The 288,358-nt window shown below is 43.7% G+C and overlaps 2 protein-coding genes and 1 pseudogene across 4 annotated transcripts; 1 reads left to right on the plus strand and 2 right to left on the minus strand.

The window, feature by feature from the left end:
- Positions 1-40,055: 40,055 nt before the first annotated feature.
- On the plus strand, positions 40,056-45,312 carry LOC147427299 (auxin transporter-like protein 4). 3 transcript variants are annotated; one of them, XM_086497859.1, is made up of 8 exons: positions 40,062-40,624; positions 41,859-42,044; positions 42,246-42,358; positions 42,496-42,679; positions 43,056-43,153; positions 43,261-43,468; positions 43,639-43,896; positions 44,408-45,312. In XM_086497859.1, the coding sequence occupies exons 1-8, from the start codon at positions 40,433-40,435 to the stop codon at positions 44,597-44,599; spliced, it is 1,431 nt and encodes a 476-aa protein (XP_086353985.1). In that variant the 5' UTR covers positions 40,062-40,432; the 3' UTR covers positions 44,600-45,312. The 3 variants fall into 3 exon arrangements, with proteins under 3 accessions (XP_086353987.1, XP_086353985.1, XP_086353986.1); XM_086497860.1 differs by lacking the exon at positions 40,062-40,624 and adding an exon at positions 41,369-41,775; XM_086497861.1 differs by lacking the exon at positions 43,639-43,896 and having other exon boundaries at positions 40,056-40,624.
- Positions 45,313-64,026: 18,714 nt separating this feature from the next.
- Positions 64,027-153,684, minus strand: CTF18 (P-loop containing nucleoside triphosphate hydrolases superfamily protein). The gene is made up of 25 exons (XM_086497953.1): positions 153,498-153,684; positions 153,321-153,419; positions 152,900-153,214; positions 116,490-116,554; positions 116,274-116,411; positions 115,907-116,188; positions 115,728-115,814; positions 115,495-115,596; positions 115,325-115,396; positions 115,050-115,160; positions 114,862-114,923; positions 114,675-114,719; positions 114,520-114,593; positions 114,291-114,358; positions 114,151-114,219; positions 113,705-113,820; positions 113,475-113,556; positions 113,247-113,325; positions 113,056-113,143; positions 112,812-112,965; positions 96,490-96,660; positions 96,297-96,356; positions 64,813-65,078; positions 64,640-64,745; positions 64,027-64,518 (listed from the first exon to the last, which is right to left on the minus strand). Exons 1-25 carry the CDS (start codon positions 153,622-153,624, stop codon positions 64,468-64,470), a joined length of 2,889 nt encoding a protein of 962 aa, XP_086354079.1. The 5' UTR covers positions 153,625-153,684; the 3' UTR covers positions 64,027-64,467.
- Positions 153,685-157,813: 4,129 nt separating this feature from the next.
- LOC147427301 (uncharacterized) lies at positions 157,814-158,354 on the minus strand (annotated as a pseudogene).
- Between the last annotated feature and the right edge of the window lie 130,004 nt (positions 158,355-288,358).

A 288,358-nucleotide genomic window follows, 5' to 3' on the forward strand; every position in this document is an offset into this window, starting at 1 on the left:
TATAGTTTTTGTTTTTTTTTTTCTTCTGGCGGATGGCCGGCGGTCTGTTTCTCTGCGCAAGGCGGATGGGGGGGGTAGAATAGAGGTACGAGAGAGAGAGAGAGAGAGAAGAGAGAGAGAGAGAGAGAAGAGAGAGAGAGAGAGAGAGAGAGAGAGAGAGAGAGAGAGAAGAGAGTGGTGTGTGTGTGTGTGTGTGTGTGTGTGTGTGTGTTCATGTAGGTAGGGTGTGTGTGTTTGGGTGTGTATTTGTGTTTTGCGGACTGCGTTGCCCGTGAGGGCGTGTGTGTGTGTGTGTGTGTGCGTGGACTGCGGATGGCTAAGCACAGTGAATGGGTGAAATGGGTGGGGTGTGTGTGTGATACTGCTGCGGACTGCTACGCACAGTGCGAGGGGAGAGAGGGGAGAGGGGGGGGTGATTGTGGGTGTGTGGGTATGGTGGTTCAGGCGCTGCCGTGAGAGGGAGAGGGGGAGAGTGGATTCCTTGCTTGCGTGGCCTGAGCGCGCCCGGATGAGAGAGAGAGAGAGAGAGAGAGAGAGAGAAGAGAGAGAGAGAGAAGAGAGAGAAGAGAGAGAAGAAGAAGAGAGAGAGAGAGAAGAGAGACGAGAGAGAGAGAGAAGAGAGAGAGAGTCCGCGCGGAGCTTTGAAGGGAGAAGTGTGAGGAGAGGGTGAGGAGGGAGGGGGAGTTGTGGGGGGAATGGGAGATGTGTGGGTGAGAGGGAGAGGGGGGGGTTGTCTTGCATGGGAGCTTGAGGATGAGGGGGGGGGGGGGGGGGATAAGTCAATGGTGGGGGAGTTGAAGGAATATATCCGCGGGACAAGGGGGGGGGGGAAATGAGGCCGAGGGAGGGGTCAGGGAATTTTTTCAGAGCCGCGAGGGTAAATTGGAGAGAAGAGAGAGAGAGAGAGAGATATTAGGGAAGGGGTATGTAGGGAAAATGGGAGAGGAGAGAGAGAGAGGGTGAGAGAGAGAGAGAGAGAGAGAGAGAGAGAGAGAGAGGAGAGAGAGAGAGAGAGAGAGTATTATCCTCTGCCTGGCCGGGGAGGGTAAATGGGAGAGAGAGATATTAGGGAAGGGGTATGTAAGGGAAAATGGGAGAGAGAGAGAGAGAGAGAGAGAGAGAGAGAGAGAGAGTTTTATCGATGCCGCGTAGGGCGGGGGGGAATAAGCAACGGTGGGGGGGTTACTAAAGTGGTGGGGGGGGGGGGGGGGGGGGGGGGGGGGTGAAATGAAGAGTTTTTTTTCTTTTTTTTCTTTGATTTCCGAAAGTCGGCTATCATTAGCCCTCTCCCTTTTGGCTAGACGCATTCATGCTTCTAGCCCTTCTTCTGCTTCTTCAGCTGTAGAGTTAGAGGGTTCTCCCTCTTCTGGAATGTCTAGCACGAATTCTAGGTCAAACCTAAGAAAAACGATATGGCAAAAATGAAACTTTGCCATCCTCTTGGGCTATAATGCGGGTGGTGGCCGTTGCTTCTGCCCATCGCGTCATGTAGTCTACACCCACTATGATGTACAGTTTACCTGATTGGGCCCTAGGTAAGGGACCGATTGCATCTATTCCCATTTCTCAAAAGGACCCCATGAAATGATAGGGATTTGTGGCTCGTAGGTTAACGTGCGATCACTGGCTACTTGACAAGCCTTACATGTTTTACACCAATGGTGTACATCTCTGTTCAAACTAGGCCAAAAGTATCCTGCCTGTAGAATCTTCCTACTGGTGATATCTAGAGCAAAATGACCATCGCAGACGCCGTCATGGCAACTTGAAATTACCTCTGTGATTTCACTGGAGGTTGGCACCCGCCTGAGAATTTGATCTTTGCCCTTACAATACAAGTGGTCGTCTATAAAGCGGTACCTAGTAGCCTTCCTTACCATCCATTGTTTTTGGCCTTTGGTGTGTCCTACTGGACATTCTCCTATAGCTAGAAAGCTGATGATATCAGGCATAGCATCACTACCTTGGAGGAGGGGTAGTTTTAATTTGATTGCTCCTACGGGAACATCTTGTATTCTTTCTTTAGCTAGTGCATCTGCCTCTTGATTTTCTGCTCTAGGGACATGGAAGAGCTTCACTGCTTCAAACTTCTTCAAAAGGTCCTTAACTTGGCGAAGTTGACCAAGTAAAACCTGATTTTTGCATTCCCAGGTGCCATTTATCTGCCTTATCAAAAGCAAAGCGTCGCCAAACACATTCAAGCGCTGAATTCTTTGTGAAATACATTGTTCCAACCCAAGGATTAGGGCTGCATATTCTGCTTCATTGTTGGAGTGGGAGTGTAATAACTGCCCCATGGAGAATACTCTTTCTTGCTGTTCATTGAAAATGACCATGCCTGCTGCAGACTGATCCATTGTTCTCTTGTATGCGCCGTCAAAGAAAAGAGAGAGAGCTCTCTCTAGCTTAGGACTTTCTTTATCTGGTGTTCCTTCCTTTGCTTCCGTGTTGACCTTCAACTTCTTCTCATAATGGCGATGAGTGAGAATTCCCGCTAAACTAGCCCTGGTGGAGTTTTCTACTTGCATGGTGTAGTCAAACTCTTGTAGTCTAATTAACCACTTTGAGATCCTAGATGAGACATCCATGTGTCGCATTACATATGGGAAAAACTCTTCCATTGTCAAGATTACAAATGGTCTAGGCAAGAGATAGGAGCGGAACTTTGTGGTAGCAAACATTAGTGCCAGAACCATGTGTTCTACTTCGGTGAATCCTTTTTCTGATGGGGTCATGACTCGACTAGAGAAGTAAATAGGGTGCATGAAAGAAGTTTTGGGATCCTTTTGCATTAGCACTACTCCTAGTGTATCATTTCCCACACTAGGGTTCACATAAAATGGCTTGTCCCACCTAGGAGGTGAAATAGTGGGAAGCTTAGCTAGGACTTGCTTCACTTCAGTAAATTGTTGCTCATTCTCTTCACTCCATGAGAAAACATCCCTTTGGGTGAGTTGTTGTAGGGGAAGGACCACTTGAGATAGCAGGTGAATGAACCTGCTTAAGTATCTTACCTTCTGAAGGAAAGAAACCAGCTGCTTGGCGGTGGTGGGTGATGATAAAGATACCAGAGCCTGAATCTTGCTAGGGTCAGTCTCGATCCCTTTTGCTGAAATTACATGACCAAGGAGAGTGACTTTGCTCTCACCAATGTGACACTTGTCCACGTTGAGTTGGCCACCCAAGGTTTGCAGCCTGGTTAAGCCATCATAGACTTTGCTTAAATGAAGGGCTCGTGAGCTATAGATGCAAAAATCATCTATGAAAACCCGTATTGATGCTCCAAAGTAAGGCTGGAAAACAAAAGTCACATAGCGTTGAAATGTGGTTGGGGCATTAGTGAGGCCAAACGGCATCACTCTGTAGGCAAAACATCCCCAAGGGGTGATGAAGGTTGTCTTCTTCTGATCCTCCTCCGCAATGCTAATCTGGAAGTATCCTGAGTAGCCATCGCATACTGTGTAGCGTTCGTGACCTGCCACTTCATTGAGTATTTCATCTCGGAATGGGAGGAGAAAGTGGTCTCTCTTCGTGGCTGCATTGAGAGGTTTGTAATCCACACAAACTCTCCACTTACCTTTTTTTTTGGGTGTGACTACTACTGGGAAGACCCATTCTGAGTCTTCGATAGGGTAGATGAAACCTGCTTGTAGCAAACTTCTTACTTCTTTAAGCAATGCCTCTTGTTGGATTACTCCAAGTCTTCTGAGCTTTTGTACTACGGGTTTACTACCTTCCTTGAGCTTTATGTGGTGTTGCACTACTGTAATTCCTGTGATCTTATCATAGCCATCAATGAACAAAGTAGTGAAGTTACCTAACATGGAGACGTACTCCTTCCTTTCTTCATTGGTTAACTCATTTGAGAGCATTTTTTGTAGCTTACCTGCATCCTCCAATGACTGCATACCTGGTGATCCCTCTTGGTTTGCCGAGGTTGCTTCAGATTGTGGTAATCTGTCTCAATTTTTAAGAATGACTCCCATTACTTCGATGCTACTGTCACTCCCGTCGGTGGTGGTTGTGTCTTCTCCTGAGGTAGACAAGTAGTTGCTGGTGGACTCGTCTTCTGAAGCCTCCAAGATCATATTGCGCTGCTTTCCAGTCCTCATGTCGTAAAATATGGACTTCCCTTTGGCATCCTTCATCTTGATCATCCCGGTGCTCCAGTCTTGTTTAGCTTCCATAGCCATAAGCCAAGCCCTTCCAAGAATGATGGGGCAGCCCTCCCCTTTGTGTGGCATGACAAAGATGTCTACCTCCACTTCTGTATTGAATGCTTTTACTTTGACCGCATTTACAATGCCTACGCATTTTACTCTTACATTGTTTGCCATCTTGGCTCGGCAGGGTGCCGGCCTACTTACCTCTAGACCTAGATGGTGCATCATCTTTTCACTCATGACGCATATTTGTGCGCCACCATCTATGTAGACGTTTTAAATCCACTACCCTTTGATGTGAGCATCCATGGTTGGCAGGATGTCGTCGAGATCCCTCCCAGAGATAGCCCCAGCTATCCGTGGTCTTGATTTCTTGGTACTTACCATTTTCGTCCATTGCCTCCTCATTCTGGGTGCAAGGTGGAGTAATTGGGGCCAAGTTATCTTCGGGCCCTGCATTAACACATCCTGAACTAAGTCATAGGGTTGTGCATCCTCACCTAGTGAGAAGTCCACGATGTCTATCTTCCGCCTCGGTTTAGCTGCTTGCTTGCTAGACTCGGCCTTCCCTTTCATCTTCTCTTCTTTTTGAGATTCCTCCTCGTGCCTCGCACGCTTCACTCCCATAGCATCCACTTCTTCTACCTTCGCTTTTCCTTTGTGCTTCTCTCGAGCTGACTCTTCTACCTTTGCCTTCCCTTTAGCCTCTAAGCTAATAACACTCACCGCTTGGTTCACAGCAGGTGGTGGGGGTAGTGGCGGAATGAGAGGTTGGGGTGGTGGTTGCTGTTGTACAGGTGGTCGCAGGATTTGGACCGGTGGAATTGGTCCCGGTTGCCTAGGTGGTGATGGTCTTGCTCTTGGTGGAGAGATCTGATTATGTCTCCCCCCTCTATTGAAATTTTTCCTCCTCGGGTGTGGGCAGTAGTACATTCCATGGCCGTCTTCCCCGCAGTTGTAACTGTGGTACTCTGGGTTCTGCCTTCGTTGTCCACTTCCTTGTTCTAGGTTTCTGTCAGATGCATGCCCTTGCTGCACCAGATGCACAGATAAACTCTCTAGTTGGGTGGCGATGCGACTCAGCAGGTCTTGCTGTTCTCCTGATGCCTCCTATGGTTGGACTCTATGATTGGTTGTTGTTGCAGCCACTGGGGTTGGTCGGGCCGAGCTTGTTTCCTGCGACTCGTTTACTCTTGCTTGTATGCGTAGCTTCTTGTCTTTAAGGCGGGCTACTTCGACTGCCAACTCATATGTTGCAGGAAACCTTCCCTTCACCTTCTCTCTAAGCGGCGACCATAGACCAGCAATGAAACGGTCCTTATTTAGGAAATTAGGCGCTCCTTCGCCTTCCTCCAGTGTGGCAACCCATCTCTCCCATAAGTCCACAAACTTTGACTCATAGGTGGCATACTCTAGCAGGCCTCCCTGCTTTAATTCTGTTAGTAGCTGCCATAGCTTCTCCGAGGTTGTGCCTCCAGCAAACCTCTTTACAAAAGCAGCCCTTAACACATCCCATGCATTCTTGGTAGCCTGGGGCAATGCATTATACCAGGACTTGGCCTCTACTTTCATCAGTAGAGGAAAAATTCTAAGTCGTGAAGCGTCGTCATCTTTGTTGGAGACGACACAAGCAATGTTGAAATCATCCAAAAAGTCGGTGGTGAGATCCTCTCCCTTCTTTCCAGTGAACGTGGGGAAAGAAACACTTTCCATGGTGGTGACTCGGAAAATTACAAACCTTTTTCTTTTCTCTTTTTTTTCCTTTTTTTTTCTTTTTTTTTTTACATCAACAGCAGCGGCTCATAGCGGCTTTTTACAGGGGATGGATAGGTTAAAATAGGATAAAAATAGAGACATTAAAGAAATGATGGTAATCTAATATGGGGAGAATGATAGGGTTCAAGGAATTGAGGATTTCTCCTAGTACCGCCGCACCGAATAGGTAAACGATCTTCTATTGGTAGAAGACTTTCCTATCTACATAGATATTCACATGCATATGCTGCAGGAATCTGAACGGGAATGCTGTCTGCCCATTTTCCATCATGCACAGAGGGTGGAATACTTACTTATACTCTTACCGTGCCATTGTTGATGAGTCGGCACATCCACAAGAGGTCGTCACCTTTCATGGGCTCTACCTTTCCTTCGTTGCTCAGCACGTACGGGGTGATGGCGACGCGTCTGACCACTCCCAGCCTTTTGGCTAACAGTAATTGTAGGTAATTTCCGTAATTGGCGTGTTGCATGAATTCTACTCCATTTAGCTACGGCTTGTCTCGAGCCCACTGGGTCTCTCCCGTGGTAGAGAGCTTCTTCAGGATAGGTTGTACAAGGAGAGGAGGAAGGTCCTCCACTCGCTTCCCAAAACAGCGAGAGCAGTAGCCGAACCACTCTTCCCTAGGACATGGGAATCTTCTCACCACTTCTTCTTTTGGATTGTCGAAGTGGATTGGTAGCACTCGCATGCGTCGTGCAAATCAGTAGGTGACCTTCCGCTGCTTAGCTTCAGATGACTTCTTCTTTAACAAAGTGGATACAACCCGGCTCTCTGAGCTTGAAGCACTTGCTTGGCCAGATGCCTCTCCCTTCGGGGTCATGTGTTTCCAGGCTAGCCTATCTTCTCCTTGCCCTTGGCTCGAGCAACCCCTTTAGGCCACTTTGGAGTGATGTCTTTGTCTGCGGTTTCTTTAGGGAAAAGAGGCCTCACCATTTGCTTCCCTTCCTTGACGTGAATGACTTCTTTGTGATGAATGTCGATGTAGATGACTTCATCCCTTCCACTGCCTTCGTTGCTGGCACTCATCGACCGTGTGCCTTGGTTGACAACAGTGATGGCACTTCACCAATCTCCCACCTGATGCATTCGATTTATAGTTAGAACGAGCAACACGAGATAGAGAATTTACCTCTTGAACGCTGATCACACTGCAGCTTGGCAGTAGCACCTCAATGAAGGCGGCTAGTGCCTCCTTCGTCTCCTCTTCTTCCGTCCTCCAGTTAGAAAATTCCTTCAGCCACTCGTCCATGATTGATAGTGGGCATCACTTTCAGCATTGTAAACTGAAGGGTCTTAGAAAAGCCCTCCTCCGTGGGGGCACCAAATGACGGACGCAAAGCAGACCCCGAACCCCGACGGCCTCTAAAACGTCGGGGGCCGAATGGCGCGCCTCGATCCTGTCACGATAAAGTGAACAGGGGGCACCACCTAGCTTTGAGCAGCTAGGACGCAAAACCCACGATGATATGAACACCGCAAGCCTACACACCGAGAGAGAGAGAGAGAGAGAGAGAGAGATAGCGAGAGAGAGAGAGAGAGAGAGAGAGAGAGAGAGAATACTTGCAAATGATGAAAACCCTCGGGGGTGTGAGGGCGAATTATTTCTACAATATTTACAAGGCAGCATGCCGTGGTGGTAGAGAGGTAGGGGAGGAGGTAGTGCAACCTACTTGGTGCGTTCTCTAAGGCGGCTCAATGATTGTGAAGACTCACCACCAAGAGCGTGCATACGTGACCATTGGAGTCGAGAGATGGATGTGGTTCCCTTCGCATGGTGCAATTCCCAAGGCAAACCCAACACACAAGCCCCCTCCCCGTGATGGTGATAGTGTCAATCCTTCCTACTGCACTCTACCAAATGCTTGATTCCTCATGAATTGTCCCCCCCACCCGATAGTGACCTCTCAGTGCCAATTTATAGGTGTTGGCTGCTTGGATTATGGTAATCTCAGTGTGGTTAGGGTAATCTTAATCGGGGAGACAAAGCAAGTGGTGGGCCCGGTGTGGTTGACCCTTGCTTTGTTTTGGGGAGGTTATTAAAAGAGGGGAATCTCTAGGTGGGCCTTTGTGACCATCACCTAGAGAGAGGATATTTACAAAAAATGGAAATTTACAATGGCTCGAGTGAAAACTACAGATAATGATGAAAATAACCTATAAATTACTGGGATGGCGTCGTGGTTGCGTGTTGCCGACGAATGGCGTGTTGTCGGTGCGTCGGTGTCGAGCGTACTTTTTTTCGGAGTCGGCCGGGGCATGCCTTCGACGCATTTTCTCTTTTTGTTGTTGACGGCGCGTGCTTTGGATCCTTCTTCTTTTGTTTGTTGATGTCATAGCCGTTTTCTTCGTATTTGCAGTGTGGTGCGTATATGCGTGTGTGTGTGTGTGTGTGTGTATATATATTCGTGCATGAGGGCGGGTGTGTGTGTTTTGTATAGGCATGTGTGTGCGAAAATGTGTGTGGGAAGGGGGGCTATATATATATAACGTATATATAGTTTTTGTTTTTTTTTTCTTCTGGCGGATGTCCGGCGGCCTGTTTCTCAGCGCAAGGCGGATGGGGGGGGGTATAATAGAGGTAGAGTGTGTGTGTGTGTGTGTGTGTGTGTGTGTGTGTGTGTGTGTGTGTATGTGTGTGTGTTGTGTGTGTGTGTGTGTGTGTGTGTGTGTAGGTAGGGTGTGTGTGTTTGTGTGTGTGTGTGTGTGTATTTATGTATTGCGGACTGCGGTGCCGTGAGGGCGTGTGTGTGTGTGTGTGTGTGTGTGTGTGTGTGTGTGTGTGTGTGTGTGTTGTGTGTGTGTGTGTGTGTGTGTGTGTGCATGGGATGCGGACGACTGCGGTGCCCGTGAGGGCGTGTGTGTGTGCGTGGACTGCGGACGCTGCGCAAGTGAATGGGTGAAATGGGTGGGTGTGTGTGTGATACTGCTGCGGACTGCTGCGCACAGCGCGAGGGGAGAGAGGGGAGAGGGGGGGGTGATATTGTGGGTGTGTGGGTACGGTGTGTGAGGCACTGCCTGTGTGAGAGGGAGAGGGAGAGTGGATTCCTTGCTTGCGTGGCCTGAGCGCCCGGATGAGAGAGAGGAGAGAGAGAGGAGAGGAGAGAGAGAGAGCTTTGAGAGGGAGAGTGTGAGGGGAGAGGGTGAGGAGGGGGGTTGTTGGGTATGGAGATGTGTGGGTGAGAGGGAGGGAGGGGGGGGGGGGGGGGGGGGGGGGGGGGGGGGGGATAAGTCAATGGGGGGGAGTGAAGGAATATATCCGCGGGCCAAAGGGGGGGGGGGGGGATGAGGCCCAGGGGAGGGGAATGAGGGCGAGGGGGAGGGTGAGGCGAGCGGGTGGGGGAGAGGGAGGAGGGGTCAGGGAGGAATATTAGCGGGCCAGAGGGAGGAGGGAAAAAGTTGGGGGGGGGGGGGGGGGGGGGGGGGGGGTTCCATGCGGCTCACACAGAGGGAGCACGAGGGAGGGGTTGGGGAATGTTTTCAGAGCCTCTGCCTGGCCGGGGAGGGTAAATTGGGAGAGAGAGATATTAGGGAAGGGGTATGTAGGGAAAATGAGAGAGAGGAGAGAGAGAGAGGAGAGAGAGAGAGAAGAGAGAGAGAGAGAGAGAGAGTTTTATACGATGCCCGTAGGGCGGGGGGCGGGAAATAAGCTACGGTGGGGGAGTACTGAGAGTGGGGGGGGGGGGGGGGGGGGGGGGGGTGAAAATGAGTTTTTTTTCTTTGATTTCGAAAGTCGGCTATCAGTATCAACAAAGCTAGATCACGCAAAAGGTGGTTTGATAAAGAATTTTAAGATGCTCGAAAGTCCTTGATAAAGCTTGATGCAAATATGGACAAAGACAACTATCAAAGTCATTTACATACATACAAGGCATTGATTCAAAAGAAGAAAAGAAGATGGGAAGTAAAACAACAACTTTTTCAAGTCGAAGAAAAGGCACATGCATGTGGAAGATTATGGAGAAACTTGAGGGGCAAGCGGGTTGAGGATTTTGGTAACTTGAGTCTTGTGGATATGTACACACATTGCAGCCAATTATATGAGCAAGCAAATGCTGAAAAAAATTGTCATTCTATGGTTCACTCCTATGTATGCCCTCTTTTTTTACTATTGAGGATGTATGCGGTGGGCTTGAAAAGTTGGCCACTCGCAAAGTGGGAGATTTTCAAGATATCAAGCGGGAGATGATCAGATGTACGGAAGATTTTACCCATGAGTGGATGTGTGATATGTTCAAATTGCACTTCAACATGGTATGCCTTATAATTGGAGTACTAATTGGGTTAGGAGTCCCAGGGATTTCAAAATGACATGATCACACTATAATTTCAGATTAATAACAATAGAAATGCAAAATAACAAATATTATGTTAATTGACATTCATCTTTTTTGACCTGCAAGGAGACTTGGAGACCGGCTAAAGGCCCGTCGGGCTAAGCAGTTAACCCGCCGGGCCCGCCGTGGCTATATAAAGACGACGCCGGTGCTTGTCTTTTTCACAAAAGAGGTACATTGAAAAGTCTTCTTCACCAAACTTTCTGGCAGCTTTCCACATTCTCAAAGCAGTGTAGCGGTAATTTTTTAATCCCTTCCTTATTTTATTGATGTTTTTTTGAGTTTTTTGTGTTAAAACTCAAAGGTATAAAAGTTCTTTTATCAAATCATCGTACGTGGATGCACTGGCATATGGTTGCAATTGCGGCTAGGTGTGTCATTGCAAAAGCATATGATGATTATGTTTTATATTGCTCCCAGTCATTCATGCTTTGACACATGGTTGCAATTGCGACTAGGTGTGTTGCTGCTAGATTGACGGTAGCATCTGTTTGAAAGAAGTCACCGTGCGTGGATGCACTGGCACATGGTTGCAATTGCGGCTAGGTGTGTCATTGCAAAAGCGTAGGGTGACTATGTTTTATGTTGCTCCCAGTCATTCATGCTTCGGCACATGGTTGCAAATGCGACTAGGTGTGTTGCTGCTAGAATGACAGGAGCATCTGTTAGAAAGAACTCACCGTGCATGGATGCACTGGCACATGGTCGCAATTGCGGCTAGGTGTGTCATTGCAAAAACGCAAGATGACTATGTTTTATGTTGCTTCCCGTCATTCATGCTTCGGCACATGGTTGCAATTGCGACTAGGTGTGTTGCTGCTAGAATGACGGTAGCATCTAATGCATGAATGTGTGCTCAAATAATTTCATAATGTTTCATATGCTTGAATCTTGAAAGAAGACATCGTGCGTGGATGCACTGGCACATGGTTGCAATTGCGACTAGGTGTGTCATTGCAAAAGCGTAGGATGACTATGTTTTATGTTGCTCCTAGTCATTCATGCTTTGGCACATGGTTGCAATTGCGACTAGGTGTGTTGCTGCTAGATTGACGGTAGCTTCTGTTTGAAAGAAGTCACCGTGCGTGGATGCACTGGCACATGGTTGCAATTGCGGCTAGGTGTGTCATTGCAAAAGCGTATGGTGACTATGTTTTATGTTGCTCCCAGTCATTCATTCTTCGGCACATGGTTGCAATTGCAACTAGGTGTGTTGCTCCTAGAATGACAGGAGCATCTGTTTGAAAGAACTCACCGTGCGTGGATGCACTGGCACATGGTTGCAATTGCGGCTAGGTGTGTCATTGCAAAAGCGTAGGGTGACTATGTTTTATGTTGCTCCCAGTCATTCATGCTTCGGCACATGGTTGCAATTGCGACTAGGTGTGTTGCTGCTAGAATTACAGGAGCATCTGTTTGTAAGTTGTTGTACGGTGAGGCATACTGCACTTTTTCTATACTGCACTTTTTTTTTCACGTAGAAAAGATCCAAATGGAGTGGCACATAGTTATATTTCACAATGTGTTGTTTGCAATAATACCATTGCAGGCAAAATGGATCCTTCTGCTACTTCAGTGATAGAGTTCAAAAAGAAAATTAGACAATTGTTGATTACAATCGTCAGTGCACTAGATCCCGACGATATAGCGCAGATTGTTGCAGATGAGTCTAGATTGCAATCATTATACAGTGAGATTTCCCGCAAAATTTTGTTGTTATATCCAAACAAAACAACCGAATCAATAATCTCATTACTGAGCAGTTGAGTGGGCAATTTGCCCAAGGTGGCCTCTGATTTGAAAGAGGAATGCCCTCAAGAAGTAGACAAGGGTAAGCTAGAGCATTGGAACGCGAGATGGAGAGCTGAAAAGGAGAGGTCAAGGCGAGCATCCCACATAGACACACAGTTTGGCCTAAGCAAGAAAATACGAATGGCTATTACGAGAGTTATGGGGAGCAGCCAAGTTGGAAAACCGTTTATTGAGGAGGCTGCCATTGAGGGAACATCGGGTGCTATTGCTTCTGCCAGTCACCTAGAGAGCAGTATATACAATTATGAATGTAGTATGACTTTGGGCATTCCAAATAAGTCCATTAAGAAGATCAAGAAACTTGGGTCAGGGGCTTATGGCACAGGGTGGCAAGTTCAAATCAAAGGGATCAGTTTCCTTCCTGCAACGAATACTTATTGTGCCAAGGAGTTCAAAGGACAGGCCAAGCATCAGTGGAAAAGCTTTGCATCAGAAAGTGGAGTAGATCTCAACCATAGAGGGATTGTGAGGAGTATTGCCCACTCTGTAACGTTGCCATGGTTTCTGATATTCCCCTACTTCAATGGGGGGACTTTAGGTGATCTTATGGAGACAGTGCCCCTTCCACATGGCTCTTTCACGACGCTTGTAGCGCATCAAGAGGGGAAAGGAAAGATCCCTAAAGACTTTAAATGGGAGCAGCCCTCTGAAGACAAGAAAAAATGTATCAAGAGCCTGTGCAATCATGCTCCCTCATTGATCCATGCCTTGGTGAAGGCATTGCGATTCGCACATGACGAGGGAGTGATCCACAATGATCTCCATCCATGGAACATCATGTTGGACTTTACCAAGGATCTCACTCCCGGTATTGGAATAATTGATTGGGGATTGGCTCTGCGTGTTGGCTTAGAGACACAAAAGACCAACAATACCGATGAAAACTGGCAAAAGCTTCATCTTTGGCGAGCTCCGGAGTTACTAGATGGCAAGAATTTATGCCCATGGGCCAAGGCCACAGATGTGTACGCCATAGGATGGGTGATATGGCAATTTTGTAAGTTTTGTGGAGAGTTCTCTGACTACTACAGCACAGATTGGTTCAAACATAAGGTTATCGATACGGGGGTGTGATGGTCGAAAGTAGAGAGTTTTGATTTTTTGCTCGTGGAAATTAGCTTACCAATTAAAGCTTTTAAGCGCATAGCTGCTTCTTCTGCACCTAAGCCCTTGCACTTTCCTCCTTGAATTCTGGTATTGCCACCTAGCAAATGATCCCTTATTCTTGGTGCTCCTCTAGATTTCTCTTCGCCACAAAAGTTACATTTCCAATCTTGATACTTATTTAAATTTGTGGCAAAATTCCACTCGGGTCCTGGACTTTTTCCACCTGCCTTTCGCTTGCCCTACGAAGTGGTGCCCTGCGAAGCAGGACCTGGCATCGAGGTAGGAGGTCTCCTCAAGGAAGCCAGGCTTGGGACACCAACACCACCGCAGACATTCCTGGTGGAAGACATACTTATTGGATGCCTGCAATACCAATAAACATAGCTCAGTATGCTATCTCTTCTTTCAAGTATTATTCAAACCAAACATTAGTGTTATAATCAATATCACACACAAGCGTAGTAGTGAAGCCTGAAGGGAATAACCTCAATCTACTCAAACATGAGCAAGAAAATACAACGGTGAATCAAATATGTGATCAGTCCATCCCAAAAGTAGAGATATCGACCCAAAGATTCACCTTCCTACCCCTTTCATGAATCAGTCCAGTCCAAAAAAGAACTAATGACCATGATTGGAGCTCTAATCGAAATAGCAAGCAAATACAGCGGTGAATCAAACATGTGATCAGTCCATCCCAAAAGTAGAGATATCGACCCAAAGATTCACCTTCCTACCTCCTTTCATGAATCAGTCCAGTCCAAAAAAGAACTAATGACCCATGATTGGAGCTCTAATCGGAATAGCAAGCAAATACAACGGTGAATCAAACATGTGATCAGTCCATCCAAAAGTATAGATATCGACCCAAGATTCACCTTTCTATCTCTTTTCAAGAATCAGTTCAGTCCAAAAAAGAACTAATGACCCATGATAGAAGTTCTAATCAATATAGCAATCAATTTAGCAAATATAACGGTGAACCAAACATGAGATTAGTCCATCCCAAATGTAGAGATACCGACCCAAAGATTCACCTTTCTACCTCCTTTCAAGAATCAATTCAGTCCAAAAAAGAACTAATGATCCATGATCAGAGTTTCATTAAGTTTTAATATTTTTTAAAGACTATTCATTCTTTTACCTTTAGTTTTTCTTCTAAATTTTAAAGGATGACCAAATTTAGAGGAAGCGGTGATGTGATGTGATGTCTACTACAGGGATATATAGAGCCGCCAAATATGGAGGGGGTACATGACGGGGCTGGCGAGATTCTTGCTTTGCCCGCCGGGCCCGTCGGGATTCATAATATGCCCACCGGGCCTGCCGGGGTTTGTGGTTGCCCCGCCGGTTCTACGTTTTCTACCGGTTTTCGTAAGTAATGACATTAGATATGTTATTAACATGAAAAAAATAGTGATAATAACAACAATAATTAACATTTAACAAAATGCATCATCGCGTAATTAAAATCCCTGGTTAAGACTTTGCATAAAGGAGGGGATGTAAAGAATGTAAACAACTATCGCACTATAATGATTGGGTCTCTTACGGTAGAGCTGTTTAGGTGCATAATGGAGATGAAATTTAGTGATTGGGTTGAAGATAATGACAATCGTGCGAAAGGACAAGCGGGCTTTTGTCAATTCCATAGCACCATTAATCATCTTGTCACTCTTCATGTTCTCATGGAGGAAAGTTGGTTGAAAGACAAGGGATTGTATTGTTGTTTTGTGGACTTTAAGAAAGTCTTTGATATGATTTCATGTAACAATTTGTGGAGAAGGATGGAAGAACTCCAAGTGCCACAAGTGAGTTTATGCTTGTGGTTTCTAGAATCTATGAGAAGGTGATTTGTCAATTGCGCATGGGAAGAGAACTTTTAGAATTTTTTGTAAGCATTATTGGGGTTAAACAAGGATGTTCATTGTCACCAACTCTTTTTGATCTATGCATCGATCAATTGGAACAAATGGTACTTGACTTTACGTAAGAAGAAGGCATTGAGAGGTCATTGTTTGCAATGCGGTAATCATGCTTTTGTTGTATGCAGATGATGTAGTGCTTCTGGCACACACTTTAGAAAATGCACAAAAGCTTATGGTTGTTCTTGAGAACTTTTGCTTGCATAGTGGACAGAATGTGATTGAATGAATCCAAAACAAAGGTTATGCTTGTGAAAACCAACCATAAGGAGAAGCAATGCATTATGTACAACAACGAGACATTTGTAGTTGTTTAGAACTTTAAGTACCTTAGCCTTGAGGTTCTGTCCAATCACAAGTGGCATGAATGTTCTATGCATCGTTTGGAAATGGGAAAGAGAACATATTATGCATTTGAGAACATGCCTAATGCGGAAAACATCAAGTGTTGGGTTCTCAAGAAGTACCTTCTTTATGCATTGCTGACACCGGTTCTTCTTTATGGAGTTGAAGTGTGGGGCGGGAGCATTATGGGCATGGAAAGGATTGTGGAGTACATGATAAATATGTGTCAAAACCCCTCACATCGACTTCCTACAATTGCATGGGAAGCAAGCAAAAAAGTTTAAAAGACGCATAAAAGCAAGATCTTGAGCATCGGATGGATGCAAGGCATAAAGAAGTGGTTCGGGAGATGGGATGCATTACACTTGCTACATGATGCTTCAATTGACTCCCAAGTGAATGAAGCCTTTCTACAACACCAATGTATTATGGTTTGGGAGAAATCCAGTGGGTCATGCTTTATACATTACACCACCCATATTTCCCCCAACTACAAAACCATGTTCTTTGCTAAAAGAGGAAACCATACTCACACTTACATTCTTGAGCTTATCCCCTTACGCACTATCAAAGCCATTCGGCTTAGCTCCCATTTCCTTCGATGCGAGACAGGGAGTTGGGGCAATGAAGAAGAGTCAAATCAATTATGCATATTATGCTCACTGCAAGTTCGAGAGTCTGAGTACCACACACTACTAGAGTGCTCAGCTTTTGGCACATCCGAACTTGCTTCCCTCACATTTTCAGCCATGACTTAGACCTACACACTTTCCTCTCCCAGCCAGAGTGTGAGCTCTCCATTGCGACTCTCATCACCACAATTTTGGAGCATCGAGAGTCACTCATCAACCATACACATACTACATCACAAGTAACTTTGGTCCCATAGCTCATATTTGACCTACGAGGACGATAATAGAATCTATCTATCTCTCTATCTCCCCCTCTCTCTTTCTCATTCTCTTTCTATCTCTATTCTCTCTCCCTCTCTCTCTCTTTCTCTATTCTCTCTCTCCCTCTCACTCTATCTCTACCTCCTTCTCTTTTCTTGTCTTTCTCTCTCTCTCTCTCTCTCTCTCTCTCTCTCTCTCTCTCTCTCTCTCTCTCTCTCTCTCTCTCTCTCTCCCCCCCCCCCCCCTCCTTCTCTTTCTATCTTTATCCTCTCCCTCTCTTTGTCCATGCTCTCCCTCTCCCTCTCTTTCTGTTTCTCTCTCTCTCCCTCTATCTCTTTCATTTTTAAACTTTATTTCTTTCTCTACTCTCCCTCTTCCATTTCTCAAGTTTTTTATATACATTAACCTATTTCTTTTTCTAATTCTCTCAGAATCCATTTGCAAAGAAGCTACTCGAGTATCCATTTGAAAACAAAGCAAACAAGTTTACAAAGACACGCCAGAAGATTTATATACTTCACTAAGCAACAACGTGTGTGTGTGTGTGTGTGTGTGTGTGTGTGTGTTTAAGAAAGATTATCTATAACAATAGTTTGATTTCACAAACTATTGAACCATACAATGGGACTAGAGACCAATCAACATGTAAATAATCAAATCTTATGCATACATTAGATAACAAGTAGATATAGTTAAGACTACAATAGACTTCTAAACCAGATACTGACATATAGTGTATTACATGTTTTTATCAATATATACAAGGGTCGTCTATCACTAATCAAATAACCGAAACATTGAACGATCTTCAGTTATTGCTGCAGTTGTCATTGTAATCCCAAGGAAAGAATCTCTTACCTGTCACCATCCAAGAAACACAAGCCTGTCAGAACTGGCATTACTTGGGAAGACAGCTGTTAACGACTCCCTCCCCTTGTTATTGGTGTCAAAAATTACAACAAAAACCAACACCATAACATAGATCGATTATTAAGTTTAAAGAATGAGCCATCTATTTACGATAGTGTTTACATCATTTAATTTCAAAAAAATTGGACAGCATCTCCTTTTAATTTGAATCAATTTTCAAAAGTTCAGTTCAATGCCATCTCATCCGAGACCCTCACGTGAGGATTAAGGCTCTTTTTTATAAAAGACCTTGGAGTATGTTCAAAGTAAAACACTAACACTAATTTCAAAATTTATGCGTCTATTCAACAAAGAGATAAGTGTTGAAAAGAAGTTCCCAGTACTGAATTTACTAAAGTGAATATACTCAACTATAGCCATACAGCTATAGTCCCACACCGACCACCACAAATGTGAAAAAGGCCAGCATCAACTACAAAAGACCATGTAGTAACAAGAAGTATTAACCAGGCAGTACCATCTTGCTCAAGATCTTACATTAACCAAATGACTAATGTAGTTAGCAACCCAAGCAGATACCAGTGCCAATGGATCCTCAAATCAAGTCCCAAAACCATGTTGTGAGGCAGATGTTAAAATTTTTCTATAAACTCAGCATACAAAGCCTGCAATTATTTATTAAAACCAAAGAGAGGAAGAAGCATGTAGCATCACTCCAGATTCTGGTATTAAAGATCTCTAAAAAAGAAAAATTTGGGCAACATCTCCTTTGTACTACGGGCAAATTTTAAAAAATTCCGTTCATTGCTATCTCTGTTGAGACCCTCGCATGAGGTTTTAAGGCTCTAGCCACCACTTGAAAGTGAAGACACTTGTCTACACTCTATGTAAATCCATTATTTAAAGTATTGTATGTATGTCACAGCATGTATGTTAACCAAGTAGTGACATCAATTCCACATACAAAAGGGAGCAGAAGGATTCAAATCCAAAGGACAAACACTTTTTCACCATAGAGTGAGTATATATTTGTATAACAGAAATTCTAAAAAATCCCAGTATTTTGCTTGTATTTTGATCCGATTTTCCACAAATTCATTTTCTGTTATTTCCATACAAACCCTCATCTAAGGTTTCATAAACTGTTATCTTTTACGATATCTTCACCTGAGATTAATGGCATTATAAGCAAAAAACCGGGAGGTTGGTATCAAACAAAGGTATGTTACTGTGAGTTTTTGTCTCTATTCATCTAAATCAGATATAGAAAACTGCAAGAAGAAAATGTATTTCAGAGAAAACCGTAAGTATTTATACTCTCCAAATTTACTGAGTAGGTGCAGATGCACCTATCTGTATAATGATGATTCTCGTTTGTTTGTACATGATGAAGCATGAGGATTTGACTGTTGTGGATGGTATTCGAAGAATACGCTGGATTGTGATATGTGTATCCTGCACAAAATTTGAGAAGTGTGGCAAGCCAGGCGTGATTACCCAACTCTCATAATCCAAGGTGCTAAGAAGGTTAGAGACCCAAATTTCCACGGTGTTCTTCAGATGGTGAAACGCCTTCATAAGAGGACCTCGTTGAGAGAGAGAGAGAGAGAGAGAGAGAGAGAGAGAGAGAGAGAGAGAGAGAGAGAGAGAGAGAGAGAGAGAGAGAGTATGTGTGTGTGTGAGGATCATCATTTGTTCCAGATCAGGGTATGGCGAATCGAGAAAGGAGACAAAACACAAGTATAACAAGCGAGGGTAAAACCTCCTAGGAAGGATGATCCAAGTACTGAGGAAAGCAGACCCCTGTCACGGAGAGCTTACAAGGGAGCACTTGTATAATCTTCTCAAGAGGTCCTCTCTGAGCATGTGTGTGTGTGTGTGTGCGCACGCGCGCGCACGCGCACGTGTGTGTGTTGAGCAAGGTGAAAAGCATATGCAAGTGCATCCAAGAAAAAGGGTTGATGCATAGGGAGAGAATTGTTCAGGCAAATATGACCTGTGCAAGCAATATATATATATATATATATATATATATATATATATATATATATATATATATATATATATATATATAGATATATATATAGAGAGAGAGAGAGAGAGAGAGAGAGAGAGGGACCACAACAGATGAATGAGAATTTGATGGCATTCGATACTCAATAGAATTTGCAACTTATCTTTATGGTTGCATGTGAAGGAAATTAAAAAGGCTAGCTACCAATAGTCTGTGCAAGTTTTCCATTTTTAAAGAGAGTTGTGCTATGCACATGCATGTCCATGCGTTACTACACTATGCAGACCATAGCCATGTGTGTGTGCCCCTTGTGGGATGTATAGAAAGTGTTCACACTCGAATGCAACACCATGATTGATGCCAAAAGGGTAGTAGGAGATCATAGTTCAATTGTAGCAAGAGAAGCATAGTCAAAAGTGGTAGCATGTGTGTGTGTGTGTGCGCGCACGCATGTGTGCACGTGTGCATGTGCGTGTGTGTATGTGTGTATGTGAATCAATTTATTACCTCCATGGGTGCCTAAGCCTGCAATGTGTGGTACTTACATGTGAACACAGAGACATATCTAGCAAGTAAGAGGATTCTATAGAGGGTTACCACTCTAAAGAGGGTTACATAGGATTCTATAGAGGGGTTAACATTCCATAAACTAAAGTACTGTATAGAAGGGTTCAGTCCAATGTGTGCAAGAAGGTTAGCTTCAACCGAACACTCATGTAAATTAGCATAAGCTATATTGATTGCTCAAGGATTTGGTAATCAATACTTTATCCATTTATAGTTGATACACCACCAAACATATATATGTGTATTTGACCAAGTTTGGTGCCCAAGAGCCCCAACCCTTCCGTTTGGAGTGGGTGGTTCAAGTATAACACGTATAATGCGTCTAAGTCCAGGTCCATGGAACAAGAACAAAACTGGGTATGGATTGCCAATCCTTGTCAAGGGTACTCATAATGAAAATACATGATAGGGATTCCGAACCAGAATTTGGAATGAGATAGAAAGCTCTCATTTATCAAGGGTAAAAACAAATTGTCATGTTTAAATGTGTGTGTGTGTGTGTGTGTGTGTGTGTGTGTGTGTGTGTGTGTGTGTGTGTGTGTGTGTGTGTGTGTGTGTGTGTGTGTGTGTGTGTGTAGAATACAATAGGGAAAGAGGGAGGGGAGGTTTTGTGATTACCTTAAGTTGATGATGTGGTTGACCTTTAGGTTGAGCATCCTATGACAATCGCAGTAAGCCCCCTTGAAAGACTCCTTCACAAACGACCCAAAAGTGTGTGTGTGTGTGTGTGTGTGTGTGTGTGTGTGTGTGTGTGTGTGTGTGTGTATGTGCGTTTCTATTTTTAGACTAATATTTATATGCAAAATAACATAATAGTTCAAAAGACAGCTGGCTTTAGACAAAGGACAAGGAATAGCACAAAAACAACTCAATCTCTAATTCATTTTTGTACATCATAGCGAGAATGAAGCATCATTCTAGTTATGTGTACATAAGAAAGCGAGAAACAACTGGTACTAAAGTGACAGAGGTCAAGTATATCGGTGATGGATAGAAACAATGCCAAAAAGATCCTAAGTAAAGATAGATTCCTCACCTACATCCATATAAACAAGACAACACATTCGTTAGCCTTGATTACGTTTTACAGGTGTCGATAGACCTTATCAATTGTTATCCATGTCCTACTTACAACCTTTCTAAACTTAACCTACTATCCAAGTAATCTAAGAATGTCCAAAGGAACCACTTTTATGAATTTGATATATGTATTTTTGCATTTTCAAAGTCAATGCTCTATATTGTATGTGTAAGATATGTTTCTTTTATTTCTTTTAAAATTTGTTTTAATCTTGAGATCAATAAAGGTCATCACTTCCTTTTTAATACAAGTGAATTTAATAGGTTATAAGTAAGGTTATTAATACCTCAATTTTTTAAGGATATATTTATTTACCTTAAATTAAATTTTGATCAGAAGGCCATTACCCTTCTGATCCAAGTGTCTTAACCCTATTTTTGTCCCATTTAGTTTTATGGGTTGTAAATCCACCACAAAGGTGAATTTTTGTAAACCATATATGATCTCACCAACCAATCAATTCTGAGTACTACATGTCAATTAAAGTCAATTTAAGGCATCCGAACTGAGAGTTTTTTTTAAAAAAATTATGTTGCTAGCTGAGATTTGAGAAAGGGACCAGAGTTTGCATACACCAAAGTATTTTTTCTTATGAATTCCAGAACTGGCAATATTTAGAGAGAAAACATATATTATAGTGCCATTTATAAAACAAGTGTAGCAAGCTTAATGGTTTGTATAACATAGAGCTAGTAAAGAACCATCATAATTATAAGGTTTTTATAAAAATTGATTTCAAAGTTACTGGTTATTATCTATCTAAAAAGTAGGCGCCTTAGGAGTTAACTTTCATCAAAAAGTAGTGCATATTTAAATTACCGTTGTAGAGATGTTTGAGGTAAGAGAACCTCATACTAGGTAATCATCCCAAAAATCTTCTTTTTTAAGGGTTTATCAACAGAACCTAAGTAGACAAAATCTTAATAGCACTATATTGGCTAAGAATTCCAAGCCAACAGATGGACAGTCATCATCCAGATGGCCATTACTACTTAGAAGTATAACCTAGCATGCCAACACTACCTATAAATAACTAGGTACATAGAAATATATTAAGTAAAAAATCCACAGACTACTGCGATTACATCTGTTGAAACCATCTGTATTTGGATGGCATACAACAAAGAGTTTTCCTAGAGTGGTTTGTTCAGCAAGTAGGTAAATTACTCTCATTAGAACCCCTAGTATAAGCCCAAGTATCAAGCCATTGTCTGCAAAAACTGACATTTTAGAATATATTAAAGCCCTTAGAAGAGAGCTATGAGTCAGCAAATGAGTCCAGCTAATCTCAATATAGGCCAAATCTTTGGCCATCAATAATAAATAGTCTTAGCAATCTTTGTCCATATAAGCTATCATAACCCGTTGGTGAAGTTATGTCAAACCAAAATCACAGTTAATCACACCACAGCCATATTAGCCATCCATCCTAAGTGTGACCCCATGGGAGTGAGAATATAAAACACCAAGCTTGTTATCAAATAAAGGAGAAGCTTCTCTTATAAAAGTGTACATCCGCAGATTAGCTAATAGATCAGCACCAAACCATCATAAAAATGGGACATTTTTTCGAAATTTCAGAGGGAACCTTGGGAAGGAGCCAACATTGCTCAATCAATCCCACCACAAATAAACAAGCCAGAAGTTTCATTTTATCATAGTAAGTGAAAAGCTAAAAAGGAAACTAAGATAACAATATCATGCAAACAGTATACACCTCAAAGGCGTCTAGAAACACTTCATCAAAATGATTAAGATATTGTCACAACCTAGTCTAGGCAGCTACCATTAACAGCAGCAAGTGGTGCGTATTTTTTAACCAGACCAGAGAAAACCATTCGGCCTCAGCCAGTAGGGAGAATGCATCAAAAGAACCAGTAATACACTATATTGAAGGTTAAGTGAGACAAAATTGAGTCAAGGAAGAGGTCAAGAACCACCAATTGTAGCAGAGGTAGATTTCCTAAAAAACCAATTATTTTCAACTTTATGCAGTAGACTTATGGTGGTAAAAAATGTGAATTTTTGACATGCATAACACCTGCTGCACAATATTCTTCATTGCATGTGGAGTTAAACCAGAATCGCCCACATTAGCACTCATTTTCTCTCTAACAATACCATACACAAGGCTAAGTGAGGGAGTAAAACGACCCCTCACCTTGTTTAAGTAGGTAAGATTGTTGAGTGGAGATAGTTTCATCCAGCATCAGTATTCGTCGAGATGAAATCCCCATTTAAGTCTATAGAATCCCCTCGGGAGCTTAGTTTTTGTGAGAGTTAGCGCACAGCACCACTTATGTATCCGCCTTCACAATGTAGCGAGACAAGAATGAAAGAGAGAATTGAAGAGAGATACAGGGGGATCAAGAGTGTATGAAGCAGTAGGTGGGTAGCTTTGAAGTAGACACCTCGGGAGAAGAGGTTTAATGTATTGCGCACTCAATGGCCACGATCACCGTCGAAAACCAAAGGGAAATACCCATTGAGTTCACAAAATAGGAGTGCTAAGGGGGAGTCCAACCAAAAAATCAACATTGCTTTAGTTTAGAGAATCCTTTAGACCTCATATGAGTATTAGACCGAATCCCTAATAATATGTAAGAAGGAAAGCTAACCCATAGTAGCCATGTGTTAAAGTTGGTCCATAAGGTAAATCCCTATGGCATGAGTTAGTTGGTTTACCAAGATTAGACGTTAGTAGGTAGAGGTAGAGAGAGGTGTGGATAGGGAGACCCATCTTTGGTAGCATCTTAGAGTACAAGCGTCTGCTACCCAATATGCAAAGGATATGAAATTCAAAGGAAAGAGAGAGAAATTGGGAAAACAAACTCACTAGAAGGTAGAATTGGTGTAATCCATTATGTCAAGACCTATCATATCTAGAGAGAGCTATATGGGCTAACTTCCCACGAGGTTTGAAGAGTGAGAAGAGGTGGAGAGTGCAATGTTCCAACTAAATATGAGCCAGGTAGCTCCAAAATTTAGTAAGAGAAACTCTCTCAATAACTGGGAGAGACAAATAATCAGTTGTGCTAGGAGGCAATCTTCTTTACTCGGGCTTTCAGTAGGTATGGCTCAGATTAGGTAGAGGGTTCCAAAGTCCCATAAACTATCCAAAGATAGTGTATCGGGTGAGAGCAAGTGTGTGATTAAGGGGCTTATGCTTGAAAGAATCCACTCAAAGTGATACACGTGTGTGTGTGTGTGTGTGTGTGTGGGGGGGGGGGGGGGGGGGGGGGGGGGGGGGAGAGAAGGAGGGGAGAGATGGACAAGCGAGAGAGAGGTAGAGGGTGTGAGAGGTAGAGTAGGGAGGTTTGGGCAAGGTGCAGGTGCAATGGCGGAGAAGAAGAGGACAGAGTATGCCGCAAATACATGGCATACTCTACCCTTCTTTGTTTTTTAGGCGCCAGTGGTTACTGTGGATATTATCGCACCTATTACTGTCTAACGTCATTTCAAACGGATACAAACACATTGAGGTGGGGGGGGGGGGGGTACAAACCACCCCCCTCTACCTTTAGACAGACATAATGTCATACATAGCCTTTTGATTTTTTTCATGATTCTTTTTTTAATTAATTTTTCTTATTGAATATTTTATACTGATATGTACTTAAATAATTAGCATATGTTTATTTGTAGGTCTTTTAGATTTTTTTTATATGCATTTCTTAACCTTTTTGTACCATTTACGATTAAAAATTAAACCATTTAGTATCACTATTGATTGCACTTTATTTAAATAATAATAATACACTCATTGCACTTCATTCTCTTTGAATTTTTAATCATTTCTCTTTTTTATTGAAATATGTGATTGACACAATTTTCTCTAATTAATTGTTTATTCTTTAGGACACATATGACTAAATATAAATCTTTTGAATTAAAAACTCTCTTTTGCGTGTGTGCAAGACGACTAGATGATCGTGGCCCTCCGAACGGCTCTGAACGTTGGTACAACCAAAGTTGGTCGACCATAGAAGATGGCATGGACAGATGTGTGCAGGCTAGCAAAAGCATGGCAAGGGGCTAGAGCAGCTAGAAAGATGATCGGCTGACCAGTAGCAGCGGATATGTATGGCTGATGTGGCTTATACGCCAAGAAAGGCTCCAGGAGGGACTACTTTGGGGAGCAAGTGAAGGAGGTTCAAGGTACAGTCTTTGGGTCCAGGAATGTAGAGCTTGAAGTGCTGAAGGAGCAGGTCTAGAAGGCTCATCAAACAGAGCTACGAAGCCCAAGATATTGGAGTTTGAAGGTGCGGTGAGTTGCAAATTCTTGTCGAACAGGGCACCTGGGAACAAGTGGCCCAATTGGATGTCAAGATATAGACACATAGTGCTCAAATTATGGAGCATACCCATCTTTTCAGATTGCCGATCACAGCTACGTATTGCAGTTTATGGCTAGTTGAAATTTTACCGGGGGCTAGGTTGGTGTCCAACTGACCACATGGGGAGTCGTGCCATCGGGTGTTTTTTGGGCTGTGACAGGGTTTGAGAAGGTGTTGTGCAGTATATGGAGCTAGGAGAAGTTGATTGCTCATCAAACGGAGCCTGGAGCGGAAAGATACAGCAGTTGGAAAGTTGGGTGAATTTTCCCGGAATTGGCTGCAGCTAAATATTCATGTTTTTGCAGCCTCGGTTTGGGGTCTCAAAGAATCTTGGAGTGCAGCAAGAGTTGGGGGTTTACGAGTCGTTATAATGAAGTTGCAGCCACGCTTTGCGGCTTGGCAATCTGACATGCAAGCATTACAGGGGAGCATGAGAAAAAAGGGCTATTAAAAAAAAGGTATTATATATATTTTTGGAGAGCTTTTTGGAGCTTTGGAGGTAGTCTCTCACAATATGCCACGTGGCAAAGGAGAAAGCCCACATGCGAGGTTTAAGGGAGAAATCTCACTATATATGGGCTGGCCTGTGGAGCACAATAGGGTATCCAAATGGAGAGGGAAGCTCTCCTTGAGCGCAGCGATGGTGACCCGTATAGGGCGTTGTGATGTGGTGGTGTGCGCTCGAGTGGCGGCGGTGCAGTGGTTTTGGCCGGCGGCTCTGAGCGAGGGGTGGTGTTGCAAGTTGAAATGGCCGACAGCGGCACTCACAAACACACTGATGACATGGCAGTCCTTAAGGGACTAGTCCCGCAGTCCAAGGCCGCCCAATGTTTTTTGAAGGCAAACCCCCCCCCCCACTAGCGATGTCGCTAGTGCTCGGGTAGGGAGGGGTCCCGCGACAGCAGTGACAGGAGATGTGTGAGAGAGAGCTAGTTCGAGGAAATTCCAAGGCGGCCTAAAGGGAAATTACAAGGGCCAATTCAAGGGGCATATCCCGCTAGTGGAGAGCAAGAGGGAGAGAGAAGGTGAGTTCAAAGGCCTAGAGGGCCTTTTCAAAGGGTAAGTGCAAAGGAGAGCGGGCGGACAAAGAGGTGCACCATGCAATAGTTGCCAAAAAGGAAGTGAGCCAAATGTATGCATGCAAAAAGAATTCTGAATGAAGCTAAAAGAGAACTGCACGAGCAAAGGAGCTCTCATTTTTTCCTTTTTTTGGGTCTTCTAGACAACCCTATAAAAGGATGTAAACGTGATGTTTTTGGCGCTTTTTGCCATTGGGGCTTTTTTGCCAAGGCTTTTGAGTCAAAGGTTTGTGCCGGCAGATTGTTGGTTGTACGTGGTGTTGTATATGCAAGAAGGCCATTCATTGTTTGTTGTCTCTTGGTGTCATTCCCCCTTCCCCCTTCTCTTTTCTACTTGTGTGCGTGTGTTTCCGGGCGTGTGTCGGCGTGTGTGTCCCCTCGAGTTTTGTCGTGCAAAGGGAGCTAGAGAGAGCCGGTGTGCGTGTGGAAGGCTATGAAGTGAGCAGATCAGAGTGATCGGGTCTCTTTGGTGCATTGCAAGGCTTGTGTGTGTATGGTTGTGTGCAGGCAGTGATTTGCTTGCGGGTAGTGTCGAGTTTTGAAGGTGAACTCTAGTGGATTGGGGCATTGTGAAGTATACCTTGGGCTATACTGAGGCATTTTGTTGTGTGTTGGGTGTGTTCCCCTTTCCCCCTCTCCATCTTCAGGTGCCCCCACTGAGGAGTGGTCTGATGCTCCGATTTGAGGTTGGAAGCGGTGTTTTCTAGCCGACAAAGTGGTTGGCTGATGGTTGAAGTGTTCAATGGTCGAATTTGAAGCAGGCAAAGATGGTGGAACCAGGTTTTGGCCCCATATTTACGGACGTTGAAGATCCCAAGGATTGGTTAGTAGATTTTGAGTTATGGTTGTTGTCGATGCATATGTTGACGGATGCGGAAAAGCTGCAAACGATGTCGATGTTGATGCGAGGATGAGCCAAGGCTTGATTTTATGGTTTAAAGATCAGTGATTGAGGATCATGGCAAAGGTTACAAAGTCGATTTTTGGAGCAGTTTCGAGAGGTGATTACTGCGAAAGAAGCTAGTGCAAAGCTAAAGGCAGTACGTCATGATGTGAGTAAGGATTTTTCTATTTTTGTTGAGCAGTTTGAAGCCTGTTGGAAGCAATTAGAGGTTGCTACTGGGGTCAAAAGCAACCATTATTTGAAGCTGTCGAAACTGCTAGAGAGCTTGCATCCGAGGATTAGAGAAAAGGAGGAAGATGGTGCGGATACATATGAAGATATGGTCTATCTGGCCAAGATGAAGAGCAGAAAGTTGAAGCGAAAGCTGGAGCTGGGCGTGTTGAAGCCGCTAGAGTATGTGCCTGTTGCAGAGGTAGCGAGGTGTTCTTTGGTCAGACTAAAGGCGGTTCCAAGTGTTCGAAGTGCAGAACCTGTGGGGGTAAGGCCTATTGTTGGTTATGTTCCTTGGATATTTCTAGTTTGTGATGTGCATGTGCCGAGGGTCGATGAGCTTGTCTGAGGAAAAGGTCCATGTTGAAGTGAAATAGTGTGCAAAAGCCGTAGCAAATGTGGAGGTTCCAGTGCAGCTTAAAGAGGTAAAGCATGTTCTTGTGGAAAGTTTGCATGAAAAGGTAGAAAAATGCAATCAGGTTGCAGATATCGAGGGTCCAGAAGCATATGAAGGAAGTGATCAAATCCATGGAGATGGTCAAGCATTTGTGGAGCAGCAAGCGGATGAAGATGTAGATACGGAGTCGGTATATGATGCCGATGATGAAGAAGATACAAGCATGATTTGCTGGGAGACAAGCGACGAGGATAGAGTGGATGAGTCCACATCCTCTGGCGCGGAGACGGAGTCTGACGAAACTGAGCTGGTAAAGGTAAAGCTGCCTTATTATATGCTTGATGATATGGTAGTATCCCATGTACAAGAAGAGCAGAAAACCGAGCAATTGGAGGTACATGATGAAAACCAAGTGGAGTGGTCTAGGCCTACATATAATGGTATGGAGGTAAAGGTGGTGTGTGGTGCCATGCTAGTGGCCATGATGGTGAAAGTGGTAGTGAGTGAGCAATGGTGGTGCAACACGTGCAGAATCTTGCCAGGAGGGATAAAGCAGCCATGCCTATGGAGGAAGCCGAGTTTGATGCAGTAGGACACGAGTTTCTCTCTTCCTTGGTGGAGCATGATGCAACAGTAGAAGAGATGCTTGAAGAGCAAGTGATTGAAGCTGAAGAGCAGGTGGTGTTGATCAACCTTGAAGGTCCGGTTGAGGAGGAAGGGGTCAATGATGCTGGAATCAAGTATGTGGTCAAAGAGGAGGTTGTGTTGCCAAAGGTGGTGGAGATTTCGATGCAGGAGACATGTCCAATGGTGGATAAAGGAGAATCCCAGGCAGTGGCTTTGCTTCCATTGAAGGTATGTGAGCTATGGTTGAAGAATTTGTGTGTAGAAAGAGTTATGTGGTGGATGGTTCAGCATGTGCAGGGGTCTATGGTTGAGGCCTCCACTTTATTTGGTTGGGAGGGAGGGTCAGACATGTGTTGGATCTTGGTGTCAGGTACATGTTTTTTGGATGGCGTTATGCTTGATGCTGCTTTGGAACAGGGTAGATAGTTTGCTGAGGGATGCATGGAGTGTTGAAGGTAGGCTATGGGCAGCTTACACATATGATGGTTTATGTGCTGGGGTACGGCATTATTGTGAGCAGTTACAGGTGGGTGGAAGACCCCAATGGCAGGTGTTTGATCCAGGCGGAAGCTACGTGATGCAGGGGGTGGAGCAACCCACTTAAAGGTTTGGCAGCAGGATGCAGTAAGACTGTGTAAATATGGTTTTGGTTTTCTCATAGTGTATGCCAGGTTTTGCAGTTAGAAATGGAATAAAGCTCTTTTGTGATTGAGCATAAATGTTCAACTAGGGGGTGGGTAATGATGGTACAACCAAACTTGGTCGACCATAGAAGATGGCATGGACAGGTATGTGCAGGCTAGCAGAAGCATGGCAAAGGGCTAGAGTAGTTAGAAAAGATCATGGGCTCACAAGTAGCAGCGGATATGTATGGCTGATGCGGCTTATAGGCCAAGAAAGGATCCAATAGGGACTACTTTGGGGAGCAAGTGAAGGAGGTTCAAGGTGTAGTCTTTGGGTCTAGGAATGTAGAGCTTGAGGTGCTGAAGGAGCAGGTCCAGACGGCTCATCAAACAGAGCTACGGAACCCAAGATATTGGAGTTTGAGGTGCGGTGAGTTGCAGATCTTGTCAGATAGGGCAGCTAGGAATAGGTGGCCCAAGTGGATGTCAGGATATAGACGCGTAGTGCCCAATTTATGGAGCATGCCCGTCTTTTCAGATTGCAAATCAGAGCTACGGATTGCAGTTTATGGCTAGTTATCAGGGGCTAGGTTGATGCCCAGCTGACCACATGGGGAGTTGTGCCATTGGGTGTTTTTTGGGCTGTGACAGGGTTCAAGAAGGTGCTATGCAGTGTATGGAGCTAGCAGGAGTTGACTGCTTGTCAAACGAAGCCCGGAGAAAGATACAGCAATCGAAAAGTTGGGTGCATTTTCCCGGAATTGGCTACAAATGAATATTCATGTTTTTATGGCCTCGGTTCGGGGTCTCAAAGAATCTTGGAGTGCAGCAAGAGTCGGGGGTTTTCAAGTCGATTTAATGAAGTTACAGCCGAGCTTTGTGGCTTGGCAATCTGACATGCAAGCATTACAAGGGAGCATGAGGAAGAAGGGCTATAAAGAAAAAGGTATTATATATATTTTTGGAGAGCTTTTTGGAGCTTTGGAGGCAGTCTCTAACAATATGCCACGTGGCAAAGGAGAAAGCCCAATTGCGAGGTTTAAGGGTGAAAGCTCACTGTATATGGGCTGGCCCGTGCAGCACATTAGGGTATCCAAATGGAGAGGGAAGCTCCCCTTGAGCGCAGCGATGCGGCCCGTATGGGGTGCTCTGTTGTGGTGGTGCACGCTAGAGTGGTAGCTGCGCGGTGGTTTTGGCCGGCGGCTCTGAGCGGAGGGGTGGTGCTGCAAGTTGAAATGGCCGACAGTGGCGCTCACGGACAGTAATGACGTGGTAGTCCTTAAGGGACTAGTCCCGCAGGCCAAGGCCGCCCAATGTTTTTTGAAGGCAAAACCCCCCCAACTAGCGATGTCGTTAGGGAAGGGTCCCGTAGTAGCAGTGAACAGGAGATGTGTGAGAGAGAGCCAGTCCGAGGAAAATCCAAGGCAACCTAAAGGGAAATTACAAGGGCCAATTCAAGGGGCATATCCAGCTAGTGGAGAGCAAGAGGGTGAGTTCAAAGGCCTAGAGGGCATTCTCAAAGGGGTAAGTGCAAAGGAGAGCGGGCGGCCAAGTCGGGTGGACAAAGAGCTGCACCGTGCAATAGTTGCCAAAAAGGAAGTGAGCCAAATGTATGCAATGCAAAAAGAATTCTAAATGAAGCTGAAAGAGAACTGCACGAGCAAAGGAGCTCTCATTTTTTTCTTTTTTGGGTCTCCTAGACACCCCTATAAAAGAATGTAAACATGATATTTTTGAGCCTTTTTGCCATTGGGGCTTTTTTGCCAAGGCTTTTGAGTCATTTTCTTGTTGCCAAGGGTTGTGCCAGCAGATTGTTGGTTGTACGTGGTGTTGTATATGCAAGAAGGCCATTCATTGCTGTCTCTTGGCGTCATTCCCCCTTCTCTTCTCTGCTTGTGTACGTGTGTTTCCGGTCATGTGTCGGCGTGTGTGTCCCCTTGAGTTTTGTCGTGCAAAGGGAGCTAGAGAGACGTGGTGTGTGTGTGGAAGGCTATTAAGTGAGGAGAGCAGAGTGATCGGGTATGTTTGGTGCATTGCAAGGCATGTGTGCGTATGGTTGTGTGTAGGTGGTGATTTGCTTGCAGGTAGTGTCGAGTTTTGAAGGTGAACTCTAGTGGATTGGGGCATTGTGTATACCCTGGGCTGTAGTGAGGCATTGTGTTGTGTGCTTGGTGTGTTCCCCTTTCCCCCTCTCCAATGTGATCGGTGTCTCAAGGAAAAACTCCCTTGTCCTTGCACCAAGTGCAAAAGGGCAATCCCTCGCTTGAGGCACATTGCTTTGGAGCACGTGGAGAACGAAGGGCTTTGGCATCCTCAAAAAAGCTATGTCGAGGGATATGGGTTCAAAATGTGAGCCGAGTAGGCATCGCGCCTCTGGCTGTGGGAGGTATGAAAGAGAGAGAACGAGAACAACAAACACTGAAAGATCTGGTAATCATTGTATCATCAATAAATTGAGTTAAAACTTTGAGTACAACTTAATCCTTAGCCAAGGCGGGGGCTGTTAACAACACCGTCCCTTGATCATCTGCTAACTAAGAGTTTAAGCTCCCGTTTTACAGGATTAACCGAATGTTAATGACATCGGGACTTAACAGGATGTTTAATCAATCTATAGCTAATGATGGTGATGGAAATTCCCTCCTGTTGCTTTATCTGCTCCGGGACTTAACAGGATGTTTAATCAATCTATAGCTGATGACGGTGATGGAAATTCCCTCATGTCGCTTTATCTGCTTCAACTACCCTTGGATTCTACAAACTTTAATTTAGCTCACTGTCTCAATCTTCACGCTTCAATTATTGTCAAATATTCTACAGCTTCCTGCTCTGTGTGCTTTGCACTGGCTTAATTGTCGTTCTCAAGTTTTAACTTTCTCCTGCTCTTCAATTGCTATCCAAAGCTTTAACCCTTGCTTGGCCGCTACACTTGCTTGGCCTGCCTTGTGCTTTCCTCTTCCGAGCTCATGCCACCTTCATGCAACAGCTCCGAGATCCTCTCCTTCTCGAGCACAAGAGCGAGAGAGAGCCCTCCTCTTATTATGCTTTCCTTCTTTGTAACCTTTGCATGCTCCTCCTCGATTGCTTCATCCACCCTGCTCATGATCCTCCTCGTTTTCTCCATCGACCCTTCTCATGCTCCTCCTCGATTGCTCCTCGTTTCCCTTTGCATGCTCCTCTCTTGATTACGACCGAGAGAGGGGGAGGGAGAGAGAGAGATATGTTGAGCTTCCCAAACAAGAGCGAGAGAGAGAGAGATTCTCCATCAAGCTTCCTACTCTTTCCTAAGAGCTCCTTTCCTTGATCTCCCGCTTCCTCACGTTCTCCTCTCTTTCGTAACCATCTTCTCCTTGCTTATGCTCGAGAGCAAGAGAGAGAGTCCTTGAGCTTCGAGAGCTAGAGAAAGAACCTCCTTCAAGCGAGCTTCCCTTCTTGCTCTCTCGAATACCCTATTCTACCCTTTTTCTTGCTTACCCCATCTCACTTAAAAAATCTTGCAACGATGATGCCATCAGTGATGTGGCATGGAATTGGATGCTATGACATGGCAAGTCCGTCTCGCGAGCTGAAAAGAATCCATCAAAAATGATGCCAAATGGGGTCGCCACGCCATCCTAAGAAATTCTCGTTTCATGCTCGTCCGCTTCTGAGCCCCGTGCTGGCTGCGACGTGTTTTCTCCTCCCTGTGCAACCTGTGCAGCTCGCCTCGCTGTCAGCCCTTACTTTCCATGATTTTTCTATTGGCTTCACACACCCTTTAAAAATAGGGTGGCCCTAAGGGTTATGCTTTGGGCGCCCTTGGGCGGCGACACCCTTAATATCATGGGTGGGTGTCCAAGATTGCTTGGGCCCTTGGGCACCACACTTGGGCATTTCCTGCTATCAGTAGGCAATGCCCAAGTGTTAGGCACAACATATCAACCAAAGAATTGCTGCATGACGTTCCAAAACTTGGTCGAAGTTAAAAATTCCCAGATGGCACACCGACCGAGCCGACTCGACTCATATGAAAATGGCCCTGCATGAAATTTAATATGTCAATATCTTGGCAACCGAAATTCCGATCACTGATATGAAAGGACTGACGCACTTCACAAAGTGAGCACTTCAGGCCCATGCATTCACTTCATTTTTTTCCCCTCAGCTACAGTTGCCCAATTCGGTACGGGTTCGCAATTGACTCAAACTTTAAACTGCCATAACTTTTTCACCGTAGCTCCAATCGACGAGCTGTAAAGACAGGTCGGTAGAGCACTTCAAGAACTACATTTGTAGATCATAATCTCCCATCTGTGATCACTTCAAGAATACTCCTTTTTAGCATCATTAAGACATCTATTGGCCCTTTTAAGCCACATCTGGCATACATTAATTATACACTAGCTTGTTAGCAAGCATTGAACACTGACCATTAATCAGGTAAGCTTCAAATACTCTCGACATGCATTTTCCTGGTATATTTCTTAGCATGGCAGCGGAGCTGCACGACAGTGCTCGGAGAGATGAGAGCGCCACTCACCCCTCGCTTGAGGAGGTGTCCCATTGGTCTGTGTTCGGTGGTGGTGCGTCTGTACGCAAGGCCAAACAACAGAGACAAGAGCTATTGGACAAATTAGGCATGGTGCATGGTGACCCTCCCACTAGCTATACTTCAACAGCTCCTCCTCTGGCGTCTCAATCGCACTTTGAGATAGAGGATGAGAACATGTTCGACATGTGTGACGAGTTACTGCTTCATGAACGTGATGTGTGCAAGGAGGATTGTCAGCCATGCACTCAACGAGCAGTGACAATGGAGGATAGGTTGCTAACGAGTGCCCAAACACCTCTTTACGATGGTCCACAGTACTCAATGCTCCGAGCTTGTTGGAAGTCCTCAACTTGAAAGAAAAATTTGGTTGGAGCAATGCAAGTGTCAATGCCCTCCTTGGGTAATTTCTTTATATGGCTTTTTATATATCTCTCTCACTTCATGGTGCCTCCTCGCAATTGTATTAGTACACTTGTTTGTTGGACAAAAATGTTGCCAAAAGATCACCACATGCCTCCGGATGGTCGATGATCTAGATCTTATGTCACTGGAATTGACATGGAGTATGAGCACATCCACGCATGTGTCAACGATTACATTCTATACCGCAATGAGCATGCACATGCTACCTCATGTCCCGTGTGTGGGGAAGCATGCTACAGGACCAGAGTGAGCAGGGTGCACCTACCCCGCTGTTAGGAAATAGGACGTGGCTAAGTAGATGAATGAGTAGTTTACTTAATGGAGAGAGATAATTTTCAAACACGAGAGATTATAGAGTAGAGAGAGAGAGAGCACACACGATATACGTGGTTCACCCAATGTGGGCTACGTCCACGGGAAAGCAGCCACTCAATGGCTTTAGTACTTCAAAACAAGAAGTAGATTACAAAGAGATTATACCCTTTTGGAGATCCTACCTTGCTTCACTCTCACCACCTCACATCAACTTCACAATGCACCACAATGCTTCACAATCTATTTTTGTGTGTAGAAGAGGCCTCCTTTTATAGGCCAAAAGGGTTGCCCTCTCTCATGAGAGGCAGCCATGTGTAGCCGCCCTTGTGTAGACAAGTCCAAATCGGACCCTCCAATCCGCCCATGTGTGGCCACCCTTGAGAAGACAAGTCCGTCTTTGAAATCGGCCACCGGCCATTGACTACCGTCCATCGGCCAAACGACTGGCCGTTTTTTGACCACTTTACGATTGTCGTCCGGCCATAATATTCCGGTGAAAAGAAATATTCATGTGAAAATTTTGGTTTTCGACGAGTGATTTTTCTTCATGCATTATGGCTTCTCCTCATAACAAGGGCCTTACATAACACAAAAAATCACAAGGGGTAAATCGGGCTCCATACTTAATGCCCACAAGGTATTGAGACATTTTTCATTGATCCCTTGCATTCAACACATGTTTAAAAGCAGCTATATTGTGGAGTTTCTCATGTGGCGTGCCAACCACCACTCAAATGATGGAATGATGTGTGTCCTTGCCAATTCACCTGCATGGAGGCACCTCGAAACAGAGTTTGGGTTGGAGCATCGACACTTTAGGCTTGGGTTAGCAAGTGATGGTGTCAACCCCTTTGGCACTAAATCTACTTCATGGAGCACTTGGCATGTGGTGATCATCAACTATAATATTCCACCATGGGAGACAACCAAGAATGGAAATATACTTCTTTCCTTGCTTGTGCTCGGGAAGTACAAAGTGTCGAATATTGATGTCTAACTCGAGCCCCTCATCGAGGAGTTAAAGAAGTTATGGAGAGGCATCCCTGTTGTAGATGTCTCACTTGCAAAGGGGGAGAGAGAAACCATTGTGAGAGAAATCCTTATGTGGACTATGCATGACTATCCTGGGCTTGGAGAGATTTTTGTATCTCCCTTTTCCTTCTCTCTCTATTTCTCTCCCACATCGGACCACAATGCATGTCCTAGCCATCGAGTAGCCATCATTGGTGACAGAGAGGCTGGATGCCTTTTGCAAGGTAATCTATCCAAACAACCATCATTTCTTATCCCAAGGTCGTAGCAAGCACAAGGCTCCAACAAATGGAAAGATGCCTCTAAAGCTCACGATGGAAAATTGGGTAACCATTCGGGAAGAGCACTACAACAACAATCTGGCTAGTACTCCACCAAAAGGTATGTCAAGGAATTTCATATTTTTAAGGCTTTCATATTGGAAGGACTTGAAAATACAACACTTCTTGGATCCCATGTACATATTCAAGAATGTAGCCCACACCCTGTGGGACCACATTATTGGCAAGAAAGACTCATTGGGGACGAGGGAGGATTTGAGGATCTTGAAACATCTTCCCACCTCTACTACTCCACACTGTGCCCCCAATGAAATATTGTGCTTTCTAAAGCATCATGGATGCTAACCAAAGAAGAATTGGACAAAGTGAAGGGTACTAGTGCGCCTATTCAGACACCAACAGGATGCATGAGGTCGCTAAAGGGAGCTTTCACAAAAGCGAAGAAATGTAAAAGCGTTCAATTGTATGGATCGAAGTCCCATGATTGGCACAAGATGCTTCAGGTAATGTCCCTTTCTCTATTCTCTCTATTGTTTGTTTTTTAGGACACATATGATTTGTGTGTATGACTTTCTCTCACTTTTCCTTCCTCTAATTTAATTTGTAGTCCATTCTGTCAGTGAGTATGTGTATATGCCGGGACAAGAAAGTCAGGGATGCTATCTTTAAACTTGGAGAGCTAGTAAGGTACACCACAAGACTCCACTCAACTGCACTTTTTTATGTACACAATAACCTCGACTAGCACTTAGTGTATTCTAGTGTGTTTTCTTGCAGATTTGTGAGCTCCAAGGAGATCAAAATAGATGCTATCCCTGCTGCTCAAGCACTTGCAGCAGAAACTGTGTATGCCGTTGAGGATGCATTTCCTCAATTGGTCCTTCTTAGTCAAATCCACCTCTTGGTTCACGTGGTTGAGGAGATCGCTATATGTGGAGTAGTGCACGCACGATGGATGTTCTTTTTAAAGAGGTTTTTAAAGACTCTTAAAGATTTTGTGTGACTACGGTCTCAACCAAAGGCATGTATGACTGAAGGGTGGATCGTGCAAGAGGCATTTATTTACATCTCAGAGTATTTGGCACAAGTTGATTCTACAATGCCTACTATGTGGTCAGACGAGGAGGATGCAAGGATGACTTCACAAGTGGGTGGACTTGTGGACAATGGTAAAGACAAGGCGTTTGCAAGAGAGAGAAGCATGGAAACAAACATGGAGGAAGGAGGGAAACCCTAGTGCCTAGACACCTTGCATATTTCTCAGATCTCATTAGTATGGAGTGGATTCATGAGAGAATGACAGAAGCAAAAGTGCGCGGAGAAGACATCACCAACAAAGAATGGGAGTATGCATGAGGCTGCATACCAAAGGTAGAGTACTCATATACCTAAACCATATTGTATAGTTTTTTCTTGATTTTATGTTTGTAATTGATAAAAGATATTTTCCTATTTTGTAGTGCCTTGCCTTTAACTCTATGCGATCAAAGGGTCGTCATTGTCATACGCGCCACATTGATGAGCATAGAGCCACCATGGACGGTGGCATCATGGACAACTTTGACACAGATGGTGATGAAGCCAAATGTTGTGGAACTATTGAAAGAATACTAAAGGTTAATTTTAGAACCTTTCATACCTTCATCTTTGAGTGCAAGCGGTTTGCAAATGTGTCTAAACGACATGAGAATGGCTTCTACATGGTGGACTCTAGTGTGCATCACTCAAGGAGGTATGACAATTTAGTTTTGTCATGCAATTGTGAGAAGGTGTGTGACTACGTTTTTTATTCTTATTTGCTTGTAACATTAATTATACCAATGTTACTCACTTTGAGTTTCTCTTCCATAGGTCATCTATATCTTAGCAATCCACCAAACAAAACTTTGGTTCGTAATTCCCGTAACACCCCGAGGGAGTACCATTTTTGCCACTAATGAAGTGGAGACCAAGAGGTGTTTTTGCCACATGAACCAAGATGATTCATCAACATTTTGTATACTCTAAGTTATAAAATTTTTGTATACTCTAAGTTGTGAATCATCTTCCAAAGATCCTCTTGATTCACGTGGCAAAACACCTCTTGCTTCTTGTAGGGATCTTTGGAAGATGATTCATAAACATTTTGTATACTCTAAGTTATGAATTTTTTTTGTTGTGTCATTCATTCATCTCTCTCTCCCTCCTCTTATTTTCTCTAATTTTATGAAGCATGCTACATTATGTTAATCAAGTGATAGTGATTAATTTAGTTGTAACCAAGTGTAATCACACATAGCTAACTATTGTTCCAGGTTTTCATATCTTTTTTTTAATTTAAAAATTTCATCTAATGTTCTTTAATTTTTTATTAAGGGAGCAGGAAACACCAAAATTTGAGGGGGAGGGAATGTTTAAGCCAAAATTTGATTGTTTAGGCGCTAAACTGCGCTTCAAGAATAGATGCGGTGATACTCGTGGAAATAATATAGGTAACTATCATGGTAATAACGCAAAAATAAACACCGTAATATTTGAAATGAACCCCCCCCCTCCTCTCTCTTCCCTCTATCGTTGATTTTGGATCTTCTCTCTACAAAACGCGATAAAAGGCCGCAATAAACAATTAGAGATTTTTATAGTGGAGAGCATGTAGTATATATGGTCAAGTTATTTGTTTTCGAAAGATATATAAACATAGAAAAGAGAGAGAGAGAGAGAGAGAGAGAGAGAGAGAGAGAGAGAGAGAGAGAGAGAATGAGAATGAAAATACTATGTGTGCAATCCAACCATATGAGACATCTATCTCTAACACAAATCTAAATGTTGCAATGGAAGTGTTGATAGATTGTCTATCGATCAAGCCACTGTTCTAGTGTGAGAATGTGTCTTCAACAAAAAGTAACAGTTAATTAATTTTGAAAATACAACTCTAGCATTGGGAAGCAAGTCAAACACGACAGCTACGACAAGCTCAGAACTGAACACATACGATGCATCTAATAACTCGCACAACGATTGGAGATGAAGAGAAGAAAATTTTCAACTCAACACTCGTCTAAAATACTAAATGAATAACATCTGCACTATCAAGCTACAATATTAAATATAGAGAGAAGACAAACTTCAACTCTATTCTTTTATCTATCAAGCTACAATATTAAATATAGAGAGAAGACAAACTTCAACTCTATTCTTTTATCGTAGTTTGAGATAAAAGATGTATAATGAATGCGAATTGTTCTTGTGTTGCAAAGCACTATGTTGTGCAATGACTCCCTAGCATTATTGCAGTGTGACCATGGGTCTAACACAAGTAGTAAGTACTCAACGCACCTACAAACCAACCTTAAAGGGGGGCAAGGCATGCCTCTGCTCAGCAAGGCTAGCACCAAAACATATGTAACGTTAGATTAAAAAAACCATGGTGTGAGAACAAAGTAGTTACCTAAGTGTTACTGATGTCAGCAAGTAGATTACTACTATGCTATCTCTAGTGTTGCTGCTAGTAGAAGCTCTCTCACACAAGTAACAAGAATGAGAAAACAAATTCGAATTATATGGGGGGGGTATGCGTATAGTTCGAAGCAGTGCATCATCACCCTCAAATAAAAAGAGGGGTGGATAAGCTACTAAGCCAATCCCGCCTCCTCAAGGGAACTTGATTTTGGATGGACTCTCTTGATGGACCCTTAGTTCTTAACGGATATGTATCTCACTCCTTCACTTAAAAGGAACCCTTGTAATGTTTTTCCTTTTGATCTCGTAGGTCATATGTAACCTTCGTGGATGATAATTCAATCTATATATCTATTTATCTCTCTCTTTCCTCCCAAGTTTAAACTCCACCCTACCCCTCATCACTGTGTGGCACAAAATTGAAGCTCAAAAGAGATCTAAAGCCCAAATTTGAGGACAAGGATCAGCTTTGATCTCTATTGTATGATCGTTGTTTTTGTCCCTAAAGAATTTGGAATAAATTTGCAGCGTGGTTTTCGCCCATAAATCACCCTTAGTCACCGTGACGATTGAATGGTGAAAATCAAAACCACGCACCCTCCCTCACTTTGGGCCCTTCGTCCCCTTTAAAGAGGACCCCGGGCCCTTGATCTCTCTCACACCCCCAGACAAATTACAATGTTTACGAAGAGATGGGAATGTGGAAAGAAGAATGGTGGTGGTTGACAAGTTGCATTCCAGCAAATCCAAAATCTAATCATGAGCAAGGTGGTGGTTTTAGATTTTAAGATATCCCAAAGACGCTCACACTGTCGCACTCCCCCCCTTCTCTCTCTCACACACACACAGCGTGAGAGTCACTCACAGTGTCCTCACTCACTCACTCACTCACTCTCTAGTCTCTCTCACTCTCATGTCTATCAATATCACGCTAGCAAGCAAGCAGCTTCCTTTCGTTGCATGATTGGGAAAGCTAACATTAGAGAGAGCAGCTCCTGTAGCCATGTAGGCCCCAGCTCGTCCAACTTCTTTTGAGCCAGAGCCTAGGAAGCTCTTTCTCTCTGTCTCTCTCTCTCCCTCCACTGTGCACTGTGAGAGAGAGTGTGTGTTTAAAGTGATGGCTATCATGCCCGCAGGCAGCCGAAGCTTCCCGCATTATCTTGTTGCTTGATATTCCTGCAGTGAGTGGAATTTGGGTTCTCTCTCTCTCTCTCTCTCTCTCTCTCTCTCTCTCTCTCTCGTTGTCCATTCAAGTCCTCCACAGACGAGTACTAGTTCAATAACCAGGAGTGCTAATTAGCTTTTATACCACAACCCTGCAAGTGGGGGAATATCAGAAGTGCAATGGGAGCTTCCAGCACGGCTGCGGCGGCACAGGAGGATGAAGCCATATCGAAAGTGAATTACACGGAGATGGAAATGGACCGCAGAGAGCAAGACGGGCTGAACGACACCTCTCTCAGGGGCCAAGTGAAGAGGCTCTTTTGGCATGGTGGCTCTGTGTATGATGCTTGGTTCAGCTGTGCTTCTAACCAGGTACTCACATTACACTACCTCTCGCAATAAATGTTATCTTCTGCTCTCTCTCTCTCTCTCTCTCTCTCTCTCTCTCTCTCTCTCTCTCGTGTAGAATCACTCATTGAGCTCCACAGTGAATTACCATTGCCATGTCTGAGCCACCAATGCATGGGACATGGTGTAGAATCACTCATTGAGCTCCACAGTGAATTACCATTGCCATGTCTGAGCCACCAATGAATCACTCTACATCCTCTTGGATGGGTGTATGGTGTCCAAGAGGATGTAGTGTGAACCCGGCTAATGTGGCCAGTCCCCATAGAAGGAAGCCAAGTGATCCATCTTGAACAGCTTAGAAGCCACCATGGCCGGCGCTTCTGATTGCAATGCGTGCTTCCGACTGCTTTTTTAGCACCCAAGTGATACTTTGTCAGTGATTCTTTTCTCTGAATTAGTGGCATGTGTGCATGTGCCTTTGTTGGGTTTAGTAAAGAGCGAAAGCCTCTGCATGTCTTTATTGCCAGCTGAATAAGTGTCCTTCACATGACGATGCAACTCCTTGTCCCTGAAATGTACAGCTTCTATGCATAACAGACAAAGTCTTATGTCGACCACATGGAGTAAGGCCCAAGGGGCAGACTCATTGCATGCGCGCGCGCACGTGTGTGTGTGTGTGTGTGTGTGTGTGTGTGTGTGTGTGTGTGTGTGTGTGTGTGTGTGTGTGTGTGTGTGTGTGGCTGCACAAGCACTAATTAAGAGAGAGAGAAATCAACAGTTCGAAAGGGCACAGTTTCTTTATGAATTATGCAGGACAATTTCATAAACTGGTCACTCAGAATTCCCTACCCATGTCAGTCAGTCAACTAGGAAGACTATTATACCCGTCGTAGGCACGTCTGTGGAGTGTAAGATGGAGTCCATTGGTGGCAAGGAGATGACTTGCTTGTGTAATGTAGAGAGTGACCCATGGTGGCAATCCCCCTCCCTCCACATTCTATCACTGGTTCCAACATTGTTGCGGTCTGTTGGCAAGATCATCAGTAGGCTCAGACTCTCGTTCACTCTTAAGGGCTGGTCTCCACATTTGATCCATGAGTGTATGCTCTGATGTGGTGATTTAGTTGATGTACTAATTGATTATTTTCTGCTTCGAAGATGCAGAAACCTCAGTTCAGTTTACCCTTCTCGCTGTTAAGGTTGTCCAATTCTGGTCTCTAGTTGATTTCTTACCTAGTTACGGTCTAATTTGCAGGTGGCTCAAGTTCTCCTCACTTTGCCTTATTCTTTCTCGCAACTTGGAATGGCATCAGGCATAGTCTTCCAAATTTTCTATGGTCTAGTCGGAAGTTGGACAGCATATCTAATCACCTGGCTTTATCTCGAGTATCGATCCCGCAAGGAAAAGGAGAATGTGAACTTCAAGAACCATGTTATTCAGGTATGTGAAGGGGCTATATGTAGAGCAACTATATATATAGCTCAACAGTATGCATGTGCTTACATTGCTAATAAGGGTTGCTCGATCATGAGCTTATGTAGTCTAGTACCTCAAGGGATGGAAGTTTGCATCGGTGGTGCATTTGCGACTGGTTTTAAGTTCTTTTTCAGGCTCGTGATGTGCTTTATCTCTCTGCCGTAGTGGTTTGAAGTTCTAGATGGACTGCTTGGACCCTACTGGAAAGTGATTGGCCTAGCCTTTAACTGCACTTTCTTACTCTTCGGGTCAGTCATACAGCTTATAGCTTGTGGCAGGTAAATTTTTCAAATACTCAAATCTGTTTTTCAAAGCCTGGTTGTCTGTTTTTGTATGTTTCCTTACAAGGGTGCGAAAAATGGTCTTCCTAGCATGGCACTAGTGTACTAATTTGCTTCAGCCCTTGAAACTGCAGTAATATTTACTACATCAATGATCACTTGGACAAGAGAACCTGGACATATATATTCGGGGCATGCTGCTCTCTGACCATCTTCATTCCATCGTTCCACAACTACCGAGTGTGGTCTTTCTTGGGGTTAGGCATGACAACATACACAGCATGGTATCTCACAATTGCGGCTGTAGCAAATGGGCAGGTATGCATTTCAACTATACACATATGATTCCCTCTGAGTCTTTCCAAGTTAACCATATCCCAAGTTCAGCTTACCATGCCAAATTCTTGCATACTTGTGATGACTCCATGTTATAAAGAGCAGTGTGAACATCCATAAGTTGCACATGGGCATCCATATAAGCATCCTCATAAGTGTGCACGTAGGTCAATCGTAACCACGTAGTAGATACACCTTCCTGGCCCAATATCAATCAGACCTCTTTCATTTTTATGCATTAATCTCTTGTCTATTGCTTTTGCGTTTGTCTTGATTTGTGTTGTTAATTGTGTCATTAAGTAGGTGGATGTTTGCCATCCTTAATTGTCTACTTTAATCCTCAATTTCCATTTTCCAGGTGCCCGACGTGAAGCATACCGGTGCCAACAAACTGGTTCTTTATTTCACTGGTGCCACCAACATCCTTTACACATTTGGTGGCCATGCTGTGACAGTGTAAGCTTGACAATTCGTGTGTGTTTGTGAGTCGTCGCTTGCTCAAATGCGAGAGGAGTTGTGCTCCAAAGAGCCCATAATGTAATCATAAGCTTTTGATGCTCCAGGGAAATCATGCATGCCATGTGGAAGCCAAGCAAGTTCAAGGTCATCTATCTCTATGCTACTATTTATGTGTGGACACTCACATTGCCGTCTGCCATTGCTGTCTACTGGGCTTTTGGAGATCAGCTGCTGGATCATTCAAATGCATTCTCACTACTGCCTAGATCTCCAGCTCGCGATTTGGCCGTCGCCTTGATGTTGATTCACCAAGTAAGTGATTCTTTTGTTTTCAATCAACTAATCTCAAGACGAAGTTTTGGGTATGGATCACATAATGGCAGGTAACGGGGCCAATATGCACTTCGAAAATAAATCCGTTTGATTTGATTTTTTGACTCCTGCATTTTTTAGAGCCTGATGATATTCTTGTAACTTTGCAGTTCATAACTTTCGGTTTCGCTTGTACACCTCTCTATTTTGTGTGGGAGAAAGTACTTGGGGTGCACACAACAGCCAACATTTTAGTGAGAGCCTTGATCAGGATACCGGTAGTGATACCCATTTGGTTCCTAGCTATCATCTTCCCCTTTTTCGGGCCAATCAACTCAGCAGTAGGCTCTCTACTGGTTACATTCACCGTGTATATAATTCCAGCAGCAGCCCACATGCTAACCTACAGGACTGCATTTGCAAGAGAGGTGAAGGGTTCTCTTCTCTGTCACCAAACAACACTCTGAAATGAGTATAGTGAATCTCATGTGTTGTCACGTAGTTCTCGTTTTCAACTTCATCTTTTCTGTTAGGGTTTTACTGCTATGTGTTGAGCTATATATATAGTTGCTCTTGGATGGATCTTTTTTGCATTCATTTAAGCATACTTTGAAAGCATGGAATGGAGACAACCTTACCTCTGTATTATCACAAGAAGTTTTGGACAAATTCTCACAATAATTCCCACATTGTGACTTACCTCAACATCATGAGCTTCTGTGAGGGAGGCACTGCATACCTAGCTAGGTACGATTGGGGGCAGGGGACCGCTGGGTGGGGGGCCAGTGGTCCCCTACCCCCAATCATACCTAGCTAGGTATGCGTTGCCTCTCGAGCACAAGCTCATGATATTATGCATTGTATGAAAAACATGGAAAAAGACCCGGTTTTCCTACATGAGAAAATTTATAAATCTTCTTGTGTATATGGCTCTTGCAGAATGCAGTGGAAAAGGGACCAACGTATCTCCGGAGCTGGACCGCAATTTACGTGTGCAACATTTTTGTGGTGGTGTGGACATTAGTAGTGGGGGTTGGATTGGGAGGCTGGGCCAGCATGACAAACTTCATACGACAAATCAACACCTTTGGCTTGTTCGCCAAATGTTACCAATGCCCAAAGCCCAAGTAGAGGATCACTCGATCGATGCGCATAGTCTTTCTGTATTGGATTTTGGCAAGCTCTTTTATCACATGTATAGTGAGGACAGTGTGTCATCTTGACAACTCATGTGGTGGCCATGTGTCTATAGGTCGTTTATGGGTGATATGACTTCCACTTGCCCATGAGCTCTGTATCTATCAAATGACATATGGAGGAAAAAATCATGCAACATGAGTGAGCAAAATTGTAACGTACAAAGAACACTATCACATCTACCTTACAGAGAGGTGGTCATGGTTGTTCACAATGCATGAGGAGCAGGCCAGCAATGGCCATCTCGTCGTTGTCGTTGTCGTTGTCGTTGGGATGCAGACACGGGGAGCCGTTCAGGAGGCTGAAGAAAAGAAAGAAGCTGCAAAGCTGCTGCTGCTATTACTACTTCTACTCTTTCTCCAAAGTACTTGCTTGTTTAAGCCTTATTTGGCCTACGTAAGGCCTCACTAAAGCTTTTGGAACTCTCGGGAACAGTTGTGGACCATTGCATAAAAGTTTTCGTTTAGTGTCCCATAGCAAACTATGATGGGCACCCACATTAAGTTGACATTGTTTTCCTATTTCTACAAGGAGGGGCATTTAATAGTAGGTCACATGCTAATCCTTTTAAGAAGTGAAGAAGTGCTTGTATTTTATGGCTAAACTTTGAGAATTTCAAATTGAAAGTCCTCTCTTTTTTGGCCCTACTAAGAGTCTACATATCCTTGCATTTTATTGGGACATCATGAGAAGTTACTAAACCACTATGTCTAACTCTGTTGGAAGACTTAGCCTAAACCACACCTTGTCTAAGCATTGTGCGAAGTACCCGAAAGCTAAAGTTGGCTTTTTCAATAGACTGTACATGCTGATTTGATGATATGCGCAAGTTTCCCAATGACAACCAGGTAAGGACGTTGGCTTCCTTGTGCCTTTGACACCTTCAGCATAACAAAACACCACAAAGCAGTAGAGTACCATATGTCTATGCATGTTGAGAACTACTTAGAGTGCTAAAAGTAAGTCAGGAAGTGACAATGGTATACTTGATCTTGTTGCTTGACAGTAGTATGTGTCCATGTTTGTAGAAAATTCCAAAAAAGCGAGTGTCCATGTTTGTAGAAAATTCCAAAAAAGCGAGGATCTTTCGAAGATACCAAAATATACTCTAGGCAAAAGAAAAAAGTTGTTTCTTAAAAAAGCAAGTTGCGTGTATGACATGCCATGGATCGTGGAGAGCTTTGAGGGAAACCACCTTGCTCAGGAGCAGGAGCGATGGACATGATCGGCGTGTCTGCTTCTCTCGAGCGTTAGGCAAGATGCGCATTGAGTGGTAGGTAGAGAGCGAGCGCAGTGCCGAAGGTAATCGAGCAAAGTAGGGCGAGTAGGGGAGTTTTGCATGACCTCGCCATCGCCATCAAGCGACGGTCCAAGAGGCTCTCCCCTTGTTCATGGTTGTGGACGCAAGGGGAGAAGCAGGGCGGCAAAGGTGGGCGGCGAGGGCAACTGCAGAGCAGGGCGGCAAAGGCACAGAGGAACATAGGCAGGCGGGTGGGGAATATTTCAATGTTTTACTCGGTTTTTTTAAAAGAGGAACGAAAATAGGTTGTACCGATTTTGGAACAGAAACAATAGGTAAAATCTGTGCAGATTCTGCCGGGTGAGCGATTTTAAGTAAGAAATTCGTCTATGAGTTTGTATAGCTTGCATTGTCCCGCTTCTTGTTGAGAAAAAACTTTGTGAGCATAACGGGTGAACATATTTGAAGATGGCAACATAATCATAGCAATTAGTTAACTTGGCATGAACAATACTTTTGCAAGAGAGAATTTAGAGAACATGACAACAGTTGAGGATCGGATTTATGTGGAGCCGGTCCCCCCTTCAATAGGCATTTGTATTATTATTTCTCTCATTAAGAGAGACTTGTTACAATACAGTCTTTGTGTTCCTTGTAACCTAGGTGATGCAATGAAGATGGAAAGCTTCATGTATCACAAACATAACATAACATAAACGTGAAGAAAGCTTTAACTATACCAAGCCTCAGTCCCAAGACCTTCGAAGGTGGAGAGAGCTAGCAGGGAATGAGGATAGGGATGAGGACGAAGAAACATTTCATAGGAGAAAGAATTAGTTCCTCACTCATCATACTCTTGTTGCTAGCATACATAATAGCATAGTAATGAAGAAGAAGGAGATGGCAAGCCTAAGCATTGAAGCATGGCTCTTGGTTGGATTTGCACTCCATAGCCAAGAGTGTTGGTGTAGGCTCTCAACCTCTACTTGCTTGGAGAGGGAGCTCTTGCATTTTGCACAGCACACAATGAGAGTGCTTGTGAGTGTGTGTGGGTGAGTATACCCCTCCAGCAAGCCCCCTCCTTGCTAGGTCGACCCCCTCTTCTAGCTCATAATTGAAGCTCATTGGCTCTTGCCAAGCCTAGCCAATCACAAGCTTGGGCCATTTCTAGCATTAGGTGTAGGCTTGGGACAAGTGTCCCCCTTTTCCCTTTGAGAGAGAGAGGACTTGATAAATACAAAAACAATTAGATAATTCAAGAAATTTATCATTGGACCCCTTTGAAGCCTAGCCAATAGGCTTCAAGCAACACATGAAGGTAACATGGGGATGGACCTGACATGTGTCCTTGCTGCCTCTTCAAGCTGGGGCTTCCCTTGTGAGTGTGAGTGTGTGTTCTCTCTCTAATCCCTAGGAAAAGGGCTCGCCCCCCCTCTTGTAGGGATGCTTTTGACTTTAGGTGTTCAAGCACCTTACTCACCAAGCATGACAAAGCACTTGAACTAGGGGGTATTCCCACAAGCATCTCAGGCAAGCATGTCAAAGCACCTTGAGCACCTTAATCAAGTAGAAAGTCAAGCACCTCAAGCATGTAGCAGGTCAAGCACCTCAAGCATGACAAGCACCTCAAGCACGACAAGCACCTCGAGCTTGGGCCGGCTTCCCGCCTCAAGCACAACCCTAGCTTACCTAAGGTCGAAGGACTTTTACACACATTATTGGAGGTCTTTAATGAAGCTATCCCTAAGGTCTTATGCTCCATTGGTTATTCTTGCTCTTTGATAGACCATCTCTCATTTGGGTCCCTTTACCATTGGCCCCGTGTTGAGATAGATCTATAAGCACATATCTATATCTTAACACTTGTTCCCGTTTATTCTCCCACATTAAGTGATCAATTTAATATGAGAAAATCATTTGGGTTCGTTAGATATTAGATTTTATGACATTACCTCTCTCTTGAAATCATAGTCGTCCTCGACTATGAGGTAGAAGAGATAAAGACTTAGTCATTAGTCAATCTTACTTAGCGGGTAGAGGATCCCTTTTTACCCTACGACATCTTTCCAAGATGGATGACTAATCCATTTGGTGCTTGGGAGACATAGCTGCCGCAAGCATGTCTGCTCTTTAGTCCATTTCATTCTCCCAAAGTAGAGTGACAAATTCTACTTGGTGTTTGAGAGACGTCGTCATCACAAACATGATTCTAAGCATGCATACTAGTTAAATTTGTGCACAATTAAAAAGAGGACTTGTCTTATAAGACAAAAACATGAGTCATTTAAAAGAAATTTGTACATTTGCTTACTCTAATGTAGCATTGTAAGTATTGACAAGGTTCATACTATCCTTAAGTTGTACTCCTTGCATCCATCTAGCATCTTCAAAAGAATAATTTTTGAACTTAATAAGATACCGTCGGATAATCTTACCATGTCGTAGTACCTTGTCTTCATGCCGAAGGACAGCTTCGGGTTGTAGCACCTCTTCTTGGTCTTCAACTTCGGGAGGGTCTTCAATAATTGGTTCAGTTGCTGGCTCTCCTTTGTAGGGCTTAAGTAGGCTTACATGAAAGGCATTGTGTATAAGCCAATGGTTGGGCAACTTGAGTTGATAAGCCGTCTCATTGATGGGTTTCAAGATTTGAAAAGGACCATAGTATCTTTTTGTTAGTTTAGCATAATACTTTTGATGGCCCGTAGGATTTTTGCCCGTCGTTTGCCTTAGCCGAGCATAAGGAAACTTGAGTAAGACCCAATCATTTTCTTTGAACATTAAGGCTCTTCTGTGCTTATCAGCAGCAGCTTTTTGCCTTTGTTGAGAGATGGATATAGCCTCCCTAATCTTTTGAAAAGATTCTTGTAGGTCACGGCTATACTCATCGACGGCGAAGATCTTCCCATGTACTTTGAGCAGCAAGGGACTTTTAGGTATTCCCTCAATGATCTCAAAAGGTGCTTTTCCCGTAGAAGTATGTACAGTATTATTGTAAACATACTCTACAAGAGGTAAGTACTTTTCCCATTGTGAGCGTTGATCTACTTCTGTAACATAAGTCTTGAGTAGATCGAGTATCGTAAGATTGGCTATCTCACTTTGGCCATCCGTTTGTGGGTGATAGGCCGAAGAGAAATTCAATCTTGTTCCTAGATTTTCAAAGAGACCTTTCCAGAAATTACTGGTCATTCTAGGATCTCTATCTGACACGATGGATGTGGGTAATCCATGGTGCTTGAAAATCTGAGATATGAAGAGAGTTGCCATTTGATGTGCCTTAATAGTCTTTTTGACATGAATAAAATGTGCTTGCTTGCTAAACCTGTCGACTATTATCCATATTCCTGTATTTCCATGGATAGACTTGGGTAATCCAAAGATGAAATCCATGGATATACTCTCCCATGGTGAATTTGGAATAGGCAATGGCTGGAGTAATTCAGGTTGCTTCTCTCTATCATACTTGGTCTTTTGGCATACTACACATTTTGATATATACTCTTGTATGTCCACTTTCATGGTAGGCCAATAGAAGTACGTCTCTACTCCTCGGAGAGTAGGTTGAATACCTCTATGCCCCGCATATGGAGGAGCATGGGATTCATACATAACTTTCTCACGAAGGGAATGGGTAACACATAGCCTATTGCCGTGGAGAAGATAACCATCCTGCAAGGTGAAGGGTTCCTCTTTCTTCCCCAAAGCAAGGGCTAACATTATGTCTCTAAAGTCAGGGTCAGTAGCATACTCATCTATCATAGAGGATAGATCATTGTGAGTAGCTATAGACACCGCATTAACTTTTGGTCGTCGTGAAAGTGCATCGGCTACTTGATTGTGCTTATCAGCTATGTGAGCAATATGGAAATTAAATTGCGAAAGAAAATTTTCCCACCTCATTTGTTTGTCGGAAAGCTTGGTTTGCGTCATGAAATACTTGAGACTTTGGTGGTCGGTTCGTAGGATAAATGGAGTCCCCAATAGGTAGTGCTTCCATGTGTCTAGGGCATGTAGAACAGCTAAAAGCTCTTTCTCATAAATGCCCAAGACTCGTTCATCAATATTGAGCCTTCGGCTCTCATATGCTATGGCATGCCCCTCTTGAAGCAAAACTGCTCCAAGGCAATCACCACAAGCATCACATTGGACCTCAAATGGCTTTGAGAGATCCGGAAGCACAAGGACTGGTTGGGAAGTAAGCTTCTCTTTGAGATTTTCAAAAGCATTTTGCTCCTTAGCAGTCCATACAAACTTAACGTTCTTCTTAGTTAAGTCGTGTAGTGGTCCTACTACTTGAGAGAATTTTGCTATGAAGCGTCTATAGTATGCACACATACCAACAAAGCTTCTTAGCTCATGTAGATTTCTTGGGTTAGGCCATGCTTTTATTACCTCTAACTTTGATGGATCCATTTGGATACCATTTTTAGAGATAATATGACCTAGGTATTGAATCTCTTAAAGGAAGAATTCGCTTTTCTTTTGGTTGAGATAAAGCTTGTTCTCCCTCAATGCTTGAAAAATCACTTTGAGATGTTGCTTATGTTCCTCCAAAGACTTGGAGTAGATGATGATATCATCAAAGAACACTCCAGTGAATTTACGATATGGTCTAAAAATTTTCTCCATCAAACGATTGAACGTAGCTGGTGCATTAGTCAAGCCAAAAGGCATGACTAGATATTCATAAAGACCAAACGTTGTGCGAAACGCGGTCTTTGAGATATCTTCATCCACTATCCTTATTTGATGATAGCCACTCTTAAGGTCAATCCTACTAAAGTAGGTAGAGCCTTGTAGCTTATCAAACAGATCTTCTACCCGAGGTACGGGAAATCTGTTTTTGATAGTGATATGGTTTCGTGCTCGATAGTCTACACACATACGGTATGTACCATCTTTCTTTTGCACTAAAAGGACTGGGGAACAAAAGGGAGAGGAACTAGGCCTCACCATCCCTTTGTCTACCAGCTCTTGTACTTGCCTCATGATCTCCTCTTGTTGAGCTTGTGAGACTCGATAAGGAGGCTTGTTAGGTGGTGAGCTTCCAGGAAGGAGCTCAATGCGATGGTCATCATCCCCTCGTTTTGGAGGTAAGTCCATAAGGATATCATCGATGAACACATCTTGGAATCCTTTTAGAAAATTAGACAAGTCTAAATCTTCTTGATTCCCATTATTTACATTTGATGAAACATTAGTATCTTTTAGAGACTCTTTGACAAAAATCATGTACGCAGAAACTAAGCTCTTCATTGACTTATCAAAAGCAAGAGGATTTACAAGTGGAATAGTGCGACCACGCTCACTAGCATCTATATACATGTTCTTTCCCCTGTAGGTGAAGTAGATTTTCCTTTTAGGAAACTTCATGTTGGCAGCCATGCGATCAAACCATGGTGCCCCTAGGATAACATCCTCATGTTGGAGAGGAGAGATGAAGAAGTCTTCTTTGTCGACATAGCTTTGGACATGAAGCCTCAACTTCCCAATCAAGGGAGTAACGGAGGCTTGTTGTCCCTTGAAAGCTGCATCAGCCACTACTATATCTCCCATCTCAAAAGCTTGAATGCCCAACTTGGTGGCCAACTCTATTGATATGAAGTTGAGAGTAGAGCCAGGGTCAAACAAGATGAAGGCATCATGCTCTCTTACCTTTCCCCAAGCATAGGAGAGTGATGATGCTTTGCAATGAGCATCCTCTTTTGGAGCTTCGATGGTGGAAGCCCTAGGAGTCTCGGAGTCTCATTGCGAGTATTCTTCTTGGGGCAAGAACGATAGCCATGTCCTTGCTCCCCACACTTGAAACTCTTATGGTCCTTGCGAAAAGCTTCAAGCTCTTTAGGAGAGAGTTTGTTTTTACCTTTGTAAACTCCCTTCTCCTTGGACCGATTGTTGTTGTTGTTGTTGTTGTTGGAAGTGACTTGGGAATTATTTTGAGCATTGGTTTTCCCCTTTGCATCATTTTTGTCTTTGTTTTCCATGGGCTTGACATTACGTCTAGCCCCTTGATGGAAATTGATGCGTGAAGCAACCATGGTGTGATGGATTACTTCGGTAATAGTAGCAGGCCGTTGAGAGTTGATGTATTCGGCCATCTCTTCAGGTAATCCCGCACAGAATTGTTGCCTTTGCTCGGCAAAATCTATCTTTTGAAAGACGGTAGCCTTGACATGTAAATCCCAAAACTTGTCTACATATTTGTGGATAGACTCATGGGAGAGGAGCTTCAAGCTGCGCCATTCGGTAAGCACTTTGTCCTTTGCATCGCTTGCAAGGAATTGCTTCATGATGGAAACTCGTAGAGTTTTCCATGTCTTTGGGGCTTCACCATTTCCACGAAGGCTAGCCCACCATTGACGAGCTGATTTTTGGAAGTGCATAGCTACATGGCGTAGCTTGGAGGACTCTGTGAAGCCCTCATCTCCAAAGGCCGCATCAAATTGCTGGATGAAGGCCAACACTTTGTCGGTAGCACTGAAGGTGCCATCATAGGTGAGAAAAGAGATACTCTTTCCTCCCTCCTTGAACTTCTTTAGCTTTTGTGACCTTCGCCATGCAGGAAATGATTTGCGATGTCCTCCCCTCTTGTATTCTCTAGGAGAATAGCCATAACTTTCTTCAGAAGAGGAGGAAGGTGAAGAAGAAGGAGAAGAGGGTGACCTCTTCCTAGCCCTTTTCTTCCTCTCTTGCCTTTCAGAGTGATGAGGAGAAGGACTATGTGTTGATCTTTTCCTCTTGGGAGGAGTAGGCGATCGTATAGACCGCCGTCTTCGTGGAGCCACATCTTCAAAGGAACTTAGACTTTCATTGCTTTCTTGCTCTTTGGATTCCTCCTCTCGAATGGAAGAGAGTCTTCTTTTGGGGGTCTCTTCAAGAGGCCTCCTAAGCTCTCTCTCCTCTTGGAGAGGAAGTGAAATTCCATAAGCACGAAGTTGTTGAGTAACTTCGGCTTGCAAAGCAGGGTTGCCCATAGCTTGTTGCAACCTAGTGACGAGATAATTCACAAACATGGGAGCATCATCATTAGCACCTTCATGTGCAAAATCAAAGCTATCAATGTTCATTCTACTCTCTTGATTATTGTCAGCCATGTTAACAAAATTTATGTATGTACTTAGTGTATGCTTTGGCAATTCAAAACCTTAGTTGCCACTCCTCTTAGCCTTTGAAAATCGGCTCTTAAGTATCTACACCCACAGCTCAAAGTGGTTAATTATAGAGAGTAGAGGAGTAGGTCTAACATAGCAGAGTTGCCAAGGGCTAGCTCCTTTCGGACTTCTTATGGCTCAATAATGGTAAAGCCGTAGGCAAGTCTAAAAAGACTCCATTATTAAGTCCAAAGCTCCCAAGGTGTGCACCATCCCCCACATAGTGCGCTCAACAAAACCGATAATAGATCCCAGTTCCGCTTACCCTATTATAATTAACAACATCAACCATATATAGGCTACTTAAGGACCTCTCTTCTTAAGCAAGAAAAGAGAAACCAAATGCTCTGATACCAATGTAATGGAATTGGCCTATTTAACTTGAGAGTAGCGGAAATTAATGAGAGTACTTTTGAGAAATAACTTTGTGAGCATAACGGGTGAACATATTTGAAGATGGCAACATAATCATAGCAATTAGTTAACTTGGCATGAACAATACTTTTGCAAGAGAGAGAATTTAGAGAACATGACAACAGTTGAGGACCGGATTTATGTGGAGCCGGTCCCCTCTCCAATAGGCATTTGTATTATTATTTCTCCCATTAAGAGAGACTTGTTACAATACAGTCTTTGTGTTCCTTGTGACCTAGGTGATGCAATGAAGATGGAAAGCTTCATGCATCACAAACATAACATAACATAAACGTGAAGAAAGCTTTAACTATACCAAGCCTCAGTCCCAAGACCTTCGAAGGTGGAGAGAGCTAGCAGGGAATGAGGATAGGGATGAGGACGAAGAAACATTTCATAGGAGAAAGAATTAGTTCCTCACTCATCATACTCTTGTTGCTAGCATACATAATAGCATAGTAATGAAGAAGAAGGAGATGGCAAGCCTAAGCATTGAAGCATGGCTCTTGGTTGGATTTGCACTCCATAGCCAAGAGTGTTGGTGTAGGCTCTCAACCTCTACTTGCTTGGAGAGGGAGCTCTTGCATTTTGCACAGCACACAATGAGAGTGCTTGTGAGTGTGTGTGGGTGAGTATACCCCTCCAGCAAGCCCCCTCCTTGCTAGGTCGACCCCCTCTTCTAGCTCATAATTGAAGCTCATTGGCTCTTGCCAAGCCTAGCCAATCACAAGCTTGGGCCATTTCTAGCATTAGGTGTAGGCTTGGGACAAGTGTCCCCCTTTCCCCTTTGAGAGAGAGAGGACTTGATAAATGCAAAAACAATTAGATAATTCGAGAAATTTATCATTGGACCCCTTTGAAGCCTAGCCAATAGGCTTCAAGCAACACATGAAGGTAACATGGGTAGGGACCTGACATGTGTCATTGCTGCCTCTTCAAGCTCGGGCTTCCCTTGTGAGTGTGAGTGTGTGTTCTCTCTCTAATCCCTAGGAAAAGGGCTCGCCCCCCCTCTTGTAGGGATGCTTTTGACTTTAGGTGTTCAAGCACCTTACTCACCAAGCATGACAAAGCACTTGAACTAGGGGGTATTCCCACAAGCATCTCAGGCAAGCATGTCAAAGCACCTCGAGCACCTTAATCAAGTAGCAAGTCAAGCACCTCAAGCATGTAGCAGATCAAGCACCTCAAGCATGACAAGCACCTCAAGCACGACAAGCACCTCGAGCTTGGGCTGGGTTCCCGCCTCAAGCTCAGCCCTAGCTTACCTAAGGTCAAAGGACTTTTACACACATTATTGGAGGTCTTTAATGAAGCTATCCGTAAGGTCTTATGCTCCATTGGTTAGCCTTGCTCTTTGATAGACCATCTCTCATTTGGGCCCCTTTACCATTGGCCCCGTGTTGAGATAGATCTATAAGCACATATCTATATCTTAACACTTGTTCCCGTTTATTCTCCCACATTAAGTGATCAATTTAATATGAGAAAATCATTTGGGTTGGTTAGATATTAGATTTTATGACAGCTAAACTACATGGGGTTTTTTTTTTCTCTTTCCCTCCCTTCTCTGTGTGATTTTGATGGCCATGGGTGGCAGCTTTGCATGTTTTCGCTCGCTCTCTCTCTCTCTCTCTCTCTCTCTCTCTCTCTCTCTCTCTCTCTCTCTCTCTCTCTCTCTCTCTCTCTCTCTCTGTGTGTGTGTGTGTGTGTGTGTGTGTGTGTGTGTGTGTGTGTGTGTGTGTGTGTGTGTGTAAACACATGCACCAATTCCACTCTTTTTGCGCTCATCTAACGGCGGATAGTGCTCTGTTGCTTGTTGCCTCTCTCCAAATGCAATCCCCTATGCTTTCGATGTACAGACACTGACATGGGTGAAAGCATTCACGATGAGATTGTGGGTCACGGGCTGCTAGAGAAACATGTCTTGCTGGACGGTGGTTTACAGTGGGAGAAGACTCTTGAGGGAGGTGTAGCATGAGGAGGGGAGGGGCTAGGCGGATGAAAGGGAGCAGGGAGGGGAAAGGAGGAGGGCAAGCAAGAGAGGAGGGGATTGAGTGAAGGGGAGATCCGTGGTTGGGAGGAGGGAGGACGACACAAGTGAAAAACAGGAGGGCACATTGGGGGGAATATGCCAATGAAACCGGGGATTTTATTTAAGTACAGCCAGTGGAGCCAATGTATGTTGAAAGAGGAACGAGTATGTGCCAACGATTTTTAAAAAATCATTGATAGCTGGAATCTGGGCAGATGCCAGGCGGAGTCCAGCCAAACTAAGGGAGTCCAGCAAAACGAAGTCGTAGTCACTACATGGAATTTTGTAGCGACTCGCAGCTCCACTACGCCATGGAACTAGAGTGCAGTACATATAAACGGTTGCTCGTAGGTTCGTAGGCTTGTAGGGCGACTTCCAGGAAGGCAAGTCCCATCGCTTGAAGGTGCTCTCTCTCTCTCTCTCTCTCTCTCTCTCTCTCTCTCTCTCTCTCTCTCTCTCTCTCAGGGTGGTCTCAAAAGAGAGGAGTAGCCACGCAATCAAATAATTGTCCTCGATCTCGAGCGCTCGCTCCCTCTAAACTTTGATGTGTGTGTGCTAACACTGCTAGGTTCACAATCTCGTGTGTGTGTGTGTGTGTGTGTGTGTGTGTGTGTGTGTGTGTGTGTGTGTGTGTGTGTGTGTGTGTGTGTGTGTGTGTGTGTGTGTGTGTGTGTGTGTGAGAGAGAGAGAGAGAGAGAGAGAGTTAGAGTTATAATTGAGATGTTCGTTGTCTGCTAAGTCTCTCCATGCAGTACCGATATCAACCACACAAATAATTGTGTGTGTGTGTGTGTGTGTGTCAGTGAGAGAGAGAGAGAGAGAGAGAGAGAGAGAGAAATTGATTTAGAGTAGGTCCATTCATTCAAGTACATGAATGTCAGCATTGTATTTTAGGTTTTTTTTAATGAGTACAAGAGAGAGAGAGAGAGAGAGAGAGAGAGAGAGAGAGAGAGAGAGAGAGATCCTGAGAGATTCCATCTCTACATTGAACTAGAATCTAGGTTATTGTGTGGCTCATGTGGATCACTCTTTGCATGTGCCAAAAATTGAGACACGCTATTTGCATCTACGTGGTTTGATGGAGGCTAAAGTTGAACATGTAAAGAGTTTCTTAAAGCAAGAATTCGAAACTAAGGATTTTGGGAGAGCTGTAATACTTTTCAAGCATTGAGGAACATTCGCTAGTAGTTTGTTTACTTGTATATATTTTTTACATATGGAATGGCGAAATAGTACCATAGAAAAGCTTGAATGTATTTACCGGGGCTCTAATTTAGAAAAGTGGATTTATTTGTTGTATTTGCAAGGTTGCCCAAATGATGGGCACCCATATAAAGTTGACATTGTTTTCCTATTTCTACAAAGAGGGGCAGTAGGTCACATACTAGTCCTTCTAAGAAGTGAAGAAATGCTTATATTTTATGGCTAAACATTGAGAATTTCAAATTGTAAGTGTCCTCTCTTTTTGGCCCCTTAAGTGTCCTCTCTTTTTGGCCCCTACTACCTTAGAAAGAGTCTACATATCCTCACATTTTATTGGGACATCATGTGAAGTTACTAAACCATTATATCTAACTCTATTGGAAGACTTAGCTTAAGTATTTGACACCACACCTTGTCTAAGTATTGCGCGAAGCACCCGAAAGTTAAAGCTGGCTTTTCTGGTAGACTTCACATGGCACATTTGACGATATGTTTCCCAATGACAACCAAGTGTGGATGTTGGCTTCCTTGTGCCTTGGACAATTTCAGCATAACAAAACACCACAAAGCAGTAGAGAACCATATGTCTATGCATGTTGAAAACTCGTTTAGAGTGCTAAAAGCAAGTCAAGAAGTGACAAAGGTATACTTAATCTTGTTGCTTTACAGTAGTATGTTAACAAAATTTTGCAAAAACACTGAAGGAGGGAAATCTTCGTAGGCTACAAGGGTGAGCCCCAATTGAAGGAAATTTCAGAGGCATCCTACAACTAATATTTTGTATTCTTAGAAGAAACATTATATCAATACCAGCAGATAGATAACTTTTACCTTTAAATGGCTAGTAGTCATTGCATCAAAGGGCACACCCTTGTGTGGCAAGCCCTCTTTTTGCATTTAGAGCATCCATTGAATCCTTTCGAGGTAGTTGGGTTATGAGTGAGAGTGAGAGAGAGAGAGAGAGAGAGAGAGAGAGAGAGAGAGAGGGGAGGGGGGGGGGGGGGGGGGGGGGGGGGGAACCTAGGAGATTGCATCTCTACATTGAACTAGATTCTAGGTTACAGTATGCCTCATGTGGATCACTCTTTGTATTCCAAAAATTGAGACACGCACTGTGACTATTTGCATCTACGTGGTTCAGCTAGTTGTTGGAGGCTAAAGTTGAACATGTACAGAGTTTCTTAAAGCAAGAATTCAACACTAAGTATTTTGGGAGAGTTGTAATACTTTTTGGGCATTGAGGAACATTTGCTAGTAGGTTTATTTACTTATATATATTTTGACATCTGGAATGGCAAATTAGTACCATAGAAAAGCTTGAATGAATTTACCGGGGCTCTAATTTAGAAAAGTGAATTTATCTACTGTATTTCGCAACGTTGCCCAAAATGGGCTTCACTCGCCAAATTTAGAAGGTTTAGTTTTTAAGTGTTTTTTTATATGTTTTTGGTGTTTTTACTTTTTAAGTGTATAGAAGGTTTAGACACTATAGTTGTATGAATTGTGAGATAGCAAAGCATGTAGCCAATAATGTAAGCTCTTTAAAACATTGCTAGAATACACACATGTCAAGGAATGGTTTTAGATAGTTGAATTGAGTGCGAGAAAGTGTGTGGCCAATCCCACATTGCTGTGTTAATAGCATGTGTTTTAGCACTGTAGATGGTTTTTATTTTCAATGGTTAGCTTTACATATATTAACCTTGGATGCTCCTTATCAAAATCTTCTTACAAATAGAATAAAAGGGTGGGTGCCCCTTTTACACCTTAAGACATGTTTTTTTGCGATGCATACAAACTTTAGGCTTTGATGGTTTCTAAGGATGCTTTACGTTATAGTAGACATGCATGCATCATGCAATGATATACTGGCCTCTTTACTTGCAGCTCTTTGGCATGTTAAAACATGCCTTAGAGAATAAGAAGAAAAGTGTACAAAATTTTTGGATGCAATTTTTGAGTTTTTAAATGAAGGGAGATTGAAGAATCATGACTTCTTTTTCAACTTTTTAATTTGAAAAGACTTAGTTTAGTTTGTAAGTGGTCCCTTCATTGGCCCTAGAATTCCTTTTCAATTTAATGTATGAATGCTAATGTGAGTCTTCATCTTGTGGTTTAAAATGCCAATGTAGTCTTCATCTTGTTTTACAACCAACTTATGAGATTTCATTTATTTTGTGATGTATTATATCATTTTTGTGCGATGAAGTAGAAGAAGTAGCGTTCAGCTTCCATTTCCATTGCGTGCTCTCTGGTTGTGTGGATGTGTGCTTTGCAAGAGCTCGAGCTCTCTTTCTCTGCTTGGTTACATGGGTTTAGAGAATGGTTGTTGTTGAGGAGCTATGAGTGGCAAGCAAAAGAAGCAGAATAGGCAATTGAGGGTCTTTTCATTCTCTTCTCTCCTAGGTTGATACTATATCTACCTCTAATTGGGAGGCATTGGCAACAATTTGGATCTCAACAATTGATTGCGCAATTGAGTTTCTTTGAAGTTCTTTGGACCACATCTATGTAGCCAACTTATTCACTTCAGGCGTATTTTGGCCTTCATTTTGCAGGTAGAGTGCGTTTGTATGCAAGAACATTACGTTTTGGGTTTCTTCAAACTTGCAATAATGGTGTTGTAGGAAGATCGATTGGTGCTGCAGTTTTCATAGCTACTATGCAGTAGAGTGAGACATCATATTGGGTGTTTGTACTCATATCATAGACACAAGTCGTGGCAAAGTTTGGGTAAAACTTTGACTTTATGCAAATAGGTGATCAATAATGGAATCAACATTGTCAATCAGAGGCTTGACAATGAACAACTTCCGTGCTTCATAATGACCAATTTCTTGATGGGCAAGGATTATTGGCTATATATTGAAGGTAAGCAAGAAGATGCATGAATATGTTTTGAGAAAAAATACTTCTTTTGAATAGGTGAAGGTTGAAAGTAGGATTTGGTGGTACAAAAAAGGACCTCTTTTTTTCCACATTATATATTGGTACTAATGAAAAAGTGCAAACTGGTAAGTTTTTGTAGTTTGTGTCAAAAGTCGGAATTTGTTGTTTTATGTTCTTCTTTCCAAGATGTATCCAATGATATACAATATAATAAGTAATTTCTTTTGGAACTTTGATAAATTGTATTGCAAATATTTGTCAAAGGTACTGTCAAGGGCAACCAATTTTGTACCACCATCCCTTGCTTTCAGCCTGAAAGCCTTAAAAGGAACCATCGAGCACAAAATATTATGTGACGCTTATTTGCATGTATGCAAGATACAACGCCTGGCATATAGGGTAAAGGGGCCAACATAGTGCCGCCTAAGAAGAGTGGCCCATCCCCATCGATTTGATGCACTGTTTTGCGATCACAGGAGCGCGTTTGGAAGAGGAGTGCAAGGCGCATTCACATTAAAAATTTTGTGGCAAGCGAAAATGCGTAGCCGGTGCAGCACAGCAGTGAAGTTTTTATGTGTAAGAAAAACGGCCTTGAGAAGGAGGCCACCTTCATGGGGTATTCAGAACCACCGCAGCCAACAAGGCTTGATCTCCGATCAGACGGCCAGCATCAAATCGCGGCTCAGTCTAACCATTCCAACACTGGACGCTGCTTGTCACATGACTGAAGCAAAAAGCCTTTAAACTAGGGGGGACATGGGTTCCTCTACAGGAACCCGGTTTTTAATTGGCCCCCTTACTCTAGAGGGTGCCAATTTCTACAAGGAGGCTTAGAAAAATTTGGTTTCACTTTTCTACAAAGAGGCTTGGAACGATTTGGTGTCACTAGATGTGACAACAAGGCAAGAAAGTTACAATTGAAGACGTAGTTGATTATTGTGCAGAAAAGAAAGCTAGATGTGAATGACATGTCTTGAAGGTAAAGGGCATATGTGAGGACCATAAGGTGGAAATCCTGCTTGCACAGCTTGGAACTAGCATACAAGCCATGCATACTTAGGAAAACATTCCGAGTTCTACAAATCTTGCATTTGTGCTACTTGTAGAAGAGATTAACATTGGTGAAAAAATCATCTTTATAGGATAGAAAAATATGTGGATATGTCTTTCACAACAACAAAGATAGAGATAGAGGACAAGGTGAAGATCGGGGAGGTGGTTGTGATTATGGAGTAGAATGAAGGCAACCAACTAATGCATGATAATTAAAGGCAAAATGCAAGTGATAAAGGAAAATTTTGAGGTAAGGGGAGCCAAAGAGGTCGTATAATTTTTTGTAGAAATGATGCAAATAAAAGTCGAAGGTGACATTGAGACATGTGGTAGGCAACAAGACCACTTTGAGCGTGATTGTCAACAAAGAAGGAAACAAAACAATTATGCCTCCTAATAAGGGTGAAAATGAGCTGAAAAGGTTATTTATTATGTCGCAATGTTGAGTTTCTTCTTGTTGCTCCATATGACAGCAAGACTCCCAAGTGAAAACATGAATCTGCTAGTAAATCACTTATCAAATAAACTACTAGCCCAATCTGCATTTGTGCAATTGAAGATCTACAACTTTGCAGTAGCCTTATAGAAAATTGCATAATCTAAGATAGGAGTCACATATTTCAATGTATAACTCATCACATACAAGTGCGGGTTCTTGAGAAGATGCATAAATTGACCATCCAATCTAACTCACTCAATCCGCTCGTACGATTGTCAAGTAGATCAAGCTACCCACAATGTTCCTAAACATAGTGGCATTCTCAAGCACATCACCCACATCAACTTACACCTTCAAATAAAAACCTATGGGTATAGCAATAGGCTCATAAAGAACCGCCCCATAGATTGAACACATATCCAACATATATTGCCTTTGCAATAACCATATGCCCTCTCTTGTGTGAGGCCATTCCATATGTAAATATATATAAGTAAACAAACCTACCAACAAAGTTCATGATTTAAGCCCTTGTCGCACAAGGGTGGAGGTTCACCCATGTGTGACAAGTAGTGGACGTCAACCTCTATTTTGAATTTGTGGTCGTGTCACAGTAGAACATATTTAAGATGTGACCGCCATCTCCCATCAGATGGGCTCAAGCCACATGGTAAAGCCTCAAGCTTCCATGCTACTCATCAAAGCTAAAGCCCTATCACCGATACTTCCGCGAACACTTTTGCAATTGACATGACCTTGAAAGTTAGGCGGGCAATGTAGACTGTCCCTCCTAGGCTTCCTCCGACTAAGCTTGGCCTTCTCATGCCCGTCCTAGTGTGACAACGACCTTCAAGAAAACCACCTTTGAAGGACTTTGAAAAGTATATTGAATGGAGCCATTCTTTTGTTACCTTGGAGTGTAAGTAGGAGACCCAGAAGACGAAGTGACACAACCCTGCACCATGAGAATGATGGAGGAGGTTGAAGGGGGGGAATCTCGAGGGCAACAAACAACAATCAAAAACTCAACCCCAGATGCATTGATTTGGAATGTGAATCCAAGCAACCACAATGCCCTATCCACATGCACGCAAGCGTTTGGTTGTCCGAAGGGGGAAAACAAAAACATATAAGTTAAACAAAAATGTTGAAAGTAAACTCGGACGTAACAAGCAAGCTCGGACAAATCTAATAGTCGAGCAACATTTCGAGTCTCACTTTCCTCCCTCAAATCCCACCACTCACTTCCTTCACTATCCTCTGTTACTTAGTCCCTAAGGCAGGAGACGGTGGTTGTAAATTCAAGATTGTATAAAACCAAATGATAAGGTATGTAAGTAGAGTGCATGCAAGCTGTTTCATTTTTTGGTGAATTGTATCGAGACGTTGAACCTTAGAGCATCCAGTGTAATACTTGTGTTGATTAGTTTGACAAGGCAAAGTTAATAAATTGCAAAATAGAGGGAATAGTTAAAGCGCTAGAAAATACATTTTCCCTAACTGGTAAAGAAAAAAGGGCAAACTTGAATTTCTCCCAGCTTTTAGGCCAAAATTTGAAGATTTTGCCGGTAATTACAGTAAAACTTGTGAAAATTTCCCGGTTTTTTTAAAAGCAAGCTCATAATCTAATGGAGATTTTAGAATTTCAACCAGTTAAAATACCGTAGACCCCGTTTTTTTCTAACACTGAACAGTTACACAAAATAAAAATTAAAAAAAATTACAATGAACACCCCGATAATTTTGCAACTCGTTGGCAGAGGCTAAGTATCGAGGTGAGCTTGAGGCTCGGCAACAATTGCATCTTCGACGACAATGTTGGCTAGGCCACGGACAAGGACAACCCAAAACAGATGTCGCACTTGACGAAGTTTAAGCTGCTGACAGAACTGTGGGTAGAGGCTAAGTATCGGGATGAGCTAAGGCTAATTAGTGTCAGACTGCGACATGTTGGCCAAGCCACAAAAGCCCACAGCCAAGGACTACCTCCAAACAGGAGCATGCTTCAGTGCATAGCAAAAGATTTGAATCATCCTTCGAAAGATGCCATGCCAGAAACAAGAGGTCAATCAAAAGCCAGCACATCAAAAGCATTGAGATTCAACCTTCCCTGGTTTTGTATATTTAACGACAGAGGGAGAATCAAAGATGTGTGAAAGGAACTTCCACAACATAGAAGCAATGGTGATGGTAAACATGATAGCAAGAGTGAATGCAGTCAATGCTATATATAGTCAAGACAATGTCAAAAGTCGTAGATCGCAATAGACATGATCGACACAATGATGGAGATCGTGCTACTCATAAAAGCCTTTCCATGAGAAAAATAGACCAAAAGACGGGTCAGGATCTTTTATCGATGAAAAGAAGCTCATTGGATGAATGAGTACTCTAATCCCACTTGTGTGAATCAACCTTCATCATGGGTCCTAAGCAACTACTGCAAAGAATCATCTCACTTGAGAGATGGTAAGCTAACATTATCGCGACAAGGACTTAAATACGAATTTAAACAGACAAACTCACATGTTTGTGGCACAAACTTGAAGCATGAAAATCAAATTATCATAGAAAAAATTAAGTTCGTTATCTTGTTCTTGAATATCATGACTATGCAGTAGAAAATGGACTACGAGGCAAGCCACGGCTTTCGTCTCTTATAAATTTTGGAGAGACAATGTCGACTCTCCATCATACTGTTGTATGGCACTATCTCATTTTTTTAATAATTTAAATTTTTTATGGCATGCAAAGTTTAACTACCGTTCTACTTACTTCATTAAAGGCAAGCCTTTTGAAGTGCGTAATTGTTCAAGCAAAACCACTACAAATAAGGTGTGCTCTATCTTGATGTATACATTGCACTAATGCGTCACACACAAAAAAAAAGTATTTAATTTTAATGTAACAATTACGGAATGATTCTCACATTTAGAAATGTGTTGAAAAAAATTCTTTAATGTTCATCTTGATGTGTTGCTTGCTAAAAAAAGTTCTCCAATAGTGTTGTACTATATCTTGAGGAAATAAATGAGGCCAAACAAGCAAGACTAGTTCTCCTTTTGAAAAGCACCCAACGCTAATCTCTTACGACCACGCCTATTGACGTTAAGAGTTTTACCATAGCTGGCAGGTACCATTGTTGTCATTAGATTAGGGGCCCCTTTCGGCTCTCATGATGTTCACGTTACGCACAACAATTGATTGGTTGTCCATTCTTGGGTCACGTCCATTCTTGGGTCACGCAACCGGGCCAAAACAAAAAAATCCATGGCATGCCACAACGTCATCCAATTCCATGGCAAAAACGACATATCCTCAGGCGGCTCAACTGTTCGGTCCAGTCCACGTAAGCTCAGCATTAGCAGCGTGAACCCAACCTTAGATGAGATCTCTGATCAAAACAGGCTTTCGAATGGCATTGGTAAAACCCTGCCCCCCCCCCCCCCCCCCCCCCAACACAAAGCACACACATGTGAGCCACAACTCCACATATACTCTCTCTCTCTCTCTCTCTCTCTCTCTCTCTCTCTCTCTCTCTCTCTGTCTGTACCTCGTTGAATCTGAAGAAAATAGGGCGAGAGTCTCTTTGTGCCAAGGCATTGCTAGCTCTGCTATCCTTCTCCACTTTCCCATTTCTCACACCCACAATTCGGAACCTGCTCACATAACTCATGTCAATACTGGAGCTCATGCACTTCAGCAGCAAAACCCACTTCTACTTACCGGGCAAATGCGTCAGCAGCCAGTTTGCTTGGTGCCTTTGACAGTTGCTTTGCTGCCACGGTCGCATCCGTGCGCTTCTTTTTGGAGCTTTCTGTGAAAGCATTTACAGGAATTGGTTTTCGCTCTGCATCGTCTACTTTCGTGGTCATTGTGATGTCCTTCTGCAGTCCTGCTGCTGCTAGGCTAAGCCCTTGCAACTCTGAAGCAATAGACATGGCTCTTGCAGCACGTGCGAGGCTCTCTCGCCTGATTATCTCAAGCTCAACCTGCAATATCAAAAACCGTGAGAACAAGCACATGCAACCTACACAAAAGCATAATGCTTTAAAGTTTTTAGACTGAATAATTTGTTGTCATACCTGTGGCTGGCATGAGCAAAAGCTGGTATGCACTCATGCGTGCACATGCGAAGACACACATACATACACAGAATCGTGCACACATGCGTACATATAAAAACCTAGATCCCATAACACTAGCCCCCCCCCCCCCCCCCCCCCCCCCCAAAAACAGGAGAACGCTCGAGGAAGCCATTGCTGAATTTTGCTTCGTCGAAGGGCATCACTCTCGCGCATTCGACGTGCAAGGGAAGAGAACCCTCAATCTTCTCTTCGTAACTCTCTAATCTCTCTCTCAGTCTTTCCAAGGTAACCATATCCCTACGCATCTATACATATTTGTCCCTCTTTCTCTACACATATTTCAGTCTCTACACATATTTGTCCCTCTTTCTCAAGCTCTAACTCGAGATTAGGATTTATCTTTAATGCTAAGTGTTAATTGGCAGTAATAAACCTATGGTGAACCAAGGGCGAGTTTCAATTCCTATATGGTAGTATTAGTACCGGGCCGAGGTAGTTCAGCATACAAAGCACCTCTTATTCAATAACTGCAATATTATAAAACTTGTGAGGTTTTTTTGAAAATTGCCCTACCTAATCCTGCAGGTGACCCCTTGGGTCACCAAGCCAAAGATAAGTCAATACCCTAGTACCTACAGTATCAGTACCCAGGAGCACAAGCATGCCTAGCATTTTCCTCACCCTGGCGTTTTCCAGATTGAGCCTTCGTGTTTCCTACAGACCTGCCTTGGCGCCATCCTCAGCAGCAGATTCAGCCTATTGCCATCCTCAGCAGCAAATTCAACCCCAATGTTAGTGGATTTCAACCTCAGATCAGTTTTCAGCCATAGTGTTGTCAGCACTTGCAGATTTCAGACCATAGCCTCGTCAGCACTTGCAGATCCCATCCATTCTCCTAGCGTTTTCTATTTTCAGCCACCTCGCAGATCCAAGCACCACAGCAAGATCCCGGCAGCATCTCAACGTCTAGAGCCATTGTATCAACATTTGTGCAATCTAAAGCAAATACCTCTATAGCGATGGAGAGGGGGGCCGGGTTTGAGACACAAGAAAAGGTTCATGAAGCAGAGAAATGGATTGAGGATGCGAAGAAAGGGAAGGCCCAGATGCCTGAGACCACACCTACTTCCACCATTATTAATATGACCATTGAGGAAGAGCAGAAAAGGAAGAATCGGGCTCTGCATGTCCGGGTCACAGGAGCCAAAGACAAAGAGAATGTAGATGAAGAAGTGAGGGAACTGCTACAACGCATGGGCATCACCGAGGCTACTCACACAAGCGCATGGAGAGTGGGCACGAAAGGAATTTAAATCATTCATAATTATCTATCACCGTGCGAAGCACTATGCTTATGGGTAATAAGGAGGGGAGGTGTGGTGGGGGTGGGCTACGGGTAATAAGGAAAGAATTTCTAAAGAAGAGGCCAACTCTTAAGAAAACCGGTATTTTCCTGGGAGATGACCTTACATTGGCACAAGTGGCACACAGGCAAGAGTTGATGCCAGAGATCAGGGCAACAAGAGAAAAGGGGAAAATCGCCTTTTATAGAGGGAAAGTAGTGGTTCTGGAAAAGCGCTCATCGTGACAGTGCGAGACCTATGGGGCGACGCTCCGGATAGCGGCGTGCAATTGTAATGGATCATATAGGCTAGATGTAGGTGCCTTTGAAGACAGCTTTAGGGACAGAGACATAGTTTTCTACTCAGAGACACACCAAATACCAGGACAGCATATGCCACATGTGAAGGGGTATTTATGGGAAACAGTTGGTCGACCAGACAAGATATCTCTACGAGGCAGCCGGGGTTCAGGAGGAGTAGCAGTCTTATTTAAAGAGGAGCTGAAACCACTACTACAGATTATCAGGAAAGATGAACAAGCAAGGTATATGTGGGTGAGAATGAGAGCCGAGACATGTAGATTTCTATATATCGCTATATGCTACTTCCCTCCAAGTACATCAGTCTACTCCTCACCTAAAGGACAGTCCCCTTTCTCCATATTGAATAATGACATATGGGAGTTCTCTAGAGATGGAGACATCGTTCTCTTAGGAGACTTTAATGCCAAAACAGCCAACTCTCAAGCAGTATTCTATGATACTTCTGAGGAAATGCTCAGAGAAGTGGATTTATGGGCTTACTAGAAACTCACAGGATAAAGAACACACTGAATATGGGAGACATCTCATGGAGATGGCAACTACACATGGTTTGGCCATACTTAATGGTCTAGAGAATTTCCCTTTATCTTGGGGATTCACATGCTTCCCGCACACGCATGGGGCCAGTACAGTGGATTATGTCATGACTTCACCAAGCTTTATTTCTAGTATCGAGGACTTTAAGGTGGGACCCAGACCGGTTGGGATTGCAATGGATCATGCTCTCTTGACCTTATCAATCTCCTTCCAATACAATGCCTCTCAAGTACAAAGGAAGAAGACGCACACAAGATATACTTTCACACAAGAGACTGATTCAGTCTATGTGGAACAGATTTATAATAGGATGTGGACAACCGAGCCAGTATATACTGTAGAGGAGATTACTTCTCAGCTAACAGAGATACTACATGGAGCAGCACAAGAGGCATACCCACATACTCAACCTGATCAGAAGAGAGGATCTGGGAACATGCCTCAAAACAGTTGGTACGACGAGGAGTGCAGAGAGACGAGAACCCAGGTCCAGAAAGAGCTTACACTCGGGATCATCACATATAAGCAGTCTTGGATTGCTCTTCGGCGTATAGTACGTCGCAAGAAAAGGGCATTTTTCGCCAAACTGGAGAAGGATTTATATCAGCTCTTCTTGAGTCAGGACTCACATGAGGCCTGGCATTTATTTCACGAGCACTCATCGCCTCCGACAATTACTTCTCCTGAGATTTGGGGTCAATATGTAACATCATTATATATGGTATCTGGACAGCCTCCATTACCAGATCCGCTAGAGCCATGCCCTGCTACTAGTACTTTCTTTACTACAGAAATGGTGGAAAAAGCCATTGATAAGATGAAGACAAGAAGAGCATATGATCATGAGGGTCTAGTAGCAGAACATCTGATCCATGCAAGGGATCTACTTTCAGAAGTCCTTGCTCGTCTGTTTAATCGGGTCATGTGTGAAGCATTACCTGAATCTTGGAAATTATCTACTATCGTACCTATTTTCAAGTCAAGGGATCCTATGACACCCAGGAACTATGGTACCATTATGGTGGGTCACACATTGACCCGACTGTACGCATCCATTCTGGAACAACAATTGAGTAGATGGGCAGAGAATGAGGACATAAGGGCAACAGGACAAGCTGGATTCATGAGGGGTTATTCCACTCTAGATCATATTCTTACGCTCAGAGCCAATACTGAGGAAGGAAGAGCAAGCGAGAGAAGGATGTATTGTTGCTTTGTGGATTTTCGGAAAGCTTTTGATACAGTACCAAGAGCCAGATTGACGCGCAGAATGCAAGAGTTAGGGGTCCCCAAAGAGATTATCTGGGGGATCATGGCCTTATACGGGTCAGTAATTGGTTATGTACATACTCCAAAAGGGGATTCCGACATTGTTCATTCCACCGTTGGAGTAAAGAAGGGATGCCCACTGTCCCCTACTTTATTTGGTATGTATATAGATGAGGTATCAGATTACATTGATAGAGAGGGTGACAGAGGTGCTCAACTTGCAGGGTCATGGATCCCTTTGTTGTTGTATGCAGATGATATTGTATTGATAGCAGAATCACCAGATGCAATGCAGAGGCAGTTAGATGCATTACATAAATTCGCGGAGGACAACGGATTGTCGGTGAATTTGGGTAAAACCAAAGTTATGGTGTTTAACACCACACCGCAGTGGGTTAGGAGATCGGCACCTACATTTGCATATGGCCAGGATACAGTAGAGTACACAGATGCATACACATACCTTGGTGTAGTATTTACAGGACCGAAGTTTACTCTTAAGAAAGCAGCGGATGCTAGATTGTCCAGAGCCTCTGCAGCCTTGGGAGGGTTGGAGAGGATGTGTTCACAAGTGCAGTTTCAGGAACCACGAACAAAACTTTGGCTCTTTGATACTGTGGTGGCTTCGGCTATGCTTTATGGGGTCCAGATTTGGGGACCATTTGTGGATCAGGATAATTGGAAGTCAACGGAGAGACCATTGGTATCTATGATTTCCCGAATGATTAGAGCCAAGGCCTCCGTACCACACGCTGTTAGCGTGCAAACGACAAGGAAAACAAGTGCCTCTTTAGCTCTGCACGAGTCACACCGTTGGAAAGAAATCCTGCATGACGATAGAAAACACCAAAGTCGAACACCTGTGAAGATGGGCGAGAAACAGCTCTAACTCAAACCATGACTAAAATTTTAGAAAACTGAGACCATGAAGACGAAGCTTGTGTCGTGAGGATTTCCGTAGAGCATCCATATGCTTGATTCTGATAACCGACGAGAAAGTTACAAGCTTTTAAAGATGGAACGTCTCTCAAAAGCTCCAAAAAACAAGTCTCTGCAAGCAAAAAAGGATGTGCAGGAAAATGCAGCTATTAAAGGGGGATATTTTTGGTTCTTATCCCAAGGGATTTTCTCTCTCTTCTTAGCCGACTTCATTTCCCTCTTTAAGCACCTTTTTATTGGTCCATTTTTTGCCTTTTTTGGGTCAAAAATGAGCTGTCGACCACTTTTTGACCGAGGCAAGTGGGGAAAGGGGATATTCGGTGGACCAAAAAAGTGGCCAGGCGCTTGGGCAACTGGTGTGGACTGAAAATGGCGCCCCCTCTCTCCCCCAAAGTCCACGAGCCCTCACAAGCAAGGCCAAGAAGCTCCATTAGCTCCGTTGATACACCATTAGGGGTACCCACTCCCCCCCTTATACCCTCCAATTTTCACATGCTCCCCCCCATGTGGGGTTATTCCATTGCCACATGGCAACATCCTCCCATCTTCCCCAACTTCCCTATGTCCAACCCTGAAATTTCTGTTTTGCCCCCAACTTGAGCCATTTTCTCGGAGGCGTAGAGGGTGACCCCGACCACCAAATATAGCACCGTAAAGCATGGCTTGGAGCTTAATACCCCGGCTAACTCCAGAAATTTCTAAACATACCATTGCTAAAAAAAACCATCAAGTCGGCCCACTTGCCATCTTCCCACGTGCATCCGCCGCCACTTTTTAAGTGAAAAACCATCCACTTAGAGTGCGTGTAACTTATGATGTCGAAGTCCGATTTGCAAGCTATCAAGCACGGCTAGGAATGCTCATTAAAAACTATTTTTTGAAAGCTCGACCAACCCAAAACTCAACCAACAGCTTGATCAAAACCAAGCCTTTGTATAGGGTTTTTTACAAGGACACTTTCAAAGCTGGAAGCACTATGTACATATATATATACATGAGGGTGGTCAGCAAGTTTTTTTGGCATCATTTATGGCTTTTGTACTCATCCAAAAAATGCGTGACATAACTTGTCAACCCCCCCTAGCCTGCTTGATCATTCATGACAAGCAGAGGTCCCCAGGGTGAGCAATTGATACAGCTCATCCCCAGAAACCTCGTTCACATTTTGTGGCGCATTCACACTCTTTGTTTCCATTGATAGCATCTCATCTGTCACAATAGTCATCAACCGTGCTAAATACTTCTTAAGTCTATAACCATTAACACGGTAGCTATGTAGTGTACCATCTAAATCAGCCAGCTGATATGTACCATTATCAAACTTGTTTACAACAGTTAAAGGACCCTCCCACTTGATCTGAAACTTTGTTTGGAAAGTGTGGTCCAATTTACTATTGTATCGCAAAACAAGATCTCTTTTCTCAATTCCCTTATCTTTCATGTATTCATTAGCTCTTTTCTGGGCCTTTTTACATATTTCTTGATAGTAATCCAAGGCCAAAAGCCTGTCTAGCTGCAGACATTGTAAATCCAATAACCTTTGTTGCCAAACATCTTGTTGCTCTTCATCTTGCAATGACAAAAACTTGAGTGCAGGGATTTCCACTTCAATAGGTATCAAGGCTTCTTTGCCATAAACCAAGTGATATGGTGAGAATCCCGTGCTAGTTTTTATGCCATTCTATATGCCCATAACGCACAAGGCAACTCTGAGTCCCAAGTTTTGGCATGTGTTAAAGTCATTTTTGTCAGAATCTTCATCAATTCCCCATTAAACCTCTCATTAAGTCCATTGCACTGCGGATAATAAGGGGTGCTGTATTTATGCTCTATGCCAAGCTTCTTGCATAAAAAATTGAACATTTCACCTCTAAACCCTGGCCCTCTGTCAGACAGTAACTCCAATGACACCCCGAACTTGCAGCATATGTGCTCGTACACGAATTTTCCCATCTCCTTGCTGGTAATTTGTTTGACAGCCTTGGCCTCTGCCCAACGTGATAAATAATCCACCGCTGTCAAAATATATACATTCCTCTTACTTGAAGTGGGTAATGGCCCAATAGCATCGAGGCCCCATTTTTCAAACACCTCATTAGCCAGGATTGTCTTTCGCAACTCAGGTTTAAGAACCCTTTTTCCCATCTTTTGACAAGCCAAGCAAGATTTACACCAGAGATTGACATCCCGTTGAATACCAGGCCAAACATAGCCTTCTTGCAAGATCTTGTGAAGCATAATCTTCATAGCAAAATGACCTCCGCAAGACCCTTCATGGTTTTCTTCTAAAATTTTGTAAATCTCCTCCTTCCAAGGCACATGACGCAACACCAGATCACTTCCTTTCATGTAAAGCATATCACCAATCATTTTGTACTTCCTTGCTCTTCTTATAAAAGCATACTTTTTAGATGAAGGCAAATCTTCAGGCAAGAGACCGGTCAATAAGAAATCCACCTCTTTTGACAACACCTCTCTTCCATGATACAAAGGGACATCCGCTTTCAGCACAAACACACAAGTAATCATTGCTTGCGCGGCCTCATGCGCTTCTTCATTTTGAATCCTTTCGACATGCTGCAAGCTCCATGCCTCAAACTTTTTGAGTAGCGATTTCACTTTGAAGCATAGATTCTTCAGTCTAGGATTCTTATTCTTCCATACTCCCAACACTTGCTTTACCACTAACAACGCATCACCTTTGATTTGCAAACGTTTGATTCCCAATTGTAGACAAATGTGTAACCCGTCTTCAAGAGCCATATACTCCACTTCATTATTACTCTTTGCATTGAGTTTTAACCCTTGCTTCCTCACAAGATTTCCCTGCGCATTATAAATAACAACCCCACCAGAAGCAGCATCATGACTTCTTCGATAAGAGCCATCAAAATGTAGCAGTGAAGCATTTGATATAGCAAGGGTTTCTACTTTTTTCCTTTGGTCCACCTCCTCTTTAACCAAAACAGGAGTCTCTTTATAAGTGAGTAAGTCTGCTAAAGTAGCCCGAGTACTCTCTTCCACTAGGAAAGTGAATTGAAACTCTTGCAGCTCAATAACCCACTTCATCACTGTCTTTGATATATTTGAGTTATTGAACAATTGAGGAAGCAATGAAAAACTGGTGAGAAAGGTGAACGGTTTCTGCAACAAGTAATGTCTAAACCGTCTACACGCATAGACCATGCTAATCATCACCAATTCAACCTCTGAGTACTCTCTTTCATGAGGAGTTTTCACCCTGCTAGCATAATAAACAGGCTTCATATACTGAGACTCTTTCCCTCTTTGCAACAACATAGCCCCAATAGCATCTTCTCCAACTGACGGGTTAACATAAAACTCCTTCTTCCAATCAAGGGCCTGCATAACAGGTAAGGTGCTCAATACTACTTTAACTTTGTCAAAAACATCCTCACACTCACGTGTCCACTCTAAAGGATCATTTTTGACCACTTGCTGCAAAGGATACAACAACTGTGACGCCAAATGAAACCGGCCTGTTCAATCCAAAAAGGGCGGTAGACTTTACTTCAAACCTTGATTTAGCTTTCACCCATTATTAGTCGTCTATTATACCTGCGCTATAGTGACACAAGAGAGGGGAATGGGATACAGATGCTAGAATGCACCTGTATGAGAAGACCGACACCAGATTGGCCCCTAACTTAGGCGCCCCTTTCGGTATTTCTTTATTCTTTAATAGAGGGAATAAATGTTGTGGATCCCTACAAGCTGCCCCGCACAAACTTGGCTGAATTTCAACTATTCCGGCCTGATTTCGGCAACATAACTGTACTAGGACCCTTCACAGTTAGTATTCCCACGCATTGACTGACTTTCCCGATGCATACGAGCACTTTGCAAAACCTGGCGAGAATCTGCAGCACGCTGAATTCTCTGTTTTCAGCCCTGAAAATGCGCCAGATCACCTGTACAGCGGTCCCCTTGCGTCCTCGAACCTCCTGGGGGTATTAGGGTCCGTTTAGGGCCAAAACCCTAAACCTGCAAAAATACACAGCAGGCTGTTATTTACTGTCTCGGGCTCCGTTTCGCGTGCCGGTCACATCCTTAGCAAGTCCTCGAGCTCCCGCACCTGTAGGGCTACTTGCCCTTTGAATCGGACGAGATTTCTGGCGTGAAACCTCTCCGAATTCACCTGTACCTGCGGGGGGATTAGCCGCTAGCTAATCCAGTACCTGTGCAAGAGGCTCTTGCCTCGGCAATCGCGCATGAACCCACACAACTGTACATTGGTCAAATGAAGAGCCCACTAGAGGGGCATAACATACTGCCAAAGGGGAGAGAGAGGGCAATGCGTAGCGTGCAGGGCATCACTCCTGGCACCGCACTGTACATAGGAGGGAAAGCAAGCACTCCATAGCTCTTAACCTGTGACAAATCTGAAAATGAGGCTCTCTCCCTCCTAAATTCAGCGCCACTACTTGTTGCATGAGGCAAGTGCACCAGAAGGTGCCACTTGGCACATTTATAAGCATTTTCCCGTTTCGGGGTTGCCGTCTAAAAATATCCCAACCGATTGCCCAGTTGACTTCACGGCAGAGTAAGAAAATGTTCCCCTTGTCATTCCGGAGGTAATGACGTCAACACATTTTCAGGTCCCAAAATAGCAGTTCCCTAAATTTTAGGAGATGCTGCCATTGTATCTTTCTAGGTCATCCGACCCTCTTTGTACACTGTGGCCACATCCAGAACTGAAATGTAGCCTTTGTAGCAAAGGATTCCACTTTGGCTAGTCAATGACCCCACTTGGCTAACCATAGTCCTTGTCCAACCTTAGTGCTCTCTTGCCCTCAGGCCTGGACTCCCTCTGGACAGTTCCACACTAGCTATGCAATGCAAGGCAGTTAGATTTCCCGAGGGGTGTTTCCAAAAAGTGAAAGTAAATAGATAATAAGAAAGAAATCAACAAAAAGGATAGATAGTAGTCACACGCTGGTGACATACCCCCCTCTTGAAATCTCAAACGTCCTCGTTTGCATCTATGTCGTTCATGCTCCTAGTCAACAATGATGTATTCAACACCTGTCGACACATGTACGACACATACATGCTCATTGTCAACCCTGGTGTATTCAACACCTCGTCGACTCATGTATTGCTTGCGTGTGAACCGTGTCCCAATGACATAGTGGTAGCTTCGCACTCTGCCATTGCTTTGAGTCACTAACTTTCCAATGACAAAATGGTAGCTGCACATTTTGCCACTGTCTTGTAGTACACGTTGGATCCCGTAACACTTTCGAGCATACCCAAACCGACAGTTTAAGAATGCAGTTACACATGTACTCTTTAATAGAAGTAATTACTGTATCCTTGACAAACTGACAAGAAATACTCACTTCTATAGCACTAACCAAACTTTTGGACATTCCATAAGAGCAATTGCCAAACTAACAATCTGTACAGCTCTAACATTCATGTAACAGGTATTTCATTTGAGCTCACTTTAAATACCATGTACATCATTTGTTTCAGAAGCCATTGTCACACTGACAATCCATGTAGCTTTGAAACTCAAGGGGTCAAGGTAGGTTGCAAATCGAAGGCTTCCAGGTAAAGTGATAACACAGTTGGTGACTCTGCAAGTTCACCTTCTTCCATCCACTTAGCATCCATTGGTGGATAGTTTCTGAACTTTACTAAGTAACGCCTAGCAACCTTGCCTTTCACTTTCCTTTCTTTGTGTGCCAAAATCTGTTCAGGGACCAAGATCTCGTCAAGTTCCTCGACTTCCGGCTGATCTTCAGCTGGCATATCTTCTGGCACATCACCAACATAGGGTCTCAGAAGACTCACATGAAACGCATTGTGAATCTTCCAACTATCAGGCAATTTCAGCCTATATGCAACATCACTGATTATGTCGCACACTTGAAAAGGCCCATAGTAACGCATGCTGAGCTTTGGAAACAGTCTTTCCTTGCCCTTCATCTTCTTTAACCTTGCCTTTTCAAAGCGTAAAAGCACCCAATCACCAAGTGAATATACCACTTCACGACGGTGACGATCAGCTGCTTTCTTTTGCTTTGCCTGAGTCCTTTCTAAGGCCACTTTGACCTTCTTGTACATTTCATCCATGTCCTGAACATACTTATCTGCTTCAAATATCTTGTCCTTTGTATACAGTATAGGAGGAACTTTCTTGCCACCTTCAACTATCTCAAAGGGTGCCTTGCCAGTTGATGAATGCATTGTATTATTGTATGCATACTCCACCAATGGCAAATACTGCTCCCACTTTCCTTTATGCTCTGACACATAGCACTTCAGCAGATCTAGGACAGTAGAATTTGCCTCTTCTGACTGCCCATCTGTTTGAGGATGAAATGACGAAGAGAATTTGAGCGTGGTGCCCATATTCTCAAACAAACCTCTCCAGAACAAACTTGTCATGCGTGGATCACGGTCGCTAACAATCGACTATGGCATGCCATGATACTTGAAAATATTGCTTATAAACAAGCGTGCCATCTGATCTGGCTTTATCTTCTTCCTGACAGGAATAAAATGAGCCTGTTTGCTGAATCTGCAAATAATGGTCCAAATACCTTAGTTTCCTGTTTGCGTTCTCGGAAGATCAAAGATAAAATGCATAGCAATACTTTCCCATGGTTTATCTGGAACAGGTAGTGGTTGCAATAACCCTGGTGCCTTTTGCCTGTCAAACTTGACCTTTTGGCATATTAGGCATTCTCGCACAAAGGCATCCACATCCCTTCTCAATGTAGGCCAATAGAAGAATGTCTCAACCGCTTTAACTGTAGCATCAATACCACGATGCCCTGCATACGGTGGGACATGACTCTCTTCCATAACTTTGCGTCGCAATGGCTTTGTGACACAATCTGCCATGCATCATCATGAACCCGTCTTTAAGAAGATAGTGTTCATGACGTTGTCCATCCATTAGTTGCTCGAAGACCCTTGCAAAATCTTCATCATTTGCATACTGTTCTCTCATATCATCAAGTTCATGATGATAAGGAATCGACACAGCTGAAATTTGTGGCTTCCTTGACAAGGCATCAGCCACAACGTTCTTCTTGCCTTCCACATGCACAATCTGAAAATGGAACATGGACAAGATATTTGCCCATCGCATATGCTTCTCAGATAACTTTGTTTGTGTCAAGAAGTATCGCAAGGTCTGATGATCCGTTTGAACAACGAAATCTGCACCTAGCAGGTAGTGTTTCCAACTTAAGAGCGCATGAATCACAGCCAGTAACTCTTTCTCATAGACCTGCATGGTCATCTCTGGCCCTTGCAAAATTCTGCTCTCATAGACTACTACCCTGCCATCTTGCATTAGCACTGCACCAATGCTACTACCGCAGGCATCACACTGGACCACAAATGACTTCCTAAGATCTGGCAGCACAATGACTGGATCTGAAGTCATCTTTTCCTTTAAGAGATTAAAAGCTGAAATCTCTTTTTGTGTCCATCTAAAGGTGACTGCCTTCTTTTGAAGAGCATGTAAAGGTGAAGCAATCTCAACGAAATTTCGGATAAACCTTCTGTAATAGGAGCATAGTCCCAAAAAGCTTCGGACATCATGCATCGTCTTCAAATTTGGCCATGACTTGATCGCTTCAACTTTTGCAGGATCCATTCTGACACCATCCTTTGAGACAATGTGTCCCAGAAAGTGAATCTCTTCCAGAAAAAACTCACTTTTCTTTGCATTGATGAGCAACCTATGACTGCGTAGCTCTTTGAACACAATTGCCAGTGTTTGCTACCTCGATGAGCTGCGTCAAAGTAATGACTTTTGTCTTCGTGCAGTATTTTCTCGGTCCTTTGGGTAGGCCACAACAGTATTTTTCAATCTGTTCTGTCAATGGCACAAACCTATAGGAAGTTACTGGAAGCAGAGCTTTCCAAAACTTCAGATTGTAATCATCCAGATTTCTGCAAGTGGCAGCATTTAGCTGGTGCCATTCTGTCATGACATCTGCTTCGAAGACATCAGATAACCATGCTGCTGCAAAAATCTGCATGAAGTAAATCCATGTGGACGGAGCTTGCCCTTGAAGCAATAAAGTTGTCCACCATTGTCCCGCATTCCCTGTCAAGAAAGTGGCTACCTTGCGGACCTTTGAAGCCTCTGTAAAGTTTCCCCCTGCATAGGCCTTGTCAAACTGCTGGAGGAATGAGAGAGCCTTCTTCCTGTCATCAAACCCTGTAAAGGTCGTGAATGACACACCTTTGCCACCTTCTTTGTACGGAGTTGGCCTCTCCAACGGCGTTAAATTGTCATATGGAAGTGACTGAAACATGGGAACACTATTAGGGTTCATCTGTGTTCCTTGGCCGCTATTAACTTGACCTGGAAATGCCATATTTGGCTGTTGATTTGTAATTCGAGCCATACCAAAATTTGCCTGTGGCATCCCAAATTGGCCCTGAATGCTCTGAAACCCTGGTTGCATACCCATGACACTGTACATGGGATTAGGCATCATCGTTTGAGCACCCCCAAACATTGTTCCTGGCGTGTAAAACTGATTTCCAGGTGCATGACCAGCCATGCTCTGGAATACCGATCCACCTCCAAAATAGCCAGGGTGTACTGAAGGTGGTGGGAAGACCTGTTGCATAGCCTGTAGGTTGCTTCCCTGCCCATTAGAACCAGCTATAGGCTACTGAAAGGTGGCGGGCTGAACTGGTACAGCTTGAAAGACTGGCATCTCAGCCACCTGTTCTTGCACCTTAGGCATAGGTTGTGGAGACTGCATGTTCTCCGTCAAGTGTACAGGTGTTTCCATTGACTGTGCGGTATGAATCACCTGTGCTCGAGCCTTAACAGGCTTTTGAATATGATCCAGTGACCCAACTTGCTGAGACGGAACAGGAGGTTGCAGAAAGGCTAAAAACCTCGGATTCTGCATTACTTGTGTGAACATAGCCACAGCAGTAGCCAACTGGGTGCTGAATATATCGTCATCTGTCTGTGGTGGTCTTGAGGACTCACCCACTTCATGTGTCTGTTGACCCTGTGAAGAGGAAACCTCTTCAGTCACATCATCTCGTCTGTCAGCCATAATTGCAATTCCCTGTGTCTGGTCTATGATCCCCTGTGTCTTCAAGCCCAAAACTGACCAAGGCTCACTTCTATGGGAAAAAGTGATTTAATCCCGTCGATGGAACCATGAAACCGGCCTGTTCAATCCAACAAAGGCGGTAGACTTTACTTCAAACCTTGATTTAGCTTTCACCCATTATTAGTCGTCTATTATACCTGCGCTATAGTGACACAAGAGAGGGGAATGGGATACAGATGCTAGAATGCACGTGTATGAGAAGACCGACACCAGATTGGCCCCTAACTTAGGCGCCCCTTTCGGTATTTCTTTATTCTTTAATAGAGGGAATAAATGTTGTGGATCCCTACAAGCTGCCCCGCACAAACTTGGCTGAATTTCAACTATTCCGGCCTGATTTCGGCAGCATAACTGTACTAGGACCCTTCACAGTCAGTATTCCCACGCATTGACTGACTTTCCCGATGCATACGGGCACTTTGCAAAACCTGGCGAGAATCTGCAGCACGCTGAATTCTCTGTTTTCAGCCCTGAAAATGCGCCAGATCACCTGTACAACGGTCCCCTTGCGTCCTCGAACCTCCTGGGGGTATTAGGGTCCGTTTAGGGCCAAAACCCTAAACCTGCAAAAATACACAGCAGGCTGTTATTTACTGTCTCGGGCTCCGTTTCGCGTGCCGGTCACATCCTTAGCAAGTCCTCGAGCTCCCGCACCTGTAGGGCTACTTGCCCTTTGAATCGGACGAGATTTCTGGCGTGAAACCTCTCCGAATTCACCTGTACCTGCGGGGGGATTAGCCGCTAGCTAATCCAGTACCTGTGCAAGAGGCTCTTGCCTCGGCAATCGCGCATGAATCCACACAACTGTACATTGGTCAAATGAAGAGCCCACTAGAGGGGCATAACATACTGCCAAAGGGGAGAGAGAGGGCAGTGCGTAGCGTGCAGGGCATCACTCCTGGCACCGCACTGTACATAGGAGGGAAAGCAAGCACTCCATAGCTCTTAACCTGTGACAAATCTGAAAATGAGGCTCTCTCCCTCCTAAATTCAGCGCCACTTCTTGTTGCATGAGGCAAGTGCACCAGAAGGTGCCACTTGGCACATTTATAAGCATTTTCCCGTTTCGGGGTTGCCGTCTAAAAATATCCCAACCGGTTGCCTAGTTGACTTCACAGCAGAGTAAGAAAATGTTCCCCTTGTCATTCCGGAGGTAATGACGTCAACACATTTTCAGGTCCCAAAATAGCAGTTCCCTAAATTTTAGGAGATGTTGCCATTGTATCTTTCTAGGTCATCCGACCCTCTTTGTACACTGTGGCCACATCCAGAACTGAAATGTAGCCTCTGTAGGAAAGGATTCCACTTTGGCTAGTCAATGACCCCATTTGGCTAACCATAGTCCTTGTCCAACCTTAGTGCTCTCTTGCCCTCAGGCCTGGACTCCCTCTGGACAGTTCCACACTAGCTATGCAATGCAGGGCAGTTAGATTTCCCGAGGGGTGTTTCCAAAAAGTGAAAGTAAATAGATAATAAGAAAGAAATCAACAAAAAGGATAGATAGTAGTCACACGCTGGTGACACCAAAGGTATGAAACGAAACATATATTTGACCTTCTAAATGAAAGTAGCCAATTGTCTTGTATCCTTTGGGGATGACAGCAATAGCAAAGCTTCTACTTTCCCTGGATCTGCTTCAATTCCATTTTCAGAGATCATATGCCCAAGAAGCTTCACCCTTGGCTGTGCCAAATGACATTTTTTAGGGTTTAATTGACCCCCGCATTCATCATACCTTGCAAAAGTCATCTCAAGCTTTTGAACATGCTCCTTGCGTGAGTTGTGCACACAAAAATCATCTATGAACCCTTTGACAAACTTCCCAAGGAATGGGGTAAGAACCCAATCTACCTTTCTCTCAAAAGCCCCAGGCCCATTTGTCAACCCAAAGGGAAGGCAAAGAAAGTAAAAACAACCCATGGAGTGATAAAAGTAGTCTTCTTCTGATCTTCGGGAGCAAGGATAAGCTGAAAGTATCCTGAATAACCATCACAGACACTATACCTTTCAAAACCAGCCACTGTATTCAAGAGTTGATCAATGAAAGGCAACGGGTAAGGATCCTTTTTTGTCACTGCATTTAACGGCTTATAATCAACATAAACTCTCCAACGCCCATCCTTCTTGGGAGTGACCACTACAGGGCTGACCCACTCAGCATTATCTACTGGAACAATAAACCCTGCATTCAAAAGCTTATCCACTTCTTCTTTTAAAGCATTCATTTGCTCCTTACCCATTCTTCTTAGTTTCTGTCTCACTGGCTTTGCTCCTTCTATCAACTCAATCTTCACTGGGTTTCCAACAAAACCCCTTATTTCTTGATATGATGTAATGAAAAGATTCGGAAACTTGTCCAGCATCTTCAAGTATTCTGCCCTTTCTTTTTATGACAAATCTGTACTTCGCATATTTTGAACAAGTCCTTTCTTCACTAATAGCTCCTGTTTGGGCTGCATTAACTCTTCAAGCTGCTCCAATCAACTTGACGCATTTATATCCTCTAAAATCTGCCGCACTTCACCATCTTCTTTCTCCTCTTCATTTAGTAACAAAAAAGACACTTCACCCTCGTCACTGGAACTTGAAGTAGCACTACTATCTGAATCCTCTGAACTTCCCTCACTAGTGATTTCAGATTCATCATCTTCAGACACCTCTTCTACTGCCAGAGACTGTTTGGTAATCATATCAAACATCCTCTTCTCTCCCTTTTTGCTATACACAGCGATTGTGCCCTTGCCCCAATCTTGTACAGCACCAACAGCTCTTAACCAAGGTCGTCCCAATATGAGAGGAAAAGCTCCCAAACCTGCCGGCATAACGTGAAAGTTCACCATGCCTTTCACATTAAAAACCTCAATCTCCAAACCTTTGACTAGTCCCAAACACTTAACTTTGGCATGATTTGCTAGTCGAATCCTGAACCCAGAGCTTCCAAACATGATCAAGCCAAGTCTCTCGACACATGACTGTGTGATCACACAAACTTGCGCACCTCCATCAATGTAGGCCTCTCCCATGCCCACACCTTTGTGCTAGGTGTTCACCACAGAACAGATGTCGGGTAACTCCTCCAGAGACAACACTCTGACATGACCACGCTTCGGCTCTTTTTCAATAGGATTCACTAACGACTTCTACTGCCTCTTAAATTTGGGTACCATGTTCATCAACTGTCCAAAAGTACAATTTACTTTCCTCCCAATCAGATCCTCCTTGAGACTATAAGCTGTCTGACCTTCTCCCAATGGCAAATCCGCTACTTCAAACTTCCTGCGAGGTCTCCTTTTCTTCTTGGTCTTTGCATCTTCACCCTCTTTCTCTTTCCCTTTCTTCTTGCTAGGGCCAGCACCATTTGGTGCCCTTTTTCGCTTCCCCAATGACATCATATCTGCCTCTTTATTCTCAACTTGCACAATACCCACGTGACCACCTGATGTTGAAGCTTGATTCTCTTGTTCAGCACCACGATCCTCTCGTATATCCAAGGCATAATCATTAGACCTGTCACAAACCTGCTGGGGAAGTGGGTACATATCGCCTCCCATCCTCTTTGGCTTTGTACAATGAGTGTTGATATGTCCCAATTCACCACAATTATAACAAGTAGAGATAAACCTTCTTGCTGGCTGAGGAGCACCTTGTCCACGACCCGCATTGGCATTAGATTGAGCTTCATATGGCTGGACCACCCCTCTACCACCGCCACAACCACGACCACCACCAAGGACATTGAGCCGTAACTCCTGCATCATAGTCATCATGTCTTGCATATTACGCTGCAATTGCTCAGTGTCTATAGCCCTTCGCATAGGTTGAACTTCAACCTCTACCTAGCTCTCCTCATTTTGGCCACCATTAACTTGTCCATGGACCACTCTCCCATACTCGTTAAGTCTTTGAGCTTTCCATTCTTTCCCCCTCGCAATTACAACTGCTTCTTCAAAAGTGGTAGGCCGCTTCAACTCAACTTTAAACTTCAAACTCTCCTTCAAGGTTGCCATAAAACGGTCCTTTTTTAACATGGCGGGAGGGGTTTCATTTCCCAATGCTCGGGCCCATTTATCCCAAAGGCGGGTAAAATGCATGACAAAATCATCCACACTCTGATTAGCCATCTGAGTGTAGCCCAAAATCTCATGCCAAACTTCATCAGGCGCTTCGACATTCCTGTATTGTGCCAAAAATGCCAGCTTCACATGATTACAGTCCAACACAATCCCTGGCGTTTGTGCCTGTGCCGCCTCTCCATAATTTTGTGGCCAAGCCTTTGCTTCATCTTGTAAACTGTATTGCAGCAGCCGTAACAATATAGCCGGATCCTGTATGCCTCGAAGCAAGCAAGTAACTTCCAATTTCTCAATAAAAGAGTGCGCATTTTCACTAGGCAATCCATGAAACTTAGGAAACTCGTCTGCCATGTTTGATTGCCACACAAACACTTAATGTGACGTCGAAACTGCAAGGGATGTCGATGGATCGCTCCAGTACCTAATCCACCTCACACTGGGTAACCCGGCCCCCAGTGCTCGGCTTCACAAAACCTCACGACCCTCACAAAGGCTGCAATCCAAATTAAACGACCGCCTCACTTGCTGTCCACAAATAGCACATACATAGGCGGTTGTCCATAAGGATCCACATCCCATTTACATTTTTTGTCTGCATGGTATACGAATTTCGTAAAAATTAGAGCACACGAGGATTTCTCCTCCGTGGCGGCACCAAAACGATGTTAGCGTGCAAACGACAAGGAAAACAAGTGCCTCTTTAGCTCTGCACGAGTCACACCGTTGGAAAGAAACCCTGTATGACGGTAGCAAACACCAAAGTCGAACACCTGTGAAGATGGGCGAGAAACAGCTCTAACTCAAACCATGACTAAAATTTTAGAAAACCGAGACCATGAAGACGAAGCTTGTGTCGTGAGGATTTCCGTAGAGCATCCATATGCTTGATTCTGATAACCGACGAGAAAGTTACAAGCTTTTGAAGATGGAACGTCTCTCAAAAGCTCCAAAAAACAAGTCTCTGTAAGCAAAAAAGAATGTGCAGGAAAATGCAACTATTAAAGGGGGATTTTTTTGGTTCTTATCCCAAGGGATTTTCTCTCTCTTCTTAGCCGACTTCATTTCCCTCTTTAGGCACCTTTTTATTGGTCCATTTTTTGCCTTTTTTGGTTCAAAAATGAGCTGTCGGCCACTTTTTGACCAAGGCAAGTGGGGAAAGGGGATGTCCGATGGACCAAAAAAGTGGCCAGGCGCCTAGGCAGCTGGTGTGGACTGAAAATGGCGCCCCCTCTCTCCCCCAAAGTCCACGAGCCCTCACAAGCAAGGCCAAGAAGCTCCATTAGCTCCTTTGATACACCATTAGGGATACCCACTCCCCCCCTTGTACCCTCCAATTTTCACATGCTCCCCCCCATGTGGGGTTATTCCATTGCCACATGGCACCATCCTCCCATCTTCCCCAACTTCCACATGTCCAAACCTGAAATTTCTGTTTTGCCCCCAACTTGAGCCATTTTCTCGGAGGCGTAGCGGGTGACCCCGACCACCAAATATAGCGCCGTAAAGCATGGCTTGGAGCTTATTACCCCGGCTAACTCCAGAAATTTCTAAACATACCATTGCTAAGAAAACCATCAAGTCGGCCCACTTGCCGTCTTCCCACGTGCATCCACCGCCACTTTTTAAGTGAAAAACCATCCACTTCGAGTGCGTGTAACTTATGATGTCGAAGTCCGATTTGCAAGCTATCAAGCACGGCTAGGAATGCTCATTAAAAACTATTTTTTGAAAGCTCGACCAACCCAAAACTCAACCAACAGCTTGACCAAAACCAAGCCTTTGTACAGGGTTTTTTACAAGGACACTTTCAAAGCTGGCAGCACTATGTACATATATATACATGAGGGTGGTCAGCAAGTTTTTTTGGCATCATTTATGGCTTTTGTACTCATCCAAAAAATGCGTGACAACGCGATTATCCGAGCGGAACTAGCTGTCCCTCCGATAGAAATTGAAGGTCTTACCAGATCAATGTCCTTTATACATGGTTTGTGGGATACAAATAATTGCCGATATACTAGATTGGCCCTCGAATCCTCTCGACAGTTAGCAATGAAAGGAGATACATCATGCTGGTATGCGCAACTGTCCTCGTGGTTTCAGAGACACGGGTTCAGTATGGAAAGATTACCCCCCTTCCAATACTCTCTTGAGGCTCCATCACTGGCAATCACACGAACGGAGATTAATAAAATCATCCGCCAGGATCTTATACAGTTGGACACTAAGAGGACATGGGTAGACCCTACACAAGAATTGGGCACGAAGATGGCCGACTACAAAGAAAACTTCCTACAGCTAGCTGAAGATGGTTTTGTGATTCGCCCGAACTACATGGATACCCACATGTCTCATGGTTTGAGATGTGCTATTGGTCAGATTCGTACATCCTCACACCAACTGGAAATTGAATTTGGCAAATTTAGGGGAATCCCACCTGAGAGCAGAATTTGCAAGTTATGCGGAATGGAGCCGGAGACAGAATTACACTACATATGCCATTGCACCGTATACTATGAGATACGTGGGCGTTTCCATTGCCTATTTAAAGAAGGCTTTGGACCTCTAGATAGAGTCATGCAATACCAAGATCAAAGGTGCTTAGGCGTGTACCTACTGGAACTACATCGGCACAGGGATAATCTAATGAGAAGACAAAGAGCACTACAACCTCAGAGGCAGATCACAGATTTCTTCGGATCGAGAGAAACAGGAATGGAAGGAGAAGCAAGAGGCCAGCAGCGAGCACAAAGGAGTACCCACATTCATACCAAAGGCACCCTCATTGACAGGGCGATTGAGCTTAGGAAATCGAGACGACCACGACCGAGATGCAGAAGCACACTTCACCGGAGGAGACTACAACAAAGGATTAGAAGCATTCTAGTCAGACACCCAGAATGCTTCTAAGAAGTTTATCTAATACTTTGTATTTAGTTTTTCGCATTTATTTTCACACTCACACTTTTCAGACATTGTACCAGATTCACCACTTTTGTATCAGTTTGGTCTCATAGGTCACTCTGGCCTTTTGAAGACGTTAATATAACATTTCATTTCATTTCATTTTCTCTCTATCACTCACAAAACCTTCACTCACAATATCATTCTCTCTTCTCTCTCTAGTCTATTGCACATCTCTCACATGATGTAAAAGAACCTCTCTCATGCAATAAAAGGAACCTTGAGTACACACTGAGCACTCATCCAGAGCATTCACCATATATCACTTCCATTGCACATAACAAGGACCCTTGAGAAGGTTGGTTGGACCCCACCAGGTCATTTGTCTCAAGATTACACATCCAAAGGCAAAGGCAAGAGCTCTCCAAAAGATAAAGGCAAAGGCAAGCTTGATGAGAGTGACAATGATTTTACCAAAACTCAATCAAGTCTTCATGGTGTGGTGCAGACGACACTCACAAAAATTCCAGCCTCCTAGTCCTATGGTGGGTGCTACAACATGCTTCCAACCAAAGAAAGACATAGAGAGGGACGAGTGGTGAAATTTAGTTGAGAGGTATATGAGGAACCCCATCCCCCATTGTAATAATCATCTAATTATTGCCAACTAGGTTAGGTCGGTAAATCAATCTCTCTGTCGACTACATTCTTGGGAGTCTTTTGGAGCCCAGCTTCTCTGATCTTTCAGTGTCAGGAGATGTCCTATCGGCGCAGACCACACGTTCCTCACTTTCACACTCACCTCCCATTTGTCACACACCCACCCCACTCACACAGCCACATACCACTATTCATTTTACACACGAGCTCTCTCATGTCTATGCACACCATCTCCGCACACATCTCCTATCTGTCGACCCACATGCCCCCCTAGAATCACTCACATCAGATCTTACCTCCATGATTCACACATCTGCCATTCAGAGCTTCCCTCACCACACACGCACACATGCACCCCACACAGGTTCCATGCCACGGAACAACTGGTATGACGATGATTGCAGAGCATTACGACGTCAGCTCAAAGAGGATGAGGCCCGCGGGGTACTCACACACCGCCAGGCTCAGCGCCAGATGCAGTCTCTCACCCGCCGTAAAAAGCGGGAATGGGAGGAGCAGCAGTACTAGGACTTATATCACTTGCTCATGAGCCGAGATAGTACAAAGGCATGGCGCCGCATCCGCGAGCGCGGGCCACCGACATCGATCGAGGACCCAAACACATGGTACCGCTATGCAAAGGACCTTTACCAGATACCAGGACAGCCACCGATACCCCTGCCACAGGGACCACGCCCCACCACTTCGTCCTTCTTCACATCAGAGATGGTAGCTCGAGCCATCCGGCATCTACAGCATGCTAGAGCTCGAGACCAGACCGAGCTACAAGCCGAGCATCTGATTTATGGGAGAGAGACCTTGGCACCTTTCATAGCTCATCTCTTTAACCACGCACTTGTGGAGGGATTTCCAGACTCGTGGACACAGCACATCATTGTACCTATACACAAGTCTGGAGACACCATGGATCCCAACACATACAGGACTATTATGATTGGCCACATGTTGGCCAAGCTCTATGGCGCGGTTTTAGAGGAGGAGCTTAGCACCAAAGCAGAGGCAGCAGGCATCCGAGCTGCAGGACAAGCTGGGTTCCGCCGCACATACTCTACCATCGATCATATCTTCACGCTACGCTGCTTGATCGACCAGGCACGAGTGAGGAAGAGGAGGCTTTACTGTTGCTTTGTGGACTTTCGCAAAACATTTGATACGGTGCCACGTGAGCGACACTTTAGGCGACTACTCTCACTTGGGCTTGAGGAGGACATGATATGGGGCATATATACACTTTATGAGCAGGTATGTGGGCGAGTACGATGTCAAGGAGGCACTACAGAGACCTTGTTTAGCACCATTGGTGTGAAACAAGGATGTCTACTCTCCCCTACACTCTTTGGGCTCTACATTGATGAGATAGTGGATTTTATTTAGCATAGAGGAGCTGATGGGGTGGAGATGGGTGGCACCACAATCCATATACTATTATATGCCGATGATATTGTACTTATATCAGAGTCAGCAGAGGGGCTGCGTCAGCATCTACTTGGGCTTGATGACTTTTGTGTGCAACGAGGGCTCTCAGTGAACCTTGGGAAAACCAAGGTTCTCATCTTTCATACATCAGCATGGATCAGACGAGAGAGCTCTTTCACAGCAGCAGGGGGCAATATCGAGGTTGTAGGCTCATATGTCTACTTGGGGGTGACTTTTACCGCGGCATCAGGGGCCTTTTCCATGACACAGGCAGCCAGAGACAGACTGACCAGGGGGTACTCCGCACCCGCACAGATGGAGAGACAGTGCCACCAGGCACACTTTCAGGAGCCCCGTACGAAGGGGTGGTTTTTTGACACTTTGGTTACACCGGCTCTTATGTATGGGGCAGCCATATGGGGACCTGGCTTGGCATACTCGATCTGGCCTTTGATAGAGCGCCCACAGGTACTGATGATCTCCAGGATGATCTGCATCAAGCCGTCCGTTCCACATGATATAGTCAGAGCAGAGCTAGCAGTCCCACCTATGCTAGTAGAGGCACTGTTTCAGACGGTTTGCTTGTTACATAGATTACAGACTATGGATAGAGACCGCATTGCCTATCGAGCACTACAGGCATCACAGTCTATGGCATTGGTGAGAGATGCCTCTTCTTGGTATGCACAGACCAGCGAGTGGTTCACTAGACATGGGCTTGATATAGATCGACTACCACCCCTCCAGTATGACATCCATGCACCTACTTATACTCTCACTCATAAGGAGAAGAACAGGATCATCAGGCAGGAGATTTCGCATATTTACATTGAGAGGACATGGATCAGCCCCAGGCAGTCACTACCGACGAAAATGCTCCACTACCATGAGCATTTTCTCCAGATATCAGATCAGGGCTTCATAGACACCCCTCAGTATATGCAGCAATACATGCCACATCACCTACGGGTAGCCATCGGCCAGCTCCGAGTCTCATCACACCAGCTTGAGATTGAGCGGGGCAGAGCCAGAGGCATACCACGAGAGAACCGGACTTGCCCAGAGAGTGTCAGACAGAGGTGGAGACGGAGGAGCACTTCATGCTACGATGCCCAGCTTACTCAGAGCTTAGACAGAGATTTGGGATTGAGGGCACTCTCCAGACATGCATGAGGAGGAGAGACCAGACTCATGTGGGCCATTTCATCACAGGAGCACTCCACATACGTGAGGAGTCTACACGACCACGACCACATGACACTGGAGGTGTTCAGCAGACGATCACTCAGTTTTTCCAGAGAATGACTTCAGGGGATCCCACACCGCCGACGACGATTGGGCTGACACTCGAGCAGGCAGAGGCACAGCGAGCACGACGCCGACCCCGAGAGTCGGGATACCGACGGCCCCGTCTATACCAACAGGATATACTGAGGATCCGTACACTTCATGAGCAGCAGCCGGAGAGGGCCCGCTCCACCACACATTGGAGCACTCACTTACATCGGGTTTTTCAGCCCCTCCCCCCCATGTACCACTTTTTATACTCATCACCCATTACACACTACTAGCCAGCTCTGATACGGGTATGCCCTCACACTTTTACTTTCACTCAGCACGAGGTAGTCATTTTCTGTTGTGACAGAGCTACATCCACAGCCATATATTCATATGGTCAGTATCTGCGGTGCCAGAGCCATATATACCCATACCACCACACATTACCATCATACCACCACACTGCACATCCCGGTTCTAGATTAGCTTTCATTTCTTTTCAGTATTTTCTTTTCCGGACACCCGAACTACCACGAGATGTACATTGATTTGTCTCATAGGCCGACTTCGGCCTTTAGAAGACGTAAATAAAGCTAGCTCTCTCTCTCTCTCTCTCTCTCTCTCTCTCTCTCTCTCTCTCTCTCTCTCTCTCTCTCTCTCTCTCTCTCTCTCTCTCTCTCTCTCTCTCTCTCTCTCTCTCTCTCTCTCTCTCTCTCTCTCTCTCTCTCTCTCTCTCTCTCTCTCTGCCTTTAGACGACGTAAATAAAGCTGGAAATTGAATTTGGCAGATTTAGGGGAATCCCACCTGAGAGCAGAATTTGCAAGTTATGCGGAATGGAGCCGGAGACAGAATTACACTACATAGGCCATTGCACCGTATACTATGAGATACGTGGGCGTTTCCATTGCCTATTTAAAGAAGGCTTTGGACCTCTAGATAAAGTCATGCAATACCAAGATCAAAGATGCTTAGGCTTGTACCTACTGGAAATACATCGCCACAGGGATAATCTAATGAGAAGACAAAGAGCACTACAGCCTCAGAGGCAGATCACAGATTTCTTCGGATCGAGAGAAGCAGGAGGGGAAGGAGAAGCAAGAGACCAGCAACCAGCACAAAGGAGTACCCACATCCATACCAAAGGCACCCTCATTGACAGGGCGATTGAGCTTAGGAAATCGAGACGACCACGACCGAGATGCAGAAGCACACTTCACCGGAGGAGACTACAACAAAGGATTAGAAGCATTCTAGCCAGACACCCAGAATGCTCCTAAGAAGTTTATTCAATACTTTGTATTTAGTTTTTCACATTTATTTTCACACTTTTCACACTTAGTACTTTAGTACTAAGGTACCCAGACTTTGTAACAGATTCACCACTTTTGTATCAGTTTGGTCTCATAGGTCATTCTGGCCTTTTTGAAGACGTTAATATAACATTTCATTTCATTTCATTTCTCTCTCTCTCTCTCTCTCTCTCTCTCTCTCTCTCTCTCTCTCTCTCTCTCTCTCTCTCTCTCTCTCTCTCTCTCTCTCTCTCTCTCTCTCTCTCTCTCTCTCTCTCTCTCTCTCTCTCCAGCCTCAACGACGGATCACAGACTTCTTCAGAGCAGACACGGGACAGCCGCAAGAGCCACTCCCATAGCAGAGCTCCCCCTCGTCTCACACCAGAGGCACACTGATTGACCGAGCGATTGAACTGGGGAAATCCAGGCGCCCACGACTGCGAAGAACTACACAGCATCGACGGAGGCTACGACAGAAAATTCGGAGCACGCTGGCCAGGCATGGACGACGCCCGGTCAGACTACTGACCATGGAGGAAATTGATGAGATTCGCCAACGACCGATGCTAGATCTCTTGTGATTCAGCTATCCCAACAAGCCGCCCATTTTTGCTTAGTCCTTTGCTTAGTTCACATCGATCAACTTAGGACCCCATAGTATATATCTTTGTTTTGTACTGTTGTTAGGTTATTTTGTTACTCCGACTTTGTATCAGATCCACCACTTTGTAACTTTCGGGTCTCATAGGTCATTATGGCCTTTTGAAGACGTTAATATAACATTTCATTTCATTTCTCTCTCTCTCTCTCTCTCTCTCTCTCTCTCTCTCTCTCTCTCTCTCTCTCTCTCTCTCTCAGAGCAAGTAGAGATGAAGGCACAAATCGATCTCCTTCATGCTTCCCTCACATCCCTCACCCCCGAGGAAGGAGAGATTAAAGGGGAGGCTAAGGAAGCCCTCAAGGAGGAGATCACCAAAGCCCTCACCGCAAGCATTGAGGACAAATTAGAGGCCACCAAAGAAGGATGGGTCGAAGTGGTCAAAAAGAACATCAAGAAGGTAGCAAGAGAGGAAGCCCAAAAAGATGAGGTACTCATCGTACACACAACCATCGAAGAGGAGAAGATGCGACAAGCTCGCCGTCTCAATGTGCGAGTGACCGGCATCAAAGAAGAAGAAGGGTCTACACCCGAGAGCGATGGGAAAGCCTTATGCAAGAAAGTGGGATACAAGGAAGAAGAGATCCCTTTCTCCAAAGTTTGGAGAGCCGGCAAAGATCCAAAGAAGAGAGCTCTCATCCTCCAATTCGCCTCCAAGGAGTCTCGAACTTCTTTCCTCCGAAAGAGGGTCATCTTGAGAGGGCTAGAAGGCCCCCCGATTTATCTTGATGATGACCTCACAAAGATGCAACAAGATCACCGCCGCGCGTGCATGCCTAGAGTCCACCAAGCCCGCAAAGAAGGGAAGAAGGCAGTATATCGAGATGGTAGGGTTATCATTGATGGCAAGACCATCGCATAGGGACTCACGGCCTGTGGGACACACGAGGAGATTCATGTCACGGTTTGGAATTGCAATGGAGACCTATGGACACACCTAGAGAGACTTGAGGAGGTGATGAGAGGTCGAGACATGATTCTACTTACAGAGACACACGAGAGCCCAGAGAGAGGGTTACCACGGATACATGGATTCCAATGGGAGTCTCTACATCGGGGATGTATGCGCAAGCACACCACTCGCAGTTCAGGAGGAGTGGCCATACTCTTTAGACAGGGGCTTCACAGCAGACTACAGATTGTTTCCCGGGACCCACAGGCCCGATACATGTGGATTCGCCTCGAGCTCTCACGAGACAGGATCGTCTACATTGCCCTTTGCTACTTTGCTCCCACAGGCTCCAGATTCGCCCCTATTGAGCAGGAGTCACCGTACGCATGCCTCACGGAGGAGATTATGGAGTACTCTACACTGGGTGAAGTCTTCCTTATGGGAGACTTCAATGCTCGTACGCGCAGTGAGCAGTGTGAGGCATATGACCACGAGGACCCAGAGGCACTACACACTCTAGATGAGGAGGCTACTATGAGAGATACAGCAGACAGAGCTCCAGTCACAGCCTACGGACGACACCTACTTCGACTTGGCTCCCAGCACCGTCTCGTTATTTATAACGGGATGGCCCAGTGGCCCACCTCAGGGGGCCTGACTTGTATGCCACATGGAGTTACAGAGGGAGGGGGGAGTACAGTCGACTATATTCTGGGACCCAGGGAGGCTACACACCTTATCACATCCTTCACCATTCCACCCATACCCATCGGAGCCGACCACACATACCTCTCTTTCTCCATCACCGGAGATACCATCCCACACAGCTCCACAGCACACACTCCACACACCACCATCCATTTCACACATGAGCTCGCCTCTCTTTACTCGGCCGAGGTCGAGCATGGCCTATGCCTCCTCCACCCATCCACACCACTCTCAGTTCTCACATCACATATCTCTCCCGTTCTCCACACTTCAGCTATTAGCTCTTTTCCACACACCACTCACACAGGACGCACTCCCCCCCCCCGGGACTATGCCTCAGAACCGCTGGTATGATGATGAGTGCAGAGAGTTATACCGACGCCTCCGTGCACGGCGAGCCTTAGGAGAGATCACAGAGAGAGAGGCCAGACGACATATGAAGACGCTGACACGCCAAAAGCGGCGAGCATTCGAAGAGGCACAGGAGCTTGAGCTATACCGCCTATTCATGAGCATAGATAGCGCGACGGCTTGGCGCACCCTGCGCGAGCCACGTCCGACTACAGCTATTGAGGATCCACAGATATGGCATGATTATGCAGAGCGCCTTTATGAGGTGCCAGGGCAGCCTCCTATCCCACAGCCACACGGGCCACGCCCCACGTGCTCCTCCTTTACAGCAGAGATGGTAGAGAGGGCCATACGCCGCATGCAGCACAGACAATCAGCTGACCATACTGGATTACAGAGTGAGCACATCATTTATGCGGCCTCCACTATAGCCCCGTTGATTGCACATGTCTTCAACCGGGCTATAGGGGAGGGCTTCCCAGAGGAGTGGACACAGCACACCATAGTGCCTATCCACAAATCTAGCGACACCCTGGACCCAGGGAACTACAGGACTATCATGATTGGCCACACGATGGCCAAGCTATATGGAGCAGTACTTGAGGCACAGCTCAGCTGCTACACAGAGACCGAGGGTTTACGAGCTCCAGGCCAGGCAGGTTTCAGACGAGCTTTCTCCACCACTGATCACATCTTCGATCTGCGCTGCCTCATTGATGGGGCAAAGGCGCGGAAGAAGAGGCTTTACTGCTGCTTTGTGGATTTCCGCAAGGCCTTTGACACAGTCCCACGCGAGAGACTCTTCCAACGCCTTCACAGCATTGGGGTACCAACACAGATGATTTGGGCCATATATACTCTCTACGAGAGGGTGACGGGTCGTGTTCGTTGCCCAGGCGGCTTTTCAGAGACCATTGCTAGCACCATTGGTGTTAAGCAAGGATGCCCACTCTCCCCGACACTCTTTGGGCTCTACATCAACGAGATCTCCGACTACATACTACGAGCAGGGGGAGAGGGGAGCGACTTGGCAGGTACTCCGGTCCACATCATGTTATATGCTGATGATATTGTGTTGATTTCAGAGTCACCCGAGGGCTTGCAACGCCATCTTGAGGCCTTGGACGAATTCAGCACACACAAGGGGTTGACTGTGAACCTTGGCAAAACCAAGGTCATGATCTTTCACACATCCAGTGCAGTGAGGAGCGCTGCCACCTTCACAGCAGCAGGAGGACAGGTTGATGTAGTCACCTCCTATGTCTACCTTGGCATCACATTCACCAGCCTACCAGGACCCTTCACTATGAGGCAGGCTGCTACTGACAGGCTCACCCGAGGATATGCAGCTCTGACCATGCTAGAGCGGAGATGCCACCAGGCACACTTTCAGGAGCCCCGCACGAAGGGGTGGCTTTTCGACACCTTAGTCACCCCGGCCCTGATGTACTCGGCGGCAGTATGGGCACCAGGATTGACAGCTGACCAGTGGACACAGCTTGAGAGGCCACAGGTATGTATGATCTCACGCTTGCTCCGCAGCAAGAAGACAGTGCCACATGACATTATTAGAGCCGAGCTCGCCACACCACCTATGGCTGTAGAGGCACTATTCCAGACAGTCTGCTTCATCCAGAGGATGAGAGAGCTACCTCCTAACAGACTTACTCGTAGAGCATTTGAGGCAGCTATACAGCTATCAGAGAGTGGGCATGAGAGAGCATGGTACTCACAGGTCAGAGCATGGTTTGAGGGACACGGTCTTGACATGGAGAGCCTACCACCATTCCAGTACGACCCCCACTCACCATCTGTTCACCTCTCTCGCAGTGAGAGGAACTTGGTATTGAGACAGGATCTGTGGCAGCTATACACCAGGAGAGTCTGGGAGTCACCTGGCTTGGGGACGAGGATGTCAGATTACAGAGACCAGTTTCTCACCATACTGTCTGGGGGGTTCATACAGAGACCACGCTATATGGACACATATATGCCACATAGCTCACGGGTGGCGATTGGTCAGCTGAGAGTGGCTTCACACAGGTTAGAGATTGAGATCGGGAGACATACTGGTTCCCAGGGAGGAGCGAGTCTGCAGAGCCTGCACAGAGGAGGTGGAGAGTGAGGAGCACTTTGTATGTAGATGCAGAGCATACACTGAGATCAGAGGCAGGTATGAGGCCTTATTCAGAGGACAGCCCACTCTCCGAGAGATCATGGACTCTCGAGATCAGAGACAGCTCGGACGCTTCTTACTAGAGATACAGAGCCATCGGGACACACTACTACAGCCACGCACAGCTACACAGACAGAGGGGAGACAGTCGCAGCTCACAGACTTCTTTCAGAGGATTGCCGCCCCTCCCTCACCAGACACTCAGAGGGGAGTGACACTCCCACAGGCGGAGGTGAGCCGAGCTAGACGATGACCACGAGTCACAGGCTACAGGGGCGCGAGCTCCCACCACCGACAGATCGAGGAGATCCGAGCCCGGGAGCGCCGTGCCACTGAGGAGCGAGTAGCTCAGATGAGGGCCGACCCGACAGCTTTCATCCGGGGAGCCTTGGCACCAGCCCCGCCCATGTACCACATCTTACATCCCCCATTTGTACAGGATGGAGCTAGATAGCTTGATGCATTCTCATTCTCATGATTGTACTACCTTGAGCATATAGACATGCATATACCCCTAGAGATAGAGCTCCCTCCCTCCTCAGATACTCCCCTACCTACCTACATTCAGTTCAGTTTTGTATCAGTTTTGTTTCATTTGTCTTTCCGATAGACGGATGACATACACACCATGTACATTTGATTTGTCTCATAGGCCGATTTCGGCCTGACATAGACGTTAAAAATCTTTCTCTCTCTCTCTCTCTCTCTCTCTCTCTCTCTCTCTCTCTCTCTCTCTCTCTCTCTCTCTCTCTCTCTCTCTCTCTCTCTCTCTCTCTCTCTCTCTCTCTCTCTCTCTCTCTCTCTCTCTCTCTCTCTCTCTCGCGCGCGCGCATATCCTCTCGATCTCTACGCTTCCGCACTATGTGCTTTGACAAAACACTGCATAAAATTATTTATTATCATCATAGTGTAAGAGGACTCGAGAGGATCCTGTCTTTTGAGCTATCTAGCAACTAAATAGCAACATCCAGACTTGGTGCAAAGCTCAGATACTAGCAGCACTGTTTGACCCGATCAGACTGCAGATTTAAACTGCTGCGATGCAGTACAGAATGAAATATTAGACTCCACAATTTACAAACTAATTTTTATGCTGGAAAAGTTGGCTGCTATAATAAAAGCTCAGACAATTACATTCAAAAGAAATAATTACCTCGTGACTTAAAACCTGCCGTAAAGTGGATGAAAGTAAAGGATGCTCCATTTTGTAGTCCTGTAAACATTGTAGACATGAACTGTCAAAGACTTGATTGCAATGACAGGCAGTTCTTATGATTAGAAGGTGGAAACAGATCACAGACATTCAATAACATCTACAAGCAGGCTTCAGTCTAATAATGTTTTACCTTGAATCGAACCAGCTTGAAAATTGGAGGATATAAAACAGGCCCCTGAACCTCGCTGACATTATCAATGCCAAACTTTGTTGTTTTGTAATTTATACCATAGGCTATCATGGTATCAATCAGCTCATTCATTTCTTCTTTTTCAGTTTGAGACAGCAGTTGAGGTGCAACCTAAAACAACGCACAGACGTTTCTTCAGAACTTGAACAAAACAGCCAGGGACAAAAAAAGAAACAAAGTCTACAAAAGGCGGAAGTGTGACAAAATATCAAATTACATCTATGTCAATGTCGTCTCCTCACAAAAAAGGCGAAGTGAAGATATCCTAAATTCGCACTATGAGCTTAAAAAACAAGTGAAAAATAACATCTTAAACCCAGGGAGAGAAAGAGAAATGAATAAAATGTAATGTTTATTTATGTCTGCAAAAAGCCTAAAAGACCAATGAGAACAAAAAATCTCATCATCATCAAAAGATTATCCAAATGTAGACCGGTCCTATGAGTTCACTATAGAGAATTCAAAAGACTAAGGTTGAGAAGAAGAAGAAGAAGAGAGTTTTAACGTCGTAGGAACTATCCCAAGAGACCTTAAAGATCTAGCCGACGAGGAGTTGAACGAGAGAAGAGAGAAATGAAATGAAATGATATATTAAGGTCTTCAAAAGGCCAAAATGACCTATGAGACCATCAGATACAAAGTGGTGAATCTAATACAACGTCTGAAGTACAAGTACAAAAAGTACTGAAAGTAAAACTGAAAACTGAAAATGAGTGTGAAATGTGAAATGTGAAAATGTAGAATAGGCCCTCAATGACAATCTGGGTGTCGTGCTAGAATGCCTCTGATCCTCTGTTGGAGCCTCCGTCGATGGAGTGTGCTCCTGTGTCTCGATCGTGGTCGTCTCGGTCTCCCGAGCTCAGTCGCCCTGTCAATGAGGGTGCCTCTCGTATGAATGCGGGTACAACCCTGTGCTGGTGGTTGGTCTCTTGCCTCCCTCGATCCAAAGAAGTCTGTGATCTGTCTCTGCGACTGTCGTGCTCCATGTCTCCTCAACAGACTATCTCTATGTCGGTGTAGCTCAAGTAGATATAAGCCAAGGCATCTCTGATCCTGATACCTCATGACTCTATCTAGGGGTCCAAAACCCTCCCTGAATAAGCAATGGAAGCGCCCTCGTATCTCATAATACACAGTGCAGTGGCATATGTAGTGTAGCTCTGTCTCTGGCTCTCTACCGCATAGTTGACATATCCTAGACTCCGGCGGTATCCCTCTGAATCTACCCGTCTCAGTCTCCAGCTGGCGTGAGGATGTGCGAATCTGACCAATAGCACATCGCAGACCATGAGACAAATGAGTGTCCATGTAGCTCGGACGAGTCACAAACCCATCTCCCGAAAGTTGGAGAAGGTGCTCTTTGTAAAAATCCATCTTCGAGCCCAACTCCTGCATCGGCTCTACCCATGTCCTCCTGGTGTCCAACTGTATTAGATCCTGCCGAATGAGTCTAGTGATCTCTGTCCGTGTGACTGGCAGGGAGGGTGCATCTAGGGAATACTGAAAAGGAGGCAATCTATCCATGCTGAGACCATGCCTCTGAAACCATGAGGTCATCTGCGCATACCAACATGATGCATCTCCTTGCATCGCTAACTGTCTAGAAGACTCAAGAGCCAATCTAGTATATCTGCCTCTATGTGTATCCCATAGACTGTGCATAAAGGACACTGATCTAGTAAGAGCCTCAATCTCAATAGGAGGGGCGGCTACCTCCGCTCGAATAATCGCATGTGGTACGGAGGCCTTGGCTCTAATCATACGGGATATCATAAATACCAAGGGTCTCTCCATGTTCCTCCAACTGTCATGATTCACAGATGGTCCCCAAACTTGGACCCCATAAAGCATAGCTGAAGCAACCAAAGTATCAAAGAGCCATAGCTTTGTTCGTGGTTCTTGAAACTGAACCTGCGAACACATCCTCTCTAGCCCCCGATGCCACACAAGCACTGGACAGTCTAGTCTCTGCTGCTCTCCTCAGAGTAAACCTCGGTCCCGTGAATACCACCCCCACAGAGAGAGAGAGAGAGAGAGAGAGAGAGAGAGAGAGAGAGAGAGAGAGATGAAATGAAATGTTATATTTAAACGTCTTCAAAAGGCCAAAATGACCTATGAGACCAAACTGATACAATCCTTGTGCATCTAATCCAATGTCAGGGTACAAAAATAAAATGAAGTAAAGTGAAAGGCTAAACTAAAAGACTAAAATCGTCAAACTAAAATCATCATCATCATCATCCATGCCCGAGGATGCCCGGCATCAGGCATTGTCCGAGAAAGTATTGCATTGGTCGTTGACGAGCTTCGTCAATGTCCCCCTCTATAATCAGTCGTATTGTGCGTCTCCCTTGTTGTGCTAGAATAGTGCTGATTCTCTGATGGAGCCTCCATTGATATCGTGGTCGCCCCCATAGACACGGGCGTCTACCTCTCCCGAGCTCAGTGGCTCTGTCCACTAATATAACTCTGGTAGAAATGGGCTCTGAAGTTTGTTGTGAAGCATGCTCATCTGGCTACTAAGTCCCTGCTCTAACGAAGCCAATGATCTCCCTCTGTGAATGTCTCCCATTGCCTAGTTTCCTCAAGAGACTCTCCTTGAGTCTGTGCAACTCTAGCAAAAACAACTCGAGGCATCTCTTATCTCGATATCTAATCACACATCCATCCTATGTTAGTTGGAGGAGATGCTCTCTATAGAAAGCCATCTTCGTGCCAACTCTTGTGTCGGCTGTAGTACTGGTACAGTGGCAATCTATCCATGTTGAAGCCATGTGACTGAAACCATGATGTCATCTACCAGCATGTTGTCCCCCCCTGTAGCGCTAGATGTTGGGATGAATCAAGGGCTAGTCGAGCATATCTGTCTCTAGGGAGGTACCACGGTAGTTCCCCGGTATAACGGAGTCTTCTGCCTTGAAGTTAGGCACAATAATTGACATGCTCGAAGTATCTCGAAAACCCTCACACATGACTTAGTTCAACATTACTGTAAGAAGCTTTGCAAGCATATCTCTAGCATGTATAAAGTGCTCTGCAATCAATCCATCATGATCATATGCTCGCCTCATCCTCATCCTGTCAATGGCTTTCTTTACCATCTCAGCAATAAAGAAAGTGCATGTCTGTGGGCATGGCTTCAGAGGGTCGGGTAGAGACTGCTGCCCTAGAGTTGTGTATAGAGATGCTACATATGCGCCCCAAATCTCAGTTGATGTGATAGCCAGTGGGGGGAATGCTCATGAAAAAATCTCGATGCATCGCCAAAGTCTTGCCTCAAAAATAGCTGGTACAACTCCTCTAACTGAGCAAGATAAGTCCTCTTCTTTCGTAGCACTAGGCGTTGAAAGGCTATCTATCATTGTCTATGAGTAATGGCTCCTAGAAGCACCTCTATTTCAAGTATAGCTCTCGTCTCTCTACACTCCTCATCATACCAATTGTTCTAGGGCATACTCCCAAAACGTGGTTTCTGGCCAGGTTGGATGTGTGGGTATGCCTCTCCTATTGCACCATGTAAAGTCTATGTCAATATTTGGATAAGCTCCTCTAACGAGCATCCCGACTTCTCTATGGCCATGCGTCTGTTAATACTATCCATGTAGACACAATCAGTCTGTAAGAGTGTATCAAGTATGCAAAGATGCTTGGGCCAACGGAGCTGTACTAAACTGGAATGAAATTGTAAATGTGAGGACGTAATCTATGCTACTGTAGCGCGGATAATGTCTCATGCTCTCTACAGTGGGTGGTCCTCAGTGCAATGTGCGTGACAATCTCACTCAAACAGACTGAATCTCCCTCAAACACACTGAACAGAAAGGAAACAATAGACGTCAACAGAGCTCACAAAGACACAACAGCAGACCAGAACATATGACTCGACTATCTCAAAGACTAATACAGACTCTGGCGTGGCAGCACACTCAGCTCCAGCCCAGGACTCACAAGTACAATGGGGGTGTCGAGGCTCAGATGTGCCCGGATGGTGAAGACGTGCTTTGTGTAAAGACCCACTCTAGACGACTACGTACAAGATCATGGCACTGGCCCAAAACGACTACTCATATTTACAATCATCAAGAGCCACCAACGGCTCATAAAGAACATCATCTAAGTCTATCCCCATTGGGTGGCGGTGGTGACCTCGCCACGATGTCCACTAGACCACCCTGCCACGTGTCTTTGCCCAACGAGTCCGCCTAGTGTGAACCGACCAGACCAAAGACAATTGACCAAAGCCCAACTGTAGGCTAACTGTCCTATGAAAGTGAAAGTGACACTGTAGCAGGCTACAGGTTGCTTGCCACAAGACCGCTGCCCGTCCCAGAGAGCGGAACTGAAGAACTGAAATATCGGCGATCTATTGTTGGTGGTCGGATGATGGAGGAGGAGGAGGAGGCTGATAGTAAGGTGGGTAAGGAGATGGAGGCCAAGTGTATGGTGAGGGGTAGTGGCCATGAGGAGGGTACATCGGGTATGGAGTAGCCACCCCATGAGCAGCAGGCTACGTCGGGTGATTCGGGTCCGGGTGAGTAGGTGGAGCTGGTGGAAACCTAGGAAAAGATTGGGCAAGCTGCGAGGGTGGAACAGGTTGTTGAAATCCAAGGAAGCCGTAGAAGTGCTGAGGAAAGGATGGGGACTGTGAGGGGGAGGCCATAGAGGAACCATGAAATTGTGATGAGACCGATCCTGCTGGCTTAGACTCCATATTGGTAGGATTTGCTTTCTCTACTGTTTGAGAATCCCTTGAATGTGCTTTGGAAACGTCCGTCTGTATCTGTGTTGCCATAGCAGGAACTTGCGGAGAAACCGGGATTGTAGTTGTAATTGTAGCTGTAGCTGGAACTGCTTGTGGAATGGCCACAGCTTGGTATTTTGCACAAGAGGGACACAGTGTATGTACCACAGGAGAGAGGTCCTGAACTGCTGCGGTCATGTCATTTGCCTCTTTCAACTGTTTTTGCTGAGTGTGGACAATATGTTTGAGGTCCACTACCTGTTGAGTTAAGATTCTTATGCAATCTTGAGCTGTAGCAATGAAATTGTCCCTATCCATCGCTCGTTGAAGATGAGCCTGCACTTCCCTTGTCATACCGTCATAGCAAGCGCGATGCAGACCGTAGGTACCTTGCAATGAGAGGGCTACATTGATAATCGTCGAAATGGCTCTTCTGTCCGCCTCTAAAAATCTGTCAGCCTAAGGCGCAAAAGTATCATATATGTCATGCTTGTCAGATGTAGGTGTCCCAGAGCTAGATGCCCCTGCAGTATCCTTAGGTACCCCTGCACTAATAGTAGTACGTGGTGTTGGCGACACAACTCGAGGTTGTGTTTTAGTGACTGCAACACTACTCACAAGAGGTGGTGTGAAAGTTGAGGTGGCCACAGAAGTAGATATACGCACTGTTGGTGTTGTAGTATGGACGTCAGAGATTTTGACCTGTGATTCTGAGAAGGGTAGTGTTGCTAGCTGCTCAGACGAATCTTTTTGTACCTTTGCCCTCTTGCGCAAGATGCCTTTCCCTTTGGCCATTTTGGAACGGTTTTGTTCTTTTGGCTCGTCTTGAAGGGTGAGAACAGTTGTTGCATCTGCCTTTTGCTGCATAATCTGCACTACCCAATACATAATAGGGGCTGCATAGCAATTGAACCTTTCCGCTTTTCCTTTACGCTGAGTCAGAAAACGCTTTGCCCTGTCCTATAGCGCTTTAAACAGCAGATGGTGAAATGGGTACGGCAGGCAGTGGTAGAGACAGAAAAGAGCATCGCATATTGCTGGAGAACCTGGAGAAGATGAAACCCATGTTCTTTCCGGTGCGCGCAGTAAAAAATAATACTTTAACACTGAATACAACTGCTGACTCCTGTGATAGTCTGGATGTGAGTCCAATAAAAGTTCTTGACAAGCATTTGCAGTTTCTTCTGGTGAGAAATTCGAGAAAGTTTTGGTTGCGGACAGAGGTGCCAGCACAATCAATATTCCCATAGCCTGTCCGATATCCTCCACTGTAAGTGCAGTACCATTCAGCTTTGGAAAAGTGAGCAAGAGGGAACATAGCTTGGCAGTAGAGATATTGGCAGACAAATCTACATGAGCCAAATTTTGAAGACCCAAGTGTATCAGTTGCTGCTGAGAGAACACATCCTTGAGTGCTGGATTCGGAGCCTGTAAATGATATATCATTATTAAAGGTACCTTGGAGAGGGCACCAGACGGGCGAGGCACCTAGAGAGTGGTGACCTTGTCAGCAATGACTGACTGGGGCGAATCTTCCTCTGAAGATTCCTCTGAAAGCTGCTCTGAACTAGGAGTGTAATCTGATTTACTGTCAGAGCTATCCCCAGAGGCAGAGAACTCTTCCTCCGATTGGAGATGCTTTTCTCTGTTCCGAGTCTTAACCATCTTGATAAACTGCGCCTGAGAATCTATACTGATTGAGGAGTCCCACTGTAGCAGGAGCAAGGGCGAGACCCAAGTCGGTACTAGATGAAGGACTGAATGGAGTACCAAGGCTATAATAAAGGCTCTCTGCTTTTCGCTTTTGCTTTTCCCAGGTAAACGCTCTCTGCTTTTCGTTTTTGCTTTTCGCAGGTAAAATACCGGCCTTACTGGGAAGTGCGAAACGCCCTTGCTGGGAAGTGCTTTTCACAGGGTATACGGCGCTTGCTTTTTATTTTTGGTTTGCCGAAAGAGTCTAGAGGCGAGGGCGTTGGGAAGACTAGGACGAGGGGACAAGTGAGAGGCGAGGGCTAGGTCTAGGGGCGAGGGGCGAGGGGCTAGGGACTAGGGACTAGAGGCTAGGGGCGAGGGGCGAGGGGATGGGAAAGGGTGAGGGCAAGGGAGAAAGGGGGGCGAGGGGCGAGGGGAGGGGCGAGGGGGAAAGGGGGAAGGTTAGGGCGAGGGGCGAGGGGATGGGAGGGTTAGGGCGAGGGCGAGAGGGTGAGGAGGGCTAGGGCGAGGGGCGAGGGGAGGGGCGAGGGCGAGGGTGAGGGGGGAAGGGGGAAGGTTAGGGCGAGGGGCGAGGGGATGGGAGGGTTAGGGCGAGGGCGAGAGGGTGAGGGGGGCTAGGGCGAGGGGCGAGGGGAGGGGCGAGGGGCGAGGGAGAGGGCGAGGGCGAGGGGGAGGGGGAAAGGGGGAAGGTTAGGGCAAGGGGGAAAGGGGGAAGGTTAGGGGGAGGGGCGAGGGGATAGGGGTAAGGGGGTTTGGGAGAGGGGAAAGCTAGGGCTAGGGGCGAGGGGCGAGGGGATGGGAAAGGGCGAGAGGATAGGGGATAAGGGGCGAGGGCGAGGGGAGGGATAGGGCAGGGGCTAGGGGGCGAGGGGATGGGAAAGGGCGAGGGCAAGGGGGAAGGGTTAGGGCGAGGGCGAGGCGAGGGGAAAGGGGGAAGGGTATGGCTATGGCTAGGGCTAGGGCGAGGGCGAGGGCGAGGGGATGGGAAAGGGTGAGGCAGGCCAAGACTAAGGCGAGGGCAAGAGTAAGGGGCAGAGGCGAGGAGAGCGGGAAAGCGCTAGGGCGAGCATTAGGGCTAGGGGAGGGGTTGAGAGTAGAGACAAAGTCGAGGGTAGAAAAATAAGGAGAGAGTTTTAACGCTTAGGAAGCTATCCCAGAGACCTTAAAGATTTAGCTACGACCAAATTACTAGAAAGCATTGATAAATTCGAGGTACCCAGAAGTGGCAGATAAAACGCGAATCATTTCATAAATAACTACCCCACTCAAAGATACAGAGGCATTTATGCATATCAAAGAACTGAGTTTATGCATACCCCACTCAAAGATACAGAGGCATTTAGGCATTTATGCATATCAAAGAACTGAGTTTCACTTGAGAGGCAAAAGCTAAGAAAAGGAATTGAGTAGAGATTGAGGAGATTAGGTTATGCCCAAGAAAGACAGAGAGTGAAGGATAGAGTTGATCCAATATAGAATCAAACCCCTTGAGCTTAACAGAGTCTGCAGAAGGAGAGCTGTCTAAGGGGAGGGTGATTTGGTTATTGAAAGGTTCAGGAATCGACGAAGCTCAACACTTGATGGTAGCTGGGTTAGACCCTTGAGCGGCAGCTTAAGCATGATAGCACTTGATCCGAGATCCATTGACTAAAGGCAACGGAACTCCTTCGAGAGTGGCTAATTGTACAGCGCCGTGGGGTAGAATCTCCATCACCTTATATGGTCCTTGCCATGCTGGGACCAACTTCTTTGCTTTTTTCAGAAACTTGGCCTGATAAAGTAGCACCAGTGCTCCTTGCTTTATTTGCGGCTTTCTGAGATGGCGATCATGCCAGGCTTTACAACGAAGCTGCTCTGCCTCTAGAGCCAGTGAAGCCAAACCTCGGCTTTCCTCCAAAAGGAAAAGACGAGATGTAGATGCTGACCCCAAATTTCCATTGGCACGAAGACTGCCCACTCACGGGGATCCTGAGTTGAATTCGAAAGGTGCTATTGCTTCCAAACCGAAAGCCAATTGAAATGGGGTGTGATTGGTTGTGGCTTTGAAAGAAGTTCGATATGCCCAAAGTGTACCGTGGATAGCTTGAGCCCAAGTCGAGGGATGAAGATGGCATGCTTTCCGCAGGAGTGCTATCAGAACCTTATTAGTGCTCTCTGCCTGCCCGTTTGCTTTAGGATAATAGAAACAAGATTTTCGGTGAAAAATCTTGTAGTTGGCCAACAAGGTAGAAATTGTTTCATTCACAAAGTGACTATCCCTGTCACTGGTGATTTCCAAGGGACATCCAAACCTGCACAAAATATTTTCGTATAGAAACTTGGCTACCGTAGTGCCAGTGCAATCCGTTGTTGCAAGTACCTCTGCCCACTTTGTTGCGTAGTCTGTAGAGCCACCAAGAGATACTTCCAATTGCCGGGTTGGGCAGAGGGAGTGATTGGACCTACAAAATCTATGCCCCATCTCTCAAAGGGTTGCCATGCCATAGAGACCTGCAGAGGACTGTTTGACTGTTTGCTTGGTTTAGGGCCACAGCGCTGACATACATCACATACCTTTACATAAGCAATTGCATCGCGAAAAATATAGAGCCACCATAAGCCACACTGGAGAATCTTCTATGCAGTAATATGACCAGGGTAATGGCCACCAGTGGGACCACTATGGGCATCCTCTAAAATATACTCGACTTCATGAGGGGAGACACACCGCCTCATAACACCATCCTGCCCTGATTTGTATAGCTGGCCCCCAATCAGAGTGAAAGACCTAGACTTCAACAGCAGGCGTCTCTTCTACAGGGGAGAAGCATTCTCTGGGTAGAGGCCAGTAGAAAGCAGATGCAAAACATCACCGTACCATTCCGGAGTGGTATCCACCTTAAAGAGACTGTTATCAGGAAAGTCGTCAGCAACCCCTGTTGCTTCTTCACCAGTGTGAACGCGAGAAAGGTGGTCGGCAAGGACATGATGTTTGCCGGGCCTGAGTACCACTTCGAAATCGAACTCTTGAAATAAGAGTAGCCATCGCCATCCTCTACCTGCAACCTGCGGCTTGTTGAGCAGATATCGCAAGGCATGGTGATCAGTAATAACTGTGAAGTGGACCCCTAATAAGTAGTGCCGAAATTTTTGTAGAGCATACACAATAGCTAAACCTTCCCTTTCTGTGGTGCTGTAGTTGCACTCTGCCTTGGTGAGTAGACGACTCGCATAGTGAACAGGGCGATCCAGGTTATATACTCCTTACTAGGTTGAGTCAGCACCGCACCCACAGCCAGTTGATTGGCATCTGTATGCACATGAAAGGTGAGAGACCAATCGGGAGCTACTAAGATAGGCGCTTCAGTGAGGCGTTTTTTAAGGTATACAAAAGCTTCAGCCTCTGCCTTTAACCATTGAAAGGGAATAGCAACACTGGTTAGGCGGGTTAGGGGTTGAGCCACCTGTGCATACATGCGTATAAACCTGCGATGATAACCTGTGTGACCTACAAAGCTCTGTACCCCTTTTGGGTTGATGGGAGGTGGTAACTTTAAGATTGCCACAATCTTCTCTGGGTCAGGCGCTAAACCTTTAGCAGACACCACATGGCCTAGCAATGTGCCTTCAGTAACCAAAAAATGACATTTGTTAGGATTTAACTTTAGACGTGCCTCTTTGAACCTGAGGAAGACAACAGAGAGCTGAGCGAGGTGTTCCTCTAGGTTTTCCACTGGGGTTGAACATTGAGCACCTGAGAAGGTCGAAAAATCGTCCATGAAGATGCGAAGATGATCCGTAAGCAGAGGACAAAAAATGAGATACACCGCCCTATTCAAAGAAGGTGGAGCATTTTCAACCCAAAAGACATTCGAGTGTATATAAAAATACCCCAGGGAGTCACAAAGGCCGTTTTCAGCTGATCACCTGGATGGATGCCCAACTGATTGTATCCACTAAACCCATCCATGAAACTGTACTATACATGCTCTGCTACATCTTCGAGCACACGCTCAGTGAAAGGCGTTGGGAAACCATCTAGGATAGTTACCTTATTCAGAGCACGGTAATCTACGCACACACGGATTTTGTTGGACTGCTTCTTAGGCGCTATAACCATGGGTGATAACCACTCAGAGTGCTCCACAGGTACAATGATCCCTACCTCTTGCATTTTTTCTAACTCTGCCTTGACCGCCTCAGCATACTTCAAGTTGAGCTTGTAAGCTCGGCCTCTTACAGGCTTAGCCCCTTCAACCAGAGGTATAGTGTGGACACCCAATTCTGGTGGAATCCCCTCTAAATCCTTGTAGGACCAAGCAAAAACATCTTTAAAAGAGTGTATGAAAGAGACTACCTCATTGAGTAATGCGAGATGCTCCCATAACCAAGCTGCTAACAGTACATGCTGAGGGTTGTCAGGATCTCCCAGGTTGACTTCTCTAACCGGGTCCGGGGGTGTAGCTGGAGAGGGTGCTTCTAAAGATGAGAGGTGAGCTGCCTCTTGGAGCTTCAAGACATCATGTGCAGGTGTTTGATCGATTGGAAACTCTGCATACTCTTCTTGTAACCATCCCTGTGGGAGCTCCTCGAAGGGTAAATCTTCAGATGCAGACATGACAGAGTGCTTTTGTAGAGGGTCCGACTTGGAAGATGCTCCAGGAAGGGGGAAATCTTTGGCGAGTGCATGCAGAGGAGATTTCTTCCCCCTTCGGTGATGTGTTATAGGTTCCCCAAGACTGAGGGCTTCCATCGGCGGGTCATTCGAAGCATGAGAATTTGGGGCTGACACACTTACTTCTTCGATTGTTGTACTGTCTGCTGTAGGACTTTGGACATCTGTGTCCTCTTGAGGAGTTTGAAGAGAGAGTGTTACTGGCGGCACAGGTAAGTCTTGAATAGAGACCATGTAGCATGGCATCGATGTGGTAGCTTCCAACCACTGTAGCAGGTCCTCGTCAGACCCGTCGGGTGGGATGGGCTGCTCAGGGTCGGGGTTGGACTGTACTGACAATGAGCTGTGCTGAGCCACTGGATCCATCCCTCCTTCAAGCCGGATTGGTTGCATTTGGGAGCCGGGAGTGTGTATCCACATGGTGTCGTTTCCCCAATCATGAAGTGCCTTAGTATGCCGCAACCATGGTCTACCAATCAGCAAAGGGAATCCTCCCTCCACCTGAGGAAGACTGACCACCACGAAATCCAAGCTAAATGTGAAGTCTTGTACCTTCAAAGGCACCTTCTCTACTATGCCCACAGGGTAGACTGTCCTCTGGTCTGCCAATGTAACAGTGAATGGAGCAGGGCGAGTAGGTTGCAGACCTAAGGCTGACATGCTAAATTCGGGCATTAGATTGATTCCAGACCCACCATCCACTATGACGCCTGAGAATGGATGTCCAAGAATAGATACAGTAAGACGTGGACTTTTATAGTCGGTGAAGGGAGCAGCTGGATATGAAATCATGTAGGACTCCAAGGGCTGCACAGGAAGGTGCCCGCCACTAGGCCCTGTACCAGGGTACAAAGACTGAATTATTGAGAGGGTGTCACTTCTAAGGGTTGCATCTAGCCGGAGCATCTCATAAAGAGACACTTGTTGAAAGGTGTTCTTCAAGATTGCTTCCGCTATGGGCCTAGCTCCTACAACCTGGGCCTCCTCGGAAACTTTGACCTGTTGCAAGTCAGCTACTGCTGCCAGGAAGGCTCCATCAATGTCCGAAAGCATAGAGATTGGCCTATTCTTTGCACCACTTACGGGTGCGACATTTTGAACAGGTTGCGGAAGGGTTGGACGGGATAGTCCTGTTGGCAAACTTAAACCCAGGGCTGCTCTTTGTGCTCGAGTGAGCACCCCAGTAGGCTCTGCTACTTGTTGTGGCTGAACTGTATGTGTAGCAACTGCTGGTTGAGGGGTGGTGTTCATTGTGATTAGATTGATTTTCGGGAATGTAAACTCTTGTTGATTTTGATTTGGGCCTGAAGATGAGGATGCCCTTTGTTTGGGACAATCTTTACTGTAGTGGTCCTTAGACTCCGGACAATGTCTGCAAGGAGGAGACCCTTCAGGTAAAGGACACTTACTTTGGTAATGCCCATATTCACCGCATCTGTAGCATAAGATTGGCCGATTAGACGGACGAAAAGGGGGACGAGGTGGTCGTTGTTCTTGTTGTTGCATGGTGCTGGAGGCTGAGGTGTAGAAGCTTTGGGGAACTGAGGGAGTACTGGCATGATAAAAGCTGTGAGGTGCAAAGTTGTTGTGCATACCTTGCTGCATAGGGGGTGTTGTCAGCAGAGGAGGCAACGGGTTTTGATGGCCGTAGGGTGAGACCATGTTAGATGCAGGTGCTAGCCCTCGTTGGAGAGAAGGACCTAGATTTTGTTGTATTTGCCGCAATCCTTTGATATAGTAACAATCCTTATCTTCGTGCCCAGATTTTTCGCACAAGTGGCAATAAGCCCGAAGGGAACAGTCCTGTGGAGGATGTCCAGGAGAGGGACAAGAGCTGCACCATACCATAGCTTTAGTCTCCTGCTGAGACCGAAGCTCTTCTAGTTCTCTCTTGATTTGATCCAAAGCCTCAAGGTGCGATGGTTTCTCTTGTCTCAGAGAGATTGATTTCTCTTCTTGGAGGGCGCGTTGTAGTTTGAGGGCTTCGAGTTCCCCGCGCAAGGAAGTCAAAGGATCAACAGGACTGCCTTCCGAGAACACAGAGGGAGTATCTATGTGAGGAGAGTTGTTGAACAGCTTCCTAGCCCCCTCTATTCTAGTAGCAACTGCGATGAATTCCTCCAGAGTGGCGTCAGGTCGGAGGCTCTCCCGGAGTTTTTGCTGAGAGGTTTTTGGAAGCGCCTTCTCCACCCACTTCTTAACCATGAATTCAGGGAAGCTTGGCAACCAGAGACTTGGCTTTGGTCATAAGCTCTGCAAAAGTCTCCTCTGGCTGGAGCACCATGTTGGCGAACTCATCCAACACTTTCTCTTGGTAGTCTCCCGGCCTAAAAGCTGCACAAAACTGTTGTCTTAAGTCTGCCCAAGTTGCAAAATGATTTTCTGCAAACTGGCTGTACCATTTGTCTGCTAAGCCGTCCAAGATGGATGGACAAAGTACCAGATAAGCATCTTCCCTGTTAAGACCACGTCCTCTACAGAGAGATACGAACCTCCGTGCATGGTCGTCCGCATCTTCCGAGGAGAGTCCTTTGAAGGTGGGGAACTTGATGTTTACCTTGGCCAACACACTAGCCAACGCCTCCATGGCCCCTTGTTGAGCATGTTGCTCAATAGCCTGCTCTAGCAGAATAGGAGAGAGCTTTACTGGAGAAGGTGATCTGGAAGATGTGGAACCGGATGAAGGAATGGGGAATGAAGGAATGGGAGATGAAGGAATGGGGGATGTCGTATGTGGAGGTATGGTTGATGAGGTTAATGGACTTCTACTAGATACCACAGGGCGTCTTCTGTTATAGTGCTTCAGAGGGCTCATTAGTGCGCTTTGACGCTCAACTGACCGCCTTGTATGTGTCATGCAGTGAACAACACAAGTCTAACACAGAACAAGTGAGGATGGTGACTAGACCACCTGATCCAGGACCAGTGACTAGACCACCTAGCTGGTAGGATGAGGAGGGCTGGACCAGGGCGAGGACTAGACCAGGACCAAAGACCAAGGACCAGGGACGAGGACTAGGACTTGGACCAAGGCGAGAGAGGACCAGACTTGCAGACTATCTCCACAGTGTAAGCAAGTGTGCAGAGCCAGGTAACAACAGATTAGCTTCACGATTTTATCTCCACAAGAGTGAGACTTCCTTTGAGGTCCCACCGTGATTGCCAAAATGAGAGCACCTGTAGCACGGATAATGTGTCGTGCTCTCTACAGTGGGTGGTCCTCAGTGCAATGTGCGTGACAATCTCACTCAAACAGATTGAATCTCCCTCAAACACACTGAACAGAAAGGAAACAATAGACGTCAACAGTGCTCACAAAGACACAACAGCAAACCAGAACATATGACTCGACTATCTCAAAGACTGATACAGACTCTGGCGTGGCAGCACACTCAGCTCCAGCCCAGGACTCACAGGTACAATGGGGGTGTCGAGGCTCAGATGTGCCCGGATGGTGAAGACATGCTTTGTGTAAAGACCCACTCTAGACAACTACGTACAAGATCATGGCACTGGCCCAAAACGACTACTCATATTTACAATCATCAAGAGCCACCAACGGCTCATAAAGAACATCATCTAAGTCTATCCCCATCGGGTGGCGGTGGTGACCTGGCCACGATGTCCACTAGACCACCTTGCCACGTGTCTCTGCCCAACAAGTCCGCCTGTGAACTGACCAGACCAAAGACAACTGACCAAAGCCCAACTGTAAGCTAATTGTCCTGTGAAAGTGAAAGTGACACTGTAGTAGGCTACAGCTACCCCAACAGGCTTGGAGCCGATTGTAAAACTAGGTTGAGCCAAACGTAGTCCACCGTGCTAGCCCCATGTCTGTGAGAAAAACAAGTGAACCCATTTGCTGCTAAAAATCTATGTACGCCACTCACGATGGCCAGTCCATGTGCAATCCCCATGTCTGTCAAATATCTCGCATACTCATTATGCACCACGTCCTATGAGCACCTGGCCAATCCAAATGACTGACATCCAACTCTCTTAACATCTCCTATGAGGTATCAAAGAAGGTTGTTTGAGTGCCTATCCTCGAATTGAAATCCCCTAGGAGGATGACGTCACCATCCCTAGAGACATCACATATGTCCTCATCTAAAATCATGTATAATGACTGTCCCTTGGGCAATGCATAGAGAGATGTGCTCAGGGGGAAATAGCATATTGCAATATAAAGTGGCCTCCCCGTCTCTACTCTCACCCTGATCCATATATATCTAGCATGCTCATCTCTCTGAACAATACGAATAAGAGGGTGCACCTCTTCCTTGAATAAAACTGCGACACCTCTTGACCCACGTCCTCTATGCTTTGATCTCACCTCCTGTCTACAAGTGGTCTCCCAGTGGTATCCCGTTACTCTAGGAAGTGTGACACCGAGAGTTAGATGTGTCTCAGAGTAGAAAATAATGTCTCTTCCCTTGAAGTTACCCTCAAATGCACCGACATCTAGCTTCATTGATCCATTACGATACCATACTGCCATTTTAAGGCCGGTCCCATAGGTCTTGCACTGTCATGTAGTGCGTCTTTCCACGATCACCACTCTCCCCTTTGTAGAAAGCAATTTTTCCCTTTGCTCCCTCGCAGCCTTGATTTCTGGCATCAGCTCTTGCATGTGTGCAATTTACGCTAAAGTGAGGTCATCACCCAGAAATATCCCAGTTTGTTTATAAATTGGTTTTGTCTTCAAGAACTCTCTCCTAGTTTTCACAATAGGGAAATCTCCTAGTTTTCACAATAGGGAAACATAAAATGAGTTCTCTTTCCTTAGAACTTCCTTCCCCACCGTTTTCTTTCTTCCCCACTCTCCATGCACCTATGTGTGTGGCTTCGGAAATGCCCTATTGAGAGAAATGAAAATGAAATGATATATTTACGTCTTCAAGAGGGGGGGGGGGGGGGGGGGGGGGGAAGAGAAGAAGAAGAAGAAAAAGAGTATTTTAACGTCGTAGGAAACTATCCCAAGAGACCTTAAAGATCTATCCGACAAGGAGAGTTGAGCCCAAGACCTGTTATTCGAGAGGGAAATGGCATAACCAATCTACCACACTTAGAGAGAGAGAGAGAGAGAGAGAGAGAGAGAGAGAGAGAGAGAGAATAGATTGGGGGGAAAAGGGATTGAATACTGTGCCATACAGGCCGTAACCGCTGAGGAGCCAGAATGCACAACAGGTGGGAGACCAAATCCCAAGCAAGACATTCAGCTGTAAAATTCCGATGCGTCACTGGCTGCATGCTCAACATCCATGACCTTAACAAATCATGTTTGGCACTACGTTCGACCCTGAACCTAAAAAATAAACATATATTTAAATCAGTGTGCATATCAATACGATATAACTATGATATGGCAAGTTTGAATTCCCCGCCACAACCAAACCTTTGAAATGTCTTTGGCCATTCCATGAATGGTTTCTCTGGCTGTGCTACCAAGCGCCGAATCGCTAACAAGAATGCCGGCTGATAAACTGCATTGACAAGGATGTGACTAGCATTAAGATGGTCAATTGAAACCCGCATTGGGCACCTCAATCTTCATATCATTTAAAGTAAAAACTCAAACCATAATACCGGTCAAGGCAAAGTTTTGATGCCGTAGTGCGTAGCAGCTTGTAATTTCAGAATCTCCAAGAAGCTCCAGACATTGGACCTACAAACAAACAGGAAACCATCACTTCAATCAATTGTTCATATGTGACTTAGAGAAACATGCAAGAGCATGCCCATTTGAGCACCCTTGTCACTTATAATTCAAATGCACATGCATGAAGTAAAATAAACTTAGGTTTGGAAACCTGCCATTTTTTGTAATGACGAGTCTTGGTACCGAATATGAGTGAGATTGTCATACACTCCATCATTGGTGAGCTCAAAATCACCACTACATACATATTGACAAATTAATACAAACTGACTCTCAAAGTTTGTTACCGAAGATAGAAATTTATATAATTGATTGGTTTTCATACAAGATGAAAATGCTCACTGTTTTGCAAAGAGTATACTACAACAAAAAAGAAAATCCTCACTGGTTTGCTAACAAGTCATGCAGACGAAGAAAATCATTGATCTCTTGCCCATATCCAAAGGATGTTCCAGAGGATCCGATGTTGATTCCGTGCTTTGGCTTACGTTTTTGAAGTATCTGTCAAACACAATCGAAACAACAAAGAAATGCTTTCAGCACAATTGGAACAAACAACAACAGCAGAACCTAATTGTGTACATACAACCTATCATCTTTCAACATCTACATGTAGGTACAGCTAGAAAAGTCCATACATCACTCTAGAGACAGCACTCTGCATGATAACTTTGACGAGCAAGTTTCACAAAAAGAATGACTTTCTACATTAACAGAGAGGTTAACACTGAAACAACCTTTACATAGAATCAGAGAAAAAGAACTAGTACTTAGAGAGCAACACTAAAGCAGTCTTCACATAGATTCCAGAGAGGAAGAACTAGCAGTTACCTCCCCCCAGACATCAAAAGCACTGCTAGTCATGTCCTTCCTTCCCACCACTTGAGAGGCAACATCAAGCTGCAATGCAACAATTTTAAGCACTCAAATGTATTAATGTCAGAAAAACTGAACTAAACACAAATGTATACCATATTCAAGGATTCTTTCTTCTTTCTAAGAAACTGCAGAGTGTTGAGACATGAGCGGATATCACACTCTGTAGCAAAACCAGAATGCCCATAATCAAACACTATTGCCTCTAAAACATTTCAAATGCAGCGTGGTGTCGTGCAAGTGCTATTATAGAAACATAACTTTGAGGGCACTAGAGATAAATTTATGAACTCCAACGCATTTTGCTAAGCAAGACAACAAAACCTGTGTGGTCTGCCAATGCAGTCAGAGCACGGGCACTGATCTTATAATCTTCTAAGCTGCAGATATACTTTAGCCTGTCATGTACAAAAAGCGTGCTCAGAACTAATAGCAAGCATTTCATTGAGCAGAGCATTGAAGGTACAAATGTAAGATACCTTGTGACCACCCGATTGACGCTTGGTTGGGTGAAAACATGTACTCTGCCAAAAGCAATAGAGAAAGCAAGAAATATTCAAATTGACTGGTAATGAATACTACCAGTGCTACTTGATTGTTGGTGCAAAATCAGACATGTTTGCCCTGTACCCAGGCACTCAGTGGGTGGCAACAGCAAGAACCTACTTGGCCATCTGCCTCAATTGCCGCAATGCTGGAGCATATGGATCATTGCAGATGCAAATAACCTATTATAGCAGAGGTAGGAAACATATGAGGAAATAGACTGATAAAGTGAAAAATTATCCTCTTTATAACACTTGAAGATACAAGACCCTTCGCTACTTTCAGCACTAACCCAGACAAGGTCTTACAGGTCGTGAAAGTGTCGCAGTTGTGGATGTGTTCTTTTTGGATGCCTTCTTAATCACTGCTTCATCTTTTTCGTTCACCTTCCCTGAAAGTTCCTTTGTTCCAGCATAAGCCTGTAATAAAGTGCGCACATTATTTCAAGAACAAGAAGAAAGAAAAACGAACCCTGCACGATGGAAGTTTTGATGCCAAAATGAAAGTTAAGAAAGGCTGATTGAGGTGAAATGAAATTGGGCAAATCACATTCTACAGTTGTATTCAATAAACTATTACTTACAATTTTCAAGAGAGCATCTATCGCACCCTTTCCATCTGCACCTCCAAGTGCTCCATCAATTTCATCAATCACCTGTATAAAGTAGAAACAATTCTGAATCAATAACAAAAGAAAGTAATTACAAAAGAGAACAAAATAGTCCTCTTGATGGTGAACACTTCGTAACTCACCACACAATTGGGTCTTAAATCACCCATGACAGATTTCATTTGAACTGCATCCAATATTTTTGCTTGCAAGGTTGACGCCACCCGATCATCACTTGCATTTATCTGAAAAAGGGTTTGAGCTTAGGAGTAGAGGAAGTAAAACCTCCACACACTGTGTATGAATGTATGAGTGAGTGGATGTATACAGATGTATGTACAAAATGCATACTTAAACATCAAATTGTGCTGTCTACCTCAACAACTCGGTATCCACAATGCCTTGCAGCAACATGAGCAAGAGTTGTTTTACCAAGCCCTGGAGGTCCACACAGGAGAAGAATCTGCAATAGAATTGCATAAAGAATAGCAAAAGCTTAAGGTTTTTTCTGTTTACAATGATAGCTCATCCTGAAAATACAACACCCATAACAACCTTTTCTTCTGGTCTGTCATCTAGTGGTTTGTTTGCACTAGAAGTGACGGAACCTTTGGAGTTGATGGATTGATTTGAAAACATATCAGTCTGTTGAATGCCTTTTGAACCACTCTCAGCTCCAATCACGCCATTCTTTGCCGAGATACCTTCTCTATCTGCTGTTCGTCTAGTTCGAAATGTTGGTGGATGCCGTTTAAGTGCTGCCAATACATCAAGAGAAGTGGATGTCTTCTTTGCGCCAAAGACACACTTGTCCCATTGCTTCAACCATCTCAAGACCTTTGCAAAAAGCGCTCTGTGAGAGGATAAATTGTGTTTCATTATTTAAAAATTTATAAACTTACCAACTTAAAAACTGTGCTACCTCTCTATTTGTCTGTTCATCGCTCAAAAGCTCTGTAAATGACTTTGGCGAATATTTCTCAACCCATAATGGTTCATGTACTGCTGACTCAGTCATGGAATCCTCAAATGCATCTCGCCCTTCCACAATTCTGCAATCCTGTAAAAACCTTCACAAGCCTGAGAAAAGTCTTGTCGGATAAAATGTTTGTGCTGTCGATTGAGAGTTGTAAGCTACCTGCTTCAATAAGTTCTGTTCGACTTGATCCAGGAGGACTTCAAAAGACTCTGAAAGCAGGCCCGCTAAAAAACACCACAGGCAACATGTGAGCGAGGTACTGTGGGAATCTTCTCGATCGACACAAAGCAGGATGTCAAGGGAACTCTTGCCATTCATGAAGCAGACTTCATGTTGACTCTTCCCTTGCACGCAACCAGCACAAAGGGGGAGTTGAGAGAGCTATATTGAAGAACGATACGATAGCAAGGCTGAAAAATGAGCCTGGCTCAAGGGAGCAGTACAACACTGAGATATGCATAAGCAATGAATCAATCAGGTGGCAAAAAGAGCCCCTCCACCTAAACTGCTGCTCTTCCGCTTCCCTCAAAGAGCCTGCTGACGCACCATTAATGTTGTGAAGTGTAGGGCCCAGGGATTACCTAAGACTACATCATAGTCAATGTGTGCAAAAGAGTGGGCTCTGATTTCAGAGCATGCAGTGTCACATGCACATCTAACCCTATGTGCATGTGGAGTCTAGAAAAGCTATCCCAGTTCTAGGGTTCAGGTTAGCCTAGGAAGTGTTTTGGCACCCTTGTGAACCTGTGCACAAGCCGTGCATGTCCAGGCACTTAGAATAGTTGCATACCCTCTAATTGCACACAGCATGATCATTAGCACGACACCCATCATGAGCATTTTCCAGAGCATAATACCCTTTTTCCCAAAGTACACATTTTTCTCCAGGTAAAATTATTTTCTGTTTTTGCGTGCCATTCTCATGGAATACCAACATTAATATTTGTCATCTCGAGGGGCTTTACATGGCCTTTTGATACTCATAATTTGCTACCGAAAACACAGCTCAGTCGACGATTGTGACGTTTTCTGTGAGCGGATTTGAAAGTCGACAATTGCCGATGCAAATTGCCGATAATGCGCGTCCACGGGTTGGACAAATCACTCAATTCTCTGGTATATAGACTATGTACATCACTCTCTTGTTTTTGTTAAGCAAGACATGCCTCATGTATCTGTGTCGCTTTGTAATCAGATTTCTGTAAATAATGGTTTAGTAATACCAATTGTTACTGCTTTGGAAATGTATAAAGATACAAAGTCTTCTGATGTTGACTTTTATCAATGTGTACCATCTACTTGGTTTGATTCATTAGTGCTTGGTACTTCTACCACTGCATTTCGTAAAAATGTTGTTCTTCTGTTGAACTTGGAAATTCCGACGAATCCAACCTTATCCGAGAAATCATGACTGATTTCAAGGATGTTTTTCCTGATGATCTACCTCCTGGCTTGCCGCCTTCGAGAGCAGTAGATCATGACATTGAGTTGGTGGCGGATAGTCAGCCATTTTCAAAGCAACCTTATCGGTTTAGTAAAACTGAGGAGGACGAGATTCAACGACAGCTGCAAGATTATCTCGAGAGGGGTTTTGTTCAGCCAAGTAAATCCTCCTGGGAAGCACCAGTGTTACTTTCTCGAAAGAAGGATAACACTATGCGCTTCTACGTGGATTACAAAGGGTTGAATAAGCTCACTGTTAAGAACAAGTATTCGCTCCCGCGTATGGACGATCTGATAGATCAGCTCCATGGAGCGCTGTATTTTACGAAGATAGACCTGCGATCAGGCTATCACCAAATACGGATCAAACTGGAAGATATTTCTAAGACAGGTTTCCATACGCGTTATGGTCACTACAAGTTTTTGGTCTTGCCTTTTGGTTTTTGGTCTTGCCTTTTGGTTTGATCAATGCTCCAGCTACGTTTCAGCACATGACGAATGATCTACTTAGACCGTTTCTAGGCAACTTCGTTGTTGTATTACTCGATGATATCTTGATCTACAACCGAAGTTTTTCTAAGCACTTAGCGTATATACGCGTTGTTCTCGAAGTACTGAGAACTAAGAAGCTTTATGCTAAGGCTTCTAAGTGTGAATTCTTTAAGAAAGGGCTTCTATACTTAGGTCACATCATTACTTGCACTGGAATTCGCATTGATCCTAAAAAGTTAGATAAAGTGCGAAATTGGCCCATTTTGAAGAATATACACCAAGTCAAGTCTTTTCTAGGCTTTGCAGGATTCTTTCGCAAATTTATCAAGGACTACTCTAAAGTTGTTGCTCCGCTTACGCAACTTTTAAAAGGAGGGATGAAAGGACCGAAGATTTCGGGTCCTCACCGTAAAGGTAATCCCCCTGTTGTCTGGAATGAGCGTCTCGAGACACTAAAGCACTTAGTGCCTACTGCGCCAATATTGCACATTGTCGATCCTAGCAAACCGTTTGTGGTTGAAACGGATGCTAGTGATTATGCTATTGGTGTGGCGTGTTGAGCTTGGCGCGGAAGCAAATGGAGTCCTGGATGGACGTAGCTAGTGAGAGAAGAGAGCAGACAAGAGAGGAGAGGAGAGGGAGAAGAAAACACTAAAAAAACTGTACAATATAAACAGAGTTCATTTAGGGTTGAGCCTTATAAGGCTTTACAATAAGAGGTTCACATATGGAAGACCGCCCAAGTTGGGCTGACCCCAACAATTGCCCCCTTCAGCCAAACTTGGCATAATTGCCATCTCAATTCCCCCTAGAACTAGACTCGTCACTCTCATGACACACAGAGTTTTAGGTTTACTCTGAACCACGAGTTTTTGGTATACTCGTAAACTGTGAGTTTCAGATTTTCTCACGACCAAGGGTTTTAGGTGTACCCATAACCTGATGCTACCAAGAGAGCCTCCGCTTTCTCGTAGGTGGAGGTAGGCGTAGCCACCAAACATGGGAGTTTCTGGTTTACTCCCAAACCCTAGAGTTTTTGGCATACTCTAGCTAACCTTGGGTTTAGGTTTACCCAATAACCTCACGAGAGCGGAATACAAAACGGGGCTTGTCATAGGGAAGGTCTTACCGCATGCGTCAAGTGCATGGGCAGTGTCTAATCCCATAAAAGATTGACTCAACATATAAGGACATCTTCTTGACATACACATGGAGGCAAATACAAATTTATTGAATGTGTTTTTTGACATATACATCAATATGAATTCTGGTTTTGGCTTTTGAAGGAAGGCTTTGTGTAAGTGCCAAATGCAAAATGATAGCATCAAAATTGGCATTCCTCGTGAATGAACCACTGTTGTGTGTGGGAACAACTTCTTGGACAATTGAAATAAGAAAAAAGTAAAACCTATTGAAATCAGAAATCAAACTTCTTTCTCTGCATACTTATATTACTGCTTACTCTGTCTCTCTACCAGCTCCACGTGCAACTAATCTTGGCTCGAATTATTTATCCTTTTTTTTTTTGAAGGGACCAAAGAGAGCAATAATATGTGTGTGTGGATACAACTCGGACGTTAGGGGTGACGTGTGTGTGTGGACGCGAGGTAATCCTCTCTCTACTGGTCTGATGGCTCGGTCGTTGATGGCGGCCAAGATTTAGGTGGGCGATGATGTGGGCAGCAACTAGCAAGGATGCTGCAGCCACCTGCTGCTCTCTCCATCTACCCCTTGTTTGCTGGCCGCCAAAATTCGCCTGTGGGCTGCCTAGATAGGCTGCTCCTACGTGGCCTCAGCATCTTTCTCCTACCACTACACCAAAAAAACTGATGTTCTTCCATAGCCAGCTGCTTCACCCAACTCTTCTCTCATCATCCACATGGTGATCGTTGAGGAGGGCAAAACGTTATAGAGCATTAGCTGCAATTGCAGTCCTCTATTCATCTTCCTTGACAACCCTCAAATCCAAGATGTCGACGGTGTGTGTGGTCTGGCCTCATTCTCTGGCTCAGTTGCACCCACAGTAAATGATGTGCTCGATGCCTGACGTGCAGCCCCTCGCTTTCCAATTTGAAACCGTAGCCAACTCAAGGCGTCCTTCCAACAAATTTCTCACTAATTAAAGCTCAAAAGCTTCAACTTTGTTGATTAAACGCAACTCTCTGTAGTTGATTAAAGACGTTTCTCGGTCACAGATGCTCCTTGTAGTCAAGAATTGGCTGGTGCTTCAATTTCCACTTGGCCTCCCAGAATCGCTACCATACAACTCTGATACCAGTTGTTGAGCTTGGCGCGGAAGCGAATGGAGTCCTGGATGGACATAGCTAGCGAGAGAAGAGAGCAGACAAGAGAGGAGAGGAGAGGGAGAAGAAAACACTAAAAAAATTGTACAATGTAAAGAGAGTTCATTTAGGGTTGAGCCTTATCAAGGCTTTACAATAAGAGGTTCACATATGGACGACCGCCCAAGTTGGGATGGCCCCATTCAGCCAAATTTGGCATAATTGTCATCGTGATGCTCCCTCAAACTAAGCTCGCATATAGGGTCTACAAATTTTAGTGATGAGCTCTCCTGGATACATCGTGGTGGTTCTCTCTGGATTTAACACTTCACGGTTCTCATGTGGATACATCGTGGCGATTCTCAAAGGACTCAGAACTCACGGTTCTCTCGAATACATTCATCGTACAAAAGAGTAGACCGATCACAAATATGGAGGGAAGGTCTTGCCGCCGGTGTCATCTCACTCACCGAGGCAAAGTCTAATCTCGTTACAATAAAAATTATCATGTTGGGGCTAAGGCTTTGGGTCAAGAGATCATGCGTCATTACAATTGATACATCATCAAAACTTCGTGTGAATATACTCTTAGGGAAAATTGAAAGGTCACTTACTTTTTTTTTTCTTTATTTTAGGAAACATAAAGCTTTAACCAAAAAGAAAAAACGTGGGCTGGGAAAACGTCAGCACTGATGGCTATCATACACATCTCTGGAGACCGCCCTGTGTGTGTGTGTGTGTGTGTGTGTGTGTGTGTGTGTGTGTGTGTGTGTCGTGGCCTGTTGCTGTCCACCAGAGTCACCGGACCATCTGTTGCCACCCAAGGTCGCGTGGCCTTATCCCTTTGCTGACGTGGACACGCTGCCGACTCTACCAACTCCTGTGTGTCATGTGTCCATGGCACCTCTCTCGGTCTGCGTAGCAGTACCTCTGTACATTTCCAGCTTGTAAGAACCATCAAGATTATTTGGCAACCCCAAGTCCTTTAGAGCAAGGCGCGTTTCCTGCTGCCTAGTGCCAGAGATGGTAGCTGGAGCCCCATGCTCCAAAGCACCTGCGACCCTTCTGCTGCTCGAAGGATGCAGAGTCGTAGATCATACGTCGGCCTTGCAGCAAGATGGTCTTTCGAGAAAAAACTGTCAGTTGAGCTGTGTCTAAGTTACTCGGGCGACCGAGCAAAATTACGTTCTGTCGCATGGCTACCATACCCTATAATTCTGCACGTACTCTACAATTAGTATCAGAGCAATTGGTTGAGCTCTTGGAGGTCTTAGAGCTGTTCTCATCCAGATCTTAGAGACGGAAGAGAAGTCAAGCTTGAGCAGCAACATCAGGAGGCTCTCGGGTGTCATCAGAGCATAAAGCCATAGCCTAGAAGACTAAAGGGTGTACGGGAAGGCTTTGAGCAAATCAGCACTGATTTATCTATTCAGGTTGCAGAGCTTAATCTTTTGCTACAATAAGTACAAGAATGACAGAGAAGCTTGGAATTGCTGGCAAGCTTGAAAGAATACTATGATGTTTCAAAGACCGAAAGGGAAAAATTATGAATAAAAGCTTGCAAGAGTGCCAAGTCAGGATAACAACAATGGCAAAAGAACTTGATTCTAGTAACAGGACTTCAGAGTTGGCAATTTGGAGGAAATTCAAGCTTGTTGTACACTGTCAAAGATCAAGAACTGTCGGGACATGGGGCAGCTATGGGTAGTTATACCAGGATGGACGTCCTGTTGCGTTTGAAAGTAAGAAACTTTCCGACCCTAAGATGCGTTATCCAACGTATGAGAAGGAGCTTTACGCTGTAGTCCACGCCTTGAGGAAATGGCGACACTACTTGTATGGCTCTACGTTTGTTGCATGGACAGATCATCACTCCTTGCGCTATGTCTATGATCAGGGTGATCTCAGAGGAGAGAAGGCTAGATGGGTTGAGCTTATGCAAGAGTTTAACTTTGAGATCCGTTATAGAAAAGGATCCAGCAATCGAGTTGTTGATGCACTCAATAGGATTCTTGAGGTTAATGCCTTGTTTATGGCTGAAATCTCGACGGAATTCTATCTCTCTCTCTGAGGGCTATGTCGTTTTGATAGCTATTTTGGCAAGATATGGAACGGGGTATGACTCGCGTACAGGCTTGGGTGGTCCAGAGACCCAAGTGAGTCGTGCTAGAGAGATGAGATAGCGACAGGTGGACTATTGTTCAAAAATGAAAAAGTCTACGTGCCGGAAATCGATGAGGTTCGACAAAGGATTTTGTGCGAATGCCACGATGTTCCTAGCATTGGGCACCCACGCATCCAGAGAACTTTGGCTTTGGTCAGTGATATTTCTATTGGTCAAGGATGTGCTCTTACATAGGGAGCTATGTGAAGAGATGCGCTCACTGTCAGGTCAATAAGGCAGAGCGCCTTACAAAGCTGGCCTGCTACATCCGTTGGAAATCCCAGATGCCAAGTGGTAGAGTATATCCATGGACTTCATCATTGGTTTGCCAAATACTAGTCGGGGCAATGACGCCATTCGGGTTGTGGTCGATAGACTCACAAAAATGGTGAAGTTTATACCAACGAAATCGACAATAAAAAGCCACGAGTTGGCGGTCTTATTTGTCAATCAACTTTATAAGTTGTGTGGTCTGCCAGAGGATATCGTCAGTGATCAAAATACTAAGTTCACTGGCTTATTTTCGTGAGATATGTTTACTCATCTTCAGACGAAGTTGAGTATGTCGTCTTCTGACCATCCTGAGTCCGACCGACAAACTGAGAGGATGAATCAGACGTTAGAGGACATGTTGAGAGCCTATGTCTCTCACACGTAGTCTGATTGGGAACGGTATCTTCCACAATTAGAGTTTGCCTATATTAGTAGCAAGCATTTTGCTACTCGATTTAGCCCATTCATGTTGATGTATGGATTTGAGCCTAAATCCCCGATTGCTATTGGCTTAAAAAAAGTTAAGGAACGCCAAGCTCGTGATTTCCTGTATGACATGCAAGAAATGCTCGAATTGGCTAAAGATAGTAAAAGAACGGGCTCGTGATCGAGTCACCACTTATGCTAATCAAAAGAGATCTCCCAGGACTCTTGAGGTGGGACAATGGGTCTATCTGAAGATACCTAAGGATTCCAAGACTATGCGAACGGGAAAGCATTATAAGCTTTCGGCTAGATATTGTGGTCCATTCTTGGTTACAAAGAAGATTGGCCAAGTTGCCTACAAACTGGCTCTTCCTTCGGATGTTAATGTACATCCAATATTTCATGTTAGCCACCTTAAAGTAAAATTGGGCGAAGCCAACGTTGTTGTGCCTATCGAGGAAAATGTATGGCAAGGTATGCAAACTGAGTATATTCCTCGAGAACCAAAGGCAGTTTTAGATCATCATACCCGTCATTAACGCCAAAAGTCTTATGACAAATACTTAATTAAATGGAGGGGTCAATCTGAAAGGTTTGCTACTTGGGAACCAGTTAGAGCTTTAAAAGCTCAATATTCCCACTTCATTAATGAGGACATCAATGGTTCTTAAGGGGGAAAGTATGTTATGTCCCGCTCGTAGGAGAGGGGATATAGCCCTCTCTAAATTCTCTCTCTTACAAAAGTATTGTTCATGCCAAGTTAACTAAATGCTATGTTTATATTGCTACCATCAATTATGTTCACCCGCTATGCTCACAAAGTAATTTCTCAAAAGTACTCTCATTAATTTCCACTACTCTCAAGTTAATAGGCCAATTCCATTACACAACCCAAAAAGGAATGCCTCTTTGCACTCATCGTCCAACTTGCGTAATTGGGTGCCGAGCTACAAAACACGGTTAGAGAAAGACATGACTGGCATACCATTTTTCTTGAGATTACGCCAATCTTCCTTCAACCGCGCTAAGTACTGAGGTGGCATAAACCGCGCCTTGAGCTTGTCTTGGTAGTCGGCCCAATTGAAGGAAAGGGACACGCCTTCCTCGGCTTCCTCTAGGTGCGCGGTCAACTGTGCCTCTTGCCATGCGTGATACCAATTAATGGCATCACCGACAAGGTACATGGCTGCCGTCAAAACCTTGCTATTTCCTGTTTTCTTAATTGTCGCAAAGTAAGCATTAAATCGATGCAACCATGAATGAATAATAGTAGCATTCATTTTACCGGTGTACTTACTGAATGTCAACTTCTCATAACGGGGTTGTTGGAATTCGCTTCTCGACTTGTGCTACCTGATGATTCGCCCACGTCCTTGAGTGGCTCGGACTTCGAGGTGAGTACATGTAGGACCAACTCTTGCATGCGTTGGTCTCTCCGCGCCTCACGTTCTAATTCCAAGGCTGCTCGTCTGTCTTCAACGCTATGCGTTGGGCTTCACGTGCTTGCTCACGCTCAAGCTCAATAGCTGCCTTTCTTTCTTCAGCCACCAAGCACGCTTGCTCACGCTCACACTCCAAGGCTACCCTTCTTTCTTCGCGTTCGCGATCCAAGTCTACCTTTCTTTCTTCGTGCTCTAGATCCAAGGCGGTGCGTTGCGCCTCTTGTTGTAGCATCATGTCCATCATCGACTTGACCAAAGCCTATATAGGATTTGGTACAACAACCCGTGGCGTAGATGGGGAAGGAGGAGGGTCGGAAAAACCTCCTGGTGGGGAAAATTCTTCGTCACCACCTCCATGCTCATCACCTTCACGCAAAGTATCTATTCCGCTTCGGGTGATGATCATACGCTGAGATCTGGGGTACTTAAGTTCGCGAGGAGCTTGGGGTCTTGAGGTTCTTTAGCTTCTTGAGTTCTTTCTTTAGCTTGCAATCTGTGTCAGAGAAGGCTGTTCTCTTACCCGAGCTCGACTCTTCCCTGTGGGCGCACCCCTTGGCGGCCTTGCGCTCACACCAAGGTTGTTTTTTCCCACCTCACGTCGATTGGTCGGCCGCTAAGTGCACGGTCGACTCTCAATGAGTGAAAAGAGGAACAAGGGGAGGCCAGACAAGCCCTTCTTTCTTAGGTTACCTTCCACTCTTCAAAAACACGATTAAAAATCGACACGCCCAAGTGGACTTGGGTTACGTGCGACCGCAACAAGCAAAACATTCCTTGTGGTTCTTTCCTTGAGTGACACAGAACACTGCCAAAGCTCTAATACCAATGTAAGGTGCAGCAGAAGTGAATGTTGACTTTGCTCAAGATCAGTGCTCCGAACTGTGCGCAAGGGTTCCTTTTACTGATGGAAGGGAGAGCGTTCCGTTCCTTTAGTGAGAGAGTGCAATGATCACAAACAAAGTGAATGCTGCTGTGAATGAAGGTGCTGAGACACACACACAGAGAGAGAGAGAGAGAGGAATACGACACCACACGGTTCTCAAACCCTCCTCCAAGGGTCCCCCCTCTCTATGGCGAGAGAGGTCTATGCTATTGTTATGTCCCGCTCACAGGAGAGGGGATCTAGCCCAGATGCCGTTGGGATGGGCGTCCAATGTCCGGGCGGACGTAGTGTGAACACGACCAGTGTGGCCGGCCATTATTATAAAAGGGAGGCCAAGGCCTCATTTGGAGTTATCGACCCCCACTGGCAGAGTGCCAGTGGTTAGCCCGCGAGACTAGGAGTGCGCGAGGTCACCTCAAGGAGGTGAGGCCGGGTGGTATGGGACGCTCGGTCTTACAGGTGTACGCCTACGTCCTCGGACGCTGGCCTTGCACGGGGGAGCTACCGGATGGTGGCTATGGTCGGGTGGTTCGTCCGACGCGTATCTGTAGGCGGTCTGTGTAGCCCGGAGATCCATCTCCGCGTTTGTTTCATCGTATCAGAGCCGGCTTGGCTACGGAATGGACCGTGTGCAAACCTGCGGATCCGTTTGAGTCGAGGAACTTCAATTTCATGTAATTGTTAGTGATTAATTTGCTGAAATTACTTACTTTTCTTCTTGAAAGCATGTTTGTAGGTAAGAAAATAATGTTCGGTTGCTGATTTTTCACAAAAATCAGCAAATTGGCAGGTGAAAGTGCTAAAAAAATGGAATTTTTCAATGGATTACTTATCAAATCGGAGGATTACTTATTGAATTGCTGGTTTTAGATTAAAATTCAGCATGCTCTATCCTTTCGAATCTCTCTCTGTAAGTCCCTCTGTGCGAAGCATAGAGAGAGAGAGAGAGAGAGAGAGTCCCCTTCTTGACTGTGAGTGGTCCTCTCCTCCTCTGTGAGCGCTGAGGCTGCAAATAAGAAGCGTGACAGGCTCGCTCCAAATTGGCGCTCATGAGCGTGGTGGACACACGCACGCACACTAGGTGCACGGGCCCGATTCCTCTCCACACGTCCACAACATACGGCTGATTTTTCCCAATGCTAGACCTTTTTTTTAGGCTACCCTCTCTCTTGGTTACATTTTATTAAGTGACTTTTATTTTAAGTGGGCCGTTTAATTTAAAGTGGCTAGGACACTTTGTTTTTTTTCAATAAGTATGAAACCTGAGTTTTATTAAAGCTCACTTACAGAGACTTGTAAGTTGCAGAGAATTGAGTTTTTAGACTCTCCTGCTTCTCTCCCGAGCCTGCTCTCTCTCACCTGCTCGTGCTCCCGCGCTCCCGCCATCACCTGCTCGCCTTCAAACGCTCACGCCGACGCGTAGAGCTCCTCGAACTTCAACTTTTCATGAACGGAAAGTGCAGAAAAGGCCGAGTTTCGCGTGAAATTTCCAGGTTTTCACGCACTTTGCCATGGATTCCTCCAGCTCAGATGTGCAGTGTGACGACGCGCCAGGTAATATCCAAATTCCATTCACGCATGCTCTCTACACATGGATTACAAGTACTTTCCAGAGTTTCGACCAACGTATTACCACTCTGGAAAACACGAACGTTCAGACGAACCTTCGCTTGGCCTCTCTCGAAAGGGTCGTGCAAGGGCTCATTTCCCGACTCTCTACTCTCAAAAATATGGCTCAGTCGGCGACTGCGCGTATTTCCGAGGGCGAAACCCATCTCCAGCAATTGCGGATGCAGATTGCTGCTTTTGGGCGTTCACAGGGTGGTCTGACTGCCACGATTCCGTACAAAACTACAAATTTCTCAGGGGAAGGGAAGGAGTGTACAGAACTGGCCGTAAATAACTGGCTGCACCAGTTGACCACATACTTTGATCTCCATGGGGAGCATGATGAACGGAGGATTCAGACGATTCCTCTCTATCTGCGCAGTAAGGTGCTTACCTGGTGGCGCGACATGACAGAGAAGCCTACGACGTGGGTTGACTTTTGTGTGAAATTCAAGAGGGATTTCGCCAAAATGGATCCTTTGAAAGCCTATGCCAAACTGCTGAGTCTTTCGATGAAAACTCTGTCTTTTGATAAGTATACGACAGCTTTCAAGGAGGCGCTCACCTTCTACAAGGAGGATTCTACGCACGCTGTGCACATGTACCTGCTGGGATTGCATGAGGATTACCGTTGGGCCTTAATCAAGGACAAAGCCCCGACTAATGTCGAGGATGCAGTGGCAAAGGCCAGGTCGTTCCATTTGATAAATGGAGCAAACTATGAGAAGAAAAGAACTGCAGACCATCAATCCGATGAGGGCGCTTCGAAGAAGCGACCCCGATTCCAGCATAAGTCCAAATCACCGTCGAGATCTTCTCAGGAGAAGAAGAAAGCCAAAAATGCTTCAATTGCTGATGCAGTGAAAAAGGGGGCTTGCTTCGGATGTGGCCAGACAGATCACCAAATCAAGGATTGCCCCAAGAAGAAAAAGACACAGAAACCGCAAGGTCGTCCTTCAGTTCAGATTCACGAGATCTCATGTAACTCTGATATTGTTCAAGTTGAAATCCATCATTTAGCACACAGTTCATGCACTAACTGTACTTTTAGCACCAAAGTGTTTGAAAAGAACGATCTTCTCCGTTTCCCCGGGAAGATCAATGGTCACGACGTGACCGTACTCCTTGATAGTGGAAGCTCACACAATTTTGTGGATGCAAAATTGGTGTTGAAACTGAGCCTGCGGACGCGGGACAATGACCATGAGTATCGCGTGAAGATGGCTCGTGGCGAGGATATGGATGTATGGAATCGGATGGTTCCAGATTTGTCGCTCGAGCTGGCTAATTACAAAGAGAACCTGGATTTCCACATCATGCGCCTGGACAGAGCAGATGTTATTTTAGGAATTCCATTATTATGATAAACAAAACTCATTGTATATAGACTATGTACATCACTCTCTTGTTTTTGTTAAGCAGAACATGCCTCATGTATTTGTGTCGCTTTGTAATCAGAAGTCTGTAAATAATGGTTTTGCAATACTAGTTGTTACTGCTTTGGAAATGTATTGTCACGTGACACATCACAACCCTATGTGTCCGTGAACAAGCTACACCATAGCAGGGTTTCCGTCAAGTCCAGTGAAGTTAGATTAGCAATGATCTGGCACTTTTGTGAGTCTATTCGTAGACCGTGCATGCCCAATCACTTAGCATAGATTCATATCCTTCGGTTGCACATAGCATGATCATCACAATTCCCATCAGAATCCATTAGCATCAGTTAGGGGAATTTTCTAGTGCATTTAGCCTATTTTCCTATTTATTGGTTATTTTCACTTATTATTTTTAAGTGACTTTCCAACAAAAGTAGGTAGGGCAATTTTGCTAAGCTAATATATAAGCAAACCCAAGTTAGCACTTTCTGGCAGAAGAGGCAGCAGGAGCTTCCCGCTCAACAGGCAACTTCTCAGCAGTACCCCCCCTCAACATCAGATCCATCGCCATCACCTCCCATCCCCTTGGCGTTTTTCACAGCATCTCCCATCACCTTGAAGTTTCCCCCCTTCTGGCAATAGTCCCCCTTCAGATCAGCCCCAAGGCCTAGCGTTTTGGGATCTCAGCCCTCATCAAAAACGCCAGCAACACATCAGCACTGCAGCGTTTTCAGCAGGTGTTATCAGCGTTTTCAGCAGGTGCTTTCAGCCCTAAAAACGCAGCCTGGCCAAACACAGCACTTCAGCGTTTTACCATCAGCATGAACCCCCACAATCCACCATTTTCAGCCATAACCACAGCAAGAAAACAGTCATTTTCAGCCCCGAAACAGTCCACAAATTCAGCCAAAGAAGATCATAGATTCAGCCATCGAGTCGTCGTCGTCATCACCGTCGTCGTTGTCGGCATAGTCCCATTGCATCAGTCCATTGCATACGCATTGTACACCTTTGTGCAATCAAAGTAGACCACTCTCGCCGACGAGAGTGGGGCCTTCAGAGGAGGGTTTTACAACCTCTTGGGTGTCGTATCTCTTCTCTCTCCTTCTCTCAGTCTCATTCACTTGCACGCACAATATCCACTCACTTTGTTCATGATCATAGCACTCTCCATAAGACGGAAAGCTCTCTTTCCCTAAGAACTAAAAGGAACCTTGAGCAATAAAGATCACTAATCTTGAGAAAATACAACATTCATTCCACTGCACCTTACATTGGTATCAGAGCTTTGGAAGTGTTCTGCGTTACTCAAGGAAAGAACAACAAGAACCACAAGAATTTTTTTGCTTGTTGCGGTCGCACGAACACAAGCTTACTTGGGCGTGTCGATTCCTAATCGTGTTTTGTTGAAGAGTGACAGAATTCCCAAGAAAGAAGGGCTTGTCCAGCCTCCCCTTGTGTCTCTTTTCACTCATTGAGAGCGGACCGTGCACTTAGCGGCCGGCCAATCGACGTGAGGTGGGAAAAAGCAACCTTGGTGTGAGCGCAAGGCCGCTAAGGGGTGCGACCGCAGAAAGGAGTAGAACTCGGGTGAAGAGAAGATCCTTCTCCAACGCGATTGGCAAGCAAAAGGAAACCTCAAGAACCTCAAGACCCTCAAGAACCAAGTTCCTCGTGAACTTAAGAACCAAAGATCCTAGTGCATGGTCGTCGCCCGAAGCGGCATGGATACTTCGCATTCAGGTGATGAGCATGAGAGAGGCGACGAAGGATTCTACCCACCAGGAGATTTTTCCAACCCTCCCTCTTCACCGTCTACGCCACGAGTTGTCCTCACTCATATGGAGATGATGGTCAAGTCGATGTTGGACATGATGGCACAACAACAAGAAACGAATCGAGTTGCATTGGCCCAACTCGCAAGCAAAGAAGACGAACAAGCAGCAAAAGACCGTGCACAAGAAGCCAAGGACCGCGAGCGCGATGAAAGAAACGCCACACTTGCCGCAAAACAAGAAGAAAATTGCCTTGCTCAAGACCGTGAGCGCCTTGCTCAGGAACGTGAGCGCCTTGCTCTTGCCGCAAAACAAGAAGAAAATCAACTTACTTTCGAACGCGAGCGCGATGAACGAGAGGCTCAAAGGGAGATTTGTCATCAAGAATTTATTTCCCACATCCTAGCTTCGAAGACCGAACCACCCAAAGATCGTGGAAGTTCGTCAAGTGACGCAAGCCACGACGCGGATTCCAACCATCCAGTTACAGAAAAGTTGACTTTCAGTAAGTATGACAGTAAGATGGATGCTACAGTTATTCATTCTTGGTTGCATCAATTTAATGCTTATTTGGCGACAACTAAGAAGATAGGAAATAGCAAAGTTTTGACAGCAGCTATGTACCTTGCCGGTGATGCCATTAATTGGTACCACACATGGCAAGAGGCACAGCTAGCCGCGCACCTTGAGGCAACCAACGATTTCACGCCCCTCTCTTTTAGTTGGGCTGATTTCCAAGACAAGCTCAAGGCGCGGTTTATGCCACCTCAGTACCTTGCACGATTGAAGGACGATTGGCGCGCTCTCAAGCAAAATGGTATGCCGGTTATGTCTTTTCTAATCGTGTTTTACAGCTAGATACCCAATTATGCATGTCGGATGATGAGCGCAAAGACACTTTTCTCTTTGGATTGGACGAGTATATCAAGTACGATGTCGAGGTATTCAATCCAATCGATCTCAACAAGGCGGTAGCAATTGCTCTCGCACAGGAGATGAAGCACAACAAGGGAAAGCCTAAGGAGAACAAGACTTCCACAAGTACCTCACAGACTTCTCAGAACCCGCAGAACGGTAAGAACGGTCATCGGAAGAACAAAGCACTTATTCTAAGGAAGGTCGTTGTTTTCATTGTCACATTAAGGGTCACATAAAACGAACATGTCCTAAGTTTGAATTGAATGAATCTAAAGAACCCACAGCACCCACTACATCTGTCAATGCAATGAATGATAACACGATTGTGCCCAAAGTTTCTCAGGACCCTCCCATTGATGATTCCCTCATTAAATGTTATGGTCATACCTCGGGGCATCGTTTTGTCATATTGTTTGACCCAAGTAGTATGCATGATGTGATCAGTTCCTCTCTTGTTGAGAGAGTCCGCCTCGAAGTTAGTCACAGATCTCCTATCGAGGTCTCTGGCTTTCGTCCTGGTATGCACGCTCTCATCACAGAGGAGTGCCTTGATGTGTTGTTTGCAATTCAACAGACTGCCTTCACTAGAAGATTTGTTGTTTCTCCTCTCTCAGGATGTGATATGATTTTAGGCATTAAGTGGTTTTGTGAAACTGATGCTTTCATAAATTTTTCGGCTAACACTATAACTCTCAATGCCGACAGTGATTCTCCTATTGTCTTTCAGGGAGTGGATACTTCTCCTTCTCCATCTCTCATTGCTAATATGCAGGACAAGGTTGAAAGGATTCGAGATAAGGAGACTCTCTCAGTCTCTTTTTCTCCACAGCACGACACACAAAACTTGCATGATTATGAGACGCATGATGATTTGAATGATAATGATTTTCATGATGATTTGGATGAAAAAGACAAGCATGATGAATTGCATGAAGATGATGTGATTGCTCACAAGGATGATGTGTTACTTGATGCTTTTTCTAGCGAAGCTAACCTCGTTGTAGATTCGATCAATCACCAAGAATCGATCTTGGCTTTCAAGTCGAGGTCCACAGATCCCCCACAAGAAGATTCGATAGATCCCGAAGAACCGATCTTGGTTCTCGAGCCTTGGTCCAAAGAGCCCTCACAAGAAGTATTATGTGTTCGCATGATTGATACACACGCATTGTTCGAGTGTTTCATTCGTGAAGGTTTCCTATATTTTAGTCAGCATCGTTATGTGATCCCTTTTCCTAGGCATGACATATTGTATGTTGAGCACGTTTCTCTCATGGATGAGCACGAATGTATGCGGATTGTGCATGAAAAGCTGAAAAGTTTGTATGTAAGGAAGTCGCATTCCATGTCTCTTCCTTGGCATGACACAGTTTCCGAAAGAGCACATGATTGTATAAGCACCAAGCATGGGCATTTCCATTGTGATTTGCCAGAGTTGATTGATTTCGATCAAACAGAAAAGATTCAATCGCATTGTTTGCATGTGTTTGATGAGCGGGCTGTCACTCCGTCTCTATGTTCATCTACATTGCATACACAGTTTTTAGAGAAGACAAGATTTTTTTCCTTCACTTTACATGGAATAGGTATGTTCATGGTTTTGTGTTGGAAGTGGTTTCAGAAATTTTCAGCCATGGAGATTCTTGAAGACGAAAGAAGCAGGATACTCGACGAAGTTGAAGCATCAAAGGAGATTCAGAAGACTTTGAGTCGCTTTCGGCGCGGCCCAAAGAAGCAAGCGTTGCAGACCTTTATGAAGTTCAAGTACCGCTCGACCCACACAACAGAGTGGGCCAACGAAGAGTCCTTTCCAGGATTCCGGATGTTGTTGGCGGTCTCCCTCGACGCCATACAGTTTGGTACCAATACCTCACTTTGAAAAGGAGGGAATGTCACGTGACACATCCCAACCCTATGTGTCCGTGAACAAACTACACCATAGCAGGATTTCCGTCAAGTCCAATCAAGTTAGATTAGCAGTGATCTGGCACTTTTGTGAGTCTATTCGTAGACCGTGCATGCCCAGTCACTTAGCATAGATTCATATCCTCCGGTTGCACATGGCATGATCATCACAATTCCCATCAGAATCCATTAGAATCAGTTAGGGGAATTTTCCAGTGCATTTAGCCTATTTTCCTATTTATTGGTTATTTTCACTTATTATTTTTAAGTGACTTTCCAACAAAGGTAGGTAGGGCAATTTTGCTAAGCTAATATATAAGCAAACCCAAGTTAGCACTTTCTGGCAGAAGAGGCAGCAGGAGCTTCCCGCTCAACAGGCAACTTCTCAGCAGTACCCCCCCTCAACATCAGATCCATCGCCATCACCTCCCATCCCCTTGGCGTTTTTCACAGCATCTCCCATCACCTTGAAGTTTCCCCCCTTCTGGCAATAGTCCCCCTTCAGATCAACCCCAAGGCCTAGCGTTTTGGGATCTCAGCCCTCAGCAAAAACACCAGCAACACATCAGCACTGCAGCGTTTTTCAGCGTTTTCAGCAGGTGTTATCAGCGTTTTCAGCAGGTGCTTTCAGCCCTAAAAACGCAGCCTGGCTAGACACAGCACTTCAGCGTTTTACCATCAGCATGAACCCCCGCAAGATCCACCATTTTCAGCCATAACCACAGCAAGAAAACAGTCATTTTCAGCCCCGAAACAGTCCACAAATTCAGCCAAAGAAGATCATAGATTCAACCATCGAGTCGTCGTCGTCGTCATCAGCATAGTCCCATTGCATCAGTCCATTGCATACGCATTGTACACCTTTGTGCAATCAAAGTAGACCACTCTCGCCGACGAGAGTGGGGCCTTCGGAGGAGGGTTTTACAACCTCTCGGGTGTCGTATCTCTCTCCTTCTCTCAGTCTCATTCACTTGCACGCACAATATCCACTCACTTTGTTCGTGATCATAGCACTCTCCATAAGACGGAAAGCTCTCTCTTTCCCTAAGAACTAAAAGGAACCTTGAGCAATAAAGATCACTAATCTTGAGAAAATACAACATTCATTCCGCTGCACCTTACATGTATAAAGAAATAAAGTCTTCTAATGTTGACTTTTATCAATGTGTACCATCTGCTTGGTTTGATTCATTAGTGCTTGGTACTTCTATCACTGAATTTCGTAAAAATGTTTCATGTTCTTCTGTTCAACTTGGGGATTCCGACGAATATCCAACCTTATCCGAGAAATCATGACTGATTTCAAGGATGTTTTTCCTGATGATCTACCTCCTCCTGGCTTGCTGCCTTCGAGAGGAGTCGATCATGGCATTGACTTGGTGGCCGATAGTCGGCCCTTCTCAAAGCAACCCTATTGGTTTAATAAAACCGAAGAGGACGAGATTCAGCGGCAGCTGAAAGATTATCTCGACAGGGGTTTCGTTCGACCAAGTTAGTCCCCGTGGGGAGCGGCAGTGTTACTTTCTCGAAAGAAGGATAACACTATGCGCTTCTGCGTGGATTACAAGGGGTTGAATAAGCTCACTGTCAAGAACAAGTATCCGCTCCCGTGCATGGACGATCTGATAGATCAGCTCCATGGAGCGTTGTATTTTCTGAAGATAGACCTCCGATCAGGCTATCATCAGATACGGATCAAACTGTAAGATATTCCTAGAATGGGCTTCTATACGCGTTATGGTCACTGTGAGTTCTCGGTCTTGCCTTTTGGTTTAACCTATGCTCCCGCTACGTTTCAGCAGATGATGAATGATCTACTGAGACCGTTTCTAGGCAATTTCGTTGTTGTATTTCTTGATGACATCTTGATCTACAGCCGAAGTTTGTCTAAGCACTTAGCACATATACGCGCTATTCTCGAAGTACAAAGAACTGAGGAGCTTTATGCTAAGGCTTCTAAGTGTGAATTCTTTAAGAAAGAGCTTCTGTACTTGGGTCATATCATTACTCGCGATGGAATTCGCGTCGACCCTAAAAAAATTGGATAAAGTGCGAAATTGGCCCATTCTGAAGAATGTACGCCAAGTAAAGTCCTTTTTAGGCTTTACTGGATTCTTTCGCAAGTTTAGATTACTCTAAAGTTGTTGCTCCACTTACGCAACTATTAAAAGGAGGGGTGAAAGGGCCAAAGACTTCGGGTCCTCATCGTAAAGGTAATCCCCCTGTTGTCTGGAATGAGCGTTTCGACGAGAGCTTTCGGACACTAAAGCACTTCGTGACTACTGCGCCAATATTGCACATTGTGGATCCTAGCAAACCGTTTGTGGTTGAAACGGATGCTAGTGATTATGCTATTGGTGTGGCGTTATACCGGGATGGACGTCCTGTTGCGTTTGAAAGTAAGAAGCTTTCCGACGCTGAAATGCGTTATCCAACGTACGAGAAGGAGCTTTATGCTGTAGTCCACGCCGTGAGGAAATGGCGGTACTACTTGTATGGCTCTACGTTTGTTGCATGAACAGATCATCACTCCTTGCGCTATATCTGTGATCAGGTGATCTCAGAGGCCAGAAGGCTAGATAGGTTGAGCTTATGCAAGAGTTTGACTTTGAGATCCGTTATAAAAAAGGATCCAGCAATCGAGTTGTCGATGCGCTCAGCAGGATTCTTGAGGTCAATGCCTTGTCTATGGCTGAAATCTCGACGGATTTCTATCTCTCTTTCCGAGGGCTATGTCGTTCCGATGGCCATTTTGGCAAGATATGGAACGGTCGAAGCGGGACGTGACTCGCATACAGGCTTGGGTGGTCCGGAGACCCAAGTGAGTCGTGCTGGAGAGACAAGACAACGACAATATTCCATTAGAGGTCGACTATTATTCAGAAATGGTAAAGTCTGCGTGTCGGAAATCGATGAGATTCGACAAAGGATTTTGTGCGAATGCCACGATGTTCCTAGCGCTGGGCACCCAGGCATCCAGAGAACTTTGGCTTTGGTCAAGCGATATTTCTATTGGCCAAGGATGCGCTCTTACATAGAGAGCTTTGTGAAGAGATGCGCTCAGTGTCAGGTCAATAAGGCAAAGCGCCTTAGGAAAGCTCGCCTGCTACACCCATTGGAAATCCCAGATGCCAAGTGGCAAAGTATTTCCATGGACTTTATCGTTAGTCGGGGCAATGACGCTATTTGGGTTGTGGTCGATAGACTCACAAAAATGGCGAAGTTTATACCAACGAAATCGACAATAAAAAGCCATGAGTTGATGGTTTTATTTGTCGATCAGCTTTATAAGTGGTATGGTCTGCCAGAGGATATCGTCAGTGATCGAGATACTAAGTTCACTGGCCGATTTTGGCGAGATGTGTTTACTCATCTTCAGACGAAGTTGAGTATGTCGTCTTCTGATCATCCTGAGTCGGACGGACAAACTGAGAGGATGAATCAGACATTAGAGGACATGTTGAGAGCCTATGTCTCTCACAGGCAGTCTGATTGGGAAAGGTATCTCCCACAGTTAGAGTTTGCCCATAATAGTAGCAAGCATTCTGCTACTGGATTTAGCCCGTTCATGCTGATGTATGGATTTGAGCCTAAATCCCCAATTGTTGTTGGCTTAGAGAAAGTCAAGGAACGCCAAGCTCGTGATTTCCTGTATGACATGCAAGAAATGCTCGAATTGGCTAAGGATAGTATAAGAACGGCTCGTGACCGAGTTACTACTTATGCTAATCAAAACAGGTCTCCAAGGACTCTAGATGTGGGACAATGGGTCTATTTGAAGATACCCAAGGATTCCAAGACTACGCGAACAGGAAAGCATTATAAGCTTTCAGCTAGATATTGTGGTCCGTTCTTGATCACAAAGAAAATTGGCCAAGTTGCCTACAAACTGGCTCTTCCTTCGGATGTTAGTGTACATCCAGTGTTTCATGTCAGCCGCCTTAAAGTGAAATTGGGCGAAGCCGAAGTTGTTGTGCCTATCGAGGAAAATGTATGGCAAGATATGCAAACTGAGTATATTCCTCAAGAACCAGAAGCAGTTTTAGATCATCGTACCAGTCATGCACATCAAAAGGCTTATGACGAGTACTTAATTAAATGGAAGGGTCAATCTGAAAGATTTGCTACTTGGGAACCCGTTAGAGCTTTGACGGTTCAATATCCCCACTTCATTGATGAGGACATCAATGGTTCTTGAGGGGGGAAGTATGTTATGTCCCGCTCACAAGAGAGGGGATCTAGCCCAGATGCCGTCGAGATGGGCGTCCAATGTCGAGGCGGACGTAGTGTGAACACGGCCAGTGAGGCCGGCCATTATTATAAAAGGGAGGCCAAGGTCTCATTTGGAGTTATCGACCCCCACTGGCAGGGTGCCAATGGTTAGCCGACGAGGTTAGGAGTGCACGAGGTCACCTCGAGGAGGTGAGGCCGGGTGGTATGGGACGCTCGGTCTTACAGGTGCACGCCTACGTCCTCGGACGCTGGCCCCAGCACGAAGGAGCTGCCGGATGGTGGCTATGGTCGGGTGGTTCGTCCGACGCGTATCTATAGGCGGTCTGTGTAGCCGAGAGATCCATCTCCGCGTTTGTTTCAGCTATTGATTGCACAAATCTGGTACAATGGTCTAGATTCAATGGACTTGCCAATGATGTCCACAACAATGATGACGACGACGAGACGGGCTGAAAACTGAAAACACTAGGGGCTGAAATCTGAAATCTGCAAAACACTGACTTCTCGTTGATCTTTGACACTGTGTCGGCGAGGACGGCGATGGCGACGACGATGCGTTGAAAACGCAGATGCTGAAAACTGCAAATAGCAGGCTGAATCTGAAAACGCTTGCTGATCTGACGGTACGGAGAGGATCAGATGCGGGTAGGTGAGATATGCGAGGCTAGGGGCTGGATCTGATGTGTCTAAATGCTGAAAGCTGAAAACACTGATGCAATGGAACTGATCTGACGCCGGAACTGCAAAACGCTAGGCAAGGTCTGCAACTGAAAAACGCCAGGTGATCTGCAGCAAAAACACCAAGGCTGATCTGCAACCTGAAAACACTATGCTGAATCTGTTGACTGGAAACGATAGGGCCTCCTGTTGGTCTTGCTGAGAAGGTGCACTGCAAGTTGCTGGAACTTCTTTTGCCTCTTCTGTCAAATAGTGCTAGCGCTAGCTTTCTTTTTTAGATACTTAGTAAAATTGCCCTACCCAATTTTCCAACAAAAGTCACTTATTAAATAATAAGTGAAAAATGAATAATCGGGAAAATGGATTCTATGCACTGTAAAATGCTCATGATGGGTATTGAATGTCATGTTGTGTGCAACCAGAGGATATGCAACTACTCTAGTGCTTGGACATGCACGGCCTACTCACAGGCTCACAAAGGTGCCAGAAATGTAAGGTGAAGCAGAAGTGAATGTTGAACTTTGCTCAAGATGAGTGCTCCGAACTGTGCTCAAGGTTCCTTTTTCTTACGGAATGGAGAGCCTTCAGTTCCTTTAGTGAGAGAGTGCAATTGACACAAACAAAGTGGTGAACACTGTGCATGAAGGTGCATGAGATTGAGAGATAGAGAGAGAAGAATACGACACCAGAATGTTGTCAAAACCCTCCTCTGAAGGCCCCACTCTCTATTGCGAGAGCGGTCTACTATTGATTGCACAAATCTCTACAATGCTTTGGACTTCCCAACGATGTCGACGACGATGAGGACGACGACGAGACGGGCTGACATCTGAAAATGCTAAGGACTGAAATCTGCAAATCTTTATATGTTGAATTCTGACTCTATGTCGATGACGACGATGCGCTGAAAACGCAGATGCTGAAATCTGCGTTTTCCGGGCTGAATCTGCAAACTTCACGGGATCTGACCGTGTGGCGAGGATCTGTTGCGGGAAGGTGAGATCTACGAGGTTTGTGGGTTCTTCTATGGGTTCTGAATGCTGAAAACTGAAAACGCTGATGCTTGTGGGGATTTCGTCGCGAAGATCTGCAAAAACGCTGAAGTGTCTTGAAGATGTAATAACGCTAGGGCTGAAATTGGTCTTGCTATGGAGAATCTGCTAACGTTGGGGCTTCTGCTTGGTCTACTGTCGCTAGGGATTTACAAGAGCAAAAACGCTGGCTGATTTGGTCCAAAAACGCTAGCTTTCTGCTATGAAGCAAAAACACTAGGGCATCTGGGGGTTCTGCTGAGAAGTTGCCTGTTGAGCGAGTGCTCCTGCTGCCTCTTCTGCCAGAAAGTGCTAGCGCTAGGTTTGCTTATATACAAACTTAGCCAAATTGCCCTACCTACTTTCCAACAAAAGTCACTTAATAAATAAGTGAAAAATGTCAAAAATAGGGAAAATAGGTTTAATGCACTGGAAAATGATCCTGATGGAATCTGATGGAAATCTGATGGTCATGCTGTGTGCAACCAGAGGATATGCATCTAATCTAAGTGCGCATCTAATCTAAGTGCCTCGACGTGCACAGTCTGCAAACAGACTCACAAAAGTGCCAGATCACCTCCTATTCTAGACTGACTTGACTGAACTGAACCCTGGTCATGTTGTAGCTTGTCCACGGACACATAGGGTTGGATGTGTCACGTGACAAGAACACTTCCTAAGCTGATCTGAATCCTAAACTTAAAGTAGCTTGTCCACATGCACATAGGGTTAGATGTGCACGTGACAGTGGCGTACTGATCAACCATATCCTCGAAGCTTCTATGATGAATCGCAGAAATAGACAAGACTAACGGCTTCCGAGACAAAGCATCTTCCAACAAGTTCTTTTGTCCCTTAACATGGACAATCTAGAAGTGAAATTGTGACAAGATGTTAGTCCAACACATCTGCTTTTCCGAAACCTGCTTCTGTACAAGAAGTAGCGTAAACTCTGATAATCAGTGAAGATTGTATGTCACGATTGTGATTATAATGCAGTATACATACACTCCTAGTTGCAGATACGCGAAGTGCCATGCCATGGAGGACCCCTGCGCTTGGATGGTCACACCCCTTCTCTCAAGAGACGTGTGTCTTCGCAAAAAGCCACACTCCTTCGACAACTGCTCACACCCCTTTGCTCTACGTGTGCGACTCTTTGCCCAATGGTTGCAACTCTTCGCCGAAAGGATGTGCCTTTACGTCTAAAATCATGTCTCTTCACCAAGAGACACGTCTTTTCATTTGTGTCTCTTCGTCTCCTATATAAGGAGCCCTTGTATCACACATTCAATCAATCAAACACAGAGTCTTCTAAGTCTTGTTTCTGAGTTCAGTTCAAGTTTCTTAAGTCTTAAACATGAGTTTAAGTACTTAATTAAGGATTAGTACCTAGAATCCTTACAGTGGTATCAAAGCAAAATTTTCCGGGACCCGAAGATTGTGAGCCTCTCACCCTCGTCGCTACCCTCTTCTCCCCTTCTCGGAGTTGCATGGAAGAAGAAGAAAGGTGGTACACACACCCAAACGAGCATGAGGTAACTTAAATTTATTCTGGTCCAATTATATAAATAAAGACAGCAGTATGGCTGTGTGTGGCGTACCCGATGAATTTTGGGATCGTTGTGCTGGTGCCTCTTAGCCTGCTCTTTCATTGGGATGAACCCCTTTGTTGGTGCCCCTTCACGTTATAAGGTATTGAAGCAGCAGGCGACATGCCCCTTGTTCTCCGTGTTCGCACCCCTTCCCAGAGGATTGCACCTTTTCGCCTCTCTGTGCACCCCTTCATTCGAGAGGGTATTGAACCGGTAGGTGGCTACCCCCTTCCCAAGGTTCGCACCCCTTCTCTCTTGCTAGCACCCCTTCCCCAAGAGTCATGCCCCTTTGTGCAAATCGATGGGCTGCAATCACTAGGCTGCTTTGCTGAAATTTTCACACACCCCTTCCCAATGCTCGCACCTCTTCGCGGAGAGCCATGCCTTTGTGCAAATCGTTGAATTGCTGAAATTGCTGAATTGCTGAGATCGCTGGACTGAAGCGTTGGGCTGAATTCAGCGTTGGCTGAACTTTTCTCTGGTCTTTTGTTTTTACGTAAGCAATCCACAGCGCATCATTTGTTTTTTAAAACATCAGCCAAAGGTTTTAAGTTAAGTGGCCGGCCAACCCCAAATTGGCTTGGCCGCCCCAAATTTAATAAAGTGTAGACATAACAATAATCTGATAATTATAAAAACCACAAAATGACAAGCGATAGCCAGATTTGCTCCCTCTCCCTCAGCGCTGGCACACTCTCCCCCACCACTCTGCGCGCGCGATGGCAAACGAATTCTTCGACGCGCCCGTGCCGTACCTCTTGTGTGTAGATGAGGTCCCCGAAGAAGACTTGCCGGTGAATCCTCTTCCTTCACAAGAGGTTATAGTCATTCTGGAATCACACCTACCCACAACTCCAAAGCCAAAACCCGTTCTAGACGCAGTTTCCGCTCCCGAAGTATCAATTTCTGTTGAAAAGTCGGCATGGCCGAATCACAAGATGGCAACGACAATATTTTCCCCGAGGATTCGATAGCAATTTTCAAAGAGCAGATGCAGCACTTTCAACAAGCCTCGCATCGATTCACATTCGCTTGGATCAGATGCAGATGCAGATGCAAACCTCTTCTCGCCGCTCGGAGTCACCCTATTGCTTCTCGGACTACACATGCAGTTTCTCCGCCATCTTCTTTCGACACTTCAGTGGTCTACCAGGAAGAACCACTCACACAAAAGCCTTCAGAACTCAAATTTTCTCACCCAAAGCATGGTTTTTTTTAAAGTTACAACCGGACAAAAAGTATCTTCGTGCGAGCAACAAAAGTCTCAGCATAAATATTCTTGGAAATGTTATAGTACTAAGCAGCCAACATCTTATTCGAATCATCGGCAACAAAAGCAGCAATATGAAGCTTCCAAAGGATCATCAGCGATATCAAGATGGGCTTATTTAGTGGCACATATATCTGACCCTAGTCAAGTACTCGGTCGTGAATGCTGCGACGTTGGACAAGTTCCCCCTCGCGAACCATGCCCTACATTTTAAGTCTTTTTTGTCTGATGGTGGTACAGTTACAAATTTATTGATCCTTTCCTTGTGCAAGAGGATCCTTCAGAGGTCTAAGAGTTAACAACTTTCTCAACCTCCCCCTTGTCAATTGGAAGCCTTAATACCCACTGAGAAAGCTGAAGATTCAGAAGATTCCAGTTCTTATGTGACAACCAACAAGCACATAACCCCTTCTTTGGCCGTGATCCAGGCAAGAAAATTCGCCTCGTCACCGCCCTTGCAGAATACAGTCTTTGTCTCTAAACAGATGCCAGATGCTATGGTGAACGATAATTCTTCAAACTTGAAGACTCCAGTCCTTACCTTAAGCGGTGCAAATGATAAAGCAAATACAGACTCTTGCAGCACGACTTTAGTCGCTGCAAATGAATCTTTGGACACAACTTGTTTTATGGATAAAACTTTACAGATGGATATACCTCCAAATACTACTCTGTTTAAATCTACGATATCCCTTCAGGAGGATTTTACTGTCTCAAATAAACCAATGGAATACCTTATAGATTTCCAACCAATGGTCTTTACTCAAAAGAAAACTCAAGTCAATTTACCAATAATTTCACTCGAAGCAGATACAAATTCAATCTTTTATTGGACAAAGCTCGAAGTTACAAGATCAGTTTTCAATTTGGTAAAATAGTCATGGTCAATAACAGTGCCATGACATGGGACTTAACAGAAAGAGCTTTGGATGCAGAAGCACAACAACATACATTTCCTTCTCTCGGATTTTCTTACAACTACCCTGGGTTTTATTTAAAGAGGGAGGGAATGTCACGATTGTGACTATGTTGCAGTATACATCCACTCCTAGTTGAAGATACGCAAAGTGCCATGCCAAGGAGGACCCCTGCGCTTGGATTGTCACACCCCTTCGCTCGAGAGACGTGCCTCTTCGCCAAAATCCACACTCCTTCGACGACTCGTCACACCCCTTCGCTCTACAAGTGTGACTCTTTGCCCAATGGTTGTAGCTCTTTACCGAAAGGATGTGCCTTTACGTTTAAAGTCATGTCTCTTCACCAAGAGACGCGTCTTTTCATTTGTGTCTCTTTGTCTCCTATATAAGGAGCCCTTGTATCACACATTCAATCAATCAAACTTCTGAGTCTTGTTTCTGAATTCAGTTCAAGTTTCTTAAGTCTTAATCATGAGTTTAAGTACTTAATTAAGGATTAGTACCTAGAATCCTTACACCGTATAATCGGTACTGAAGACCGTAAAATCGGCTCCAAGTAGGTAATGTCGCCACTAAGTAAGAACATGGATAACCGCCAAAAGCTCTTTCTCATAACTCTGTGTTGTCAATTCCGGTCTTGAAAACAATCGGCTCTCATAGGCAATGACATGGCCTTCTTGCATTAAGACCGCACCCAGACTACGACCACAAGCATCACAATATACTTCGAATGACTTTTGCAAATCCGGCAAAGTCAATAGTGGTCCAGTAGTCAATTTCTCTTTCAATGTCTGAAAGGTAGTCACCTCTGTGGGTCCCCACGAGAAAGGGACTCCTTTCTGTGTCAGAATGTGCAAAGGGGAAGCTACCTCTGCAAACTTTCGAATGAACCGCTGGTAGTAAGAACATAAGCCCAAGAAGCTTCTAACTTCATGTACATTCTTTAAATCGGGCCAATCACGTATAGTCTCAATCTTGGCCGGGTCCATCTGTACTCCGAGACGATGTGTCCCAAAAAGTGTATCTCCGACAAGAGAAATCCGCTCTTTTTGGCATTGATAACTAACTTGTGATCTCGCATGTCTGAAAGACTTGAAGCAGATGGTGTCTATGTTCTGCCTCATCCTTGGAGAAGACTATAATGTCATCAAAGTGCCGACAAACAATCTGTACTCTCTGAAAATCCTGTCCATCATTCGGTTGAAAGTCGTTGGAGCATTGGTAAGGCCAAAAGGCATCACCAAAAATTCATATAAACCGAAGCTCGTCCGAAAGGCTGTCTTGTAGACATCTCCCGGCACGATTCTGATCTGATGATAACCGCTTTTCAAATCAATCCTGCTGAAACAGGAGGATCCCTGTAGTCGGTCAAGAATATCATCGATCCTTGGAATCGGAAATCTGTTCTTGATGGTGATTTTATTGAGAGCTCTGTAGTCAATGCACATTCTCCAAGATCCGTCTTTCTTTAAAATCAACAACATCGGAGAGCAATAGGGTGAAGTACTTGGCTCGATAAGACCCTTTTCTGAAAGGTCTTTCACTTGGTTCATAATCTCTTCATTCTAGGCTCGGCTACACGGTAAGGTGGCCGGTTCGATGGTGTGCTTCTAGGTATCAGATCAATAGTGTGATACTCAAGCCACGAGATGGTGGCAACTCGTCTGGCAGGCCCTCAGAGAAGCAATCGGCATGAGTGTGGAGAAAATCTTGGCGTTCTTTATCAAGTTCAGACATGTTCGTTCTGTGTTCATCATTTAACTCTTTCAAGTAGATCGAGTAAACAAAGAGACTAGATTTCATTAATTTGGAAATGGCCGAAGCCGATACAATAGGGACAGACTCGCCCTTCAGTTTTACATCAAGTACAATTTTTCGTCCCTTTTCATTTGTCAGACTCGTTTTCTTTGTCCGATACTCGAACACAGCGTTGTTCTTATGGTACCAAGGGACTCCTAGGAGGACATCACAACCTTCCAAGGGCATCTTCCAACGGCATTATGTAAAAGTCCTCGTGCGCCAAATACCCTTGACAATGCAACCGAAGTTTGCCAATGACAGGTGTAATCGCTATGTCCCGTCCAAGTGCCGCTAGAACTGCCTCTGCTTGTGGTCCATCCTATCGGGTGTAATCTCGAGCCGCGCCGCCAATTCAGGTGAAATGAAGTTAGCCTTGGCTCCTCCATCGAAGAAAATCAGGGCTTCTTGATCTTTCACTTTGCCCCAAGCTCGGCAAAGTTCTGTACTTTCATCGATCATGCTTGGGTCAGTACCCATGCAATCTGGAACCAGTCCTGCTTTCATCTTGCCTTTTCTGCCACATTTCTCTGCTACTCTCAAACTCTATGGCTTGTCTTCATGTTGTTCTTGTTGTGCCCTTTTGGGGCACTTGCAGAGACGTGTCCATGTTGCCTGCATCCAAAACACTTCCCTTCTTTGATGTGATTGGCCCTCTCTCGAAGAGTGAGCCGGGGTCGTGTATCCTTGTCTTTCTTTTCTTGGAAACTCTTTCTCTTTCTACTTTCATTGGGAGAGGTCTGTTGGGTTTTTTGAGTCAAGATCTCATCAGTGGGGTAAGTCAAATTTCCCGAATGTATCGCAAAACCCCGTTTTGCATGACCCATCAATTCTTGAATAGAGTTTGATTTTTGTTTCAAGCAGTAGTCTCGGATCTCTATAGGGAGTCTACAACAAAACCGCTCAATCTGTTCCTTAAAAGAGATTCTTAAATGAAGACGTTGGTAGAAAAGAGTTCCAAAATTTCTCGCAATAAGCGTCCAAAGAATCTCCCTTCGTCATCCGAAGATGATTCAAAGGGGTTATACAAATTGGCGAGCGGGTATTTCCAAGCAATGAAATAATCGAGCAAGTCCCTTCAAACATGCTCTTGAGCTTAAAGACCAAAGTAATCTGGCCGAATTCACAACACGTAGCAACGGTGCATATCTTCAAGACAATCTATCCTAATGGCTCAAATTCACACACTCCTGACATATGATTAATGCCAGACTCCCACAACTACTTGGGCAATCATATGAGTTGCTACAGAGATGTAGCCGTGACAATTAGAAAACTTGCATGTCTTCTCTCATAATTCAAGATTACGCATGCTTGATGCATGGTGCCACGACCCCTTGGCTTTACGCGCTCCATCCTTGTCTGCCCCCCACCTCACCCAATACTACTTGTCTGCATTGACTAGCCTTCTCCTTCAAATTTAATGGTGTTGAACCGCTAGTATCCTGTTCGATTCTTTAAGTTTTTTATTTAAAATCATTGGCCCCTTGTCACGTGACACATCCAACCCTATGTGTCCGTGGACATGCTACAGCATGATCAAGGTTCAGTCAGTCCAATCAATCTAGATTAGAAGTGATCTGGCACTTTTGTGAGTCTATTCGTAGACCGTGCATGCCCAGTCACTTAGTGTAGATGCATATCCTCTGGTTGCACACAGCCTGATCATCAATATTCCCATCAAAATCCATCAGATTCCATCAAGGAAATTTTCCAGTGCATTTAGCCTATCTTACCTATTTTTGACATTTTTCACTTATTATTTTTAAGTGACTTTTGTTGGAAAGTAGGTAGGGCAATTTTGCTAAGTTTGTATATAAGCAAACTAGAGTTAGCACTAAATGGCAGAAGAGGCAACGGGAGCCAAGCTCAGCAGGCAACTTCTCAACAAGACCCTTGATGGACTTTCCCTCCAAGCAGCAAATTTCCCCCATGCTAGCGTTTTCTTCAACAAGCCTTACCTAGCGTTTTGCATCAGCAAGGATCGCCAGCAAAAGCAAGCAGCATCCCCTAGCGTTTTCACTCAGCATCATCGCCAGAACCCCCAACAGATAGCGTTTTTTTGCAGAGCCTTGACCTAGTGTTTTTGAGATCCCCTGAGCTGGCGTTTTTGACAGATCCTTGACCTAGCGTTTTTGGATCCCAGCGTTTGCAGATTTGCAACAATTTTCAGCAATAGAAGATCAGCAAGATTCAGCCCTAGAAGAGTAGCAGATTCAGCCGATAAGAACCTCAGTTTTCAGCCCTAAACCTGCAGATTTTCAGCGACAAAGACCGACAAAAACAACCCCCAAAATCAGCGTTTTTGGACTTGTAGCAGATTTCAGCCCATAACGTTTTTGGACAGCAGTAGAAAGATTGTAGATTTCAACCCTAGTGTTGGTCTCGTCGTCCTTATCGTCATCGCCGACATAGCCTAGACTTGCATCAGCCACATGCATTCCCATTGTACCAGATTGTGCAATCATAAGTAGACTACTCTCGTCGACGAGAGTGGGGCCTTCGGAGGAGGGTTTTAACTGAAGCTTCCTTCCTCAAAAGAAGAGTGGACCACCATGTTCGAGCATTTCCTTTGAAGAAAGATGTAGCCCTCCTAATCTTGGAGTGCTTTGAGTAATGCCCTCCAGAGAAGGCTATGTGAAACTGTTGAATGAAGGCTAAAGCCCTCGGAGCATCTCGGAACCCAGAAAAGGATTCAAATTTAATCGACTGTCCACCTTCTTTGAGTTCTTTTACTTTCTTGCTTGTCTTCGAGAAAGTCACATTGGTTGGGGCTCTGTAAAATGCTGCTTCTTTGCATAACACGTGGTCGTCGGAGTCTGAACTGTCAGAGGATGACTCCTCTGTAGAACTGTCAGAAACTGGGTAAAATCTAGGTTTCTTTGCCTTTTTCTTGCCCTTTCCGAAGCTTTTCTTTTTGCTTCGCTTTTTGCCTTTTCTGTCCTCCTCGCTCGAGTAAGAAGAGCTAGACGAACTGTCAGAAGAAGAAGAAGAAGAAGAACCGGGTAGTCCTTCAAATCGTACATGCTTCTTCTACTTTCTTGCCGATGCAAAAGAAGATTGACGACCCAAATAACCCGGGAAGTCAATCCCCTTCTTGTGCTTTTTCTCTTGCTTTTTGGATTTGTTGTTTGCGTCTAAAAGCCAACTGATATGTGTATGAACCACCTCTTGTAATTCTTGCTCTGTAAACATCCTAGTAGAAGGAGGTTTCTTGATTGCCAGTTTGATGGGTGGTTCTCTGGCTTTCTGCCATTGGGTGTGCACTTCGGCGATGGATTGCTGAGACAAAAAATTTGCAAATTGCGGATCCTTCGCAATTTTAATCATCTGCTTCGTGCACTCGTCAACCTGTTGTTGATGTTCCATCTCTCAAGTTCGTATAGGGTAGGCCGAGGTGGCCCATACTCTTCCTCTGTTTGTTCAACAAAATCTTCTTCGTGATCTCCTCCCACATTAGCAGATGCAAAAGAAGTCGATTGATTCTTGTTGGAATCCATAAGTGTCACAAGAAAAGGATCGGATTTTCCGGTAGAAGAGAAATCGGCCGCGCTCTAATACCATCGTAACAAAACTTGGACACCCCAAGTCAGGATTCTACCGCGACACAACAGAGATTCACTTCAAAATAGTTCACAAAGACGACACTGCCCGACGTAATTCCATGCCCAAAGGTATTGGCCCCAAAGAGTCAAGATTGACGCCCCTTTCGATATTTCTATTTATATTAATCTGTGTGCAAAGTACAAAGAGAGCCCGCGGGTGCTCACTCTCAAACTCTGCATCCAGATGCTCTGAAGAGTGTGTCCCTGTGAACTTATTTATTCTTACATCGGATGCCCAAAAGCAGAGCCCCAAAAGCTTTTTAAACTCAAAAGCAAAGTTCCCAAAAGCAATTGGTCTTCCAAAAGCTGCTAAAAACAGCCAACGCAATTCACGAAAAATCCGTACAGCTGTCGGGGAAAAACATGGAAGTCCGTACGCTACCACATCAGCATGTCAACGCATTTTGCGGCGATCCGTATGGCTTGCCACATGTCATGACGCTTGTCAACGTGAATTCCGACGGATTTGCCGCTGTAGCCTGTCGGCACATTTCTCAAAGTGTCCGCGAGCCTGCCACGTCATCAATTTGTGACAGCACGAGACAAAAGATGTTTTGAATGTCACACTAAAGGTTATATGATAAGAGATTGTCCTAAGAAAGCATCCAACGAACCTAAAGAATCCACAGAACCCACATTCTCTGTTAATGCCATAAATGAGAATACTAGTGTGTCCCAAGTTTCTAATGATCATCTAGCTGATGAGTCTCTCATGATGTGTTATGGTCATGTGAATGGTCAACGCATTATGATCTTGTTTGATTCTGGTAGTATGCATGATGTGATTGGTGACTCTCTTGTAGAAAGAGCCCGCTTGGAGGTTAGCCAAACTGCTCTGGAGGTGTCGGCCTTTGCTCCCGATATGGACTCTCCCATTACACGGAGTGTCGTGATGTGTTATTCATTGTTCAGCAAGTTTCCTTCCGTAGTAGATTTGTTGTGTCTCCTCTCTCAGAATGTGATGATTTTGGGCATTCGATGGTTTCGTGAACATAACCCTCTCATTGATGGGGTAGACAATACGCTCACTCTAAATGCCAAAAGTGACTCTCCCATGATCATTCATGGTGAGAAGGGTCTTCATTCTTTACCTCTCATTTCTCATGTGCAGGCGAAGCTTGAAAAGAAACATAAGAAGGAGACTCTCTCAGTCCTTTCTTCTCCGAAGCACGACATATTTTTTGCATAATAGAGATGTGATTGTTCACAAGGATGATGGTTTGAATGATGATGTTTCTAGTGAAGCTAACCTCATTGCAACTACAATCAACCACGCAGGTCCGATCTTGGCTCGAGTCGAGGTCTAAAGAACCCACTCAGGAAGTATTGTGTATTCGCATGATTAACCAGCACGCGCATTGTTCGAGTTTCTCATTCGTGACGGTTTCTTGTATTTTCATCATCGTCTTTGTGTTCCCTTTTCACAGGCATGCAGTATTGTATGATGCACATGATTCACTCACTGATGAGCACCGATGTATGCGGATCACTCTCGAAAAGACAAAAAGTTTGCATTCAAGGAATTCACATTGTTTCTTGTCCGTTTTGTCAATCGCTTTTACATGTTTCTTCCTTGGCATGACACAATCTCAGAAAGAGAACGAGCAAGATTGTCCATCAAGCATCGGCATTTCTGTTATGATTTGCCACAATTGATAGGTTTAGGTCGAAAAGTCAAGTTTCAATCCCACTTTTGCGTGTGTTTGGTGAACGGTTTGACACTCCGTCACTTCGTTCATCTGCATTGCATGAACGGTTATTTAGCGAGAATAGTATTTTTCCAGTTACTCTACATGGAATGGGTATGTTTATGATTTGTGTTGGAAATGATTTCAAGAATTTTCCTCCTCGGAGATTCTTGAAGAAGGTGGACCCACGACGATAGCCGAAGTTGGAGCATTGGAGCCGCAACAGATTACTGTCGCTTTCGGCGCAGCCCATAGAAGCAAGCATTGCAGACCTTCATGAACTTCAAGTATCGCACGACCAAGCATCAGAGTGAGCCGGCAAAGAGTTCTTCCCACGATTCCAGGAGTTGTTGGCGCACTTCCTCGACGCCATACAGCTCGGTACCAGTACCTCGCTTTAAAAAGAAGAGGATGTCACGTGTGCACATCTAACCCTATGTGCATGTAGACAAGCTATCCCAGTTCTAGGGTTCAGGTTAACCTAGGAAGTGTTATGGCACCCTTGTGAGCCTTTGCGCAAGCCGTGCATGTCTAGGCACTTAGAATAGTTGCATACCCTCTGATTGCACACAGCATGATCATTAGCACAACATTCAGTACCCATCATGAGCATTTTCCAGAGCATAGAACCCTTTTTCCCAAAGTACATAATTTTCGCTTATTTATTATTAAGTGACTTTTGTTCGAAAAGTAGGTAGGGCAAATTGCTAAAGATCTATAAAGAAACCATTGGGCACTCAGTAGAAGCAGACGAAGCAGGGATAGAAGGAGGTAGACACCCAGCAGTCAAGCAGCACCTCAAAAGGAGCCCTAACGTTTTCTCAAGAAGAAGAAGATCAACGTTTTCAACCGCTACCACCAACGTTTTTAGTTTTCAGCCTTAGCCTCGCGAGAACCCGCATCCTCTAGTTGCAGATCCTCGCCAGATTCCCCATCTAATACCAAATTAGCCTAGCATTTCAGAATTCAATAGATCAGTCTAGCGTTTCCAAATTTCAGCCAAATCAGCCAACGTTTTAGCTTTTCAGCCCTTGCACGACACGGCGGTTGCAGATCAGTCCCACATTACCGTCACAGTAGCAAATCCATAGCAGAGCATCTAGCATTTTCAGTTTTCAGCCTTGACACCGTCGTCGTCGTCGGCATCTTTATCGTCATCGCAATTGCTATCTTGACTACAACACCTTCGTCATCGTCATCGCGGATCCCTAACTTGACGACGACACCTTCGTCATCGTCATCGCAAATCCCTAACTTGACGACGACACCATCGTTGCCATCGTCATTAGCAGAGTATCTAGCGTTTTCAGTTTTCAGCTTTGACGTCGCCGTCATCGACACCATCGTTGTCGTCGACATCGTCATCGTCATCACAGTCGCTTTCTTGATGACGACACCTTCGTCATCGTCATTGCAGATCCCTAACTTGACGACGGCACCTCCGTCGCCATCCCAGATCCCGGACTTGATGACGACACCATCGTTGTCATCGTCATAGTCTCCGACGTCGTCATCGACATCGTCGTTGTCGACATTGTCATCATCAAGTCCACAGCATCTAGACCATTGTACCAGATTTATGCAATCTATAGTATAGACCTCCCTCGCCATAGAGAGGGGGACCCTTAAAGGAGGGTTTCAGAACCATCTAGTGTCGTATCTTTCTCTCTATCTCTCATTCTCAGCACTCATTCACAGTACCATTCACTTTGTTTGTGATCATTGCACTTGCACTCTCTCTCTAAGAAGAACGGAAGGCTCTCCCTTCCGTAATTAAAAGGAACCCTTGAGCACAGTGCGGAGCACTCATCCTGAGCACTATCATTGACTTCCGTTACACCTTACATGCAGCAACAAGCCACCCAAATACACCAGGCTGCAACTCTAGAATCCTCTCACACATTCTTTACCAGATTGAGGGGTGTGGGAGGCAAAGGAGGCAAGTTATATTGCTATCGTTGAATTCCTTGAGCACTATATGTGGTGAAATTGAAATCTTGCTTGAGAAACTCAGCCTAATGAAATCTCCGTTGCTACTGGGTTGAGCATTAGGTTGAGCTACTTCAATCATCATGTGTTCGTGAGCCAAGAGTGAATAGCTTGCACATGATTTATTGTCAGATATATGGAACCTAAATCCTAAAGGAACCAAATGTCTTTGATATGGAGATGCTTCGCACCTTGACTTAAAACATAGTTAAAAACTTTTAAAATGGTTGATAATTGCTTTTTCTGAGGTGTAGGCGGAGTGTTGAAGTGTCCATAGCTGCTTCTGCTCTGACTATCTCATAAACTAAGCTCACTATGAGCTGCAGAGGGGTGTTATAATCATGCAGCTCATATGAACTCCCAACTCATAGCCCATTTATTTGACATAGTTGGTTTCAGAAATTGGGTAGGAATCAGGATATCAAATTGTTTGAGAAGTACGTAAGAGACCCTTCACAAGCATTTTGTATCTATCCCATCAGCATTAATAGGTACAATGTCAAGCATGGTTGCCAATATCGCTCTCACTCTCATGTTTGTCTGTGAATGCAAATGTGTCTTACTTAGGGCATTGCACTGTACTAACAAGAAATTGCTCGACTTTCAATTCAATGAAAAATACATCATGCTTCCCCTGTAAACGTACTTGGGACATCTTGAGCTCCTATCAGGCGCCCTTTGGTGCATCACTTGGACAAAGATCCGATGGATGTTATAGTTGCATTGCTAAAGGTACTAATAACAATAGCTCAAGAGAAAACAGTTTAAAAACATACCATGTTTAGAATTTCTGTATGAATTGTGTATGCTTTGCAAACTGCCAAACAAATTTCGAGCTTCCTTGACCTCTGCATAAACCCTATCACCTGAAGGGCTTGTGATGGGCATAAAATTGCCCTCAATGTCAGCCAATCTTCTGGCAGGAAGCTTTGAATCAACGTTGGGAACTCTTTCACAATTGGCTGTTTTAATTTTGGGAGAAGCAGGTGACCACTCAGCTTCCTGGGGCAAAACCCAGTCATTTTCTACCACTTTCTGACTGCTAAAATCGTGGAAGCTTTCGTTATCGCTAGTCTTTCCTCGTTTTCTTGCTGCAAAGTTGAACTGTCGTGTTAATCACTGGTATGAGTAGCTGAGCAGACCTGCTGCATGCATAATAAATGAAGGACAAAGTGCACTTGAAATCATTGGACTTACAATCTGGTTCAAGAGCAGGAGAGAAGGATCTCTTTCGATCGGCACCAACTGCTGGAGGAGACCAAGTTTCTTCGGGGGGGATAAGTTCTGGGCTAAGTTCTGTGGCAACATAAACCGAGACTATGAAATCAGCACTACAAATTAAGCCGACAAGAAAAAAATTGTTCCTTCAAGCACCTGCAGAATGGGAGAACTCTACGTCTTCGTGTTCCTGTTCAAAATCCAGTGAATGCTGCATACAATCAGGAAAAGGATTCTCTTGCTGAGCCATCCATTCTAGCTCATCGAAATCAGGAGCGTCCATGACTCTGTGTGTATGTCAGGGGCACGCCCCGGGGGGGGGGGGGGGGGGGGGGGGGTCCGTGAGAGCCCTCGTACACAGGGGGAGAGAGACAGAGAGAGAGTGAGTGAGTGAGTGAGAGGAGCGCGGGAAACTTGGCCAGCGTCAGACCAGTCACCGGCCTGGACGGACAGCCTCGTTTATAAGTGACACGCCCCTGCTGCGTTGATCCGACGGACCGAAGCCCCCCGCCCCGTCGAAAACTCGCCCCTGCCGTAGATCCCATGAGTCCCACCCGAGGCAAGAATTTATAGCTTGAGCGTCGCATTGCTTTCAGCGCATCGTGGTAGGCGGATTGGATAGGGTGCATGAGTCCAGTGCGAGAGGTGGGGAGTTTGAGTTGCAACACTAACGGCATGGAACGGTGGATTGATTCTCTGTTGTAGATCCCATCACTTTCACCCATGTTGTTTATAGACGAGGGACGGGACAATATATCTCTCGGTCAACCTAACCTGCTTTTTTTATTTCTTGATCCAAGCCACTAAAGTATTAGCAGCATTTAGTCTTAAATTTGTAATTAGCTAGTCACACTAAGCATTTAGTCTTAAATTTGTAATTAGCTAGTCACACTAAGCAGAGGGAGAGAAAAAAACTTAATAATATAAGAAAAGAAGATCGTGTAGCTAAAAGGTAGGAAAAGCCTCTTACTAAATTAAATGGAAGAATGAACGTGGAGCTACAAAGAAGGGAAAAATATTGGTTTCTCATTCATTAGTTCATCACAAAGGAAAGCTCATAATCTATCTATCTATTTATCTATCTATTACTTAATTAAAATGAAAGGAATGCTCATCCGCGTGGCTGCAAGCACAATAGATAGCTCTTTGTCCTTCCCTCAGGACTAAGTAACACCCAGAGAACTTCACATGCGAAAGCAGAGGAGATCGCAGCCACAATAGTCAAAAACTGAACGGGCACTAAACCTGGACAACCTGGAAAATGCATATCACCTCACAATATAAGGCCATAAAAACGACTAGGCATACATGATGCACGCGTGGGTGAGGTGGTTAGCCTATGAAACCCTCAACCTGGACTGCAACGCCACATGTTCAAAACCCAGCTGCGCACCTCGTTTTCCCCGCTGGCTGAGTTTATTGTGCCTTGCTTTTTGTGCGACCGTGTTTAGTGCGCCTCGAGATCCCGCCCCTCAACTCGAACCGTCGATCCCATTACTCCACCCTGCATTTAATATGGGTGTTACTTAGTCCCAAGGTTCTCCTTCCCTTCTTACATGATGATGATGCTCAACTATCGATGCCCTTATGGCATTGTTGACCTCGAATAGTGCACTAACAGCTCGTGAGTCACTCTTAACAACCAAGGTTTGCATTTCGTTGAGCAAGGCACATTTCCTTGCCAACCGACCCAAGTCGTGTCCATGATGGACGGCATCTAGCAACGCACACGGTCGAGCTGGCGTGGATCCTTGGTCTGCGGGCAACACCGTCAACACCTAGTCTCTCTTGCAGACTAAGCGCCATAGTAGCCTCGAGCTATGGGAGTGGACACCTCGAGCTGTGGGAGTGGACACCTCGAGCTGTGGGCGCACCACCTTGAGCTCTAAGCCTCCCACTATACGTATCTCCCACTTTGCGCCCAAGCAGAGCTGCATATCTAAAGGAGCCTTCGATTCCTTTACTTCCGCGGACTACATACAACGCAAGGCTCCAATAACAAGCCGGAAGCCAACAGGCGGGAGCCTTCAGATGGCGATTGAGCTCCAGCTCCTCTTTTTGGTTTGTATGCACCATTGTATCCCGCCTGCAAACTACATCCATATTGCATCCATCTCTCTCTCTCTCTCTCTCTCTCTCTCTCTCTCTCTCTCTCTCTCTCTCTCTCTCTCTCTCTCTCTCTCTCTCTCTCTCTCTGCTCCGTGCTTTATTTGAGCTAAATGCTACCTCTTCTAGGTACCCTAGCTGACCCTCTGCAATCTCCATCTCTCTCCAACGTCGTTTGAATGCGCCACAAAACATGCTCTAATATAGCAACCGTCGTGATATATTGTTATGTGCAGGTGCAACTCCTCAACTATGGCTTGCTCGAGTTGCTTTGGGTACAAGATCTCTCTCTCTCTCTCTCTCTCTCTCTCTCTCTCTCTCTCTCTCTCTCTCTCTCTCTCGTTTATTGAGAGTACACTCTCCACCTATAAGAGTCCAAGTAAATTTGGCTGGACATTTTCACCATTGTTGGAATGGACCAAGATAGTCGAGGGTTGCCCCTCATGCATTAATATATTGTGGTAATTGGGGGGGTCCTTTACAAGCTAGCTTCGCACAAAATACCACTCCAGAGCTGCTCTCTGATCAAGGGCCTCTTGGAATGTTAGTGTGATTGTTGTCGGACGCTTTCTGAATTTATTGCGATTATTGTTAAAAGAAAAATTGCAAGTCAATATGATCATCCATATCCATCTCTATCTATAGAACATTGTTAAAGGCAGAGAGGGATAGATTGGTGGAAGCCTTAGGATGTTTTCAACAAAGGCAATGAGGTCTTAAGCTCTCTAAATCAGGTTGAAGGCATGTGGCATTCTTATAGAATTTAATGGACCTTGTGTATTGTGCGCGTTTGTTGCACGTGTCAATGCAAGGGACTTGCTGATACATTGTGCGCCACAAATGGTTGCAAGCACACAACCAGACTAATCTAGCAAGCTCAAGAGAGCAAGGGTGTGTCACTCACCGCCCTACGCTCGCATTCGTGGAGGATTCCTCGCCGCGAAGAAGAAGGATCTACCATTGTGCCGCGCTCAACCGCCTCGCCGCCGCCGTGCCGTCGTCGCAATGCTCTCTCTCTCTCTCTCTCTCTCTCTCTCTCTCTCTCTCTCTCTCTCTCTCTCTCTCTCTCATACAAGGAGATGAAGAAGAAGAAGATGGAAATGGAGCAAGAGCACTCTTCAATTGCACAAATGAAAGAATGCCTGAATTTTAGGTTTATGTGACTTTTATACGAGCTCGCCCCATTCACACTAGGGCGCCCATACTTAGCCAACTAACCCTTGAATGTTCCTCTTAGAGTGCGTCTCTCATCGGGCGATCACTCTTACTCTTTTCCTATTGGCCGACAAACCGGCCCATGACTACTAGAAGTGGACGCCAATGGTTAACGTGCCCCCCTTCTTGATGTAGATTCCGTCCTCAGAATATAGTAGAGTAGCATCAGGATCCACGATAGAAGTACCTGTGTCAGAAGAAAAACAACATTGTGAAAGCTCAAAGGCAGCATGTACAGGTGTGCAATAAGTGAGATGCATACATGATATTTTAAGAAATGCAAAAACAAATTCATGAATTGTAACATTGCCAACTAGAACAAGCGTAGTATCTGAAGAAAATGCAATTGAGTTAGGGTCTATTAGGTCGATTCTAAGAGAAGTACTACTACAAGAGCTAAGGCTAAAGTAAGTACTAGATTGACCAACATTAATTAAAAAATGTTGACTAAAGAGTAGTTAACCCTAGGAATGCTCGTCGGGGTCTAAGAACTAGTGGTCTTGTCACTTATACCACTTAAGTGTGATCCACATAAAATACAAGGAAGTTTGTGCTATTTGCTTTCTCTTTTTTTTTCTTTTTTTCTTTTTGTCATAGTTGTTACAAGTAGTTGGGGGACTCGAGGTCTCAAATACCAGCAGCTGGGAGACTCAAGGTCTCAAATACTAGCTTGAGCATGAACTAGCCAGAAGACTCGAGGTCTCAAATACCAGCTTAACACATGGGCTTCCATAACACAAGTCACACTTAGGTGGAATAAACTAGAGAGAACTATATCCTCATAGCCTAAAACATTACTAAAGTTACTACAATTAATAGACTATTTAAGAATTAAAGTCAGTAATTAAATAGCTTAGTTTATCCTAAGGTCCTGATACATACTTAAAGCCAACTAATAAACCAAACTCAAAGAGAAGAACAAGGTACTAGAAGTTTGAAAAAATTATAGCATCTAAATTGGCAATGTCACAACTTCATAAATTTTATGCTTTTTAGAATTCAAATGACAAGATGAAAACATGTAAATGTGGAAGCATAGATAAAAGGCAGTAGTACACCTAATATAATGGAGAACATCTGTTGTAACATTAAACATTCATTGTCGTTGTCCTTCAAAGGCATCCTTATTGTAGTCACAAACTGCACAATATTCACCACCAAATATCCACCTTCCGGAGGCACATCAGTGGGAAAAGGTACCAACACTTATTAAACACAATCAAAAAACATAAGGAACCCTAACCTAATTATTTTCACTCCCCCTAGAGAGTCAAGGGAATAGGATATTATAGAGATTGGAGGGAACCCTAAGGCTAAACCCCTATTCTCGTCGTCGACAAAATCAAATTCATCATCCGTGAGACTATACGTGTCATCCGTATAATCATGTAAATCTTCTTCTTCATCAGAGACACCAATGTTTACTAAGAAGGTCACTACACGCCTATAGTCATCTTGGTCAAAAGGGTAGACTTGTGCAATGGGAGAAACGCTCTCTACTGAGTATGGATCAGTCGTGGTCAAGAGACGTATCAACCATTCTAAATTCTCAAAATTCCTCTCACATGCTAGCGTACCTACCAAATCCCATTCACAGGCAAGCACCAGAACGACCATGTGAAACACTTGTGAAAAGTAACGAGGGTACCTCTCACCCAAGGCAAGAGTGGATGACTCTAGCGTACTAGCCATATCTGTACACACATATAGATAATGGTTAGAGTGCAAATATTACAAGGGTCGTGTTCTTGTGCATAATGTGTTTTTATGATTTTGTGTTATGTATAGAACTTGTAAGTTTTCACATTATTATTTGGTGGCTCTTGCTCTTTTACTTTTTTATCTTGTTTTTGTGAGTATAAGGCTTTATATATACATTCCCTAGGATTGGAGATTGAGAGGTCAGGAAGGAAGGTTGAGAGAGAAGCAAGTGAATGATGGATGTCAGCAAACACTCCCCCCATCATACTTTTCGCAAAGATGTCGTCACCTTTTGAAACCAATTATTCCAAGTTGCTATGGGTGAAGGCTTTTAACCAATAGTTTTCGATCGCCCTATGCGTTTCATCTAGTTGTAAGGGTGGTAAGGTACTCTCCCATGATTTTATTTGCAACGTTCTTGTAGGTGGTGAACTTACAACGGGAGGTGCAAACTCTTCTTTGTTTGTATGGATATGAACAATGGTGGGTGGAGGTTGTGTCAAAACTTCTATTTCCATATAGGAACTACCTGAAGAGCAAGAAGCTTCATTTGACTTCCCTGTTCTTGAGCTACGTGGAACAAATCTTTCTTTCTTCGGTACCCAAACAAACTAGCTCTGGAGCGGGTGTGTAGCATTCCATGATTTATTCCTTTCCGCGATCTTCAATTCATTTTGGAGTCACGGGATTGGGCTCACATGGGATAGGTGACACACAAGAGCACAATTTACGTTTTGACACCCAGATTTGATCATTTCTTTCATAGTAGCATTGGGCTTCCAATAGTTTTTTAGGAATCCAACGCAACGTTTCTTTACATTGCGAGTGGGACGTCTCTTATCAGGCTCATGTCTTTTAGCACTAGCTATGGTCGCTAAAGAAGCTTTAGGGACCCACTTGTATGTTTTCTTTGTTATATTGGGATGGGTCCTGTGTGTCTCAAGCTTTATTTCAACTACATTAGTTGAAGCTCTAGAGAGTTGGGCTATGGGGACATATGGTTCAACCTCTTGGACATGCATTGTTTTGGGTTTTATTTCCTTAAGAGGTAATATCTCAAGGACTATGGCTTGAGTGGCAGGGCTAAGTGTTGGTTTTTGCGTTGTGACACCCCCTGTCTCCCAATCAATAGTGCATTTGGTGGCTATCATCCACGTGCGTCCTAAGTTTATATTACCCTCCATAGTTCCAGCAGGCATGACCAAAAAGTCTTGAGCTACAACACCATTGTCATAATAACTGACAGAAGTATGCCAGATTCCAAAAACTGCAGTTTTTTTCTTGTTGACACCCTTGACTTGGATAATACTTTCAGATAGAGGTGGCTTCCCTAACTGACACCAGACCCCATATGATAAGAGATTATATTTAGCACCCGTGTCCAATAAGGCGCTATATAGCACTTTTCCATAGGCGCAGTTTAGCTCAATAGGGTATCCTAGAGGTGTGTCAGAGTTCAACCAATCCTCGTCGGTTTCAACATGGAATGCATGTGTAACTCCAAGGTTAGCCTCTCGTTGGCATCTTATACGTTGTTGTCGCTCCTTAGCCTCAACTTGAGCTTGTATCTTCTTCAATTTTGTTTGTGCCTTGGCTGCCTTTTTTTTATATGGATGGCACGTAGCTCCTCTTGGCTTAAAGGATCATAGTATCTTTTAAATTTGCTCCCATTTAGGAATCCAATGGTTTCAACTCCATCAAGAGTCTCCACACGAATGGTTCCTTGTGGGGTGATCTCACATACTCTATATGGTCCTTTTCCCGCATATTTCAACTTTTTCTTTTCGTTACGCACTCCATACATAAGGAATTTATCACCAACATTGATGTCTTTGTTCTTTAGATGACGGTCAAACCATTTCTTCCTCCTATCTTTCTACACAAGCGCATTTTGCACAGCTAATTGCTCTCTTCATCTAGCCTTTCAAGGATATATAATCGCTCAACTAAGGGGTTGCCATCCCAACCTTCTTGAGAAGCTACTCGAAGACTAGGAACGACAAACTCCCATGGCATAACCGCTTCTTGGCCATACACCATCTTAAACAGTGTGCAATTAATGGCAACTTTGTACGCAGTACGATAAGCCCATAGAGCTGATGTAAGCTTTAAATCCCAATCTGTGCAATGAGCTTTCACCGTTTTGGTCAAGATAGAGATTAAGGTCTTGTTGGTGCTCTCAGCTTGGCCATTTGCTTGTGGATAATAAAGTGTGGACTTATGGTGAGCTATCATAAAGTTGGTAGTGAGTTCTTTTATTACTCCATTTATAAAATGAGTACCACTGTCACTCACAATCTCAAAGGGACAACCAAATCTTGTAATAATGTTCTCAAAGAGAAACTTGACAGTTGACCTCGCATTGGCCTTACGTGTCGCCCTGGCTTCCATCCACTTCGTCACATAGTCAATGGCAACGATAATATATCGAGATTGAGTGCTATGAGCTATCGTACTAATTGGGCCTACAAAGTCCAAACCTCATTTTTCAAATGGTTGAGTCACTTTAACAGGATGTAAGGGCATCTTATCCTTTCGTTGTGTGATCTTGTAACGTTGGCATTCATCACATCCTTTTGCAAAAAGTGATGCATCCTTGAATAAGGTAGACCACCAATAGCCTGATTGCAACACCTTTCTAGTTGTTAGTTCCCCTGAGAAATGTCCTCCAGCTATACCCATGTGGGCTTCTTGCAGTATGTATAAATACTCATTCTCACGGGCACAACGTCTAAGAATATCATCCTTCCCTAGCCTGTAGAGAGTTCCTACAATGAGAGAGTAAGATTCACATTCTTTTAATAGTTTTTGATCTATGTCCTTACGAAGCTCTTGTTACCATATACATGTGGTAGTGATGTGTGTGAACACACTAGGACCGCCGGGGCATTTTTTCCCTCTTTAGGAGGTTTTTCCCCCGAGCATTGTATATACGCTCATCACTCTAGGGCTATCTATCTTTCCATTGCACACTAAGTAACACACTCTCTATTGTGTGCCTTGATCTTCCTTCATCTTCTCCAAGCTGTGTGCGTTTCTCTGCAACCCCAATTGGTATTAGAGTAGGTCACGTCCTCCCGGGCTTAGTCGTCAGCTACTCCAACACACGCCTGCTCACTTTCTCCGATTTCAGTGAGCTTTGGCGAGAGCGTTTGCAGCTTGACAAATATTTTGGGGAAGCTCGTAGAGCTAAGTCTGCTCAGATTTTTGATTCGGACTCATTTCGGCCTTCGTTTCCACTACATGCAATGCTGCACATGCTATTTTGTCATTTTGTGCAGAGTTTCTGTCCGTGCCGTTTTCTGCATAACAGGAGTATTATAGTCTTCTATGGTTTGTGCTATATAGCACGTGTTGTTCCCGCTCTGTTTCTCCTGTTTTCGGACAGTTTTCACATCAGGTGCAGCATTTATCATGGCTGACAACAACAACACAGACGTGTTCAAGATGTTTGCTGCTGAGGACAGGTTGGATGGAGACAACTACCCTATGTGGGCTTATATGATGCAACATGTTCTTGTGTCAAAGGGCGTCTGGAACATTGTGTAGGGCATTGATGTACGTCCTGGTTCTGAGGATGCAGGCGATGTTGAGGATGTTTCAAGTCTTGCTGCAAGGATTGCTGTTATTAGAGTTGTTTTGCCTACGACAAAACAAGCTCGTTGGGATGTAAAGGATGCGCAGGCTCATGCATTGATTGCGTTGTTAGTGAAGCGCACCATTGTTCCTCACATTCGTTCAGCAAAGTCTGCAAAACAGGCTTGGGATATTTTGGCTGGTCTTTATGCAAGTCGCAATGAGGCTAAAATTGCTTTGCTCCGTAAAGAGTTGGAGTCAAAGAATATACATGAGGAAGATGATATGGACACTTTCCTTGCTATTGAGAAGAATATCAATGAGCAACTTATTTCTGCAGGTGAAGTCATTTCAGACAGTTCCCTTGTGCAAACTTTTCTTGATGCCACCAGATTCTTACCAGACTTTTGTCAGTACTTGGAGACTTACGACCCAAGGAAATCCAAAAGTTGTCAAGTTTGATTCATTATGCACATTGTTGTTACAAGAGTCACTTTCTAGAAAAAATAAGACTAGACAGCATACAAGTGAACATGCTTTTATTGCTTCGCAAAGAAAGGGTGGTAATAGCAATGCAACCACTTCTTATGGTTCTACTGCGAGTGGCAAAACTTTTGTTCCTAATGCTTCTGCTGACAACAATTCATCTAGAAATTCTGGCGATAAGGGCAAAAATAAGATGCGTTGCCATTATTGTAAAGCTAATGATCACTTGATCAAGCAGTGTCCTAAGTTGAAGGCCAAAGAGGCTAAGAAGAAAGAGGGTGGTCCCACTGTAAATGCTGGTTCCACTACAAATGCAGCCATTGTCGAGTCTTCTGTGAAAGGAGACTCTGATGCTGATGTCGATGCAGAATGGGCTTTTAGTGTAGAGTGCACTTACAATCCTGCTGTCCATGATGCATGCTTGTTAGTTGTTGCAGATTCACATGTGTGGTATTTCGACAGTGGTGCTTCAAAGCACATTACCTCACATCGTGAATTGTTTACCTCTCTCGAGTCTGTCCCTCATGGGAATTCAGTCACTTGTGCCAACAATGCCTCTTATCTGGTTCAGGGAGTTGGAAAGATTGTGCTTACTACTGCAAATGGCAGTTCCTTCACACTTGTTGATGCACTTTATGTACCTGGGATCGAGAAGAATCTCTTGTCTGTATCCGCACTTGCTAGACTTGGACTTGTAGTCAAATTTGTGGATGATAGATTTCATGATCTCAGTTTTGGTGATGAAATTGTTGCATCTGGCCTTTTGTGTCGTGGGTTGTATAAGCTCACTTTGTATGACAAGTGTGGAAAAAATTTTGCAAATGCAGTTACAAATTCAAGGGCTATTTCAGATGCAAAACTTTGGCATGCACGTTTTGGTCATCTGAATTTTGCCAGTTTGTTGTGTTTGCAGAAATCTGATATGGCTGCTTCTTTGCCGCCTCTTGAAGCACCTGTCAAACATGTTTGTGAAGGCTGTATTTTGGGTAAAATGCTGGGTTCTAAGTTTCCAAAGGATGGTTCAGTTAGGGCCACATGCAGGTTGCTGCTTGTGCATAGTGATGTTTGTGGGCCCATGCAAACTCTATCCTTGGGCAATTACCTGTACTTCGTGACTTCCATTGATGATTACTCCAGGTATGCATGGGTATTTCCGCTTAAAGCGAAGTCCGAAGTTTTTATGTGCTTCAAAAAATTTCTGGCTATGGCTGAAAATGTCTCAAAATGTACTATGGGCACCCTCCATTCCGATCGAGGGGGGGAGTATATGTCTCATGAATTCAATGCATTTCTGGCTAGTCGTGGGATAAAACACCAATGTACAGTGCCTTATACACCTCAACAAAATGGTGTTGCTGAGAAGAAAAACAGGTCACTGATGGAAATGGCACGATGTATGGTCAAAAGTCAAGCTTTGCCACATTCTTTTTGGCTTCATGCCATCATGTGTGCCACTTATGTACTTAACAGGTGTCCTACAAAAGCTTTGCAGTCTATTACTCCATATGAAGCATGGCATGATAGAAAGCCTTCTATTGAGCACATACGTGTTTTTGGCTGTTTGGCATATGCTTTGGTGCCACAAACACAACACAGAAAATTAGATGATAAGGCTGTCAAATGTATTTTTGTTGTTTATAGTGCTGAAAGCAAAGGTTACAAGTTATATCATCCGCAAACAAAGCATATTTTGGTCTCACGGGATGTAGTGTTTGTGGAAGATTCTGTTCAGCCATTGCTGTCATGTACTAGAGACAGTAATGTAAGCTCACGGGACATTTATGACACTTTGTTACCTCTTTTCAGTGGTGGAAATACGAATGTAAGTTTCAATGAGGCAAATGTACAGCCTATGGGGGTTTCTGAAAATGTTACAAATCAGCCTATTACTAATGCAGATGTACATGATATACTTGATGAGGAAAGGGCTGAAAATGAGCAGGCTAGAGGTATGCCAAAATGGCTAGTGCACACTTTGCGTGACAGTAAATTGGATGCACCTTTGTCTAGGCGTACTCGTGCAGGCTCTTGCCATGCATCTTATGCATCAGATTGTTATGCTTTGGCTGTGTCTAGCTTACATGATGTTGAGGAGCCTCTGTCTTTTGATGAAGCACAAAATTCAGAAAATTGGATGACTGCCATGCAATCAGAATATGATGCACTTATAGAAAATGACATATGGACTTTATGTGATTTGCCTCCTGGTAAAAAGGCCATTGGTACAAAGCGGGTTTACAAGTTGAAACGCAAGCCAGATGGTGAGATCGATCGCCATAAGTCTCGACTTGTTGCAAAGGGTTATGCACAACAAAAAGGCATAGATTATGAAGAGACTTTTTCTCCCACTTGTCGTATGACTACTGTGCGTTTTCTATGTGCATTGGTAGCTCATTTTGGTTGGGATGTACATCAATCAGACATAGTTACTACTTTCTTGAATGGTGACATATTCGAGGAAGTTTATGTAATGCAGCCTCACGGTTTTGTCATAAAAGGACAAGAGGACAAAGTGTGCAGATGTAAGAAGGCTTTGTATGGGTTGAAGCAATCTCCTCGTGCTTGGTATGAGAAAGCTGACACTCATTTGGTTAAACGAGGCTTTCGTAACAGTCCAACAGAAAGCACATTGTATGTAAAGCGTGAGGGTGATGTACTTCTCATTGTGGTTCTTTATGTCGATGATTTGCTGATCACTGGACCAAATGAGAGACATATTGCTGAATTTAAGGCTGATTTGAATGCTACTTTCAAGATGAAAGATTTGGGGTTGTTTCATCATTACTTGGGTATACAGTTTAAGCAGTGTGATGGTGGTATTGCCTTGTGTCAGAAAAGTTATATAGAGACATTTCTACGTAAGTTTGGACTTGACGATTGCAAACCTATTGCCACTCCCATGGAAATAGGTTTGAAGTTGAGTCTACATGATGCTGGCAATCTTGCTGATGTCACTCTTTATCAAAATGCTGTTGGCTGCCTCATTTATGTATGCAACACAAGGCCGGATATTCAGTTTGCAGTCTCATAGGTCAGCAGATTTATGCATAGCCCAGGGTCTAAGCATTGGCAGGTCGTCAAGAGGATTTTTCGCTACCTTAGTGGCACTTTACATCGTGGCTTGTTTTATCCCAAGGGGGGATCATTGCCTCCAGACTTACATGCTTTTTCGGACTCAGATTGGGCTGGTTGTTTTGACACGCGAGTGTCCACAAGTGGTTTTTGTTTCATGCTTGGCAGTTCATGTATATCATGGTTGAGCAAGAAGCAACGTACTGTGGCCACTTCGAGTTGTGAGGCTGAGTACAGTGCAGTCTTCACAGCTACGGTTGAGTGTGTATGGCTCAGACGCCTTATGGCTGATTTGGGTGTTGGACAGGACACTGCCAACACTATCTACACTGACAGTCAGAGCGCATTGGCAGTAGCGAGGAACCCAGTTTTTCATGCTCGCACAAAGCACATTGAGGTGCATTACCACTATGTCAAGGAGAGGCTCTAAGCAGGAGAGATCATCTTTGCTTATGTGCCAACACAGGACAACCTTGCAGATCTTTTCACAAAGGCATTGTCTCGTGAGAAGCTTGAAGCTTTCCACAAAGCTTTGGGCTTACTCCCCTTTGTGGACTGATCATGTCCTCAGGGCATGGCACTTCCCTTTACTCATGTGCCAGCTCTCGTTCACCGCATCACTCCAGGGGGGTTTTGTTACCATATACATGTGGTAGTGATGTGTGTAAACACACTAGGACTGCCGGGGCATTTTTCCCCTCTTTAGGAGGTTTTTTTCCCCGAGCATTGTATATACGCCCATCACTCTAGGGCTATCTATCTTTCCATTGCACACTAAGTAACACACTCTCTATTGTGTGCCTTGAGCTTCCTTTGTCTTCTCCAAGCTGTGTGTGTTTCTCTGCAACCCTAATTCCAGCAGCTCTTTGGGTGGAAAACCATTAACTAGAAAGTTCACAATCTTCTCACTCCATTCAGGTATGGTTTCGACTAGGAATAGAGAAGTATCCGACAACTCATCATCGACTCCAGTAGGGGCTTCACCATTGGGTATGCGAGACAAATGATCCACCGTGACATGTCTTTTACCAGGTCTCACCACAACGGTAAAATCAAACTCAAGAAGAATTAACAACCATGGAAAATTACATTCCAATCGGGCACTCGTAGAATATGAGTGCTAGTCAAGGTCTTTTTCAATGACTCATAAGCATGGTCACACTCCGCGGTCCATTGGAACTCAATAAAAAGCTTGTACAAAGGACGAGCTATCTCGGAAAAGTTTAAAATAAACCTTTGGTAATAACCAACATGGCCCATGAACCTTTGAACTCGTTTATAGTTTGTAGGTGGTGGCAATTAAGTAATGGCTTTAATTTTGCTCTCATCTGTGGAAATCCCATTTTTGGACACTATATGCCCTAAAATGACTCCTTGTTTAACCTAAAATTGGCATTTGAAAGGGTTTAAGGAGATGCGATACAATCTGCACTTCTCAAACACTTTTCGTAAGCATGATAGATGTTCTTTCCAAGAGGAATAAACACAAAGGTCATCTAAGAAAGCTTCACAAAACTTCCTCAAATATTCTCTAAAAGCAGTGTTTATTAATCTTTGAAAGGTAGCAGGGGCATTGGTTAAGCCAAAAGCCATAACACGAAATGCGAACACTCCAAATTCGATTATAAAGGCTATTTTAGCTTGTTCCTCCAGCGCAATTATGATTTGATTGTAGCCAGAGTACCCATCTAAAAAGCTATAAGCTTCCTTCCCTGCAACTCTTTCAAGCACATGTTCTGAATATGGCAAGGGGTAATGGTCCCTCCTAGTGGCGTCATTGACCTTCTTGAGATCCACGCACACTCTGAGTTTCCCATTCTTTTTTGGCACAATCACTATTGGAGACACCCATTCTGAGTGCTTAATAGGGTATATGAATCCGCATTTCATAAGCTTTTCAATCTCTTCTCGAACGACTTTTGCATATTTAGGATTCATTGGGTAGGGTCATTGCTGAACCGGTTTAGCCATGCTATTCATGGGGATTGTGTGTTGTACCACGGAAGGTGGAACACCTTTCATATCATGATATGTCCAGGCAAATATATCCCTGAATTCCTTGAGAAGTTCTTTAAGTACACACTCCTCAGTCTATGTCAGATCTTGGGCAATAAAAAACAGGTTTGGACTCTTCTCCTGGGCCTGCTAACTCTATTTCCATAACTATCGCTGGATCGTCATAGACTCCATTGCTCCCATCGATAGGTTTTCTTTGAGCCTTTGTATAAACAACCTTACGTTCCTTTGTGGTATAGGATTTGAAATGTTCAGGTGCATGGTGTAAGTTTGTGGGGTCCTGTTGTTCTGTCGACTGTGATTTCACTTCCGATTCCTTTAGGTATTGAGCTAACTCTTGATTTTGTCGTCTCCTTACGGTATGGCTCAACTTTGGCTTCTCTGTAGCCTTTAGTTGTGCGATTTCAATGGGTTGTGGACTACACCACATAACACTTTGAAAGTATTCACCCTAGTTATCTACCAACTTCCGATGAGCATCACATACTCCTATATAATTAAGCCATTTTGCGGTAGATTTCTTTTCATTTATTCTAGCACGCACATTTGCTTGATATCGTCGCCTCTTATATCTCTTACTCTTCTTGTCTAATTTTTTATTACGGCCGATCTCTAGTGAAGAGTCACTAGATGAATCGCTACTTGTGTCTTCTGCTCCCTTGGATAGATTATCATCTAGGGTACCAATGGGCCCTGAATGGTTTGTCTCCACATTTGCACTAAGATTTAACTCAGATTCTTCGTCCTCAGTCAATTTCAATTGATGATTCTGACCCCAAATCGTGTGGGCTATAGTCTTGTGAGACGCTATTGGTTCCAATGCCAATAAAAACTTATGGGTCATCAGAAGCTATATGCATTTCTTCTAGCATATTTATGGCACGAGTGGTGGCGCTTCATCCCCCTCAGGTGTTACCCAGGTTGTCCCCCTATTTCTACAAGTGTCTATGGTTCCTGCTAGGTGGACCCAATCCACATTGTCCGACTTAGTCATCCCAGGTAGTACATCCATATAAGGAGAATCTTCCCCAACATTAGTGTCCGCTTTACACGTGTAACAATACTGCAATGGGGCTGAGTGAACTGTGGTGTCAGATCTATGATCAATTATAAATCTATTTCCTAGGGGATGTGCTCGACCAATTACAAGATCCACTCGAATGACAGAATCTTGGAACTGCAGGTAGACATGGTTTTTAGACCAGTCATGCACCATTTTTGCTTCCCTCGTGAAAGGACGTTCTAAGATCATCTCCGATGCCATAGTGTGCCTGGAGAAATCCATAACAACGAAGGTAATTCTTATTTTATGTCCAAAGACCTTGATCTTGAGATCTTCTAGCATCCCAATATGTTTAACAATAGACCCATTGGCCATCTTCACTACTATGGTTGTGGTCGCAAGGTGAGGTCTTCCCATAGTTTCCCATCAATTTTTAGTCACAATGCTGACCTGAGCGCCACCATCAAGGATTCCCTTCACAGTTAATCCCTTAGTAGTGATTGGTATGGTCGCATTGGATTCATCACCCTCAAAGTATTGTCCCAACTTGTTAATAGGTATTTCTACCACAAGGTTCTCATCTAGGTTGGGTTGTGGATCTAAGTGTTCCTCCTCTATTGGCATCTCCCCACCTCCATCCATCTGTGAAAATTGTGGTAGCCCAAACTTTAGTTCTCCATTGAGGAAGGCTCGAAGAGCTGAGACTAGCTCAGGGTGTTTATATAGTTTCGACATGATGGTGGTTCTAACTTCTGAAGACATGAAATCCATCAATTTGGCAATGTTTAACTACACCTTTTGGGCTTTAGTTCCTTGACGTGGGGAAGATGGGATCTCCATTTCCTCGATAGGATCAGGTAGTCCCTCTGTAAACATTCTTTCCATCAAGAAGTGAGTACGCCCACTTTCCCATGACTTTAAGTCACTTTCTTCTTGGATGACACTAGGTATGGCTAAGGGTCTTTGGACTTGGTGAGGTTGTTGTTGCGTAGGGAACATTGTGTCTGTAATTTGGATCTGGCTCCAGATCCCTTTGGGTATCTTCTACCAAACTCCTGAATTGCTTGACTTGCTCGATTTCCACTGTAGGGTTTGGATAAGTTCCTATCTTCTTCTTGGATCCTTGCCATTGTGGCTCATGAAGATCTTCCTTGTTGGTTTCTATCTTAGTGGTCGTTTTGGTCTCCATGGTTTCTGTTAACCCTCACGGCTCACGGACACCCTATCACCTACAATGGACATTGTATTATTTACTTGGTAGAGTCAGGTACCGGGCTTGTCGGTCAAATAGGAAAAGGGTAAGAGTGATCGCCGACAAGAGGCGCACTCTAACTGGAATATTCAAGGGATTAGTTGGCTAAGCATGGGCGGCCAAGTGTGAATGAGGCGAGCTCATATAAAAGTCAACCAAACCTAAAATTGACTCATTCTCTCATTTGTGCAATTGAAGAGTGCTCTTGTTCCATCTCCATCTTCTTCTTCTTCATCTCCTTGTGTGTGTGTATGCGAGAGAGAGAGAGAGAGAGAGAGAGAGAGAGAGAGAGAGAGAGAGAGAGAGAGAGTGCGATCGAGCATTGCGGCGGCACGATGACAGCGAGGCGGTTGAGCGCGGCGTAGCGCCGTCTCCCTCTTCTTCACGGCGAGGAATCCTCCACGAAGCAAGCGTAGAGCGGTGAATGACACACCATTGTCATCTTTGAGCTTACTAGTTTAGGCTTGTTGTCTGCTTGGAGCCATTTGTGGCTCGCACGCGGTGTATCGGCAAGTTCCTTGCATTGACACGTGCGACATATGCGCACATTTTTGGCGCCGCTACTGGGGAATGCCATACACCAAGCTTGAAAGGCACTCTGTGCTTCTTTCGTGGTGCAATTTCAATTGTAGGAAGGGTAGGGAAGGAGTGTGTGTGTGTGTTGAGAAGAGGGATTTGGTGTTATACTGTGTGTTTTTTTTGTTAATGGAGTTTTCAAAGGTACTGTGTTTATTCTCTGTGTATTAAGGTTGTTAGTTTTCTTTGTTAACGGAGTTTTCAAAGGTATTGTGTTTATTCTTTGTGTACTAAGGTTGTTAGTTTTTTGTGTACAGTAAGTAGGAAGTAGATTTGTGAGGGTTAATAGAGTGTGTTAGTGTGTAACAGTAGGTGTATTAGTTAGAAGTAGGTAGATAGAGTGTGTGTGCTCTTGCGCAGGCCGCGGCGACCCTATCCTTATTATAAATTTAAAATTAAAAAAAAAAAACAAAAACAAAAATTAAAGGTAGGAATGACCGGGATCGGGAATATCTCCCAGACCCAAGCCCAAGCTCACACTCAGGCCTAGGCCTCTGTTGCCTTGTAAAAAAACGAATTTTAGCTTCACACGTAGCTAAAAATCGATTTTTTGAGGACCAACTGAACTTCATATGCCCGAAAATTGTGCTGTAAAGCACATAGCGACCCTCTAAGTGATACACTCGTTTCAAGCTATCACACGCTTTAATAAAAAAACGGATCATTAAAAAACCTTAATAAGAAAAACGAGTGAAAACGACGCCTAAAAAAGGTAAGCGGTTCACCTTCGAGGTTATTCGCCGACGCTTGTAGGTTGTCAAAGGCACATGCATCTGCGCTCTGGTCGTGTACTAGAGACGGAGCAACTAGAGAGAATTTCGACTTACGCGAGTTCTCAATATCCACTTACTTTAGGTTCCGGGCCCTTGGCGGGGACCCAAGGTAGTACAAACCAAGACCTGAACATAGCGGCTAGTGACTCTTTCTCTGACTACGACGTCATGGAGGGTTTCCCAATGCCTAATCTTGATAGCTCAAGCCAAGACATGCATGCCATGGGCCCGCGATCCGGGCCGAGCTTGCTTAGCCGCCTGAAGGAAACCCTTAGTAGAGCCACTCGCTCCGAACATGGAGCTAATGATGTAAATGAGGGGGGTGGGGAAGTAAATTCTCCATTCGTGACCAACGTAGATCCTATACCCTTAGAGAATGTGCACGTGAATAATTCATTCATCGCACCTCCTGACTCTTCAGAATAATTTTCCTCTGACGTCATATTACCCGATGGTAGAAGCCTGACCGAAGTGCAAGAGGTTGAGCGATATATCCTTGCAGCGAGAGAAAAGGAAGTTGAGAGCTTACACAAGGCGGAGCAACGAAGAGAGTTAAAATCGAAAGCCCCTATGTCAATATCCTTGCTAAGAGAGCAATCGAGTGCTCCTGACTTAGCAACTGCTAAAGGGCAACCTCTAGAAAGCAACATTGCATCTAGCTCAAAGGACACCCCTAGCACCTCAATCCTAGATGGAGTGTTCTTAAATGAGAACTGGGAGTACGAACTACAAACAGAAACTCTGACCGACCTATACACAGGTCACACCTATCACGTGGGTTGGTTAGATGTCCTACAATCCACAATGGGCGCTACTAGTGTGGAGGATCAACAACAAAGAGTTTGTGAGGTCATCCATAGGGTCATTGAGTTAGAGAGACAGAACAAGGGGATCAACATGCCTTCAACGGGTCTCATGAGATTCTTGGATACAGGAAAGGCTAAACAACCGACCTTATCGCAAATGGAGACTCCCTCGATAAGTCTGCTGGATTCCCCATATGTTGTTTCGCCAGGGATCTCGGTGCAATCTGAGCCCACAAGTGATAGCTTTACCTTTCCAAGTCTAGCTCATCTTTCCCTTGATGACACCACGGCTACCATGCCTACCCCAATGATGGGCATGCCAAGAAACACGTCATGGACCTCATTTGTTAGTAAAGCACCACTACATGGTAGCTCAATGCCTGCAACAGTACCTACAAGTGTGTACCAATCGTATGCAGCTATGGGTCATCACACTCATGTAGTCCCTACCCCTCCCATTGTTTCAACTACCTATGCTTCACAACCACAACGCCCAAGTTCTTATTTCCATGGGACTATACCGGCTAGCATTAGCATGTCACATCCGACGTCTGCTATGCCTAGGGCCACCCATATGAACTATGGACCACCACATGGCACAACATCGTACCCAACATGGAACCCAAGGGCTTCCTATGCGCCAAGCCCGATGCCAATACCTACTCCACATGTAGTCTCTGGAGCACCTCCACCCACGGTGCCTGCTCACTTAGGTGACTTGGCAACATCTGCTCAAGCTATTGGTCGATCTATTGCTGAGAATATGCGTAACATGCCTGATAGAGAGCGTAGAAGTAAGGCAGCACAAATAGCCAAGCTCACACAAAAATTTAGTGGAGACGGGGATGTGAGAAAGCATATCGAAGTGTTTGAACAAATATGCGATTCTCTAGGAAAACACAATGACCTACATAAGAGCAATGCTTTAAGCCTAACCTTAAGTGGAAAGGCAGGGGATTGGTATAGAACCCTAAGGGTGGAAGAAAAAACGATTTACCCTACTCTTAGGAGACTGTTCTTGAAAGAATACATACGAGAGGGAGTACTTTGGGGTGTAGCCTCTCAGCTCCAGAAAGCCCAACGAGAGGAAGGAGAGTCGGTGAGAGACTTTATTAGTCGCTTCAAGCATTTGAACTCTCGATGTAATCCAAATGAGCGCTTCAACAATAACCAATTGCTTGATAGATTCATTAGGGGGTTACGACATGAGGATATCTACGATGGCCTAGTCATTAGAGGTATCACCACTTGGGAAGCAACCACCACAATGCGATCCAATTGGAGGATAATTTAATGATTCAAGGAGAAAGAGTGTCTATTGAGTCTAAATCTGTTAGCTCACAAGCATCGGGGCATTAGCCAATGACACTAAAGCCTATTGCTAAGGAGCCAAAGATATCTGAGATGACTTTAGCAGATCTCACCAAGGCTATTCAAGAGAGTCTTAGAGACAATCGTGCTCCACAAAACAATCATATGTATCCAAGAAGGGATCAACAATGGTGTTCAGTATGCTATGGACCACATAGTACCAGTGAATGCCCTACATTTAGAGTAAAATTCAATGGGAACTGCAATGCCTGTGGGAGGTATGGTCATCAAGCTAAGGATTGCATAGTATTTAAGCGCGCGATGGCCAATAGACCAACCTTTGCATGGACAGACACACCTCGAGTACCTGCATTGATGCCGGCCCCACCTCTTGCACAAACAGCACAACACATGGTCCCTAGGGCCCAAAATGTTGTTCAAACAACACCGTTACCACCTCCAGTGCTAGGACCGCAACCACCACATCCGAGAATCACTTTGCTGAATCAAGTGGGTTGTGAGTCATCTATTTCTTGTTTGGAAGGTTGTGAGGAAGATATAGATCCAAATATTGCATATGGGCTAGATGTACTTGAAGAAAGTCCACAATACTACATGGAGGACTATTGGGGACAAGTCAAACTTGTATATCAAGTAGCTGCTTTTGCTGCAAGAGGCCAAAATATCAATTACATTGCTAAGAGACCACCTCTTCAATGCTATGAGTGTGGAGGTCCACATCATGTAGCCGAGTGTCCTATTAGGCTACAAAAGAACGCCACACTAATGCAAACCAATCAAGCGAGTTAGTCTACAATGCCGATACTCATGTGTAATCGATGTGGCATAGATCATTTGATTGCCCAATGTCCAAATAATCCAAATGCACCGAAGATCACGCCATTAAATTTGATTAAAATTTACCGAGGAGCCATCACAAAGCACACATCTAGTACCAATAAACGTACTCACACGATCGATGCTCCAAAAACAAAACTATATTCTTGAGGAAAGAGACACGACATCAATTGCCCAATCTTAGAAAAAGAAGAAAACACGAAGGAAGAGATCGCGAAAAGCAGCGAAGTCAGACCCCAGTTCAAAAACCAACATAGGGACTGGTGACGACCCCGTATATATGAATGACGCTAAAGAGGATTCTGATTCACGAGAAACCATGGAGACCAAAATGACCACTAAGATAGAAACCAACAAGGAAGATCTTCATGAGCCACAATGGCAAGGATCCAAGAAGAAGATAGGAACTTATCCAAACCCTACAGAGGAGATCGAGCGAGTCAAGCAATTAAGGAGTTTGGTAGAAGATACCCAAAGGGATCTAAAACCAGCACCTAGGAAGATCCAGATTACAGACACCGTGTTCCCTACGCAACAACAACCTCACCAAGACCATAGACCCTTAGCCATACCTAGTGTCATCCAAGAAGAAAGTGACTTAAAGTCATGGGAAATTGGGCGTACTCACTTCTTGATGGAAAGAATGTTTACAGAGGGACTACTTGATCCTATCGAAGAAATGGAGATCCCATCTTCCCCACGCCAAGGGACTGAAGTCCAAAAGGTGTCGTTAAACATTGCCAAATTGATGGATTTCATGTCTTCAGAAGTTAGAACCACCATCATGTCCAAACTATATAAGGACCTTGAGCTAGTCTCAGCTCTTTGAGCCTTCCTCAATGGAGAAGTAAAGTTTGGGCTACCACAATTTGCACAGATGGATGGAGCTGGGGAGATGCCAATAGAGGAGGAACACTTAGATCCACAATCCAACCTAGATGAGAACCTTGTTATAGAAATACCTGTTAACAAGTTGGGACAATACTTTGAGGGTGATGAATCCAATGCGACCATACCAATCACTACTAAGGGATTAACTGTGAAGGGAATCCTTGATGGTGGTGCTGGGGTTAGCATTGTGACTAAAAATTGTTGGGAAACTATGGGAAGACCTCACCTTGCGACCACAACCATAGTAGTGAAGATGGCCAATGGGTCTATTGTTAAACCTATTGGGATGCTAGAAGATCTCAAGATCAAGGTCTTTGGCCATAAAATAAGGATTACCTTCATTGTTATGGATTTCTCCAAGCACACTATGGCATCAGAGATGATCCTAGGACGTCTTGTCATGAGGGAAGCAAAAATGGTGCATGATTGGTCTAAAAACCATGTTTACTTGCAGTTCCAAGATTTTGTCATTCGAGTGGATCTTGTGACTGGTCGAGCACATCCCCTAGGAAACAGGTTTATAATTGATCATAGATCTGACACCACAGCTCACTCGGCCCCATTGCAGTATTGTTACACGTGTAAAGCGGACACTAATGTCGGGGAATATTCTCCTTATATGGATGTACTACCTGGGATGACTAAGTCGGACAATGTGGATTGGGTCCACCTAGCAGCAACCGTAGACACTTGGGGGAATAGGGGGACGACCTGGGTAACACCTGAGGGGGATGAAATGCCCGTACCCTTAAATATGCTTTGAGTTATGCATATAGCTTCTGACGAGACTCGTCCTCATATGACGAAGAAAACATACAAATGGGTCCCTAAAGCTTCTTTAGCGACCATAGCTAGTGCTAAAAACAGAAGCCTTGTAAGAAACGTCCCACTCGCTCCAAGAAATGTAAAGAAACGTTGCGTTGGATTCCTAAACGACTATTGGAAGCCCAAGGCTACTATGAAGGAAATGATCAAATCTGGGTGCCAAAACGTAAATCGTGTTCTTACCTGTCACCTAACCCATGTGAGCCCAATCCTGTAGCTCCAAAACGAATTGACGATCGTGGAAAGGAAAAAATCACAGAATGCTACACACCCGCTTCAAAGCTAGTTTGGGTATTGAAGAAAGAACGATTTGTTCCATCTAGCTCAGGAAGGGGGGAGTCCCATGAGCTTCTAGCTCCTCATGTACTGCATCCATAGAGGTAAAAGCTTCTCCACAGCCTCCACCTACAATAATGGACTCCATAAAGCTACAAAGGGATCCACACCTCCTAGTGTTCAAGAATCACTTGATGAATCACTTAAAGTTCGATCCTGGGAGAGTACCTTACCACCCTTGCAACTTGACGAGGCACCTAAGGTAAGAGAAAACTATTGACAAAAATCCCCACCTATTACCAACTGGAACAATTGGTTTCAAAGGGTGACAAACTCATTTCAAACGGTATGATCTACCCAAGGAAGGGGGGAGTGTTTGCTGATAGTCATCATTCACTCACTCCCCTCTTAAGCTTCCTCCCTGACTTCTCAATCTCCCAATATTAGGGAATGTATATATATAGCCTTATACTCACAAAAAACAAAAATAATAAAGAGCAAGAGCAATTAGCAAACGAGTATGCACAATAAAAGTCAAAACATTGACTCAGACCTATACATTCGCATCCGGTACACTAAAACAGAAACCTATGTCATAAAACACCTTTGATCCTCATCACTCGAGTGATGGAGGGTAGGTAGAATTAGTATGATAAGAGTGTTTCTGTTTTAAAGTTGAGTGATTAGCAAAGTTCCTTTTCCCACTGATGTGCCTCCTAGAGGTATTCTTTGTGTTTTCTAGTGTGTACAGGAACATGTTGCTGTGGTTAGGATTTGGACCTTCATGGGATCTTTCTCTCGTTCACACTTCAAATCAAGCGCGACCATCAACGCAAACAGGTGTTTCTTATCCATTAGCATTGCCCCTTATCTTTTTTGCATCCATGTTTATTTGCTTTGATTATGATTGGTAGCATAATATTTAGTGCCTTTGTTTAGCACCAAACATTAAATTCAATGTAATTTTTTGTCATAATCACTTGTGTAGGCTTAAAAATTAAGCAGTCCGTCTAAGCTAGTTTGACCAAGCTAGGCGTTAGAGATCTTCTCTTAATACCATGGGGAATGTCTTCTTAATAATCAATGGTTACTTAGGTTCTTAATCCGATTTAGGCATAATTGTGTAAAATGTACTAGGGCTTTCTAGTGGGCTTGGCCCTATTGACCTTTAGCTTAAGTATTATAAAGGGAGTTTACTAGTGTGATGACCCTGGGGAGGTGTAACAGTGTTATATGACCCCCCAAAGTTACAAAATTAAAATGCTGAAAACGAAAAAATAAATAAATCAAAGTGCCACAATGTAAAATCTTAAGCTGGAAGAGAAATCTCAACTGATTTGGTACTTCACTCACATGTATCGCCTATGGTACTAGAGCCCTAGAGGTTCCCAGTGTGGGCGATTTTCCTTGAAAAGCAAAAAACCCAAGGCATACAAAATAAGCACACACATCAAAATTGAATCATTATGAAAAGACTTTGGGGGGTCAAAGAAAAAGTAATCAGTCAGGCGATGATTTCATGAGAAATTCCTTTTATCGTAGCTTAACCACAAGGTCTTCTAGGTATAGCCTCTAGTCAGTCCTCGAACATGAAATACTTGGCTCTCGCGATTAAACAACTTAATTGACCAGAGAAAATTAAGAAGCTTACCCATGGTATTAATAGTCAATCTTTAGTGCCTTTCGATTGTTAAATTAGTGACCCCAGACTTGTTTAGTTTTTGACCTTCATAACTATTTATGCGTTGGATTATATTGCAATTTAATGTTTATAGCTGACAAATGGTTTAAATTTTTGTTACCAATCAATTTGTCTGTCTACAACTGCATATGGTTTTTAATTCTATATGAGAATGCAATTACTGTGCCAATTTTTTGTTTGATTTTGCAGTGACTGCAGAAGGCTAAGGACATTCATCTCAAATGCTCTTCCACCTCAACGAAATGCTTCAACTCAATAGCTTCCGAGGACGGAATCTACATCAAGAAGGGGGGCATGTTAACCCTCACGGCTCACGGACACCCTATCACCTACAATGGACATTGTATTATTTACTTGGTAGAGTCAGGTACCGGGCTTGTCGGTCCAATAGGAAAAGGGTAAGAGTGATCGCCGATGAGAGGCCCACTCTAACTGAAATATTCAAGGGATTAGTTGGCTAAGCATGGGCGCCCAAGTGTGAATGAGACGAGCTCATATAAAAGTCAACTAAACATAAAATTGAATCATTCTCTCATTTGTGCAATTGAAGAGTGCTCTTGCTCCATCTCCATCTTCTTCTTCTTCATCTCCTTGTGCGTGTGTGTGCGTAAGAGAGAGAGAGAGAGAGTGTGCGATCGAGCATTGCGGCGGCACGACGGCGACGAGGCAGTTGAGCGCGGCGTAGTGGCGTCTCCCTCTTCTTCACGGCGAGGAATCCTCCACGAAGCAAGCATAGAGCGGTGAGTGACACACCATCGTCATCTTTGAGCTTACTAGTTTAGGCTTGTTGTGTGCTTGAAGCCATTTGTGGCTCGCACGCGGTGTATCGGCAAGTTCCTTGCATTGACATGTGCGACATAAGCGCACAGTTTCACCTGAATTAGAATCCTCTTCAGCGTCATTCATATATATGGGGTCTTCACCAGTCCCTATGTTGGTTTTTGAACTGGGGTCTGACTTCGCTGCTTTTTGCGATCTCTTCCTTCGTGTTTTCTTCTTTTTCTGAGATTAGGTAATTGATGCCGTGTCTCTTTCCTCAAGAATATAATTTTGTTTTTAGAGCGTCGATCGTGTGAGTATGTTTATCGGTACCACAAGTGTACTTTGTGATGGCTCCTCAGTAACCTCAATCAAGTTTAATGGCATGATCTTCGGTGCATTTGGATTATTTGGACATTGGGCAATTAAATGATCTATGCCACATGGATTACACATGAGTACCGACATTGTAGACGTGCTCGCTTGATTGGTTTGCATTAGTGTGGCATTCTTTTGTAGCCTAATAGGACACTCGGCCACACAATGTGGACCTCCACACTCATAGCATTGAAGAGGTGGTCTCTTAGTAGTGTAATTGATATTTTGGCCTCTCGCAGCAAGAGCAACTACTTGACAGACAGGTTTGACTTGTCCCCAATAGTCCTCCATGTAGTATTGTGGACTTTCTTTAAGCGCATCTATCCCATAGGCAATATTAGGGTATATATCTTCCTCACATCCTTCCAAACAAGCAATGGATGACTCAGAACCCACTTGATTCACAGAAGTTATTCTTGAATGTGGTGGTTGCGGTCCTAGCACTGGAGGTGGTAAGGATGTTGTTTGAACAACATTTTGGGCCCTAGGGACCATGTGTTGTGACGTTTGTTCAAGAGGTGGGGCCGGCATCAATGCAGGCACTCGAGGTGTGTCTGTCCATGGTAAGGTTGGTCTATTGGACATCGCGCGCTTAAATACTATGCAATCCTTAGCTTGATGACCATACCTCCCACAGGCATTGCAGTTCCCATTGAATTTTACTCTAAATGTAGGGCATTCACTAGTACTATGCGGTCCATAGCATACTAAGAACCATTGTTTCTCCCTTCTTGGATACATATGATTGTTTTGCAGAGCACGATTGTCTCTAAGACTCTCTTGAACGGCCTTGGTGAGATCTGCTAAAGTCATCTTAGATATCTTTGGCTCCTTAGCAGTAGGCTTTAGGGTCACTTGCTGATGCCGCGATGCTTGCGAGCTAATAGATTTAGGTTCAACAGACACTCTTTCTCCTTGAATCATTAAATTATCCTCCAATTGGATCGCATTGGTGGGGTGACTGCTACCCAAGTGGTGATACCTCTAATGACTAGGCCATTGTAGATATCCTCATGTCGTAATCCCCTAATGAATCTATCAAGCAAGTGATTATTATTGAAGTGCTCATTTGGATTACAACGAGAATTCAAATGCTTCAAGCGACTAATAAAGTCTCTCACTGACTCTCCTTCCTCTCGTCGGGCTTTCTGGAGCTGAGAGGCTACACCCCAAAGCACTCCCTCTTGTATGTATTCTTTTAAGAACACTCTCCTAAGAGTAGGTTAATTTGTTTTTTCTTCCACCCTTAGGGTTCTATACCAATCCCCAACCTTTCCACTTAAGGTTAGGCTTAAAGCATTACTCTTATGCAGGTCATTGTGTTCTCCTAGAGAATTGCATATTTGTTCAAACACTTTGATATGCTTTCTCACATCCCCATCTCCACTAAATTTTTGTGTGAACTTGGCTATTTGTACTGCCTTACTTCTAGGTTCTATCAGGCGTGTTACGCATATTCTCAGCAATAGATCGACCGATAGCTTGAGCAAATTTTGCCAAGTCACGTAAGTGAGAAGGAACCGTGGGTGGAGGTGCTCCAGAGACTACATGTGGAGTAGGTATTGGCATTGGGCTTGGCATATAGGAAGCCCTTGGATTCCACGTTTGGTACGGTGTTGTGCCATGTGGCGGTCCAAAGTTCATATGTGTGGCCCTAGGCATAGCAGACATCGGATGTGACATGCTAATGCTAGCCAGTATGGTCCCATGGAAATAAGAGCTTGGGTGTTGTGGTTGTGGAGCATAGGTAGTTGAAACAATGGGAGGCATAGGGACTACATGAGTACAAGGACCTATAGGTATATATGATTGGTACACACTTGTAGGTACTGTTGCAGGCCTTGAGCTACCATGTAATGGTGCTTTACTAACAAATAAGGTCCATGGCGTGTTTCTTGGCATGCCCATCATTGGGGTAGGCATGGTAGCCGTGGCGTCATCAAGGGAAAGATGAGCTAGACTTGGAAAAGTAAAGCTATCATTGGTGGGCTCAGATTGCACTGAGACCCTTGGCTAAACAACATATGGGGGATCCATTCGACTTACCGAGGGAGTCTCCATTTGCGATAAGGTTGGTTGTTTAGCCTTCCCTGTATCCAAGAATCTCATGAGACCCGTTGAAGGCATGTGGATCCCCTTGTTCTGTCTCTCTAGCTCAATAACCCTATGGATGACCTCACAAACTCTTTGTTGTTGATCCTCCACATTAGTAGCACCCGTTGTGGATTCTAGGACATCTAACCAACCCATGTGATAGATGTGACCTGTGTATAGGTCGGTTAGAGTTTCCGTTTGTAGTTCGTACTCCCAGTTCTCATTTAGGAACGCTCCATCTAGGCTTAAGGTGCTAGGGGTGTCCTTTGAACTAGATGCAATGTGTCTCTCTATGGGCTGACCCTTAGTGGTTGCTAAGTCAGGAGCACTCGATTGCTCTCCTAGCAAGGATATTGACATAGGAGCCTTCGCTTTTAACTCTCTTCGTTGCTCTGCTCGGTCAGCAAGTTAAGACAATTTGTAATTGGCAGGAGATGCTAGAGAGGTTGGATGCATATAATTTTCTTGATTTTTTACTGCCTTGGATAGCATCCTCCGAGGAGTCAGAAGACGGTGAGGTTTTCACTACCTGGGACCGACACGATGAGAATCCAGCAAGGCTTTGTGGCGTAGCCATCGGGTAAGGGAGAAACAAATGGCAGGCCATCCAATGCAAGGAAAAAAGGTTTTTTTAAATAGTTAATCTGGAGAAGCTTGGAAGTCTTCAATGGGCGAGCCCCCACAATCTGCCATCGTGCCCGGTGTTAGTCCCGTATGCGGAGAGGGGAGGCAATTTGGTGGGCTATATAGGCCACGAGCGCCTTCATTTGGGGTATCGAAGGGAGGAGGGCAGAGCTCCCCACACGTTGGCTATGGTGCATTCCCGTAGGGCACTGTGGCATTGGCACGCGACTTTGCAGGGGCGGAGTGTGGCGGTTTTGGCCGGTATGGCAACAGGATGTGTCCGACAGTCAACACAGTGAGTAGATGATGTGGCACAATGTGCCCGCTGCGGGCTAGTTCACACGCCGCCATGGAGTTTTTGAAGGCAAAGGCAAGGCACCATTAACGATATCGCTAATGGTCTTGTGCATAAGTAGGGGGGCAGTCCCACGAGAGAGAGAGAGAGAGAGAGAGAGAGAGAGAGAGAGAGAGAGAGAGAGAGAGAGAGAGAGAGAGAGAGAGAGAGAGAGAGAGAGAGAGAGAGAGAGAGAGAGAGAGAGAGAGAGAGAGAGAGAGAGAGAGAGAGAGAGAGAATGGGCAGCAATCCAGATGGTTAAAAGGGAAGTGATTCCCATGGTGAAGGAGAGCAGACAGGGTCGGTCTAAGAGGGATAGAGAGAAAGAGTAAGGGAAAGGGAAGAAGCCCAAAGGGCAGCCAAAGAAGGCAGTCAAAGGCCCACTAAAGGAGCAGTCCGAGCCTGAGCCAAGTGAGAAAGGAGATCAAAGGAGTAGTGCAAGCTAAACCTTCCAAAGGGTGAAAAATAAAGGAGAAAAAGGAAAAATAAAAAAAATACCAAGGGGCATTAGCGATGTCGCTAATGCACCCCCCCTCAAGTGCAAAAGAAAGAGAAAGAGAGCAGATAAAGACAGAGTCAGCCACCTCCTGCCAAAGTTACCAAATGCAGATGCAAAGTGGACCAATCAGAGCCTAGATGCCCAAATTAAAAGGGGCACCCCTATATAAACCATTTTTGAGCCTTTTTTCATGCTTTTTACCAGACTAGGCTTCTTGCCAGGGCCTTGAGCCGGTGAGCTTGCAGAGAGCCAAGATAGAGAGTGCGTGTGAGTTCTTGGGTTGCCTTTTTTTGTGCAGAGATGTGTGCCTCCAAAGCCCCAAGTGCGCATTTTATTGCTAGGCGACCATGTGGGTGCGCCATTTGATGTAAATGAGTTGTAAAGAGTGTTTGAACAATGATGAAGCCTCCATGGTGTTTTCTCTGGCATCGTTTTCCCTTCCCTCCTTCTCTTTCTCCTGCTTTTGTGCTTTCCCCTCGGTGCCGGCAGTGTGGAAGTGTGTGCCCCCCCGGACTGATGGTGTTTTGTGTGAGAGAGTGAGATTGAGAGGCTGTGTGCGTGAGTAAGGGTGGAGATAGACCATGGCAATATGTGTGCATTGTGTGCTGGATTTGTGGAGTGTGTGAGCCTTGGGAAGAGAGTAGGCAGTGGTCTACTAATGAGAAGCATGTTTTTGAAGGTGTTTTCTGAGAGGATAGGGGTGCTGTGGATACCCTGAGCTATAGAGAGGCCCTCATGTTTGTGCCGCATTGGTGCAGCCAAAGTTGGTCGAAGCTAGGAGATGGTCTATGCCAAGTAGAGGCAGCAGGCAAGTGTAGTGCAGAAGGCTAGGGCAGGTGCGAAGGACCTGGGCAGCCAGAGGATAGCGGAAAAGTATGTCTGAAGCGGTTTTTTAAGCCAAAAGTACGGCGGGATGGTCCATATGGGATGGCAGATGAAGGTATCCAAAATGCCAAGTTGCTTTGGAATATAGTGTTCTCAATGTGCTCTAGAAGCCGATCCAGACGGCTCGTCAAATGGAGCCCCGGTGCTCAAGATATTACAGTTTAAAGTTAGAAGGTGTTGCAAATCCCCGACGGACAGGGCAGTTGGGGACAGGTGGCCCGGGCTGATGTCAGTATATACATGTGACGTGCTCGATTTGTGAAGCATGCCGGTCTTCTCGGATTGCAAATCTGACCTTTGGTTAGCAAGTAATGGTCGATTGAAATTTTCTCGGGGGCGGGTCTGAGCCCACTTGGCCGCAGTGGAGGGTATGCGATATGCAATCGTTTTGGCATCGCCAAGGTTCTCAGTGATAGTGTGCACCATGTGGAGCTAACACAAATCGACGGCGTGTCAATCGGGTTCTTGGTTAGCAAGATACAACAGGATGAAGTCGGGGGACTAGTGCTTATGAAGAGATTGACAAATGTTTTTTTTGCCTTTTTTTGCGGCCTCGGATAGCGAACTCCAAAGGGTCCGAAAGCGGTGGCATTTTTACGGTCCAGGGCCAGCATGACGAAGGTTTGACGCGACTTGACGGCCCCAGCTTCCGACCCTCGAGAAAAGTATGGGGACCGGGCAAAGGAAGGCCAATTTTTTTTAAAAAAAGGTTAAAGTGGGGGTTTTTTAGAACCTTGGAGGCTATCCTAAGGGGGAGCACCCGAGCTGCTGCCACGTGGCACAGGGGTTGCCCACCATGCGATGTCAAGAGGAAAGCAAGCAGGATATGTTACTTGGGCCGTGAGCCCTCAATTGAACACAAAGCGGGAGAGAGATGGGAGCTACCTCCTCGTTGGCTACGGTCGGGACCTTACGGGCGCTGTGTCGGCGGGCGATGGCCCTGCAGGGCGGAGACGGCACCGGTTTTGGCCAGTGGCGGGGCGGCGCGGTGGTCCACCTGTGTGAGAAAGAAAATGGCCGGCCGTAACCTGATGATGTGGCAGTATTCGAGAAGGGGCGTGTGCCCACGGCCGTTAAAAACCCTATTTTTTGGAGGTAAAAGGGGGGAGGGCAATAGCAATCTCACTAATGCCCCCCCTCCCTGGTGTATGGTTAAGAGGGGTATCCCGTAGCAGGGCAGAGAGCATATATATATATATATATATATATATATATATATATATAGAGAGAGAGAGAGAGAGAGAGAGAGAGAGAGAGAGAGAGAGAGAGAGAGAGAGAGAGAGAGAGAGAGAGAGAGAGAGAGAGCCCGAAGGCTGTCAAGTGTACAAAGCGGAGGCGAAAGCCGGACCACATCAAGGCCAAGGGCAAAGACAAAAGACCGTCAAGGCAAGGAGCAAGGGCCAACATAGGTAAAACCAAGGCAAGGGTAAAGTGGGGGCCGCAACCAAAGCAAAGAGAGAGGGAGAAATAGAGGGGGGGAGGAAGCAGATGTGAGCCGGACATATGAGTCAAAAAAAGAGCAGCGAATAATGGTAGCCCCAAAGGGGTAACAAATGAAGGTGAAAAAAAAAGAAGTAAAAAATAAAAATGCCTAGGGGGCAATAGCGACATTGCTAATGCCCCCCCCCCCCTCCCCCCCAAGTGCAAAAGAGAGAGGAAGAGAGCAGATAGAGTAATGCGGTTTCCCCTTCCAAAAATGCCAAATCAAGGTGCCAGATGGACCAATTAAAGTTTAAATTCCCAAATTAAAGGCCCCCCCTATAAAAGTCAAAATTGGATCAAATTAGGGCCTTTTTCCTGGCTTTTTTGGTGCCGTTTGAATCCTACAAAGTGGAATTCCCTAGCAAGCTAGCCCCTTTGTAACTTTTTATTGAAAATGGCCATGGTGATGGTAGTGGGAGCCAGTGTACATGTTTTTTGAAGTGCAATCAAGCCACCGTTGCCCCCTCTTGCCGTTGTTTTCCCTTCCCCCCTTCTCTTTTTCTTGCTTTCATGTTTTCCCTCGGTGCCGGCTGTGTGGATGTGTTTCCCCCCCCCCGGATCGACGGTGTTTTGTGTGAGAGAGTGAGATTGAGTGTGTGTAAGGGTGGAGACAATCCGTGGCAGTAGGTGTGCATTGTGTAGTGGATTTGTGGAGTGTATGAGCAGTGAAAATTGAGCAGGCGGTGGTCTGCTAGTTTAAAGTGTTTCTTTGAAGGTGTTTTATAAGAGGATAGGGGTGTTGTGGATACCTTGAGCTATAGAGAGGCCCTTGTGTTTGTGTCGGGCATGTCCCCCCATTCCCCCTCTCCATCTTTTGGTGCCCTGACTGAGGAGCACGCTGATTGCTCCCAGTTAATTGAAAAGAAGCGGTTTTCGGGTTGGAAGTCATGGCAGCTAGAAGCTATGGACCGATTTTCACAGGCGAAGAGAACCTTGATGAGTGGATGTCAGATTTTGAGCTGTATATGCTATCGTTGCGTATGCCGAACGAGGATAGCAAAATGCAAACTTTTCCTTTGGTGATGCGTGGTAAAGCTAAAACATGGTACGAAGCGTTGGAAGGCGACCGGAAGCAAGCATGGCTGGCTCTATGGGCGAGGTTTCTTCACGACTTTTGCAAGGATGCGTCCCTAGTCAAAATGGATGCAAAGCTAAAGGCGCTTAAGCAAGATGTAAGTGAAGAATTCAATCTGGTTTTGGGTCATTTTGAAGAGTGTTGGGCAGAGCTCTGGTGACAGCCATGCAATTGGCTAATGGAGACTACTTCAAACTAGACAAGTTCATGGTGTGTCTGCAACCCAAGGTGAGAGAGAAAGTCGATTTTGAGAGTCCATAGAATTACAATGGTGCGGTAGCGATTGCCCGATCAAAGAGCAGAACGATAAAGAAGAAGATAGAGCAGGGCGTGTTAGGCTATGAGACCATGGCCCATGTTCAACCGTAGAGTCCGAGGGAGGCTGTACACGAAGAAAATCATGGAAATCGAGGTGTAGCTGTTGTGCCGCAAAATTGGGTGCGCACAGTGCAAGATTTGTCTGAGAAAATGCAGGAGTTACGGCTCAGTGTGATGGATAGAGGATAGCCAAGAGGAGCAAGGGGCAGGGCAAGGCCGCTGAGACAGGTAGGTGTTACAATTGCGGAGAAGAGGGGCACTATGCACCTGATTTTCCTCAACCAAAAAGAGAGAGAGGAGGTATCTACCCGCTTTTTGGTAGAGGTCGAGGCCAAGGGCAATACAATGGCCCAAGAGAGCAAGCAATGGAGAATCCTGCTCCGCTAAACGTAGGTGAGGTCCCAAGAGTGAATATTATCGGGGTGGATAGATAGGATGTCAATGTTTTGGTCAATAAGAGAGCAAAAGTTGAGAGAGAGACGGAGATAGAGCGGGAAACCAGAGCTCGCAAAGGCAAAGAGAAGGTGTACGAAGGTAGAGGCAGCCCAAGCCTAGCAAAAGAAGGAGGCATCGCAAGATCAAACAAGCAGATTTTCAGCTGGGGCGTGGCTATCCTGAGTACAATTTGGTAAGTGATGTTCAAAATGAAAAAGCAACATTACTTTTGGTCAGCTGTTAGCTTGAATTTGGAGTTAAGGAGGCAATGGTCTACAAGTGTTACTACCAAGCTGGTGAGAGCTAAGGGGAATGTGCAAGCGGTGCAAAACATGGCTTTGAGGGTAGGTAGCCCCACTGATATTCTTTCGCTTGTGGATGCAATTATAGAGAAGAGGATGCAGGTACAAGCCTACATAGACGGTGGACCATAGGTTTGTGTCATGATGGAAGCAGCCATGAAAGAGACGGGAGTCAAGGCAATAGTCAAGTCAAATGTGCACATGAGGATGGCTAACCATACTAAGGCTAGATGTCTGGGTGTGGCTCAGGATGTGAAGGTCAAGGTGATGGGCATAGAGTGCCTGATAGACTTTTTCGTGATGAAAGCAGGGGATAATGCTTATCCAATCATTTTGGGCAGGCCATGGCTTTTGGCAATAGGTGCTAAGCAGGATTGGGAGAGCAAAGCGTTCACCTTGCCTGACAAAGAAAAAGGAAGACAGGTTGTGCTTGATTTGAAGACCAAAGAGAGCAGTTCTCGTCCTATGGCAGTTAAAAATGAGGGCGACACGACGAGCTATGAGTACGAGACAGAAACGGGTTATGATGAAGGCTATACCAGCACAGAGGAAGAGGACAGCGAGGACGACATGTTGAAGATAGATGCAGACTTATTCGGGGTCATTATAGATGACTCCCCATCTAAAGAAGAAGGTATGCAGCCCAAGAGCTCGTGGTTTAAGCATAGAGGAGGTTTCAAGCATGTTGAGTGAAGATTTAACCAAGGGGGAAAAGGAAGGCTATGGTCAACTGTGTGAGTCCAATCCAAATCTATTTGCGACGGAGTACAAGCATTTGCGAGGTGCAAAGGGGGTGGAGCACAAGATTGTTCTTAAGGAGGGACATAAGCCTAAAGCACAAAAGCTGAGGAGACTAGGGGAAATCCATAAGAAAGCCCGTTGGCAGGAGATCAATAAGTTGTTGGAGGCATGCATCATATATCCTGTGAAAGAGTCATAGTGGGTCTCGCTAGTGGTCATAACCCCTAAGAAGAATGGGAAGTGGAGGGTGTGTGTCGAATACAAGCCACTGAATGCCGTGACCAAGAGGAATCATTATCCATTGCCGTTTCAAGACGAGATCCTAAATCAGGTGGCTGGGCATGAGAGATACTCGATTATGGATGTCTTTTCGGGTACTTTCAGATAGGGATTGCACTTGAGGACCAATTGAAGACCACATTCATATCTCCATGGGGTTGCTTCGCTTACCGCAGGATGCCATTCGGATTGGTGAATGCATATGCCACGTTCCAAGATTGGATGAACATGGTATTTGGTCCATATCTAGGAAGTTTTATTAGGGTCTTCATGGATGATATCGGCTGCTACAGTTCAAGATTGGAGCACCTATTGAAGCTACAACTATGCTTTCAAAGGCTCAATGAAGAAGGAGGTCAATTAAACCCCAAGAAGTGCAAGCTAGCACAGCCTCGAGCGTAGCTATTAGGTCATGTGGTGTCGCAAAATGGTATAGAGGCTGATCCCGAGAAGGTGAAGGCGTTGGTGTTGATGGAGCCACCATCAGATGCTCAAGGTTTGTTGGCTTTGTTTGTTCATAAGTTGAAGTATCTATCATGTTTCTTTTGGATGTTGTCGCAATATGTGCATCCTCTTCAAAAAAGGGCTTAGTAGGTGCATGGTTATGAATGGGATGGGGAAGCTGAGGAGGCTTTTGATAGAGTCAAGGAGATTTTGTGTCAGTTGCCAGCGATGTGTCCTCCCAATTGAGAGGACGACTTCTATGTGTCTATGACAGTGGGCACGGTTGCTATTGGAGCGGTTCTACTACAAAAGGTAGGGAGGAGCTACAAGCCACCCAACTTGGAGGATGCTTTTAGAATGTGGTTTGACGGAGCGTATCGAAGGGTAGTACAGAAAGCATGAGGAGATGTGGTGATACACGACCCACACGATAAAACTATATTCTCGAAGGCGTATGATCTGGAGGATGTCCACACCAATAATGAGGTGGAGTATCTCACTCTGCATTTGGGTCTAAAGTAGTGTGTAGAGTTTGGCATTTCAAGGTTGGTAGTGAAGGGAGATGCGTTGCTAGTCATCAAGCAACTGTTAGGCCAATGGCAGGTAAAGCGAGACTCATTGAAGCATTGGTTCTTTTCCATCAAGAAGATGCTGAAGTCTTTTGAAGAGGTCCAATTCAAACATGTGAGAAGAGAGAAAAACCAAGAGGCGGATCAGCTAGCAAGCAGCAAAGCACATGTGCACGTTGCAGGTCTATATGTGGCCCCAACCACTTATGCAGGTAGGGAGACTCTGAAGGAGATTGAAGGTTTTTTGGGTACAAGGCAATGTTCAGAGGGTTTATCTAAGCTGCAAAAGAGAAGAGTGGTGCAAAAGGCCCGCAAATTCACACTGGTAGGTGAGGATCTCATGAACTATGGGCATAACGGAGTGCTTAGAAGGGTGTTGTACAAAGAAGAGATAGGAATGGTGCTGGAACAATGCCACTAAGAAGGGCAAAGAACAGGTTCTGTTTTGAGTGCTTAGAGCAGGCTTTTGGTGGCCTTCCATAGTGAAGGACGTGCATTATCGGTGCAAGACGTGCCACGAGTGTCAAACTATAGGTGAAAGACGAATGGTAGTGGAGTCACAGGGCGCCATCATCGCACAAAGTGCTTTTGAGAAGTGGGGTCTGGATGCCATAGGCCCTCTCCCAAAGTCTACAAGTGGTAAGAAGTATGTGGTGGTAGCCATCGACTACCTTACAAGGTGGGTCGAGGCCAAAGTGATGAAAGAAGTAAATGCTAATGTGGTGGCTCAGTTTGTGTTTGATAGCATCTGTTGCCATTTTGGTGTTCCATGGGTGTTAGTTCTGATAGGGGTCAGGGGTTTAGAAGCAAGCTCATGAGTGCATTAGTGAAAAAGTTAAAGATTCAACATCGGTTTTCCTCGCCCTATCACCCCCAATGCAATGGTCTAGTCGAGAGTGCTAATGGGCAAATCGTCAAGATGTTAACAAAGTACGTGTCTAAGCAGGAAGCTGAGTGGGAGACAAATCTAGAGAAGTGTCTGTGGGCGTATAGGACATCCTATAAAGTGGCTACAAACTTCACTCCATTTGAGCTAGTCTATGGTAAGGAAGCTGTGTTGTCGGTACATGCACAATTAGGTGCTTTGAAGGGTATGTGGCGTGTCAATGCCACTCAACAAGGAGTTCTACAAGATCGGATAGCCAGTTTAGAGGCTTTGTAGATGGACAGAGAGGCAACACAACAGACTACTATGTGAAGCAGAGAGAGAAGTTGGTTGCCAAGTTCAATCAGAACCTGCTGGACAAGAAGATAGAGGAAGGAGACATGGTCATGAAGTACGAAAGCTACCTGGATTTCACATTCGAGAAGAAATTCAAGAAGAAGTGGACAAGTCCGTATAAAGTGCGGAAGGCTTTGCCGAATGGGACCTATCAGCTGGTAAGGGCAAATGGCAAGCTTCTTAGGAACATGGTGAATGGTGTGCGACTCAAACTGTATTTCGAGAGGAATTTAGTGCCTAAGGTGCAGCAAATTGTAGTCAAGGGGGGTGGGCAACCCACCTAGAGCATGCAGTGTGCGAGAGAAAAGGAGATGGAGCTTTTGTACATAGCCTGTACATACAGTTATGGTTTTATGAGTTCTTTAAATCGTCAGTTTGGTGTGCCAGTTTTAAAGTTCTGTACATATGCTTTTGGTCGAACCTAAATGTTCGACAAGGGGATTGGGCAATGATGGTGCAGCCAAAGTTGGTCGAAGCTAGGATATGCTCTATGCCAAGCAGAGGCAACAAGCAAGTGCAGTGCAGAAGGCTAGGGCAGGTGTCAAGGACCTAGGCAGCAAGAGGATAGCGGAAAAGTATGTATGAAGTGGTTTTTTAGGCCAAAAGTGTGGCGGGATGGTCCAGATGGGATGGTAGATAAAGGTGTTTGAAATGCCAAATTAGTGCTTTGGAATCTAGTGTTCAGCGTGCTCTAGAAGTTGGTCCATACGGCTCGTCAAATGGAGCCCCGATGCTCAAGATATTACAGTTTAAAGTTAGAAGGTGTTGCAGATCCCCGACGGACAAGGCAGCTGGGGACAAGTGGCCCGGGCTGATGTCAGTATATACATGTGTAGTGCTCGAGTTGTGAAGCATGCCGGTCTTCTTGGATTGCGAATTGGAGCTTTGGTTAGCAAGTAATGGTTGATTGAAATTTTCTCGGGGGCCGGGTCTGAGCCCACTTGACCGCAGTGGAGGGTGTACCATCTGGCATTGTTTCGGCCTTGCCAAGGTTGTTGGTGATAGTGTGCACCATGTGGAGCTAACATAAATTGACGGCGTGTCAATCGGGTTCTTGGTCAGCAAGATACAGCAGAACGAAGTTGGGGGCTAGTGCTAATGAAGAGATCGACATATGTTTTTTTGCCTTTTTTGCGGCCTCGGATAGCGAACTCCAAAGGGTCCAAGAGCGGTGGCATTTTTACGGACTGGGGTAGTCACGGCGAAGGTTTGATGCGACTTGACGGCCCGAGCTTCCGACCCTCGATCAAAGTATGGGGACCGTGCAAAGGAAGGCCAAAAAAAAGTTTTTTTAAAGGTTAAAGTGGGGGTTTTTTAGAACCTTGGAGGCTATCCTAAGGGGGGGCACCCCAGTTGCTGCCGCGTGGCACAGGGGTTGCCCCACATGCAATGTCAAGAGAAAAGCAAGGGAGCTATGTTACCTGGGCCGTGAGCGCAATTGAACACAAAGGGGGAGAGAGAGGGGAGCTCCCTCCTCGTTGGCTATGGCCGATGGGCCCTTACGGGCGCTGTGTCGGCGGGCAATGGCCTTGCAGGGCGGAGACGACGCCGGTTTTGGCCAGGGGCGGCGCGGTGGCGCGCCCGCGTGAGGAAGAAAGTGGTTGGCCGTAACCTGATGATGTGGCAGTATTCGAGAAGGGGCGGGCACTGTTCGAGAAGAGGCGTGTGCCCGCGGCCGTTAAAAGCCCTATTTTTTGGAGGTAAAAGGGGGGAGGGCTAATGCCCCCCCTCCTTGGTGTATGGTTAAGAGGGGTATCCCATAACAGGGCAGAGAGCATAGAGAGAGAGAGAGAGAGAGAGAGAGAGAGAGAGAGAGAGAGAGAGAGAGAGAGAGAGAGAGAGAGAGAGAGAGAGAGAGAGAGAGAGAGAGAGAGAGAGAGTACAATGAGGAGGCGAAAGCCGGACCACATCAAGGCCAAGGCCAAAGACAAAAGATCGTCCAGGCAAGGAGCAAGGGCCAACAGAGGTAAAACCAAGGCAAGGGTAAAGTGGGGACCGGAACCAAAGCAAAGAGAGAGGGAGAAATAGAGGGGGGGAGGAAGCAGATGTGAGTCGGACAGATGGGTAAAAAAAAGAGCAGCGAATAATGGTAGCCCCAAAGGGGTAACAAATGAAGGTGAAAAAAAAAGAAGTAAAAAATAAAAATGCCTAGGGGCCAATAGCGACATCGCTAATGCCCCCCCCCCCCCTCCCCCCAAGTGCAAAAGAGAGAGGAAGAGAGCAGATAGAGTAATGCGGTTTCCCCTTCCAAAAATGCCAAATCAAGGTGCCAAATGGACCAATTAAAGTGTAAATTCCCAAATTAAAGGCCCCCCCTATAAAAGTCAAAATTGGATCAAATTAGGGCCTTTTTCCTGGCTTTTTTGGTGCCGTTTGAATCCTGCAAAGTGGAATTCTCTAGCAAGCTACCCCCTTTGTAACTTTTTATTGAAAATGGCCATGGTGATGGTAGTGGGAGCCAGTGTACATGTTTTTTGAAGTGCAATCAAGCCACCGTTGCCCCCTCTTGCCGTTGTTTTCCCTTCCCCCCTTCTCTTTTTCCTGCTTTCATGGTTTTCCTCGGTGCCGGCTGTGTGGATGTGTTTTCCCCCCCTGGATCGACGGTGTTTTGTGTGAGAGTGAGATTGAGTGGTTGTGTGTGTGTAAGGGTGGAGACAGGCCGTGGCAGTAGGTGTGCATTGTGTAGTGGATTTGTGGAGTGTCTGAGCAGTGAAAATTGAGCAGGCGGTGGTCTGCTAGTGCAAAGTGTTTCTTTGAAGGTGTTTTCTGAGAGGATAGGGGTGCTGTGGATACCCTGAGCTATAGAGAGGCACTTGTGTTTGTGCCGGGCATGTTCCCCCATTCCCCCTCTCTAGCGTGTGTTCCCCCATTCCGCCTCTCCACCGTCATCCACATACTGCTTATTCTAGTGTCCCATACCACTAGAATAAGTAGTATATGTCATACCTTGATGAAGCAGGAAATCATTGGTCACAATCATCGTGCAATAAACCAATTCTGATCAATCTCAACTTCATTTCCATAAATACTATCATGACAGAAAGTCATCATACACCAATTCCAAATCCAATATAAAAATCCAAATTCAAATCACTTTCATTATTTACTTGGGTAACAAAATCATACTAAGGACAATGGTGGCCAGACACTGTAGCATGATTTTGTGAACTGTGTTGCCTAATTTGGTGAATCTACACTCGACGTTTTGCCTAAATCGGTGAATCGGCAGTTGTGCTGCCTAAACCGGCGGCTCTGATACCACTTGTACAAACAAGAGCACCGCAAGCCCTACAAAATACCAAAAAATAATATACTGCAAGCATTAAACCGACAAATTCACATACCCGATGAATCCCATAGCACATAACCAAATTATACGTGAATAGAGAGAGAGAGAGATAGATAGATAGATAGATAGATAGTTCTATTATCGTCCTGGGAGGTCAAATATGACCTATGGGACCAAATGAACATGTCACGTGGTGTGAGTGGAGTTCATAAGTGACTCTCGATGCTCAAAAATGGCTGAAATGAGCGTCGCAATAGAGAGTCCACATCGTGGTTGGGAGAGGAAGGTATGTAGGGAGAGCTCATGGCTGAATATATGGGGAAAAGAGGACCTAATGTGGTCAAAAGCTGAGCACTCAAGTAGTGTGTGGTACTCACTCTCTCGCACTTGACGAGGGCATAAGGTGCAAAGTCGATGACACTCCTCGCCAGTGCCCCAACGTCCTGTCTCGCAGCGTAGAGAATGGGAGCTAAGACGAATGGAGGCAATGGTGCGGATCGCACTCAACGGGATGGGCTCAAGGATGTAGGAAGGGGTTCGGTTACCTCGTTCCGAGAAGAAGAGAGATTTGTAGTTTGGGGCAACGTGTGTGGTGTAATGGCTGAAGCGAGAACCTCCAGATTTCTCCCAAGCCATGATACATTGGCGTTGTAAGAAGGCCTCATTAACTTGGGAGTCGATCGACGCATCCTTGACCAAGTGACATGCATCCCATCTTCCAAACCATTTCTTGATATCAAGCATCCACCCCGAACTTAGTATTTTGCTCTTGCATGTCTTTTGAACCTTTTGACTTGCTTCATATGCGATTCTAGGAAGTCGATGCAAAGGGCTACGTTGTGTCTTACGCATGTACTCCACAACCCTTTCCATGCCCAAGACCTCAATGGGAAGCGATCCGGACTCAAGAAGTAAGAGCATGTAGGGTGTTTGTGTCTTGACTTGGAGAAAGTTGGTGAGAAAACGCTTTTGGACATTCTCAAACTCTTTCCAAGTAGACTTCCCGATGCTTCCACCCCACACCTCCACTCCATAAAGAAGCACCGGTGTCACCAATGTGTCAAAGAGGTACTTTTTGAGAGCCCAACACTTGATCTCTCCTGCATTGCACATGTTCTCAAATGCATAATAAGCCCTCTTTCCGGCTTCCAAGCGACGCATTGCACAATCCTTCCATTTATGATTGGATGGAACCTCAAGGCCAAGGTACTTGAAGTGATCTACCACTTCAAGTTTCTCATTGTTGTATACAATGCATGGATTTTCGTCATTGAGGGTCTTTACAAGCATAACCTTGGTTTTGGATCCATTCACGATCAGCCCGCTATGTAGGCAAAAGCGTTCCAAGACACTCATAAGCTTTTGTGCATCTTCTAAGGTATGTGCCAAGAGCACTACATCATCGGCATAAAGCAAAAGCATGATCACCGCATTTCCAATCTTAACCTCTTCTATGCCTTCTTGCTGCATAAAATCAAGAACCATGTATTCCAATTCATCAATGAGTAGCCCAAAGAGGGTTGGGGAAAGTGGGCATCCTTGTTTGACACCAATAGTGCTTGCAAAAAATTCTGAAATTCCATCTCCCATACGTAATCGACATATCACTTTTTGGTAGATGCGAAAGACTGCATGCATAAATTCTCTCGGCACTTGAAGGCTTTGCATACGTCTCCAAAGATTTCCTCGCGGTACCATGTCAAAAGCTTTCTTGAAATCCACAAAGCAACAATACAACTTTTTTCCTTTCAATCGAGACGCTTCCATAAGAACTCGAAGAGTGACAAGGTGATCAATAGTGCTATGGTGCTTTCGAAAACCTGCTTGGCCAAGCGCACGTTTGCCATTCTTTTCAGCCCATTCACTTATCTTCATCTCCATGATACATCCAAATAACTTTGCCATCAAAGAACCAACCATTATAGTGCGATAGTTGTTCACATTGTTTACATCTCCTCCTTTGTGCAAAGGTTTGATCCAATTTGCACTCCAATCATGAGGCATGCCATACTGAAGTGCAAGGTTAAACATATCGCATATCCAATATCGTGTTTTCTTGCTTGTCCATTTAATCATTTCAGCCTTGACACCTTGAAGGTCACCTGCCTTGCGAGTAGCAAGTTTCTCAAGCGCGTGGCATACATCTTCAATGGTAAAGAAGGGAGACATAAATGGAAGGGAGCTACAACCCTCCATCTTATCAACATTGGGTTGCTCATAGAGGTTCTTACAATGCATATACATATCCTCAAGAGTCAAGTCACCAAAGCTCTCAACGCGCTTGCCTTTTAGATTTTGCCAAAACTTGCCACATGCATGTGCTTTCTCTTGTGCTAAAAGAAGTTGTTTTTCGACTTCCCACCTTCTCCTCTTCTTTTGAACAAGTGCTTTGTATGTGTGTGAACATTCCAAGTAAACTTCCTTGTCTTTGATTGCATCCAATCTTAGCAAGTGTTTTCGGGCTTGACTACATTCCATGTCAAACCATTTCTTCTTGGTGCTACCCTTCTTAGACCTTTTGCAAGACATGTGTTTCGCCGAAAAGCATTCCTTCGCACAAGAGAAAATTACTTCTTTGAAAACTTTCCACTTGCATTCTAATGTTGGGCTCCCTTGATGCTCTATCATGCTTAACATTTGGTCCACCATATCAGCATATATAAGTGCTCGTTTGAAGTCTAGACGTAGGTACAAATGATTCACATCATGATTGGAGGCTACATGCTCGGGCCGTTTACCACACTTGAGGTCAATACATAACATCCTATGATCCGATTCCGGATTCCATTCACCAAGTGTAAAGCTTTGTATGCGTTCTAGAGTGGCTTCTGAGAACAACATATAGTCAATCACGCTAGCACCATTGTGCTTTCTACATGTAAAGTCATTGGTGCCTTGCCATAGAGATACACCATTTGCAATGAGCATTCCGGTACTATTGCACATATGTAGAAGTGACTTTCCATAGTGATCCACTTCTTTTGCATCATTAGAACTTCGATTATACATGTATGAGTCATCCACTCTTCTTGATACATGCGGCATGTCGACTTGTTGTGTGTCGTGTTGTAACATATTTGTGCGAGCATTCATGTCTCCAAAAACAATGACTTCACCTTGATCCTTGTAATAAGCAATGTCTTCCTCTAGTTCAACAAAGGGTTGATCTCTATCCATATTCAAGCGAGCATAAAAGTTGGAGTCATAGTGAGGAATGTAGCAGCCGGCCACAAACATGACTTGACCATTTGGTGGGCTGATTTTCAGCCATAAGTAGCGTTTATACTTATCTTCTTTGACAATGGAAACATCTTTCAAACCCTTTTTGGTCATACATGCTATGCCTCCTTGGCCTCTTCGTTGCTTTGCATTTTTGGCCCACATCAAAGAATGTACATCGTATTTGTCAAATCCAAGAATTCGTTGCGCATCATGCTCCCATGTTTCGACAAGAAGTATCACATCGGAGTCATTGGTAAGCTCATCAATGCCAATTCCCGCATTCCATGGATACCCGTTACAATTCCAAAAGCTTATTCGCAAGCGTGAGTTGGTCTCATAGATCATGTGTCCCTATTTGTTGGGTGGACTTGCATCCTTCTCAAGTGCCTTTTCTTCTTGAGATGATACCTTAACCTTCTTGCTTCTTTCCTCGTATGCTTTGCGACGTACATTTTGTTGCATAAGAGTGCGATCCTCATATACATTACAACCCGTTCCTTTGAGGTAGATCCAACCATTGTCAAGGATGATCTTTCTCTTTACCTCATCAGCCATGGTACATACAATAGGTCTTTCTCCCGAGCGAGGGACTCCTTGTTTTCCAACTCGATGTGCACCATAAGCCATGATTCCTGACATGCCAAAGTGTGTAGCAAAAAACTCTTCAATAGCAACCGCAAGAGATTGGGGTGTTTCCATGCTTTCCTCCTTGATTCCACGAATGACGATGTTCTTTGAGCGTTTTTGTCGTTCTTGCAATTCTTGAGTGTCCACATTCTCTACATTCTTTGCTTGGACAACGGCTTGCGTGATAGGAGATGTAGAAACCACATTATCCTTACATATATCAGTCCATGATTTGGATGCATTTCTCATCTCACATACATCATGTCGTATTGTATCTATCGTTTCCTCTTTCAATACATGATCACTCTCAACTTTGCTCAAGCGCTCTTTCACTACATTCATGTCCACAAGAGAGCGTTTACATTCTTGAACTTCATTCTCAAGATGCATCAAACGCGTTGTTTGCATTTCAAGAACCTTCTTGAGGTGCTCATTCTCCACAACGAGAACTCTTAAAGTACCATTCTCCATTGCAAGTGCGCGCAACTCTTCACCTTGCTTGTTGACGGTTTCTTGTAACGAGATCAAGTAAGCCATGATCATTGCTTCCGTTGTTGTAGACGATGTGGTTGGATTAGCATCCAAATTCCTTGGAGATTTTGCATCATTCTCCATGGCGAGTGTGGCTTTTCCACCCTTGCGAGTTTTGTCTGACATTGCCTTCAAGTCGGCAACAAAAACGCAAAGTTTTGACAGTTTTTTCAGTTCTGAGATGCTGTTACAGCAAAGCCTTCCATTACATAGAAAAATTCTGTCTTTACATCAATGCGTAGAGGGCTTCGTGCTCTTCGATTGAGGCTATAGATCACCTAAATCGGAGTTCGGATGAGCAAGTTATGGTCAAAAGAGTGAACTGCTGTCTACTAGGTCAAAAAACGGCTGTGTGTGTGTGTGTGTGTGTGAGAGAGAGAGAGAGAGAGAGAGAGAGAGAGAGAGAGAGGGAGAGAGAGAGAGAGAGAGAGAGAGAGAGAGAGAGAGAAGAAGAAGAAGAAGAAGACACTTGCAGGGTGACTCTTTGAGGATTACAAGTTCGTCACCGTGATCTGGAGTTCATCCTCAGATGGTGCAACAAGCCTAGAGTTTTTGCTACTCGTGAAATGGATGCGGGTTTTGACAGTGATGCTAGAGTGAGGTTCTCAACATGGTGTGATTGTTGTTGCTGTCCACCATCACAATCGCTTCTGTGTTGTCCCGTTTCTCTCTATCTAAGTAGTCTAACACACCAAAGGTCTCCTAGACTTCATATTATTCTTCGTCTTTCAACTTCTTCAAGGTCCATAAAAGTATGGTTTGACTGCCCCCACTTCTCCTGAAGACTCTTTCCATGCACACATATAATTATCCTTGTTGGTTTCCTAATGCTTTCTCTTCTGAACCAAAAACTATTCTCATGTAAATTTCTCAACTTTTCTATGCCTATCTCATTGGAAGCACGGATACACAAGAAATCTTCGTCGTCTTCTGGCAAGGTTCGCTTGTAGAGTTTTTTATATATGTAGCTATTATAACTTATGCTAATGTGTGGGTCATTGTAATGGGTTGTAAATCAGATTCAACATGCAACCCCTTCGATGCTCCACTGTCGAGTGGGTTTTGAAAAATAGGCAATTTTCAATATTACTTTCTTTCTATATTTTTCTAATGGAAAAGAAAAAAGAAATAAAGCAAATTTATACTAGTAATAAATAATAATATCTTAAGTATGTCTTTGAAGAAACAATACACCATGAGAGAAAAAAAGAAATAAATTAATGCATAAGAAGAAATTGACTTAGCTCTTGCACCGAAAGCTCTCCATAGCTTACTTGTATCTGAAGGAACGTTCTCAGAGCTTTGATACCACTACTACAAACAAAAGCGTTGCAAGCCCTACAAAATACCCAGAACGACATGCTACAAGTGATAAAACCATGAATTTGCATACCTGAGGAATCACACAGCACATAGTCAAGACTGCATGTGAACAAAGAGAGACATAGAGTGGGAAAGAGCGAGAGAGCACGTGCGAGCGCACCTCCTAGAGCAAAGTGCTACGCCGGCACGACGAGAGAGAAGAGAAGAGAGGAGAAGAGTAACGCAGACACTGGGTGCAATCTCCCCCCATGCAAGAGTGAGCATTTTCCTCTTGCACGTATTTACTTATAGATTTCTTGATTGCACAAAATGAGTACAAACCATCTGGTCGGTCGTAAATGGCCAAAGCTCATAAAGAGCACTTAAATCATAAAATGTACACAAATTGTATATCCTTTCGCATAGACCAACAATTGCTGATGCTTTTGCCACCTATCAGCTATAATAAATAGGTATTATCAATTCCATTACATGCCTCTCCATTAGAAAGCAACTGTCCTCAGTTGCAAAGATAAGAATTTGCAAACCATACTTGTCAAAAATAGTGATTAGTATTCTGTGTCAAAAATATCACATAGTAAAGGAAAAATATCATAAAGCTAAACAACATTGCTTATGCTTGCCGTCATCCACGTATTGCTTATTCTAGTGTCCCATACAACTCAAATAAGTAGTATATGTCATGCCCTGGTGAAGCAGGATATCATTGGTCACACTCTTCATCCAATAAATCAATTCTGATCAATCTCAAGTTCAATTCCATAATTATTGTTGTGATAGAAAGTCATCATATACCATTCCAAATCCAAAATAAAAATCCAAATCCAGATCTCTTTCATTATATACCCGGGTAACAAAATCATACTAAGGACAATGGTGGCCAGCCACTCTAGCATGATTTTGTGATTTGTGTTGCCTAAATTGGCGAATCTACACCCGATGTGCTGCCTAAATCGGAGAATTGACACTTGTGCTTCTCTGATACCACCACTACAAACAAGAGCGTTGCAAGCCCTCCAAAATATCAAAAAACAATATATTGCAAACCATAAAACTGACAAATCTACATACCTGATGAATCCCGTAGCACATAACCGAATCATACTCAAATAGGTAGATAGATAGAGATAGAGATAGAGATAGATAGATAGATAGATAGATAGAGAGAGAGAGAGAGAGAGAGAGAGAGAGAGAGAGAGAGAGAGAGAGAGAGAGAGAGAGAGAGAGAGAGAGAGAGAGAGAGAGATGTGGGCCTATGCAAACTCCATCCTTGGGCAATTACCTGTACTTCGTGACTTTTAGTGATGATTACTCTAGGTATGCATGGGTATATCTGCTTAAAGTGAAGTACAAAGTGTTTATGTGTATCAAGAAATTTTTGGCTATGGCTGAAAATGTCTCTAAAATGCACTATGGACACCCTCCTTGTGGTTTCTTTGATTTCACTCCCAGTGTCTTTCACTCTTTCCTGGAATAGTTTCTTGGCTTTTTCGCAATTTTGTCCTTTTGTTTCTGTTTTCTGATCTCATACCTTTGAATTCTTCTTTTCTTGGTCTTTTGAGAGGAAATTTTAGTATTCTCTGATTTATCAGAGGAATTTATGTTTCTTTTTCTTAGTCTGGGCTCTAGTGATCCCCTTGATTTTGGAACAATAGGTTCACTCTTTGAAGAGCTAATAGGCATCAGTTGAACTACATTCACCACTGCTTTTCCTTTGTTTAAAGGATTTTTGGGACAGTCTTCAGGGAAGTTCCACCTTTTTTGCAGCATTGTGTACAAAAAGCTTCAAGTGGCTTAATGTTCATGTCAGGTTCTCGGCATTCATTTTTCCAATGATCATCTGCAGCACAATTATGGTAATTTCCCATCCTTGACTTAATCATGGGTCTTACCATAGGAGGTCTAACACCTTGATTAGCTACATAGTACATCGGTGTAAGCTTTGGTGTAGCATAAGTCACAGGTTCTTCCATTGAAGGTGGATGTGAATTATACCACTCTCCTTCTACCATTACTGTAGATGGACTAGGCTCAACATAAGGTGTAAAAGACACTAGTGCTTGTTCATCTATGACTCCTTCTGAATGCATGTACTTCACAGGCACTGCATTATGTCCAGGATATAGAGGTTGTTGACCCAACATTGGTTGTGGTCTTTCCATACCCATCGGCGGTCTTTGTGTTGGGGCCATATTATACTGATATTTGTACATAGGTTGTCCTTGTGGCCTCATGGACACATATTGAACATTTCCATCGTACTTTGGTCGGTAATAACACTCATTGGTCTCATGGTTGGTCCATTTACCCTCAATAGCACACCATTGTCATGGCCTAATCGGTTGTCTCTGTTGAGGTATCCCTTGCCTTGGTCCTCTCATAAGCACTTTTTGCATATTCCTCATCATTTTGTTCATCCTTTTGAGCATGTCTTCTATGGATGTAAGTGGTGCTGCAGCAGCTCTTCCCACTTGTGTTGGTTTTGTGGATGTTGTTTTCTCACTCTGAGTATCCTTAGGGACATCTTCTTCATTGAAAATATCACAATTGTCTCCCAAGTCAATAGCATTTGATACCACACTCTTCTAGGGTCATATATATCTTGTTATACAATATAGCATGAAGTTCTTTGTTTAGCAATCCCTCTAGAAATAATGACACTAATCTTTCTTCTGTAGGTATTTCTAGTTCTGGGCACCTTGCAATATATTGCTTCATCCTAGTTGCATCGTCCCTAACAGACTCACCTTGTCTCTGTTTGAAGCTATAGATTTGAGCTACCATATTATGTTTGATCCCGTTTTGGAACATGCAGCTACAACTCCATGAGCTAATGTATTTAAGTCCATGATAGACCTTGGTGGAATGTTTTGGAACCATGTCAAAGCTTTTCCTTCTAAAGTCATTCCAAATCCCTCAAATTGAGTGTGGAAATCAAATATGCGTTTTGCTCTTAGCACTTGCTTGAAGCTAGCTAAGTGGTCATATGGATCCTCGGATCCACTGTATTTTTTGACCCATTTTCGAAAATCAGCTAGCCTGACACGTATGTTTGACTTAGTTCCAACTCTTATGGCAGTTGGTTCTCTCTTGAGTCCTTCAAACCAATATGTTGGAAAGAGTGACTTATGTAGCCCTGGACTGGCTCTAAAGTCACTGAATTTTCTTTGTGATGAGGTAGGTTTGGGTTTTTTAACATTGCTCCCAAAAGATCTCTCACGAAGTTCCTCTCTTGGAATAGTTTATGGTCCTTGGCCCAATATCCAGTCTCTTATAGAGTACCCTTGGTATTTGGTCTGTTCTACCTCCTCAGGACTCATCATAACAAAGTTATTGTTATAAAAATCCCTTAAAAGGTAAGTTGGTAGATCTACTGAATCCTTGTCTTTGATTTTGAAGATATAGATGATCTTCATGGGTGTTAACTGCCTTGATTTGGCATGAAAGGTCCATAAAAGATCCTTGACATTCCTATCCTCCCAACAATAGACTCAGATCCTAGAATTATCCGTGCTAAGCCATTTCAAAGGTTTTAGATCAACTTGATCGTATCCCTCAAATTCTAAAGTTGGTGGACCTTCTTTTGCCGCCATATCTGGACTTATGGTATTCACTTCTAACCCCAATTTGTCTATCACATCAGGGTTTTCAACTTTTAAATACTGAGTCTTGTTTTTATCCGTATACATTTTCCCTTGTTTGTTTGCCCTTATTTCCTCCTCAAACTCTATGTCATGGTCATCAATGCGAATGGCATACTCCTCGTTAAGATCCACGTAAACCCGAGCTCCATGGACATTAGTCTTATAAAAGGTGAGTATGTGCTTATATTGTACTATCGTTCCGGTTCCTGAATGAGTCAAATAGGAAGACATTTCCGATGTTGAGTCGGAATAGGTGTGTGAGACTTCTTCAAAGATCGTGTCCAAGTGATCACCTTGATTCACACTCTCTTGGTGGATACCCTAATGTCAGTCTCTCCCAATATGGCTTGATTTGCTAGTATACGACTAGATCTAAGGTTCATATAGACTGTTAAGCCTTGGATAGAGTACTTATCGTCGGATTGAATTGTTCTCCGTTTCTTCCACTTGACTTGAGTTCAACTTCTGTCAAGCTCTTAATTCTTTGCCTGCAACCTGATTCCTGTGTCAGTTTTAACCAAGTAAGCAGTTTTCTTACAAAGATTGTACAATTTTTGCTAACTATTGTGATTGGTCTATGTATATCACTTCAATCTAAGCTAAGTGAGTCAGCAAATGAGACTTTTAGATTTTACCCTTGCAAAGAGCTAAAGGATTAATTTGCAACCTAGAAACCGAGCTAACATGTACTAATTTGGACCCGATGGAACCCAAACTTGACCAATGGCCTTGTATTATTTTGTTCTAACACTGTACAAGCTCAAAAGTCATAAATCTTGTCTCTGGGTCTCAGAAATAAATAATCACAGTTGTTTACTTTTTACAATTTTTATACTTTTTAGGATTGTTTTGCTAGTTTATCACCTTGCTATGGTCTCTGGACAAGTTTCACTGAATTTAAACAAGATTTGTCCAAGCTATCAACTGTTTAGTGTCCGCAGAATCAATTTTCAAAAATCTGGCTTAAGTCTCACTTTTGTGATCCAAATTTCTCAAAATTTGATTTGTGGAGTCTACTTGATATGCTTGGCCTTGTGGTATACTCAAATATGTAAAATTGTTCAATTCTAGAGCAAAAATAAATAATGGTGATTATTTACAGCTAAGAATTTTTTGCAACTTTATGCCAAAATGTTGATACAAACAGGTTAAACAACTCAACTTAAGCTCCCTAGCCAAGTTTCACCAAGTTTGGATAAATTCTACTCAATTTGTCAACAGTTTTGTGTCTGTAGACTGACTTTTCAAATCTGGCCACAATTTCCACTTCAATGATCCAAATCTTACCAAATTTAATATGTGTGCTCAATATAACATGATAAAACTTGTGGTATGCTTAGTTGCTCAAAAAAATTGAAAAATAGGACAAAAGTAAATAATCGTGATTATTTACTTCTGGTAAATTTTTACATATTTTTGATCAACTGAGTATTCACATATATTCAACACTTCAAACTAAGCCTCTGAGTCAAGTTTTACCAAATTTGAACAAGATTTAGTAAGACAATTTCTTGACAATCAGTACATATTTCAGTTTTTATCAATGTTTTGGTCTGTTTTGTGATCCAAATTCTATGAGTCTTTACAAAAGATGTTTATAATCATGCATAGAGTCCTTGGTATCAACCTTGATCAATTTTGAGTTGAAAGTGAATAATCGTCGTGATTATTTACTTTTGGCCTAAAATGAGCACTTTTTGCAAATTTTTCAATGGACAGTCTTTTTATGACCCGTTTTAAGCCTCTGAGTCAAGTCAAAACTTAATTTGGCCTAAAATCTCAAGAAAAAGTAAATAATTTGAGTTTTTGCAAACTCTTAAAAATTTACCTCAATTGCATCCTTAAGCTTACCCACTAGTTCATACAACTTTTAGACCATAATCTCCAGCAAGATTCAGTGGTTGACAGTTTGTTGGTGGTGACGGTTCAAGTTGTAGACCCAAAATTTTGCAATTTCACATAAACAACTCACAATTGATTCTTTTGTAGTGATCAATGTTCTGAGATCCCACCTCGGATTCTACTTATCCTACGCCTAGGTTCTATTGCAATGGGGTTGTGGAAAGTGTCGACAAACACTTGTTTTCTTGTTTTTTATGGTTTTTTGAGCTTTGATCTTAAGACTTGTCTCGTCCATCAATCATTCTCAAAATCCTAACCTAATCTTACAATCCTACAACCCTACAAGGTACTTAGCAAGTACAATCTACTTCCAAGCTACCTCTACACAGCAAAAGACGACAACCTTAAGCTATGCGGTTTTAAAGGGAAAGTTTTAGCTTTAGGTGATCGTAGAGGAAGTTAAAGGACAACTACACAAGATGCTAGTATTTTCGCTAGTTTAGGTCTATTCGTCTCCGACAGCGGTGCCAAATGTGGGATGGGTTTCTAACCTCACTCTTATCTTATTGCAAACATAGCGAGAACCACGAACATAATTGTCAATTAATGAGACAAAGCTGATTCGACTAGTACATAGAACAAGAGGGTGCCAATCTCTTGGAAAACAATAGACAACTCGCATCTAACATAAGCTACACTCAAATGACCTAAGTCCTCAGAAGCTAATCTCTAATCGGCAAACAAAACATGATCGTTACAGCATCAAACGACATCCGAATGTCATGAAACTTCTAGGCCATGTATATAAGACCTAAGCACACATGCTTATGTCTCAAATCTCACTTGTGATGAAGTACAAAAATCGCAATTATTAACAGCAGTTAATTTTTGACCTAGTCATTTTGGACTCCGAATGCATCTAAATGCTTATCAATGATGGCCCAATACCTCGCCTATGCTTAATTTGTGATTTACTAGCTTAAATTCCTACTTATGATGAAATTAGACCGCGGGTCAGCGACGCCAAAAGCTACAATTTACCATGATATGTTTACGTCAATGCGTAGAGTTGTTACTTGCGGTTGCAACACAATAGACGGCACTACAATGTGACAACCGGGAAGGGAGTAGGAAGTGTGAGAAGGAGAGAAGTGAGCGCCGTTAGCTCACGCTGTGTTTCTATTATCCAAAACTTTAACTTACAAAAATCGACTTTTATTCCTTAGCCAAGGTTTCTTTGGTCAAAAACTAAAAATCTAAGAGCTCTAACGAAGGATAAGTCGATACAATCTGGAAGCTTATAGCCTCGTTTCATTGATTACGATATCCACCTGGAAAATAGGAGTTACAATATTCTCGATTTATCAAATGAATAAGTGCTTTTATAATAAAACTCCCAAAAATGTTACATGGGTTAGCTTGTTGCTAACAACTCCTCACATTCATTTAGCGAAATCTTCAAAATAGGCTTGGGATATTATGGCTGGTCTCTATGAAATCCGCAATGAGGCAAAAATTGCATTGCTGCGTAAAGAGCTAGAGTCGCAGATTATGCATGAGGAAGATAATATGGATACTTTCCTTGCTGGTATCAAGGATATCAATGAGAAACGTATTTTTGCAGGTGAAGTCATTTCAGACAGTTCCCTTGTGCAGACTATTCTTGATGCCTTGCCAAACTCTTACCAGACTTTTGCTAGTACTTGGACACCTATGACCCAAGGAAATCCTGAAGTTGTCAAGTTTGATGCATTGTGCACGTTGTTGTTGCAAGAGTCACTGTCCAAAAAAACAGGACTAGACAGCATGCAGTTGAACAGGTTTTTATTGCTTCTCAAAGAAAGGGTGGTAACAACAATGCAGCCACTTCTTATGGTTCTTCTGCAAGTGGAAAATCACATGTTCCTAATGCTTCTACTGGAATCAATTCGTCTGGAAAGTCTGGTGATAAGGGAAAAAAGAAGACGAATTGCCATTATTGTAAAGCTAATGATCACTTGATCAAACAATGTCTTAACTTGAAGGCCAAAGAGGCAAAGAAGAAAGAGGATGATTCTAGTGTGCAAATGCTCGTTCCACTACAAATGCAACTATTGTTGAGTCTTCTATGAAAGGATATTGTGATGCTGATGTTGATGCAGAATGGGCTTTTAGTGCAGAGTGTACCTATAATCTTGTTGTCCATGATGCGTGCATGTCAGTTGCTGTAGATTCACATTGTGCTATTTTGACAGTGGTGCTACAAAGCACATTACCTCACATCATTGGTGCAGCCAAAGTGTGTCGACTCTAGAAGGTGGCATGGGCAGATATATGCAGGCAAGCAGAAGCATGGCAAAGGGCTTGAGCAGCTAGGAAAATCATGGGATGGCAGGTAGCAGCAGAATTGTATGCCTAATGTGGCTTATAGGCCAAGGAAGGCTCCATGAGGGGCTAATTTGGGTAGCAGGTGAAGGAGATGCAAAGTGTAGCTTTTGGGTCCAGGGATGAAGAGCTTGAAGTGCTGAAGGAGCAGGTCCAGATGGCTCATCAAACCAAGCTACGGAGCCCAAGTTATCGAAGGTTGAAGTTTCAGTGGTTTGCAGATTCTTGCCCGACAGGAAAGCTAGAGACAGGTGGTTCGAGTGAGATTTGAGGTACAGGTGTGTACAACTTAATTCATGGAGCCTACCCATCTTTTCAGATTGCGGATCAGAGCTATGGTTTGCATTTTATGGCCAATTGAATTTTTTTCGGGGGTCGAGTCTGAGCCCACTTGGCTGCATATAAGGGCATGCCATCTGACATCTTTGGGGCCTCGCCAAAGTTTGCGATGGTAGTGTACATCATGTGGAGGTAGTACGAAGTCACGACATGTGATTCCGATCCTCGAGCACCGAGTTATGGCTTTGGAAATCTTAAGGCGGTTGAAGATGAAGTGTTTGCAAATGTTTTTTTAAATTTTGGTTCCCTCGGATCGTGGGCTTGGAAAAGTCGAGAAGCAATGAGGATTATGTTAAAGCAAGCCAGCAATGCAAGCTTTCATCCGGGCTTTGCGGCTTGGCAGTATCGCATTGGAGCAAACTATAGGAGCCTGGAAAAGGAAGCCAAAAAAATGAGTTTTTTTATTAAAATGGGAAGTTTTTTCTAGGATTTTGGAGAGCCACAAGGGCTGTTGCTTGACGGGGCACCACGTGGCATGCAGATAAACCCGCATGTGCAGTCACAAGCTTGGAGGCCATGCCAGAAGACCTGGGCCGTGAGCCCTCTAATGGAAACAAGAGGGGAGAGAGAGGGGAGCTCTCCCTCCCGTTGGCTATGGTGCATGAGCCTGGCGGCCCTGTTGGGCGCTACGCGTGGCGCAATGGAGTGGATGGCGATGGTTTTGGCCCGTGGGGGCGGCGCCAGGGGTGCTCGCACTCGCATGCGGGTGAGTTTGACAGTGATGACGTGGCAGGTCCGACTAGCGGTTGATCTCGCGGCTCGTTGGAGCCCCAAACTTTTGAAGGAAACGAGGGAGGGCAATAGCCACCTCGCTATTGCGTCCCCCCCTCATCGGTTTGAAGTCTAGACGTAGGTACAAATGATTCACATCATGATTGGAGGCTACATGCTCGGGCCTTTTACCACACTTGAGGTCAATACATAGCATCCTATGATCCAATTCTGGATTCCATTCACCAAGTGTAAAGCTTTGTATGCGTTCTAACGTGGCTTCTGAAAACAACATATAGTCAATCACGCTATCACCATTGTGCTTTCTACATGTAAAGTCATTGGTGCCATAGAGATACACCATTTGCAATAAGCATTCCGGTGCTAATGCACATATGTAGAAGTGACTTTCCATAATGAGAGGGAGAGAGCGAGAGAACAGAGAATGAGAGGGAGAGGGAAAGATAGGGAGAGAGATAGATAAAGAGAGGGAGAGGGAGAAAAAGAGGGAGAGAGAGGGAGGTAGAGATAGAATGAGAGGGAGAGAGAGAATAGAGAGAATGTGGTCCCACAGCAGTGAGAGGCGGTCAGTTTGGAGCACGAAAAAGGGCTCAAGAAGTCCGGACAAGGGGCCAATCTCGCCAAGAGGGTTGGGGAAGAGCAAAATGGAAGAGAGAGAACTCAAATCCCCAAGAGAAGCAAGCCGGGCGGCCAAATTGGGCGGACATTAGGAGGATGTATACACTATGTAATTGTTTCCAAAAATGAGCTATGTCAAGTGGTGGCAATGCAAGGAAATTCCAAAAAAAGCTCTAAGTGAAGTGCAAGACATGGAAGCTCACCCCTTTTTCCTTTTTTAAGTCTGCTAGACACACTCGTATAAAAGGAGATAGATGTTCATTTTTTGGGGTCTTTTGGACCAAGGTTGGCTTTTTTGCCTGAGTGTGTGATTGACAGTTACAAGCCTGTGTAGTGCAAAGCTTGCCATTGAAGCTGCATACTTGATTGTACTATTCCCCTATGCAATAATACCACATATTTGCCCCTATGTCTTGTGTTGCTTGTCCCCATTCCCCTCCTTTTCTCTCACTCTTTGTGTATTGACCGGTGCTTGCAGAGGGTTTGCCTGCAGCGTGAAGGGTGCTACCAAGAGGGCAGAATTGGGGTGCTTTTGTGAGTCGAAAAGGGTGAGTTGAGCAGTGTGGGTGCATTTGTGCTGCAAGGTGTTTTTTGCAAGGTGTGAGATAGTTGTTCTGTGTGCTAAAGTGGAGTTGTTAGTGCAAATTAGTCAATTTGAAGGTGTTATTTGAGAGGTTAGGGGTGCTGTGGAATCCCAAGGCTATATAGAGGCAGATATTTTGTGTGCTGGGTGTGTTCCCTATTCCCCCTCTCCATCTTCTGGTGCCCCACTGAGGATTTATCTGATGCTCCAATTTGAGGTTCGAAGCGGTGGTTTTTAGCCGACAAAGTGGTTGGCCGAGGGTCGAAGTGTTTGATGGTTGAGTTTGAAGCTGACAGAGATGGTGAAGCCAGGTTTTGGCCCCATATTTATGGGCATTGAAGAACTCGAGGATTAGTTAGCAGATTTTGAGTTATGGCTACTGTCGATGCGTATGTCGACGGATGCAAAAAGACTGCAAATGGTGGCATTATTGATGCGAGGACGAGCCAAGGTGTGGTTCGATGGTTTAAAGAGCAGTGATTGAGAATCATGGCAAAGGTTGCAGAGTCAGTTTTTGGAGCGATTTCGAGAGGTGATTACGGCGGAAAAAGTTGGTGCAAGGCTGAAGGAGGTACACCAGGATGTAAGTAAAGATTTCTCTATTTTCATTGAGAAATTTGAAGTCTGTTGGAAGCAGTTGGAGATTGCTACTGGGGTCAAAAGCTATCAATCTTTGAAGCCGTCAAAGCTTTTAGAGTGCTTGCATCCAAGGATTAGAGAAAAGGTCGAAGATGGTGCAGATACCTATGAAGACATGGTCTATCTGGCAAAGATAAAGAGCAAAAAGGTGAAGTGAAAGTTGGAGTTGGGTATGTTAAGGCCAGCAGATTATATGCCTGTTGCGGAGGTAGCGAAGTGCTCTTTGGTCCCACCAAGGGCTTGGAATGCTGAGCCTGTTGAGGTACGACCTACTATTGGTTATGTTCCTTGGAGATTTTCAGTATGTGAAGTGCATGTGCCGAGGGTGGAAGAGCTTGTCAATGAGGAGAAGCTCCATGTCGAGGTGCACCAAGATGCAAAAGCGGTAGCAGATGTGGAGGTTCCGGTACGGATTGAAGAGGTAACTCATGTTCTTGTGGAGAGCTTGCATGAAAAGGTAGCAGAATGCAATCAAAATGCAGATACCGAGGGTTCAGGAGCTGGTGAAGAAAGTGAGCAAAGTCAGGATGATGGTCAAGCTTTTGTGGAGTAGCAAGCGGAAGGAAATGCAGATACGGAGTTGGTATATGAAGTCGGTGATGATGATGATACAAGCTCGATTAGCTGGGAGACAAGCGAGGAGAATAGTGCCGATGAGTTCACATCCTATGACAAAGAGACGGAACCTGATGAACCTGAAGTGGTAAAGGTAATGCTGCCCTCTTATATGTTTGATGATATGGTAGTAGACCATGTGCAAGAAGAGCAGGGAACAGAGAAAGCCGAGATGCACGATGAAAGCCAAATGGAGCGGTCTAGACCTACCAATGATGATATGCAAGTGAAGGTGGTGTGTGGTGCCATGCTAATGGCTGTGCTGATGAAAGTAGCGGTGGAATGTGCCATGGTGGTGCAACATGTGCAGAATTCTGCCAAGAGTGATAGAGCAGTAGTGTCTATGAAGGAAGTCGAGGTGGATGCAGTAGAGAACGAGTTTCTCTCTTCCATGGAGGAGCATGATGCAACGGTAGAAGAGGTGCTTGAAGAACAGGTGATTGAAGCCCAAGAGCAGATGGTGCTGATCGACCTTGAAGGGCCGGTTGACAAGGAAGGGCTCGATGATGTTGGAATGGAGTGTCTGGCCAAAGAGGAGGTTGTGATGCCAAAGACGGTGGATATTCCAATACGGTTGACATGTCCAAGGGTGGAGAAATAAGAATTCCACCCAGTGACTTTGCTCCCATTTAAGGTATGTAAGCTATGGTTGATGCATATGGTGGTAGATACATCTCTATGGAGGCTAGTTCAGAAGGTACAGGGGTCTATGCTCAAGTCCTCCACTTTATTTGGTTGGAAGGGAGGGTCAGACATGTGTTGGAGCTTTGTGTCAGGCAGGCTAGGGCTAGCCTACACACATGGTGGTCTAGGTGCTGGAGAACGGCACTATGTTGAGCAGTTACAAATGGCTGAAAGATATCAAAGGCAAGTGTTTGATCCAGGTGGAAGCTATGTGATGCAGGGGGTGGGGCAACCCACTTGAAGGGCAATATGGTGCAATAAAACAATGTACATATGGTTTTAGTTTTCTCATAATGTGTGCTAGGTTTTGCAGTTAGTAGTGGAATAAAAGCTCTTTTATGGTTGAGCATTAATGCTCAACTAGGGGGTGGGCAATGATGGTGCAGCCAAAGTGTGTTGATGCTAGAAGGTGGCATGGGCAGATATATGCAGGCAAGCAGAAGCATGGCAAAGGGCTCGAGCAGCTAGGAAAATCATGGGATGGCAGGTAGGAGCGGAATTGTATGCCTGATGCGGCTTATAGGCCAAGGAAGGCTCCATGAGGGGCTAATTTGGGTAGCAGGTGAAGGAGATGCAAAGTGCAGCTTTTGGGTCCAGGGATGAAGAGCTTGAAGTGCTGAAGGAGTAGGTCCAGATGGCTCATCAAAACAAGCTACGGAGCCCAAGTTATTGAAGGTTGAAGTTTCAGTTGCTTTGTAGATTCTTGTTGGACAAGACAGCTGGAGACAGGTGGTCCAAGTGGGATTCAAGGTACAGGTGTGTAGAGCTCAATTCATGGAGCCTACCCATCTTTTCAGATTGTGGATCAGAGCTATGGTTTGCATTTTATGGCCAATTGAATTTTTTTCGGGCGCCAGGTCTGAGCCCACTTGGCTACATTGAAGGGCATGCCATCTGGCATCTTTGGGGCCTCACCAAAGTTCTTGATGGTAGTGTACATCATGTGGAGTTAGCACAAAGTCATGACATGTGATTCCGATCCTCGAGCACCGAGTTATGGCTTGGGAAAACTTAGGGCGGTTGAAGATGAAGTGTTTACATATGTTTTTTCAAATTTTGGTTGCCTCGGATCGCGGGCCTGGAAAAGTCGAGAAGCAACGAGGATTATGTTGAAGCAAGCCGGCAATGCAAGCTTTCATCCGGGCTTTGCGGCTTGGAAGTATGGCATTGGAGCAAACTATAGGAGCCTTGAGAAGGAAGCCAAAAAAATGAGTTTTTTAATTAAAATGTGAAGTTTTTTGTAGGATTTTGGAGAGCCCCAAGGGCTTTTGCTTGATGGGGCACCACGTGGCATGCAGATAAACCTGCATGTGCAGTCACAAGCTTGGAGGCCACGCTATAAGACCTGGGCCGTGAGCCCTCTAATGGACACAAGAGGGGAGAGAGAGGGGAGCTCTCCCTCCCGAGCCTGCCGGCCCTGCTGGGCGCTGCGCGTGGCGCAATGGAGCGGATGGAGGTGGTTTTGGCCCGTGGCGGCGGTGCCAGGGGCGCTCGTGCCTGCATGGGGGTGAGTTTGACAGTGATGACATGGTAGGTCCGACGAGCGGTTGATCCCGCGGCTCGTTGGAGCCCCAAACTTTTGAAGAAAACGAGGGAGGGCAATAGCGACCTCCCCCCCCCCCCCATCGAAGAATGTGGTTCCACAGCAGTGAGAGGAGGTCAGTTTGGAGCATGAAAAAGGGCTCAAGAAGTCCGGACAAGGGGCCAATCTCGCCAAGAGGGTTAGGGAAGAGCAAAATGGAAGAGAGAGAACTCAAAGCCCCAAGAGGAGCAAGTCGGGTGGCCGAATTGGGCGGACATTAGGAGGATGTATACACTATGCAATTGTTTCCAAAAATGAGCGATGCCAAGTGGTGGCAATGCAAGGAAATTCCAAAAAAAAGCTCTAAGTGAAGTGCACGACATGGAAGCTCACCCCTTTTTCCTTTTTTAAGTCTCCTAGACACACTCCTATAAAAGGAGATAGATGTTCATTTTTTGGGTTCTTTTGGACCAAGGTTGGCTTTTTTGCCTGAGTGTGTGATTGAAAGTTGCAAGCCTGTGTAGTGCAAAGCTTGTCATTGAAGCTGCATACTTGATTGTACTATTCCCCTATGCAATAATACCACATATTTGCCCCTATGTCTTGTGTTGCTTCTCCCCATTCCCCTCCTTTTCTCTCACTCTTTGTGTATTGACCGGTGCTTGCAGAGGGTTTGCCTGCAGCGTGAAGGGTGCTACCAAGAGGGCAGAATTGGGGTGCTTTTGTGAGTCGAAAAGGGTGAGTTGAGCAGTGTGGGTGCATTTGTGCTGCAAGGTGTTTTTTGCAAGGTGTGAGATAGTTGTTCTGTGTGCTAAAGTTGAATTGTTAGTGCAAATTATCCAATTTGAATGTGTTATTTGAGAGGTTAGGGGTGCTGTGGAATCCCTGGGCTATATAGAGGCATGTATTTTGTGTGCTGGGTGTGTTCCCTATTCCCCCTCTCCATCGTGATTTGTTCACCTCTCTCTCGAGTGTGTCCCTCATGGGAATTCAGTCACTTGTGCCAACAATGCCTCTTATCCGATTCTTAGGGAGTTGGAAAGATTGTGCTTACTGTTGCAAATGGTAGTTCTTTTACATTTTTTGATGCACTTTATGTACTTGGGATCAAGAAGAATCTTTTGTCTGTATCTGCACTTGTTAGACTTGGACTGGTAGTCAAATTTGTGGATTACAGATGTACAATTCATGATTTCAGTTTTGGTGATGAAATTATTGCATCTGGCCTTTTGTGGTGTGGGCTGTATAAGCTCACTTTGTATGACAACAAGTGTGGACAAAATTTTGCAAATGCAGTTGCAGATTCAAGGACTGTTTCAGATGCAAAATTGTGGCATGCACATTTTTGGCATCTGAATTTTGTCAATTTGCTACGTTTGCAAAAATCTGATATGGTTGCTTCTTTGTCGCCTCCTGAAGCACCTATAAACATGTTTGTGAAGATTGTATTTTGGGTAAAATGTAGTGTGCAAAGTTTCCAAAGGATGGGTCAGTTCGTGCTACATGCATACTGCAACTTGTCCATAGTGATGTTTTTGGGCCTATGCAAACTCCATCCTTGGGAAAATACTTGTACTTAGTGACTTTCATTGATGAGTACTCCAGGCATGCATGGGTATATCCGTTGAAAGCTAAGTATGAAGTGTTCATGTGTGTAACATTTAATGGTCTAGTAACTTGTGTATAGTGGAAAATAGCTTAGACATAGTGACCATTTCATTAAGAATAGATTCCTAATGAGCAAGGCAAGAGTGCTTGGATAGAGAGAGCAACAAAAGCATAACACCTAGTTAGATAGGCATGAGCAATAATTCAAAAAGAGAGAGAAATTAAGCTATTGACAACAATTGAGGACCGGATTTACATGGAGCCGGTCCCCCCTCCAAAAGGCTTTGTATTATAGGGTTTTCCTATGAAGAGAGACATTTTACAATACTTTGAGTTCCTTCAATAACTTGCTGGTGCAATGAAGATGGAAGCTTCAAGCACCAAGCTTACACTTGAAAACACAACATCAATTCCCTCACAGTCTCAAACCCAAGACCTCACACACCTTCGAAGATGGTGAGAGCTAGTGGGGTATGAGAGTAGATCGAGAGGAAGAAGAAGTATTCTTACGAGAAAGAAGTATTTCTCCTCACATAATCACTCTTGATAGCTTAGCATAGCTTAGTAATTAGCATGGTAGAAGAGATGACCATGCATTGGAGCTTGGCTCTTGGTTGGATTTGCATCACAAAGCCAAGAGTTGTTGGTGTAGGCCTACCTTCTCACGAGCTTGGAGTAGATGATGAGCTTTCCATTAAATCTTGATAAGGAGATAGTCTTCTTTACTTCACACATGAGCTTGTGTGAGTGTGTGTGTGTGATAATGCCTTGCAAAAATCAGACCCCTCTTGCTATTTCCTGTTGCTGGCCCCTCATTGGCTCATGCCAAGCTTAGCCAATAGGAAATTAGAAGAATAATTGCTAGCCTTGTGACATGTGTCCCCCTTTCCCCTTTTGTGAGAGATTTAGGTATTTAAATAATTCAATTAAACTCTCATTGGACCTCTTAGCAATAGGAATCAGGCAAGCCATTGGGCTGTTGAATGCTCATTAGACCCCTTGGTAGACTGTCCAATAGTCTTCTAGAGAGCTTAATTTCTATTTGTTCTTTTATCAAGTGTTTTTAAATGAATTAAACTAATTTTACGCTAGCTTAATTCTCATTGGATTACCTCTATGGCCATCCAATAGGATTTGAATGCACCTTGGGGACAACTAGGCTAGGAACCTGACATGTGTCCACTATGCCCTTTGTGTAAAGGGAAGCCTTGTGTGTGTGTGTGTGTGTGTGTGTTTCTCTCTCATCCCCTACAAAAATGGCTTGCCCCCTCCTTGATAGGGATGTGGGAAGACTTTTGAGTCTTCCCACAAGCATCCAATTTTCCCTAAGGCTTGACCATGGAGCATTTCATTTAATTTTGGAATCTAACCTTTTTGAAAGTCTTAATGGGCAGCTTTTTGGAAGTCTTAATGGGCTAAACCCTAAGGTCTTTGAAGCACCATTCATGCACATTGCTCTTTTGCAGATGGTCCCTTTTTGGATCCCTATTTTCCCTCCTTTGGATCCCAACTAAGACTTATCTACCAGCCTTACCAATATTCTAGCTTTTTCTCCCATGGTACTTCCCCATATTAAATGATCAATTTAACATGAGAAAATCATATAGGAGAATTAGATATTAGTTATTATGACAATGTGCTTCAAGAAATTTCTTGCTATGGTTGAAAATGTCTCGAAATGTACTATGGGCACCCTCCGTTCTGATTGAGGGGGGGAGGACATGTCTCATGAATTTAATGCATTTCTGGCTAGTCGCGAGATAAAACACCAATGTAAAATGCCGTATACGCCTCAACAAAATGGTGTCGCTGAGAGGAAAAATAGGTCTCTTATGGAAATGGCAAGATGTATGGTCAAGAGTCAAGCTTTATCACATTTGTTTTGGCTCGAGGCTGTCATGTGTGCCACTTATGTACTCAACAGGTGTCCTACAAAAGCGTTGCAATCTATGACTCCATATGAAACATGGCATGATAGAAAGACATCTATTGAGCACATGCATGTTTTTGGCTATTTGGCTTATGGTTTAGTGCCACAAGCAAAAAATTGGATGATAAGGCTATCAAATGAATTTTTGTTGGTTATAGAGCTGAAAGCAAAGGTTACAGGTTGTACCATCCGTACACAAAGCATATTGTGGTCTCACGTGATGTTGTGTTTGTGGAAGATTCTGTTCAGCCTTTGCTGTCATATACTAGAGATAGTAATGTAAGCTCACATGACATTTATGACACTTTGTTGCCTCTTTTCACTGGTGGAAGTACAAATGTAAATTCCAATGAGGCAAATATACAACCTATGGGGGTTTCTGAAAATGTTATAGATCAGCCTATTACTGATGCAGATGCACATGATGTACTTGATGAGGAAAGGGCTGAAAATGAGCAGGCTAGAGGTATGCCAAAATGGCTGGTGCACACTTTGCATGACAGTAAATTGGATGCACATTTTTCTAGTCGTACTCGTTCAGGTTCTTGCCATGCCTCTTATGCATGAGTATGTTATGCCTTGGTTGTGTCTAGCTTACATGATGTTGAGGAACCTTTGTCTTTTGATGAAGCACATAATTCAAAAAATTGGATGGCTGCCATGCAATCAGAATATGATACACTTATAAAAAATGACACATGGACTTTATGTGATTTGCCTCCTAGCAAAAAGGCCATTGGTACAAAGTGGGTTTACAAGTTGAAACGCAAGCCGGATGGTGAGGTTGATTGCCATAAGGCTCGACTTGTTGCAAAAGGCTATGCGCAGCAAAAAGGCATAGATTACGAAGAAACTTTTTCTCCCACTTGTCCTATGACTACTGTTTGTTTTCTATGTGCATTGGCAGCTCATTTTGGTTGGGATGTACATCAATCAGACATTGTTACTGCTTTCTTGAATGGTGACATATTTGAGAAAGTTTATGTAACGCAGCCTCGCGGTCTTGTCAAGAAAGGTGGTATGAGAAAGTTGACACTCATTTGGTCAAACGAGGCTTTTGTAATAGTCCAATAGAAAGCACATTGTATGTCAAGCGTGAGGGCGATGTACTTCTCATTGTTGTTCTTTATGTGGATGATTTGCTGATCACTGGTCCCAATCACACACATATTGCTGAATTTAAGGCTGATTTGAATGCTACTTTCAAGATGAAAGATTTGGGGTTGTTGCATCATTACTTGGGCATACGATTTAAGTAGTGTGATGGCGGTATTGCCTTGTGTCAAAAAAGTTGCATAGAGACATTGCTATGTAAGTTTGGACTTGAGGATTGCAAACCTATTGCCACTCCCATGGAAACAGGTTTCAACTTAAGTCTACATGTTGCTGATGATCCTACTGATGTCACTCCTTACCAAACTGCTATTGGCTGCCTCATTTATGTATGCAACATGAGGCCGGATTTATGCGGTCTCACAGGTCAACAGATTTATGCATAGCCTAGGGTCTAAGCATTCGCAAGCTGTCAAGAGGAGTTTCCGCTACCTTAGTGGCACTTTACATCTTGGCTTGTTTTATATCAAGGGGGGATCATTGCCACCAAACTTACATGATTTTTCAGACTTAGATTGGGCTAGTTGTTTTGACACGCGAATGTCCATAAGTGGTTTTTGTTTCATGCTTGATTGGACGCTGCTGGTGCAAGAGACGAACATTTGCCAGCTCGCAAGGGTGCTCCATTTGATACTGCTCCCGACAAAAATTGTGCCATGCCACATCATAACCACTGCTCCCATGCCACGTCAGTCACGGCGTCGTGACTGCGTGGAGGGGGGGTTTATTTTTAGGGCATAATTGGAGAGCAAGGGAATTTGAAGGGCATCAACAAAAAGAGAGAAGGCAGGGGTTTCTTAGGGGCTCAAGGGGGAGAGGCAAGCTTAGGGGAGAACGAGAAGAAGGATTGTGAGGGTTATGAGAAGGGAAGGTCGGGCATGCAAGAGCTGGAGAAGGCAATGCAAAGAGGTTACGAAGCAAGGCAAGAGGTTATGAAGCAAGGCAAGGTGGGAGAAGAAGCAAGAACAAAGTCTCTCTCACTCTTTCTCGTGGGCTTGAGAACCAAAGAAATTCACTCTCTCTGGCGGGCTTGAGAACCAAATCAATTCACTCTCTCTTGCGTGCTTGAGAACCAAAGCAAAGGGCTCTCTCACTCTTGTGCTTAAGAAGCAAAGCAAGGGAACGGATCTCTCTCTGGTGTTGGGAAAGCCACGACAAGGAAGGGCTTGCATGACGCAAGGGAGGAACGAGAAAGAGATAGGGGGATTTGCAGGTCTCTCTCAATTAAGCATGAGGCATATGACAGAGGCGATCAGAATATTCTACAGAAAGTTAGTTTGCAGATCCCATAAGGAAAATGGAAGCAAGAAGTTGCAGAACTATTGGAAATAATTGAAGCATGATGATTGACACGGTGAACTTAAATTAAAGTTTGCAGAATTTAAGAGCAGTCGGAGCTACAATAAAGCGGCAGGCAAAAATTTCCTTCATTGACATCAGTCCAAAGGTTGATTAATCATCGTCTTAAGCCCCAATGTCGGTAACGGCCCAGTTAATTTTGTAAAAAGGGAGCTTAAACTCCTAATTTTCAGTTGATCCGAGTGACGGTGCTGCTAACAGCCCGCCTTGGCCACCAATTACATTGTACTGAAAACTTGAATTGATTAATTGAATACTACGGTGATTGCGAAAGCCATGTGCATTTGTTTTTCTTGTTCTCTCTCACACCTTCCATAGCCAAAGGCCTGGTGCATTTTCGGCTCACGTTTCAAACACGTATTCCTCAACAACGATCCATGTATCTTTCTCACTTTTCCAAGCCAAAACCTAACTACCTGCTCCTAATTGCCAAATAAAGTATAACCCTAAAGTATTAAGCCATTTGGGCATCAAAACCTTATCAAAAGTACCATAATTCTTTAAGTATGTGGGAAATTTTCAAGATTTTGCATAAATCCCAAACGAGTGATCCAAAATAATTTTTTTTTGAACCATAGCATCACCATAAGATACTCTATTAGATGGTGTAAGCAAAATTTCCAAATGTGCTCCAACATGGGTTGAGATCCATGTATGTCATATCCAAAATTGACTTGTAACCACATGACCTAGTGCCCATAGTTTTCCTAGTTGCACTGGTGAAGTTTGGTCAAATTTGGAGCTGTTTTGATCAAGTTATGCCCATTTTTCATTTTATGGTCAAGTTTGCATTTTTTAAACTTTCTCGACAAATTTCCTACCAATGTTTAGAGCTAAACAATTGCTTTTTTTGATACCAAAATGCCTTAATGAAAGCTCAGAAGGAGTAGAAAGATGTGCTGTATGAAGTGGTGGACATATCCTCAAATGAAAAGGCTCACCTTAGAGATGAGGAATTGGCAAAAATCCCTGCAAACGTATTCGGCGGCAAGTTCCAGGCAGCTTGATGGAACCAAGGTCAAGACAACCATTTTCCCAAGAGAGCTATGGACCTTGCATCAATAGAGAGAAGTAATTGAGGGATCAAGATGCTTGCAACTCGATAGCTTCTTTAGGTTGCCACCCTAGGGAACAAGTTTTCAGAGAGCACACGAGCTTATGAGCTCTATCCAGTAAAACGGGGAGGCAACACTGATAGATAAAGATGGTGCCATCATCAAAGTGCAAATTACAGACGAGATTATCAACCAGGCCCTCCACATCCCCGGAGGTTACCACAACCTGCTTCACAAGACCAAGGCAATTGATAATGATGAAGCCTTTATCAAGGAACAAGGCCACAAGTTCACCTACAAGGATTTTATCTACTGAGAGATAGCGTTGCCACTACAACTGATCTCCCAACACCTCAAAGTACAAAAAGACACCCTGCTATAGCGAGCCCAACTTACATATTGCGATGATCATGGATGTGGGATTAACTGAAAGAAGAGTAATCAAATGCGACTTGGGGAACTATATCCTTGAGGACTTGGTGGAAGCTAATCTCAAGGGTATTGAAAGGAATAAAACCTATATGAATGCGAGCATAGTCTTCACAAGGATTGCTTATTAGGCCCTAGGGATGATTGACCAGTTTTAACAATTGAATCTCAACTAGATTTACTACATAGAGCCAAGCATTTTTTCCGCTCTATGGGTAGTTCCTCTACCACACCAGCAAAGAGGAGAACTAGATGACAAAGTTCAAGGGCCAAGACACCTGCCAGCAAGGCCACAGAGTTTTATTTTGAACTAGGTGGAGAAATCACGCTTAAAGACCATGATACTTCATCAGAGTATCGATCTACTAAAGAAGAAAAAGACAATACAGTCCCACCAGTACGCTAGAGAGCCCACCGACTGAGCAAAGAAACAAGTCTAAAGATCTATGGAGGATGCTTAGTAGTTGAGGGAAGAATGGCTATCGAAGCTAGAAGTAGAAAAGAAGAAAGTGGAAGAAGATGACTCAAGCATTAGGAAGTGAGCCAACTCTCTCTCTCTCTCTCTCTCTCTCTCTCTCTCTCTCTCTCTCTCTCTCTCCCCCTTTTTCTATCTTGTCACTTTTCCCTCCCAATCATTAAGGGGACATTCTTTGCTGCCTACTTCTGATAGAGTACAGATCCTCCAAGGTTGCAGGTTTTCTCTCTCTCCCACTCTCTCTTCCTTTATTGTCTTTCTATCTCCCACTCCCCCCCCTCCTCTCTCTCTCTCTCTCTCTCTCTCTCTCTCTCTCTCTCTCTCTCTCTCTCCCCCCCCCCCCCCCCATGCTTCTCCCACTCTAGCTCTAGCTGAGAGCAATGGAAAACTCCATTACCTCTGTATGCAACAACATTTCTCTCTATACACTCATGATCAACAATTTAAATTCAAAGGAGATTGAGCTGCACTCCCTCTCTTCCTTCCCTCCACAACATAATCCTTTTGTCCTATCTCTGAGTACTCTCAACTTTTTTCCTCCATAGCTAGCTTCACCTGCTTGCAGCAGTCACCATTACACATTCTCTCTCTAATTTGCTTGATTAGCTAATACAAATGTCATTCAATCCCCTAACATTGCAAGACATTATCTAAACAAGACAAAACAATATAGATTAAATGCTGGTTTAGAGCAGGAGTACGCCAATGTGCGACTTGACACATTTAATCCCAATGCTGCAAATCACCTACGGAACCTTGGGTGCAAGACAATCAACTTATGGGTTGATGGCCATATTTACCCTGGTGATCCAATGAACAATGGATCACCACCCTTTCGTAACGTCACTGAGCTACTGCGTTTTATTGGGGATGGGAGAGACGGATTGTTTGGCTACTGTTGGAGATTGTATTCAACTTTCATCATTGAAAGGGAAGCAAGAAAACATCTCCATGCTGCCTATTCATCATTGCAAGAGAAGTACGTGAAAGACATTTAGCAAGTTAGTGAGGAAGCCAATGAGAAGATGAAGCAGCTAAACGATGACACGGTGAAGCTTAATAAAAAAGCAGAGTATCAAAAAATGGAGCAAGAGCACCATTTAGACAATTACATTCCTCTACAACACACTGCATGTAATATGCACCGACAAAACTATCATCTCACACACATTCCATTGGGATACCACGTTTGCAAGCGCAAGAGACATGCGATGTCATGCTATCTTCAAGCAGTGGAGCTTGAAATAAACGTATCCGTCAAACTGGGTAGGGATACAAATGCAACTCGGTAGGGATACAAATGCAAGCTTCTAATTTCTTATATTTTTGCAGGTTTCTATAATATTATTTCAATATGCAAGAACTTGGCTTGGATGATGATGGGAATTGATTTCAATGCTCAAATGATTGGACATACTCTGCTGCAGCATATCGTCAAGCCAAAGGAGTTGGTGGAGCTATTGGATGATTCATCCAATGCTGTCATTGCTAATGTTTTGTGCCAGAAGTATTTTATTGAGCTAAAGATCATCGTGTCCCCTTAGGAGACAAGGAAGGTGTGTGACAACGTAGGAATAAGTTTCAAGGCCTACGAAGCTTTGTTTATATAGAATTGTTACACTAGGTCACATAGAAAAAGGTTTCTTTATGTTGCTGTCAACACTTTACAGTGTCAGTGTTGCAAAAAGGTGTGTCAATAATGATGTTGCAAGCTTGTTAGGTGGATTTCAATATGTGGAGGATGCCCCGCCATTAAAAGAGAGCAAGTCCTTCCGTTACAACGAGTTCAATATTGTCTATGTTGACTTGTTGAAGCTTCAGGAGTCAATGATCAGATTTCACGGTTGACCAAGGAAGAGTGTGATGGCAAAGTTATATTTGTGATGAAGCTTGATGACTGCCAGATTGTCAACAGTCAACACCTCGAAAGGGTAAGTGTTACACTTATGAACAGAGCCTTGGTGGGCATCAATGTTGAGCTAAATGCCAAGGAGAGGGAAAACACATGTTTAGGTATTCAGTCAGAGAATAATATTTGGTGGCTGGAAACTTTTCATCTCCCACATGAGTCACATGAGTCCTTTAAATGGTATTTTAATCACACCCCAATTTTTGTTGTCATTCGGCAACAACAAGAAGGACAACGATTGCAGGTTTCAAGTCTAGGTACATTCCAAGTGGAGTGGCATTTGGCAGGAGACTTGAAAACTCTCAAGTGTATACTAGGGTGCAAGCAAGGTGCAATGACCCTTTTTCCATGCATTTATTGCTACCACAGTAAAGTCTCATTAGGATCTGAGGGCAAGGGTGCAAAGGCCAGCAAGTCAAAGGGCAGAAGGGTAAGGGTGGCAAAGCTGCAGTCAACTTTGTGAAAGGTTTGCCCACTACACAAATAGTGGGTAAAACACTACAACAATGGTTTCAAGGTATCCTCAATTGTAACCAGAGTGTACCCCCTAATCGAGACATGGACAATCCAAATTGGGATCCTATGCAATTGATTCCTCTGATAAATGTGCATGTTTGCACTCTTCATGCTCGTCTACAAATTCTTGACAATTTGCTTATGCTCCATATTAATTATGCTTGGAATATGGAGCCTGCAAAAAGAAGAGAAGAGTGTATAAGAGAATTCAAATCTATTCTATCAAGTGTTGGTGGTCACAGTTGAGTTATCAAAGGACAAGAAGGCATTTGGAAGTGCATACAATTGTCCTAATAAATATGTATGGGTGGTAGTAAAGCTAGGCATTCGCTTTCAGACTATTCTGACTCCTAAAGTCCCAATGAGTTTCAATTGTGGAAAAAGGTGTGTGACATTACCACCTATAAAGGTAACGAAGTAGCCCTAGAAATTAAGCGTGCTCGTGTGTGGCATATTGTAGATGATATTTTTACTTTGTTGAAAAGGCAAAGCTAACTTGTGTTGAGATATCCACCTTAAAGTTTGTAATCAATAGTTTCACAACGCAAATGGTGGATTCTTGGGGGGAGATGCACATAACACATTACATGGTGGGTTGAACACTTTGTCTTTGCAGTAAAAAAACATCAGTGTTTGAAAAGTTTAACTGTTTTTTTAGCACATTCTTTTTGCACATAGCTCATTTTTTCTCGATACGTATGGTTCATTGGTGGGCATTTGGAGTAGCAAAGGAATGGATCACTCACACTATCAAGCAAAAGTAGTGTATTTTAAATACACGGCATGGAGGTGGAAGGAAAAAGAGCAATGCCCTACAAGAGATGTTTAATTGGTTCTACATAGTTTTAGCAGGGAGAGAAAGGAAGAAGCATAGAGTGCAAAGAATTTTGAAACACAAAATAGAGAAAGTGGTTAGCATGAGGTGATCACAATCATATTATGCTGCGAGTGCAAAAGATCGATTCCAATGATGGTTGGAGACAAGGCGACTAAATGACAAGTATTGGGTGGAAAACCTATAAATTTTTTACACTAACCACTTCTTTTGTAAACATGCATTGTAATGCCACGTGATTCATTGACACCCCAATCAGTGGTTCCGTGGGTCAAGTTTCGTCTATTTTGGAGTTTTTCTTAAATTTTTATTAGTGTTATTGAGTTTTTAAGTTTTTTAAATAAAATTTGAAGTACTATATAAGTCAAAACTCACAACTTGAAGTTCATTTCTTGTTTGCACATTCTAGAAGATCCTCTCAAGCACAAACAAGCACACACTCATATCTTGAACCACATGGACGATTCACACGAGTAGACCACTATGGACATCAATACCACCATAGCAACTCACACCACTAAAAATCCGCAGCCAACACCCCATGCAGAATCTACGACTTCAAATCCACATCCTCATTCACAAGTGGATAAGTTATAACCCAGCACCCCAACCCGTTCCAGATGCACAACAGCCTCCCCAACCATCAAATACAAATGATCAAACCACCATGCGAGAGATTTTTGGTGATCTTTGACCACTAAATCATGCCAACCTCAAACCTCTTCCAGATCCCCCACCAATTTCATCTCTACACAGAGCCACGCAAGAAACAAGAGCAACCAAAGAGGAATACCGTGGTCCACTTCAAAATCCTGAGTCCTCGCCTGTTGTCACAACACCTGGTCCTCAAGCAACCACAAAAACCACACCGCAAAGATTTGGACCACGAATTAAAAAAAGGGTAATCAAAGTAATACCACGCGACCCGGTTTCTCAAGCACAAGAGGCCAAGAGGAGGAAAAGAATGAAAGAGATGGAAAAGAAACAGGCAGCTGAAAAGGAAGCAAAAAGAATGCAAGAAGAACAACGAAGACAGAGGGAGCAAGAGGAATGGCAGAGAGCCGAGGCCAAGAGAGATCACTTGGCAAACTTAAAAGCACGACATAGGTAGAGAGGAAGGCGACAAAGGATAGAGCTCAAGCCACCCAACAAGCAAAGGTTGGTTGCTCAAGGCCTTCAGAAATACCTCAAACAGCCATGCAATGTGCAAAGAGGAAGAAAGACAAGGTGATGCTTGAAGAACAACAGGCCCAAGAGAAGAGGAGAAAAAAGTACAAAAAGGATTCTCCTAAATGGGCCAGATAGACGGCTCCTCCACCACCTCCAACAACACAGAAAAAGCATAAATGGAAGCCAGACAAAGTTGCTTTGCGGGAGATTTGAAAGTATCAGAAGTGCACTGAGCCCATCATACCCAAAGCGATCTTTTCTCGGGTGGTGAGAGAGATAATGGATAAATATAGTGATTTAGTTACATGTATACAACGTGCAGCCTTATTGGCCCTACAAGATGCCATCGAAGACATTTTGGTACAGTTGTTTTAGGATGGCATTTCCTGTATGGTGCATGCTAAGCGTGTAACATTGAAAAACACGGATTTAGGTCTAGCAATCAATTTGCAAAATGAAGGATGCCTTCATAAGAAATAGTTTATCCCATGTACTCTCTATTGATGAGATTTGTAATCTTTTCATATATTATCTAAGAGTCAGATTTCTACCATTCCGTGCAATTGTTGAACTTGATTTTGTACATTCTTCTTTTTAAGTATTTGAATTGTTCAAGATGTTAAATTTAAATTGACCTCGACCACCCAAGCACCCGTCGATCGGGGGACGCCTCTTGGGGATATTTTTATGTAATCGGGCTAGGAGCCGGGGGGAGGGGGGTGCGTGCGAGGTCAACAAGACCACCACATGCACGGCTCGCCCGATGGGGTTGGATGGTGCAAGCCATGCAATGACCCATTGATCGGGGGACACCTCTCGGGGATTTAACAAAATTGGGCGATCGAGGGGGGTGCATGAAGCCAACAAGACCACCATGGTGCAGGCAATGCCCGATGGGGTCGGATGGTGCAACTTCGCACGGTGGTGCACATGACTTTGTTTTGCATCGTCCGACCCGACCGAGCACCGCTGTGCGTTGTGGTGGTCCCGTTGACTCCGTACATCTCCCCCATTGTCCAGTTTTGTAAAAAAATCCCCAAGAGGTGCCCCTTAACCGACGGATTGCTACATGTTTGAAGTTTTGTTCATGTGTTCCGAAAATGAAATTTATTCAAAGAGTATGGCACTTAATGCTTTGCACTTGAGCTTTTGAAGAACCATTCTTGGAGAACTCTGTGTGAGCAACTCGAAGAATCAATGGCCTCAGGTGGCTCAAGTAGTTCCAAAGCAAGATCCGCTACCCATGGGCGCATTGCATGAACCTCCAGTATGCATTGCGATTTTATCAACATGGTATGCCATCTGCAAATCATTTCAAACGACTTTAACTTGTTGTAAGGAGCAATAGACAATCGACCAGGTTAAGATATATTTATCTCAATTTCTTCATCCTTCTCTTCAAGATTTTTCTTTTTAAGATCGATGTTAGATCGATCATCTCTACCCATTGTGATCAGTGGTTTGTGTGGATGAAAAGCGCTTTCCGGGATGCTTTTGTAAAATGAGGCATATGATTTGATTTCCACAAGTGTACTTGTTATTGTTTGCACCAACTTCTGTTCATTTTCATTGGGGAGAAAAGAGAGGCTTTCTGGGAGACCTTGGTCTTCAAAGTCAATTTGAAATTTGAATTTCTATTCCTTTCCACTAGGATCCTTCATGCTTGCATAGATAGCAAGCACTACAAGTGACTCATCTTCTCTGAGTCCTAGTGTTTTGGCACTGTCATCAAGGAACAAAAAGTGACAATCATCCACCACCACTACATGCAAAGTGAGAATGTGGAGGTCTGGGACTTCCTCCAGCACCTCATGTCCCTCTATCATCTGATCTTTCTCCTCAATGGAGCTGGGATCTTGCAAGAGGACAAGTGCCATAGATGCTTCAGTCTGCTCATCAATCTGTATGATAACTTCATTTGATTCCTCCACAATGGTCACATGCCGTCTTTGGTTGACCTTTTCCTTTGATTTTCCCTTATCCATGTCCCCAAGCACAAGTGAGGCCAGAACCATGTCCCAAGAAATGAATTGGGTGCCTGTGCACCCCATGCCCAAATATATGAGATCATCCTCATCCTCAGTCCTGTAGTCCTATTCTGTGAGGCCTTTAATAAACCTCAACAAGAGAAAGCAAAATTTTTTGTTGGTCGCATAGAGATGCTTGAGGAAATCCAATGGCAGCCACGCCGTGTCGGATCCCTCAAAGACTATGGCATATTCTTCCATGTACTGCACCATGTAGTCAAGAAGCATTCAATGCTACTCCATGAGTTGGCAGTGGTCTGCATGTCAATTGTCCCCTTGAACACACTGAGTAGTTCATGTGCTTGATCCACAAGTCCTATCTTTTCTGGTTGTGTGAGAAGTGCATCAGTAGACATTGCCATGGGTTCATTTGTGAAGAAGATGCGAAGAGATCTTAGAGCTAGAGTTTTGTGAATGTAAGAAATGAAGTTTAGAACCTAGAAAGTCACTCACATACCCAAAGTCACTTTTTAAAAGCACTTAAAATTAACATCAAAATAACTTAAAACTATAGTTATAAACAAAATCACGCAACAAAGCATTGAAAGACACCAACATTGAAAACATTTGTGCTCCAAATCAAAGAAATTTCATGTTTCAATTGAAAACTCAGACAAGTTGAGAATAAACGAGTATCCGCAGAGTCAAGATTCAAAACACCATATGTATTAGTGGGAGCAAAATCCGCGTCAGTTACAAGATTTTACAAAAATACATCACAAAAACAAAATGTTCTCACACATAAAACTCTTGTCTTTTCTGAGAGAACAACCTTTTCATTGATTACAAAGAGATATTGCTTAGGCAAGGTATATTTGAGATTAAGATACTCGCAAAGGTGACTGAGGTGCCAGTCATTATTTAGTGCAATGTCGTGTACTACTTTGTCATGGAGGCATATTTGCAGGTCAACTGATTCTCTAGCAGCAACATCAGAGTCTAGTGCCTCCCATTCTCTCATCATCAGCTTCCATCTTCTATAGGGAAAGACCATTGACAAACTTTGCTTTGTAATATGGTATCTGAACACCACATTGTCAGCAAATATAAAGCACTTGATTCTATTTCCCTAGTGGTTGACCACCTTAGTCTCCCATCGAGATGCAAGGAATCTGTTGATCACACTTCCTACTTTGCAAGTCCACATTGTTGGTGTCCTATGAACACTCTGAAGTCAAAAGATAAACACAAACAGATGAAGAGACATAAACCATGTTACTGTGGCTTTGTGGGAACCATAGGTGCACTTCATTGATGCTTGCACATCTGCCATGATTCTTATTTTGGTTCCTGCGATCAAGGCACTGTCTAGCTTAGGCCATTCCAGACTTTCCAAGGTTGGCGAGTGAACCGGAGAAAGATTACCATACCCATTTTGCCTAGGTGTGACATAATTATGATTATAATTAAAAATTTCACGTGAGGCAATCTCAGAGGATGGACAGCCAGTATAGAGAAACTTGCCAAGGTCAGTGTGGATGGCCTCAAAAGTTCTTGTGAAGAACTCTATTGGCTCCCACTCTACAAAATTGAATGGAAAAAACATTTGCAAACATGAACAAGCAATGGAAATCTTACAGTCATCAAAAGAAACGTACAAGGGAAAAATACTAAATAGAACCTAAAAACTTGACAGAGGAGTACAATTACAATTTGTAGGAAACCTTGATGAAGCCACTACTATCTCTAGCTTCAGTTGTGAAGCAACATACACACGTTGCACCTTCGCAAGCCTCTTGCCATCTTGTGTTTTCTTTGAACTCCATGATTCTTCCCTTTCAATGGTGTGCTCGAGAAGCCATGTGTCTCCTTGAGACCTTGTGTGCACCTCTTGAGCTGGGCTGCATTGTCACCCACATCATTCATTTGAACTCCATCATCACCCAACATCCACTTTTGTCTTGTACATTGCTGCATGAAATGGAGTCAATGACACTCCTATGTCGTCGAGTACCTGATGATTCCATGGGGAAAAACACTTATGATAAGACATTGCATATCCATGTTCTCAGCTGTATAAAGAGAAAGATTCTTGATGGTACACAAAGACGATTGATGCCACTTACTGCTATATTGCTCTACCTGCTTGTTGGCTTAATGGGGAAGATAATGTTGCAAAGCTTGAGAGGTAAGTAGATCCTCTCTAGAGAGCTTAATGGAGAAGGAGCAGGAAACCTGTTTGAGAAAAGAAAGAGAATGATCTAGCAGAAGGATATGCTGCATATCTTCAGCTTGAGGAGAATGCAACAATCTTGAGGAGAATGCACTAAGCTTGAGGAGGGAAAGAAGGTTCAAACTTCTGCTGTAGAGATTTTGGGAGGGAAAATTGAAAGAAAGGAAAGAAGAGCAACTTGCAAGGTGAAGTGAAGAGAAGTGAGTGATGGTACAATAGAGAGAGAGGAAGGGAATTATCAACATGTTTTTGGAGGGACCCCCTTTTAGGAGAGAGGGGGCGAGAAACTGGCAGCCATTAGAGAGAGAAAATATTGGTTTTTACCCAACTTTAGAGAAAAGTCCAATTTTTTAAATTTATAAGAGATTTTCTCTTTATATTTTATAAAAGAGTACAAGTTTGACCACTTACTTTTAGGCCTTGCCATACCCACCACATGGCATCCACCCATTTGCCCCTTCCATACTGTCCTTTTTAATCCCATGGCAAATAAAGAGGCCCCCTTAGACCTCATTCACTTCCTAATGAGAATGATGATGAAGATGATGTCGAGCTCAACAAAAAGCTCGAGTAGATCAAAGCCCAGCGGTTAGAGAAGATAAAGTGACATCAATGCAAGAAGGCAAAGGAAGAAGCTAAACTGGTACGGTCTTTTCAAAAACACATACATGATGTCTTAAAGCAAAAAGTGAAACCGAGGGCAGATTAAGATTCCAAGCACCAAAAGATAAATGATTTGGAATCCCCAATGGATTCACCAAAAAGTCAACAATCTTTGCATAAGGATCTGCCAAAAAATGAAGCTATTACTAAGTAGCAGTAGGAGACAAAAATGGAGATGGGACAACAACAAGTCTCACCAAAACCAACAACCCCTCCATCAATTGAATGAAAGGAAGAAGCAAAAGATTAAGAGGGGGAAAAAGATACTCTGAAGAAGATCTACAAGACAAGAAAACGGAGCAAAAGGAAGGTGCCAAAACCACCCTACACAAAAAAGAATTGGAACAAGAGCCACCAAGCAATCCATAGTAGAAAGAGGACAAGAAAAGCAACCCAACCTACGATGCTCTCTGAATCTAGGTGAAATGCATTCGAAATGTCACGGAACTCGCAAGATATGCTCTCCTTACTATGAGGTCTCAATATCCTATGGACTGTGACTTGAGAACCCACCTCAAACTACCTCTTGCCGAAATCGCGTATAAAGACAGGCAGCAAAATAAAAGTGACCATTTTTTGTGGCATATGATCCTAGTGTGTAGTCCTACTCGCTGTGAACCCATAGATGCAAAGAACTCACCAAATGGACACCTGGTTTGCAAGAAAACTCATCTGGAAGCTTGTAGGAGCTCACTTCACGTCGTAGTTGGAATCACACACTCTTCGTGTTGAATGGAAGCCCTTGCCATTACTAACACAATGGTGGTGTCGCTTTAGCAATGGACCTTTCGTAGCGTGCGTAGGAAAGAGAAGATCTCTCTCTCTCTCTCTCTCTCTCTCAGACACCACGCACAATGATAACCGGATTTGATTAATTCAAAAGTTGGGTTTAAGGTTACAAAAATTGACTTATATACATTCCTCCATAGAGGCTCCTTCCCACAAAGTCTAATGGCTGCTCAAATATTACAAAGGTATCATTTTGTTTCAAAAAATAATAGTACAATGTATTCTGGAACCTCTTTTATATTCCGTTGTGAACACTCCACATTTCCGCGTCCATGTCATCCGTGACACGACTATCTTGCTCTTTGGATTTAGTGAGAGCTGTTCTGCTTTCAGTGGAAGCTTGGTGGTTTTAGCAGCTTTAGGTGCAATTTGTACCGGATTTTCCCAAAGTGGATGTTAGTCCGAATATCTTGCTATCGTATGTAAAGAACCCCTTGTAGAAAGCTTCTTCAAAAGCTTGCATATGATAACTCGGCAAAAACATGATTCTCTGATACAGTAAATGTAAAACCTCTGGAGATGGTTGTTTTGACAGATCATATGTCACTGTAGTGACAATGTCGCCTATTGATAGGAGTGTAGCATCTGTTGCTTTAGAAGGCGTGAAAACTTCAAAGCAAGCCAACAAGGTTTTGCAGGTTGATCATGACACACGTCAAGTTTGGAGAGCCTGTGAAGATCTTAATGGTTCCCTTCAGGGTTTTCACCATATAAGAGACACATATTCTCTCTCCTTCTGTGGGTGCACGCATAGACGAGTAGTTAAGCCATTTCATTTGAGCCTTCAGGATTCTAAAATGATTTGCCCAAGTGCAAACATGAGGGACTGGGAAAAATAGGAGGTCATCTCTAATCATCTTTGGGGCCTCCACCAAGTATTTCAAAAATCCTAGGTACTTTAGGAGCTAGGCTTTTCTCCATCTTGGTTGTGAGTCCACCACTCTACCTATAGCCCCTGTATTCTCTCCTTCATAGATTGGCTTTGTGGCTTCTACTTTGACTCTTTTCTTGATTAGTATTACTTCATACTTTAGGAAAGGATATGGGAGTGTGGGTTGCATCCATTCCTCCCTAAGTACATTTGTAGCTAGCCCTTGGACTCCTACAGAATGGAGCATTCTTGATTTCCATTCGAAGGCTTATTTGTGGTCTTCTGCTGTTGTCTTCTCTATCAAAAGCTGGAGGCGTGTCTCCTCCTCTGTGGTCAATGGATGTGTTTGTTCTACCACTGTCTCCTCCTGTTCTTCTTGGTGCTATATATCTTTGGCACCTTCAAGAATTTCCATGGGCTCATCTCTAGCATTTGTCTCCATTTCCCTGTGCCCTGGTTTTGATTCCTGTGTCCTTAAAACTCCTATTTCCTTTTGCAAGTCCGTGATTTGTCTTTGTGCAAATGTGTCTCCTTGAGTAGCTTCCTCTGCCATGTCAACCATTTTTATTACAGTGTTTCCAAATTCTTCATGTTCTTTATGGAGAGCTTGGTGTTCGGCTCTCATTCTTTCTTCGGTGGCTAGAGACCATTCTGCCATATGCATCCGCTGTCTTTAGAGCCATATGCATCCGCTGTCTTTGCTCTAGCCGCAATTCCTTCTGTAGGGTAGTGATTTGTGCTTCCAAGGCTTGTATAACTTGGGCATTTGCCCCTGCACTTGCCCTCACCGCCCTTGGTGTAGCCCTTAGTATTTTGATTGTCAGGTCCTGGAGCTCTAATTTTTCCTTCAGCTCTAGGACTTTGTCTTTTGCTGCTTCTAATTCATCTAAGACCTGATCGTTTTTCTCTTGGAGAGTCTTGATTACTCTCGAGGCTTCAATCATCTCTAGCATGAGAGTATCTCTTTTGCTCTCAGATTCCCTTGGTGTTTTAGTAAGAGTGTCGAGCTCCTTCTTTGCTTCTTTGGCCTTCAGGTGGGTATCTTATACTAGATTTGAGAGGTTCTCACGTTCCATTTTCATGTTGTCATCCCTGGTATGCAGTATGCTGTTCTCTTCAACAATGGTAAGAGACCGCGTCCTGACTCTGTCCAGTATTTGATAGGCGGCTCTTATGTCATATTCAGTTGCTACTAGCAGGTTTCTAGCTGTGGGTTTATTGATTGGACCAGCCCAATGGAACCTGATAACCTATTCTGATAAATACTCCTACAGGTGGTGCTCGGCATGGGTTAGCCAAAGGTCTCCATTGAGGCACTGGAGGGACTTGAACCATCCCTGGCACTCTGGGATGTGGTGAATATCTTTCTAAGCTCTTTATTGAGACTCATGGTCTACCTTTCTCTTTTCTGCTTCATCATCTCTTTTCGCATTTTTGGGGAGCTCTTGTCTTTCTCCCTCTTCCTTTGCAGCCCATGGTGGGTTAGGAGTACCATAAACCATTGTGGAAGCCTCTGCCATTGTATATCCCGCTTGAATGAGATCCTCATAAGTATTCCTCTCATCTTTTTCCTTATCTTTGTGTGCAGACATGGCCTCTTCTATTGCTTTTGGTGATGATTGGGGTTTGGGTGTAGATGGTTTTGGACTTGGAGGAGGTGTGTCCTTCTTTAGCAACTATGGGAAACACCTCTACATGTGTATACTATTTGCTATTTGCATTTGTCCTATGAGTTGTAAGTTTCTAAGAAGGGCTACATGGAGAGTTATTAGCCAGATAGCCACTCCAACTTTATGCATAAATAAAGCCCAAGCCTATGTTTGTATATACACTATGCTAAAAGTATTACTAGTCTTTTTTGTGTATTGAGTCCACTTTTGAAAAGTGTGTGTTCTTCTCTCTCTAACTGTCTGAGCTATGGCCATCTTCAAACCCAAAAACTGGTATCAAAGCCGGTTAGCACCACCATTAGTTTAGCAATCCCGCACACAATCACAACAGAAAAAAACACCCCTCCCTACATCCCCTGATCGAGCACCTACGAAGCTTTCCCCCCCTCCATCAATACCAACAATTGGTATCAAATTGAAGGAATTGATCTCTAATCCATCGATGCTTGCAGCTTGACAGCAGATACAATATCGTATTGGGCTAATTGCAGTAGTTTGCCACTCGTTCAATCATAGATTGCGCTTGTTGGCATCCACGACTACATTCGTAGGAAACTTTAGAGCTTGGGGTGGATCTGCAAAGAGTCAGATATGTGAGCTTGAAGGCATTCTGCAGCAAATTGGGCACCGAGTTGCAGTCGGGCAATTATGGGTATGAATTGAAAGGCTTACAGAACCAAGTAAGGAGCTGCAAGGCAATATCGAATAAAAAAAAAAAAAACTAAGCAAAGAACAAAGGTTTTGAAAGCTTAACAAGCTTAAAAGAAAGATTGGGTAGCGAGTGTTTGAAAATAGTTCAATCGCTCTAGACCAAGTGGTGGTTGATCATTTCGCAAGAAACCTCAGAGCAGGTGAGCGCCGTAGCCAATTGGTTACATAGAAAGGAGTAGGTGAAAGGGTAAAAGTCACAAAAGTGACTGCCCTTCCGCCAAAACGATCAACCACCACTTGGTCTAGAGCAACTGAACTATTTTCAAACACTTCGCAAAGGTCGTGGGTTCAATTTGCAAGAAACCTTAGAGCGGGTGAGCGCCATAGCCAATCGGTCACACAGAACGGAGTAGGTGGAAGGGTAAAAGTCACAAAAGTGACTGCACTTTCGCCGAAATGATCAACCACCACTTGGTCTAGAGCGATTGAACTATTTTCAAACACTCCCCAAAGGTCGTGGGTTCAATTCGCAGGAAACCTCAGAGCGGGTGAGCGCCGTAGCCAATCGGTCACACAAAACGGAGTAAGTAGAAGGGTAAAAGTCACAAAAGTGACTGCCCTTTCACCAAAATGATCAAACACCACTTGATCTAGAGCGATTGAACTATTTTCAAACACTCCCCAAAGGTCGTGGGTTCAATTCGCAGGAAACCTCAGAGCGGGTGAGCGTTGTAGCCAATCGGTCACACAGAACTGAGTAGGTGGAAGGGTAAAAGGCACAAAAGTGACTGCCCTTTTGCCGAAACGATCAACCATCACTTGGTCTAGAGTGGGTGAGCGCCGTAGCCAATCGGTCACACAAAACGGAGTAGGTGGAAGTGTAAAAGGCACAAAAGTGACTGCCCTTTCGCCGAAACGATCAACCATCACTTGGTCTAGAGCGATTGAACTATTTTCAAACACTCCCCAAAGATCGGGTAGCGAGGAGGAGAAGCTTGGAGGGAGTCGCTTGTGTGTTGGTTACACACACACACACACACACACACACACACACACACACACACACACACACACACACACACACACACACACACACTTCAATTGCAGTAGATAGTGGACAACGCTATTCCACTGGGGTGGACTGAATTGAGCAAGAGCTTGATTACTTTACACACACAAGCTGCAGTGCTGGCCTTATACAATGCAAAGCAATTAGATGCAAATTGATAGCTCAATTGTAGTGCTATCTTAACACACACACACACACACACACACACACACACACACACACACACACACACACACACACACACACACACACACACACACACACACACACACACACACACACACACACACACACACACACACACACACACACACACACACACACACACACACACACACACACACACACACACACACACACACACACGAGCGTGTCATCAACATTCTCGATGAAGCCTCGATTAGCTCCCACGCATGCAATCACAGCACCAAGGCGACCTTAGCTGAAGCTTCAAATCACTCAAAAGCTCAAAAACGCGATGTCCACTCTATGGACAATATCTGCTTGCTTTCGATATGTTTTGTTTTTCAAATTTGTCTTCTTCTTATAAAGCTTTTTTTTTTTTTTTTTTCAAACGACCGCCCACCCCTTGATTCACTTAATCCCCTTAAGCGGTGTGTCCCACATGCATTGCACATTGCATAGTCCTTTGCAAACGCAATCCTCACCTCGTGGTAGCTCGACAAACTCTGCACCACATAGCAAGTCGCTCTCAGACCCGCATACAAATTGCACAACCTTGCATTTTACATTCAAAAATTTCAAAGTCTAATTATCAACTTCAAAGTACGTGCGACTAAAAGCTTTGACTCAAGGCACACAATCGAGCTTCAAAGTTTTTCAAAACCTTTCAACTTTGCACATTCTCTCAATTCTCAATCGTTTTGAAAGCATTGCACAAGCTTATTCTGCATTTGTACAAAAGCATTGCATACTTCTCGTTTCATTATGCATTTTATTTTCTCTTGCACTCAAGGCAGGATAGCAAAGGCTTGCCTTGATTATGTCTGTCAAAACTATCTAAAAGAGATGTGAGAGGACTAGACACTGCCCCAGTTATATCTCGAGGTAAGACCTTCCTCAAAAGAAGCCCTCGTGTTGACATCATTCGCATGATGTTATGTACGCTAAATATCTTTGTTAAGAAGAGAACCAAAGGTGAAGCTATCGTTGACAAATATGCACAGGCTGCAGCGATAGCAACATCGAATCATATCAGATGATAAAGACGACTAGGAGCAAGGGGAGGTGCTACTAAGAGTAGACACTGAGAATTATAGATATCGTTATCCTTCACCTTTCATGTTTAAGGGGAGGAATCCTTAAAGTCTGTGTGACACCATGTCTGTTTGAGACCATGATTTAGTCTGTGTGACTACCATAGTCTGTGTGACCACCCCAATCTATGTGACTGCTTGCCTTTGTGGCATTGAGCCTATGTGGCATTGAGTCTTGACCTAGCTTGCTTCAGTACAGCAGTCCATGCCTAAGGGGAGGATTGTTGAGATAGGTAGGTCCTTCTTCAGCAACTATGGGAAGCACTTCTACATGTGCGTACTATTTGCTATTGGCATTTTTCCTATGAGTTGTAAGCTTCTAAGAAGGGCTACATGGAGGTTATCAGCCGGATAGCCACTCCAGCTTTATGCATAAATAAAGCCCATTCCTATGTTGTATATACACTATGCTAAAAGTATTACTAGAATTTTTTGTGTATTGAGTCCACTTTTGAAAAGTGTGTGTTCTTCTCTCTCTAACTGTCTGAGCTATGGCTGCCTTCACTCAAGCCACCTCGAGCTTATTGCCTTCAAACCCAACACTGGATGGTCGCGCCCAAGCTGAAAATCCACCTGTTTGATTTTGTGATGCCTTTTTCTCTTGCTAGTTTCAGGTTGTTCTTTCCCTTTGTATACATTTTCTTACCCCTACTAGCCCGATTTCTTGCTCGATTTTGTTTCCCTTTCGGCTCTAGCCCTCTTGTTGGCCAAGACCTCAACATCCTGCTTATCCACCCTGATATTATTCACCCTTGGGACTTCACATTTGTTTGGCGGGGATGGCTGCACGATATTCTTGATTGCCTGCTCCCTTTGGCCATTGAACTGTCTTCCTCTATCAAAAAGTGGCTATATACCTCATCTCTTCCCTGGTGGTTGGGGAAAATCTAGAGCATAATGACCCTCTTCACCGCAGTTGTAACACCTGCCCAGTAAGGTCCTTGCCCTACCTTTTCCTCCTCTTGGCTGTCCCCTATCCATCACACTTAACTACAATTCCTGCATCGTCTCCAATAGATCCTAAAATGTATGCACCCATTGTTGTGGGATAGCAATCACAACCCTATTCCCTTGATTTTTCTCCTGGGTTACCTCTCAAAGACTGTGGTTGCAGAGGTGCCATCATCTCGTAACCTGCTACACCTTGTTCTATCTTCTTCTTAATCTTTTTGATCTTTGACCTTGCAATCGCCACTTCCGCATTGTAGTTCTTGGGGCTCTCACATAGTCCACTTTCTCTTGCACCTTAGGATGTAGACATGCCATAAACTTATCCATTTTGAAGTACTCACCATTGGCTAGCTGCATAGCCACTTATAGCTCTGCCCAGCATGCTTCAAAGTGTCTAAAAACAAGTTAAACTCCTCACTTACATCCTGCTTTAGGGACTTCAGCTTTGCATCCATTTCAATTGGGGATGCCTCCTTGCAAAAGCCTTGCAAAAACTGCATCCGTAGAGCTGGTCACACCTATCTTGGCTCCCCTTCCAAAGCTTGAAACCACAGTTTAGCTTTTCCACACATCACCAATTGAAAAGTTTGCATTTTTCTATCCTCATTTACCATTTGCAGAGACAACATGTACAACTCAAAATCTACCAGCCATCGTCCGGATTCTCCTCACCTATGAAGATTGGACCATAACTTTGTGTCAGCATGCTTGCCAATGTGAAAACTTGCTTCTTTACATTTATCGAGAAGAAATCTGTGTGCCTCCTCCATGGGGGCACCTGAAGATGGAGAGGGAAAATGGGGAACACACCCAACGCAAAAACATAGGCCTCTCTATAGCTGAAGGCACTCAAATCACCCGTATCCTCTTGAGCACACTTCAAAGTACAATGCTTACTAGTAGAGCTCCGCTTGCATGCCACTTAATCACACACACCCTTGGCAATGCTGCAATCAAACACAATCACCCCGCAGTGCTCAATCCCTATCCTTCAACACAGACAACACCTCTCTCTCTCTCTATGCAAAATCACACACTGTTGGCTTGAGGCGTACACACACACACACACACACACACCACCATGGATTGCACTAGAGCATAAGACAAAAGAAGGGGAGAAGGGGGAATAGACATGAAGATGCAGGCAATGATGTTTCTTTATGGCTCAACACCCATTTACAAGGCGATCCACGCCGGCACAACCACAAACCTCCGAGAACCCGCTTCACTGTGTGCTCTCTCCTCCTTTGAGCTTTCGCCATCCAAAAGGGAAGGACCCTCCTTGAGCTTGCATCCTTTTGACAGAGCAAAAGCACAAAGAAGCCCAAAAAAATACTTGCCCAAGAGTTCTGCCTTCAATTTTTTTTTTTCCTTTTTGTGTAGCATCCCGCTTCACCACTTGGACACTTGTCTTTAATTGGCCCATTTTTTGGCACTTATTTGGAAATTCTTGAAGATCGCTCCTTCTTTTCTCTTATGCACGCTTTGTACCCCATTTTAGTCAAGGGGGGCAACAACGACACTGTCGTTGCTTGGTTTGAGTGAATTTGCCTTCAAGCCTTTGGTCCTGTGTGAATGCACCCTCGCCGGCCCGCTACCATGTCATCACCCTACTTGCCTTAGCGGCACCACCCAAAAATGGCTCACGGCCGCACGTTTCCATCAGCAAAATTGTGGGCGTGCTCAGTGCTGCCAAAACAGCACCACTTGCGCCACCACGCCTACACACCATAGCTGAGGGATTGCAATGATCCCAACCCTTTCATATACCCTAAGTGGCACACGTTTTGGCCCTTATACTCTCGCTCAAAGGATCTGGCTCTTGCATGAGGGAGCATTTGCATGCCATGTGGAAGCCTTATGCTATCTCCCCTCCAAAGCCTCCCAAAAAACCCATAAAATTTTTAAAAACACCCCACTTTTTACCCCAAATTAAACCTGTTGCCACTTGGTGCACAACTGCCCGATGGTCGAGCTGTGAAGCCCGAGAAAAACTCTCCATTTTTGGCTTCAATCTTGTTGACAGGCATATCAGAGTGTCAATTTAGTAGTTAGTCGGAAGTGCTTCATCGGATGTAGTCAGTCGGGTCATAGTTAGTCGGATGTTGCTTAATCGGATATTTAACAATTATGATATATCAAGACTGAGGTTGTTATTACCAGTCTGTTTGTATGGTGGTTGGTTCTGTGAGTTGTGATGGCGTAGTTATATTCAGAGATGTTGTAGCTCTTCTTGATCAATGAAGTACTCTTGTTTCTTAATTCTGAGTTATCAATTCCTTCTATCTCTTATCTTCAGTATGATGTTAGTATCTCTGTGTATTATTTTTGAGTTATGATATGCTGAGAGAATTGTGATGAACTAGCATTTTTCTGTGTTGATGAACCACAACACATTTGGCGATCCTGTTGGTTCAGTTCTCGTGGCTGAGGACATATGCAATTATCAGGTATTATTCTTCGGTTCATGAATCTCATTCTGGTGATAATGCATGTCCGAGCGAGGTAGAAGACACTCTCGAATATATTACACACGGGCTCAAGTCAGAGCAAGCAATATAGATCCATTCCATTGTGCGGATGTGACTGTAGATCAACAAACTGATCCACAACCTCAAGAACGGCTAGTAAATTCTGGTGAGGAGGGTTCTGGAGCAGTAGAGGACAGGGCAGTGAGGCAACTTGTGGGGGCACTACTCTTGACAGGAGGACCTGCACGAAGTAGAAGGCGACTCCAATTTGACCCATGGAGAGGTTCTAGCAGGCAAAGACCTGTAAGACTCCCAAATCCCATCCCCATGTCTCAACCACCTCCTAACCCGCAGATCAAATTAGCCAAGTTCAGAGGGAAGCCCAAAGAGGATGCAGATTGTCATGTAGCACAATTTGAAACCCGGTGGCAAGCAAGTGGATACCAGGTGATGTTTCCAGATCCTATAAAATTATAGCAATTTGCAGCTACCTTGGAAGGAAAGGCTATGAGCTGGTTTAGCCAATATGGTATGGCTCACTTTCCTACTTATGCTGCACTTAGTTTGGCTTTTCTACAAAGTTTCCGGAAGGAGAAAACTCCTACAGATATTTTAAGGAAGTTACGACGCATCAAACAGGGGACAATGTTGGTAGAAGATTTTGCTCAGAGATTTAGAATATTTGTTGAGAGATTGCAAAAAATGAAAGGCCAACTAATGAAATGTTGGCAGGCTACTTTCTCAAAGGATTGAGGAGTGGTATTAAAAATGCAGTGGCCAGCATTGACATTGGAGGAGGTTTTGATAATTTGGTACAAGCTGCTTCTAGAGTTGAGAAGAGGCTTGGAATGACAAAGTCTAGTAAGAGAGGAGACAAGGAATCTGAAATGAGTTCAGAGTCAGAGACATCTTCTTCTGAAGAATCGGATACTGGCAGTTCATCTGATGAGGAGGAAACGAAGAAAAAGAAGAGTCCTAAGAAGAAGAAGAAGGACAAAACAGGGGGTGAAGTTGATTTAGTTCAGCAATTAAAGAATATTGGCTATTCAGTCATAGCACGTAAAGAAAAAAGGTACTATGATATTTGTGAAAGAGATGGACACACCACTGCTCAATGCTAGTACAACCCTAAGCAAAGGGGTAAAACAGGTACAGGTGCTGGGCGGGGTATTCCTTCAGCAGAGGCAAATCAGTTGGCTCCATTCAGAGGAAGACCTCCTGGACAGGGATTTCAGAGGGGACCTGGAAGAAACCAGGATAATAACCAAAGAAGGCCCCAAGGAGTTATGCCTTGTGTATACTGTGGTGACCCTACACATTGGGTTGGCCTTCGTTGTGCCTTATGGGTAAAACATCGTGAGGAGAGAGGTGTTCCTCTTGTTCCATTCAATCAGGAGAACCAGCAAGCAGGTCCTCCACAACCACCTCAAAATCAACCACAGTCACAAGCAAATGTGATCATTATCAACATTCCGATTTATCAGGGTACCCCTAATGAAACAACAACAATACTTCCGACTGAAGAGTATGACAATGTGGAGAATGATTGTCAATATCCAGATAATATGGAAGATGAAATTGATGTGCTGGCTGTAACAAGATCCAAGGCTAAAGGTCCTATTGATTGGGAACATCAAAAAGGGGTTAGAGATCAGGTGCAGAAGCAGGTTCAGAAGGAGCAGCAAGGTCAACACTTGGAGGATCATGCAGAATCTTCTGATGCACCAGTACAACAAGCAGGTTGAAGTACCTGAACAAGATTGGTTTGAGGTACTAATTAACTCTCCTTTACAATTGTCTTTAGACCAAATGCTTTCTATAGTACCAGCATTTAAAGAGAGATTTCTACATAAGTTACTGGGAAAGCACTATGAAAGTTCGATGCAACAGAAAGAGGAGCATGGGGTGAATAGCATTCATACTTTTGCTGTGGATTTCATGGTTCCAGTTATCAAGGTGGCTTTACAGGACAGGATATTTGAGGAGGTATTGCTGGATGGAGGATCTGGTGTCAATATCTTATCTGAGTCAGTTTATCTCACAATGGGCTTAGGGAGATTGGAACCAACACCTTTCCAAGTTAAAATGGCTGATCTCAGCCAATAGGCATTTTAAGGAACTCTTCTATTCAGATTGTAGGGATGCAATTTCAAGTTAATTTTGTTGTTCTCAGAATGAAGGAAGGTGATGCTTCCTATGAGATGTTGTTGGGAAGACCTTGGTTTAGGTTAGCCAAGGTGAAACAGGATTGGGGTGAGAATCAGGTGGTGCTTACCAAAGGGAAACAGATAATCAACATACCTATGTTGGGAAGAAAGCACATTCCGGGAAAAGAAAGACCCTTGTTTGCTCAATCAATCAGTCTTGCTGAGGAAGTAGAGGATGATGAGGAGGAAGCCTTTTTGCAGGCTAATCCGACTGTCATACCCGTTTTTGAAGTTGATATTGAGGGAATTTTGCAGAAAGATCAGGAAACAGAGGAGCTTTTTGATGAACCTTTCATGGGACAGGAAATTCAGGGTTCTGACATACTAAAGTTGATGGATCAGAGTGTATCAACTAGTATCAAAGAGGAAGTTCAGCAGGAGGAGAGGGATGACAGAGATATGGTGGAAAATATTTACAACAAAAGGTTTGGAGGATCTAAAAGGGTTCAGTAGGATGAACTGAAAGAATTGAATTTAGGGACTGAGGAAGAACCAAGGATGGTCAAGGTTAGCATTTATGTGGATGGGGAATTCCTACAAGAGTTATGGCAGTTATTGTTGGAATATAAAGATGTTTTTGCATGGGATTATGCAGATGTAAAAGGTATTGATCCATTACTGCATCAGCATCACATTAATCTGCGAGAAGATGCCATTTCGATTGTCCAGCAGAGATATAGGATGAATCCCAACTTTGCACAACAGGTTAAGCTGGAAATTGATAAATTCCTGGTAGTTGGATTCATCAAGCCTATTCATGAAGTTACTTGGTTATCTCCAATCATTTGGTACCAAAGAAGAATGGGAAGATTAGGGTTTGTGTGGATTACAGGAAGTTAAATGCTGCAACTATTATAGATCCTTTCCCAATGCCCTTTTGTGATGCTATCTTAGATGCAGTAGCAGGGAAAGAGATGTATAGTTTCCTTGATGGTTTCTCAGGGTATAATCAGATTACGGTTGCAGAGGAGGACCAACATAAAACAGCCTTTATTACAAATTGGGGAGCCTTTGCATCTACTGTCATGAACTTTGGCCTTAAGAATGGACCACCGTCCTTTAATTTTACAGCTTATAAGACGTTTGAACCTTATTTGCAGGATTTCATGAGAGTGTTTGTAGATGACTTTTCAGTTTTTGGTAAAAGGGATTTACACCTTGAGCATCTGAAATTATGTTTTGAAAGGTGTAGGATGTTCAGATTGTCCCTTAATCCCTACAAAAGTGTGATGGATGTCAGGAGTGGTGTGCTATTGGGTCATGTGGTCTCTCAGGAAGGGATGTCAATAGATGTGAAGAAGATTGAGGTAATACAATCAGCACAAGCACCTGGCAATATCAAGGAATTGAGCAGGTTTGTGGGACAAGTTAAGTGGCACAACAGGTACATCAGATATTTGGCTAATGTATGTATGCCTCTTACCCATTTAACCAAGAAGCATGTAGATTTTGTTTGGGATGAACCACAAGAAAAAGCATTTCAGATTCTCAAGAAAATGCTCTCAATTGCTCCCATATTACAACCTCCAGATTGGGTATTGCCATTTCATGTGTTTGTTGATGCCTCGGATATAGCCATTGGAGCTGTTTTAATGCAGGAGAAGACCCAAGGGTGGTTTAGACCTATGTACTATGCTAGTAGGGTGCTTACATCTGCTGAGAAGAACTATGCAGTGACTGAGAGGGAGGCATTAGGGATGGTTTATGCTTTAAACCAATTCAGACATTACCTCTTGTGCAATAGGGTCATATTCCATGTGGATCATCAAGCATTGCTTTATCTGATTAAAAAGCCTTTACTTACAGGTAGATTGGCAAGGTGGATGCTATTGTTGCAGGAGTTTGACTTCCTTATTGTTCATACACCTGGCAAGGAACATGCAATAGCTGATTACCTAAGTCGGATTGAGATAAAGGAACAACCGACAGGGATTCCGGATCAGTTGCCAGATGCAGATTTATTTGAAGTTCACAGTTCCATTTCTGATTCATGGTATGACCAAATGCTGGTGTTCCTGACTGATGGTGTTATGCCAACAGGGTTTACAACAGACCAAAGCAGGAAATTTGCCCTAACAAGCAGACCCTTTTTAGTGATTGCTGGAGCATTATACAGAAAAGGGATTGACTAGGTCATTAGAAGGTGTGTACCATATTTTGAACAATCAGCTGTGTTGCAAGAAGCCCATTATGGAGCAGCAGGAGGACATTTCTCAGGGGACATTACAGGAAAGAAGATACTCCAAGCTGGTTTGTGGTGGCCAACTGTGTTGAAGGATGCTCATTCCTATGCAAAAAGCTATGTGGTGTGTCAACAGTTTGGTCAACCTGATTCTAGAGACAGAATGACATATCATCCTATAATGCCATTAGAGCCATTTCAAAAATGGGGTATGGATTTTGTAGGACCAGTCAAGCCTACAACAAGTAAGGGATGCAAGTACATTCTAGTAGCTACTGACTACTGTACCAAGTGGGTGGAAGCTGTGGCATTGAAAGATAACAAAGCTCAGAGTGTGGCAAAGTTCTTGTATCACAACATCATGACCAGGTTTGGATGTCCTGTAGAGTTGGTCAGTGATAGAGGTACACATTTTTTGAATGAAGTGATTTCTGAGTTAAAAAAAACCCACATGATAATGCACAAGAAATCTACCGCTTACCATCCCCAAGCTAATGGACAGGCAAAGAGTACTAATAAGACTCTTATAAAGATTCTGAAAAAGATTCAGGTTAAAAAAATTTCAAGGCAAGCCACCCCATTTGGATTGGCTCAAACCTGCTATACCAGAGGTTGCATTTTGTGAAATGGTGGAGTTCCCTTAAGGTACTATGGACCAGGTCACTGTTGATCTATCATCAGAGTGCATAGGCTTTGCATTCAGGTCAGGGATCGGATTGTACTACATCGGAGTTTGTTGGCTCGGAGTCTACTGGGTCGGAGTTCACCTGATTTGATTACTTAAACAATGTTTAAATTTCAAAAATTGCATCGAAAAGGGTGCAAAGTCCCTTCCACTTAACTCCATCATATGCATTAGGGACGACATCATTACCTCACACACTTTTAGAGACCTTCGCGCTTGTGCGATTCACGTAAATAGCGCGTGCATGCATACTCCACAACTTGCTAAGCTTTCTACTCCTTCTGCTTCCGCTATGCCTAAGCCTAAACCTGTTTCTGTCATGAGACCATCGCTAGAAGATGAGCAAGGGGAGGTTGGTAAGCTGCGCCCTCACAGAAAAGGAGTAGTGCTCAGAGTTGATGTATCTGACCCAGAAGACGAGGTCGAAGTGCTGCCTGAGGAAGAATTAGCACCAATGTCATCAAGCAAGATGCTGCAAAGTTTAATGGAGCCTTTCACTGATTTCAGGGTGGAAATTGATTGTCAGGCAGAACAAAATGAGAAGTGGTTGAAGACAACAGGTTTATGTGATTTTGCTACTCTACCCTGGGGCTAGTGGAAAGGGAACATTTATGCAAAAACTCAAATGGAGCTGTTACGAAAATCCAAAGGTGCCATTTCTGAGAAGGTACATCTTAGTCCTGGTGTGGTAGCTCAGGTATTTCAGCTTCCCTTTACCTCTGTTACTGCAGTACCAAAATGTTCAGATGAAGATCTGAAAAAGGAATTTGGACCAAGAGAAGGAGGTAGGCAGTACTTTATGTTGAAGAATGTTGAGTATTGGAGGAGAGAACAACTGAAATGGTTTTTGGAAAGAGTTTGTTTTCTAGCTAAATATGACTACATGTCTAAGGAAAACTGGGCACCACTGTATTTGCTGAAAATGGGGGGAAGGTCAGTTGGGCACATTGGGTGTATGATAGGATTCATGCATAAATATTTACCTCGGATAAAAGAAAGACCCAGTTGAGTAGCAGGTTAGCAGCATTTCTGTCTGCTTTGTTTGCTTTTGCCCAGAAAGTTAATGTAGGGGAGGTCACAATTTCTATCATTACTCCTATCAAACAAGTTAGTCTTGGGCCGGAACAAGGGAGAATATCTGACAAAGCAGAGATTAGCAAACGCATGGATGAAAAGCTGAGGACCATACAAGATTTTATTGAAGCAGGATACAGTGAGGATGAGGCCAAGATGGGGTTGGCTAGTCATGAGCATAAACTGCTTATGGGGAATTTGCTCAAGAGTTTGGATGTTGAGGCACAAACTCCTAGTAGGGTTATAGGAAAAACTTTTAACATGCCCAAAAAGAGGAAGCTAGATAGTGCTTTGCATGAGGTGGCCAAATCATTAGATTTCTCTCCAGCTGGTCCTAGCACTTCTGCTAAATCTGATTTGCTTATTACTGATGTACCAATAGCTCTGAAGATGTTGCAGGAATTACAGGGATTTGTAAGGTATCAGCAACACAATATGGAGGAACAGTTACAAAATATAGCTGAATCTGGTCTATCTAAAGTAATGCTGCACCAGCAGTCGGAGTTGGTGGAATCTTTGAAGCAGGAATTGGTAGAGCTGAAGGAGAAGCATCAACAAGAGATGCAGGTTCAACTGCAACTACATCAACAAGAGGTAGCAAAGGTTAAGCTCTCCTTGGGAATGTTTCAAGAATGGACTAAGGACTTGGAAGGCAGAGTCAATTCTGAGCTGGATCAGATGTCTGGCAGAAATACAGAGTTGCACGTGGAGAATGAAATGTTACAACAAAGGTTGAAACCTTTGGAAGCTCTGGAAAAACAAGTATTAGCCCAAGAAGATATCAATGTTTCTGGAGTGCTCATGGATGAAGGGGATCTCAATCTGGTAAGGCAACAGTTGGTTGAGGGGATGCAGGATGTTTGGAAAGCAATGAGAGAAAGGCTGACATCAGTTATCAAGTATCCCTATGAGGCTATGAGATCAGGCTTCATCAGTTCTCATGAAGCTGCTTTATTAGAGACAGTGGAATCTCTAAAGAAGGAAAAAGATGTTTATCAGGAGCAGCTCCAGGAGTTCAAGGATAAACAGTTGCAGGTGGATGAAGAATTCATGATACAAGGTGGTTCTGCACTTAAAAAACTAGTGCATGTTTCTGTTCAAACACTGCAAGCTGCTGAGGAAATTCAGAAGTCAAGTGGAGAAGCTTTGCCAATGGATGTTGAAAATCAGAAGGAGATTATAGATATTGCAAATGTTGAAGTTCCAGAACTGAATGCAGCAAAGAACGAGGAGACTGTGGTGACTACAATCCAAGAAGCTGATGCTGAAACAGTTCTCAAAGATATGTTTGAAGTTTAGGGTGGTCAGGACTCATTTTTGTCTATCTCCTACTGATCAAGGGATATGTGGATTCGAGTCGGATTTCTGAGAAATCCACCACCGGGCTGTGCCATGTGTTGATAGGCATATCAGAGTGTCAATTTAGTAGTTAGTAAAAAGTGCTTCATCGGATGTAATCAGTCGGATCATAGTTAGTCAGATGTTGCTTAATCGGATATTTAACAGTTATGATATATCAAGACTGAGGTTGTTATTACCAGTCTGTTTGTATGGTGGTTATAAGTCGGTCTATGAGTTGTGATGGCGCAGTTATATTGAGAGATGTTGTAGCTCTTCTTGATCAATGAAGTACTCTTGTTTGTTAATTCTGAGTTATCAATTCCTTCTATCTCTTATCTTCAGTATGATGTTAGTATCTCTGTGTATTATTTCTGAGTTATGAGATGCTGAGAGAATTGTGATGAACTAGCATTTTTATGTGTTGATGAACCACAACAAATCTGCATGGAACTCACCTCATCCCAAGATATTTGGGATGGTAAACCCAAGATGCCAAACTTGGCAAAAATCATCTGGCACTTCATGAAGAGAGCGTACGAGAGCATGTGTGTGTGTGTGTAGCAATGGAGAAGAGAGAAGAAGAGAGGAGACACAGGTTTGGGTGGACTCCAAACACACTAGTGTTAAGGTTATGACTCCTTATTCTTTTATGTAGAATGAATGGTCAGTGTTAGTTCCCGATTAGTCTCCAACCACCCAACACTTAGGTGCGTTCTTGGATTTGATTTCCTCCATTAGAGATTGTCTTAGAAGGTCGAGAAGTAGTTTCACAACCATCTTCTTGTTTCCATGTGCCTACGGGTTAAGCTTCACCCTCGACTGACATAGAGTTGTTGGTTTTGTTCTCGCTATGCTAGCGTCTGCTCACGGCATACAGCCATTTAGATTCGCATGGTACTTTCAAGACTACCTTTGCAAGGTATTCTAGACTCTTTCAAAGATCCAGAGTATCTAAAGAGCCTTTTGTAGTATCATGGTACTTCCATGACTACCTTTGAAAGGAACTCGATGATTTTTCTCTACATCCAAAGTTCATACCTGTGAAACTTTAAAAGCATACATGTGAATCATCAAGAAAATGTATTGGATGCTTTATGTAAGATTTTTTGCCCAATTGTTTCCGACACACATCTTTTTTGTTTGGCGACACTCTTGTCTCTGTCTGCCAAAAGGAAAAAACAAGGTCTTTTGTCGCGGGTGTGATGGTGGAACTTTGAGGTAGTTGATGACTACCTAATTGCAAAGGAAATGCGCGAGCCTCAGCCTATATTAATCGCAAATTGGCTGCTGCAAAATTTCACCGATGCAATCCAGTAAATTTGACCATCTTGGAGTTGCTAATAGACCTTGATGGATCTCCTTCACTATTCACCAACATCATGCAGACAGATCTTTTAATCTTCAACTCCTCTTCAGACATGGATGCTTTGGCTTTAGTAATTGTGCCTCGAATATTGGATAGTATTGACTTCTCAGATGCATGATGAAAATGTTTAAAATCTAGCAGTCCTAGAAGAGATTGAAAGGCGGTTTTCTTAGCATCACTAGTCATGCCTTTTGTTTATTCTTGCCATCATTTTGAGACTTTCATGCAAACCTGATTCACATCTTCTGCTAATCTTGAACCTGATGCATCACTTTCTCGTTGTCTCCTACGGCTGTCTCTTTTCATCATAGACCAATATTATCACATCCGATGGTTACCTTCATGACAAATTGTGACTAAGTCTTCCCTATGGTAATTGTGAGGCATGTCATCATGAAGTGGATTGTATTGCGCACGCTGCTGAAAGTACTCAGAGCCTTGCAATGTACTTGGAGGTGGTTGGTCATGCACACTCCTCTCTTCCAAACAGCCGACACTACAGGCAATGGCCGGCCATCCAACATGGCAATTGTGTGGAGGATGTTGCTGGTGTGGAACGTGCTCTCCCAAACTACTGAAATTGACATTCCACAAAAGGTGACAATCGAGTGGAGGCTACTGCTCGGACACAACCTGTTAGCCAATCTCCTGCTGCAACATCTCCATCCCGATCTCCTGGACCATAGTCTCCACACCTTATGACAATTCTCCCCAAGGTCCCTCTATAACTTCTTGCTGCAATCTTTCCTTTTCTTGCAAGGTCGAGAGAGAGAGAGAGAGAGAGAGAGAGAGAGAGAGAGAGAGAGAGAGAGAGAGAGAGAGAGAGAGGGAGCTCGTAGACTACTGAAGGGGTAGGTAGAGAGTCTTGCCTTCAACTAAATCAAGAACCATTAAAGTGGTTGGCACAACGCCTTTAGAGATATTGAATATTTATCTTTTGGCTTTTGAAAACTATCAACAAAACACCTTCCAAGAGTGCCTCACAAGAGGTGTCAAGGACACTACTTTTTGCACCACCAACCCATGCTTTAACCCTAGTACGATCTCTCTTGGTATGCATATATCAAGAAAATGATTTGCATCACCCAAATATTTCATGGTAAACTGCTTGCTTAAGGCATCCTTGAGAAGTGTAACCTCATCTTTGGACTTCTCGGGTATAATCATATCATCCACGAACAAGATAGAATGATGAGGGAACCATTGTTCAACCTCCTTCTGTACAAGCAATGATCCTCTTATCTCTGTAAATAACCTTGGGATTGAACGTATTAATCAAACTTGATGTACTACTGCCTTGAGCCTTGCTTTAGTCCAAACAAAGATTTTTTAATCGTACACACCAATTCTACCCTTGTTGTCTTCTCAAGTTTTATCTCAAAACCTTCTTGGTTGCTTCATGTAGAAATCTTGTTCAACATCCCCGTGAAGAAATGATGTCTTCACATCCATTTGGACCAACTCTATATACTCTATGGCTACGAAACCAAGCACAAGATGCAAGGTAGTCATTGTGACCACTGGAGAAAAGATCTCATCAAAATCTACGTCTTTCTTGTGCTTGAATCCTTTAGCAAACAATCTAGACTTACACTTAGGCTTGGGATCTTTTGTATGCACTTCTTCTTGTACACCCATTTGCAAGACAATGCTTGCTTACCCTTTGGTAACTCTGTCAATTCCCAAGTTTCATTGGCTAAAATTGAGTTATATTTAGATTGTATTGCTTGCTCCCACTTCACATTATCTTTCATTTGAATAGATTCTTTATAACAAGTGGTCTCACCACAGTCAATGACTAACAAATAGTCCAACCCTAGCTCAAAATGCTCAGGTGCATGAGATACATGAGTAGATATATTGAGTGTGTGACTGTTGGATTCTCTCTTTGGAGCAAAATTTGTAAATGTACTAGTGGAAGGAGCATCACTAGCACATCCAACATTCTCCATAAGTGGTGGTGAGGTAACATCCTCAAACCTTACTTTGTGATATTCAATCTCTTTCCTTATTTTTCTGTGCATCTTAGAATTGTTGAATATCATTTGTGAGCTGCATATAACCTTCTCAATTTTGGTGCTAAAGATGATATCCCATCTCTCTGTCTACACCATATCCAATGAAGATGCACTTATGTGATTTGGGATCCTGCTTTTGTCTAATCTCTTTCGGCACATTGAGAAATCCTCGGACCCAAATACACATAATCAATCGTAATTAGGTTGTTTGCCCATCCACGTCTCCAGTGGAATATTATACTCCAATGGTGTACTAGGTGACCGGTTTATCAACAAGTAAACAACCGTCATAGCACCTTCTCCCCAAACCTATTGAGGTAAAGTGGCCGTAGACAACATAGAAGTGATTGTTCTTGGATAGTTCTATTCATCCTTTTTGACACACCGTTCTGAGTTGGTGTGTAAGGCGTGGTAAACTATCTTCTAATGACTTGTTTACTGCAAAAGTCCTTGAACTTGAGGGAGATAGACTTGCCTCCATTGTCAATTTGCAAAGCTTTAAGCTTTCTACCTGACTGGTTTATGACCATTGCTAAGAATTTTTGAAACCTTTGTTTTAAGAGATAAACCCACACCTTCCTAGTAGAGTCATCTATGAATGTTAGGAAATATAGTGCCCCCCCCCAACCCCCCCCCCCCCCCCCCCCCCCCAAGAGACTTAACATGCATAGGTCCACATAAATTGCTATAAACGAGATCTAGAGGACTTCCTAACACCTTGTCTAAAGGAAATGAGGTCACTTGGTCTGTTTTCCATAAATGCAATGCTCACATAAAGAAAAACCAGTGTAATCTAACACAATGATATTGAGGGACGCTTTCCAAAATTTTGGTCCATCTCTCTCCTTTGCGCAAGAACCTCACCTAGTTTCTTTTCATGCTTACTATTTATCTTTAACTAAGTCTATTTCTACTTTATAGTTTTTCCATTCATGTAAAAGGGGGAGAAAAAGAGAAAATTCATGAGCAATAATATTTAATCCACCTACTTCTATTTTATTATTTTTTATGACCTCTACCATATTTTATTTCATTATGTAATATTAATATTCCACCCTTATAGTTTTTTATACTTGCATTATTGCGCTAAGTATTTAAAATATTAATAAAGGGCACTTCACTTGTATTTTCATGAGGAAATTCAAGTCTCTTTAAGGTACTCTCCCACATGGGTGAAGACTTTTGGGATGCATAAAAAAAGTGTCAACAAAGATGGGACCAGTAAAAACTTTATGGAAGCAAAGGTACACTTTTTTGTGGGATTTTTGGTAGCCTTTTTCCCTTGAAATTTGAAAAATCTCAAAACATGAGAAATATAGATTGTGAGCTAAAGTTTTTGTCTATATTTTTTATATAGTTTTTTGGAAATTGGAGTGCTAAGATATGACCAAAATGGTGGACCCCAAGATATAAATGGTGAGCTAAAGTTTCTGTCTATATTTTTTATATAGTTTTTTGGAAATTGGAGTGCCAAGATATGACCAAAATTGGAGTGCCAAGATATGGCAAAAATGGTGGACCCCAATTTGCCACAGAAGGTAGCTTTGAACTTTTCTTCTCTTCTCCTCTCCACACTCACAACAATTATAGCTCTCTCTCCCTCATACATCCCTCTCCCTCCCTCATCAACAAAATTTCAGCCCTGTCTTCATCTTCATCTCTTCATCACCTCCATAGCTCCTTCTTCTATGAACATACTCTCTCTCACAAATACATACTTACCTACATACATACATATGTGCATGTAACCAAAGTCACTTAGCTGGGTGGTTCCCCCCTTCCCTTGTTTGTTTCTCTCTCAGGGATCGTATTATGGATCACAAGCTCAATGTGATGAGGGCTCTAGGCAAGGACGGTGTTGAAGCCACCCCTCCTTACTTGTGATTTCCAGCTATCATTCTCATTGGTGCCCCCATTGAGGAAAGATCCAAGAACCTTCAGTTTATAATGCTAATGATGGTTGCAATACATGATGGATGATTGGTTGCAAGAATTTTCAAATTGGACCACAAAGGAAAAAGAGGTGCATGAAGCTCTGAAGAATTTGATTGAAAATCTTCTTCCTAGTTGATCGTAAGCATTCAAGAAGTAGTGAACCCTAGATCCTCTCACCAGTCCAACTCAACTCCCCATAAAGGCTCAAGGTACAAAAGATCAAGAAGGAGTCTGTTAGAAGGTCACCGCAATGGACGTCTGCAGCATAGCTATCTGGTACTAACATAATGTCAATACACAAGGAAATGGCTTGGAATGGGCCATGGAGACTCAATGAGATTATCAATTTCAAAGAAAACCCAAAGAACTATTCATACATCTACAACAACAAATTAACCACTTCCTAGTAAAAAAATCAGCCTATGTCCAATCTCACCGCTCTAGGTCATCACGCCTTTTCGGCATCCAAATGAATTTGGAATGCAACAAAACTTAAGGAGAGGTGTTACAACACCTAAGGGTATAATACTACCAAGTTTTGTAGTCATCTAGGAAGGTATATAAATCACAATCCATCCCAAAAATTGTATAGAAAATTGAAACAGAACTACACAGAAAGATTCCCTTCAAGCTTAGAAACACTCTTCCAAGGTCAAAACCTTAAAAAAAAACCATTTAGACCTCAAACCAGTGCATTTAGCTCACAGAAAAGACGTTGCAAACCACAACAAAATTGAGAATGATTACACTTAGAGTAAAGATCAAGAGACAAGGAACACAATGTGCTATTTGAAATCGAATTCTGATAAACAGATAAGCAGAAAGACTGATTACAACTCACAGCAGAAGTACATCTTTGAATCAACGTCCAATAAATACCAAAGATAATGATAATGTGTTTTCAAAACTAAGGGCTTTGACTTAAAAACTTGGGACCCTTTCCCACGGCCATTGGCCACTTACACGGCCTGTAGGTTCTGAGTGGGTAATAGAGAATGATAGGCTAAATTACAATTTGAGAGCCATCAGTAGTAGAATGACAAGGCTTCTTTTGAAAAAAAGATTGAATACAACAAAGTTTAGCGTGTATCCGGATTTTAGGTGACAGTCCGCTGTATCCACCAAACATTCCCTCCTCCCTATTCATTGCACGTCGTCGTGTAATTGCATTTGACTGTTGCCTTTAGTAGTTTATGAGTCTTTTTTCCAGTGTCCCTGTGAGTCGTTTGAATTTCTCTACCCATGGTTTGATCTTCATTCTTGTTGCCAGCTCTCTGAAAGGGTTATTGTTGAGAGTGCTTTGATATGTGATGTGCCGAGCCGGTAAGTCCTTGAATATGGAGGAGTCAACTTGAAAAAATCCAGTCATGAATGCCTCCTCGACAGTTTGCGTGTAGTGTGAGGGAAAAAACATGCCTCTTGCATACAGGTGCCTTTTGTTGATGGGACAATAGGTTGGGTCGATCCGAAGACGTTGTGGAACATTTTTGTAATAGGTTTCATCTATTGGATGCTACTCAAACCATTTCCTTTGCCAGGTTGGTTGATTCTTGATGATCGTTTGTACCTATATAGTAGTTACAAAAACTTCATTGTAATCACCTTTGTGGTTGGGCTCGATGGTAGGCAACATTTTTCTTTTCCATAAGAGAGCCCCCTGCCTCATCAATGGAAGTGCGATCATTTCATGCCCTAGATTCTTCACCACTTTGTCACGTGTGATCATGAGAAGAGCAGCTAACTCCAACACCTTGAGTTCATATTGCAGATACTCTTTGTGTGAAGGATCCCTGACTTCTGATATCCACCGCTAAATTTTATCTTTTCAGTGTTAGAGATTGATGTAATGGCTAGATCTTCAAACTCGTGTATTTCTATTTCTGTGCTTGTACTTGGTATATCTACATGGTGAGTTTCCAAGATGAACTGTCCCTGTCCTTCTGTTTGTGTGACTTCTACAGGGGTTGGCCGAGCTTGCTTCGACTGCGTTGCACTCTAAACAATCTTCTTTTGCCTTGGCTAGTTGTTTCCTTAGCTCTTCAATCTCTTCATCTTTAGCTTTTTGTAAAGCTCTATGCCCTGTTGTTATGATTTGCCTGTTGTATTTCTCTTGAGCAAGGGCATTCTTTCGAGCCTAGACCTCTTTTGTCAGTGAGGTTGGTTTAGCTGACGTACTTGTTGAGCTTGGCATCTCTTGCAAGGCTAAGAGCTATGTGAGAGTCTTGCTCACCACTGTATATGACTCTCCAAGATTTTCATTCTGCTGCCTCTCTTTGGTTAGCTCTTCCTCTAGTCTGTGATTCTCTACCTACAGATTTGTGTTTGATTCATTGAATGCCTAAACTTCCTTGTATTAATAGGTAGCATTCTCTTGTTCTCTCTGCAATTCTAATTGGAGTTGTAATTGATTTGTCTGTAACTCATTGATTTTGTTTTGCAGTTCCAGATTTTTTTCAGTCGCTTTGGATGTCTTCTTCTTTATGTCTTCCAGCTCTAATTTGTGCAGGTTGTAGAGTGCTCTTTGGCATTGAAATTGGAGCTTGATCTGGTCCAAATGTGCATCAATGTCAAAAGACCTAATTAATTGTGCCCCTTCATCTACCACAGCTTACAAATGAGGTGGCCTTGGCTTTTGTTGATCTTTTCAACCTTAATCAAAAGTGTCAGCCTCAATCCTTGTTATTTCTTTTGTTATTTATGCTTCATGAGCCGCTAGAGTTGTGGTGATCTTTGGTATTGCTGTCTCATCTTATTGAACTGTCTGCTTTGGTGACATCACTTTCTCTATCACTTGTTCAGGAGGGTCCATGGTGCATTCCTTTCTCTCCTTTTCAACCTTTGGATTAGCTGACTCTTGAGTAGCTTAGTGTTGTCCTTCTCCTCTGCCTTGGTAGACTCGTCAAATGATTCAAGATCATCGACAAGTGGGCATTTTGCTTGCTCTCTTTCTCTTTGTTCCATCTTGCATTTAAGCTCACTCTGAATTTGTTGCCTCATATCCCTAGCAATATTCAGATTTTTCGCTGCCTCTTTTCTTTTACGCTATTTGACTTTTTCTAGAGCTTCAGTTTTTTTGTGTTGCAGAGGCATGTCCTCCTCCTCCTCTTGTTCATTATCTACCTCTGTTCCAAGACTTCCTTTTTTGTCATTCTTTTTTTTGGCAAAGTCTTTACCTTTGTGCTTGTGCTTCTTCCATCATCCTTTGTGCTTTTGTAATGGAAATTGCCTCTGTTTCCCAGATTGAGATCCTCTTTAGTCTTGTGTTTCTAGTTGTAAAATCACTTTCCTATCCCTCCTCTGAAGACTGCTACTTTGAGGGGGTTTCTCTATCCTTCATCATTGTTTGACACATCTAATTATGTTGCCTCACTATGAGTGTCCTATTTCTTGAGCTTTACCTTGTTTTCTTTATCTCTGGTTGCGGTCTTGTAGATGGTTCTGCTATTGGCTTCATCGCTCTTTTGGATTTGTGGATTAGATCCAACTGTGCTACAACAGGTGGTAATTCATCAATCATGCCTAAAGACTGGTAGGAAATTATGGTCAGCATTGGTCCAACATTCATATATGACTTGCTTTTCTGACTTCCTTTGATGTTTGCTTCCAATATATTATCAAGGATGTAGTTGCCAAACTCACTGCTAACCACTCTTCTTTCTGCCAACCCCATTGCCATGACCACTACCATATGCAACATTGGTTTCGTGTAACATGGTGGCTTTTGGACTTTGAATGTTGCAATATCAACTGCAGTGGCAACTGTGTCTCAGAGTAGATCATATCCTGATAGGTCAGTTTGTGTCCCCTTGCTTTAGAAATGCCTTGTGATTATCGATTGCTTTTGTTTTGTGCAATAGGTTGTGTGTTCCATGTTGCAGGTGAAGATCTTCGTTGATGATTTTTGACGTGATTTCCTTGATTGTAGCTTCGTCTTTGTCAGTTAGAGTGGCTTCCCCATTGTATTGAATGGATCTCATAAGTTCATGGACTCTTCAAAAATCTGTTTCCCATGGAGGTAGTCTTAAGAAGCTGGCCAATTGTAGACATTTAGCCCCTTCTAGCACTTTGGATCTTTGGTGTAACGTCCACAGTTCCTTTGGAAATAGGGTGGCACTCACTATCACTCCATCTGCTGCTTGTGGAATTTCTCGATGAAAACATTTGCAGGTATTGTTTCCAATTCTGTTCCAAGATGTGAGTTTTCTTATTTGAGGAGATATCAATGATCTCGTAAGGAGACACCTCTCACTCTTTTTGTGCTTTCTTGCGGGGCATCTTGAGACCAGTTTCCAGTTGAAATTAGGGTCAAGCGATGATCGAAAAAGCTGTCAGGAAGCTGAAAAAATGCAAACTTTGACCATAAAATAAAAAATGAGCATAACTTTGTCAAAACTACTCCAAATTTGACCAACTTTCACAAGTGCATCTAGGATTACTATAGTCACAAAGGCATGAGATCACATATGAAATCTGGCTCTGAGGTACATGGATCACGATCCATGTTGGGAAACATTTTGAAGATTTGATGATACCATATGGTAGGGCTCATAAAGGTGATGCCTTGGTCCAAATTTTTTGAGATTTGGATCACTGGTTAAGAACTTAGGACAATTCTTGGCAATTTTCTTCAGACTTAGAGAATTTGGAATTTTTGGTTGGGACTTTGGGATCCAAAGGGATTAATACTTTATGGCTAGACTTGGTATGATGTGCAGAATCAATTGATGTGATTTTTTCTCTTTTTGGACAAAAAGGTACATGGATCACAATCCATGTTGGGTAGGGTATTGGAGCACCCTTTTGCACACATGTTCCTATAGGTCTTCCTATCACATTGGTGAAATTTTTTCAAGTTTGGACTTGCTTTTCCTTTGGTTTCTCAATTTTCCAGTTTATGGTCACGTTTGTCCCGTCTTGACCATATCTGTTTTTTGGATCCAATTTTGAGCACTTCCCTTGGCTGATTGATGGTTGATTGGCTCTTGATAATTTATGCATCACAACCATTGTGTTGCCCAACTCCCCACCAAATTTCATTAGTTTTTGGATTAAGCTGAGGTGGGAAATTGATGCAGGCAATTTTCTCAACTTTAAAGGTATCCTTTTACTTTTTTTTACCCCTATTTAGACCTTTAGTGTTGCTTCTCTTAATCTTTGGGTTTTACACACTCTCGAATTCCCTTTTGCTTTGTACTGCTTTTGAATGAAGCCACTAGAAGTTCCAAATGCTGCTCTAGTTAGTGAGTTAGCTTCATATTCCCTTCCCAACCCTATTCCATAGTGTTTTTTGGAAGTAAGACCATTTCAGCCTTGATTAAATGAAAAACGACCCTTTGCATAGTAAAAGTACCAAATCACTTGGTTTTAATGATTTTAAGATCCATTTTGTGCCTAACTTGCATGGTCAGTAGTTCCTTTGTTTCCTCCAGTCAGTGGTCTGTTTCTGCTCTGTCTTTATCATCAAGGTACATGGATCGTGATCCATGTTGGAACAAGTTTTGCAATTCCAATTAGTAGAGTTTGCTCCTGGGCTTATGGTGAACTCATTGCCCAAAATTTATTGGCTTTAGGTTTTTTAGGAACATGGATCATGATGCATGTTCTAACTCCTTTTGCAACTTTTTTTGCATGGGGTAATTCTACCAGATGTCAGGGGTCTATTGATGAGAGGATTTTGGTTTGGACAAGTTTTGGACTCCCCAATTGGCTCTGACAACTTGCAAATTTTTTGTCTTGATTGTGACTTTATTTGTTGTTTTGGTGTTGCTGGTGCAGTGTGGAGCATATACAAATGTTCTTGTAGGGTTAATGATCATACATGTCAGATCTGGTGGAGTAAGGGCTACTGTAATGGTCGCAACAGGCGGGAACACGACAATAAGGACTATTGTAGTGGTTGCAGCAGGCAAGAATACGGCAAGATTCTTAAGCTTCTCTGGCTCTCTCTCTCTCTCTCTCTCTCTCTCTCTCTCTCTCTCTCTCTCTCTCTCTCTCTCTCTCTCTCTCTCTCTCTCTCTCTCTCTCTCTCTCTAGTGAATGCAAATTGCCCCATTTTGATTATATGTTCCCTACCTACTTGGAATGCCCCCATTCATACTTACCTCCGACCATTGCTCATATCTTCCTATTCATATCACCTGCAGTTTGAATCATTCTTCATTTGATATTCCATCGATCAATGGCCTTTAATCTATAGCTTTGATCCTTCAAAAGTTGGCTCAAAATCCGTTCGGTGCCAAACTTTTTCATATTTGCCATGTTTGAAGCCCTTGCTTTGAAGATTTGGCGTTTTCTCTCAAAAGTCAATTCTGACTTTTTTGGCTTGACTTATTGATTTTTGTTGATTATTTACCCTTTTTAGTTTTTTAGCATTTAAAAATAAAAGAAAATTACGCACAGTTATTATTAATTGGCCAAAATTTTGCCAAAATTATTGTAATAACTCATATATACATATTCTCAGCCTGGCATCTTATTTTTCATAAATGGTGTCAATATGGCTCATTCTTATGCCTGCTTAGAGCTAAATAAGCTCTAAAAATTTGATAAGAGAAAATGACAAGAAAATAATATATACAGAATGATGATTATCTTGCTGCTAGTTTTCCCCCCTTCCCATAGTGAGTCGTCCCAGATGAACATGTGTCTGTTACCATATACATGTGGTAGTGATGTGTGTGAACACACTAGGACCGCCGGGGCATTTTTTCCCTCTTTAGGAGGTTTTTTCCCTCGTGCATTGTATATACGCCCATCAGACTAGGGCTATCTATCTTTCCATTGCACACTAAGTAATACACTCTCTATTGTGTGCCTTGAGCTTCCTTCGTCTTCTCCAAGCTGTGTGTGTTTCTCTGCAACCCTAATTCCAACAATTGGTATCAGAGCAGGTCACGTCCTCCTGGGCTTAGTCGCCAGCTGCTCCAGCACACGCTTGCTAACTTTCTCCGATTTCAGTGAGCTTTGGCCAGCGTTCGTAGGTCGACAAAATGTTTAAGATAGCTCGAAGAGCTTGGTCTGCTCATAATTTTGATTTGGGCTCATTTCAGGCTCCGTTTCCACTACAGGCAGTACTGCATAGGCTATGTCGTCATTTTGTGCATAATTTTTGTCAGTGCTGTTTTCTGCATAACAGGTGCCTTATAGTCTTCTATGGTTTGTGCTATATAGCACAAGTTGTTCCCGCTCCGTTTCCTATTTTCGGGCAGTTTTCACATCAGGTGCAACATTTACCTGGCTAACAACAACAACACAGATGTGTTCAAGATGTTTGCTGCTGAGGACAGGTTGGATGGGGACAACTACCCTATGTGGGCTTATATGATGCAACATGTTCTTGTGTCAAAGGGTGTCTTGAACATTGTGCAGGGCATTGATGTACGTCCTGGTTCTAAGGATGTAGGCGATGTTGAGGATGTTGTAGGTCTTGCTGCAAGGATTGCAGCCGTTAGAGTTGTTTTGCCTACGGCAGAACAAGCTCTTTGGGATGTTAAGGATGCGCAGGCTCATGCATTGATTGCGTTTTCTGTGAAGCGCACCATTGTTCCTCACATCCGTTCAGCAAAATCTGCAAAACAGGCTTGGGATATTTTAGCAGGTCTTTATGCAAGCCGCAATGAGGCTAAAAGTGCTTTGCTGCGTAAAGAGCTGGAGTCGAAGATTATGCATGAGGAAGATGATACGGAGATGATATGGAAACTTTTCTTACTAGTGTCAAGGAGATCAATGAGCAGCTTATTTCTGCAGGTGAAGTCATTTCAGATAGTTCCCTTGTGTAGACTGTTCTTGATGCCTTACCAGATTCCTACCAGACTTTTGCTAGTGCTTGGAGACTTATGACCCAAGGAAATCCTGAAGTTGTCAAGTTTGATGCATTATGCACATTGCTATTGCAAGAGTCACTTTCCAGAAAAAACAGGACTAGGCAGCGTGTAGTTGAACAGGCTTTTATTTCTTCTCAAAGAAAGGGTGGTAATAGTAATGCAGCCACTTCTTATGGTTCTGCTGCGAGTGGCAAAAATTCTGTTCATAATGCTTCTACTGGCAGCACTTCGTCTGGCAATTCTGGTGATAAGGGCAAAAAGAAGATGCGTTGCCATTATTGTAAAGCCAATGATCACTTGATCAAGTCGTGTCCTAAGTTGAAGGCCAAAGAGGCTAAGAAGAAAGAGGGTGGTTCCACTGCAAATGCTGGTTCCACTACAAATGCAGCCATTGTTGAGTCTTCTGTGAAAGGAGATTGTAATGCTGATGTTGATGCAGAATAGGCTTTTAGCACAGAGTGCACTTATAATCCTGCTGTCCATGATGCATGCTTGTCAGTTGCTGCAGATTCACATGTGTGGTATTTCGACAGTGGTGCTACAAAGCACATTATCTCACATCGTGAATTGTTTACCTCTCTTGAGTCTGTCCCTCATGGGAATTCAGTCACTTGTGCCAACACACCTCTTATCCAGTTCAAGGAGTTGGAAAGATTGTGCTCACTGCTACTAATGGCAGTTCCTTCACACTTGTTGATGCACTTTATGTACCTGGGATCAAGAAGAATCTCTTGTCTGTATCCGCACTTGCTAGACTTGGACTTGTAGTCAAATTTGTGGATGACAGATGTACAGTTCATGATCTGAGTTTTGTTGATGAAATTGTTGCATCTGGCCTTTTGTGCTGTGGGCTGTATAAGCTCACTTTCTATGACAAGTGTGGACAATTTTGCAAATGCTGTTGCAGATTCAAGAACTATTTCAGATGCAAAACTTTGGCATGCATGTTTTGGTCATTTGAATTTTTCCAGTTTGCTGCGTTTGCAGAAATCTGATATGTTTGCTTCTTTGCCGCCTCTTGAAGCACCTGTCAAACATGTTTGTGAAGGCTGTATTTTGGGTAAGATGCAGCGTTCTAAATTTCCAAAGGATGGTGCAGTTCGGGCCACATGCAGCTTGCAGCTTGTGCATAGTGATGTTTGTGGGCCCATACAAACTCCGTCCTTGGGCAATTACCTATACTTCGTGACTTTCATTGATGATTACTCCAGGCATGCATGGGTATTTCCGCTTAAAGGGAAGTCCGATGTTTTTATGTGCTTCAAACAATTTCTGGCTATGGCTGAAAATGTCTCGAAATGTACTATGGGCACCCTCCGTTCCGATCGAGGGGGGGAGTATATGTCTCATGAATTTAATGCATTTCTGGCTAGTCGTGGGATAAAACACCAATGTATAGTGCCTTATACACCTCAGCAAAATGGTGTTGCTGAGAGGAAAAACAGGTCACTCACGGAAATGGCACGATGTATGGTCAAAAGTCAAGCTTTGCCGCATTCTTTTTGGCTTGAGGCCATTATGTGTGCCACTTATGTACTTAACAGGTGTCCTACGAAAGCTTTGCAGTCTATTGCTCCATATGAAGCATGGCATGATAGAAAACCTTATATTGAGCACATGCGTGTTTTTGGCTGTTTGGCATATGCTTTGGTGCCACAAGTGCAGCGCCGAAAATTGGATGATAAGGTTGTCAAATGTATTTTTGTTGGTTATAGTGCTGAAAGCAAAGGTTACAGGTTATATCATCCGCAAACAAAGCGTATTCTGTTTCACGGGATGTAGTGTTTGTGGAAGATTCTGTTTAGCCCTTGCTGTCATGTACTAGAGACAGTAATGTAAGCTCACAGGACATTTATGACACTTTGTTGCCTCTTTTCAGTGGTGGAAATACGAATGTATGTTCCAATGAGGCAAATGTACAGCCTATGGGGGTTTCTGAAAATGTTCTAGATCAGCCTATTACTGATGCAGATGTACATGATGTACTTGATGAGGAAAGGGTTGAAAATGAGCAGGCTAGAGGTATGCCAAAATGGTTGGTGCACACTTTGCGTGACAGTAAATTGGATGCACCTTTGTCTAGTCGTACTCGTTCAGGCTCTCGCCATGCATCTTATGCATCAGATTGTTATGCTTTGGCTATGTCTAGCTTACATGATGTTGAGGAGCCTCTGTCTCTTGATGAAGCACAGAATTCAGAAAATTGGATGGCTGCCATGCAATCAGAATATGATGCACTTATAGAAAATGACACATGGACTTTATGTGATTTGCCTCCTCGCAAAAAGGCCATTGGTACGAAGTGGGTTTACAAGTTGAAACGCAAGCCGGATGGTGAGATCGATCGCCATAAGGCTCGACTTGTTGCAAAGGGTTATGCACAACAAAAAGGCATAGATTATGAAGAGACTTTTGCTCCCACTTGTCGTATGACTACTGTGCGTTTTCTATGTGCATTGGCAGCTCATTTTGGTTGGGATGTACATCAATCAGACATTGTTACTGCTTTCTTGAATGGTGATATATTTGAGGAAGTTTATGTAACGCAGCCTCGCGGTTTTGTTATAAAAGGACAAGAGGAGAAAGTGTGCAGATGTAAGAAGGCTTTGTATGGGTTGAAGCAATCTCCTCGTGCTTGGTATGAGAAACCTGACACTCATTTGGTCAAACAAGGCTTTCGTAACAGTCCAACAGAAAGCACATTGTATGTAAAGCGTGAGGGTGATGTACTTCTCATTGTGGTTCTTTTCATGCTAATCACTGGACCAAATGAGAGACACATTGCTGAATTTAAGGCTGATTTGAATGCTACTTTCAAGATGAAAGATTTGGGGCTGATGCATTATTATTTGGGTATACAATTTAAGCAGTGTGATGGTGGTATTGCCTTGTGTCAGAAAAGTTACATAGAGACATTGCTATGTAAGTTTGGACTTGAGGATTGCAAACCTATTGCCACTCCCATGGAAACAGGTTTGAAGTTGAGTCTACATGATGCTGGCGATCTTGCTGATGTCACTCTTTACCAAACTGCTGTTGGCTGCCTCATTTATGTATGCAACACGAGGCCAGATATTCAGTTTGCAGTCTCACAGGTCAGCAGATTTAATGCATAGTCGAGGGTCTAAGCATTGGCAGCCTGTCAAGAGGATTTTCCGCTACCTTAGTGGCACTTTACATCTTGGCTTGTTTTATCCCAAGGGGGGATCATTGCCACCAGACTTACATGCTTCTTCGGACTCAGATTGGGCTGGTTGTTTTGACACGCGAGTGTCCACAAGTGGTTTTTGTTTCATGCTTGGCAGTTCATGTATATCATGGTTGAGCAAGAAGCAAACTACTGTGGCCACTTCGAGTTGTGAGGCTGAGTATAGGGCAGTCTTCACAGCTACGGTTGAGTGTGTATGGCGCAGACGCCTTATGGCTGATTTGGGTGTTGGATAGGACACTGCCAACACTATCTACAATGACAGTCAGAGCGCATTGGAACCCAGTTTTTCATGCTCGCACAAAGCACATTGAGGTGCATTACCACTATGTCAGGGAGAGGCTCTCAGCAGGAGAGATCAGCTTGGCTTATGTGCCAACAGAGGACAACCTTGCAGATCTTTTCACAAAGGCATTGTCTAGTGAGAAGCTTGAAGCTTTCCGCAAAGCTTTGGGCTTACTCCCCTTTGTGGACTGATCCTATCCTCAGGGCATGGAACTTCCCTTTACTCATGTGCCAGCTCTCGTTCACCGCATCACTCCAGAGGGGATTTGTTACCATATACATGTGGTAGTGATGTGTGTGAACATGCTAGGACCACCGGGGCATTTTTCCCCTCTTTAGGAGGTTTTTTCCCCCGTGCATTGTATATACGCCCATCACTCTAGGGCTATCTATCTTTCCATTGCACACTAAGTAAGACACTCTCTATTGTGTGCCTTGAGCTTCCTTCATCTTCTCCAAGCTGTGTGTGTTTCTCTGCAACCCTAATTCCAACAGTGTCAAAGTGCATGGGTACAAAGTAAGTGTCTATGCATATCCGTATCTTATGGCTCTAGGATGTAAATGGAAGATATGCATGGGGTAACAAAATGCGGTGCAAGATGTGGGTTATGAACCATCGATTCAGGGGCTGTTGATGATGAGGTTAGTTTGAAGGTTCATGGTCCAAACAAAAGAAGTTGAAGAAGACATGCTCTATCTTTGACAGTGAAACCTCGTAGTTCTCACACTGCATTGTCTTTAGAATGATGGCTCTTTTTTGGATGCCATTGAAATTGCTTTGATGTGGATTTTGACTTGGAGTCATGTAGTGGGTGAGTTGGTTTCGGTCTCCATTTCCAAATGACTTCTTTTGGTTGTTGATGGTTTGATTGTATTGTCTTTGTTGTCTTGACAAAAGTTGGAGCTTTTTTTGGTTGGGTGTGGTGTGGGTTTGGTATTGGTTTGTGTGGCGTAGGTTGAATTTCAGTACAACGTCATTTGGGTATCCATATTTTCTTTAGATTGGTTTGTATAATGGATTTTTTAACCCATATTTTCTTGATCATCTTTCTAGAACATTCTAGTATCGGATCAGGGGCTGGTTGAAGAGGTTCCCATAGGTAATCTAGCTATGCAAACGGTGTGGCAAAAGATTTGTGATCTACCATGACTTGTAAGGTATTATTTTGTCAATTTGGTGTGGCTTTATAAGTGCGCATCCATGGCACTCCCAGAACTGCTTCATTAAGATATGTATCCGCAACAATTATTGGTAAATCGAAATGTCCCAGGCTGTTCATTGTTCCTTGGTTGGCCACCTTGAACCCAATAGTATTTTGCGTTAGAGGTTCCCTTGTCAATTTTAAAAATATTGAGTAGTTGATGACATTTTCTCGTGCCCTAGTGTACATTGATGCATGCTCTGTGGAACCATCATGAAGTTGGAGTAAAGTTCATAGATCTATGCCACCTAACCATGTAGGTTTCGTTGAATTGATGCTATTGGATGAGGATTGATGCCTCTATTTTGCCTCTAATATTCATGAAGGTTTGCTTTTTCCTTCCGCTTTAATGTTCTGATCTTGGCTTCTTCTTTAGCCTAATCTTGAATAGCATGGGGTCCATTTCTCTGCTGGTCTGCTGCATGAATTGTTTGGAGCTCTTTTGGTGTCAATGGAAGAAGACATTTTCTTAACATGCACCCACTTATCCAATTAGGCATCTCCTCACCTGCCAATGTTGCAAGCTTGATGGTGCCACGCTTCTTGAGTTTTTTGGAGTATTGCTTTAGGGTACACACCAATACATAATCCCCTTTTTGGAACTCCTTGATAATTACATATTGGTCATGGAAAGATTTCATTTGTCATTTTTAAGCATATATTCCTGCTACCACCCTCATTCTAGTTTTATCCACTTGCTCCAAGATGTCTAGTCTTTCAGATAGTTCATGTCCCATCCATCCTAACTGTGTTGCGACTGGAAGTGTGTTAATCAAGAATTCCATGGGTAGAATTGCATTAATCCCAAACACAAGGTTAAATGGAGTGGTTCTTATGGACGTTATAAATGCTACCCTCCTGTAAGCCCATAACACTGGGTGTAGCTTTTGGTCCCAATCAATTCTTAAGCCACTCACTATTTTGGTGAGCATCGTGCATAAGATTCTATTGGTACTCTCGGCTTGGCCATTAGCTTGGGGGTGGTAGGGTGCCGATTTGCGATGAGTCACCATGAATTCATCGAGTAAGCTTTCAATGATGTTGTTTATAAAGTGTATTCCTCTATTGCTCACAATTTCAATGGGTAGATCGTATCTGGTAAAGATATTTTCGAAGAGGAACTGTGCCATAGTCCGTGCATCATTTTTCTGTGTTGCTTTTGCTTCCAACCATTTGGTCAAATAATCTATGGCTACTATAATATATAGTACGTGCATCTGGTATGCAGGAGGTATGATGGGGCCTATAAAATCTATGGCCCACTTTACAAAGGCTCGTACTCCAATCATCGGCGGTAATGGAATTTCATCTTGCTGCAGAGATGCTTTTGTATGTTGGCACTCATCACACCATTTCACATATGCCTCCACGTCTCTGAACAATATTGGCCACCATATTACTGTATGAAGTACTAGCTTTGCAATTTTATCCGACAGAAAAATTTCCACCTGATTGGCCCAAGTGTGCTTGTTCTAGGATGGAGAAATATTCGCTTTTAGTAGCACACAATCTTAATTGATTTTCCTTTCCTTGTTTGTATAGTTGGTTTGAAATCAGCAAATAGTGATTGCTTCTTCCTCTGTAGTTCTCATTTGTGCCTTACTACATCCCTCTAAGAAGGTCTTGGCTTTTAAGTACTCGATTATGTAAATACTCCATTTGGGTGCTCCCATTACTCTAAAGAGGGTGGCATGTTCTATTGGCTGTTGCTTTTTACAGGCTTCACATGATTTTACGTAATTATGGATACTGTTCTCCATGTTTTTCCAATAGACACCAAGTCCTATTAGTCTGGTATATTTGTGTTTTTCCATTATGAAACCCAGTGTTTTGTATATGAGCAAGGTTCAGGTACTATTTGTATTTGTCCGACTGTACGCATAGTCTCAAAACCTCGTCCTTACCTTTCTTGTAAAGTCATCCAGCTAAAAGCTGGAGATTTCTTGTTTGATGAATGATTGATGGTTGTCTCTCTACCTGTAATGATCCTACGGTGAGTAGAGGGATGACCTCTCACTCCATCTCGGAAACATTTCAAAGTTAAATAGATACAAATCTGGAAAATCATCATCAACACCGTCAGGTGCTTCTCTATTGAACAATCTCAAAAGATGATATGCTCTCTTGTGTGTAGTTCCTTTTTTTACGACTACGATGAAATCACACTCAAGCATTATTATAAACCAGCAAACAACCCTTCTAGTGTTGCAAGGTTTTTTTACCAGATACAACAATGCTTGGTGATCTACGAAGAAAAAAAACTTGTTTAAAAGAAGGTAATGTCTAAATTTTTTAGCAACATATATCATCCCTAAACCTTCTCTCTCCGTAGTGGTATAATTTTTCTCTGCATTGTTTAGCTGCCTACAAGAGTAGAAAATGGGGAAATCCATTTTTTTCTCTCCTAGTTGGGGTAATATGCACCCTATGGCATACGCTGATGCATCTACATGTACATGGAAGATCTTGTTCCAATTAGGGGCTTGCAAAATTGGAGCATAAATTAATCCCTGCTTCAATTTGTGGAAAGCCTTCTCACATTCCTCCATCCACTCAAATTTAGCAACGAGAGCATATAGGGGCTTAGCTATTACATCATAATGACCCATAAATGCCTGTACTTCCTTTATCCTTGTTGGTCTCAAAAGTGCAGTGATTACCTGTATCTTATCTTGATCAGTGGAAATCCCATTTTTGGACACAATGTGGCCCAAGATTTTACCTTGTCTTACCATGAAAACACAATTTTCAAGATTTAAGAAAATACAATAAGATTTGCACTTTTCAAAGACTTTTTCTAAGTGTGTTATGTGCTCACTTCTCAACTAAGAATGCATGCATAGATCATCTATGTATATCTCTAAAAATTTCTTGAGATACTCCTTGAATGCACGACTCATTAGTCTTTGAAAAGTGGCAGGATATTGGTCAGACCAAAAGGCATTACCCTTTACGCAAATATGCCTCACTTTGTTGCAAAAGTTGTCTTATGTTGATCTTCTGATTTTATGGTCAATTGAATGTAGCCTTAGAACCCATCTAAAAAACTATAAGCCTCCTTCCTTGCAACTCTCTCAATAATGTGGTTTGTTATTGGTACTGGATAGTTGTCCCTGATGGTAGCAGCATTTACCTAGTTGAGGTTCACACATACCCGTAAGTTTCCATTATTTTTGGGTACTACTACAATTGGGGACACCCAATCGGTGTGTTCAATATCATTGTACGTGTAAGGGCATTGTCTACACGGTCTAACATCACTTTTGAGGGGTATCATATGTTGACAATTTTTGGATCTATTCCCTTTAAGTCCTTGTATGACCATGCAAATACATCTTTATATCGTCGGAGTGTTGCTATCAATAACTGTTCTTCTTCTTTCGTGACGTTTGTGGCAATTTATGTTGGTTTAGGTTCCGTGCCTGGTTCTGCTAGGTGACATTTGGCTTTTTCAGGCCCATCATATGAGATTCCAGGCTCCTTTGGGTCTCGTTTGGGCTTTTGAACTACAATTTTTCTGTCTTGAATAGTATACCTTTCGTAGTGGGAAGATGCGTCAAACTTGTCATGTCTGACTCATCGTCAGTTTCCAACTCGGTTGTCCAAACTTCTTTCAAAGTTCATTTTCATTAGTTGTATTTGTGTTTGTGCTCTATTTTTGATGATTTTGTTGACTCTTCAAATATATTTTTTGCTTGTGATTTTTGTCTACGTTTCTTTTTCAAGTTTTTTTGCTATTGAGTCGGGTTTCCTGAATCTGTTCGATATCTCATCTTTAAGGCAATCAATTACTTCAACGAGCTTTAAATACTGCGTTTTGTTGTTTAAAGAGGCACATAATTTTATTTTCTTTTATTTTGTTTTTTCATGCGTCTATTCAGATATATGCATTGTCTTTGTGGTTTTTGGTTTGGATTATCATAATAGACCGCTTGTCGATCCCTCTGTTTGATGTCCTTATCCGAGCTACTAGAAAGCTTGTCTGTGCAGTGTCTTCTAAAGGCTTGTGAGTGGAGTCTTGGAATGATTCTTCATCAGTTTGATCAAGGTCCCTTATGGAGATCTCATCCACTATGCATCGGCAATTTGTAACTCCCTCCATGTCAGGTACTTTTGATGCTGATTTTGGATTTCAGATGACACTCATCATCTGGAATGAAATGATATCATATCCTTCCTCATCACAGAATTTAGTTAGTGTCACCTCATTCACTCACACATCAAGGGTGGCCAATATTTGCTGCCATCCAAAAGGTTCAAACATCTCTTCTAGAAAAGGCTCTAGTACATACGCCTTGTCTTGTACTGATCTATCGTGAATACAATCCTCTTTTTTTAAACTCCCACTCCCAGAAGCTCCACACATCCAAATGTGCACTTTGTTTTGTAGCCAAGTGGGCATTTCTCCTTCCTTCTTAGTTGTGAAGTTTAACTCTTCTCCTAAGGTTCATTCCACATCTCTATAACTATGATTTGTGACACTGATCTTTGTAGTGACATCCTTGTGTCTTAAATAAATATATATATATATAGTCATAGCCCCAGCATTCTACCATTTTGAGCTGACGCATAAATGGTCTGCCTAATATGATATCTACTCTCATCAAAATTAATTATAGCAAAGGTATGTTCATATGCAATTGCATAAGAGGATACTACGATTTGCTCCAGAATACCAAAAGGTCTCTCTACGTACCCATCTGCTAATTGTAGTTTTACTCTTGTTTTCCTTAGAGCAGGCTTTCCCCATTTTTCCCACATTGCCTTGGTTGCTATGGAAATTCCGACTCCACTATCTAATAGCAACCACTTTTACTCCTTTGTATCTCTTAGGCGAGGTAGTGTTCCCTTCTTCTCCTTCACAATAGTATCCTACCTTATTCAGTGGTACTGACTCGGCTTTAGTTTTTTTTTTAGGTCTAGTTATTTGGTGTTTTTGGAGAAACGATTGGTGTCAAAATTACCATCCCTATTTTCTCCAAAAAAAATTCCACCTCTTCCCAAAGATGAGGTCTTACATGCGGTAACTCAGATAGAGTTAGCGTACAATGGATAGGAGATGACATCAGCTCATGAAGAGTTTTGGTGTCCATCATCTTAGGACCCGATTTCCATTGAGATGGTACTTTCATAACTTCTAATCTTGTTTCATGGTTGCCAGTGAACGAAGGTAAAGTCTTCAAAGATTGTGGATTGTTGTCTTCCAACATTTCTGTACCTCCATCACCATATACTGATCGGATATCACTCGGGTGATCCATTTAGAACTCATGTTCTAAATGGATCTCAATGATAGGAGCTAACTGAAGTGTCACATTTCCTTCTTTTTTTTTGATATCCTCCCACAAGTCCTGTGGCCATGGTTCTTCCACTTTGGGAATTGGCACAACTGCCTGTGAATACACCCCATCTGTGGTGTTGGTTGCCATCCTTGTACGCACATTTGCAACCTCTCTTTTTCATACCCTGGATGAGGATACATTATCCATCTGTGCTCCTGGGTTTGGTTGGGCTTTAGTCTAGCTTCATAAGCTTTCAAGATCGCATCTAATGGCTCAAAGACCTTGTCCACCAAGATCGATCCTCCTGAAGGTATTACTGATGGTTTTTCTACATCAATCTTTTCTTTATGGTTCCTTTTCACTCTCAATCAGGGATTTTAATTACGCGATGACGCATTTTGTTAAATGTTAATTATTGTTGTTATTATCACTATTTTTTTCATGTTAATAACATATCTAATGTTGAGGCGGTCCGGGGCGGGCAACAAGAAGAGAAACCTCTAGACACCCTTCAAGGCTCCCGTGCTGCTCAATGGGGCTGGGGCACAACACAACACAAACCAAAACAACAAACCCACAGCCAAATCCCAACTACACAAGGGGCACCACCTAGTTTAAGAGCGAACTAGGACGCAAAAGAGGAGAATCGTTAGAGCAACCCACAAACAAGCAAGGAATTTACACTAACCCTAACACCAATGGAACACTCTCACACACTAAAACACGAGAGAGAGAGAGAGAGAGAGAGAGAGAGAGAGAGAGAGAGAGAGAGAGAGAGAGAGAGAGATGGTGTACAACTTAGCTTCAACTTTATATTTTGCACAAAAAGGAACTTAGAGCTTGCAAAATCAAGTGACAAGATTTGGTTATAGCATCACTAGCACATTGTCTTAGGGTTATGGGAGCCCTCTCACCATCCACCCTCTTACAATGGTAGCCAAACAATAGCCAATGAATCACAAGCAACAAAACAACAACCTTCAATGAAACAAGTCACCTTATGAAGCTGAATGAGTTTGCCAAGCCAAATTGGAGGAGAAGCGTGAGCCTTTGGACATGAATTGCACCCAAAACTACCAATTCATTGATGTTGGGGTAGATACAACAATGGTAGGAAGAATATCTTCTACTCGCACTCACTCAAACTAGCTCAAGCTTTTCTATGCACCAAGGTGATGGTGTATAGGAAGCTTACTCTCTCTTTACAACCAAGATAGAACTGGCGTGTGGTACGCTCAATCTAGTGTGCAATGGTATAGTGATGTCTTTTACAGGGAGGAATGGGTTCTATTTATAGGTTTTAGAAGCCTTGATTAGGATTAAGCCTAATCAATTTTATTAGGAAAGATCAAGGATTATGAATTTTTATGAATTTCAAATGATAATGGGGTCTCTCTTTTCTCTTGAGTCACATGGATGTGGGCTCAAGTAAGAGAATTATTGATGTGGTGAAAGGAGAGAAACTTCCATGGGAGTGAGTGAATTTGGTTTACTTGTGCGGTTGCCTACTCCATATGTTGATAGTGTGGGTGCATTTTTACAAGAGAAGTTAGTTGTTAGTGGTAATAATCACTAGAATTGTTAGTGATACATTTACAATGGGTAGGATGAGTTGATTTGATGAAGGAAGAGGGGTGAATTAAAAGAGAATCATTGAGATGGTGAAGCTTTGAAGAAGCTTGAACTCACCCTTGTGTAGATTGTGGAAAAAATGACCGCTGGTCTTCTTCTTCTTCTTCGCTTCTTTATGCCGCCGCCACGGTTGACCACCACGATGAAAAGAGGATTTGTTGATGAAAAATCCTCAATTTGCAGAAGTTATCATGGTTAAGATGCTGAATTTTAGATATTTTTAGGAGAGGTAAATGAAATTGTAACATAGAAGCAATAGAGAGAGACATGGAGAGGGTGTATGTATGTAGAGGTTCATAAAAGAACTATAGGGATGAGAGAAGGGTAATGGTGAAGAGGGTGGGAGAAGCCATGGAAATTGCAGGTTTGAGTGAGGGAAGGAGAGGGAGGGATGTGTAAGAGTGAGTAGGTGTGTGGAAGGGTGAGAGAAGACTAAGGGCTACTTGTGAGAAAAGTGGGTAGACTGGGGTCCACTCAAAAAATCATAGCTCACCGCTGGTAGCTTCAAAAATCATGAAAAAATTTGAGGTGATTATTCAGAGCGTGGGCTACATTTTCTCTTTTGACCACCGCTCCAAATTCGGAGTGGAGATAGGTGCCAAAATTCTCATCAAAAAGCCTATTTTTATGCCTGCAAAAGTCTTTTAGTGGCCCCCTCCTTTGTTGAATTTGTACAATGCATCCAAAAGTGAGCCCCTCCTTTGTAATATTATAATACAAAGCATCCAAGTTGCCCTTGACCCATGCATGGAGGAGGATTATTGGTGAATAAAGAAATATATACAAGGTGGGACTAGTGTATGGACTATTCATGGACTTTAGCTCAATGAGCACATGGTGTTAGAATAATGAGTAAAAATAATAATAAAAATATGGAGGAGTTATGGATATAGAAAGATATTGGAATCATATGATATGGTCCCTCCTTGAATTATTTTGGGTGAAAGAGGAAAAGGTATGCAAGTAAATAATATAATAAACGTAACCAATGAGTAGAAATCAATTTTTTGTTTTCACGAGGGTGAGGGTGAAAATGTGGGAGTGATTTGTATAAAGAAAAAATATGAGGTTAGAGTATGTACATATTGGCAAAAAATATAATTATGGTGTAAGAGGATGAAAGAAGGTGTACATAGGTTTAATAAAACACACACCTAAGTAGAAATATTTAAATAAAATACCAAAATAATAATAAAAAATCCCTATATTTAGGCCATATATACAATGAAATATTTACACACAAAGAGGCCATAATATACTTTTATTTTTTTATTTTTTTTATTTTTTTGGCTCAACTAGCCCAGTGACTAGCTAGCTGAGGGTTTTTAAGAAGATATGGGAAAAGCCCCCTAACTCACACACGCCTATGTACAGTGAAATGGTAGGGATAGCCATAGCGTTTGGGTGATTTGGTAGGATGGAGTAACTTACTATGGCAATTATGGAGAGCCGAAAAACGGCTATCAATGTCATGACTTACGAAAATCGGTAGAAAACATAGAACCGGCGGGGCAACCACAAACCCCGGCAGGCCCGGCGGGCATATTATGAATCCCGGCGGGCCTGGCGGGCAAAGAAAGAATCCCGCCGGCCCCGTCATGTACCCCCTCCATATTTGGCGGCTCTATATAACCCTGTAGTAGACATCACATCACATCACCGCTTCCTCTAAATTTGGTCATCCTTTAAAATTTAGAAGAAAAACTAAAGGTAAAAGAATGAATAGTCTTTAAAAAAAATTAAAACTTAATGAAACTCTGATAATGGATCATTAGTTCTTTTTTGGACTGAACTGATTCTTGAAAGGAGGAAGAAAGGTGAATCTTTGGGTCGGTATCTCTACATTTGGGATGGACTAATCTCATGTTTGGTTCACCGTTGCTAAATTGATTGCTATATTGATTAGAACTTCTATCATGGGTCATTAGTTCTTTTTTGGACTGAACTGATTCTTGAAAAGAGATAGAAAGGTGAATCTTTGGGTCGATATCTCTACTTTTGGGATGGACTGATCACATGTTTGATTCATCGTTGTATTTGCTTGCTATTCCGATTAGAGCTCCAATCATGGGTCATTAGTTCTTTTTTGGACTGGACTGATTCATGAAAGGAGGTAAGAAGGTGAATCTTTGGGTCGATATCTCTACTTTTGGGATGGACTGATCACATGTTTGATTCACCGCTGTATTTGCTTGCTATTTCGATTAGAGCTCCAATCATGGGTCATTAGTTCTTTTTTGGAGTGGACTGATTCATGAAAGGGGTAGGAAGGTGAATCTTTGGGTCGATATCTCTACTTTTGGGATGGACTGATCACATATTTGATTCACCGTTGTATTTGCTTGCTCATGTTTGAGTAGATTGAGGTTATTCCCTTCAGGCTTCACTACTACGCTTGTGTGTGATATTGATTATAACACTAATGTTTGGTTTGAATAATACTTGAAAGAAGAGATAGCATACTGAGCTATGTTTATTGGTATTGCAGGCATCCAATAAGTATGTCTTCCACTGGGAATGTCAGCGGTGGTGTTGGTGTCCCAAGCCTGGCTTCCTTGAGGAGACCTCCTACCTCGATGCCAGGTCCTGCTTCGCAGGGCACCACTTCGCAGGGCAAGCGAAAGGCAGGTGGAAAAAGTCCAGGACCCGAGTGGAATTTTGCCACAAATTTAAATAAGTATCAAGATTAGAAATGTAACTTTTGCGGCGAAGAGAAATCTGGAGGAGCACCAAGAATAAGGGATCATTTGCTAGGTGGCAATACCAGAATTCAAGGAGGAAAGTGCAAGGGCTTAGGTGTAGAAGAAGCAGCTATGCGCTTAAAAGCTTTAATTGGTAAGCTAATTTCCACGAGAAAAAGATCAAAACTCTCTGCTGTCGAGCATCACACCCCCGTATCGATAAGATCAAACCAGTATGAGGGATCATTGGGTGTAACGCCCACCAATGGAAGCACTCAAAGTAGGGAACCAACTTCTCATATCGATGGAAGTACTCCTCCAAACCATGGATCTCCTGACTTTCAGGTAGGTTCGTCAAAAAGTAGACAGGTTAGCTTACAGACGAGCTTCAAAACACTTGCCTTAGAAGAAGCACAACTTGCACTAGCTAAAGCCGTCTATTTCATTGGGGGATCATTGGCCATTGTCACCCGTGATGCATGGAAGTCAGCTTGGAAACGCATTGGGGAGTATGGTGCTGGATTTACCCCTCCAACATATCACCATATGAGAAACCAACTGTTGGATAAATGTTACACAAGCACACAACAGGATATTCAAAGGGTAATATTAAATGCAACAGAACAATCTGGATACACCATAGTTAGTGATGGTTGGTCCAACGTTCAAAGGCGGCCATTGATCAACATCATGCTTGTATGTGCTCGTGGTGAATGTTTTATCAAACCTGTGGATAGCTCTGGTCAAATAAAGTCTGGCAGTTTTATAGTTAACATCATTGGCGACGCAGTTGAGGAACTTGGAAAAGAAAATGTTGTCCAAGTAATCATGGACAATGACAAAAATTGCAGGGTTGCAGGTAGAATACTTGAAAGTCGCTTCTCTCACCTATATAGTGCTGGTTGCAGTACACACAGCTTGAACTTGGTATTGCAAGATTGGTACAAGAGGGAGGACACAGAGTGGTTCAAATGGATAGTAGACAATGCTCGCTTAATAGTCAAGTTTGTTTTGAAGCGTCAGACGGTTCTTGACATGTACCGTCAGAGGATGTCTACTATGTTAAAACTGTCGTGCGAAACTAGATTTTGCACCAACTACTATACGGTAGAATCACTAATAAAAAATAAGAATGCTGTGATGGAGACATTTTTTTGTGCCACTTTTTCAGAATGGGAGGCTGGTCAAAGGGAGAAGATAAAAAGCAAAATAGGGGTGATCAGAGATCTACTAGCTGATCGCCACTTCTGGGATGATGTGGTGGATGTGCACAATGTCATGATGCCCATTATGCTCGCATTACGCCAACTGGATTCTGCCTTGCCTAACATAGGTAAGGTGTGGATGGCTTGGTGGACTGTTCAAGAAAGCCTTGCAAATCCAGAGGAACCCCAAGAGCCAATTGTGAAGCCTTGGAAGACACCATTCACTCAAAAGAGGAGAGAAATTTTGAGAAAGTATGTGCATGGTCGATGGGTTGGAGCACATAGTCCACTACACAGCGTAGCTTTCTTATTGGATCCAGAGTATTGGGCAATGGAAATAGACAAACTTGATGAGGAGGTGCTGGAAGACTTTTATGATGTGATAGGCAGGTTTTATGATGATCTTGATGAGCATGCATCAGCTGTTACTGATCTTACGAAGTTTAAACTCAAAGAGGGTAAGTTTGGTACAGAATTTGTGCAGAAACTTGCCACGGAGCAACCAGCGTGGAAGTGGTGGATGATGAATGGTGGTAGTGCACCCACCCTTAAACGCCTAGCTGTTAGAATCCTAGCCCAATGTGCATCCAATTCAAGTTCTGAGAGAAACTGGAGTACATATAAATATGTACATTCCACCATCAGAAACCGCCTTCTAAATTCAAGAGCTGAAAAATTGGTGTATATGTACTGCAACCATCGGCTATTGGCAAGAGTGCAAGCTGAGAACTACAAAGAGGAGATGCCGCGCTGGACTTATGATGTAACCAATGATAAGGTGGACGAAGACAGTGAGCTGCAAGGGGAATCTCATGAAGTAGAAACTACATGTACTTTAGAAGAGATTGAAGAGAATTTGGAAATTGAACCAACTTTGACCGTCGCAGCAAGCGACAGTGGTTTAATTAATAGATTATCGAATCCATTGAGTGACTTCTGCTTAAGTTTAGAAATTGTTTATCTTATAAGCTTTTTTTTATATTTAGTTTAAGGTTTAGACATTTGCTTAATAATAAACGAAGCCCTTAAAAACCTTTACAAGGCCACAAATCACTATTAAAGCTTCATAATATACAAAGCCCTAAAAAATCATTGCATTATCACATATCATAATTGAAGCTGAAGAGAAGACAATTCACAATTCACTAATAAATTCTCGCAAGACAACGAGTCAATGTTATCAAATGTTACAAAAACTATCCAAGTGATAGTGAAATATTTGTGAGAATATCTTCATTCTCCTGTTCACGCTGACATTTAAGCTTATTATAGTCTTCGGACATTTTAAACATTGCATATAGCTTTTTGGATATCTCAAAATCACATATAGCACAATGAAAGTTATTCATCATGCTTTGCATCAAGCATGATATATGATACATATGTCCGCATGGCAAGCTGAAGTGACCACACCACTCATGAAAGAATGATCTACATATGGGGCAAGGATCACCGTGCTCACCAGAAGCTGGAGGGGCCTCAATAGATGTGCTCAAACAATGTGGCAGCATTTTGTTTTTTTATAGTCGCCTCTAACTCTTTTACGTGGCGAGATAGCACCTTCACCTCCCTTTGCAAGTCTCTATTTAGGGTTTCTTCTGCATGAGAGCCTTGTGTAGCTTGTGATGCTTGCCTGAGTTTAGTTTGAAGCTCCTCCTTAACTTGATGCACTTCCATTGATGCACCTTCTAGTGCCAATGACATCTCTTGCCGTGTGACGGTGATTGCAGTACTGCGAATGTCCTCAACCGTCATGTGAGGTGTCCTTGAGCTAAAGTCCACTGCTTCACCCAAGACATAATGCATGTATAACATCTTGGCAAACCACAATGGACAATCCATGGGCATAAATTTTTGCCATCTAGTAACTCAGGAGCTCACCAAGGATGAAGCTTTTGCTAGTTTTCATCGGTATTGTTGGTCTTTTGTGTCTCTAAGCCAACACGCAGAGCCAATCCCCAATCAATTATTCCAATACGGGGAGTGAGATCCTTGGTAAAGTCCAACATGATGTTCCATGGATGGAGATCATTGTGGATCACTCCCTCGTCATGTGCGAATCGCAATGCCTTCACCAAGGCATGGATCAATGAGGGAGCATGATTGCACAGGCTCTTGATACGTTTTTTCTTGTCTTCAGAGGGCCGCTCCCATTTAAAGTCTTTAGGGATCTTTCCTTTCCCCTCTTGATGCGCTACAAGCGTCGTGAAAGAGCCATGTGGAAGGGGCACTGCCTCCATAAGATCACCTAAAGTCCCCCCATTGAATTAGGGGAATATCAGAAACCATGGAAACGTTACAGAGTGGGCAATACTCCTCACAATCCCTCTATGGTTGATATCTACTCCACTTTCTGATGCAAAGCTTTTCCACTGATGCTTGGCCTGTCCTTTGAACTCCTTGGCACAATAAGTATTCGTTGCAGGAAGGAAACTGATCCCTTTGATTTGAACTTGCCACCCTGTGCCATAAGCCCCTGACCCAAGTTTCTTGATCTTCTTAATGGACTTATTTGGAATGCCCAAAGTCATACTACATTCAGAATTGTATATACTGCTCTCCAGGTGACTGGCAGAAGCAATAGCACCCGATGTTCCCTCAATGGCAGCCTCCTCAATAAATGGTTCTCCAACTTGGCTGCTCTCCATAACTCTCGTGATAGCCATTCGCATTTTCTTGCTTAGGCCAAACTGTGTGTCTATGTGGGATGCTCGCCTTGATCTCTCCTTTTCAGTTCTCCATCTCGCGTTCCAATGCTCTAGCTTACCCTTGTCTACTTCTTGAGGGCATTCCTCTTTCAAAACAGAGGCCACCTTGGGCAAATTGCCCACCCAACTGCTCAGTAATGAGATTATTGATTCGGTTGTTTTATCTGGATATAACAACAAAATTTTGCGGGCAATCTCACTGTATAATGATTGCAATCTAGACTCATCTGCAACAATCTGCGCTATATCGTCAGGATCTAGTGCACTGACGATTGTAATCAACAATTGTCTAATTTTCTTTTTGAACTCTATCACTGAAGTAGCAGAAGGATCCATTTTGCCTGCAATGGTATTATTGCAAACAACACATTGTGAAATATAACTATGTGCCACTCCATTTGGATCTTTTCTACGTGAAAAAAAAAGTGCAGTATGCCTCACCGTACAACAACTTACAAACAGATGCTCCTGTCATTCTAGCAACAACACACCTAGTCGCAATTGCAACCATGTGCCGAAGCATGAATGACTGGGAACAACATAAAACATAGTCACCCTACGCTTTTGCAATGACACACCTAGCCGCAATTGCAACCATGTGCCAGTGCATCCACGCACGGTGAGTTCTTTCAAACAGATGCTCCTGTCATTCTAGCAGCAACACACCTAGTCGCAATTGCAACCATGTGCCGAAGCATGAATGACTGGGAGCAACATAAAACATAGTCACCCTACGCTTTTGCAATGACACACCTAGTCGCAATTGCAACCATGTGCCAGTGCATCCACGCACGGTGACTTCTTTCAAACAGAAGCTACCGTCAATCTAGCAGCAGCACACCTAGTCGCAATTGCAACCATGTGCCGAAGCATGAATGACTAGGAGCAACATAAAACATAGTCATCCTACGCTTTTGCAATGACACACCTAGTCGCAATTGCAACCATGTGCCAGTGCATCCACGCATGATGTCTTCTTTCAACATTCAAGCATATGAAACATTATGAAATTATTTGAGCACACATTCATGCATTAGATGCTACCGTCATTCTAGCAGCAACACACCTAGTCGCAATTGCAACCATGTGCCGAAGCATGAATGACGGGAAGCAACATAAAACATAGTCATCTTGCGTTTTTGCAATGACACACCTAGTCACAATTGCAACCATGTGCCAGTGCATCCACGCACGGTGAGTTCTTTCTAACAGATGCTCCTATCATTCTAGCAGCAACACACCTAGTCACATTTGCAACCATGTGCCGAAGCATGAATGACTGGGAGCAACATAAAACATAGTCACCCTACGCTTTTGCAATGACACACCTAGCCGCAATTGCAACCATGTGCCAGTGCATCCACGCACGGTGACTTCTTTCAAACAGATGCTACCGTCAATCTAGCAGCAACACACCTAGTCGCAATTGCAACCATGTGCCGAAGCATGAATGACTGGGAGCAATATAAAACATAATCATCGTACGCTTTTGCAATGACACACCTAGCCGCAATTGCAACCATATGCCAGTGCATCCACGTACGATGATTTGATAAAAGAAATTTTATACCTTTGAGTTTTAACGCAAAAAACTCAAAAAAACATCAATAAAATAAGGAAGGGATTAAAAAATTACCGCTACACTGCTTTGAGAATGTGGAAAGCTGCCAGAAAGTTTGGTGAAGAAGACTTTTCAATGTACCTCTCTTGTGAAAAAGACAAGCACCGGCGTCGTCTTGATATAGCCACGACGGGCCCGGCGGGTTAACTACTTAGCCCGGCGGGCCTTTAGCCGGTCTCCAAGTCTCCTTGCAGGTCAAAAAAGATGAATGTCAATTAAGATAATATTTTTTATTTTGCATTTCTATTGTTATTAACGTGAAATTATAGTGTGATCACGTCATTTCGAAATCCCTGCTCTCAATTGTTCTTCTGTTTGCTGCAATTTGGTTTCTAAAGCTGATTTTTCTTTTATCCTTTTGGCTTTCATCTTGTCCCTTTTTGCCTTTCAAGATTTCCTAGGGGTTCTAATTGACAAGTTCTCTATCTCTATTTGGCTGGGTGGGATGTTCCTTGTAGCCTGTTGTGCTTGTGCTCTTGTTACCGCATTCATTGGAGCAGTTGGTTCCATTTTTGATCCACTCAAGCTTGTTACAATTCTAATTTTGTTCGTGGTAGCCTTCCCTTTGTTATTAGGGTTCTTTTGGACAGTGTGGAATGAAATTTTCACTTGTACATCCATCACAGTACCCAAAGAGTCTGATACGCTCTCCTTTGTGTGGAAAACTTCTTGCCCAATGATCATCGCCACATTCATATCATGGTCCTACTGGTGGTGGAGAAGCTTGTGGAGCCCCCACCTGTGGTTGTCCGATTCTAGGGGGGTATCCCCTAGGTCTGTAGTTTTGATTTCCATGAACATAAGCATATTCTCATTGACCAGGTAATGATTCTTTGTTGGTTGTGCTATGTATGATGATTCTAACATCCCTTTAGAAACTATCCATGGAATTTGTCCTTTAGAAGCATAGGCACTACTCTCTACCCCTCTCTCATAGGAGCTGTCTGAATCTTCCCGGTATGAAACTACCTATATCATACTTTCATCCATCGGTGCCTCTATAGGCTGTGAAATTCTTACCATGGCTTTATTTTCCTGGGGTAAAGGAGGCTGATGTCCCAACATAGGTTGAGGTTTTTCCTGCCATTGGATTGCATTATTTTGTCCTACTTGGTATCTTGGAGGTGGTGGCAAGTGTCGCCCTCTAGGTGGCCTATATGGTCTTTCTCTAACATAGTTTCTATTGTAGAAACATTCGTGGGTCTCATGGTTTGACCATTTTTGTTTGATAGCACACCACTTCAATACACACTGTACATTTTCTCCTGGCCTCGGCTGCATGTTGCACCACGGAGTTGGATGATCTCCTCCACAAGTGTCATATTTTCGTGTGGCGTGTTGTTGTATGTTTGGGTTCGCACTGTTTCCTTGGTTCATTCTTATGGTCACTTCCTCAATCATTTGATCAATGACCGGCATAGTTGGGTTTTGCCCACACACTTTTGTTGTGGATTCACTAGTGGTTGAAGAGGTTCTACTCATTCATTGGTCTGTTTCCTCAGTCACCTCCTCAGATGCCTCACATTTTTCTACCAAATACAACGCATCTTTCGTGACTTGCTTGAAAGTAACACATGCCTTTAAGTGAAAATCGTTTTTGAGAGTATCATTTCACAATCCCTCTATGAAAAGGACTGACATCCTCTCATCTTGAGGTAACTCTGTAGAAGGACAACTTTCTATGTATTGCTTAAATCAAAGCGAGGCTTCCTTCACCTTTTCTTTCTCCTTTTGTCTAAATGCATAGATTTGGGAGATTGTATTATGCTTAATTTATCTCTTTGAGAATTCCTCTACAAATTCTCAAAGAAATTTCTCTATGCTTGGGAATTCCCGACTCTTTAATGGTTGGAACCAAGTCAAGGATGTTCCTTCTAGGGTCAGTCCAAATCCTTTGAATTGAGTATGAAAATTGGTTACATGTTCAGCCCTCAACACTTGTTTGAAGATTGAAACATGAGTATACGGATCTCCCAATCCACTATACTTTTTGGGTACACACTTGGCCACTTGAGATGGCTGCATGTGTCTAGTCTCTGCAACCATCCTAACCATCCCTGGTCCTATTGACATGGTCTCTCTAGTTTTGTATTCTCCCCTTGGCACTACAATCGGTGCCTTATCCGCCATACATTCATCCAGCCGTTATGTTTGATCTCGTGTAATAGTCGGAGGGATTCTTGTTGCATAAGTCAAATCACATGCTACACTGCCCGTGTGTGTTTTCAAAGAAACCCTGGACCCCATTGATCCCATGGGCCCTGCATTCAAGAATTTTTGGTGCCCAAATGAATCTTCCACTCTGGTTCTTATTGGACTTACAAACCCAGTTTCTGGTCTCGTTTGAGTCGTCATGGGTTTAACTTTCTCGGGATTTATATAATATTGGTAGAGTGGTCCACCAAAGTATGTATATCGCTCTAGTGCCTTACTGTCTATAGGAGAGTATCTTTGGTCATGCTTATCCATCATGACCACTTGGATACTTTTCCCCTATGTGTATGTAAAAACATATAGTTTCTTGCGATCAATCAGCTCCTTGATGCGGGGTTCATCGCATCTATAATATTTATGGTGAAATAGTCCTTTTCAAGAATAGAGAAATCAAAGAATGAAATACTTTTTGTACTTCTCCACAACTCTCTTTGCTCATAAGAAGTAGCACTGGCCGGTCCTTGACTCTAGTCTCTACTAAGCACTAAACCTAGTTGCTTTACTGTCTAAGTGTAAATGGAATGGGTGTAAAAATCTTTGGAATGGATTTTTCGTACAACTAGGTCACTCACCACCTAAGGATTGACTTCTCGGCAACAACACCAATGTTAGCGGGTCGCCACGATGAACGTCTGCAACATAGCTATCTTGTACTAGCATAATGTCAATACGCAAGGAAGCGACTTAGGATGGGGCACACAGACTCAATGAGATTGTCAATTTCAAAGAAGTGAACCTAAAGATTTGTTCATACATCTACAACAGCAAATCAACCACTTCCTAATAAAAAAATGAGTCTATGTCCAATCTCACCGCTCTAGGTCATCATGCCTTGTGGGCATCCAAATGATTTTGGACAAAACTTAAGGAGAGTTGTTACAACACCTAAGGGCATAATCCTACCAAGTTTTGCATTCATCTGGGAAGGTCCATAATCACGATCTATCCCAAAAAATTGTATAAAAAATTGAAATAGAACTACATGAACAGGTTCCCTTCAAGCTTAGAAACACTCTTCCAGGTCAAAACATCAAAAAATAACCATTTAAGACCTCAAATCAACACATTTAGCCCACTGACAAGACACCGTGAACCACAATAGAATTGAGAATGATTACACTTAGATTAAAGAGCAAGAGACAAGGAATACAATGTGCTATTTGGAATCAAATTTGGATTACCAAACAAGGAGAAAGGCTGATTACAACGTGTAGAAGAAGTACATCTCTCAGTCGATGTCCAATAAATCCCAAAGATAATGATAACGTGTTTTCAAAAACTAAGGGTTTTGACTTAAAAACTTGGGACCCTTTTCCACGGCCATTGGCCACTTACAAGGCTTGTAGGTTCTGAGTGGGTAATAGAGAATGATAGGCTAAATTACAATTTGAGCATCATCAATAGCAAAATTACAAGGCTTCTTTTGAAAAAGGATTGAATACAACAAAAGTTTGACGTGTATCCAGCTTTTAGGTGACAGTCCGCTAAATCCACCAAACAGAGTCCAAGTTCCTTAAATTGCCATCACGATCCACTCATCCCATGAGTGTATCTCAAAGTGATGAAGCGACAGCCTGGTTCTCCTTCGACATCCACACAAGCATAGTCACATCAATAGGTTTTCACATTGCACCGGGCTTCTCTACACTTACACCTACACCTCCACCTCTTTCACCCACGGGTACCCACAAATAGACTTCGCAACTTGAGAAGGCTGCTCCGAACATGTGGACCCTCACTCTTTCTCAGAAAAAAAGAAGCAAGAGTGATTCTTCCTCAATGATCGCTACATTTTCAAGACAAAACGATAAATCATTTAAAGAAAAAACATATTCTCATCTCATGAGTAGGGATCTAGAGATAGCATGATCAATTCTATTGAGTGAAGTGGTAGAGCTAGTCATTGACAAGGTCTTTGGCACGGGGTTTGCTCGGTGAGAAGGAAAAACCCTCCACATTCAAGGAGTGCTACTTTTGAGCCAAGGCTACGACGACAACTTTGCAGCCTGCTATATATTGGTCGATTGGTATCAATGCAAGTGGTAAAAATCACCACCTATTGTATCACACCTGAGTATGCATTGGATGACACTCTTTCTTGTAGGAAGGTGAAATTGCTAAAGGAGAGACAACTTAGGCTCTTCCAAGAAATTGCAAGAGGGGTAATCCTAGAGCTAGAAGACGAAGACGAACTTGTATTGTGGTACTACCAATTTGACCTTGACTATAAAGATCTCTACACCTCTTGCTATAACCTTCATCACAAAGGAAGAAGCCATTTTGTGTTATCATGTGATGGATCAACCACACTAACCATTCATCTTACCCCTCACCCCTCACCATTTTTATTTTAATGTGTGGATACTTGTATAAACCATGCACTTACAAAGTTTATAATAAAAGAAAGAAAGTTTCTTGTTGTTCCAAAAAAAGGGGTTTGTGATTGTCTGCTCATTGATTTACTACCATGGCAAGTGTCTCTTTTCCCACATTCAATGGCAAGAAGGAGGATGATGATGTTTCACGACTACATTTTTCCTCTACTAATGAAAGTAGAGGCCAAGGCCTGGTACAATGCTTTGACCCAATCAGCTACCAAGGATGCATGGGACTTACTACGTGTTGCCTTCATGAAGAGGTTTGGTGAAGGCACAACCTCAAAAAAGTTATGGCATCTACTCGTAGAGTTAAGCAGGGAGGTCTGCTAGAGTATGCCACTTACAAATCCAAGTTTTTGGATTTGTGGGAGCAATGGGTTTCCTCACTGGAGGAAGGTGAAGGAACACCTAATTTACTCAAGAAGGACCATTTCATTGTTGGCTTGTGGTTGCCACTTCAAGAAAATGTGAAGGGGAGATTCCTTGTAATGTATGAGTTGGCAGTGGAAGTAGCCCGTCCTAATGCTTTTGCCACCTCTCAGCTGCAATCAATCAATAATTATCAACTTCCATTACATAGAGTGACAAACATATATACAATGCATAGGGGCAAAACCTTTCTAGTGAGGAAAAAAGTGTCTCGACAGTCCTAAGTGTGTCACAAACATCATTACCTCATATATGGTAGCAACATATCTACATTTCTACCAACGTAGTACTTGAGGTAATAGAATTTGAGGTTTTTGTAAGCTATCTTTGAAGAAAATCTTAAATAACATTGATTTTTACATAGATCAAAATTTGTCCATAGAATTGAGTGTGCAATCATAGAGCTAGTGCTAGAGGCAATATGTCTTGGTCTATCACCAACGTGTATGTCCTTGAATTTAGAGACTTAATAAATTTAGCACTCTCAAATCTCACCAGATTTGTAAAAATTCTCCTTGGGGACTAGCGTGCCTACATTCCTTTTCCATAGATCTTGTGCTAAAATATGCTTCCAAGGCAAACAACTCTCATTGGGTTTACTCTTGGCACTAATGCAACTTGCCATATAACAAGACCACCCTATTGTAGCCTTTCTAAGCTTGCCATGCAAGCCATCTTTATTCAATGAAGTAGAGGCTATCATGTACTCTAATGGCCTCTTAACCCTTCATGCGTGGCCTATGTGTGAGGGGCATGTTCTCCATGAGAAATGTAGTGTTTGCAATGAGAAAACACATATGCATACTAGGAAAATGATTTTACTACAAAGTTGTCTATGATTTTTGTCCACTGCCGAACAAGACTCATTGACACGTGGTTGTCATATGAGTCCAAAAAAGCATGTGATGATATATGGTGGCATTGATTGCCCTTGGGATACAGTATACCAAGGTTCCAAATGGCATTCAAGTAGCAATCAATGGTTAGCTTCCAGGCTACACATAAATAGTTGCAACTTGTTCACTTGGCATTATAAAGCATCCATAGGATAGGAAATACCTACCAACAAACTAAGACATTGAAAGGATTACCACAATCATGTGTGCTAAGTTATCGAGCTTCCCCCCCTATGTGTATCAACAAGTTTGTAGTCAACAAGATCAAATTTACACAGTAATGCCTCAATATGCTTTGTATAGCACAAAGCAATAAATCCATTGCAATGCTTAGATTGAATCCGCAATAATGGCACAAGAGAATAAAACTTTGGCATCTCAAAAATTAGCCTTAAAAACAACATTATGTTGAGTGCGTGAAATCAAAGTTTTCAAGGGTGGCCTTTACATCTCCTTATCACCCCTCATCATAGATGTCGAAACATCTCCATCTTGCCAATAGGGGACAACACCTAGTAGGATTGCAGCTAGGTATGATTCAAGGGGCGAATACACTACGCAATGAAACATGAAACCTAGAGAGGGATCATGATATGCCTATGGATAATGGGAAGAGAGGACACTTAGGCGACACTCTCAAACTATCCCCATATGACATCATCAAAGTGTATCTTGAATGTAGCAAGAGAAAGTCTCACCATGGTCATGCACACCACATAATGACCATTGTATGGCAACTTAAATCTTTGAGATAATGTGAAGGATTCATGTCATCATGGTCAAATGAGCATGCTTCACATAACCTTTTCCATTTAGAGGTGGACACACACACACACACACACACACACACACACACACACACACACACACACACACACACACACAGAGAGAGAGAGAGAGAGAGAGAGAGAGAGAGAGAGAGAGAGAGAGAGAGAGAGAGAGAGAGAGAGAGAGAGAGAGAGAGAGAGAGAGAGAGAGAGAGTTGTGCATAATGCTTCATGCTTGGGACTCACAAAGGGGTACAAGCTACCCATGTTAAATGGAGCTAGGGAATTAGCCCAAACCTTGAGAAGATACCCTTGCCATTTCATATCATCATTGAAGATGAATCCTTTCTTCCTTTGCTATCACATCACATGGTTGCATTTATGTGGTTGCCATAGTGCAATTGGTCCATTGCACATAATATCAAGTATTCAAAAACTAGTGTTGCCATTATGTGAGGGATATCATAGTACAACATTCTCGACACCTCCTTATGAGTGTTGCTTGGCATGATCTACAAGTGGCGCATTCTTAGCATTGTGTGCAAGGATTTAATAATCATGAGATCAAGTGAAATTTTCATGTTTTATTATCATATTCACATAATTACACTTTATGTGATCACATTTAAGCCGATGAATGGTGATCGAATAAACCATCAAAAGCCTATCAGGCTATTACTTTTTCTAGATGGGTCTATTAGGATGGAAAATTCACACTATTAGCGTGCAAACGACAAGGAAAACAAGTGCCTCAATAGCTCTACACGAGTCACACCGTTGGAAAGAAAACCTGTATGACGGTAAAAAACACCAAAGTCGAACACCGATGAAGATGGGCGAGAAACAGCTCTAACTCAAACCAAGGGTAAAATTTAAGAAAACTGAGACCATGAAGACAAAGCTTGTGTCGTGAGGATCTCCGTAGAGCATCCATATGCTTGATTCTGATAACCGACGAGAGAGATACAAGCTTTTGAAGATGGAAGGTCTCTCAAAAGCTCCAAAAAACAAGTCTTTGTAAGCAAAAAGGGATGTGCAGGAAAATACAACTAAAATAATGGGGGCATTTTCCACTTTATTGAAGTGGAGTCTTCTTCCTTTTCTCAGCCGTCATCTTTCTCTCTCATTTCCCCTTTTAATTGGGCTATTTTTGGCCTTTTTTGGGAAAGGAAAGCTCCATGTCGGTGATTTTGACCAAGGGGGAGGTGGGGAAAGTGTCCAGGGGACCAAAAATTTTGTCCAGGCGCCTGGCCAAGCTGGTGGGAACTCAAGATGGCGCCCCAAGCTCCCCAAAATGCCCACTAGCCCCCCTTGCAAGGCCTTGAGTGCATTCCTTTACCATTTGGTACACCATAGACTAGTCCTCCTCTAGTATATATACCCTCCACTTTCCCCTCAACCCCCCACA

The sequence above is a fragment of the Adiantum capillus-veneris genome, chromosome 24 (assembly GCF_014529385.1).
Source record: "Adiantum capillus-veneris isolate H3 chromosome 24, ASM1452938v2, whole genome shotgun sequence".
NCBI lineage: Eukaryota > Viridiplantae > Streptophyta > Polypodiopsida > Polypodiales > Pteridaceae > Adiantum > Adiantum capillus-veneris.

Coding starts and splice junctions, on each gene's coding strand:
- LOC147427299 (XM_086497859.1), top strand. CDS start 40,433: ATGGGAGCTTCCAGCACGGCTGCGGCGGCACAGGAGGATGAAGCCATA. Junction 42,680..43,055: donor CGGCTGTAGCAAATGGGCAG/GTATGCATTTCA, acceptor TCCATTTTCCAG/GTGCCCGACGTGAAGCATAC. Junction 43,469..43,638: donor CCTTGATGTTGATTCACCAA/GTAAGTGATTCT, acceptor GTAACTTTGCAG/TTCATAACTTTCGGTTTCGC.
- CTF18 (XM_086497953.1), bottom strand. CDS start 153,624: ATGGACGCTCCTGATTTCGATGAGCTAGAATGGATGGCTCAGCAAGAG. Junction 115,597..115,727: donor GTGGATACCGAGTTGTTGAG/GTAGACAGCACA, acceptor ACCCTTTTTCAG/ATAAATGCAAGTGATGATCG. Junction 115,161..115,324: donor TAGATGCTCTCTTGAAAATT/GTAAGTAATAGT, acceptor ACTTTATTACAG/GCTTATGCTGGAACAAAGGA.